Source organism: Pituophis catenifer, unplaced genomic scaffold (genome assembly GCF_029215685.1).
Source record: "Pituophis catenifer annectens isolate HBS135680 unplaced genomic scaffold, rPitCat1.0.hap2 SCAF_1, whole genome shotgun sequence".
Taxonomy (NCBI): Eukaryota; Metazoa; Chordata; class Lepidosauria; order Squamata; family Colubridae; genus Pituophis; species Pituophis catenifer.
The window spans coordinates 204,461,768-204,703,051 of record NW_027256881.1 but is presented as its reverse complement, the minus strand read 5'-3'; the positions used below and the strand labels follow the sequence as shown (position 1 = coordinate 204,703,051).

The 241,284-nt window shown below is 39.6% G+C and overlaps 1 protein-coding gene across 2 annotated transcripts; it reads left to right on the top strand.

Moving 5' to 3' along the window:
* Positions 1 to 74,049: 74,049 nt before the first annotated feature.
* PKP4 (plakophilin 4) lies at positions 74,050 to 239,057 on the top strand. Of its 2 annotated transcripts, none has more exons than XM_070941223.1 (22): positions 74,050 to 74,192; positions 128,366 to 128,496; positions 141,404 to 141,516; positions 177,234 to 177,268; positions 181,270 to 181,395; positions 181,523 to 181,713; positions 182,870 to 183,425; positions 191,128 to 191,319; positions 192,626 to 192,842; positions 193,119 to 193,251; positions 197,107 to 197,320; positions 204,515 to 204,698; positions 210,184 to 210,301; positions 211,114 to 211,305; positions 211,991 to 212,164; positions 214,870 to 215,020; positions 224,804 to 224,999; positions 228,998 to 229,082; positions 229,198 to 229,315; positions 230,645 to 230,776; positions 231,086 to 231,159; positions 237,782 to 239,057. In XM_070941223.1, exons 2-22 carry the CDS (start codon positions 128,371 to 128,373, stop codon positions 238,028 to 238,030), a joined length of 3,576 nt encoding a protein of 1,191 aa, XP_070797324.1. In that variant the 5' UTR covers positions 74,050 to 74,192; positions 128,366 to 128,370; the 3' UTR covers positions 238,031 to 239,057. The 2 variants fall into 2 exon arrangements, with proteins under 2 accessions (XP_070797324.1, XP_070797239.1); XM_070941138.1 differs by lacking the exon at positions 74,050 to 74,192 and adding an exon at positions 74,240 to 74,333 and having other exon boundaries at positions 181,270 to 181,401.
* The last annotated feature ends 2,227 nt before the right edge of the window (positions 239,058 to 241,284 follow it).

Genomic DNA, 241,284 nt, shown 5'->3' with positions numbered 1-241,284 from the left:
GGGGAAGAGTGAAGGGAAACCTAGAAACTGAATGGAGTATTTAGGAAAAGGATATGGTTTATTGATAGCAACCAGAGGTGGGATTCATCAGGTTCTGACCAGTTCTAGAGAACAGGAAGCGGAAATTTTGAGGAGTTCAGACAACCGGTAGTAAAAATTCTGACTGACCCCACCCCAATCTATTCTCTGCCTCCCGATTCCCAGCTGATCGGGAAGTAGTGGGGATTTTGCAGTTGTTGTGACTCCGACTCCTGAGCCCGTCTTATCGGAGGGAGAAGACTCCGAAAGTGAAGGAGAGGAGTTGGCAAGGCCTCCCTCTCCAGGACCCTCCTCTCTGACAATGCCTCAGGTGTCCTCCGAAGGCCAAGAGATAGGCCAGGGGCCAGGCACTTCAGAGCAGCCGCAGTTGGACAGCGATGGAGATGAGTCTTGGCTGAGATAAGCGCGCGCAACAGAGGAAGAAGCATGCCAGAGATTAAGCTGAGTCACTGGACCACACCCCACAGGGGATAAAAGGGAGTGTGGTGGCCAGTCAAGCCTTGTGACGAACAAAACTGAAAACTAGCAAGTCATTCTGCATTTCTGGAACTTTGTTATATGCTCTGCTTGGATTGATTTTTGAACTGGACTTGACTATTCTTTGGCTTTTGTGGACTTACTTTGATGTTTCGGTCGGAGGAGATAAACCTCCCTTTGTAAGTAAAAACTTTTGGCAAGCAGCCACTGGGTTGCTGCCAATTCTGTTATCAAAGGAAATTCTTGTCTGCTGGTTTATTTTAACTCCTGGTCGACTGCTGGTGTGCGTGTGTGAGACGGGGACAGAACAGCAATAACTTTCCCCTGGATTGGGGACGGAATGGAGATTTTACAGTATCTTTCCCCTGCCATGCCCACCAAGCCACGCCCACCAAGCATGCCACGCCCACCAAGTCACATCCATAGAACCGGTAGTAAAAAATTTTGAAACCCACCACTGTTGGCAACCCGAACAGGATCAATCTGTGTTGCAGCATTTCATGGCAAATCTCATTTATTTGTAAATATTAAGAATAAATCAACTAAATGTAACATTGTTGTTTACAAGAACACAATCCTGTCATTTTGAATGCTGAGACCTTCCACAATACAGTGATTGTGTGATATAGAAAGCTGGATTAAATGGACCAGTGACTAGCTGGGCTCTTTATTCAATTTACCTTTGATAAATGTGCAATTCACAGTGACAAGGAAGCAGTTTCAAATGTCACTATGTTCTTGTGCTGAAAATTCTTTCATTATATTTTTTGGGGCTAATTAATACTTACTAGCAGTAGCTGCCTTAACTTGGAACAGACTGAGTTAGGCTGAGAGAGACTGGATTTATGTAACATTATTACTTATGATTTGCTAAATAAATCACAGTTGGTTGGGCTTATATGCTAGATCAATGATGGCGAACCTTTTTGGCATCGAGTGCCAAAAAGGGAATGCATGCAGGCATGCGCGCCTGGGCCACAACCCAGAAGACGAGCTGCCCAGGGCACACGCACACACCTGAAAATGAACTTCAAATTTCACCTACTGAATTTCTGGTTTCAGCCAGCTACTCTTCCGGATTTCTGGCGTGCATGCACACACGACAATCAGCTAGCTGGCCTGCATGTTCACGCAGGAAAACGGAAGACCAGCTAAAAGATTTTCTAGTTTCTAGCACTGCCACATGCATAAAGTCCAGCTGATCGTCCCTCCAGAAGAGGAACAGGCAACGCTACATGTGCCAGGTGACATGGCTCCACGTGCCATTTGGGCACGTGTGTCATAGGTTCATCATCACGGTGCTAGGTCATACAAATCATGGTTTACTAATTACAACCATTGGGTTCTACAACATGCTAAAATAAAACAGGCCAATTTATACCTTAATAAAATGAAATTACAGTAATTAAGATACTATGGTGAGAACGAAAGGAATCTTTTTTTCAAGTATTATAAAGATTCAAAAAAGAGCAGAGAGCATCCTAATGATAGGGTTTACTTAAATTTGCAAAAATACCCTGTTTCCCCCAAAATAAGACATCCCCTGATAATAAGCCTAATCAAACTTTTGAGCACATGGCAATAAGGCCAAGCACTTATTTCAGGGTTCAAAAAAATATAAGACAGGGTCTTATTTGGGGGGAAACACAGTATATATTTACAATCTATATTTATTACTTTAACTAAAAAGTTAACAAAACTGAATAGTCATAATCTTATGATTACATGAACCTTTTTGCTTTACATTTCCCAAAAATAATTATCTCTGTAATTTTTACGTCAGGAAGAAGGAAGGAAGGAAGGAAGGAAGGAGGGAGGGAGGGAGGGAGGGAGGGAAGGAAGGAAGGAAGGAAGGAAGGAAGGAAGGAAGGAAGGGAAGAGAGAAGGAAGATTCTGTTGTTGAAATGTTCATCATGATGTCACAATTCAAACTCAAGTTCATAAATGCATTGTGATACTACATGCAGGTAGATAAGAAAAATTTCAATTCTGTGATACATGTTTTATTGCTTTCCTCCACAGAAGGCAAGGGCAAACCACATTCATATTGTTGCCAAATCTCCATAATTGAACGACATGTCCATGTAGTCTCCAGAAGCCAACCCTAATTCAAAGAAGTTTTAGTTTTACTCTGTGTTGCTAATAATTTTATAAACTGCTTCAAACAGAGGGATAAAAAAAAGGAAAATTGAGTAAATAAAAGGAAGGTTTTAAAAAGTTTCAAGTGGCATTCATAAATTGCACAAACTCTATAAGCATCAATACTTAATCAAAGTGATATTACTAATTAATGGCACAAGTTCAGATCAGTTGATAAAAGATTCAGCTAAATTTTACAATCCAATTGTTAATACTGTTACTAATTAGCAATGTTTGCTGACTTCCTGTTTTCATCCATACTCTGCCTAATGTCTAGAGGATATACTTTAATGAATGCTATATACTAGATTTTACGGAACATTTTTCTTGAACAGCTAGAATTGCATATAACATCCATCATGATTTATAGATACTTACCTTTAAAAGGATGTTAGCAGACTGTAATTTCTTTGCTTCAGTAACTGCGTAGAGTTCTTCATAATCAACAGGTTTGTACTTTGAACTTTTAAGCCCATTTTTCACACGAACAACCAAATTGTCTAGTAGATGCATAAAACAATTCAGATTGTTGAATAAAATTAAACATTACATTGTAAGGAATTTAGGACATTTGAACTAAACAAAAATAAACATGATAGTTTAAAAAGTGTGACATTAAGAGGAAAGTTTACACTGTCTATACAGTTTGTTTTTCTAAACAAAGTTGCAGCCCATGAAAACGATTATGTTACAAATACAAAATAAGAAGTAGTACTCTTTAAGGTAGGTAAATATGCAGAAAGCAACCTACAAACCAAAACATTCAGGTTTTAATTTGATTGCTTCAATCATTTACTTACTACTTAGAACTTAAATCCACTTAAACTTCATAAAAATGCCCAGTTGAAACTGAGGGAATAGACAATAACAATTTCCCTTAGATCAGTGATAGGCCATGTGGTTTATAGACTACATTCAGTTGTCTGTCTAATTTCAGTTTTGTGACCCTCCTGCCCAAGACCTGAGGATGATAGCACTACAATTGTTCAGTTTTGATGTTATATTATAGGCATAGTTATCGATATCTACTATCCAAACATTTTAAAGTTCTATGTTGAGTAAACCCAAACTGCAAAATCTAGTTCATTCAAAGAGAGGCATTTTTATTTTGCTGCACCTCCGTTGTATTTCTATTTCACTTCTTTTAGGCTCCTTAATTTAAAGTGAACAACCAACCCCTATCGATATGAAATGTTGTATAACCCTGATTTAGATTATTAATATTTGGTTCTACCTAAGCACCTTATGTGAATAAGGTAAGAAAATTGGATCCACATTTATTCATGCTTAATCTAAATGCACTGACACTCATCCCATTGCTTTAAATAGATCTGTGTTAAGCATTACCAAAATCCAATCCAATCAATAGTAGAACACATGCCTTAAAGAAACCCATCATACTAAAATACACTGGAAAACATCTAATAGAAATGAAGTAGCCTACAGATAATCAGTCTTGCAAATTGGTTCTGACTAGCTCAAAGAAAATTAACTTATACCAACATATCTACTTAAGGATGTATTGCAATGAATTCTCATAAATGTAATTCATGATGTTTCAGAATCTTTTTTCCAATCTGATAATGTCAATACTATACATCTTGATCTCCTGGCAAAGCACATTATTTTAGCAATCTCAGCCTTTATTTTAAGGCAGTAAATTGCCAAACATGCTAATAGAAAATAGCAAACATATGTCCTTATACTCATTTTTATATACTATCCAGTCTGCATCAGCAAACAATTTATTTAAGGCTGAGTGAAATTCTAATCACATTGCTTGGAAATCAGTTCCATTGGGCACACTATTTTCCCTCCTGACTTCTCCTTTCTTCTTCTTCCCTCATTTTTAAGCTATACAGACGTACAATAAAATCATCAATGGTCGCAAGTCTTTTGAAGTGCTAGATACAACACTGAACTTTTATTATTAAAAGTATTTCTCTTCCACCATAGAGCAAAAGAACTATTGGCAGTTTACAACACAATCAATCAACTCAGTAGGTCAAACTTTACAAATGATAAATTCTACATACAGGCAATCCTTGATTTAAAGCCACAATTGAGCTCCAAGCTCCCATTGCTAAGCAAGACAGTTATTAACTGAATCACTGCACTTGTTAAATTATTGTAGTAACACATTGTTAAGTGAATTTGGTTTCCCCACTGACTTTGTGTGTGAGAAGGTCACAAAAGGTGACCACATGACCCCAGGACATTGCAACCATAATAAATACATGCCAGTTGCCAAGCATCGGCATTTTGATAGTATGACCATGGGGATGCTTCAACATTCCTGTGAAAAATGATCATAATTCACGTTTTTCAGTGTTGTCATAACTTCAAATGGTCACTAAATGAATAGTTGTTCAGTCGAGGTCTACCTGTATAATCTACATGTAACTAAAAGAATTAATCACATTGTAAGGAAAGCTAAAATGCATACATTGAAAAGAGTTTTTTAAAAAAAATTACCTATATTGCTATTTCTTTGAGTTGTAATAAATCCTTGAAGATCTCTTTCACTCATCTTATACTGTTGAAAAATAAACATATTACTTGTCAAAAAGTGACACCTTTGAATGTATTCACTTGATTTTTTTTGTAAGGGGATTTATTTATACAGGAATTCCTTATTGATATGAAATCTATTCTAAGGACAGTTATTTTAGCTGTCTAGAGTACATACATTTTATTATGGTTTTTTTTCCCCTAATGGACAAAGTTTATTAAAAGTTCAGCCAAATGTGATGTTATACTTTTGTAATAAAGACTGTTGACTTTACAAAATTTCTTGTCTGATTTTATTAATATTTACTTGCTCCAAACTCTCACTGAATCCAATAAGGCTTTCTACCAAATACCTAAGATCACAGCCTTAGTAATGAAGGATTCAACCATTGGAGAATAAAAATCATGAACCTTATACAAAATTTGCAATGATATTGAACTCCAAAGATTAAATAAAAGCTATAAAGATACTTGTACACAGAGAAGGAAAAAAAGTACGAAACTGAATCTTCTCATATTCCATATTTAACACTGCACTCTTATATATGGATTCCTTTCTATTAGTGAATTTAAGCACCCAATAACCTTACAAATCTTCAGAGGATTTCTTACTCTCCTCAACAACAACAACCCCCCCCCATTTACACGTATAAGACCATACACACAAAGTTGACTCTTATATAAGACTCTGAGTTTATTAACTTCTTGAAGACTCATTTAAGATGACTTAAAACCATTGGAATTTCGATGCCTATGAATAATTAAAATATTACTCACATTAATAAGAGGTAAGTAAGCAACGTGTATATTGACTAATGTCTGGAAAAAATATAACCCATAAGATTTAACAACCTATAGCATGGGTGTCCAACGTTTTGGCTTACCTGGGCTGCACTGAGTGAAGAGCTATTGTCTTGGGCTGCATATAAAATATATAATATAGTTGTATAACATAAAATCATATAATAAGGTTAAAAGTTTACAGTCATGTGGGGCAGCATTACTAACTAGCTGTCCAAGACTGCATGTGGCCCAGGGGTGGGTTCTAAAATTTTTTACTACTGGTTCTGTGGGCGTGGCTTATTTTGTGGGCATGGCTTGATGGTCATGTGACAATTCTTTAGAATTTAGCAGAGGTACTGGTCTACCAGGCTTTTAACTGCTTGCAGAGCTGTACCGGTCTACTCATTTGTTTTTGGAGGCACTGGTCTACCCATTTGTTTTTGCAGGCACTGGTCTACCCATTTGTTTTTGCAGGCACCGATCTACTCATTTGTTTTTGGAGGCACCGGTCTACCCATTTGTTTTTGCAGGCACTGGTCTACCCATTTATTTTTGCAGGCACCGGTCTACTCATTTGTTTTTGGAGGCACCGGTCTACCACCACACTGCCTTTTAACACTGATCAGCTGTAGGGTGGCCCTTTGAAGCCCCGCGGCAAGAGTTTAAACAGTTTTTTTCCTTCTAGCCGATCAGCTGGGACTCAGGAGGCAGCAATAGATTGGGGGTGGGGCCAAAAAAAAGGTAAGAATAATGTGGGGAGGGCAGGGGGGGGCAGAACTGGTTCGGTGATGTCATATTGTCACCGCTACCGGCTCGGCGGAACCAGGTGGAACCGGGAGGAACCCACCACTGATGTGGCCCCTGGGATGTGGGCTGGAATACCTGTCTGAGAGTTTTATTTTATCTAAGTACCAGTATATTCTTAAATTTCATTTTTTACAATGGTGTGTATATCATGGAGCACCCTATTGAAATATTTTTATTATTTAAGCTGTTAAGCATTACCAATCCATATTTTTAACTGAAATAACAAAATCAAGGCAGCAATCCTAATATCAGCAAGACTGGAAAACTAAGAGAAAACTCTATTTTACAGCATTGTGGGTGTTTGCTTTCATGTAGCTCACTTGTTTCACACACTACCTTTCTTCCCGAAGTCTAAGATAGCATTTCTCCTCCAATTTTTTTTTTGTCCAACAACCCTTTTGAATAATTTGGGTTAGGAGAGTATGATTGAGGTATCACTGAGTTTACATAGTTATATAGCTGAGGATGGATCTGAACCTGGCTCTAACCTTACATTTTAACAGCTACACCACATGAGCTCCTTTTACCATTTCAGTTGTGTTTCTCTTGAAGTGCCAGTTAAACGAATGACTAACATGGTTAATGCAACTGCTTCTGAGTAACTTCTAGACTAATATGGACTAAATTTAATCTAGATTAAATCAGCAATAGTAAAAAATCAGGAGAAATAAGACTGATCACAGTTTAGCATCTGTATTAAGGTCATTGCGTTGAAAAGGTCCAATAGACTGTGCCCCACCCATTATATTTTCCCATCTCCAGTGGATCCACACTGAGTTTTGTGTGGAACCCTTTCAAGTAGTAGGCACTAATACAGGAAAAGGATTTGGCAACTAATTTGATAAAAGCATTATAGATTAAATCTCTACGCCTCTGAGCTGCAGTGGCGCAGTGGTTAGAGTGCAGTACTGCAGGCTACTTCTGCTGATCACTGGCTGCCAGCAGTTTGGCAAATTGAATCTCACCAGGCTCAAGGGTAATTCAGACTTCCATCCTTCCGAGGTTGGTAAATGAGGACCCAGATTGTTGGGGGCAATATACTGACTTTGTAAACTGCTTAGAGAGGGCTTGAAAGCACTATGAAGTGGTATATAAATCTAAGTGCTATTGCTATTATTGTGATTATAGCAGATTTTTTAGAGACAAGATGTTTGACCTGTTCATTACAGGTATTTTTTCATTAATGAATTGCTCTGGGTTGTATATGATATTTTTGAACGTATGAGATAAATCACTGGCATACTTAATTTAAGTAGGCAGGAAATGTAAGAAGTCTGGCAAAAAAAAGTCATACTTTTTTTTCTTAAAGCAGTTTTGGTTTCACTTGTTTTAAGCTGGCTGTTGTAAAACATTGGGTGAGGAAAATAACTTTCTGGATTCTATCACATAGGTTAATTTCTGGGCTAAATCTTTGATTGTTTTTACAATTTGCTAAATTAGATAGAGATATCTCTGTCCCATGGTTTCTAGACTACAGGCAGTTCATATTTAGCAATTTTTTTTATAGTTATGATGATATGAAAAAGTGACTTTACAACCAGTCCTTCACATCCTTTGCTGGTCTGTGAAGCAATGGAAAGCTGTGGTAAGATCATAAGCACAATCATGGTTTCACTTATTTTTATTTTATTTATTTGGTCAAGCATGTATTTTATGACAGATACAAGTGTAAACATAATTATAAATACATGTAAAAGATACGAATAAAAGAAAACATTAGGACAGGGACGGTAGGCATGCTGGTGCACTTATGCACGCCCGTTACAGTCCTCTTAGGAATGGGGTGAGGTCTACAGTAAACAGTCTAAGGTTAAAGTTTTGACTATTATTTTGCACCAATTGGCATTGACTGTTAGTAGATCCCATTCTTGAGTATAAGTATCAGGGAATACTTACAATGTTTCTGAACTCTATCTTGGCTCCTGGCTTCTTGTGCCTGACAATTCCTCAAGGATCAGTTCTCTGCCCCATCCTATTTTCACATAAAAATGAGTTAGTCAGAATTTTGTAGTATCTTATCCAAATATACTATAATCAATATACAATGACATGAAGCTAGATTTTCCTAGACCTTTTCTAACTTGGCAAACCTATTCTATGAGGCAGAAAGTTCCAGAGGTTCTAGAGCCTTCCAATTACAGAATAACAGGGTAAAGAAGCAGGTTAAATTTCCCCCTCTCTCCCAGCCCCTTTAAATGCTTTTACTCCCATTTCAGTGGGAAGAAAATGATTTACGCTAGCTCTTAAGCGGATGTTAACAATATGCTAGCATGTTAATAGAAGACATATGTTAGCATGGCAAAATCATTCCAAGCATGTATTCTTGCAGGTGTCTGACATACTACAATGCTTGACACACCTCAGCCAATTCAGAAATAACCACCCTTAGAATTAGGATGTTAGGATGGGCTTTTTTTTATTCTGGATTTAGTCCTCTTTGGGACCTGATCCTACTATGTTTTTAGGATACCTATAGAGTTTTCATAGGATTATATAAATAATTAAGCCCACAAAATTAATAGACGTTAAGTCTGATTAAACCAAATAGGTACTGTACATTCTACAATTGTCATGTAGAGAATTGCAAAGCATTACGCTTTTTGAAAAATTTGAATGAATGCATTTCATGAAAACTTATCACCACATTATAAGCCCACCAAACAGCACAAATAAATTAAATTTGTATGGATTAACTTGTTTTTATAACTCCAGTCATTTGTTAGCCAAAAGGAATATCGGATTGTATCAATTTAAAAGAACTTCAGTGAAAACAACAACTATGTTGTGTGCCATTTTCCAGAGAGCTTATGCCATTATCTTCATTAACAAAAAGGTTGCTGTCTTTCCCAGATGGAGCAGGGCAATAACTAATTTGTATTTATTGATGTATTTAAAATAGCTTCATCTGGAGCCATACCCATGAGCCATTAGGTAGATGCAAAAAATAATCTTTGATTGGGCTAATTGTTGTGAAGCAGTTAATATGGCAAACTGGATCCATTCCGATTCTAAAGTTTAAAAATAGATCACCAGAGAAACAAATATGCAGGTTATCTTTATATGCTAGTAAATATGCCAATCAGGAAACAATCTGTGCAATAATTGATCTTAATTCCACTAAAAGCACTTTTAAATCCCATTCTTCTGGGCAAAGCATAATGCCGTGATAGTTTAAAAGATTACAGGATGTACATCTAAGCCTCCTTGCAATCTCTGGGTTGTTTTTTTTTTTTTTTTCCCTTCTGCTTTGTAAATTGAAAAACACCTGTCTTGACAATGTAACAATGAAAACTGCTGAAACTGGAAAATCCAGACTCCAGTCCTGTGTTGGCATCAGGAAGTGGAAATTCTAACTGGAAAACTTAAATCTTCAGCAGTTCCACCACACACACATTTATCTGAGAAATTGTCTGGGTGTAGCTCGATGCCAGAATATAAGGTAATTGAATTCCCCATAAATCTGCACCCACAGCATGACTCCATATAGTTGTTGTTATGTGGGGAATAATTACTCCACCAATCAAGTCCAAAGCTGCAAACGTTATCTTTAGAATATGCTCAGAGTATTTGTGGCAAAAGAGAAGGCTATTTAGTATATCTGCCCCGGCATATGGACCAATGCTGCTTTTTTTTCCTGATCGTTTAAATATTAAGATGGGATTATAGAAATTAATATATATACCAAAATATGAAAAGAACAATTGTGAGTCTAGTGGGCTGAGGGGTGAGATAGATGAGAATAAGAAATAAAGCAAGAACTGTTTCTATTACTGGTTCCAGACTGAAATGGTAAAATTTCTAGAGCTATCCAAAATTATTTATTTTATTTATTTATTTATTATATTTCTATACCGCCTTTCTCCCGTAGGCCTCAAGGCGGTGTACAGTCAAGAAAAATATAGATACACAAACATCATAAAATTGCTAATTAAAATTATTATTATAACATAGTTTGGCCCAATTAAATAGAACCTAAAATTAGATAACATTTTAAAAACATTTTTTTTAAAAAAATTATGTTTTAATCATGCATTTTAAAAAGATTAAATACACACACACACATACACATCAAATAAACAAACAAATATCTTGGTTATCTTTGGAATACTCTCATAAAGAAAGTATTACCAGATGAAACATCTAGCTCCAGTTCTGCTAGAAGAAATTCTCATGGGGATAATGGAGAAAACTAAACAGTGTTCTACCCATTATTGTGCAATAAAAAAAAAATCTACAACAATAGATCTGAGACGCTGCCAAATGGCCACAAAGTTCAGTAGCAGATTTTCCAAATCCTCTATATTCCCTGAACGGCCACAAGTCATGCTTCAGATGTAGCTTCTCCATGTATCAAAATAGAAATAAAGTTTAACAGGCATAGAAACCACAATTTTGACTTAATGAATGCTTTCCCATAAAATGAAGTTTTACTCTGGCCTACAAAGCAAATAGAATATCTCCAGGTAATGATGTGAAATGGAGGCTAGATACCAGAACGGACATGAAAGGATAAAAAAAAAAAAAACAGCTTTTGAGACCACCTGGGCCCCAGGGCAAGCTTAGAGGTGAACTGAAACTATAAATATGCAAGATATCACAGTAAAAAAATAAAAGATAACTAGCAACTAAACTCTAAAGCAGTTCCAGAATTTAACCCAGAGTATATATGCGAATCCTTGGCTTTGATGGGGCAGGATCAATGGTTTCACCTAAAAAAAATAAAAGGAAAATCGTGAAAGAGGCATCGAATTACTTGGGTGGATTAAATAAGATTTACTGAGTAATGCAAAAGTCCTGCCATGGGGTGAAAAGTCAGGAGCAGTGAGCAAGCACAAAATCTTTTGAGGAGTTTCAGGCAAGCCCTGATCCTGTCTTAAGGATGGGCATGCTTTCAAAGTTGGATTGTTTTCCCTACCATGGCTCTTGATCGATCAATTTACAGATACACTCACTAATTATCTGGTGGGTGATGATCTTGGCAGTAAAAGGAAGCATTTGCATTTATCAAGCATTTTCTGTTGATTGAACTTTCTTCAGTCTAATCAATCAAGGAGTTGGATATACAAATGGGCTCTCACTCTTCTGCAGTCCTTTGGACCATTATTTTCCTTTCAAACAGGCTCCTAAGCCTTTGGATCTCCCGTTTTGTTTCTTTTTACTGGAACAAAATAGATTTTTTTAAAACTCTTGTCAAATAATCCAAACAGAAAATACTAGGCGCAAGTATACATCAGCAGAGCACCAGCAGTACATCTGCACAATATTTAACATGTTTCACAAGCGTATGATATATTCAGAAGCAAAAAAAGAGGCATTTATCCCTAAAATAACATTGATTAGCACTGGGGAAACCTCAACATAGAGGGCCGAGTTGTGATTCTAAAACCCGGACACCAGGAGAAGCTGCTGTCATCCTTGAAAGCATTAAGCAAGTCAAAGTTTTAAGCAAAAACTTTGTAGTATGGAAGATTAATGGAAGCATCTAAAAATAGCCGACACCTTTTCTCTTCAGCTTCTTCTTTTTCCTCTTTGCTCAGTAACTTTTAATACAGCGTGACATGTGCCGTTATCTAAATCTGCAGCCAGCAAATGGCATAAAAAAAAAAAAATCTGTGCAATGGCATTGTGCCATTGTAGTGGAAAGAGAGGCATTTGACTAGTGTTCTTGGGAGCAGTCAAGGTAAAAGGAACCTACTAAATGAAAAAAAATGGTTTGTCTGTATATTCTATAATGATGATTAATACCATGACAGGGGTGTCAAACTCGCAGCCCAGATGCATCATGCGCTAGCCATGCCCACACCCGGTTTAACGAAGGGAGAAAGTCATGATATGTCACATGATGACTCCGTGATGACACAAGTTTGACACCCCTGCCATATGACATTGCAAAGATTGTTAAAATGAAAGCAAATTATAGAATTTTGTAATCATATAGGGCAGGGGTCAACAACCTTAAATACTCAGAGCCTCTTGGACCCACCAGGAGCCACAATACCTGGGTGGGTGTGGCCAACTTGATGTCACTCACTCCCAAGTCACATGACCACTAGCCACGCCTACCCAGCTACAAAACTATTCTCTATGTGTCTCTCCCCCTCTCCCCCTCTCCCCCCTCTTTCTGTATCTCTGTGTCTGTCCCTCTCCCTCTCCTCTCCTCACCCCCGCCCTGTGTATCACTCTGTCTGTCTGTCTCTCTGTTTGTCTGTCTCTGTCTCTCTCTCTCCCCTCCCTTCGGGCGACCGTTCTCCCCCTCCCCCCTCTCCTCTCATAACTCCCTGGCCGGCTGTGGCTGAGCTGGGAGCATTCGCACGTGCAGGGAGACTCCAGCCTGAAGTGGCAGGAAGCGAAGGCTGCCTTATGTGTAAATGTGGCACAAAGGCAGGTACAGGGCAGCTTCGCTCCTGCACTCTCCGGTGACCCTCTTCTCCCTCCTCCTCTCAGTACGCCCGGGACAGCTGTGGCTGAGCTGAGAGCGTGCACATGCGAGGGGAGACCCCCCTCAAGCAAGCGCCAAAGCTCAGGAAAGGCGCGTGCGGGGCCGTTTAAGGAGGGTGTCTCCACGCGTGCACATACTTCCAGCTCAGCCACAGTCGGCTAGGGGGTTACAAGAGGAGGAGGGGGGAAGGAGAGTGCAGGAGCGAAGCTGCCCTGTATCTGCCTTCATGCCACATTTGGGTGTAAGGCAGCCTTCGCTTCCTGCCGCTTCAGGCTGGAGTACAAAAAAGAAATAAGAGGGGCGTGGTGAACCAGTGATGGGACAGGGAGCCGTGGCAGAGGGCCCAATGAGCCGCTTGTGACTCCGGAGCTGCGGGTTGCTGACCCAATATAGGGTAAACCTATGTCCACCACTGGTTTTGTGTGTGTGTGTGTGTTGTGTGTGTGTGTGTGTGTGTGATCACCACCACCACCATCACCACCACCATCATCTATCCACTTTAGGAGAGACACATGTTTCCAACAAATAAGGTCTTGACCAGTGATGAAATCCAAAATTTTTACTATCGGTTCTGTGGGCATGGCTTGGTGGGTGTGGTGTGGCTTGGTGGGCGTGGCTTGATGGGTGTGGCAGGGGAAGATACTGCAAAATCTCCATTTCCACCCCACTCCAGGGGAAGGATACTGCAAAATCCCCATTCCCTCCCCACTCCTTGCAAAATCTCCATTCTCATCCCACTCTGGGGCCAGCCAAAGGTGGTATTTGCTGGTTCTCCAAACTGCTTAAAATTTCCGCTACCGGTTCTCCAGAACCTGTCAGAACCTGCTGGATTTCACCCCTGGGCTGTGCCCCAGGATTCAAAGAGAAATTGGCAATATATACTTTTATAATTCCTAGCTCAAGATGCCAGTGATTTTTTGGCATCAAGAAATTGACCTTTCTTTTGTCAATTGGGCCTGATATATATCTGAAAATTTGGAGCTGACAATTTATTTGCTCTTTCATATATGACAAAATCTTAATTTTAATCCTTGGTGTTCTATTGGACCATATAGACTTCATTATTTGTTATGATACAAGCTTCAATAACTTTGTTTTCAATACAAGTTTACCACGATTGGGACCAGAATTTCTGTTGTTATGAAAAATTGTTGTTAAGTGAGTCACGCCCCATTTTATGACCCTTTTGCCACAGTTGTTAAGCAAATCACTGCAATTGTTAAGTGAATTATGTGATTGTTAAGTGAATCCAACTTTCTCCGTTGACTTTGCTGTCAGAGGATAGCTGGGAAGGCTGCAAGAGGAAATTATAGGAACTTGGGATGCTGCAACAATTGTAAATATAAGCCAGATGCCAAGCACCAAAATTTTGAATTTGTGTCCATGGGGATGTTGTGATAGTCATAAATGCAAGGTCCCTTTTCATTGCTGTTATAACTTCGAACAGTCATTAAATAAATGGTTATAAATTGAGGATTACATATTAAAATCCTAAATATGTTAATTCGGAAACTAAACTTGCATGCTTAAATATCTATAAACATCCGCTCTCTATTTACATGTCACATTGTCCTTAATTCTAAAATTTCAGTTCTTTGGCTGTTTATTCAAAATGATTGGTTAAGTTTATTGGAATCTTTGAGCATTTTCAGGAGTGTTGTATATTTTTGATGTATATTTTGCTTATGCCCACATTCTCCCAAATTAATATCTGCGGGTATAGTCTAAGCTGTAGTCCCAGTCATAACCAACAAATGCCTCCCAGCTCTTAAGAGAGGATTGCAAAATGCTCAAATGCTCTTTGCCAAATCGACAATATAGATAATGTATATGCAATCAAATTCATACTTACATTTCAAATGAAATTGCTGTAACATATTTTACACGTCAGTATCTTGACAGAGTAACTTTGTTTGATACTTTGGTCCCTAGCTTTGAATTTTAATGCCATTCTACTGTTTCTGCTGTTTTAATATTCTGATTTTTTTTGTTGCCATATTTCTTAAGAGATTTTTTTGTGAGATATCTTATGATGTCCCAAAAGTCAGGCTAAAATCTAATAAATCAACATATTTAATACTGGAATTTATGAGCAATGATATATATATAGATATAGATATAGATATAGATATAGATATAGATATATAGATATAGAGATATAGAGATATAGATATAGATATAGATATAGATATAGATATAGATATAGATATAGATATAGATATAGATATATGTAGATATATCATTTTAATGAATAGATGAACCCGTTCACCCAGGATCACTTTGCATGTAAGCCAACCCCTGCAGATGTCCCAATCCACAAATATCCAATAGGATATTGGCAGCTTCAGTTCCCAATGTCTGGGATGTCTGGTAATATGATGTCTGCAATAAACAATGTCTGGGAATATGTGGATGGGCAAGTGAGACAAGCCCAATCTTGTAATGATGTGTTGCAATGACCTTCAGGGAGCCCAACAAGGTACTTATGGATTCTACCCACAAGTGTCATCAACAACCAGGCAAGAAAACAGTGTTCCTCTTTTCTTGCACAAGAGGAAAGGAGCTAAAAACCTCTGAAAGGAACAGTTGAACTAGCAAAGGCCACATACAAAAAAGAAGCAAATGCACACAGACAACAGGGAGTCAGAATTGCAGAAAGGGATTTGGTATCTGGCTTTCTACAAAATTTCTGGCTTCCTAAAAACTACACTGGAAATGGGCTGGCTTTTTCCCCATGACTAAGCAAATAAACCCAGGAGCATTTCATTTGCAATTGATAACATCAATGAGGGTTCATCCTGTATTCCGTCAGTTTTTGTTTGTAAAAGAAGCCGCTCCTTGCACTCTGGATTCACAAACAGCACTCTCCCCGTTGATAAACGGGAAGAAAGAGCACAAGATGAAAGCAATGCTAGGTTCTAGATGCAGATACAAACAGGTTGAGTACTTGATATGCTGGAAAGTCTGACAGGTCATAGAAGGCAGCAACAGATGTGCATGCACTGCAGTTGTTGCACTGCTTTCATGACCAAAATACTAATAAACATCCTTGTAGTCCTTGAAGATAAACGTCCATACTGCCCTTGTAGGAGTTAGGTTTTGGTCAAGATGAGGATTTCTATGGATGCAGAGCACTTTGGAGATAATAAGATACCAAGTACGAGTCACAGGAAATGACCCGGCTCCTTCCACATTAGGCATATAGGACAGAGAGGAGGGGAAGCCAACAGATTATAGAAGGAGCCGCTACCACCTCTATAGGCATAGATGATTTATACTATATGTTGTAGCGCGGGAATAACGAGAGGCACAAGCAAGCTAGTGACAACAGCTCTTTAATTCAGGGTGAGACTTCAGCGAAGAAACACAGGCAACAGCCCTCTTTATATACTTTTCAGATACAACCAAGAACCAATCAGATTTCACTGTACATTTGAATTTCCCGCACAAAATAGATACATACATAACACCCCTCCACTCCCAGAAGGCACTTATTCTATCTATTTACATATTTACATACAAAATCACGCAGGTGACCAGGGCGTGTCTTAATCCTGGTTGACCTGCGCAGTTCAGTTGTTGGTGAGGCATCGAGCCGGTCGGAGGGACCTCCCGTCTCTCCCGGCTCCGCCAATGGAACCTCCTGGATTTCTCCGGAGGTGTGGCTATCCCCGGCTGGGAGTGTCGGCTCGCTGGGGCGGCGCTGGAACTCTGGGTTGCCAGATAAGTATTCCGGCTTACTCGGGCTTGAGGTAGCTGTGTCAGGAAGACTTTGATAGTTAGGACATAAGTTTTTGTTTTGTAACCGTTTACGCAATTGATCTATATGTCTCCTCCAAATTTTACCATGCCCTATATCAACTGTGTATGACTTTGGACCGGTAATTCCTACGATGACTCCCTCTACCCACAAGGGCCCGTTGGTGTAGTTTCTGGCAAAAACTGGTGTTCCCACTTGGAATTGTCTTAGTCCTCCCCCTTCCCCCTTGAAGTTATCGGAGGAGTAATTGGGATGCAGTCGATAGAGAATGCATCTCAGCTTTCGGCCCATTCGTGCTGTACAGCTAAGAACTCATCTATTCTAGCCTGCCAGTCCCCTGCATTGAGCCGGGAAAGAGCTTCTTTGGCCGTTCTTACAAATCTCTCTGCAAGGCCATTCGAAGCCGGATGAAAAGGAGCAGATAATGCATGTCTTATGCCTAATTCGGCTAGGTAGCCCTCAAATTGAGTTGCCGTGAATTGGGGCCCATTGTCGGATACCAGGGTGTCCGGCAACCTGTGTGTTGCGAATGGTTTTCTGAGTACTTTGATTACGGCCTCAGAAGTGGTAGATGGCATTAAGGCAACCTCGAGCCACTTAGAATATGCATCTACAATGATTAGAAAGTTCTGGCCGTGGAACGGGCCAGCGAAATCGATGTGAATCCTCCCCCATGGCCCCTTTGGTTTTTCCCATTCCCGAATGGGAGCAATAGGAGGATCTGGGCGGGATTCCTGGCAGGGCCTGCACTTCCCCACCCACTCAGTGACGTCTTGGTCGAGATGTGGCCACCAAACATAGCTACGAGCTAGGCCTTTCATGCGGACAATACCAGGGTGTCCCTCATGCAGCATCTCTAGAACTCTGTGCCTTAACTGCGAAGGAATGACCACTCTGTCTCCCCACAACAAGCAACCCCCCAACATTGACAGTTCATTTTTTTTGTTAAAGTACAATTGAAAGTCACCACCGTCCACCTTGGTAGGCCAACCCCTCGTTACCCAGCCCATTACAGTGTGCAAAACAGAGTCTCTGGCAGAAACCCTCGCCACCTCGTTTGAAGAAATGGGGCCTGGGGAAACAACGTCAATAAGTAAAGCTTCCGGGGTCGGGTTGTCCAACAGTTCGGGCAAGGGGCATCGGCTGAGGGCGTCAGCATGTCCCAGAGTTTTGCCCGGCTGGTGGAGCAGTCTGTAAGAATAGGCGGCTAAGAAAATGGACCATCTGGTCATCCGGGGGGAAAGAGCTGCTGGGGTCGGTTTATCTCCAGCCAAAAGTCCCAAAAGTGGCTGGTGGTCCATAATGAGTTCAAATGTACGGCCAAACAAGTACTCATGAAATTTTTTGACCCCAGCTACAGCCGCTAATGCCTCCCTGTCCAGCTGGCTATAGTTCCTTTCAGCACTAGACAAAGTGCGAGAGTAATAGGCGATGGGCGCCTCTAACCCATTCGGCAGTCTATGGCTTAAAACCGCGCCTACGCCAAAGGGGGAAGCGTCACAGACCAACACTAGAGGTAGTTCAGAATTATATTGGATGAGGAAACTGTCCTCAGACAAAAGTTTCTTTACTGCATTGAATGCAGCCGCTTCTCGTTTGCCCCATACCCACGGAACGTTTTTTCCAAGGAGCCTGTGCAGAGGCTCCACAATGGTGGCTTTGTGTTTTAAAAACATGGTGTAGAAATTGAGAAGCCCCAGAAAGGCCTGCAATTCAGTCTTCGACTTGGGGGTGGGCGCGTTTTGGATGGCCCTGACTTTGCTTTCTGTGGGGTGAATGCCTGTGCCGTCGATCCGGTAACCTAAGAATTCCACTGATGGAACCGCTATTTTGCATTTTGCTCATTTGAGTTTAAGTCCCGCTTCTCTGAATCTGGTTAGGACTTGTCTAACCCTCTGACCTAACTGAGTCTCGTCTTGGCCACTAATCAAAACATCATCGAAATACGGGACGACACCTGGGAGGCCTTGTAGAAGGCGCTCCATTGTGCTCTGAAATAGCCCAGGGGCGATGCTAACCCCAAACTGTAGTCTGGTGCATTTAAAGGCACCTCTGTGAGTTACAATTGTCTGTGATTCTGCCGTAGCATCATCTACAGGCAGTTGCTGGTACGCCTGCGCAAGGTCTAGTTTTGCGAATAGCTTGCCAGGCCCCAGGGAGTGTAGTAGATGTTGGACTATCGGAACCGGATAGGCGCTCTGCTGCAACGCCTTATTTATCGAACACTTATAGTCAGCGCAAATTCTAATTGAGCCATCCGATTTGACTGGCGTGACTATTGGGGATTCCCACTTAGCGTGATCTACGGGAATTAGTACCCCTTGTTTAATGAGCATGTCGAGCTCCGCATCAATTTTGGGCTTTAAAGCAAATGGGACTCGTCTTGCTTTCAGTCTAATTGGCGCTATGTTGGAGTCTAAATTAAAGGATATAGGGGTCCCCACGTACTTGCCTAAAGTCTCTTCGAAAACGTCCTGAAACTCGTGAAGAAGTGTTTCTTTGAGGGATGAGCCGCCGATGCTATGAACGCCCGTGAAACCCATGCCGAGGGCTCGGAACCATTTCATGCCCAGGAGACTCGGTAGTGGCTTGCTTACGATGGTCAGGGGCAGCTCTCTATGGACCTCGCCGTAGGTGATCCGGAACGTGCCCACGGCTTCTACGGGAACTCGGTTTCCCTGGTAGTCGAGGAGGCGAATTTTCTGTCGGGACAGCTGGGTTTTCTGGAACTTGGGAAGGAGCGCCTTGAGTGTTGTCCAGGACAAGATCGATAACGTAGACCCGGTGTCGATTTCCATTTCGCATGGTCTGCCATCGATTTCTACTTTTGTGTAGACTTTCTCATCGTCGGTTGTGCTGGCTTGGCCAATTCTTGTGCTGTAGGTCTCCCGCTTTTGAGATTCGCGCCGTTTCCTCGCGCCATCATCTTTGATTGGCTGTTTTGAACGAGCCGGTTCTGGTTGGACGTGGTAGTCACGTGGCTTGCGACTACGCGGAAATTGAGTTCTACAAACTCGTGCTAGGTGGCTTTTCCTATCGCAACACCTGCAAATGGCTTCTCTGTATTTACATGATTGTTTCTCATGATCCCCGCCACAGCTAGGACAGTTCTCGCGGCGGCGGCTTTGCTCACTCAATTTCTTTTCTGTATGGAAGACGTCCTCGTTTGACTCTTCCTCTGTGCTAGTTCGCACCTCTTCTCTGTGGACGGGGGCTGTTTTCGGCCCGTCTTTGCTTGAAAGTGGTCGCTGCAGCGCTTCCGAAGCCTTCGTTGATGCCTCGTGTGCACGGGCTTCGTCTAGCGCGCCGGCTAGCGTTAAGTCTGGCTTGGCCAGAAGGCGCCTTTGTAACCGGGTATCTCAAACCCCGCAAATCAATTGTTCAAGCAGTGCGTCGTCTAAGTCTCTATAGTCACAATGCGTTGCGGCTTTTCTAAGCACGGCCACATAAGCGCTGACTGGTTCTCCTTCTTTTTGTACTTGTTGCCGGAGTTTGTAGCGCTGTACAAATTTGGAAGGAACTGGAGCGTAGTGGGCTCTCAGGTTGGCTTGAAGTACGTCCCAGGGGACCGTCTGGACTGGGGTTGGCTCGCAGAGAGACTCTGCCATCTCGAATACATCTGGCCCACAGTGGCTTAAGAACAGGGCTCTTTTTCGGTTCGCTGAGAGCCCTTGCATTTCGCTTGCTTCCAGGGAACACTCGAACCTGGTCAGATATGATCCCCACTTCTCTCGGGTCGGGTCGAAGGGTTTTGGCGGAACGTAGGCAGACATGCCGTGTCTCCGTGTTCGCTAGTCACTCTGGCTGAAACTCAGAGCTCTTTTTGATTTGCTTCTTCTGGCCTCTATCCCACCTTCGTCGCCAATGTTGTAGTGCGGGAATAACGAGAGGCACAAGCAAGCTAGTGACAACAGCTCTTTAATTCAGGGTGAGACTTCAGCGAAGAAACACAGGCAACAGCCCTCTTTATATACTTTTCAGATACAACCAAGAACCAATCAGATTTCACTGTACATTTGAATTTCCCGCACAAAATAGATACATACATAACACTATAAATCATAGGATGCCTCTCAGGGAGTTACCAGCAGAAGCAACACAACTACAGTTTGTTCTCACAGCCTCGGGAAGAGTGGGATAAATCTGATGGGAAAGATGATGTAATGATATGTGAGAATGGCCTTGGGATGTGGGATGGAGAGGTGCTAAATCAGAGCTCTAAATCATCAAGGAGTAGAAGAAATAGCTACTTGAATAGGGATGCAAGGGGGGGTAGTAACTCTAGAGAACAGCATGGACTCCTTGAGGCCCATGGTTAGGACAGGGCAAAGTGTTTACTACCTTATCTCAGCTAAGGCAGCAAAGTGCAACCCAGAAATCTTTAAGTAGCAAAGAGAAAGTGTTCCTAAGGTTTTGCAATTTATGGGAGTCAGGAACACATTCCTGGACAGGTCAAGGCTAGTTCTTTGGAGAACTTTCTTAAGATAAAATAAAGTTTCTGAGTAAGATTTACATTCAGATTCTTTTGTTTTAAGGTGTGCTGGCCTGTTTTACAGATCTGATAGTTTGAATGTGTCTGCTGTTTCAGGCAATTTGCCTTGATTTTGGTGTCTCAGATGTTTATTGCCTTCAGAGAAAAAACATGCAAGAATGTAGTTCACAGTCATAAATTATTTGAGTCTGAGATTCAACCCATCTATGCCCAGTCTTCTCATAGAATGTAACAAGACATTATGTTTTGAAGTGCTATTTGTGTTCTTATCAGCGCTAAATAACTTATTCCAGCTAATTGTAATTGTTTGGACATTAGACAACACAAAGCTAAAATGATGATTTATTTTTTCATTTTTTTCTAATTTTTATTTTATTCAATTATTAGGTTTTTGTCCTGCCTTGATTGCTTTTACAAATAACTCATGGCAGTGAACATACTCCTTCCTCCTCCTATTTTTCTCACAACAACTAACTGAAGTGGATTGAGCTGTGAGGTGACTGGCCCAAAGTCACCCGAGTGGCTTTCAAGCCTAACATGGGACCAGAACTCAGAGCCTCCAGGCTTCTAGCTTGGTGCCTTAACCACTAGATCAAATTGGCACTGAGATGTGGTGGTAGCGCAATGGTTAGAATGGTGTATTGCAGGCTAGTTCTGCTGACTATCAGGTGTTCAATCCTGACCGGGCTCAAGGTTGATTTAGCCTTCCATCCTTCCAAGGTTGGTAAAATGAGGACCCAGATTGTTGGGGGCAAAATACTGACTCTGTAAACCTCTTAGAAAGAGCTGGAAAACAATGTGAAGCGGTATATAAATCAAAGTGCTATTGCTATTTTTAATTTCATATGTCATAAGATTGATGCTTTTGTTTTTCTCTCAACAGGAGACAGGGCTACTTTTCTCTGAGCAAACACTTTACAGCTAGTAATATTTATTTATTTATTTATTTATTTATTTATTTATTTATTTATTTATTTATTTATTTATTATTTCATGTATTTATATGCTGCCGTTCTCCAGAAGGACTCAGGGCGGCGAACACAAGTTAAAAACATGTACAACAAAATCCCATTTTAAAGCAAATTAACTAATAAATAATAAAACCCAGAATCAGAGTCAGCCTATTTGCTTGAACAGCCTAGTCTTCAGGTCCCAATGGAAGGAGCGGAGATCAGGAGCCGTCTGGAGCTCAGTAGGCAATTCATTCCAGAGGGTGGGAGCACCCACAGAGAACGCCCTAACCCTGGGCGCCGCCAGACCACATTGGCTCGCCATCGGAACCCTGAGGAGAGCAGCCCTATGTGAGCAAACAGGACGGTGAGAGGCAGGCAGGCAGAAGGTCCTGCAAATATCCCGGACCGAAGTCATGTAGGGCCTTATAGGTGAGAACCAGCACCTTGAAGCGGACCCGGAGAACCACTGGTAACCAGTGCAGCTCACGCAGGAGAGGTGTTATATGGGAGTAACGAGGGGCTCCCGTAACAACCCGTGTGGCTGCATTCTGGATCAGCTGGAGTCTCCGAGTGCATCTCAGGGGCAGGCCCGTGTAGAGGGAATTGCAGTAATCCAAGCGGGAAGTAACCAGGGCATGAGTGACAGTGTGAAAGTCATCTCGGTCCAGGAAAGGGTGCAATTGGCGCACCAGGCGAACCTGTGCGAAGGCCCCTCTGGTCACGGCCATCAGGTGGTCTTCTAGGGACAGCCAAGCATCCAGGAGGATACCCAAGTTGCCAGCCCTATCAATGGGGGCAAGTTTTTCCCCACCCATCAAAAGTGATGGGGTCTCTGAAACCCGAGATGGACTTCCGGTTGGTGACTTGCAGCGACAGGGTGTTGAGTGAGAGCTCGCTGCTCCTCAACACTTTTAAACATCGCGTTTTGGGGATCCCCTCGGGGGACGCGGGACCCGGAGAGCCCTGCGGGCAAAAGAGGAAGCCAGGCAAGCGGGAAGTGGGTGCGATCACCTCTCGCTGGACCAGGCGGTTCTGCCTAGCCAACGCGGTGAGCCGGCCATTGATGGCGGGCGCGAAGCAGCAATAGCCAACAAAGACGGGAAGCTAAGAAGAAGATCGGAGGTGCGGTGACAGATTTAAGCCTATTTCCCTATACCTACGATCGTGCGGTAGAGAGGGGATCGGTGGTGTCGGGAGAGGAGTGCTCGGAGCGGCGAGAGGCAGAGACGGAGAGGGTGGAGCAGCTTGTACTCCCGGCGATCCGACAAGCCGAAGAGCAGACGAGAAAACGGGGGGAGTGGATTGAGTCTGAGTCTGTTTCTACCCATCCAGGCCTGCACCGCCTCCAGGCAATGGGACATCACAGAAAGGGCATCTCTGGGGTGGTCTGGGGTGGAGATGTATAACTGGGTATCATCAGCATATTGATGGTATCTCACCCCGAAGCCACGAATGATCTCACCCAGCGGCTTCATATAGATGTTAAAGAGCAGGGAGGAGAGAACCGACCCCTGAGGCACCCCAAAATTTAGGGCCTCGGGGTGGACCTCTGCCCCCCCTGCCCATTCAAACTGCAAGCGACCTGAGAGGTAGGAGGAGAACCACTGTAAAACAGTGCCCCCCACCCCCAACCCCACAAGTCGCTGCAGTAGGATACCATGGTCGATGGTATCAAAAGCCACTGAGAGTCAAGTAGGACCAGGATGGAGGAACAACCACCATCCCAAGCCCACCAGAGATCATTCACCAGAGCGACCAATGCCGTTTCCGTGCTGTGCCCGCGTCGGAAGCCTGATTGGTATGGGTCTAGGTATTCCATTTCCTCCAGGAACTGTGGGAGCTGTTGCACCACCACAGTCTCAACAACCTTCGCAATGAAGCAAAGGTTGGAGACGGGACGATAGTTATTAAGTGAGTCTGGATCCAGAGAAGGCTTTTTGAGGAGAGGTCGAACCACCGCCTCCTTAAGAGAGGCGGGGAAAACACCCTCCTTCAACGAAGCATTGACCATTGCCTGGATCCAGTCTCTAGTCAGCTCCCTGGCAGCCGAAACCAACCAGGAGGGACAAGTAATGCCAGGAGCGACAGTATATAATTTGATTTTTTTGCATCATCATCAGCATCATTACCACCACCATACCATCATCATTATGTTATGCTCACTATACTGTCAAATAAGTGAGAGTAAGGTTGTGAGCTTGTCTCCAAAGCTAGTGTTAAGAGCTAGGAAAATGTGGCATGATAGTGTAAAATAATACATAACCTGAAGCTGCATCAGGGTATGATGCAGCTTCAGAGCGGCAAAGACCAAAACACACGCTTGGGAAAGGCAAGACCCTCTCCCACCGCCTACCGATAATATGTTTTACAGTCACCATAATGTTTTGGGAAACATTAATATAGTAACGAGACATAACAACACAATTAACACAGAAATACGGAATTTCATCAACACTTTCAGATATCACACCTCAACTATTTAACATTTATACCAACAGGGCAGTTGATTTCCTCCACACAGTTGCAAAGAGCAGTACAATCCCAGCTAGAAAATTGTAACAATAATCCACAGGTTAACTGACCTTGTAAACTACAACCAATAAATTTATAATAAAGCCTTATAATTTTCCAGTAAAACAACTGTAATCCAATTTGTAATTACAGTTATATTTGTGAAGTGTTTTATAAGTATGAGGATGTGTTATAACTTTTGATCTTCAGAAAAGGTCACCTTTTTTAAAAAAAAAATCTTCAAGCTTACTTTAATAGATGTTTGGAGCATAACTCTTCCTAAAATGGAAATCACAGCATGTTTTGCTTCTTTGGCTGTTTCAAAGTACTGTCAAGTAAATAAATACCTAGTTGAACACCAGGATTAAATTCTGTATTTAAACATCAACATATTTATTAATAATTTTGCAGCACCCTTCTGCCTACATCTCCTTTATTTATCTCACTTTTACCAGGTATCTGAAAATAATTTTCACTTGCAGCTTTCATAATATTTCCATTTATGATACTGAGCATACTCTGCAAATTAATCATATCAGATCCTCTTACACGATTAAAACTTCATTTTGAATTCACCCATCTTTACAAAGAGATTATCATCATTGTTGTTAAGTATGGTTCATCACACAGCAAATACTAAATTGACTCAAATATCTCATGCTTAGCTTCCTCTGCTGGGTCAATCTGTTTCAGAAATATTGATTTTGAACTTTATACATGCATATACACATACACCAGAGAATTCCCAGAAGCAAAAGGGGAAAAAAAGAAGTAAAAATGTAATCTTATTGTCCAAATTAGGTACCTAATAAGCTCTATTTAGGAATGCCTCTGAAAAATTTCAACTGGTCCAAAATATTGCAGCCAGACTGGAGTTGTTTTATTTATTTACTGAGTACATTTGTATTCTATCACAGTCCAATTAAGGACCCTCAATAGTTGGCAGCTATACATTTATATAATTAATGCAGTTTAAAAACTATTATTATAACATTGGTGTAAAACTGCATAAAATAACAGTAAATGGCATCAGTCTTTAAATGTTCTCCAAAAGAACTCTGTTTTAAGATTGCAGAGGCAGTTATGGAGGGAACTAATCTAATTTTAACTGGGTGGCTGTTTGCAAATCACTGCCACTAATAGCAATAGCACTTAGACTTATATACCACTTCACAATGCTTTACAGCCCTCTCCAAGCGGTTTACAGAGTCAGCATATTGCTCTCATATTGCCAGCATAATGCCTAGGTCCTCAATTTACTGACCTTGGAAGAATGGAAGGCTGAGTCAACCATGCCATTGAGGATCGAACGTCTGGCAGTTACCAGAATTAGCCTGCAATATTGCATTCTAGCCGCTGTGTCACCATGGCTCTAAGAAGCATCTCTTTCAGTTCCTGAAACCCCCTCCCACAATTTGCCCAATCCCTATCCAATTTAAGAGCCTGATCCTTGCCACAATAAGACACACCAACACTGATGTAGCTAGCCTTCATGCTAAAGAAGTCTCACACAACTACTCTTGCCAAAAAATCACTGGCATCTTGAGCTAGGAATTATAAACATACATATTACCCATTTCTCTTTGAATCCTGGGGCACAGCCCAGGGGTGAAATCCAGCAGGTTCTGACAGGTTCTGGAGAACCAGTAGCGGAAATTTTGAGTAGTTCGAAGGACCGGCAAATACCACCTCTGGCTGGCCCCAGAGTGGGATGGGAATGGAGATTTTGCAGTATCCTTCCCCTGGAGTGGGGTGGAAATGGAGATTTTACAGTATCCTTCCCCTGCCACGCCCACCAAGCCACGCCCACCAAGCCAGACTACGCCCACCAAGCCACGCCCTGATCTGGTAGTAAAAAAATTTGAATTTCACCACTGCCACAGCCTAAATGGACCTCCTTTCTTTTTATATTAGAGTTCGTATCTAGAGAAAGGAATGAATAAGTTTCATTCTCGAATCTTCTTTAGTTCATTGCTTAGATTGAAGCAAAACGCTCTGAAGCAGTCAGTTCACTGCTTCAGCTTGACGGTTGTGTGTTTTCCATTCAGCCTGATCAAGGCCCAGGTCTAAGAAGACAATATTCTTTCAGCGAATTACTGTAGATTTAGTCATACTTACAAAGTTACTCATGTGTATTATAGTGTGTTAATACCCTACCATGTTTATGAAGTTAAGATAATTTATGCAAGAATGATGATGCACAGAGTAATATCCTGCCCTACATTTTCGTGGCAGTCATTTCTGAGGAGAAAGGACTGCAATTATTGCCTCGTATTCATGAGGATTTTGGAAATAGGTGTACATAGTTGATTCATTTAGTGACCAATCTGTACATTTACATCCTGATAGTGTTCCCTAGCATGCTTTTTCTAAACCAAGAAATATTGGCCACCTTATACATGGGACAAGATGCTTTTCAGGAGATGCACAAGAAAACTGTTTTATAATGACTATAATGACTGTTTTATATAACTATCATTTCTTGGAGGTCTTCTCTGATTGGTGGTAGCTTCTCAGAGGTTCAGGGAGGGGCCTCTATTTCTTCTGTATGGAAGTTGTCAAGAACTGAACTTGAGTCCTTTTCTTCTAGACCAAGATCTACTTTTGTTGTCAGAAACAAATAGCCCACAGCATAGGCAAAACCTGATTTCAACATTCCAGTACATGATTTATACCAAAATAGAAGCAGAGTCCTACTCATTTTTCAGGATTCCAATCCTCACCCACTTTTGATATCATCAACCACAGTATTCCTCTACAGCATTACTAAGAAAGCAGATGATGGAGGCCTATAAAACCATTTCTATCCTTTCCTTCAGAAAAAAAATTCAGACAGTGGGATTGCGAAACATCTACTCAAATCCATGCAGTCACTAAGAGCACTCATGTTTAGTTCCGACTGTCCCACCAATTATGGCCTTCATAGACTCAACCTGGACACAGAAATTATGTCTTATTAATCATGACTATGTTACTTATAACCTGTTCTAGATACAGAATACAGAATAACAGAGTTACCAGGGACCTTGGAGGTCTTCAACCCCCTGCTCAAGTAAAAGACCCTATACCATTCCAGACAAACGGCTATCCAATCTCTTTTTAAAAACCTCCAGGGTTGAAGCATCCACAACTTCTAGAGCCAAATTGTTCCAATGATTAACTGTTCTCATTGTCAGAAAATTTCTCTTTAGTTCTAGTTGGATCTCTCTTTGACAACTTTCCATCTGTCACTTCTTGTCCTGCCCTCAGATGCTTTGGATAATAAATTGACTTCCTCTTCTCTATGAAAGCCCCTCAAATATTGGAAGACTGCTATCATGTTTTTTTTTATTTTTTATTTAGACTTCTATACCGCTTCATAGTGCTCTACAGCCCTCTCTAAGCAGTTTACAAAGTTAGCATATATCATATTGCATATTAGCATATTGCATTAGCATTAGCACATTGCCCCCAACAATCTGGGTCCTATGTTACACCTAGTCCTTCTCTTCATTAAATTAGATATACTTAGTTCCTGCAACTGTTCATCACACAGTTTTAGCCTCTCACCCCCTTATCATCATTGTTGCTCTTCTCTGTAGTCTAGAGTCTCAACAATTTTTTTTGTATTGTGTGACCAAAACAGGAAACAGTATTCTAAGTATGATCTTACCAAAGCAGTATAAAGCTACACTGACACTTCACATGATCTTAATACAATCTTGATGTTGCCTAGGATTGCACTGTAGTAGTTCACTTGTGATTCAAACTAGTGCACAATGTCTTGAACAGGCTATTTTTTGTATGAATGTTGAGATGCACTACTCATATCTGCAAGGCGAGCATATTTATTACATTATTTGGGCTTCTTATTTCTTCTGTTTGTATTACACTGTTTAGCTTTGTACAGTTTTGAGTTATTTTATTTTTGTTGGCATCTGATGCTCTGCGATTATTAGAAGAAAGATTTTAAAATGTCAAGAAAAACAATTACAATATTGTTCCGTGCTTTTTTTTTTCCATATCAGAGAAAAGTTTATGGTGGGTGCAGTAGAGGGTGAAGAACATTTGTATATCATTGAAAAAGAATGCATTTTTTTCAACAAAAGGACAAAAGTAGTAATAGATTGGCATATTATATGCACATACAGAGATGACAATGGTGACCTTCAGCCATAGAAGATCCCTGGGTTGCACCAGGCCAATTACTCTGCTTTCTATCTCACAGAGCTGTTACTGTTGTACAGGGAAAAACAGGTCTTCTGCCAAATAAAAGTACTAAATGCTATTAAAGAGATCTTACTCCTGGCCACTGAACTGTGAGCCAAGTCTACCACAGGATAATGAGCAGTCTTCGCCAATCATTTTTATGCACAAGTTGAATGATATTGGGGGGGGGGACTGGCTGAACAACATATGATATTCAGGGATACATAGAGTAATGTACACAACAGATTGAATTGAGTCAGGCAGCCCACAGCCACCAATGAAGCTTCAGAATTGGGGTTATGTAATTTCATTTAACCACCTCACTTAAGCACCAGGCAAACAAAGCATATTAGAAACAAATATAAATGGACATTATAATCACCCATTCTGTAAATTCCCAAATACATTACTGTACTCCATTTTTAATCAATGACACCAGATTTCAAATTTTATCTCTTGCAATCAGCAACATCAATCTCATTTTCTTTTAATTCATACTGCAGCTAAAATGTTCATCTGCCCCCTTTTTAGTTTTACTAGAAAGGTGTTGCTCTTTCTAAAGAGCAGGACTATTAAGGAACATTAATCAACTCTGGATCTTCACCAGATAATATGAAAAATGGTTATTCATGCAGCTTTGTATGGCAATTGTCTTCAGTAATTTTACAATTGTTGGTTAAGATTAAAATGTAATGGGCAACCTAACCTACTAGCTCCTCTAACCTATAAGAGAATTAATTGTAAGTTTCTCATGTTTCATTTAAATTTCAGAATATTAATCAAATCTTGAATTAGCTAAGAATATGTCTGTACCTGAACTTCTTCAACTCCAAACATTAGAAAGTGCAATGTAATTATAAACAGAACAACTCAGAGCAGTACATCAGAGTAATGGTCTTCAGACTGATGCAACTGAAAATTGTATGTAACACAGAAGACCCTTAATCTTCAATACAGGTCTTGGATAATTTTAATTGTTTTTGTTTAGATTTCTAATCATGTTATTAAACAAGAAAGTTTGATTGATGCTTCTCAAAAAGCATAAATAATTGATAATGGAGAACTAACAAAACCTTGTAAGATTCAACAAGGATATCCATTGTCTTCACTTTTGTTCATTTGATTATTGAGGTACTGAATAGAGATATAAAATCAGGGAATTATGGGAGTTAAGATTTTAAAAAAGAAACTTATAAGTCAAGGGCATTTACAAATAATTTCATATTAATTTTAGAAGATCCAGAACAGGGAGTAGAAGCATTAATAGAGAAATTAAAAGACTTTGATATATTAGAAGGCTTCAAGATTAATAATCAGAAACAAAAATATGAAATTTGATGATCAAATAAAACTGACGGAGAAAACTGATTTTAAGGCTGAGAAAAAAGTAAAATACTTGAGTATTCCCATAACAAATATTTATTGTATGTTATTCTAAAATAAGAATGTGTGCCTTTTCCATGATAGCCACTGCCCTATGAAGCACCCTTCAGCAGACCTTTTGTAAAGCACTGAAGACCTAACCATTTCCCCAAAGTTCTGAGATAAGATTAGGTGACTAGTGTGACTTGGTGCCAGGTATTTGTTTTTATGGGTTTGGTTTTAATAGTTTTAATATGGTTTTTATGTTATTTGATTTTTTTAATTGGGCGCCACCCAAACTTTGTTATAAAATAGATGTCTATATAAATGTGTTAAATAAATTAAATAAATATTGTTAAGACACTGAAATTAGAAATTTGTTAGGATGGAAGAAATAAAAATTGCCACTGTTGGGGAGAATTTTAGTGATGAAAATGAATATTTTTCATTTATATATGCCAGCAGTTTGGCAGTTCAATTCTCACCGGCTCACGATTGACTCAGCCTACCATCCTTCTGAGGTCGGTAAAATGAGGACCTAGATTGTTTGGGGCAATATGCTGACTCTGTAAACGGCTTTTAGAGAGCAGTAAAGCACTGGGAAGCAATATATAAGTCTAAGTGCTAGTGCTAATTTTGCCAAGAATGTTTTTGTTTTATTTAAACATATTTAAACAATGGCAAAAATACATAAATTTATATGGTAAGAGGAAAAACCACAGGTTAAACTAAGTGTTTCAAGATACAAAGCAGAGAGGAGGACTGGGTTTACTGGATTTGAAGTTATATTTCCCTGTTTCTTGTTTGGTTTGGATGAAGGAACAGATGTTGTTGAGGAAAAAAGAAGTGTCTTTTATACTTACAAGGTCACTAGTGAGGTTTGATGGGATGGATATTTATGACACATTAAAGTTAAAAGTAATAGACTTTAAAATTATTTTACTAGATGTGCCATATTGAGAATATGGAACAGATATAAACTCAGATTGTGCCTGAAAACACCTCACTGGATCTCAGCTCAGGAAGCTTATTATAGAAGAGAAATGGCATATAAAGTTAAATGGTTGATGTAGCAGGACTTATTGGAAAACTATCAAGGGGAATTTAAAATCAAATCAAGAGAACAATTAATAGCAGAAGCATATAGTTGTCAATCGTGTTCTATTTAAAGTTATCTGAACTATTTAAAATGGATAAAAGGATTCATGGTTTGAAGCAAAGTAAGTCAGAATTTGAAATACAATTGTGTTATGATGAATGTACAAATGCTAAAATGTACAAGCTCTCAATGAAATTTGAAACAGTGGAAGGTTAAATAATATATGATAGAGGGGTAAGAATTTTGATTATAATACAGAGATGTACCAATAGGAAAATATGAAGTTGAAATTTGCATTGTATTATGGATCTCTAAGATATTTATAAAATTATTTATTGTTGGTACATGACACCAGAGAAATTATCCAAAATATATAAAGGCACTTCAAATATATGTTGGAAATGTAAAGAGGAAGGTATTATTATTATTATGCTTGGTGGTCATGTAAAAAGTTTTTAAAATTTGGGTTCAAATACATACTTTGATACAGAGGATTTTGAAGATAAATATTTAGTTGGAACTCAAACTTTTCCTTCCAGTATTAATGAAGAAATGGTTAGGAAAAAATGGAAGGTTATTTAAATATATGATTACTGTATGAGATTACTATATGTATAGAAATTGAAAGGTTCAATTATAGAGGAACGGTTGGTGAAAATGACAAATTTTGTTGAAATCGATAAATTGACTTCTTTGATTAGAGAAAAAAAAACATCTACATTTATTGGTGACCAAAGGAAGCCTCTTACATATTTTATTTGTAAAAAAGAAAAAAATAAACGTACAATTTATAGTTGTGATGATTAGACAAGGTAGATTAGAAAAAGAAGGGTGCAACTTTAATGCAACTTTAGAGAGAGAGGTTACATTTGTACTTAAAACTGCTGCACGGGTGAGTTTCACTTACCTTTACCACTGGTTCGCCATATGTGCGTGCTGTCCATGCATGCATCCGGCCTTCTGCACATGCACTTTGCTCGCTTGTACGCCTTCTGTGCATGCACCCAGCCTCGAAAATGTGCCTAAATAGCACGACTTGGAGCTGGGGCGGGTCAGCAGGCCCACCCGTGATCTCCACTACCGGTTAGGGCAAACTGATCCAAACAGACTGAATACCACCTCTGAACTGCTGTAATCTACTTCATTTCTTTTTTTCTTTTTTCTTTTTTTCCTCCTTTCTCCTCCTTTCTCCTATTTTCTTCCTCTTTTTTTCTTCTCCTCTCCTCTTCCTCTCTCTCTCCTTCTCCTTCTCCTTTTTTTTTTTTTTTGCATTTTTGGCTTTCTCTTTGATTTCTTTTTTTCCTCCTTCCTTGCTTTACATTACTGTATTAGTTTGCGTTAGTTTTTGTCTTCATGTTGAAACTTTTTAAATAAAAACTATACTCTCAAAGAAAGAAAATTTAATTTTCCATCAGAATGAATAAAAGATAATCACGAGGGAAAAAGACAAGGAAGCTGCTTGAACCTAAGTAAAAAGAAAAATTATGCAACAAGAAAGAAGCACGCAAAGTAATGTTAATGGGAAGTATGAAAAAAGGTGGAATGATAAAGTAAGACCTTGTGAATGAGAAAAATGCATCTGTAAAAATATTTGCTGCAAAGAAGTGTGAAAAATGCCGATGTATTTAAATGATGGTTGCAAAGAATGTCATCAAACAAAACAAAGAATTGTTAATATTAAAAGAGGCAAAGAAGATAGAGGTATTTTGATGAAAATTTAAAAAATGGACGTTGATGAAAAGGGAGGGCTACACAAGGAACTTTCAGTATAGCAAACAGAATTAAAAATAAAGCAACAAACTAATTTGAAAAAAAACTGAAATGAAACAATGCTGGAAACAGTATTTTACAGATTTGTATATGGGAAATGAGAGATGAGAGGAGTGGGGGAAGAGAGAGAGAGAGAGAGAGAGAGAGAGAGAGAGAGAGAGAAATATGAAAAACTGTAATAAATGTCATGGTATTGAATAACAGTAAGACTGCAGATGTAGATGGTGTAACTGGAAAACTGTTTTACTGTTTATTTATTTTCATTTTTATGTTTTTTTTAATCCCGTTGCTTAGGATGTAAGCTATGTGTGAAGTTTACATTTGTGTCTGATGTTTGGAAGAATGCCTTTCTCTTTCCCATATACTGTACAAAAAAAAAGGTAACAATAGTGAATGCAGGGACTATGGATTAATGGTACCTGGAAAGATATTTGGCAGAATTCTGATTGAGAGGTTATGAAAAGTGACAAGAAGCAAAATCTGGGCAATGCAGGGCAGCATTATGCCTGGCAGGGATGAGAAGACCAGATGTTTGCTCTTTAGAAGGTCAAAGATAATGTATCGGTGTGAGAAAGCTCATTTTATTTTGGCTGATTTAGAGAAAGTATATAACATGAATAGGCTTGAATTTTGTGTAGGTATAGGTGAAAGTTCGTTGCTGAATGGAATGGTATAAAATGGATGCAAGATTATTTAAAGTATAAAAAATGCTTCTGGTAATGTTATAAGCATATGGTTGGTGATTTAAATATGCATGTACTGTTTTATGCAATGCCATTTTGTGGCTGAGAATCGAAATGATTTTCATCAAACATCAGGTAGATTATGAGATAATAAAGAACATGGTTCTAAAAATTAATGCATCAAAGCCTGAAGTAGTTGTACTTAACAGAATAAATAAATGATTTCAGTTATATATAAATAATGAAAGATGAGAAAAGTAAATGAGTTTATGTACCTTTGTAGAATGTTTCTAAAATAGGGAGACAGATGTAGTGGACAGTATGTGGTATATGTGCATTTATTTCTCAGATTGTATCCTACATTGATCACAAAGTGGCTTCAGATAGTTTGTTTACTTTTCATGTGTATAGACAAATTCATAATATTGTTCTGAACTATGAAAACTCCCATATGTTTGGAGTTCAAGGAAACATTTTTATCCAATCTGGATCGGTCACAGGACTAGAGATTTAGTCTTCCGAGCTTTCAGACTCGTGCTAGAGCTCATCTTCAGGGAACTTGTCTCTACCAAAATGTGTGTTTTGGGTATTCTATGCATTGTATTTATGTGTCTTCCTATTGGCTGATTGGAGTGTTAATGGCTGGCTCTTGGCTGTTGTTTCCTTGTGCTGCCAAGTCCTTGGCTCCTAAGTACCTGATAAGCTGGTGGTAAATCAGCACTCTTGTTGACTGATAAGGGGGCCCGTTTCCCAGACTTCAATCATTTCTCTGGTTATCTTTAAGTTCCCTGAAGATGGCTCCAGCAAGAGTCAAAAAGCTATGAAAACCAAACCTCTGGTCCAGATTGGATTCTGCAACATTATCCTGGGACACGTATATTTGCCTTCATTCGTGAAACATCTTTATCTTGCTGTTCCTTCCATCAGTTTACCTTAAGGTAATCCAATGTTATGTTATCCAGACTTCTTCTTGCTCTCAGTGATGCTTATCCTAGAACTGTCTATCAGAAAAGTCCTTTGGACAAACTATCTCCTAATAAGAGCATGCATTCTTTCTCTTCTCTCATATATTGGATTTCCTACTCTTATTGTTTCTTAGTCTCTCCCTTTATGGTGCAACATGCTGCTTACCCTCAAAGGAAATAACACAAAAGACATAAGAGTGGAGGTGGATGGGACAGGATTCTTATACCAGATACAGCCATTTTCTAAACAAGAGGTTGATGGCAGTAAGTTTCATAGGCGTGAAAAGAGCACCCCAAATTCTGTTAATATGAAATGATGGGCCCAGACTTGAATTTTACAGCAAGTTTCTCTTGGCCAATATCACACTGGAAGCCATGCTGACAAATATGGTTTTTGATAAATTAGATTTATTTCAAAAGCTTTTAAAAAAGAATCCAGTAACTGTTGAGTGCAAAATGCAAGCCATATTTATAACAGAAACAATGTGTGGAACCAGCCCTGTAGGTTTTTCTCCAATCCTTGTGAAGTAACAAGCTGGGAACTGTCACTTTTGGGCAGGAGGAAAGTTAGCATCTTTGTCTTTTTATGATAGCACAGTTTTTCCTCCTTGGTGTTGACATACGGTTTATGAACAATTAGGTTTATGAAAACCTAATATGGTTTTCTGTGAGGTACTATATTTCTTTAAATGTATAACTTCCTAATTTTATGCATTCAAACTACTTATCTGACCTTTCTTGCATCTTCTTGGGAATGCAGAGCTAACAGGTAGTTTTATAGCCATGCCTCGTACAGAACCTTGACAATTGACAGCATTTCCACATAGCTGTTATTACTTGGATAGCATGCCATCTTTCCACTCAATTTCCACATATTTTATCAGAAGCTGGTGGAGATGAAAACTGTGTCTTATACTCTAATTTCTACAGGAGAATTGGCATTCTACATTGAAAAGCAAATATATACAAAAAAATGAAGCTGATAATATATTTCTCATGATGAAAAGCATGGATTGTAACTGAAATACAAGTCAATGCCTCCTACTCGCTCCTCCCTCCTTCAAGTTAGTGAAGTGAGTTAACGGCTTATTAAACTAAGGAAGCTTTTTTGCATATAATTTAAGTTTCCCTTGGCATCTTCATTATCTTATAATTTAAACAGGTAGTCCTCAACCTATGTCCACAATTGACCCTAAAATGTCTGTTGCTAAGTGAGACAGCTGTTAAGTGAGTTTTGTCCCATTTTACAATCTTTCTTGCTGCAGTTGTTAAATGAATCACTGCAGTTGTTAAGTGAGTAATATGGTTGTCAAGTGAATTTGGCTTCCGCATTGACTTTGCTTGTTGGAAGTTGTAAAAGGTCAACACCTGACCCCAGGACACTGCAACCGATATAAATCTGAGTCAGTTGCCAAACATCTGAATTTTGATCACATAACCATGGGGATGCAGCAATGGTTTTAAGTGTGAAAAACAATCATAAGTCACTGTTATCTGTGCCATTGTAACTTTGAACGGTCACTAAACAAACTATTGTAAGTCAAGGACTACCAGCATAATGTTTTAGAATATGTAAAATACATGGTGCACCGCATAAGGCACCTCTTTCCTGCCTCATTGATTTGAACAGTATATTTAATAAAGAAAGTGAGATAGTTAACAGTTTGCTGGTGAATAGGTTTGTATTCTTTGAAAGATAGAGAGGATTCATTTTAGATTTAAATGGCTGTCCTGTTGATGAACTGACATTGTGGCAATCTGCAGTATGAGACTTGCAGTAGGACAGATTGAGTTTGATTTTGTTTAGTATGTTGTGTGAACCCAGTGTGCCTGATAAAACAAGCTTCTGGCTTAATAGTGCTATGCAAAAAAAGCAACTATTGGTGTATAGGTTAATAAACAATTGTTAAATAAAACATGGCTTAGCACAATGTTCTATGACTCACACTCCAATCAGGAACAGATTTTTAAACGGGAGGATTATTTGGCAATCAAAATACTAAATAAAGTACACCCTATAAACAAATGATTTACAATAATTATTCTGAACATACACGAGTTATCTATTTTAAAGGGTATAAATTACATTGAGAAAGGTAATCAACATTTTTTACCACTTTTCTCCTTAACCACATTGACTGAATCACTGAGAGATTTATATTTTATATTGGTTATGTATCAGGAATGGTGTCAGATTTTGGTTCATTGCTTCTCTTGCTCGGAAACTCGATCAGCCAATTCACAAAACCCAGATAATGTCCAAATACTTTTGAATGTAACACTTGCATGTTATTACAAACATCTTAATGATTTTTTTTTCTTTTTATGACCCAGTAATCCAGGGGTGTCAAACTCGCAGCCCGCGGCCGCATGCTTCACACACTGGCCAACCCCACCCCGGTTTAGCGAAGGGGAAAAAAGTCACGATATGTCATGTAATGCTGCTGTGACGACATGAATTTGACACCCCTGCTGTAATCCCTTTTTATCATGGTGGTGTTTGGGCAACTGAATGGAGCTGAGTGTTTACTGGCCAGATGCCCTTCCTGACGCCTATGTGGAGTTCGCAGCAGATATTTTCTCTGGCGCTGCCTAGGATTGAACTCTCAACTTTCTGAGTGTAGGCGAGTGTCTTCACCTCTTGGCCACTGTGCTGCTCAATCTTAAATTTTTAAGATTAAGGATTTTTCCACAAGTGTGTTATTACAACATGCTACAGCAATTCATTGTTTCTGAACTAAATTCTTCATAGTTTGCAAATACTGTTATTGCACCAACTTGTTTTGGATGGGGACAGTGAAGAAAAAAAGAAAAAACATAACAAAATTATCTGATGTTTCCAATAAATGCAGCTTTTTTTTGAAAGGAACTAGGATAGTTGAACTATGTAAACTAGTCAGATCTCTTAAAGAATATTACAATTATGCAACACTCTAGCTTTACTCTACTATTCTTAAACTAAAAGAAATCTTTCAAGTTATCTTGTGGGGTGGGGATTGAATCAGATTATCACTTTATGCCAGATATCTATGGCAGTATGTTAAAATAAAAACGACCTCACATAAAATTGTAATAGTGTCTGAAAAATGTGCCATTCTAAAATACTATTTTAGGAAATAACAAGAATTAAACTGGGAATAGAACCAGGAATAGAAAGTAAGTGAAATTCAATCACTTGTAAAAAAAAAAAAAACTTGGGATAATGGAAACTTTATCAAATTTAAAACAAAAACTATAGTGTTAAAACTTGATCAGGAATGATTTGGATCATGACATTGTGTTTCTTTAACGCTACGAGTCTGAGAAAGCCACTATTGTGATTGAAACACAAGCTGCTTTCAGCAAGAAATAGTGAAGACATTCCCATGACAGTGCTAACTAAACTTTCAGTCTTATTGCATCAAGCAGACCCCCAAAAGCCATTTTAAATGAATATTGCAATAGATTGCAATGTTACAATAAATTTGAAATCTCAGTTAAAGAGTCACGTGTGCAAGGGTAAAAATGACACATTTACCAATTATGCTTATTGACTATGTCACACATAATGACATATATAGAATAGAATAGAATAGAATAGAATAGAATAGAATAGAATAGAATAGAATAGAATAGAATAGAATAGAATAGAATAGAATAGAATAGAATTCTTTATTGGCCAAGTGTGATTGGACACACAAGGAATTTGTCTTGATATATATATAAATCATATCAACCTATAACATATGTTATTATCATATCAATCATCTCAATATGTAAGTTACATATTTCTTCATAATACAATGCTGTATAGTGAACAGAACCTTCCTATTTAAAACAGAGCTAGTCATCTCACTGTGCAAACTTCTTATTGTACACTTATTTACATATATACTACAAGGAAATTAAAGTGTGTGGGCATGGTTTAGCAACAGCAAATTACAAGGACTGTGTCTCATAAAAATGCTAAGAAAATCCAGTTTATATGAGAAAATATTCTGAAATGAATTAATATGGAAGCATTACTATTTAAACATTGCACTCACAATGAAGGTAAACAATTGCATGGCTTTTTTTTATCACTGATTAACCGGATCACTGAGTAAGTATACTTCTACAGCCTAACATCTTTCAAATTCCAGAAGTAATAATGCAGATTATAACAAGAGAAAGCAACCTAGTTTCCTAGAGATTTGGGCCAGTAACTCCAACAGTATTCCTACTGGCCGTATTTGTTGGTTGGTAGAAACAAGTCCAAAGCAGCTGAAAAATAAACAGTCCTTCCTCAGCCAAGTAAAATACTTGTGAATTTATTTATTTATTAAATGTATTGACCACCCATCTTAATATTGTAACCCGCCCACACCCACCGGGTAACTCTGGGCAGTTTACAATGTTAAAAAGATTTTTTTAAATTGCAAAATCTATACACAATATGAACTAAATGATATAAAAAGACAAATACTCAACCCTAACTAAAAGTTGGGAAGGGAGGGAGGCAATAGGATGAACAGGGGGCATCTGTTATTACTCTGTCAGCCACCCCCAATGTAAAACCCTTTTCACTACAGCCTCAAGTCAACTGGCAGAGCCAGGTCTTTAAGCTCTAGCGGAAGGTCAGGAGGGTTGGAGCTGACCTCACCCCTGGGGACAAGATGTTCCAAAGGGAAGGAGCAATGGCAGAAAAGGCTTTCCTCCTGGACCCTGCCCGTCAACATACCCTAGCCAATGGGTACTACTATTTTTTTTCAATACCTGCACTCTAATTGTAGAACATGACTAACACCCACTATCCTTGCTTTCATCATCTTGGATCTCTATAAAAATGGTTCAAAGTTGCCCTTGAGGACAATTTCAGAGATTCAAACACTGCTGTGTTGAGTGGCTATGTAGGAAGGCATCGAGACTATATGGATGAATAAACATTACATTAACCCAAAATTAAGCTTGTTTTCTTTTGGCTTAGCATGACATGCATGTTGCAGAAGCTTCTAAAAGAAGATTTACAGTTTAACATGACTTATGGAATGCAGCCAACTGTGAGTCATTCATGAAACAATGGTTAAACAAAACACAGTTAATTCAATGCATGACCCATGCTTGTATAGTTGTTATTCATCAACTATACAAGCAAACTAATTGTCTTCTGGGTTCAATTTAAATATTTTCTAATCTGGTTCATCCAACATATTTCAGGTATGGATCTCGTCAGCAAGCATGACTAAATATCAGGAAGATGGAAGGTATTTTTTATTATACGGGGGGGGGGATTTAATTTGGGAATATCTACATAACAGTCTTATTGAAATATGTATGATCACTTTGAAAAATAATCTCTTCACATATGAATTTGCATGACAATTGTAGCCACAGACCATATTCCAGATACCCATACCAAAAGAATCTCCCCCCCCCCACAGAGATATAAGAAATGCAGCCAAGTCCTTCATGTAACTTGTCAGCATCCCCTCTGAAACCCCCAGAGTGTGGAAAGTTTAAAATGTCAGCCTTCTTTTTTAGAAAAGTTAGATGGCTCAGACTTTGTAGAAGGGAAAATACATTGATCTCACTTGTTAAATAGAATAGAATAGAATAGAATAGAATAGAATAGAATAGAATAGAATAGAATAGAATAGAATAGAATAGAATAGAACTCTTTATTGGCCAAGTGTGATTGGACACACAAGGAATTTGTCTTTGATGTATATGCTCTCAGTGTACATAAGGAGAATAAAATATATCAATCAAGAATAAAAAGATACAGCACTTAGTGATAGTCAAGGTTACTTGACTTTGATAGCTAATAAGCTATCAAATCATACTAGGAAACAAATAAAAACAATATAAATTGAAAGATACAAGCATGGTTATAGTAATAAATGGGAAGAGATAGATACTAGTAAGGAAGAGAAGAATAGCAATACAGTCTTAGTAAATTATTTGACAGTGCTGTGGGAATTAGTTGCTAAGCAGAGTGATGGCATTTGGGAAAAAACTGCCCTTGTGTCTAGTTATTCTGGTGTGCAGTGCTCTATAGCATCGTTTTGAGGCTAGAAGTTGAAACAATTTATATCCAGGATGTGAGGGGTCTGTAGATATTTTTACAGACCTCTTTTTGACTTGTTAAAAACACCTCAACCGAAAAGGATCCTGGCCACCCCAACTTTTTAGCTCTGAACATGATATAACAGATATAATAGGAACTTGGTGGCATGAATCCCATGATTGGTACATAGCAACTGAAAAATAATGTTAAAAAGTAAAAGAAGCAATAGGGGGAAAGGGGTTATACCACATGTATCTTGACGTTTGTTAGAGGTAAATCTGCCAAGCATAATCCTTCTAGGAAATTCTTGTAATTTTCTCCTTCAGGGACTGCAGGATCAGCAATCATTGATTTGATACTAATAAGAAGGGAATATTTAATCAAGAAAGTGGAAGAAACAAGGGATACTGAGGAAAGTGACTGTGTAATCCTAGAGTCATGAATTTTAAGAGAAACTAAAGAAAGTAGTTGAAAGTATATTTTGGATTTAAAGAGTGAATTTAACACACTTTAAAGTGAAGGAAAGGTGAAGGAAAAGTGGGAAAGAAGGGTGGGGGAACATGAAAAGTTGAGGAATTAACAGCGCCTCAGAGGGAGACAAGACAAACAGCTAAGAAGGCCACAACAGCGGGAAAGTAAAAACTTAGGTGAGAAAAGGAGATGGGGGAATTAATACGTTTGATATCTGTAAATATTAACGGTTTAAATGCCCCTAATAAGCGTAGTAGGATTTTGAACAAATTAAGAAAGACTAAGTATGATATTATCTGCATGCAGGAGACTCATATAAAAAAAGATCAAAACCATTTGTTAGAATGCCGGGCGTTGGGTAAAACTTATACCTCATTAGCAGATCAAAAAAAAAGAGGGATAGTGGTATATGTACGACATCATTTGAAATCCCAACAGGTATTTGCTGACCAGGAAGGCCGGGTTCTCATGCTCGAAATAGAAATCACCAAGTGGAAGTCTTTATTGGTTTGTATTTATGCCCTTAATGACAATCGGGGGACTTTTTATCAAAACTTATATGTAAAACTGGCTGAGCTGGAATACGAACATATCTGTTTAGTTGGGGATTTCAATGCTGTAACGGATAGAATGCAGGATTATGTCCCTGGAAACATACAAGGAGGGTTGAAGGATATTAAGAGAACACTACCAAAAATACGTAATGATTTAAGGAAGGAATTTGGACTGCAGGATATATGGAGGTTGAGAAATCCCAATAAAAATCAATATACTTATTTCTCTCCTAGACACCACTCGTGGACCCGAATAGATATGATATGGATGTCCCTTGAGTTGAGGGGGTTGGTCTCGGAAGTGGAAATAGGGCCCAATCAGTGGGCAGATCATAACCCACTAATGGTAACTTGGAAGATCCCACATTGTAGGAAGGGTAAATGGAGAATGAATATAGGTATCTTGAGAGATGAAGAATTTATGAGTAAATTTAAGAAGGAGTTACATCTTTTTTTTCAGGAAAATAAGAAAGAGGATACTTCAATATACAATAATGGGATACGGCTAAGGCAGTGATGAGGGGATGGCTAATCAAATACATGATTGATGTAAGGTAAGGGCTGGTAAGAAACACCGAGGCAACCTCTTGAATAAATTACAACGGGTGGAAGAAAGGATGCAAAATGGATTAACCCAGACAACATTGATAGAGGAAAGGGATTTCTGGCAACACCAGATTAAATTATTAAATCAAGAGGAATTAGCAAATAAAATAAAGTGGACTAAACAATTTTTTTTTGAAAGGGCGAACAAAACAGGAAGATGGCTGGCTTACCGGCTTAGGAAGGAGCAGGAACAACAGAGAATAGAAGGGCTGAAAGATGTAATTGGGAATCTTCATTGTACTAAGGAAGGCAAGAGAATGGTAGCCCAGGATTTCTTTACACAGCTTTATCAGAAAGGGGAGGAAAATATTTGTGAAATTTGGAAATACTTGGAAAAGACAGACTTGCCCAAAGTCTCGGAAACAATGAAGAATATTCTTAATGCGGAATTTACGATGGAGGAAGTAGAAACAGTTATGAAAGCACAGGCAAATGGCAAAACCCCGGGTAGAGATGGCCTCCCAGTTGAACTATACAAAATAGTGTTTGATGTTGTAGGGAAACACATGACGGATTTATTCAATGCGGTTATGAAAGAGGCTCAGGTCCCAGTATCTTGGACTGAGGCTTATATTTCTATTATTCCAAAAGAAGGAACTGACCTATCTCTTATTAAGAATTATAGACCTATATCATTACTAAATTCCGATTATAAGATATTTGCAGGGGTCCTTGCAGCCAGACTTAGCTGTTTCCTTAATCAATTCATTCACTCAGACCAAAACGGCTTCCTTCCTAATAGATACTTACGAGATAATTTTTGTTGACACCCAAAAGGCGTTTGACAGAATCAGTTGGGAATTTATGATTTCTCAATTGGAATATATGGAGTTTGGTGGGAATTTTATTCGGGCAATTCGAGCTATCTACCGGGAGCAGACTGCAAGAGTTTTCACAGATGGAGAGGAAACGGAGAGGATTCAAATTTGTAGAGGTACAAGACAGGGATGTCCCCTTTCCCCATTGCTATTTGTATTGACTTTAGAACCCCTGCTTAGAGAAGTGAGAGGAAATACGGAAATAAGAGGAATGAAGATTAGGCAGGAGGAAGTTAAAGTCCAGGCTTATGCAGACGATCTTGTATTTATTTTGGATCAACCACTGGACTCGGGCCTGAAATTATTATGCTTGATTAGAGAGTATGGGAAGGTAGTGGGATTATTGATGAATGAAGAAAAAACTAAAATCCTAGTGAAGAATATGACTCAGATGCAAAGGCAACAGCTGGAGCAGTTAATGGGTTTAAAAATGACAAATAAAATTAAGTATCTGGGTATATGGTTGACTGCCAGATGCTCCTCCATAAAGGAGGATAACTATCTTCCTCTTTACAACCAGATGCTCAGAGATCTAGAAAGATGGAAAAATCTCCAGCTATCAATTTTGGGAAGGGTGGCAATCATTAAGATGTGCGTGTTACCCAAATGGCTATTTCTATTTCAAACAGCCCCGGTAAGGTTGAACAAAGTTTTTTTTACAAATTTGGATAGGAGTATATCCAAGTTTATTTGGCAGGGAAAGAAGCCGCGGATTGGACTTAAAATGTTACAAGAACCAAAAAACAGAGGAGGACTGGGACTCCCAAATTGGGAGCTTTATTACCAAGCAGCGAACTTGATTTGCGTGAAAGAATGGATGGCCCTACAAAAGAGACGACTTCTGACATTTGAGGGAGACAGTCTTCAACATGGCTGGCACTATTTTTTATGGCCGGGAGTGTCCGGCCGCCCGACACTTTGACGATCACTATTTATGTAGGATTCTTGGGTACACTTGGGAAAAGATTAGAAGAAGAGTATATTCAAAAGTACTATGTTGGATTTCGGCGCAGGAAGCTCAGATCTACCCGACATTGTATAAAGGGGGGAAAATTTTGACTTATGAAGTTTTTTTGGATGCTCAGGGTAATCCGAAGTCACGAGAATTATTAACTCTCCAAAGATATAAGATAGACTGGTGGTCTTATTCCCAAGTGCACTCCAGGTATAAAAAAAAATTATATAGTGAAGGAATTTACCGTAAAAGACAAGAATTGGATCTTATTAGAAGGAGGGAAAGGGGTACTATCTAAATGTTACGCATATTTATCGTCTCTGCAGATAGGACAGGATGTAGTGAAGGATTGTATGATAGCGCGGGGGCGAAATTTTGGATATCCCCTTGACTTCCAGCAATGGGAACAGATTTGGTTGAAAAATATGAAATTAACCATGACCTCCTCATATAAAGAAAACATATATAAAATGGTCTACCGTTGGCATCTCCCCCCTGCGAGACTAGCTAAAATGTTTCCCGGGATATCTTCCTGCTGTTGGAAATGCGGTTACAGTAATGGAACTTACTTTCATCAATGGTGGACTTGCCCGCAGGCGGTTAAATACTGGAAAAAAAATATGGCAGTGGATTTTGGAAATTACACAGATCAATTTGGAATTGAGGCCCGAGATTTTCCTGTTGGGGGCAAAACCTGTTAAATCAGGTATATGATTCTTGTTGACTCATATTATTACTGCAGCAAGATTAGCGTTTGCGCAGGAGTGGAAAAATCAATTCTTACCGATGGATTTGAAAATATATAAAATTAATGAGTGTGCGGAATCAGATAAATTAACTAGACTGATCAATGGTAAATAAGATTCAGAATTTTATAACAGTTGGAAATTATGGTATGATTGGGTCCAGAAAAGGTAGGATAGAATAGATATATGATGGCAAGTATGTATGTATAAAGGAATGACTTTATATTTATAGACAATGTATCACATTACACCACGGTAGCAGAATTGTATATTTCATTTGTTTATTGATGCATAGAATATATTAATAAAATAAAAAAAATATTTTAAAAAAAGGGAATTTAAAAAAAAAAGATAGTAATGGCAATAAGGTTCCAGGGCAGGAGAAGCTAATGGGAAAAGGAGTTTGAAGTGAGTTACCTGTTCCTAAAAGTAAGATCCTAAAACCATTAAGGCAAACAATTCCAATAAGGGAAAATGGAGGATAACAGAAGCAGCTTAGGTGGCAGCATAAAAAGCTTAATGAATACCTGAAAATAGAAAGTGCATACATGCATAGTGGAAAGAGGTGCAAGTCATTCAGAATCAGTACATATAGATAACCTGACCTAGGACAGATGCTATTAAAAAAAGTTAAAGCTAAATATAAACAGAAATGTTCAAGAATTTTAAGAAACTTGACTTGATCTGCTCCTATAAGAAAGTATGTGTTCTCTCCGGCAAATATTGAAATTCATAGAAAATGATCAGGTAATGCCTATTTGCTTTGAATTAATTTAAATATTCAAGATGAAATAATCTCATCCTAGGACGTTGAAGGAAGTTCCTAATGAGGTGGCCAAAATTTTACACAGGGTCTTTGAGAAATCCTAATTAATTATTAACTACCACATGGCTATAGAAGGCAATGTTGTTCCTCTATTCAAAAAGGCGAAGAAGAAGAAGGGAGAACTACAGACCACTTTAAAGCAGATAAAAAATATTACTCTATACGTACCTTAAAATAACGTGATAATTATCAAAGTCAGCATGGATTTTCTCAAGAACAAATCCTGCTAGTTTAACCCAAACAAACAAAAAAAAGAGATAAAGTAATTGCCTTAGAGTGGGAATGTTGCAGATTTCAGCTAAGCAATTGGCAAAGTAAACCATAATATGTGAACAGGATGGTATGACAATGAGATAGAAACACAGCTGCTCAAAAACATATTTAAATGTTGTTCAGTAGTATTTCATTATCAAACTAGAATGAGGTACCGTGAGTTACCACAAAGCTCAGGCTTTAGCCTGTCACTCATCAACTTTTTTATTAAATACTTGAACAAAAAAGCAAAGAGAATGAACATTGAATCTTAAAATATGAAAAAGATAATCTGCTAGAAGTGAGAAACATTAAAGAATCAAAACATTTTACTACTTTGGTGTAGTGATTAAGGTAGAAAACAGAAGACTGTGGGTTCTAGTCCTGTCTTAGAAATGAAAAACTACCTGGGTGACAATGGAACAGTCAATCTCTCTCAGCCCAACTCACCTCCCAGGTTTCTGGTTGAGGGGAAAATAGGAGGAAGGAGCATTAATATGTTCCGTGCCTCGAGTAGTGCAGGAAAAAAAGGCAAGATAAAAAAAATCTAAAAAATATATTAAGGAAATTGATTAAAAAAGAATGGAATTTAACAGATAAAAATCAAATTCTTCATTTAAACATAATCATATACTTTTAGTTTGGGAAATACCTGCCCATGATAGTGCTGGTGAAAAAGATATTATCGTTGATTGTGAATACAAAAAATGTGTATGCATTTTTAGGAAGCATCAACAGAAATATTGCTTCTAATTCATTAGAAGTAATAGATCCATTTTACTATATGTTATTTGCAGTGGTGGGTTGCCCCCGGTTTGGGCCGGTTCACAAGAACCGGTAGTAAAACCGGTGAGAAGCCCCACCCACCACCCCGGATGTCATCATCGGTGACCTGCGCATGCGCAGAAGCAAGGTGTGCACGATCCTGTTGCGAACTGGTAGTAAAGGTAAGTAGAACCTACCCCTGGTTAATTGACTTGGTATCTCTATGTAGTTCTGAACACTGCATTTAGGATTTAAACAAACTGGGACAGGTTCACTGAAGGGCATAGATGATTAATAACCAAGTCCTGTGAAGTATAGCCTGGAGGAAGAAAAGGCTGGGGAGGGAGATTGAAAGCAGTCTTCTAGCATCAGAAATAATGTTACTTTTCTTACTATAAGAGGAGTAAATTTAATGCAGGGGTTGGCAACTATGGCCCCTTTATTCCTGTGGGCTTCAACTCCCAGAATTTCTGAGCCAGCATGGTTGTTTCAGGAATTCTTGGAGTTTAAGTCCACAAGTCATAAAGGGACTATAGTTGCCCATCCCGAGACAATGGACCAGAATAGTGATGGCCTTCCTTTCACTGAATATGTTCAAATAGTGATTGAAAAGCCATGAATCTGGGATGCTTTAATTTGCTTTCTTGCAATGAGTCCCACAGACTTGATGAGTGCCGCTTGCAACTCTATGATAGCGGTAGCAATAGCACTTAGATTTACCGTATATACTGCTTCACAGTGCTTTACAGCCCTCTTTAAGTGGTTTACAGAGTCAGCATATTGCCCCCAACAGTCTGGGTCCTCATTTTACTGACCTCGGAAGGATGGAAGGCTGAATCAACCTTGTATGATTGTACATTCAGTGTGAAATTGCCCTTGAATCCACTGTTGGCTCATTCCAGTGCCAGGAAATGGAAACCAAAACATACTTTAACAGGAATAAGATGCATATAAATTTTTGCTATTCCTGTCCTATGAATTGTCATTGCACAGTGACATTTCATATGAGCAGAAAATGTTTTAAAATAACAAACCTTTTAATATATGTTCTGACAACAAACTATTTTTCTTTAGTATCTTTTTTCAACTGACAGAATTTGCTTAGGTTCTTACTAAATATAAGAGTGTAGTATTTATTAATATGCATTCAAAGTAAGATTTTTGCCACATAATTGTCAAGTTTACTTTTACTTTTTCTGTATTGGAAGAAAGCAAAACCTCAAATTCGTTGATCATTTTTAGAAAATAAAAAAAAACCCAAGCTAAATAATCATCCTTCTGGCTCAGAGTATTAAAAAATCTCATTTCCATGTCTACATCATTCTTGGATACTTATTTTCCAGCAGTTTTTCTGTGTTTCTGATCCTTTTGTCAGATTTAAGGGCCTGTTAATTGGTCTCCCCCACCGAAACAGTAGAGATGCACATATACAGATCCGGTGCCTTTGTTTTAATTGACAACTAATACTACAGTCCAAAGCAGCAATTTCCTAAAAGTTGTTTCAAGTAAAAAATAAAACAAGATAAAATGTACTTGGAAGTCTATCTTCCATCTTCTGTCCTCGGAGCGCAGGCAATCTGCAACATCGTTGGGCAACATTGAAGATGAAATCAGCTGGGCCACAAGAGCATCAATGGATGGTAGATGCAAGAGTTCTTGTAGGTTAGGGGCAGAACAGTAGAGCTTGTCCAGAGCGTTCGGGGCGGCCAAGGATCCAGGAACCCCCCATGGGCGTTGGACCACCTCGGAGAATAATTGTGGGCATGGTATAAAGTCCTTTTCCGCCCCCGGGACCATGAACAGACCATCATGTGGACATGAAGAGTCTGAAGATTCAGGCTGTCCATCAAGGTATCCAAGTTGGTAGATACCTTGGCCTTGTGTAACAAGGATTTGAAGAGGGATGGTCGGAAAAGTCTGGCCATAGGAGGTCTGTCTGAAGTCAGACCTTCGTCCTCGGAGAACTCCATGTCCCTGTGGTCATCATCGTCCCAAAGCAAATCCTTGCTGTGATGGAATCTTGATAACGAGAGTACTCCTGACAATGGTCCCAGCCGGTTGGTGCGGGTACCGGAGAAGGCGGTAGGGCGGATGGAGGGTGAACTGTTGAAAGAGAGCCCACAGCTAAAAATCTGGAGATTGTCTCCGCAACTATGGACTGTACATCAAGTGGCAGGTTCGAATAGAGACCGTCTCCTGTGCGGAGGCCCTGGGTGTGAAGGTAGCCTCAGGTGCTGGATGTGGCATTGGTGGCTGGACAGAAGGCACCAGCCCTGGATGGAATAGTATACCTGCTGGAACCACCAGAACCACATTGTCTCTTAGCAGGTTGATTTATTGCCAATTGCCACGTCTGGTGCAAAATTAAGAGGTGCCCCTACAGGCGCAGGAGCATTATCAGCGGGCTCCATAGCCCCAGAGCCGAACACTGGCGCCCCATGCAGGCTCAATGACTGAACCCTTTTCTGTGCCAGTTCAAATTGTCGTTCCAAAGCCATGTGCCTCCGTTGCTCGGCATTGTTGGACGTGGCAGCCTGTTTGGAGACATGTGAGGCATGTGGGGCGGACGCAGATGAAGCATACGTAGCCCGTTTACTGACACCTCTAGATTTCTTAGGTGGGCGGAATGGCTGTGACAGAGCTTTCAGGTTGCTCCAAATCGGAGGACAACTCAGGGTCAGCCATTTTAATTCCAGTGTTCTATCTTATATTTTTAACTTATTTTTATTTATATATATATAAGGTTTTTTTTTAAAAAGTATTGATAAATCTCCTAATCCTAGGAGGAGCCCTGTAATACGAGTGCAGTGTATAACGTTGACCATCATCAACAGCACAAAGTCCAACACCTGTTAATTGATGTGGCTAGAGTCAGCGGCTTGGCAAAATGGCAGCCCGACAGGTTTGTTAAGGCGCCAACAATCCTCCAACAGACAAAAGTCCCACAGCTGCGCTTTGAAATGACGGTTGGTCAAACTCTAGAAGGATGAAATTGCTCCATAGCGCCATTCATGAAGAAGCCGACCAGGGACTATCGACGCCTCAATAGGGAGCAGTTCTTGCGCCTGAGCAGTGGTGGGATCGATATCACAGCTAGCCCAATTGACAGGAAAAGTACTGTCTGACGGGGCAATCCAAAATGGTGCAGGGTGGGAAACCGCTGCTGAGCGCCTCTGCGGCCGGCTCGGCAAGCAACAAGATGGCGTCCAGCGGGAAAATGAGCCTCTGCGCTGACCGCCGTATCAAAGAGCCGGTAACAACAAAAGAATCGGAAAATTAAATCCGGCGTATTTCCATGGTCAGGGGAGGTGCGCGAGCACTGGAAATCATGCTCCCAGTGCAGTGAACCCAACAATACACACAGAGTATGCCCTGACAGGTAGCAGTGACTCTGGAGCCACCCGAAGTGGCTGACAGTTGGTTAGGATCGATGTGGTGGTAGCGGTTGTGCCGGCAAGCTGGGGAACCAGCATACTCACCGGCGGCAATAATGAGGGACAGAGATGGCCCTAAAGGGACAGAGCTCTGAAATGCTAAGAAGCAGCCTTCAAGGATGGCTGGGGAAGCCCCTGGAGCCCCAGGGCGACTCACCACCTCTGTCAGCCAACAAGATTAGAGCCACAAGTCCAGATATTAAATATCAAGAACGAGTTCCTCCAGAAGGTTAGGAAAACTAAAAGAGCAATCCAAAGCGTGGAGAGATTAATCTATTCGCCAGAGCAAGCCAAAAAACAGTCTCTTCAACCTGACTGAGTGAATAAAACTGACCTCAGCCGAGCACAGGAGGCATGACCTGTGCTAAAGGAACATACACTCAGTCTCTGGCTAATAGACTAAGAATAACCCATGCTTTGGATTCTCCAAGCAGCGCGCTGGAGAACTAATGGGTTCATACAAAGATAGCTTTTCTCAAAGTCGGAGAGTTTCACTCCAGCATAAAAATACACACTTCAGAATTTCTGTAGCAATTGTTGAGATTTAAAACATTTAAAAATATGAATTTAAGATACCGTATTTTTCGGAGTATAAGACGCACCGGAGTATAAGACGCACCTACCTTTTTTGGTTGCTTTTTTTTAAAAAAAGATTTTTTTTTTTTTTTAGACAAACACACATACAAACACACAAAGTATTTTCTTTGAACAGAGTATTTGGCTGGTTCACAAATTTAAACAGTGTTTAGTCATTTCAATTAAATTTACAATTTCTATATTTCCTTTTTGCCATATTTATTCCTCATCTATTTTTTTTAAAAAAACCATTACCCTTCATTCTTATCTCTAATCTTAATCAAATTCAATTTTTCCCTTCTACTCTATATTATACCCCTTCCCATTGACATCTATTTTTATATCCATCCTCACATTGGTTAATTATTTAATATTAAAATTGTTTAATACAAATTCAACATTTTAATATAAATCAATTAGTTATATAACTATCTTTTTTGTATATTAATCAATATGAACAGGAATATTCCAATTATTTCCATGCAACCCAATTTTTTACAAATCAATTAATTATATTTACCAATAATAATGAACCAAATAATTTCCCCCATATATTCCTCCAAACCACAACTTAACCATTTCTGCTTTCAACACAATATACAATTAATAGTATCTCAATTTTTACAATTCCCTAGTTAAATAGAGGTTTTTTTCTTTTGTGTTTTAAAATTGTGAACTCTCCTCTTTTGTCCTAAATTTCCCATTGTTTGCACCTACCTTTTTTGGTGAGGAAAAAGAAAAAGAAATCTCTCTCTGCCTCATTTTTGACACGTTGCAGGAAAGAGTCTGCTTTATTTTCAGTTTCGTTTTTTCAGCATAGCTAGGGAAAAAAAATCTGCTCCAGCACTCTTTGCAGCAAGCAGGAGAGCCCTGCGCAAAACAGCTGAGAGCAAATCAGCTGAAAGTCGGGAGGCCGATCTAATCAACTTATGCTAATTAACCTATGCTGAAGCTGGAAAGGGCTGTTTTTTTCTTGCTGTTTGCTTGCAAGAAGGTAACTACTGCAAGGCACAGGCCAAAGGGTGGGGGCCAGTGGGTGGGCAGGGCTACATTTGGTGTATAAGACGCACCTAAATTTTCACCCCCTTTTGGGGGGTAAAAAGGTGCGTCTTATACTCCGAAAAATACGGTAATTCATGAGGCACTTATCATCCAAGGAAAAAACTGCCCTTTGGCCTTTACTCATCTGTTGACTTTCAAGTTCAGTGGCACTCAATACATAATAGGATGTTGAAATGCCATAAGCAGTTCAATCTCGTGCCCTTTGTGCAACCTGAGCGATTTTATGGTGAGGAAATCATGGGGTCTCCCAGAGGTACATAAGCTATCTGGATTGGCTTCTTTAGCAAAACAGAGTATTTAAAACATCTATTGATCAGAGCAAATGCCTGAAAGTGTGTGCATGTGAGAGCAGAAGCTGCAGCCGCCCAGGTCTGCCAAACTGCCTTGAATCAAGCAATTCAGCTGTGTTTTTGTCTTTTTTACAAAGCCCCTATACAAACCATTTCTGCTGACCAAATGCATCCATTTCCGGGTTTGCCAATGGTAGATAGCAAGTTTGTCCTTTTCAAAGGCTTAGTTCAACAGAAGGGAGATAGAGGAGAGATTTTCATTCCAGGCTGTAACACTGTGTGTACAGACCACGAGACAGCTCTGACACACATAATAGAGCTTGTTTTTCAGCAAGGCACCACAGAATCGGGCTATCTGGGTCCATAACTACCAAGAGCCTTGGTAGTACAAGGGTTTGAGGCACCCTGTTATTAAGCTGCTTAAGACCAGCTGCCTGCAATTACTGCAGGGTTCGAATCTCGCCAAGGCTCAAGGTTGACTCAGCCTTCCATCCTTTCTAAGGTAGGTGAAATGAGGACCCAGTTTGTGGGGGCAATAAGCTGACTTTGTATAAATATACAAAAGGATGAAGGCTATTGCTGAGCACATTGTAAGCCGCCCTGAGTCTTCGGAGAAGGGCGGCATATAAATCAAATAAAAATAAAAATAAAATAAAATAAAATAACAGCTTGCAATCATTTTTAAAGCGTTTATCAAGATCCCACAATTTTTTTTAAAAAAAAATGCCTTAAAAAAAACCCTGCTGCCTTAATCAACGAAAGATCTGATCTATAAATACATTCAGAGTGACAGTATCATATTAAAAAGTTTGCATGTTAAGCAGATGGACTAATCATACATCAATAAACTAGGAGAAACTGATTGCAGTTCCCACTGTATTCTCGTTTCATTGAAGTTCATTTCCATTCCTTAAATAAAACAGAAACCTTCCCCCCAAACCAGTTCTTTAGCTTAATACCACTGAAGCAGGAAAAATCTACTCAATTTCCTCAACCTTCCCCCCTAGCATTCACAAACTATAATACTAAATGTTGGTTTTCTACCATGTCAACGCAGAAAACACAGTAGGAAAAAAGTTCTTAAACAAGACAACAAAAGGGGAAAAACCTTCTTGCCCAAATAAACGTAGGGGGAAAAACATCTCCTATAGACGAGAAAGGGTCAGCATAGTCCATATACCTGTTGTAATTCCAGGTGTATTATCTAGCAAATTCAGTCCAATTCACATGAAAGCATTGTTAATTTCTCTTGGCCAGGTATGGAGTGTATTCAGGTCTTTTGAACTGCCAGCACTCAGATGCCCAGGTACTTCTATGCTGCCATCATTTACTGAGGAAATGGTGGAACTCAGCTTAGGCAAAGATGCCTATATAATTCTGCTGCCAGGGTAGCTACCCCTATAGGCCTCCAGCAGCTGCAGCTGAAACACTCAGCTCTCTCTCTCTTTCTATGCAGCATTTTTTTTTAAATACTGGCACCCAACAAACCTCCAGTTCCCACCATCCACTAGCTCTTCAGGTCACAACTATTTTTTGCCTCCTTACATTAGTCAACTGTGTAAAACTGAAAAGGTTATTGACATGCTCTTTCGCTCTTTCTGTTATAAATCCACGGTGTTATCTACCAGTGAAATTTGGATCAGTCATTCAGCCCGCTACAGTTGCCAACTAGCAACTACTACAATCAGGCTCTTTTTGATGCTCAAGGACACAAACACTGCCCTGCCGGATCAGACCCTGGATCATCTTGTCTAACAGTCTGTTCTCAGAGTGGTCAACCAGTTGTACAAAGAAGTCCACTAGTCTCCCAGCATATGGCTTTCAGAGGCAGTCACAGGACCACAAAGGCTAATAGCAACTGATCCCCATGATTTCCAAGAATTGGTCCAACCCTTTTGTGAAGCCAGCCAAGCTGGTAGCCAGCATATCTCATGATAATGAAATTAAATTCCAAAGTTTGTTCATTGTATGTGCTGTATATATATTTTAAAAATCCTTTTGTCTGTCCTGATTTTTTTTTCAGTATTCAATTTCACTGGATCACCTCTGGTTTTAGTGTTTTGATAAATGAAAAATAACTTCTTCTTGTCCACTTTATCCCCATCATGCATAATTTTATACACCTCAATCATGCCCTCTCTTGTTCACATACTTTCTAGATTAAAAGACCCGATTGTTACAATCTTTCTTCATAGGGAAGCTGCTCCATCCCCTTGATCATCTTACTTGTCCTTCTCTAAAACTTCTCTAGTTCCCCTAAATCCTTTTTGAGGTGCTCTAACCAGACATACTGTAGGTGCAATAGTCCAGCTGTGTTGAATTTATATTTTTTATATTTTATATTTAACCAGAAGCAGCATGCTCGGTCCCATAGTTGGGTAGACCAGGTTGCCCTGATAGACTGGTTTTACCGGGAAAAAAACCCCACTTAGTTCAGCTGTGGTTGCCCCACTAATTTACATAAGGGTATTATGATATTTAAAGGATGACACAGGGGATGACTATGGCGGATCTGAAGGACATGACTGAATGGCTGATGACAACAATGATTATGATATTGGCATCTCTATTTTCAATATTGTTTCTTATTATCCCTAACATTCTGTTATCTCTTTTTACGGTAGATGCACATTGTGTCAACAGCTTCATTGAACTGTTTACCATTGTTCTAATATCTCTTTCCTCATCAGTTGCTGCTAGCTTTGATCCCATCAGTTTGTGTTAGTAGTTAGTACTTTTGGTATCAATGTGCTTCACTTTATATTTGTTCATTTTAATGGTATTTGGCATACTGACACCCACTCCCTTAATGGGCAGAGATACCTTTGGTGCTTCTTGCAGTGTCTTATTATTTTTACCACTCTGAACAATGTAGTTTCATCAGTAAACTTTGCTGATCCATTAATTACAGCAGATTCCATATAATTTATAAATTACAAAGCACCAATCCTAAAACAGAATCCTTGGGGACCCCACTAGCTATGTCCCTCCACTGTGAGAAATATATTTACTCCTACTCTTTGTTTTCCATTCATTAGCCATTTGCTTATGCACAAGAGGACCTGTCCATTTAGTCCATGCTTATTAAACTTACTGAGAAGTCTTCGATAAGGCACTGCTTTAAAAATCTAAGTGGATGATATCTACTAGCTTGTCCTTACCAGGGATGGGTTCTACTTACCTTTACTACCAGTTCACAACAGGGCCGCACGCATGCACAGAAGCTTCTTGATGACATCCGGATCAGTGGCCAGAGCTTCTCACCGGTTTTACTACCGGTTCTTGTGAACCGGTCCGAACCGGGGGCAACCCACCACTGGGCCTTACCAACGTTTATTAACACCTTCAAAAAAACTCTAGTAACAACCTAAACATTCTAACATTCTTCTATGACCTTGAGGAAGTTCTTTTGAACAGACATTTGTTGCAGAGATTTTAAACTATTCAATCTTCAAAAAACTGCTTGGAATCTGGAAGGATTCAGCAGCGTATAACTTAAATATTAAATCCTAATATGGAATTTTTTAAAAAGAAAAATAATAATCACACATAAACTGACCCTCAACTAATTGATCCAAATGGTCACAGCCTGTGTTTTCTATCTCAGATAGCCAGTACTTTCTAATAATGGCAAGGTGGACAGCTATCATTCTTATGCACTAGCGACATCCATCAGATAAAATGATTAAATCTACATCAGTTGCTAAAAGCAAAAGAAATAAAGTCACTGTAACAGAAACCTGCCATAAAAGTGCAATGTCTCTTGCATGATAAAAGAGTCCCTGGGCTCTGTGTAGAATTTGTTTTTGATAAATGGGAAGCAATGCCAAGATGTTTATCTAGCAGTAGCAGACTATTATCCCATGCCAATATTCCATTCCACTAACATCATCTGTTAAATTCTATTATCTGTTACTGATTCTCATTTTGGACCCAACTGCTTTTGGCTAAGATTCCAAGAACATTTATATGGAAATAAGTACCATCTGAATCAGGTCGGTTCCACATAGCAGTACTCCCACTCCCCGGTCCATTCAAACACTTTTGAAACTGGCTATGTGGTTGTTTTCCTTTTTTTAAGCCTCAGAACCCACAAACCAGGCAGAGAAAAAAGCACAGTGCTCTCTCCAGCTGGCATTTTGAGACAGCAAATAATAACACTGATTAGTGCCCCACTCCAAACCACTGTAGGTTCTGGAACAAAATCCTCTTGACCTCCTCCCTCCAGTCCAGAATGGAGAAAAAAATAGATTGCTATCATTCTATCCTTTCCAATCACAGAAGAATTGCTTTGCCAGCAGCAGCAGGAGCAAAGGGGGGGGGGGCAAACAAAAAGAAATCTTGTCACTTTCATCCTACTACTTTTTCCTGGGCTTCTGTGCAAGGAGGAAGAACTACCATGATATATAAAGAGTCAAAACAGGCCAGATCACTCTTTACATTTTAAAGCTGAATCAGCAGAACAGGTGGGCATTTGCTGGGTCACATGGGGGAAGAAACCTGAACAACTACTATGAAGAATGACATGCAAAGCCATCAAGCCATCGTTCTCCTTGAAAGATCTGTGAACCGAATGCTGAGGTCTAAGGAATAAGGCGTTTGGGAACTCCTGCCAATGGGAAAGTATTTACAAATACAAACACCGGTGCCTGTTCTATGCATTAATCCATAAAAATGATTTGTTTGTGCAAACATCCATTATGATTTCAATCTCACTTGTCCAAATCCCCAGGCCTTGTGAATGCAGCAATAAACAAGCTCTTGAATTGTTTGATACAGGTTTATCCAAGCCTGAGGCCTGGCACAAATGAGTACATAGCAGTCTGTTGCAAAGTCAGCGATGGGAGCTACCGCTCCCAGCACTCCATATAGGCAGGGCCACACACCCTGGTTCCACCCACATAACCAGTATCCGGTGTCTGCGTTCAGTTCCACTTTAGCAGTCCACCATCCAGTGCTCAGGCCTCCGGCCTCTGTCTGGCCTCCGCCTGCTTTGCCTGCATGCTGTTGCATCTGGCGCTGACCAACTGGGTTCCGGGAAGCTACCAATCAGCTGTGCGGGGGAGAATGCCTCCATAGCCTCTCTCGCTGCTGCGGCTGCTGTGGCTGGAGCCGACGCTGTCCCAGCCAGGCTCCTCGTCACCACCTGGCCATGCAGCTGTTCCTGCCACTGCTGCTATTTCTGCCTTCCCCTCCCCCTCCCCTCCAGGTATGGCAAGCTGGTTGGGGCTTGACATTAATTTTGAATGCAAACTCAGCTATTGTGGCCTGCTTACTAACCAATATTATATCTGTCTTATTGCTAGGTGTGAATTCAGCCTGAATTGCTGCCAAATACCATGAAGACCTTCTAAAGGAAATAACTCAACAGCGGTTATGCTCTCATAACTTATAACCCTATTGTTCATTTAACTAGAATTTATTCAATTAACCCAACAAATCATGACACACTAAATAAGAAATAAATACTCTGACTAAAATTGCAAGCATCCTGGACAATAAAGAGTTGGCTAATTTGTCCAATGAGTTGTGCAGACACAATCATTGATTTGGCTATAAGGCAATGCCTAGGAAGAGTAGTATATGGCTTTGCTCAGGCAACACATTACACAGAATTGTATTTAAATTAAGCTCGTCACACAAATCCAAAATATATTTAGTAGAAAATATATCTTGATTCTTCAAATAGGTCAAATGAAAATTTGTCATTTTACTAAATGTCATACGCCATACAACAATAATGCAATATAAAAATACAATATCATACTACATACAGCAGTTTAAACAACAATCGAATGTAGACATATCTTCATCTAAACCCTTTTTCCTGAACTGTGGAAGGCATTTCTTGATTCTCTGCCTATCTCCAATTAAATAGTACTTTTAAAATTACTTCTCTCTGCCACCATTTTTCTCCATTATCAAAAATATTTCATCCAACAATTTTGCAATACAGGCATAGAGGTACTTTGGTAAATGGGGGGAAAGAATTAAAAAAAAGAAAATAAATCAAAACTGTTAGATGATAAAATGCAGAGTTCCTGCTATAGCCAGATACAGGCAAAAAGATGTTTATGGATAAAACTATGTTATGCATGCTTTCATTTCTGAGATCTACTTTGTTATTCTGGTCCCCAAAATTTGATGGAAGAGAGTCCTATCTGTCTGTTCATGCTTCCTTTATGTTAGAGCAGTATGTGAAAGATGCACATATATTTAACTTACAATGCAATTGTAGGCACATAAAATTATTTCACTTTTTTCCCTGTTATAAAAACATATGAACTGTAAAGAATAACAGTGCATGGAGAGGTTTGGGTTGTTTTGTTTTCTAAAACGTAAGCCTCCGTAGAAGGAAACAACAACAAAAAACTACGGTGCAAATTACTACATAATTTTTAGGAAAAACCAAGTGGTATCTAAATTGGAAGAATAATATTGGCAAAAAGTGATCCTAATAATGTTTATTACTTACAGATATGAGAGACAGAGAATGAAACAGCAACGCCTTTCCTATTTAGTGTAGTAAATCAGTGCCCTCACTATTAAGAGAAAAAGAAAGAGAAACATTGTTCCATTACCAAGTGCACAGAAGGCATGAATATAAATACGAATTACTAGTTAGTATGCAATATATTGCTAGGAAACAGTTTTATCTAGGCACAGGACTATGGGTGAATGTATATCTGTATATTTGTGTGTTGTATATATATGTGTATCCACATACATATTGACATGTGAATATATTCACATGTGAATACTGTATATCCACATACCGCATTCCTAGATCTGGGGTGTCAAACTGGTAGCCCATGGACCAGATGCATCACATGTAGGCCATGCCCACCCCAGCTCCCCAAAGGGGAAAAACATCACGATACATCACATGACGGCAACACGATGCCGCGAGTTTGACACCTGTGTCCTAGATCATATAATTTATTTTTGTGTACCATTCAAATTAATAGCCTTCTTTAGAAATACATCTATAAACATGAAACAGAAACAAACTAAGCAGACATGTGGAAAATACCAAATTAAGGAAGAGGAAATTAAAAGGATATAATTGGGACAAGAATACTGTCATACAGAGCTGTTAAGAACAACCCTGTGTTGATTCTGCAGTGATGCCTAATTACCAACAGTTTGAAGCTAGAGAGAAATTAATGCTCAACAGGGTTCTAACTTTGATTCTTCCATTATTGCGTATGTTCTTCTAGCTTGTTTTTAGAAACAGTTATGCTGTAACACAGAATGTAACTAATGCATCAAAAAAGAAAAAGATTTGCATACTTTCTCCAAACTCTTGGAAACAACCCAACCCAATACAGTAAATGGTTGTGTTTGCATGGTATAGTGTTGCATGGCACAATGTACTACAAATTAGTGACCAGACTTTAGCCTAACATGGGCAAACATAACCCAAATTATTAGATTAAGATGCTTCATGTCATATGAAAATATAAAATGTATTAAGCTGGCTATGGATAAACATTCCATGTAAATACTCTATATGTTTTAAAGCTTTCTTTTTAAATTTTAAATAGTATTTCTATAAAAAGAAAGGGTTAAGATTCAAGGTTTTAATTCCTTATCCCCAAAGTTGCTGTTTTCTAATAGAGAAAAATTGCACTCAGGAAATATAATTTTCACTAGGATTATAATGTAGAGAAAATAATAAAATGACTTTTTTATGTCTTACAGTCATAATCCATAGCTCCCCCAATAATATTTAAAAAGACACAATTAAACAAACCATGTCCATATGTGAGTTCAGATGAGATAAACCACATTTTCATTAAGCCCCAAATTGGGGCTGAAGCAGAAAGTTTTCACCACAGCCTAAAATCATGATATATTTTATGCTAGTTTACGTTAACTACAATCCAGAGAAATTTACCATTGGTTAACTCTCCTCTTTCAATTTCTGGAGACAGAGCTTCCACAAGTTGATTTACTTGGGGAATAATGTGAAGCAGGAATAAAAATACACAGGAGAGTGAAAGCTAACTCTAGGCTTTGCAAATGATAACTTTGACTATGACTGAATCTGTCTGTTTGCACATGTGTGCATTCTGTAAAAAAACAAAGAAAAAAAAACTTCTGAAAAGATGGTTGCAGAAAATTTGCATGATTGCTAAAAAGATGCAACTCCTCTTCTTATATACAATGCATGTTCTTTCTTTCCAGAATAAACCAAAAGGTTTTAATGAACAAACTGCATAAACCTTGTCAAACAGAACTGGAAACCACTCCAGACTGCTTTCCTAGTTCTGGTTCAGGTAGAAAGTGATGACCAGTTTTACACATCTTGATGGACTACAGTTATGTCAAAATAAAACCTGAAGGTGAAGCTCAATTTAAGAGGGAAAAAACTCAATTTCAATCTTCCAAATTGACTGGGGCTGTGCTCTAATTTTTCTCCTTATCTTTAATAGCTAACTAGCATTATTTCAGAAAGGAGGAGAAAGAACCAGAAAGGAAAGTGACAAAGGAGCAATTAGCAGGCAATACATCACTAAAGCCGGCCGTGCCATGCTCAACTGTGAGCCATTGGCAGAAGCCCTAAAGAAGTGGTTGTGTGTGAATCATTGCTGAAAAGAATTACTAAGTAAAATCTGGAGAAGAATCTTGCCCCGCAGAGATGGCAAAAGTGCTTGCAGATAATATAGATCTACACTCAGTGCTATGTAGAACTGCTGTTTAATTCCATTTCCAATTGACTGCAAAACAGCCAGAACAAAACTGCCTCAGCAATGCTAGTGAATCGAGTGTGAAAGCATATATATATATATTCCCAATATATCTTTGAGGCAAATGTTAATGGACAGGTATGTAGCTGTGTAGGCACATTAATCGCTATCAGAACCATTTGCTGTGGACTATGATTGCTATAATGGTTATCTCCTGCTGCTGAACATTTCTGATTGAAACTGGTTATAATGTTAAATAGAAATTATTTTTTTGGAGTTGAGAGACAATTAAGTGTTTGATGCCTAACCCCTCTATAAACATACTTACCTTTGGGTACATTTTGGAGCTCTCTATGATGAAATGATTGATTATTTTAACTAAAGTTGTACATCACTAAGATTAGCCTCTTAAGAATCAGAAGCTTGGACAACTGCCAAGGAAACTTTGATTTAAAAAATAAGATGCAGGGAATTAGAAATCTGTCCAACTAAACTCTTTCCCATTCAAATGGGTTAAAATAATATTAGAACATACATCATGAAAACTTGCAATCTCCAAAGGCTTGCTTGCTTAGCTCCTCTCTCTACCAAAGCAATCACTAAGGACAGAAAATGGACAGTTGCAGCACAATGATTAGGCAGCCTCAGCTCTAAGTATATTATAAAGGGATTAAACCTTCTATCCTCAAATCTTTGAGTGTGAACAGCAGTAGGCTATAATACTACAGAGACAGCATGAAAGCATGAGAAAGAGTAGAAGTACTCCTACTTCCCACTCCTTCCCTTACTGTAAAAAAGTGGGAGGGAAAGGGCACCCACAGCTTGAAACATCACCCCTCTGGTGATTAAATTGGACCTGATCCTCAAAGACGGGTGTCAAACTCGCATCTTCACAGCAAAGTCACATGACATATCGGGACTTTTCCCCCCTTCGCTAAACTGGGCGTGGCCACCATGTGACGCATCTGCTCAGTGGCCCGCGAGTTTGACACCCCTGGGGAATATGCTTGGGGATATGTATATGTGACAGAGCCTGTGCAGCGATTATGCGATTTGTTGGTTGTTTTTTCCTTGGTTGCCAATTTGCATTGTTTTTATTGTTACATACAGGTAGTTCTCAACTTATGATCAGTCACTTAACTACTGTTCAAAGTTACAACAGATCCCCCAAAAGGTACTTATGACTCAGTAAGTACAAGTTCTGGCAGCCAATCTCCCCATGGTCACGTGATCACTTGGCAACTGGCTTGCATTTATGGCCATTGGCAGCATCCCATTGTCCTGTGACCGCAATTCTGGGTTGCAGGATTCTGCAAAAATCTCCATTCCCTTCCCACTCCAGGGGAAGGATATTGCAAAATCCCCATTCCCTCTCCACTCCACTGCAAAATCTCCATTCCCACCCCACTCTGGGACCAGCCAGAGGTGGTATTTGCCAGTTCTCTGAACTACTCAAAATTTCTGCTACCAGTTCTCCGAACTGCTCAAAATTTCCGCTACCGGTTCTCCAGAACCTGTCAGAATCTGCTGGATTTCACCCCTGGTATGAACCCATTAAGAGTCTCAGCTACTTGTTTCCCTTGACTTTTCAGCACCAAATCATTTCTATGCAACTTGGAGTAACGCAGAACAGAATCCAGTAATATTTTCAGTACAATAACCAAAGAATGAATTTTGCTTTAAGAAAGCAATCTTAAATTACAATGTAGAGTTTGTACATTTATAGGGATAGTAAAATAGCTACTTAAAAGCAATTTGAATAGATTTGTGAAACTTATTAATTGTGGACATCTAATAACACTAAAGAATTAAATGTTAAAAGATTTAAATATGCTAAAAAATGCTAAATTCAGACTGATGGAGAATGCAAAGTTCCTCTCTAGATTTGATGCCCACAATCTGATGCTGCTGTCAAAATCTTCCTTTCTTCCCACGTTATCACCTCCTTTCCCAATATATAATCCATCTCTGTTTTCATTTGAATTATGTAATCCAGATAAAGAGAGATCACAGGACTTAAATCCTGAACTTCAGCATTCCCCAACTTCAAAAACAAATAAGACTAAATCTGAAAGACTTGAGCAAATGTCTGGGCATGGAGAAGTCCAACTGCAAGCAAAATTTTAAATACTGTTTCTGCTTACATGAGATGAAAGCAGTGGTGGGATTCAAGTTTTTTAACAACCGGTTCTGTGGGCATGGCTTAATTGGGGTGTGTGGCTTGGCGGTCATGTGACTGGGTGGGCATGGCTAGCTGGTCATGTGACCGGGTAGGTGTAGCTAGCTGGTCATGTGACCGGGTGGGCGTGGCTATGTGCATAGGGACTACTCAGAGGGCTGAAAAAAGTCATTTCTGACTGGTCCTCGCACTTATGACCACCCTCACATTTATGCCCATTGCGCCATTCTTAACAACCGTGTCAGTCATTTCACCACTACTTCTCTTCACCATGGTGACAAGTTAGGGCGCAAAACGTAAAATGTGAGGACAGTCATAAGTTCAAGGACTGGTCAAAAGTACGAAGACCGGTCAAAAATAACTTTTTCAGCTCTCTGAGTAGTCCATATGCACATAGGGACTACCCAGAGGGCTGAAAAAAGTGATTTCTGACAGGTCTTTGCACTTTTGACCGGTCCTCACCCTTATGACTCGTCATCATATATGCCCATTGTAGCATTCTTAACAACCGTGTCACTCATTTCACAACTGCTTCCCTTCACCATGGTGACAAGATAGGGCGAAAAACGTAAAATGTGAGGACAGTCGTAAGTTCGAGGAGTGGTCAAAAGTGCGAGGACCAGTCAAAAATAACTTTTTCAGCCCTCTGAGTAATTCATATGCACAAAAGGGAGCAATAGAGAGGGATGAAGGAAGGAGAAGAGAGATGGAAGAAAGAAGGAGAGAGAGGGAAGGAAGAGAAGGGAGGAAGGAAGGGAAGGGAAATTAGAGTAGGAGTGCGGATAAGAGAGGGAGGAAGAGAGGAGGAGAAGGAGAAAGGAAGACGAAGTAGGGAGGAGAAGAAGGGAGGGAAGAAAGTAAGAAGGAAAGAAAAGAGAGAGGTGGTAGGTTTGAGGAGAAAGATTGCTGTACAGTAAAAAAGATGAAATGGAAGAAAGCCAACCCCAAACAAATATAAAGATATTAAGATAAAGAATGAATTGTTAAACTTTAAAGAATAAAAGAGAACAAATATGAATAAATAGCAATAATTAGAAACACAAATACAAACATACAATTTATTTTCTTTGAACAGAGTATTTGGCTGGTTCATAAATTTAAACAGTGTTTAGTCATTTTAATTAAATTTACAATTTCTATATTTCCTTTTTGCCATATTTATTCCTTATCTATTTTTTAAAAAAAACCCAATACTACCCTTCATCCTCATCTCTAATCTTAATCAAATTCAATTTTTCCCTTCTATTCTATATTATACCCTTTCCCATTGTCATCTATTTTTATATCGATCCTCACATTGGTTAATTATGTAATATTACAGTTGTTTAATATAAATTCAACATTTTAATATAAATCAGTTATATAACTATCTTTTTTGTATATTAATCAATATGAACATGAATATTCCAATTATTTCCATGCAATCCAATTTCTTACAAATCAATTAATTATATTTACCAATAATAATAAACCAAATAATTTCTCCCATATATTCCTCCAAACCACAACTTAACCATTTCTGCTTTCAACACAATATACAATTAATAGTATCTCAATTATTACAATTCCCTAGTTAAATAGAGCTTTTTTTCTTTTGTGTTTTAAAATCTTGAACTCTCTTTTTCCCTAAATTTCCCATTGTTTGCACCTACCTTTTTTGGTGAGGAAAAAGAAAAGAAATCTGCCTAATTTTCCAACGTTGCAGCAAATAACAAAGCCAACAGCCTGCTTTACTTTCAGTTTCGTTTTTCAGCATAGCTAGGGTGAAAAAAATCTGCTCCAGCACTCTTTGCAAGCAAGCAGCAGAGCCCTGAGCAAAACAGCTGAGAGCAGATCAGATGAGAGTCGGGAGGCCGATCTAATCAATGGGCTAATTAGCCTATGCTGAAGCTCCGCGGGCCAATAAAATTACAAAAAAACACCGAACCATTTGTTAAATTGCTGGCTCGCCCGCCCCTCGCCCACCACTATTTATTGGCAATAAATAGTGGTGCGGAGGGGCGGGGTAAGGGGCGGGGCGAGCCAGCAATTTAACAAACAGTTCGGCAGAACTGCCTAGAACCGGCAGAATCCCACCACTGGTTGACAGTTATAATGATCCTACTCATTTACGATAGCTTGCCTCTAGAGACAGAGATGATTTTGTCCCTGCTGATATTTCAGAAGTGATTTAAACCTGGCTTTTCCTCAAAGCTTCTAGTTATGGAGTGTAAAAGAGGTTCTTGAAAGTCAATCTCAAATTAACATTACAGCTAATTGTGGATGGGGTATAGATTATGTTTAGAATCTGTCTTTCTGCATAGAATTGGTGGACTGAAATTTCATAGAAAACACTTTACACCTAAGTGATACGTAATAAACAAATGACAAATGCCCACTATTTTTATTCACAAAAAAATATTTGTAAGGAACTCCTGAAACTGAACGCTTTTCTGATCTCACAATGTCCTCATTTATTCTCTTTTAAAAAGGCTAACCTCAAATTAAACTGATGCTGTATAAAACAAACCACCAACTCTCTTTCTAATGTATTCTACCAAGATGTTGACATTGCACCAGATTTCATAAAATAGCCACTGAAAATAAACTGAGGATGGAAGATTTGTATCCATGACATGTAGGCATCACTGGATGCATTCATGGCTAAATTGTGTTGATTGATACCGTGTCATACAAATGTGTTGACTGATTTTTCACTGCTGCAACTTGCTTATTCCGATTACAGAAAGAGAGAGAGAAATACCCACTAAGTGATAGCGTTGTACTTGCCCAGAATGGTATGCCTACTTACCTACCTGTAACTTTTCAGTACTAAGTATATACAAGTTTCCTTTCCAAATTTCTAATAAAATTTGTGATGAAATTATATTTATCTTTCAGGCACACCAAAACTCTACTAAAGGGCAATATTTTAAAATGTTTTAAAAATAAACTTGTCATTTGGCATGTACTAAGTTATTTTCTGCTAAGATAAAATAACAAACATGAGGACATCCTCCAGAAGCAAAAAAGTGAAATTATGCCTTTAATAATCTTTAAACCTAAACCCTCACAGAGGTTTAGATTTAAGCCTAAACTATTACAAAGGTCAGGAAGTACCCATTAATGAATACTTAATGAAAACCACAAGAAAGATCAAAGGTCCAGATACTGTATTTTTGGCTAACAAATACAATGACTAAACAGCTACTAAACAGTCGGATGGTAATCCGACTCAAAGCTCATCATTCTTTTAATCTTCACAGAAATTTGAAAAAACATTAACATTTGAGTCCATTTACTAAGAATTTATCTCTAATTTATTTCTATACAACTTTGTGTTCATAGGTATTCCTAAAGAGGACTAATAAATTAATGCTTTAAGCAAAGAACAAAATTGTGTCCTCTTATTCTGCATAAAAAACATCTGATAGTTGGTCTTTTTCAGCTTCCCTGTGGTAAAAAAATCATCCTACTTGCTGAAAGAAACAAGTTGCTTAAGGAGTGCTAGTCAGACTACATACCATGCACATCTGTCTTTTAATACCTTGTCACTACTCCATAACATCAGTTGCTTGAGTGACCATTACGCCTAATATTAGGGATGGCCTAATTGATCAACTGCAGTGCAATTATATAATTTTCATTAATAATTTTAACGTATTGATCAGTATTCAACTAAAGGGGATAATATTTGCATATGTGTGGTTTTTATGCACTTTTAAAAATGTTTTGAATGCTTTGTGGTTTTTGTCCTTTTTTCTTTCTTGTCTTCTTTTGGAATTTTTTTTTATTTTATTTTTTTTGCATTTTGTATTTCAACTTTGTCTTCAGCAAAACATATATATATATATATTTGGCATTTTCCAACTTTTAAACAGCCATAGTTGTTCATACAAAACTGGCCAATATACTAGCACAGGTTTTCAGGAGTCAGCTGTGTTTACTCCACTATTATCTGAACTTTTTTTACACAAGTTAACTTAGATCCCACTCAAAGAAATATGTTTTAATCATATAACAAGCTTCTATTTGTGTGCTATAGCGTTAACCTAAGGCATGAGCATGATAAAGTATTATAGAAAAAATGGATTCAATCCAATAATGGTTATACATTTAAGCTTTAATTAGGCCTTGAAGGTCTTTAGCTCAAAGTTTGATATAGCCTCAATAGCACCACTAAATGAATTATAGTCAACCAACAAAACAGAGGATGGAGACAGAGGAGAGAGGGAAACATTATCAAATTGATACTTCAGATCAATCTCCAAATTATTATATGCAAGGAAATCCTATTTATTTTAAGAGTGATTAACTCAACTGAAGCTGTAATGATAGAAATCAAACCTACATGAATGGAATAAACACAAATCTTAAATTTAAATATAATACAATCATCATCTATTCTCTACATAGGACTGCACTTAAAATTGGATCATTTATGAAGCTACGCTCATTCTCAGAATACAAAACCAATTCAACACTCCAAACCAAATGTGTGAAATAATATATTTCTTCTTATTCACTTTAAAAGTATGACATTTCAGAAACTCTTAGGAAAATATGTGCTGCAAGAAATCTTTGAAACTTCACTTCCTAAATCATAACATTCCATTTTGATTCTGAAGGGTCATGAGATAACCAATCTTAAAACAGACAAGAATGGATGTTTTGTTATGTTTTGTCTGCTCTTGCCCTCTGAAAATTGAGAAATAGTTTCTCAAGCATACAGATATAACAAATAACAGTTGGAAGGGACCTTATAGGTCATCTAGTCCAACCCCCCGCTCAAGCAGGAGACCCTACACCATTTCTGACAAATGGCAGTCCAATCTTTTCTTGAAAGTCTGAAGTGAGGAAGCTCCCACCACTTCCGAAGGCAAGCTGTTCCATTGGTTGATTGTTCTCACTGTCAGAAAGTTTCTCCTCATTTTTAGGTTGAATCCTTCCTTGGTCAGTTTCCATCCATTATTCCTTGTCTGGCCTTCAGGTGCCTTGGAAAACAGCTTGACCCCCTCCTCTCTGTGGCAGCTCCTCAAGTATTGGAAGACGGCTATCATGTCTCCCCTGGTCCTTCACTAGACTAGCCATGCCCAGTTCATTTTCTTTTATTTCATTTCAAAACTGCTGCCTGGAATCTCTCCTACAAAAAGATTTATTAAATGATAGTAGGAAAATTACTGAACTATCCTATAAACCAATTATGTTATAAGGAATAGGAAGAGATGTGGCTCATACCCCAGCAGCAATAATGCTGTATTTGTAGATAGGAAAATAGGAAACTCCAAAACAGTGCAAAAAAGGTAGAATATCAGTATCCAGGATACACTGAATCTCAGTCCCTAGAGACTGTCCAGAAGTACTCGACTTACAACAGTTCATTTAGTGACCATTCAAAGTTACAACAGAACTGAAAAAAGTGACTTATGACCATTTTTCACACTTATGACTGTTGCAGCATCCCCATGGGCACGTGATTTACACATGGAGGCTTAGCAACTGACTCATATTTATGACAGTTGCAGTGTCCCAGAATCACGTGATTCCCTTTGCGACCTTCTGACAAGCAAAGTCAATGGGCAAGACAGAGTCACTTAACAACCATATTACTAACTTAACAACTGCAGTGATTCACTTAACAAATGTGGCAAGAAAGGTTGTAAAATGGGGCAAAACTCACTTAACAAATTTCTCACTTAGCAACATAAATTCTGGGCTCAATTGTGGTCGTAAGTCGAGGACTACCTATACCATCAATGGTGCCCATGTACAAATAGAGCCAAGTACCTCAAGGCAACATATCTTAAGTACAGGTAGTCTTCGACTTATGACCACAATTGAGCTCAAAATTTCCATTGGTTAGCAAGGCAATTGTTATGTGAGTTTTAACCCCATTTTACAACTTTTTTATTTTTACAAAATTTGTTAAGCAAATCACTGCAGTCATTAACTAAATCATGTGATCATTAAGAGAATCTGGCTTCCTCTATTGACTTTGCTTGTTGGAAGCTGGCTGGGAAGGTTACAAATGGTGATCATATGATCACATGATACCAGGACATGCAACTGTTCAGGAGTCTAGAGTCATTCCATGCTACAGTTGTGATTGCATAATATCCTGGCTATTATGAAGAGAGGCAGTGGTACATTATCTTCTGAAATGGTCATCTCGGGGATGTTAGTTAACTATCGTCCAATCACTAACCGCCCCTACTTAGGTATGATTATTCAGAAAGAAGTGTAGACCAACATCAACCACTTAGAAAAAGCACATGATTTGTACCCTTCTCAAATAGAGCTCATATCTGGATACAGGACAGAGACTGCATTGATGGTTCTCTTGGATGATTGATGCCAGGACTCAGTTGGGGAAAGTGCTTCTGTTTGTTAAGCTCTTCAAGGCAGGCAAACTCAAGAAACAAGAACTGCTTGGACTTCTGCAAAGATCTTGATTCCTATTATGGTAATGTAAACAATCTTGAAAGCCTGCAAAGGAATTCTTCACCTTAACTTCTTCTTAACATAGGGTAATTAAGATGGCAGTCTCTTTTTTACGTTTTCCCCTTCTACTGGACTCAGAAATCTTTATTAAATTTATATGCCACCCATCTTGCTATCCAAAGCAATTCTGGGTGATTTACAATACAATTAAAGTATCAATATAAAAACAATTTAAAATTACAAAAGTTAAGAACAGACTAAAAACTAGGGGCTGGAGCGACGCAGAGGTGGTGCCCTCTCTGTCACTGCACCAACCACCTCTATTCCTATGCCCCATAGTCCTGTTTCCAGGATCTGTGAGACAGCCCATAAATTAGACCTTTTAAGCAGCTTTCAATACCATGAATTAAGGTATCTTAATCGACCAAATTGAGGGGTTGGGGATTGGAATCATTGTTTTACACCCGTTCCACCCTTCCTCGGTGGGTTGTTTCAGTCTGTTTCAATCCTGGCTTCTGCAATGTGGGGTGCTGTAGGGCTTGGTTCTCTTTCTCTTGTTTTTTAGCAGTTACACAAAACAGAACAGAATGAACAGAGAGCTAGTTTGGTCTAGTGGTTAGAGCACTAGGCTATAAACCAGGAAACTGAGTTCTATTAAGCATAGAAGCTGGCTGGGTGACTTTGGGCCAGTCACTTGTTTTCAGCCCCCTTCATCTCACAGGGTTATTGTTGTGGGGAAAACAGGAAGAGGAAGAAGTATTACGTATGTTCGCAGCCTAGTTATTTTTAAAAAAAAATAATAAAGCCAGGATTTTTTTAAAAAAATTTGTAGTAAAAAATGCTGGGAGAGATTTTGGAGTGTGATATCAGTCCACTGATGATATCCAACTTTATACCACCACTGTAGGTTGTGGAGGAGATATTGTTGATGTCCTGTCCTGATGTCTGGGGGCTATAAGAGCCAGGATGGGTAAAAACAGACAGAATTAGAACACAGATTAGACAGAATTGTTGTTTGTACATTGGATTTTTCCGATGACACCAGCATCATCTCCACATGGGCAAAAGAGCATTTGGAAATTTTTCTGGACTCATGACTCCTGCCTAAATAGCAGGTAGAAGCCATGACTAGAAGGCCTTTGCTGCTGTGTGAAATATAACACCACCGTATAGGCTCCAATAACATATGCCCTCATTGCTACTTGTTGTGGCCTGCCAGCGGCCTGCGCGGATCATGGCTGATCCTGACGAGGAGGAGGCTGGTGTGGTGTCGTGCCAGCAGTCTGCGCAGCCGGCGCTCGCGTCGGACAGCGAGGAGGCTGAAGAGGATGTGGTGCCAGAGGCAGAGACTCAGCCAGGGCCGTCAGAACCTCCAGAGGCTCCTTCAACTGGAGAGAGTGAAGTGGAGGAGCCTCTTCTCAATGCTCGAGCACGCAGGGCTGCCAAAAGGCAGGAGTGGCTACTCAGGAGGAGGAGGTCTCCTCGAGAGTAAGGCTTGAGGATAATTGGCCACTCTCTTAGCCTATTTAAGTCACACACTGTTAGTAAGTTTCTTGCTGGAAACAACTTGTAATTATCATCAGAGCATTTTTGGAAAAGTCTTATCGTATTTTGTTTTCTGGGCTGGTTGCCAACCTTTGCTGGACTTTGGTTTATTCTTGCTACTTAATAAACTTGATAAGGACCGTTGGTATGTCAATATCCTCAGGAATCCGGAGCTGGGGCAGAACACTACTACACTGGACTACTACACCACACTTTACGTAAGGCTGCTCCTTAAAAAGATTGTGTGCCATCAAGTTGTTTTGATTCCTTGTGACCACATAGCTAGATTTTCTCCCATGGTTTATTCTTAACCTGTTCTTTCAAGTGTCCCAGCCATGCAAATATCACCAGTGTAATGGAGTCTATCCATCTTGCTTTTGGTCATCCTCTTCTTCTATTTCCCTCCACCTTTTCTACCACTGGAATCTTTTCCAGAGAGCTGAATCTGCAAAATGTGTTGAAAGTAGGATAATTTGAGCCTACTCATTTGTGCCTCAAGAGACAAGTCTGGATTCATTTGTTCAATGATCCCTCAGTTTGTTTTCTTGATTGTCCATGATATTCTCGAATCTTTTCCAACATCAAAGTTCAAAAGCATCAATACTCTTCCTATCTTTCTTCTTTAAAGTCTAACTTTCATTGCCATAGAGTATCACTACAACTCACAGAGTTTTGTAGGTATAATCAGATCAGGGTACTTGAATATCTTTTCCAAGATCTTCATGGCTGCTTTGCAGAGTCCTAGTCTGTGGCATATTTCTGAGCAGCTACTCAGTAAATGCAACTTGTCCAGAATGCAGCAGCTATATACTCACTGGCTCTTACAGCTGGAAATATATAATATTGATTCTGCAGGTCCTGCATTGTTTGCCAATTAATTTCTAGGTACAATCTAAGGTGCTTGTATTGATTTATAGAGGTTTTTATAGCTTGGCATTGGGTACCTGCAGGACTGCCTATTGTAGCTGGAATCAATCTGACCCACTTCTGATCTCACACTTCTGAAAGGTGAGAAGGGCTGAAGTTAGAGGATTTTGCTTTTCTGTGGCAACACTGATGATTCCCAATAGAGATCAGGTTAGCATCCTTCTTGTTGATCTTCAGGAAGATTTCAAAAATAGATTTTTTGAAAGGGCATTTCGTATTTTAATTTAAGAATCACACGAGCTTTTATTTCCTTTTGTTTTCACATTCATTATTGATTTTATTTGGAGGCTTTTTATTATATTATCTTTTAATCACACTATGGATGTTTTTACATTTTTACTGCACGGAAGCTGACAAGAATCATATTGCAGTGGCGTATAAGTAAAATAAAAAAATATTATGTGCAAGGGAAAGGTAGAAATGCCAAGTCAAATTTTTGCTATAATCACAGGGTTTCCTCATTCTTACTCATTTTTACACAAACACCCCCTCCCCCTGTTGTTTTAATGGTCTGTTTTAAAAAAATCTTTTGAAAGTTTACTGATTTGAGAATGGATATAACTATAATGTATGTAAAACAGCTGCAACTCCACATATTCAGAAACATTTAAAATCTTGCTTCATAATTGTCCTATCACATGCTAATATTCTTATAAGCTGAAGATATCTTATTAGCAAGCACCCTGTGAAATACTGTTCCAACATCTTAGATGACCTGTTAAGTATCCATATATGCAATTATCCTTCACACATACAGTATAACTGTTATATACAGCTGCCCACTTAATAATGAGCTTTTCACAATAATTGCGATATAGTTAGAACTAAAAGATTCAATATGCTCAAAATCTGCACTTGAGAGTTGATTCATTTGCAACAGAATGTCTCAGTAATATGTTTTTTAAGAGCCAGTACCCAGAAATTAAAGAAAATAAGAATGAATGATTTATTGCATCCATATACATTTACCCTGCAATACATGTATTCAAAATGACATCTATTAACTCCACAGCAACAATAATTAAACTAATTTCAATATATAGTAAAAGGCTGAACTGTAAGATGGCAAAACTGTCTTATTAGGATATTGCCAACTAAGAATAAAAAGTGATGAAGTTGTTGCGGTAAACATTCATTACACATTTCTGTTGAAAAGCAGCCGTACAAATTTTTAGCAATTAAGGGAATCCCCAAAAACTAAGTTTAGTTCCCTATGATAAAGCCATTTTCGCCCCCCCTCCTCTTTCCCCCTATAACAATTAGGAAGGAATGTGTCTTAGGTTTTAAAAAAAAATATTTCTGGAAGCTAGAATGTTATATCAAGAGAGAGAGCTAAAATGAAAAAGAAAACACTACAATTCCACTGGCGTTATTTGCTAAAGAGCAAATCTCAGTAAAACCAGTGGGGTTTACTTAGGGCACAGATGCGCTAAAATCAAGTTTGTCTCCCCCAGTGCTTCTATAGGATCCTCCCCTTCCTATACCATATAGCTATTTGCCTGTACCTCCCATTCCATCTCCATCCACACCTTAGTCCTTCCCGGTGTCCCTCGCACACACGTACACAACAAAACACACCGACCCCTCGTCGTCGTCGTCCCCCTCTACCCGCCCCCAAGAAAAGACGCAAATACCCCGCCTCGCCTGAAGGAATTGCAGCTCCCCTACCCCTCGGCCGGTCTCTTCGCAGCATCGGTAACCTTAGCAACCGCAGGTGCGGCAGCCATTGGCCCAGTTTAACAGGAGGCCGCGCCCAATGGGGATCCGAGCTGTGGCGCGCTCCGCCAATCTGAGCGAGGCATAGGGCAGGGCGCCTTGTTGACGTCTGACGAGGGGAAGCGGGAGGGGGGAGGAGGGTTGCGAGGGGCGGGAAGAAGCGGGAGGAGAGCCTGCGAGGGAGGAGGAGGAGGAGGAGGAAGAAGAAGAATTTGTGCTGCTCGGCTGTGGCACGTTAGTCTGCCTACCATGGACACCCCGGGGTAGGGCCCTTCCCGGCGGGGCGGCCGCGGCCCCTCCGCGCCCACGAAGACCCAGCGCCGGCGGGGGAGGGCTCCTGGCTCAGCCAAGGCGGTGAGTGACCCTTCCCGGCGTCTCTTCTCTTTCCCCAAGCGGGGAGAAAAGAGCCGATAGCTCCGCACCGGAGAGGCTGCGGTGGACGAAGAGCAGCGGGGGGCTTGGAGGGAACGGCCTGCCGGAGATCCCGCTGTGGAGGTGGGAGTCTTTTTTTTTTTTTTTTTGATCCTGCCTCCCTCCCGTCCGGTCCCCGCCGCTCTTTTCCTTGCTTTTTACCTGCCCTTCCACTTCCTCCTGCTTGGATGGATTAGCTGCTCCCTCCTCTCGCCTCCTGCTAACTTTTCCTTCCCGTCTTGCTCTGCCTCTCTCGGGTCTCTGTCGCCCCCCACTTTTAAAAGAAACTTGTCTAACTCCCAATAATCGTGCCTCGTCTAATGAAGCACATTACTTGTTTCTTTTTTTTTTTTCCCCTTTAGTCACTACCTTCCTTTGCTCGCCTGCGCATTACTTATCTGTTTCAGTCCCTCTCTCGCGGTTGCAGTTTTAGTTTTTGGGTCCCCCCCCCTTTAAAAAAAAAACCCTTCCTTCACACAGTAGTGCATCCTCTCCGTATCTTTTTTCCTTCTGTGTCAAAATGATAAATCTGCTTTACACTCTAAATATTTGTCTTTCTTCTGTCTTCTCCCTGTTTCTGTAAAGGGACTCCACCTAAATACTCTTCCCCCCCCCTTTTTTTTTAAATCAACTTCCTTTATTGCAGATTTCCCAGTCCTTGTCTCCTTTGCCCTTGTATATTTGGCTGCCTGTGTTAAATAAAATACTGTACCTTTCTCCTAGCTTTTACTTGGCCATTTTACTTTGCCTTTTTTCTACCTTTGCCCTTAAATGCTGTTCCTCAGAATCGTCCAAAGCTGCCTCCTTAAAAACTCTACATTGTTATATAGTATTATTTATATAGTATTATTTATGTCTTCTAAAGCTTCCTGTCCCTTCTCTTTAAGCGAGGCTTGCCTAATGCCCTTCACCCAGGGAACAGTATCTTAAATGCATTGCTCCCCTTTTTAGCTTTGTCCTTGAATTAAAATGAATAGCTTATGATTTCTGTGAAAATGGTCACTCTTTATCTTACAAATGTTGCATTTTGTTAGTTTACTCTCTAGTTTGTGGTTTTTTTTTTTCATTTCTTAAACCTCCCATGTTACTACATAAAAATCCTTTCAGTTTTTCCCTGGCTATTTGCATGTCTCTTAAATGCTTTTACAAGCTCTGCTCCTTCCTTCATCTCTGTCTTCTCCCAGGTTGCCACTGTAGAAATGTTCTGCTTCTTTAGTATTTTTCTTTCTTAAAGGAGCTTATTCCAGCTCCTTTGATTCCCTATTAGCGAGTTTCCCCCCCTTTTTTTGGCCCTCTGATTCCTTCCCTCTTAACCTGCTGAGCCTCTCCTCACTCAACCTTGCCCAGTCTTGTATTTTCTCTCATTTGCTTGTTAGAGCTACTTGCAAGCCGGTTGGGGGAGCAAATCCACAGAGAGCTTTTAGCATGTCTTCTCTCAGTAGACCTCAACTACTGTCCCTCTGCAGTTGCCCTGTAGGAAGAAGACAAAAAGAGCAAGGGGGTAACCTAGCTCTGGCTACATATTTGAGGAGTATAATACAGCTGTGTGTGTGTGTATGGAAGCTGGTGGTGCTCTGGATAGATTAAGAGGCAGGTGTGTGCGTGTGAGTTTTATTGGTTGGGTAGGGGGAGACTCTTGTTTGTTCCTGGAGCTTTGAGATAGGGCAGGAATGTGAGGAATGCCTTGAAAGCCAGCTGCAATAGATCGGTTCCTCTTGTCCAAGCTTTCAAAGGTCACCGGACCATCTATCTAGCAGCCAGCATCTCTGCCTGACTACTGCAGAGAATGTGTGGGAGCACTGTCTGTACTACATGCATTACGTAGGATCAGGTTAGATTCTAGTGACAATGCTCTACTATTTGAAGACTGGTTTTGAAGGCAAAAATGATTGCTGTGTGGCCTATCCCCCTTAGCAAGGGTACAGCTTGCTTAACCCCTCCCTTTCAAACGTATTTATGCCAAGTTTTATTCTAATGAAATCCAGGTTAGTGCTGTAGCATTCTTTTACATGTTTCGAAGCAGAGCTTTGGAAACTTAAGTGCTGGGGAAACTGTGGGAGATTCAGAGAGAGTGGATTGAGGGAAAACATTAAATCTGCATTGTGCTAAGGAATGTTTTATGCCTTTTTTATATTAAATGCCATTGTCAGAAAATTAATCTGGTGGTATCATTGTGGAGCGCTTACAGAGCATTAGAACCTCTTCTTGTTAATACTAAAATGCAAGTATCCCCACCTCTTATTACCTATCAGATTAACCAATAGAGAAGCTGTGTTTTCCTAATGATGGGCCAGAGAGAACTGTCTGGTACAGCTAAATTACTGGGTGTGTCAATTACTATTTGAAATCACATTGAAGAGCAGTGGGACAGAACAATTGCCAAGATATCTTTTTTCCAGGTTTGCATCTAATAACTCTGTGGATTATGGCTGTTCATCTATTTGAGCTGCCAACACCAGTTAATTTGATATGTGGGTGGGGGGGTGTTTGGGTCAATATCTTAGGTTGGAGGAGATAAAAACATGTTGAAAAGTTTGAAGCAGAATAGTTTAGCTGTAGGTAAAGGGGAATAATCTACGTGTCTGGACATGGTCTAAAAGTAGACTTTTTCTGTTTGTCTTAAAAAAAAAAAGCCTGGCAGATGAAAGGAAATAATTACAATGCTTCAATAATGAAGAAACTACAGCAGTAGCTGCCAAAGCAAGTCCCAGAACATATCATATAGGCTGCTGTTCTGACATGTTTGGGGCAGTTTTTATAAATAGGACATGGTGAATTGGCTATTACATTTAATTAAAAGGTATCTACTCAGAAAAGTTAGACAGGATGTTCTGCATCTCAGCAGGTATTGCAGTAATTTTGATGAAGTGATTATATTTTAAAGCTTTAAAAGGTTTGCAGTGTCACATACTAAATAGCATTTATGGATAACTATTTTTATTGAAAATAAAATTTAGAGGTATATCTGCTTTGCTCAATACATAGTGATAATGGGAATAGAGCAATGTGTTTTGTTAATGATATATTCTGGATTCTTCTTTCACATAAGGTTTTATAATTGATATGTTTGTCTTCTGAGGAAGGATCACAAGTGCCAGCACATTTAAATGGATGTTTATAATAGTTATATAGAATTAGTAAAGGGAAGCAAAAGATTTGACAAACAGTATGTTCTTCCTGTCTGCTAAAGACTAAGCATTACTAAAATGAGATAAAATATATTTTTTTAAAAAGAATTTAGAACCTTGAAGCTTTTTCAACTGCAGTGATTACTAAGGTCTTTTAAGTACCCAAATATTTTTATAAATTTTAAAAATGTTGCATCTATATGTTGTCATTTCTCAGCTCAAGGTGGCATATGTAGCAGTCTGTTCTAATATAACCCCAGGAACAAGAGTACTTAAACTGAATGATTGCAATTTAACATGTGCAATCAGATGAAATATACTCTATAACTGGGAAATTAGCTGAGGGTAGAAATGTATTTAACATAGTACTAAGTCATTGCACTGCACTGTTAAATGTATGTATCACCCTCCCCTTTCCCAGATGATTTGATTTTTCCCTTTAACCATCCACTGGTAAGGTTACAACAATTATGGAACCTGCAAAGGTCAGATAAAACTCTGTATATCTTGTAACATCCTAGGATTCCTCAAACCTCCCTATACACATTAGTTACTCCAACCAGTTTATTTTGGCATTAAGGTAGCATCAATCCTCCTTCCTTTTTTCCTCCTTAGATCCTTGTGACTGAAAGGCAGTCTTAGATCCTTTTTGTAGGATCATTAATAAAGTTCCTAAGTACAGAATATATTTAATTTTAAATTGCTCTCTTTAAATATTGCATTTAAAGTAATACTTGTGAATTCCTATTCCTATGATATATGAAATAGAATTTCCCCCAGAATGCTTGAGGAAAATGATCTGAAAATAAGATTTGTGTATATGAACAATCGAATAAGAATGTCTCTGTACTGAAAGGTAAAATACATTCTTGTATTTGTAATCTGTAATATAGCAAACTATTCTTTTTATCATAGGGAATAATATCGTCATAGTAGATATAATACTAAAAGTGTAATAATCCAAGCAGTTTCTCAGACAGTTTTTATCATTCATCATAAGGTATTATTTTTAATGTACCTCTAAAATTAAAAAAAGAAAATTCTACCAAGATACATTGGTTGGGGTATGTTGATTGTAGTTCAATTACCTATTCAGTTAAGTGTCAGGAGAGGCTATCCAGTTGGGATTGGAGAGCATTAATACTTTTTTTTTTTTTTGAAAGAATTGTATCATTCATGTCTCTTTGTCAGGCTGTTATAACTAGCCTGAAGAGTGAAAGCTAAAATGTGTGCAGTTGCCACTGAACTCAATGGAAAATAGGATATGAGAAATGACAGAAATAGAGAGAAAGGGGGAAGATTAAATGGAATGGGAAAAGGCCATTTAAGAAGAGAAGAGAATAGGAGAGATTAGTCTATGTATGGACTGGTAGTTAGATGCTATAATGAGAATTATGGTTGGGGGAGAAAGGAGGTGTCTGAGAAATTGAGCTTCTAAGACATTTATGGTTAGGCTAATTGGAAATGCAAAGTAGCTGAGGGGAAGAATGCAGAGATCTATAACTAAATTTTGTATCTAGATTTGGATTTGAATGTTTACATTTTAGAATTTTCAAGGCACCTCAAAGTCAATACAGAAAAGTAAGGCAATAATGATCTATTGACATGGGCTCCTCCTTAACTGCAATAATAATAACATTTCCTGTTCAGAGGATTACCATAGTTTAGATATTCTTAGTGACAGTTTGAAGTTTTTGATATGTTTAATTGATTACGAACTAATATATATGGTGAAGTAAAAAATATTGTGAGAATAAATCAGGACATATGGAATTCTAAGGTGATGCAAAAAAAAGAGAAAAGAAATGGAATAAGAAAAATCTTCAGATTGATTCATGGACATTTGACTGAAGTATTGACCAGGCCAAACCCAGCTTAGCTTTTGAGCCTAACCAGGTGCTGCCACCTACTGAAATTATACAGGAGAACTGGGAGTATCTTTGGAGTAACAAGGAGTTCTATCATCAGAAAATTGTAGAATCAGTATTGCTAAAAAAATGGACACTGATTTGGATTTCAAAATACAAAATTATATATAGGTATATGAATTTATACATTCTTTATTGAATAAAAAAAATAAAGAGTAATCGTGATAGTACAACAAAAGTACAGTATACATATGTTTCAAGGACTAAGATCAAGTAAAACATTTTAATTATAAAATTTAAAATTAATTAAATGTATAGAAATAAGTTAATTATGCCATCTTAAATAAAAGTACGTGCAGATAGTTACATAAAGGAAAAATAAAAATGAAATAAGAAATAAAGAGGATAGAAATTCCAATATTGATCCAATGGTTTCTTAATAAATTGTTATATTTTTATTTATTTGCTCTGAATCAATTTCTAGTAGAAAAAATCTAAGGCTTCAATTCAATCTTTGTTTTTCAAATGTTTTGAATAAATGCTTATACTTTTTTTCATGACATTTAAGATTTTTTTTATTTGACCACTACTTATTATAAAATATTCATTTTGCATAATGGCACTTCAAACATTTTCATTTTATTTGTTTATTTTTGCAATTAATGGAGTTATATACCATTAGTAAAATATTTTGTATCTATTTTATCTTAGATTATAGCATGGGGTAAATTTTATTGTGATTTTCGATAAGTCTTCCCAGCTGATGGGAAAATAAACTAAAACCAAAGGGGGAACAATAAAGACAAAAGAAGGGGAAAGGGAATTCATATAATATTCATATAAAAGTAATTCAATTCTTGAATTTATTAAACATAGATCATATAACAACATATTACTCCATCTTCTCATTTTAGAATATAAAAATACTCCAAAAATTGATATAGAACATTTATTTTCAATCTATACTTCAATATCAGAAGTATAATTTTTTTTCCAATTTATATAAAATAATTCTCTTTGTGAAACCCCAAACTTGAAAGATCCAGAAAGTTCTTCACAGAATGTGAAATTCCAAATTTTATTTGAAGAATCTGTGTGGCTATCAATCTCATATAGTAATCCTAAGCAATTCACAATTCACAGCAAAACCAATAAAACGACATACTCTTCCCACAAAGGCAACATAGCAACCATTAGAACTAAACCTTTCTCCCTCTCCCCCCCCCAACTTCATCCTAGTCATATGTTTGGGGGAAGAACCAGATCTTCACTGTCTTCTGAAAGGCTCAAAGTAGAGGCACATTGGATGTAATTCAAGGTTCTGGTTGCTACCGTTTCCCCCTGAAAATTCGAAAACCAGCCTTAGCCCGATTTTCACACCTGCACCTAATGTAAGCCCTACCTCAAAAATAAGCCCTACTTAAGCCCTGCCCATATCTGGCTGTATGAGGTGGGGTAAGGCGCAGGTGTAAAAATCAAGCTAGGGCGGGGCTGGGTGGATGGAAGTGCCCCATGCGCCCCGCACGCACTTACTATGTCATGCCAGTGCAGGCTCATTGTGCCAGTGGAGGCTCTTGCGGCAGAACGCTGCGAGGCTTGTAGCGCTGGTGGACCTGCTCACAGCAGAACTCGCCTGGATGGAAAAATGACAGAGACTCAAAGCTTCGTTTCAAACCGTCTCCTTTGCAAGCAGATAAAGCTTTATCTTCATTTGGACAAAAATTGTATGGGAAGCTACCACCGACTCCGCCCTCTCCATCCCACTGTCTGCTTACCCGCAGCCACAAATGGGGCCAAGCTCTTGGCACGCCATGGCCTCCACCTGCCCTGCCAAGAGGGCAAAAAGTCCTCATGAGGCGCCATGGCCGATAAGTGTCCCGGCAAAAGTTGGACCAGCAGGCAGGGCAAGTGGAGGCCGGGTCATGCCAAGAGCTTGGCCCGTTGCAACCAAGGGCAAGCAGACAGTGAGATGGAGAGGGCAGGGCCAGCGGTAGCTACATTCCTACTCCCGTTGCCTCCCCCGTTCGCCGCCACCTGTACTTAAAAAAAGAGATCTCCCCCAAAATAAGCCCAAATGATTATTTTCAAGCCCAAAAGAAAATAAGACTAGGTCTTATTTTTTGGGGAAAACGGTACCAATAAACCCTATATGGCCTAGGGCCTGGTTATTTGAGAGAGTATCTCCCATCGTATCTACCCAAGCAATTCAGGGTTAGTGCTGTTTGGGTTCCATCAGTTACACAATGCCCCTTATCAGAATTCCAGAAGCACACTTTAGTAGCACTTACCCTGAGTGAGGAATGAGGTTCCCCACGAAATTCAAACATTTTTTACCCTAGTAATATCTTGAAGGGCCTTAAAAGCCTGTCTCTTTGCGATTGATGCCCCTTTCTGTTTCCCTCTGGGCTTATTTTCTTTGCCATCATTGTTCCTTTGTCTTGCACTATTCTCTTTCTTGTATTCTCTGTTTAAATGTTTTAACAATTGTAAACCACCCAGATTGACTATTATCACAGGTGGGAGATTGTTCCAAAGAGATAGGGAAGTTATAGAAAAGGCATGCCTCCAAGATCCCGCTAGATGACAATATTTCAGGGAAGGGACCTATAGCATAGGGAAGTGATGGCGAACCTTCTAGGCACAGAGTGCCCAAACTGGAAGGCATATGCACGCCAGAGCACCAGAAACCCGACGACCAGCTGGCCAGCGCGCATGCGCACCTCGGAAACCCAACGACCAGCTGGCTGAGCTTGGGTGACAGTACGCTTGCCCACAGAGGGCTCTGTGTGCCACCTTCATTCTACGTTCACCTTCACCTACGTTCTACCTTCATTCTACGTACACCTTCACCTACGTTCGCCATCACGGGCATAGGCCTATCCTATCTAACCTAGTAGGATGGGCAGATATGCTCAGGGAGGGGCAGCCCCACAAATAACCTGTCCCTCCCAAAGATGATAACCAGAACTTTGAATTACAAATAGAAGCCAGTGCAACTTGCACAATAGCTGTGTAATACAGATGAACTATGGGTGCTCAGAACTACATGCACAGTTCGAATCTTTAGCAGCTCACAGATAGTCTTCAGGACGGCCCCATGTAGGGTGCCTTGCACTAATCTGATTGGGAAGTGGCTATCCATATTTTCTTAATTTGTTTTCCAAAATTGCATATTCCTATTCTTCTACTTTTTATTCATATTACCAATGCTAACCTTTGCCTTATTTTTTAATTTTATGCAAAAGTTTATATTTCATATTTCTTAACCATCTATCTTCTCTGAATTGTTGGTTTTACTTGAAATACAATAACTCTTAGAGATCTTAGTGTTATGTTAAAAAAAGTTGGGAGGCTATGAAATACAGAGAAAAGCAAGGCTAATGAAGAATGTAATGGAATAAAGATAACAATTGTACATAAATTCTATAACAATAAGCTTTTGTAGTTGTAGATTTAAGTTAATTTGAATGGTGCTCTCTATACTAAAGGAATGCAGTAAACGTGACAATGTTAAATTCCTAATTTCTTTTAAGTTGGAAGGATTGCATTTTTTGACAGAAGGTTGTACGTGTGTTGCTATTTATTGCTCTGTTTATAATGTATAATGCAGAAAACATGATGAAATACAACGTTTATATAATATCTAACAGTATATGCAATATATACAGGAAGCCTGCAGGTTACAAATCTCTCACTTGGGAAAAACTCCTAGTTACAAATAGGCTGCCTGCAGTACTCAAAATGGCATATGACTGACTGACAACAAGGTTCAACTGAAAATGGTGGGTGCCCAACTGGCAATGCGATCTATCTCAAAATAGTGCACGCCATTTTCCTCACCCCAGACCCAAAGAACCACTGAAGTTACACAATGCTTCCATGAGTGTCCCAAAGTAGTGTGTGTTTTTAAAATATATTGCCTAGCCTGTTTTTAGTAGTTCCTGAAAGTATTCTGCAGTTTCAGCAGCTCCTCTGCTTAAGGAAGGAGACAAGGATCCACCATTTTGAGTAGCGTCATGTTCCCAGTTTTTTCTGATTACATAGTGAGACAGACATTTGACTAAATAAACTTACATACAGATTCAACCTAAGGATAGACTTAGCAACAGAACTGATTCTTAATCCAGTGACTTGCTATATTTACATTCTAAACTAAATTTACATGAACTAAAGAAACTAACTAAACTAAAGATCAACCCATTTTTGTTACGGTATTGTGCTGTTCAGTAATCATTCAGGTTATTGACAGTCTTATTATTTTACTTGTGATCTTAAATTGGACTGTATTAATGATGCTTTTGATGTTGCATTTTATTTAGTATTGTTCTTAATTGTGGATGCATGAAAAATGAAGCTACTATGTCTTGAGGCACAAGTTCTCTGATTTCAGCAGGGTTGATTGTTCAGAACACTTGACAGTTACAAGATAGGAAGTTTGCTGTTGATAGAATATGTAACAAGTCTCTGAAGAACTGGATTCAAGAAAATGAGTAAAACCAAATAAGTAACCAAGTCAGCATGAGGGTCTAAGAGTTTTTGTCATATTTAAAATAGATGGTACTCCAAAAAAGCAGGTGCTTGTTAGGGCCAGGAGAACAGTGTTTTTAATGGAAGGCACTCTTGCATTTCCCAATGGGAGGCAATGTCTATGATAATGGGGCTAGCAAATTACACAGTTCCCTTTGCTGTCTCCCCAGAAACCTGTAGGTTACTACAGCAGCAACCAGAACATTCTCCTTATGTAACGTCGTGTGCAGGCTGAAGTGTTAAGTTTCTCATATTTAACCATGCAAGCATCTGAAATTCTGAGGTAGAAAGGGCAGGTTACTTTCCCTTCATTACCATTAGTTATTAATTTACCTTCTATTTAATTCCTGATAGCCAATACTGTATAAGGGAATTGCCACCACACTTTTTGTGGTTACTGCCATTTGACCACCATTACATGTGATGAGGTAAAAGCTGGAGCTATCATTGGCAGTTGCCATTACTTTACTGTAGAGTAGGAAGAGAAAAGGGTAACAGCAAAGATTGTGGCAAGTGCTCTTCTTTCAGCTCAGAAAAGAAGTGAAACTCCCAATAAAACTCAACACAGCCTTGCATAATTTGAAGTCTGTACGCTGTGAAATGAAAGAACCATAGCAGTATGAAGGAGACTGGTCAGAATCATAGTGGTTGAAGTAAAACATAGGCAGTATTCTAAAAGAATCCTGAAGAGGAGATGGTGGTGATAAGAGGCAGGAATCGCAAAGTGTAATGTGTAATGCACAGGAGGGAAGTGACCAGGTGAAGGAGAGACATATTTTCTCTATATTGTACAGTAAATTTGAGCCATTTGCAGTTTGGGCTGTCACTGTGACGTAACCCAGCAATGATAATTTTTGAAATGTAGTCTAGGAGGAGTTTTAGCTAATTTCATTTATTAGCTTGAATTAATCAATCAATTTCCATTTAGAAAATGTTCAGGCAACTAATAGAAATCCATTTATTCTGTATCATTTATTTTAAAAGCTAGCCTCTTCCTTACTTGAAAGAGGTCTGAAGTAGTGAACAAAATGAATACTTTATAAAACAATTATTGATTGTCAAACCACTATTACACAGTCATTCCAGATGGGCATGAACAGCCATCAAAAAGACTAGAATATACATGGAAGACTCATAAGCTTTTGACTTAATTTGTCTATTTCCTCAAGTCTCAGCCTACCTCCCTTTTTTCAATTGCGAATAGGACAAGAGTTACAGATGTATCCTAGGGTAAAACAATCAAAGCTGCTTTTAACATAATTGTAGTCCAGCATGTGGCAACACCTATCTGATTTAGCTAAGATTGAAAAGCTAAACAGGACTTAGAAATCTCCAGGAAATATTAAGGCCAGAATGGGAAGTTTAATAAAAAGAACATTCTGGAAGAAGAGGATGGACACCCCCACCCCTACCCCAAGAAAGAGAGATATCTTTGAATGCCCAGGAATTGAACCCTATTATGCAAATAAAAAAAAAAATCAGCCAGCAGCAAAGTTAGATTTAAAGTAGAACTATATGTTTGTTTCAAAACATAATCAAACGTCATCACAAAAAAAAAACCCAATTATATATCAATGGTAACATTTTTGGATTGTGCCATCTATAGTAGAATAGGCACTATATTTTAGTTGACAGGATAATGTAATGGTAGAATAGAAGTAAAAATAGAATTTGCATGATAGATATAGATTTCCCAATCCTTTTCCTTATAAGATAGTCCAAAGATTGTAAATAGAAAACCTAGGTTTTTATTGACTATAATTAAGCACTAGTGTCAGTTTAAAATATTTTCTGAAAATTTAGGCGCTGTGGGGACAAAAAATTATTCCAGTTTCAAATATGAATTAAAGGTAATCTAATATTGGATCTGCAGTAGTTGCTTGCCTCCTTAGGAAAATAGTCCTCATTCATGAACCTTGGATTATTCTAAAACTGATTACTGATGAGGGCAGCTCACCTAATCATTCCTGATGAGAACTTTTTGAATTTTTTTTGTAAGCAGTCAGCTACAATCTCTGATCTGAAAGTTTGAAATTTTGAGATTATGCTTGCATTTGTCAAGATGCCAACTGAGCAGAATGTTTAACTGAAACAAAGTACTGACCTTTTACCTCTACCTATATGATCATCCAATAGCTAGCATGTAAAAGTGGTGCAAGTATTCAATTCCTGCTGGTGATATGGAAGTGTACTGTTTTTGCTTGACATAGTTTCTTATAACAAAGTACTTTGAGTCTCTACAACCAGGAAGTGACATATTTCATAATTACTCACTGTTGAATTGTCTGTTTCTGTGATGGAATGTTTTCTGGATTCCCAGGAGAGAGGGAATGCCTTCCTTCCCTCCTAGGAATCAGGACAACATTTCATCACACTTTCCTCTTAATATCTATTCGTCCTATGCTTGCACACTAAATCATCTGAACTTTTGAGTATATAAAGGATTTTGATGATTGGTTTCTGGTTAATAAAAATATAAATTAAAGAGCTGAAACATATTCCCCAGACTGGTTGGCTTCAATACTTTTTAAAGGTACTTCCTTCACGGGTTTCCTAATCAGCAATGTCTCGATCAGTGCTTGAGAAAATTTTAATTAAATCTCAGATATTTAAAAATGACAGTGACGTATTTCACTAATGATATAATATTACCAGCACATTAACATTTCTGGGTCATCAAAGGTTGTATCAAATTACATTCATCTCTTGGTAAAATGGACCTTACTGAAAAAGGTGATTTTTTCACATCAAGCTAAGTTCCTGGCAGTTTCATGAATAAAGCCTTATAGTTTTCTTGGCACTTAGGAAACAAAGGGTGAATGGCAAGTAATACACCTAGGTACCCCCTTTTCCCCATTTTTCTTTAGGGAACATTCATATCATTTTTTTTTTTCAAAATATGCTTTCAAAAGGGTTCAGCGGAAAATTATGGAGTGATGGTAGTTAAAGGAGGAGAAAGAGAAGAAAAATGTTTTAAAAACTAAAAGACGCATAGTGAGGTCAGTAGCAATGCCTAGAAAAGGCAGATGGAATGTCAGAGAAAACTCTACCCTGTCCCAATGTACTGGCAAATCATAATGACCTGGGGAGTTAGCCAATTATGAGTAATTCAGATGAGAAGCTTTCTAAAAGCCCATGTATGGCAAATATCATAGAATAACAGAATTGGAACGGACCTTGGTGGTCTTCTATCTAACGCACATACAAACACACCAGCTGAAGCAGGAAACCCTATACCATTTCAGACAAATGATTGTCCAATCTCTTTTTCAAAACCTCCAGTGTCAGAGCACCTGGAGACAAGTCGTTCCATTGTTTAATTGTTCTCACTGTCCTTAGTTCTAGGTTGCTTCTCTCCTTAATTAGTTTCCATCCATTGTTTCTTGTCTTGCCTTCTGGTGCTTTGGAGAATAGGTTGACCTCCTCTTCTTTGTGGTGGCCCCTTGGAACACTGCTATCATATCACCCCTAGTCTTTCTTTTCGTTAAACTAGAAATAAATTTTAGTCCCATAGCACAGGTATCTGAAGGACCCCAGACTCTGGCAAGTAAAGATCCTAGATGCTAACTAGAAAGATGAGGAAAAATAGGAAGATATGCTCAAAATGAAAACAAAATCCCTTGTACTTTTTAAAAATGAAAACTAATAAAAGCCTCATTTCCAAGGGTAACTTGCATCTCCCTGGCTCTGACTGATTCTGTCTCACAAGTTGAACTGACGATGTGGAAGTTTGCCACTGTCTTCTTCCAGGATGTTTTTTTCCCTTTTTTAAACATCCCATTCTAATCTGTTGTATCCCATCCAAATACTAACCAACTTTGACTCTTGTGGTGTTTGGGTAGCTCAGGGTTGCCACTTTGCAAGTTCATGTTGTCTTTTCTCCTTCCCTCCCCATGGAGAAATAAAACTCCTGAATTGGAGACTGAAGGAGAAAATAAACTATGGTACCCATGGAATCTCTTTATATGTTGTGTAACTCTATTGCTTTCTTTCATTTGGCTTCATTATATTCGTATTTTTAAAAATTGCAATTTTTTAAAAAGCAATCCTTGTGCAGAAAACTTTTATTTATTTATTTATTTATTTAATTAAATTTTTATACCGCCCTTCTCCAAAATAGGACTCAGGGCGGTGCACAGCCAAGGTAAAAACAAGACATATATACAAACATGGTGAATCTAAAAAAAACTATTTAAAATAATTAAATGTTTTGGCCGAATTAAAACCATTTCCAATTTAAAATCAATTTAAAAATTAAAAATTTGGTCAAGCCAGCCCAGCTTGTTGGAATAAATAGGTTTTTAGGGCCCGACGAAAAATCCGGAGGTCTGTTATTATGCGTAATTCTGGGGGGAGGGTGTTCCAGAGGGTAGGCGCCACCACAGAGAAGGCTCTCCCCCTGGGGGTCGCCAGCCGACATTGCCTGGCGGACGGCACCCTGAGGAGGCCCACTCTGTGTGAGCGTACTGGCCGGTGGGAGGCTATTGGTGGCAGAAGGCGGTCTCGTAAGTACCCCGGCCCTAAGCCATGGAGCGCTTTAAAGGTGGTCACCAACACCTTGAAGCGCACCCGGAAGACCACCGGGAGCCAGTGCAGCTCGCGCAGGAGAGGTGTCACGTGGGAGCGCCTCGTCGCCCCCATGATCCCCCGCGCGGCCGCGTTCTGGACCAGCTGGAGCCTCCGGGTGCACCCCAGGGGGAGCCCCATGTAGAGAGCGTTGCAGTAGTCCAGGCGGGAGGTGACGAGGGCCTGAGTGACTGTGCGTAGGGAGTCCCGATCTAGAAAGGGACGCAACTGGCGTATCAGGCGAACCTGATAAAAAGCCCCCCTGGCCACGGCCGTCAAATGATCTTCCAAGGACAGCCGTGCGTCCAGGAGGACGCCCAAGTTGCGAGCCCTCTCCGTGGGGGCGAGTGATTCACCCCCAATAGTCAGCGATGGCGTCAGCTGGCTATATCGGGACGCCGGAAGCCACAGCCACTCGGTCTTGGAGGGGTTGAGTTGGAGCCTGTTTCTCCCCATCCAGGCCCGCACGGCCTCCAGGCACTGGGACAACACTTCAAGGGCATCATTGGGGTGGCCTGGGGTGGAGATATACAGCTGGGTGTCATCAGCGTATTGATGGAACTCCACCCCGAAGCCACGGATGATCTCACCCAGCGGCTTTACATAAATGTTGAACAGAAGGGGCGAGAGTACCGACCCTTGTGGCACCCCACAAGCAAGGTGCCTCGGGGTCGACCGCTGCCCCCCTGTCAACACAGATTGCGACCGGTCGGAGAGGTAGGAGGAGAACCACCGCAAAACGGTGCCTCCCACCCCCAACCCCGCCAACCGGTGCAACATGATACCATGGTCGATGGTATCAAAAGCCGCTGAGAGGTCTAACAGGACCAGGATAGAGGAATGACCCCTATCCCGGGCCCTCCAGAGATCATCCACCAATGCGACCAATGCCGTTTCCGTGCTGTGCCCAGGCCGGAAGCCGGACTGGAGCGGGTCTAGATAGACAGCTTCATCCAGGTACCGGGGAAGCTGTTGCGCCACCACACTCTCAACAACCTTCGCAACGAAGCGAAGGTTGGAGACTGGACGATAGTTAGCCAAAACAGCCGGATCCAGAGAGGGCTTCTTGAGGAGGGGCCTCACCACCGCTTCTTTCAAAGCGGCCGGCAGGACCCCCTCACCCAAAGAAGCGTTAACAATCATCTGGAGCCAGCCTCGCGTCACCTCCCGGGAGGCCAGTACCAACCAGGAGGGACACGGGTCCAATAAACATGTGGTCGCGTTCAGCCGTCCCAGGATCCTGTCCATGTCCTCGGGAGTCACAGGATCGAACTCCCCCCAGATAACACTCTCAAGACCTGCCTCAGTCATCCCGTCCGGACATACCCAGTCAGAGGCCAGCCCTTCTCGAATCTGAGCGATTTTGTCATACAGATATTGCACAAAATCCTCAGCTCGACCCTGCAAGGGGTCATCCCGCACTTCCAGATGGAGGAGGGAGCGGGTCACCCTAAACAGGGCGGCTGGGCGATTATCTGATGACGCGATAAGAGCGGCAAAATAGCTAGTTTTCGTCGCTTTTATCGCCACTAGGTAGGTCTTAATATGAGACCTCACCCGTGTTCGGTCAGATTCGGAGCGGCTGGTCCTCCAGCTACTCTCCAGGCGTCTTTTCCGGCGCTTCATCTCTCTATGTTAATCTCTCTTTAACATAAAATACAGTCAGTTATTTCTATGAAAACCCTTAAAAACAGATAAGGAGAGAGATGTTAGTTCTTATGTTGTGAAGCATATGAAATTGATACATTTGAATCATCTAGCATTTTCCTGAAGCCTTGAATATGACAGTTTTCTTTGAATTAAAAATACAACTAAGTATTTTTATTTAAAAATAGTTCATATTAAGTTTGGTGGATTTTCTCCCCAGCCAATATGGGTAGTTATTTATTTATTTAGCTTATGGTGAATATGGAATGTAACTACAAACTATAAATATCTTCTATCTGTACATGTGTTTCACAATATTAATCATACCATTCAGAGGACTAGTACTTGAAAGAGATAAAAGAGTCAGAGTCACAAAATTGTTATATGTGTTTTCTTACCCTTTTTTGTTCTACAGTTATTGTTTTCCTTACTATATTTGTTCATCTTTTCAGTGAAATATTGCAAGGCAAAGAATTTTAATTATGTGGAATTTATTTTTATATTCAAATGTAATATAGATTTAACCTGTATTGGCTTGATGTAATGTATTTAGCTGAGATGTTGCTTTATTTAGAGGAGGCTTGGTTGCTTAGTTACCTTTTTCTTTTAATGGAAAATCTCCAGCAATATTAGTTGCTCAATATTTGCCAGTTCAACAGTGTACCTTGGAGTATCCACATTTTCATAGAAAATTTTTATCTTGAAGTATGCTAAATGGCAGTCCAGTGTATATAGTAGAAAAGGAAAGACTGGAAAAAGGAAACTTAGTTCATTCTCATATCATAGGCAGAGCAATCGATTTCAGGAGTGAAAAAAAAGTGTGATTCATATTCTTCATGGTTTTTTTTACCATTTTCCAATCAAAAGAAATTTACTTAATATAAACCAATAAAATCATTTGCTGGTGTAGATTATCTTCTGGCTTTCTCGCAGGATATTATTAATTTATAAGAAGCTGGTGAAGACTGAATTTAACTGCATTAAACTAAGAATCGGAATAGCTACAAACTGTGGCACTAACTTTACATGTTTTTATATGCTAGTAAAATGATTTGATGCATTATTATTAAGAATTGCTGGTCTTATTACAGAATTGTCATGCTGTGTTCTAAGTAATACCTTGACATGACTAAAACACATTAAAATGATGAATTGCTTCTTGAGTAGATTGGAATGATTTCTTGAACTTATTTATTAATAGTCATTCAGTGAGGACATTTATCAAAACTTATACAAATTGAATGTCAGTGGACTGAATTTACTCAATCTCTTATTAGGAACCTATGTTAAACAAAACTGGTGCTTTCTCCAATTATCTGTTTAATAAATGCTTACTATGTTGGCATTATTTGAAGTAAAATGACATACAAATTAGTGTATATAATGCAAGCATGTTTTTAGGTATACTAAATGGAGATGTAAAATATTTGGCATTTTAAAATTTTGCACTTTTTTTAAATGAAGCATTATTAAAGTGGTGAGGCTGGCTGATCTGCCAAAACTACTTGAACGAGGTATGGCTTCTACTTGCTGTGCCAGCAGGAGCTTTGAATCCAGGAGAACACCAAGATTGCACACCAACATTTTTTCAGAGGAAATGTAGTCCTGTTCACAGCAACAGATGGTACCTCCATGGATCCATAGGAATTGTAAACCAACAGCAACTCTGTTGAATTGGGATTTAGTCCTAATCTTTTTCTCCCATGCAATCTCTTTAATTGCTTATAGGCATTGGGATTTCTACAACATCTCCATCTTGGCCTGGGTCAAGTAAAGCTAGGTATTAACAGTATAAATAATAATGGAGCCCAAACCAACAGGTTGGCTCCGTTAGTGGCCTCGTGGAGATATCATATAAGATGGAGGAGAAGACTGATCCCTACAGTACCCTATTAGATTTATTAATAGTGTTAATGAAAAAGATCTTGGAATAAATGATTGGTTGCAAAATGAACGTAAAACAATAATTTGATATAATTGCTAGTTCATCCACAGAAGCATTGTTTCTGAATTACAGGAAATAATAATTTCATTTTATACTGTGTTGGTATTACTCCATTTCTCAAGTATTGTATCAGCTCTGGACATTAAATTCTGACAAATTGGAACAGTTTTAGTGAAGGGCTGTTGGCATATACATGGTGTTTGAAAGAATTGGGAAGAGAGAGTTTTGAGAAGAGAAGACAAGTAGTGGACAAGAAGTATGCCAACAAATGAGATTTAATTTCTGGTGACTGGAAAATTTTTTGTTATCATGATTAAACATTTTAAAATATTTGAAAGAAGTGTGTATGCAAAATGTTTTGAATGTGAGCTATTTCAGATTCGAAACGCCTCATTCTGAGTTGTAAATAGCTTGTTTCAACTGTGAAATTGTCTGTTTGCAAACATTTTGGAACTGTTTTGATCTCAAAATGCAGTGTTTTGAATTTAAGTTTGTTCAGTTATCAATGTTTTGTGCATCCCTGAAAGAAACTCACAGAAAAGATATTGAAAACATTTCTGATCAAACTATTTTTTCCTGAGCGCTGCTCCCACAATCCATAGCTGGGTTGTTCCTCATATTCCAACAGTTTCCTTTGGCTACGTGCGTTTAGTCTTTTTCTTTATTTTTGATTTCTTGTTTTATTCGAGAGAGAGCTGAAGATTATTACTGTAGACCGCGTGGTGTGTCTGGGGCTCCGGGCCACCCGCACTTCACGCCTGGCGCTGTGAGCAGCCACTGGAGTTCTGTTCTCTTCAGAGCGGATCCGGCTCTCCTTATCTAGCCGCCGGTGGTTTGACGAGCCTCTGAAGCCGTCACCGCCATTTCAGATTCCTCTCACATAGTAGGCGGCTCCGGAGCGGCAGCACGGTCTCCGTGCACGCTCTGAGGTTCGTGGAGGACAGTGGCGGCGAATTTGCGGCAATCAGGTCAGACCTGCCTTGGGGAAGTTTCTTTCAGCTGTATTATGCTTGATCCGTCTTCCTGGTCACACCGCTTTACCATCTTAGCGGACCCTCGGGCCGCTGATTTGCGAAGTCTACAGTGTGCGGTCTCCATTTTCAGGACCTCTACTACTGACGACCGCCATTTTGGCCCTGGGCTCGTCTTGCGGCAGCCATCTTGGAGCAACGCAGTAGCGGCTGCCATTTTGGACCATACTTTGTTGGCGGCTGCCATTTTGTGTCATCCTCTGTCAGTGGCCGCCATTTTGAACCATTATTTGGGACTTTATTCTGCCAGAACCTGCCTGTGAGAGTCTGTGCTCACAGTGGTCGGTCTCCTGCTATCATGACTATCATGGTTTTCATCACCAAATGCGCGCACCTTGGGCTACAGCCCTAGTGCTTGACTTTATTTCATTGAGCCGTGCTAGGGGCCTGAGCACTCGACTGCCGTGTCATTTGTTTGAAATGGCTGACTCGCCCCTTTCATCAAACCTTGAGCCAGAGGCTAGTCCGCCTCACAGGTCCACCAAGCACCACAAGGCAGCATCGGGGAAGCGGTCGGATTTGACCAGCAGCAAAACCCACCAGGCTAAGGTGATCTCTAGCCAGGACAGGGATGCTTTGAGACGGCACAAGGCACTCGAACACATTTGTGATAAGGCACAGAGATCAGCCTCCCCATCTACTTCTACCGTGATCACACAGCCTCCCTCAGACCCGGCTGCTGACAATTTGGATGGGGTTGGTCAACCCTTAATTCTCTCAAAGAGGGTATCTCTCTCTATGCCGGACGTGTCGGGGGTGGGCCTGACCGCCCCCCTGTCATCGCACCACAGATCACCGGAAGCGACCTTCACTCCAACGGCCGCGGGGCTCCACGCGCAGGAGTCATTGGTGCCTGGCTCCCTCTGGTGTTACAGATGCTGACATCTCCCCCTTTTGAACCATTGGGGTCGGTTCCGCTGAAGCTTTTGTTGTTTAAAGTAACTTCCACCAGGAGGGTGTCAGAGCTCGCTTCTCTATCAATCAGGAAGGAACTTTGCATTTTTTGGGACAGCACGGTCATTTTGCGTCTGGACCCTTCTTTTACTCCCAAGGTGAACTCCTGGTTTCACCGGGCCCAGGAGCTCATCTTGCCGGATTTTTGCCCATCGCCTCATGACCACAGGGAGCAGCATTGGCACATGCTTGATGTTCGTCGTATTCTTCGACACTACATTCGTAGGACTGCCAAGTTTCGCAGGACTAAAGCTCTCTTGGTTTCTTTTCATCCGGCCTCTATGGGCCAGAAGATTTCGGCCTCCACGGTTGGTCGGTGGATTAAGGCCTGTATCTCTATGGTGTATGAATTGAGCGCTACGCCACTTCCAGGCAGGATTTTGCCGCATTCCACCCGTAGCGCGGCCACCTCGGCAGCCTGGGCGATGCAAGCTTCAGTGGCGGAAATTTGCCAGGCAGCGACCTGGTCATCGGTTACACCATTCGTTTGCCACTACAAGATTGATACTTACGCCTCGGCAGAGGCTTCCTTTGGTCGCCGGGTTTTGCAGTGTGTGCATGTGGATGGGGCTTCTGGGGGCAGTCAGCCTCCCGCCCTAGGGGTTTGAGCTTGGGTATATCCCAGCTATGGATTGTGGGAGCAACGCTCAGGAAAACGGACATTGACTTACCTGAACATCCCTTTTCTGAGTGGTGCGACCATAATCCATCCCCACCCTGTTTGTCATTTTGGTTAGGGCTTCCTGCCCCTTTGCTTCTTTTTCTGTCACCAGTGTTGGACGTGGGACCTTGCGTTGCTGTTTTCCTTTGACCTTTGGTTGTACAGCCTTACCGCGCCTTTGTGAAAGACTGGAGAATCATGGGATAGTAGGCGTGGTCAGGAGGAAGTATTTGAATATTTCACCCAGCTCCTGTCGGAATATGAGGAACAACCCAGCTATGGATTGTGGTTGCAGCACTCAGAAAAGGGACGTTCAGGTAAGTCAACATCCGTTCTATTTAAGTATTACAAAAAGGCCAATTCTGATTGTAAGTTAGAAGAACTTTTCTAGTAGTAATACCGTGTTTCCCCAAAAATAAGACCTACCCCGAAAATAAGCCCTAGCCTGATTTTTAAGCGTGTGCCTAATATAAGTCTTACCTCAAAAATAAGCCCGTCAAAGGGGGTGGGTGTGGCTAGCACAGGAGGCAGCGTGCGTGTGTCGACAGTGTCTGGCAGCAACTGCAGCCCATGTAGCACAGGTGAGTTGATTAACTGTCCAAGCAGGAGGCAGAGGTGGGGGAGGCACGCAATCCAAGTGTACTCTGTGGGCTGCGGAAAAACAAGAGTTGGTGGGCCAGAGTGGTGGAAGGCAGCAGGAGGCTCATCTTTACATGGCAGCACCGGCAGCAGATAGAGGCAGAGGCCTAGGGGGGCGGGGGGAAGGCAGACGATTTGGATGCGCTGCATCAGCTGTGGAAAAGCTGAGAGTCGGTGGGCCGGAGCAACGGGCAGCTGAGGGAGGCTCATCTTCGCATCTCTCAGCTTGCCAGCAGCCCGCGTGGCACATCAGGATTGCCTGCAGTTTTCATAAGTACACACATGATGTGCTTTACAATCACATCACTTAGTGACAGAGTGATCGGTCCCCATTTACCATTATTAAGCAAGGACTACCTGTAGTTTTCTGTCAGATTGTTTAATTTGAATTCCCACATAAATTCCCACAGTGTGCACCTGCACTGGCTCCCAGTGGTCTTCTGGGTGCGCTTCAAGGTGTTGGTTACCACTTTTAAAGCGCTCCATGGCATAGGACCTAGTTATCTTCGAGACCGCCTGCTGCTACCGACAACCTCCCATCGACCCGTGCGCTTCCACAGAGAGGGCCTCCTCGGGGTGCCATCAGCCAAACAATGTAGGCTGGTGACCCCCAGGGGGAGGGCCTTCTCTGTGGGGGCACCTACCCTATGGAACCAGCTGCCCCCAGAGATAAGGAGAATCCAAGACCTCGGTGCTTTCCGCCGTGCCCTTAAAACTTTCTTTTTTCAGCAAGCCGGGTTGGCTTAACATATTTTTAAATATTTTTAATTTTTAATTGGTTTGTCATTTTAAACGGGTCAAATTAATGTATATTCTTTTAATTGTTTTTTAATGTTTGTATTGTATGTTTTTATCTGGCTGTACACCACCCTGAGTCCCTTGGGAGAAGGTGCAGTATATAAATTTGAAATAAAATAAAATAAAATAAATAAATAAAACAGGAAGTATGACTAGATGTTTTTAATGATCCCTTTCACATATGATTAGGTGATTTATTTTCAGTGTGAATAGCTCTTGTCATCAAGAAGATATGTCCAGAGGCTATGCAGATTCTTCTCTGGATTTGGGCGGGGAGGAAAAACCCTCAGACTCATCATTGATGTACAGTAATGTACAGTTCTATTCATTCTTGAATCAGGAGGCACTTCAGATAGTCCCTCAAGCCCTAAATACTTTACAAATGGACTATTGCAATGCATTTTATGTGGCCCTCTTCTTGAAAACTATTAAGCAAGTACACTTTGTCTAGAAAGTAGTGATGAAGGGCATGCCACACTATGCCCATGTTGCCCAGAGCTGAACTGGTTAGTTGGCTTTCAGGTGCAATTCAAGGTATCACCTATAAATCACTTCATAAAATAGGCCATGGCTAAATTTGCTTATGTCCAATTGTTTCTGGCTCTCTAGTGAGAGCAAGCAGAATGGGTGCACTTCAATAATACTATGCTGTCTGTTGGGATTGAGGAAGTGTACCTTCTCTGTCTCGATACCTGTTCTGACCTAGGCTTCCTGAGTCAGTAAAACACATGAGTAGTCCCAAAAACCTGTTTTATTTTAACAGCTGTGGATTCTGTTCATTCACAGATGAGTCTCAAATAGTTGTAAAGAGTCCTTCAGGATAAGGCTGATAATCACCCATTTTATCTCCCTTGACACACTGCCAAAGACCTAATTGGCAGAGCCACACGGAGTCCAGAATCAAACAGAGCTTCAGACTTTAAACTGCACAGAATTAACAACTTTGCTTCCTGCAAAGGCCCATGTGCCTTTGCTCCTCTTTTAAGTCTTATGGGAGAGGCCAATCATCTCCAAGCCCTATTCCCGAGTTATCCCTTTTGTTTTAATTGTCCTTGCCTTCTGGCAGCTCTGTGCATGCGCACACTAGGAACAAGCTTCCCCTGTTCCTCTGCCTCGCTGAGGTCCGACTTTGGAGGCCCCGGATGTAGCACGTACCTCCCAAATGGCCCTTTCTCTGCCTCCGATGCAGAGCCCTCATCAGAGCCTTTTCCTGTGCACTGCTTGGAGAGTCCAAGCATGGGTTAATTTCAGTCTGTTCTGATGTCACTGAGTTGGAATTTATTTGGCCACGCCTTCCTCCTCCGGCCGAGCCTCAGTTTTTTCCAACTCAGTCTGCCAGAAAGACTTGTTTTGAGTTGGTTCTTCTAAATATTGAATTAAATTAGGAAAATTGGCTATTTAAATTCTTTTCAAATAAAATCAATTAGAACCTCTTGGTTTGCCTTGGAGTGGCGAAAATGGAGCGCAGAGAGTGATCAGAGCTGCAAACTCTGCAAACAGCGATACGATCGCTGTGATGGCCGTCATTGCCACATGGCACCTGATCGCGCCAAAATTCGAGCCAGGTCTACAGGCGGGCATTGGGAGAGCTGGAGAGGATCGAGGCCTCGATTATCCTTCCTTTTCAGCTGCATGGGAGCAGCTGGCTGGAGGAGAGTGCGCTGAATGCAAGGCCAGTAGCCGTCATTTTGCTGGCGGTGGCCATTTTGTTGCAACATACAACGCAGCATAAATTTACCAATTGAGAAGCTGAGCAGTAATTGGAGCAAGGGATCTTCTGAGACCTGACCATCGCAGGGAATCGTGGCCACGCAAGTAAAAACCAAACCGCCGGTTTGTAAAGTGTTATTTGGTGTGTTTGGCAGCCACGCTGTTGGGATCGAGCCCTGCTAACACCTGAGGTGCCTGGGCATTGCTGCTGCTGCTTGTAATTACAGGCTAACAAACCATTTTGCTGGTTTGGGCGTGATTTGAACTCTGATCTGCGCAGTGAGTAAATCACCTTCTATTATCCTTGGGGATTCTAAAACCTGTATTCTGGGTTAGACATGGCAAATAGTAGTGATTCTGAAGATTCTTCACACTCCCAACATCAGGCTGATTGTCCTGTAGTTAAAAATAAAAAGCCCAGATTGAGATCTAGCAAGGCTTCTTCCAGCACCCAAGCCAAATCTTCCAAAGTTTCCAAACTTCCATCTGTAGCTGCTGAGAAAGATGCACTGAGGAGGCAAAAGGCCTTAGAAAAGCATTTTGCAAAGGCCCAGCAACAGGCTGCAGCTTCTAAATCCCCTGAGGGTTCCAGGGATCTGGGGGAACCTTCTAATCCTTTATCTTCTGAATTGCAATTGCAGGAAGGTCAGCCTAACTGGTCTCCCACTGTACCTTTGGAATCACATGGGTTCCATGCAGTTCCTTTTCAGGAAGGATTTGTCCCTGACCCTTCTCAGCCTCCTCCTGATTCTTCTCAAGGGCCTAGCAGGCAGCGTTCTGCGCCTTCAGCCACGTTTACGCCCATAGCAGCGGAGTTGTGGCCCCCAGAGGTGACACAGCAATCCTTATCCTCAGACTTATGTTATGCCATTGTACAAACCATTACACAAGGTATTGATGAGGCCCTGGCACAAAGAGGATTGTTGGCACCCTTACATCCAGAACCTCCCAGGTCAGATCCTATGCATCACCATTCACATAGGCACAGAGATTACAGGGAGGGATCACGCCATGCTTCTCCATCACTTCACAGCGAGGCTTCACTGGAAGGAGAGGAGGGATTAGGTAAATTTGAAATGTCTGGGGATGAAGGGCTTGCTCAGGAAAAACCTACTTATACAGGTTTATTCCGTCCACATCTCTTTAAGACATTATTACTCAAAGCAAAAATGACTGCTAATATGGGCCAAATGGAGAGACCCACTACAGATACTAAAGGTTCCCAGGATCTTTGCCAGTCTCTTTACTGAGCAGGTTACTACTCAGGAAGTTATTCCCTCCCCAAAATTCTTTGTAGATGTAATTCAGAGGCAATGGGAACAACCTCTTTCAATCCCAGCATCTAGTGGCATGGACAAAAAGATGTATACTGTGGAGAAGGAGCTTGAGGAACTGCTTCAGATCCCCACAGTGGACTCTCCCTTGACTAATTTGGCTTTTTCTGCCATTCTTCCTTCTGATAATGCGGAAGGATTAAAGACTGAGGATAGGAAGGCGGGTTTAGCTGCACGCAAAACACACCCGTCAGCGGCTTGGGCAGTTAGGTCTGCTACAGCAGCTTCATTCAAGTCTAGAACATCTCTTTTATGGTTAAAACAGATGCAGGCCAGGATCTCCCCAGAAGACGTATGTCTCCAACAAGACATTAGCAAGCTGATAGCTGCAATTGAATACACAGCTGATGCTACCATTAATGCAGCCAAATTTGCCTCTAGAGCTCTAGCGTCTAATGTGGCATCCAGGCGTTTGTTATGGCTGCGCCAATGGCAAGCAGATACAAGATCCAAGTGGCGCTTAGCCTCAGCACTCTTTAAGGGATGTCAGCTGCTTGGAGACGCTCTAGACCCCATCTTAGTGAAAGGGAAAGATAAGAGGAAAGTTCTTTCACAGCTGAGGAGGCCTGACAGACGGTCTACCCCTTATTACCGTAGGCAGCCCTTTCGGAACACCGAGGCAGGTTTTCCCGCCTCCCACTATCATAGACAGTACCCCTATGGAGGGGACAGAGCACAGGATAGGTCAGGATTTCATGACAGATCTCGACAATCACAGTCAAGGCGGCCTTACAGGGGTTCAGGGGGATGCCCCTACAGCCGTTCCAAATGACTCGGGGTCTCAAATCCCGGTTGGTGGCAGGTTAAAAAGGTTTGCCAACCAATGGAGGGATACCACCACGGACGCGTGGGTATTACAAACAATAACTCTCAGACTGACCTTAGAATTTTGTTCCAGACCCCCTCATCGATTCCTTCAGTGCCTGGTACCCAGGGAGCCCATCAAAAAAGCCATGATGGAGGCTGAAACCCAGCACTTGCTGGACATCAAGGCCATCGAACTGGTACCAATTGGACAGAGAGGTTTGTACCCGCCTATTGGTACAGCAACTCCCCAGAGATTCAACTCCACTCTGATGACATTCAGAAAATCATTGAAAACACAGCTATTCTCCCACGTTTTGGAGCATAGTGCTGGCTAAGCTCTAGGGTACTTTATGGTTATATAAAGTTTGCTTTTTTAAAAATGTAAACTGTCTAGTCATCTAGACTGAATTAAATAAATAAATAAATAAATGAACTACCAACTTAATTATCTTTGGCTGCGATAATAATCTGATGATAAAGTAACTTTAATTTAAAAAATATTTTAAATCCCTATAAGAAATATGATAGATGTTCATGTCTGATCTGCCATATTACAATAGTTTGCTTAATTTGGTGCTTTAGAGAGAATGTATAGTAATCTAAGAAAATATTGCATTTTACATTTCTCTTTTACTCATCTGACTGTATTGTGTCATTCTGAATTCTGGCAAGCAAAACGGTACAGTTAATAAGTAATCACGTAAAAGTATTTCTAGTCAAATTTTAAGGGGGCTGTACATAAGGTGAGACAAAGTAGAAGAAAGTAAGATTTGGCAAGAGACAGCATTTCTTAGAGATATAACAGTATATCATCACTGGGTTCCCCAGTAAGGTAAAAGAAGCACTACCTGTTTTTTGGATGGTGAGAAATTAATTTGATTGCCCTTAAGTCAGTCAGTCTAATTTGCATTTCTGGACTAATTTCTGGACACTAATTCTTGGCTCACAATTGCATTTTGATAAGCTTATATCAGGGACCATTGATATGAAAATGCAAATATTTGAAAAACCCTCCATAAAATGCACTGCTCATTTTAATATGAGTTTGTAAGGGGTTTACAGTTAAAACAACCCATTTCATACTTAAACCAACAGTTTCAAAATCAAATGGGATGCACTTAAAATTCATTTTAAAATCACTTCCAGTCCTGCAAAGGACAATTACTGAGCATCTGCTAATTTGCTAAGTAAATTGCAAATAAACACACTGAATCCCTTCGGAAGCAAAGTATATAGCTTAAGTGAATGTATGGGAGACATACATTGAGATTGTACTTAGTAGTAGCCAGCTATTATTCATGACTAATACTTTCCATACTTCCCTGGAAAAGGGATCCAGGTTTTTTTTTCCATTTTTCTCCAAGCCTTCTTAATGAAAAGTGAAAATTTTCAGTTACGCCCCCTGTGTTTTGGAATAGCTTTCCCTTCTCACCAGGTTAGTATTCTCCTTATTTTCCTACCAGGAGTTGGTAAAAACAGAATAGTTCTGCAAGCCATTTAAAGGTTGAAGCATGGCTGTCATTTTTATTATTATTATTATGGGTTGCTATTTTTGGCTTTTTTTTTTTTTTTTTTTTTGCAATATTATGAAGTCATTTTGTATGGTTTAAATGTGTTTTATATGGTTATAGTTTATGGATGCAAACCACTGGAAGTTAGCATAGATTAAGTTAATGTATACATAAATGGCATGCAGCAGTTTTCTTTGTGCATATTTAAAATGTCTCCAGAATGTAATGGCATCTGTAAAAATGATATCCTTCCTCCGTTATTTTTGACCTAGATATTCTCCAGTGTCCTCTGAATTTCATAGAATAATAATAATTTTATTTGATTTGTGTAAATACATTAAGACTTTTTCTGTAGAAGAAAGCAATGAAATCTCAAATTTATCAATTGTAGGGTCTCTCTAAGATACAGGGTGGCGGCTGGGGTACTAGACTGGGAGCATGGGGATTGGACTGGGGGATCCTAGGGCAGTTATTCTCTCTCAGCCCTTTATTGGGAAGTCGAACATCTACCTACCAACCCTCATTGTGGAACAATATGGTAGATTACAATTCATAACTTTCAGTGAAGAGATTTTATAATTTTTTGGATTGATTTCAGATGTACCAACAGAAGAGATGATTCATAGTGCAGGGTTGAAATGAGAGGTCTCAGAGCATGGTTGTTTTCTTGCAGAAGTTTTATTACCAAACAAGGTAATATCTACTAAGTGCTACTTAGAGAGTTGGGTTTACTCTCATTTTATATACTAGTGGCCTGCCCTGTCAAAGTTGGTGGGAATGGTCTTGGTACTGTTAGTTTGTTTGTCTGAGTTGTAGTTCCTTGATTGTTTTGATTTGTTTACGTCGTGATTGTTGGTCTAATGTTAATTTTGGTGCTAATTTCTGCTCATCTGGATTTTGGCTGCTGTTGACGTGTTTTCAGCGGGACTGGGACAACTTGTGGGACAACTTAACAATTCTTTTTAATTATTTAAAATAAATAAAAATTATTTTAATTTTTGCCATTCACATTTTATTCTGTCCCTTCTTTTGCATCCTTTTTAAAATTATTCTATTATTCTATTCCACCATTTCTTTGATATTAGTGTAAACAATTCCTGCAATGAGTTATCCTGTGGCGAGTTGGCCCTGGCGAATTGTCATAGACCCGTTTTGGTCTTTTGTTTTCTTTTTGGCTTTTTGGATGATATGTAAATATTATTTATCTCTCTCTGCCTGTTGATGGGTGATTTGAAAAAAGTGAAGCTCAGAGAGCACCAAGAAATCCATGTGATTTTAGATGTAGGTATTTCTTTTTACATCATGGAGATCTCCAGAGAAACCAAAAAGATATTTGTGCCTAACAGCTATGTCTAAGAAAGCCATTTGCTACTGGCAGGCAAGAATGTGTACATTGTATCAAAACTTGAACAATAAATGGGAGATATATCAAGCAAATAAGTATTTGGTAGGCAGCGAAGCTTCATTTTTAATAAGAGTACAATTCCTTCAAACATTTTAATATGGTGAGCTTTTGGAAATGTAGAGATTTTTTTAAAGTGCTTGCTATTCAGAGAGAAAAGACCTGGAAGGAAGGGAGATAGCAATTTATGTGATTTTATGAACAATCTTATGCCTGCACTGACAAAATTGCTACCACCTACACAAGTTAGGAAATTGCTGATTACACAAAAGCAGCTATGATGTCTAGTCTTGCTGTGACTAAGGTAATAGAAATGCCTAACCTACATTCTCTTATCACATTAAAATAGTGTCTTATCATTCTGTCTTTAAGAGTGGTTTGATGGCAGTTTTCCATAAAACTTTGTCTTGTCTTTACTAATTCCTAGACTACTCTTGTGTGCTTGATATTTTTTCTTCAAATCTAAGGTAACCTTTCTGATGAAAGTTTAGATTAAATAGTTTCTGAACAAATTTGTACCGTGTTTCCCCGAAAATAAGACCCTGTCTTATATTTTTTTGAACCAGCCTTATTTTGGGGGGGGGGGTCCTATTATTTTGAAGGTGCAGGAAGCAGCGAGCATGGTCACCTCATGGCTGCTGCTATGTTGCACTGCTGCGGTTGTGCAACACAGCCGCACGTCAGCTGTTTGCCCCTGAGGCCGTGCCCGCAGCATCCATCCCTGCGCCCGGCTCTTCGGGAGCCCACTCGCAAGAGAGCAGCCGCCTGGCACCTCTTGCCACGAGGTTCCCACCCAGCGGACAACCCCCTCTCCGGCCGGGCAGAGCGCCACTCACCGACCGAACAGTATCCCAGGATCACAACCTTTCGGTAGTGCGTGAATGGCATTGGCCAACAATGGCTCCGAGGCCAACCGGGCCTTCCCTCTAGAGAGCCCACCAGGAGGCCCTGGACAATCTGCACACTTACAGCCGGGAGTCCGGAAGAGAGAGGCTCCTTCCTCGTGCCGCCATCAAGCCCTGCCCTCCTGTGCGGGGTAGTGGTGGAACGCAAGCGGCCCAACGGTGCCAAGCCATCTGTCCCCCCCCCCCCGCTTGCATGCATCCCAGGCCTCACCACATTGTTGTGGGCAAAGCCAGTGAGCATCAGGTCCTTGAGGAGCTCGCAGCCAATACTGCTGGCGCCAATCACCACTACCCACGTGGAAGCCATGGTCTGGGCCAGCTTCCCCTGCAGGAACAGGGCCACTGCTGGAGGGGGGTTGTCCTCTGGGTGGGCACCATGTGGCAAGAGGTACTGGGCGGCTGCTTTCTTGCAAGCCGGGCGGGGTGGGCGAGCGCCAAGAATTCTGAGGAGAGATAGAATGAGAGGCAGCTGCTAGTCATGATTAAGGGGACCAGCTTCCATTAGCTGACCGGGGAAGGGAAGGGCTGCCTCCTGTGTTGGCCACGCCCACCTCTTAACTAGGGCTTATTTTCGGGAGGGCTTATTTTAGCACATGTATTCAAAAGTCTGATTGGGCTTATTATCGGGGAGGTCTTATTTTCGGGAAAACATGGTATTTCTTATTACGATTGCTGCTTTCCCAAAGAGTGACTTCTTGCATTCGAAGAGAATAGGCTTGTGTCAGAAGCCATCATGTTGTTAACATAGAAGTGATGTAATCTGATTTGCTTATTTATTGCAGCTTATTTATTGATATTGAGATTCCAGATACCATATAAGCAATATAAAAGGTAGCCAACAATTTCCTCAATTAAAACCCAATTTAAAAACTTGTACTGCAATAATGATTATGATGATGGCCTCTAATGCACCAAATTTAAGCACCAAGTGACTGTTTGAAAGAGTACAGTTTTTAACATCATCTTGAATGCCAGAAAAAAGAGGCCCAAGCATCTCTGTATTTCATAGTATGGGGGCAATCATTGAGAAGACCTGCTGTCTGGTTCATATTTCTCACCTCTTTCAAAGTGCATCCTTGAATAGACCCTCTCTAGATATTCTCATAGGATGGGTAGGATCATGTTGGATAAGACAGCTCCTTGTGTAACAAAATACTGCTTTGTATAGGTATTTATAAGTGAAAATCAGAAATTGAGAAGGAAGTAAAGAACTGGCAACTGAATAAAGTAAAATGTGTAGGGAAAAGAAGCACATGAGTCATAAGATCAGATCATATATCTTAGGTATTTGATCTTACAAAGTATATTTTGAATAGTTTGTCATAGTATTTGGAGAAGGTGGGCTCTTACTGTCTAAACCTTGCTAGCCAGAAAATGATTCAGTTTTGCTCTGCAATCTCCCCTAGACTTGAAGAGGCAGAAAGGACCTTCTGAAAAGAAAAACAGTGGGGTACCACTGTTGATCGGGCTGCAAGTAAACTATTTATTATCCAAGTGGTCACTAAAATCAATCACCACACAGATCAATCTTTGATACTGGGCCATTGCAAAACTAAAGTCTGAAGGATTTTACGATTTCTACTAATACTATTTATATTATAGTTGGTCACACAGTCAGTCAGGTGTTTAGACTGGAGTTGGCATTTTTGTCTATCTGTTGAATCCTTCCCAAGGATCTGGGATAGGCAGATGTTTAATATTAAAGGTATTGTCACAGGATGTTTCAAGTAAAGCTGCCTTTTGCAATTTTTGCTATTTTGTGTTATAAATTGAAATTGGTCTGCTAGCCTCTATTCTGTTATTTATGATTCTGGATGTTGCTCTTTCTAGAATTGGTGCATTCTTTAATGATATCCTTTTGTTGCTTCTTTTGTAACAGTAGATCATTATTTCCTTTTTTCAATCTATCTATATTTGCAAGGGGTAAACCACTTTTCTTCCAGTAGTCTTGCATTAGCTGGGCTGACTCAGGACTGCCCTGAGTCCTGTACCTACTTGTCATTAGATGTCCAGCAACCAGAATACCTAGCCCAGTTTTTATTAACCCAGACTATGACTGATCTGGTATAGGTTTCGGTAAATTATGTCCAGTATAGTTAAATCTCTGGCATAGCTCAGCTCTCATCCTCCTTGGAGCACAGCAAGCCCCACAGCCGTATCTAGGTAATGCTTCACTGGAGTCTACTCCTACTCCTGTTATTGTTATTATATCACATGACTTTGATAATATCCACCAGTTTTACTGTTAGTGAGCTGAGGCTAGATATGAGGATGTACTCATGCTCTACTGTTGCAGGGAAGTATTGGGAGATGGGTGAATCCAGTACTAGTAGGAACAGAAAATTTGATGCTGGAAAATGACCAAACCATTATAGAGAAAAGCTAACAAGTTAATAGACTGTTTACCGGTGACTATCCTGGCAGCTCTTAGAATTTAGAGAGGAACTACAATTACTTACAGAACCTAGACTTTCTAGTTGGCTTAGAATAAGAGCAAAATCATCCATGATTTGATAACATACGAAGAAGTCAAAATGTGGTGTATAACTGAAACCTGGCAGGAATAGACTATGTGGGCCCACATTCTTTTACCAAGATACCATACTCTAATATGGGGATTAAGGGACTTAGATGGGTGATCAGGTAGCCCTGGTTTATAAATTCTGTATAGTACCTATACTATATCAGATACCTGTACAATTAGCACAGGGCCCCACAAGGCTGCATGCTCTCTCCGCTTCTCTCTATATACCAATGACTGCATCTCAAATGATCCATCTGTTAAACTACTGAAGTTTGCAGATGACACAACAATGATCAGTCTCATTCGAGACAATGATGAATCTATACAGACTGGAGGTTGAACAACTAACCTCGTGCAATCAGAACAATCTGGAACTGAACATACTCAAAACTAGAAATGGTGGTGGACTTTAGGAGAAAACCTCCCATACTACCACCTCTTACAATACTAGACAACACAGTATCAACAGTAGAGACCTTCACATTTCTAGGTTCTACCATATCTTACAACCTAAAATGGACCAACATCAAAAACGTCATCAAAAAAGCACAACAAAGAATGTTCTTTCTGCGCCAACTCAGAAAGCTCAAACTGCTGTTGATACAGTTCTAAAGAGAAATTATTGAGTCTGACATCTGCACCTCTATAACTGTCTGGTTTGTTTCTGCAACCCAACAAGACAGACACAGACTTCAGAGGATAATTAGAACTGCAGAAAAAACAATTGCTGCCAACCTGCCATCCATTGAGGACCTGTATACTGCAAGAATTAAAAAGAGGGCTGTGAAAATATTTATAGACCCCTCGCATCCTGGACATAAACTGTTTCAACTCCTACCCTCAAAACGACGCTATAGAGCACTGCACACCAGAACAATTAGATACAAGAACAGTTTTTTTCTGAACGTCGTCGCTCTGCTAAGCAAATAATTCCACTTATGACTATGACTGTAACCTTGTTGCTGGTATCCTTAAGATTTATATTGACTGTTTCCCTATGACTACCATTAAGTGTTGTACCTTATGATTCTTGACGAATGTATCTTTTCTTTTATGTACACCGAGAGTGTATGCACCAAGACAAATTCCTTGTGTGTCCAATCACATTTGGCCAATAAAGAATTCTATTCTATTCTATTCTATTCTATTCTATTCTATTCTATTCTATTCTATTCTATTCTATTCTATTCTATTCTATTCTCTTCTCTTCTCTTCTCTTCTCTTCTCTTCTCTTCTCTTCTATTCTATTCTATTCTATTCTATTCTATCTTGTCAAGATTCTGTTAGACAACTGATTTATATCAAATGTGTATATGGAGACACAGGATTTAATTAGCGTATTGCTCACTCTATGACCGAATGAAGTTTTTAAAACAACTAACAGAACCACATGCAGAATTGATATTGGAATTACTCAGATTTTTGATGGTGTATTATTTTAATGTTCTTTTTGAGGGGATACCTGGTGCAGTCTGACAGCTGTTTCCATATTTGAATTAAAAATGGAAACAACAACCTCTGTGTGACACATACTGAATTGCTGCTTCACTCAGGTTGTTCTGTGACTGGGAGTCCTATATAGTTGCCACTGTGATGAATAGATCACTTCCCTGATTAAGGCTGAGAATATTGAAAAGCTGCTTGGCTTGGTATGGCCTGTTAGCTGTTCTTTGGATCCCTGCCCAGTGAAGCTGATTCATCATATAGAGAGGTATTGGAATTGGCCAGTTCATCATTAAGGCCTCTCTGAGGGAGACCAGATTGCTATTTTGTTTAATGGTTTGAACTCTTTTTAAGAAGCCTATCTTAGATTCCTCATTGATGGATTATTGTAGTCCATTTTTCAAATCTCAGTGATTAGAAACATATGTAGAGAAAATGGTGGGCAGTCAGAAGTCGTGAAGGAAACAGATTGACTAAACCCTTTTCAAACTGGTGTTAGAATAATCTATTGGATTGAAATGGCCTTTGGTTGGCCTGTTAGCTGTTCTTCACCTGTCAGAAAAGTATGAGTATTTTGATTGTATGGAATTTCAGTGGATTTCAGTGCAGTTGACCATGGTAATCTTTTGGATTGCATGAGAGATTTGGGAAATGGCATCATTGAATTGTAAGTGGTGGTGCTTAGTAACAGAAGCTTATTTTGAAAGTTTTAGGGCTCCAGTATTGTCTAAATCACTAGGCTTAATAACACATTTTTTTTGGGTTCTGAGTATTACCAATATTCTAGTCATACCCAATTCTATAGGTCAGTGTTGGCAAATCTTTTCGGCACTGAGTGCTGAAACGGGATCGCTTGCGTGCGTGTGCTGTAAACTGGAAGAGCCACCGGATGGCTGCTCTTCCGTTTTCCGGCATTTGCATGCGCACCGGCCACCTGATCTTCCAGTTTCTGATGCGCATGATGTGCTGGGCGGCTGCTCTTCCTGCTTCTGGCATGCGCCTGGCCACCTGGTCTTCGCGCACACATGTGCCCCAGAAACCGGAAGACCATGTGGCCAGTGCGCATGCACACACCAGAAACGGGAAGAGCAACCACCTGGCACACACATGCGCATCAGGCACCTGATCTGGTTTCCAGCTCTCCCACATGCATGAAAAACCAGCTGGCCCATGCACCAGAACCCAGAAGAGCAACGGGCGATGGCTCACGTGCCCGTAGAGATGGCTCTGCGTGCCACTTCCAGCATGAGTGCCATAGGTTCTCCATCATGGCTACAGGTAGTCCTCAAGTTACAACTGCTCATTCAGTGATTATTCAAAGATACAATGATGCTAAACAAAAGGACTTAACATGGGTCCAGGATGCTGTGGCTGAGTGGCAGCATCCCCGCAGACATGCGAGTGCAATTCAGGTGCTTGGAAAGTAGCTTGCAGTTACACTGCTTGCAATGTTTGTGACTTTCCCTGCTGGTTTCTTCCCATAAGCGAAATCAATAGGGAAGCAGGCCGGAATTCTCAAGCCCCTCTGTCTCCTGACATTTTTTCACCCACCTGAAGCATCCACATATCTGCCTGAGCTCTATAACACCTGCCCATGGCACCATCAGCTGCCCATATTTCTGATCTGCAGCTCTTCCTCGCCAGGGACTCCCACCTCTTCCTATGTCATCATGTGAGATTTTTGTGTGACAACCTGTTCAGTCCTGAGGTTATGGGGGCAACGGATTGCTGGGACTGTTGTCACTAAATAATGCAGTCATGTAACATTTCACTTTTACAACTGAATCGCTTAACAACAAAAAAAATCTTGTCGTCTTTGCCATCGTAACCTGAAGACTACCTGTACTTTTTCCTCATTATTTTTAAATAATGGCATCATTCCCCTTGCCTTATTTAAAAAATCTCTTTGGGGAAAATTTATTTGGATGGTAGAGTCCTTTAGGTTGCTCTTATCTGTGTATAGGGGTATTTGATCATTTTATGTCAATTGTTTTAGTTTAAATTGGGCAACTTTTAAAAATCCAATCAATCAATGCCTTCCAAAAGGCCAGAAAAAAGTGATAAATTGCAATTGAATCCAAACAAGAAAGAGTTGCTGGTTATCAGAGCTGATGCTTTTGAAAATAGGATGGAGTCATCTTTTCTATATGTGGCTACAGATATAAAAAAATATATTTTGAAACTGCTCTTGAATTATGGTCTCATCCTATTGAGGCTATGTCTAGAAGAGCATTTTAATAACTCTTGCTGATGTAACACATTTGCCATACAACCTCAAAGTAGCAGTGCATCAGCTGGTAACCTCTAGCCTTGTTTGGAATTAAGCTGAAGTAGCAGGGACTAGTAATTCACAGACTAATGATGTCAACAGATCTCAGCTGTCTTCTGTGAACTTGTAGAAAATGACCAAGTATACAAAAATTCAAATCCTGAACAGTAATTGGTGTATATGTAAATGTAAATGCACAAGTACACATAGTTTCATGTCCTTTGGTTACTGCATATAGTGGTAGCCAGACCTTATCTTGCAGTTAGCTTCATTCTTGTCTAGCTAAGTCAGTTTTTGTTTTTATAAGTCTACAACTGCATAAGCAAATTCCAGACAGTTTGGGAAACTGTAGGGCCAAATATACACCCCTGTCAGGCTTAAGCATAATAGCACAATCTGCCCACATTCTATCCTAATGCAATAGCAAGAGGCCTGGAGTAGACAGTGATTAGTGATCTTGTTGCTACCCTGTTAATCATTGATCAAGCTGCCAATACCTTGCTCCAGCACTAAAATGAAGTTGCAACCCAAGTGGACCAGTTAACCCAGACGATGAACTAACTAATGCTGCAGGGAGGACAAAGTGTGCCACAACAGGATGCCCCTTTATCATTGCTAGTCCAAGGTCCAGCCACCATTATTGGAACAACTGCAGCACCCACTAACCTCAAAATATCCAACTTTCTGCCTACCAAATTAATAGGAATCCAAGCAAAGCTTTTTCATTCTTATTGTAATGGGCTGAGTTGAGAAGGAGCTGCTGCAGTTCTTTCTGCGCAGACATCTTTCTAAGTAACGGAATTCTCCATTGTGGGTGGAGACAGCAGCCAGGCATGGGTTACACTTGTCTGTTCAGATTGAAGGACTGAGTCTGTCATAGTTGTTAAATCCTGCCCCTGTTGCTAGGGCTTCCAGCTTTTGACTCAGTCCATCAGTCTGGACAGATGTGTGGGACTGTGTCTCTACTTCTGGATTCTTCTCATTAGCAATTTGGACTGTGTATTATTCTTCTGCTTGTGAGTTTCAGGGCTGACCTGTTTTGTGGATTGACTTTCCTTTCTCTGGCCCCTCTGCTGAGCAGGCAGCCACTCTGGAGTGGCATGGAGCTTTGCGCTCCCGGGGGGGGCTAGGCTTTTTCTCTAGTGGAGTTTCGCACTCCCAGTAACTACCAGCTCGTGCGGAGCTTTGCGTTCCCTGATAATTGATTGTGCGGTCTTTGGAGTGCTGTTGTTTGTTTCGGGCACTTTGTTTAAACAAGCAGAGCTTCACGCTCCCCTCGGTGTTGCTCGAGTGACTTTTCGAATTTCTAACTGACAGCAGCCGCTGGGTCTGTTATCGACAGAACGGAGCTTCGTGCTCCGGTTCTTGGCCAGCCTGCTTTCATAGGAGTCACCGCCTTCAGCGTTCTTCCCAGTTTTCGGGGCAGCGGCTTTAGGAGCTTCACGCTCCTGGGTTTTAGTGCCTGCACTGAGCGGCCATTGTGAGGAACTTTGCGCTCCCGATTACAACCTTCCTGGGCCAGCTGCCATTTTGTTGCTGCCAAAACTACTTTACACAGTGCTTGAATTGCGCTTATCAGCTGGCCTCCAGGCTTCGGTCTGTGCCTTTCTAATTGAAATCGCCTGTCCTATCCCTGAGGGGAATTAACCCTTTGACTGCTCCACTGGTCTGCCGGTCTAGTGCCGTTTTTTTCAACCTTGGCGAATGCGGCTACGTCACCTCTGGACTCAATTCAAACAGCACCCGTTTTGTTTGCTGTACCTTGAGTGCGGATACCCTTGCACAGCCATTTTGTGCAGTGTGGAGTTATTAAACAGGCTTGTTTCACCAGCGGTCTTTGTGGCCTTGTGCTTTCTAATTTCTACATCAGTTCTTGGCCTGCACTTCTTACTGGACTGATTAGTCATGCCAAAGGCCTTATCCAAATCCAAACGTGGCCGGAAGGCCGGGGTTAATGAGCAGTTGATTCCCTGCCCAGTGGATCCTGCTCCCAAGGCCACTCAGGGCTGTAACCCTTTGAGCAAGGCCTTAGGCGGCAAGGACTCTCGTCCTCACCACAAAACCAGCAAGTATTCTTCTGCTTCTCTAGAGCTGAAAAACGCCGGGATAAGGTTCTAAAGAAGATTTGTGACAAGGCTAGCGGTCATCTGCCCTTGTCTGCTGCTCCCACAGACGGGGGTTGTTGTTCTACTATGGAGGCCACCAGAGCAGGAACTTCAGCGGTGCTGCCAGACCAGGTGTCTCTCAACCCTCTGCCTAGTAGCCATTCAACCCTCTAATCCAGTGGTCCCCAACCTTTTTATCGCCGCGGCCCGCTGAGCGTGCGCAGGGGTGGGGGCACGGCCCAGGAGCTTTTGCGCACGGCCCATTGCGCACGGCCCAGGAGCCTTTGCGCTGCAGCGTTCATGTCCCCCGGCCGCTGCACGGCCCGGTGCCAGGTACTCCACGGCCCGGCACCGGTCCGCGGACCGGGGGTTGGGGACCACTGCTCTAATCTGTAGGGGACAGCCACAGCCCCAGCCTCGCTAGTGGTCCCAGATGTGGCTCCTACACCCAATTTGGGCCCGGCACTTTCTTCTGTTACTTCTGTCCAGGCTCCCATGGGAGCTAGACCGCTTCAAGACCAGACTTGCAGTTTTTTGTCACCTGAACAAATCCAGCACATTATTGCTGCTGCTGTCCAACAGTCACTGTCAGCTCGATTCCTGCCTCCAAGCAGGGAAGCTTCTGTGAGGTCTCCCCGGATGGGGATTATCACGAGGACTCCCTTTCTACTGGGGCTCCAGATTCCCTGGCTCCCATGTGAGCCACCCATCATCTCTTGCGGAGGTTGAGCCTCGTGAACCAGACCTGTCAGAGGATGAAGGTCTTCCCCTGGACTTGAAAAGGGCTTGAGGAAAAAGACCGTTAACAACAGACGCCAGCCTGTTTAGCTGGGGAGCACATTGTCAGCCGCAGGTAGCGCAGGGCAGGTGGAGTTGCAGGCAGTATTTCTGGCCCTCCAGGCTTTTCAGTGCCTTCTTTCCGGCACCCATGTGCTAGTGCTCATGGACAATGTTGCTGCAAAAGCACACATAAACTGCCAGGGGGGCACCAGGTCCAAGTCCCTTATGTTGGAGGCCAAGAGATTGGGACTCTCGGCGGAGCGTCACCTTTGCTCCTTGAAGGCAGAGCACATCTCCAGGCTGTCCAATGTGCAGGCGGACTGGCTGAGTCGACAGGATATCGACCGCTCGGAGTGGCACCTGCATCCAACGCTTTTCAGGGACCTAACGGCCCGGTTTGGCACCCTGGAGGTCGGCTTGTTCGCCACCCAAGTGAATGCCCAGCTTCCGTGTTTTTACTCGCGATTCCCAACACCTCAGGCGGAAACAGTGGATGCTCTTCGATCCCAGTGGCCACCAGGCCTTCTATATATCTTTCTGCCGATACCCTTCATCCCGAGGGTCATACGCAAGATTTTACAGGAGCAGACAGAGGTTGTTCTTCTGGTGCCTTATTGGCCAAGGAGGTCATGGTTTGCAGACCTCAAGACTTTGTTGGTGGCCCCACCCTGGAGGATCCTCAGGGCATGGCCTCGCTCAGCCAGGGGGAAGTGGTCCACCCAGATCCTCAGTGACTCCAACTGACCTCTTGGCACTTGAGCGGTGCGCTCTGAGTAGGGACAACATCCCCTCCAGGGTTATCGGGACCATCCAAGCGGAGGCCGTCCACAGAACGCATTTATTCGGCCACTTGGCGGTCATTTTTTGATTGGTGTGACCTTAGGGGGGTTTCTGCCCTTCAGGCCTCAATTGTCCATGTCCTGGTATTTCTCCAGGATGGGCTCGACAGGGGACTTTCACTCAATACGCTTCGGAGGCAGGTGGCGGCTATCTCAATGGTCCTGACTTGTGGGTCTCTTACCTCCTTATCCCAACACCCTCTTACATAGATTCCTGTGGGGAGCTATTAACTTATGTCCCCCTGTGGTACACAGGTATCCCACCTGGGACCTGTCTCTGGTTCTTACGGGTGCCCCATACGAGCCCTTATGGACGACCAGCCTCCGACTTTTATTATGTAAGGTCGCCTTTTTGGTGGCAATTACTTCCACGAGACGGATTTCAGAGATTGCAGCACTTTCTATGCGAAGTGACCTCTGTGCGTTCACGCTGATCGAGTGGTCTTTCATCTTGATCCTACCTTTGTCCCGAAGATCAATATGCCATTTCATCAAATGCAGGAACTCATTCTTCCCAACTTCTGCCCTCACCCTGCCCACCCCCTAGAACGACGTTGGCATACATTGGACGTCCGGAGGGCTCTCCAGGTATACCTCAAGAGGACTGCTGACTTCCACAAGACAGTGTCTTTGTGTCGTTTCTCCCAGTCTCTTTAGTGGTGGTAGGGTGATTTCCTCGACCATCGGACGGTGGATCCGGCAGACGATTGCTAAGGCATATGAACTTCGTTCCTTACCCAGACCCGCTAACCTGATGGCGCATTTTACCCACAGTGCAGCTACGTTGACTGCTTGGGCCATGCAGGCGTCTTTGCTGGAGATCTGCAGGGCTGTGACTTGGACTTCCCCTTCCCCCTTTATTCAGCACTACAAGTTGGACAAGTTCACCTCCACTGAGGCTGCATTTGGACGGAGAGTGCTACAAAGGGTTCATACTGGAAGGGAGTCTTCGGACCAGACTGGGCCCGCCCGTACCTAGGGACAGTGAACTTTGGTATGTCCCATGCCTGGCTGCTGTCTCCACCCACAATGGAGAAGGGGCGTTGGTCCTACTTGAGACGCACCTTCTCATTGGGTGGAGACAGCAGCCAGCCCCATCCTTTGTCAGTCTGGTCTTTATGGCTAATCATTGTGTTTTTTTCTCCCACACGTCAAGTCTGTGTCTTTGTCTTTACCAAAAGCTGAAAGCCCCTAGCAACAGGGGCAGGACTTAACAACTATGACAGACTCAGTCCTTCAATCTGAACAGACGAGTGTAACCCATGCCTGGCTGCTGTCTCCACCCAATGAGAAGATGCATCTGAGATAGGACCAACGCCCCATTTCAGTGAGCCCCATCTGCAACTTTGAGTTTGATTATTGAGGTTATTCAGAGATTATAGCATTCCTGTTCCTAATCAGGAATTTTGCTCAGAAGTCTGATTTCTGTTTTTATAGCCCCAAATAGCTTATTAGATGTGATGGAATGTAGTAGTCTAGATTCCCAGGAGGGAGGCGGTGCATTCCAGAAGAATAAGAGGTAGCTCAGTTCAGATGGTTTGAGAGGAAAAGGGGGGAAGACAGCCCCACCTTAATTTTTCTCTGTATATATGCTTGATGTAGATAGCAGAGTGCCTTAATGTGGCCAGATTTTATCTGTAGGTGTGGAACAGTAAAAAAAAAACCATCTACTTGGAAGAACCTCCCCATGCTTTTCTTCGGTTTTGGGCCTGATATTATCTGATTTAAGTCAAGTCTCTGAATGTGGTCTCACTACAGGTAGTCCTTGTTGAACCACAGTGTAGTTGAGACTGCAATTTCCATTGCTAAGCAATGGGATCATAAAGCATAATGTCATGTGAGTACATCAATTAGCAACAGCAATTCCAGCATTCCCTGTTGCTGTCATTAAGTGAGGATTGGTAGTCATTAAGTGAGGATCTACTATGCATGACCACAACTTGCAACTTCCTGCAGCTTCAAACAAAGTCAGTGGGGAAATCAGCAGAAAGTCACAAATCCCAGGCAGTTTGCAAGTAGGCCTGTGGGTGGTTGAGGGCTATGGAGTGCTGGTATGGGAGGGTGTGTGTGCGCTGTAATAGAAATGGGGGTGAGGGGAATGCCAATTGCAGGCAGGGGGTACAATATAGTTAAATTATTCTAATATAAGTTTATTGCTTATTTTGCTTTAGCATATTTAAATCATTTAATATCAATTACTTTTTTAGGAAGGGCAGTAGAGAAATGAACTACTATAAATATAATTACCAATGTACTTCCACCTGAATTCTTATGTAAAGTGGATTTTCAGCATCTAAACCCATAGGCAGTGATGATGTTGGTAGATTTTTTTTATTCCACTCATGTATATATGCGTTAGTCAACTTAAGACAACAAACAGAACAGACTCCTTTTTCCCCGAAAATAAGACATCCCTTGATAATAAGCCCAATCGGGCTTTTGAGCGCATGGGCTCAAATAAGCCTCCCCCCCTGAAAAGCAGCCCTCCCCGAAAATATTTAAACGCAAAGCTGGAAAAAAGATAAAATGGCAAGAGGAGCCCCATCTTGCTCCACGCGCCCCAAAATAATAAGACCTCCCTGAAAATAAGGCTAAGCACTTATTTCGTGGTTCAAAAGAATATAAGACAGGGTCTTATTTTCGGGGAAACACAGTAGAATAGAATTCTTTATTGGCCAAGTGTGATTGGACACACAAGGAATTTGTCTTTGGTGCATATGCTCTCAGTATATATAAAAAGAAAAAAATACATTCATCAAGAATCATGAGATACAACACTTAGTGATAGTCATAGGTTATTAATAAGCAATCAAATCATACTAGGAAACAAACAGAATAATATAAATCGTAAAAATACAAGCAACATGGTTATAGTCATAACATACATATAACATGCCTAATAATTCTGCCACAACAACCTTATGAGGCAGGTTGGGCTATTTGATCATCTTTGAGTTAATGGCATATGAATGCATGTATTTGCTTTTTGCCTAAGACTTGAATTTCACATAATATGAATTTGGGCTAATACAGTTCTATAAATTTTCCTTTTCAGAATGTATGGATTTTTACATAACATTACTACACAAACACACATAAAATTTATTTTTTAAATTATAAATATATTTATTTTTACCCTACCTTTATTTTTATAAATAATCATCATCATCAAAGTGGTGAACACACCTAATGCTCCTTCCTTCTATTTTTTTCACAACAACACACCTGTGAGGTTAATTGGGATGAGAGAGATTGACTAGCCCAAAATCATCCAGCTGGTTTTCATGCCTGAGGCAGGAGTAGAAAAAATTTCTTGCTTTCTTGCCTTAACCATCACACCAAACTGGTTCGAGTTATCAGAGCTTTTCTATGTTTTGTTAATGCAGCTGCTCAGAGTTGTGATACCTACAGGCAAGTGATAAAGCACATTCATTTAGTTTATTTATTTAGTTATTAGGATTTTCACTCTGAAATTTGCTTTCTTTCATTTCGTTATCTTCCAGACCTACCTAGTTTCACTATACATTGAGTGAAATAGTGCCATCATTAAAACTACAGATAAATAGATATATGTCAGTGCATATTTTAATTGGTTGCTAAGCCTATATATAGAACACACTGTAGTAATGGTACAGTGGTAAAATACTCATCTAAGTATGAATATAAAATATTTTAATATGTACATCCCAGATGAAACCACTTCTTGTAATGCTGATGCTTTTTTTTCATTCAAAGTAGAAGTATCCGGATGGTTTCATTGCCATTAACCAGAGCTTATGGTAATGTATTATTTACTTTTTAAAGTTAAATTTGGCAGGATGGATTATGAATTGGGACTGTGTAAAATATTCGAAAGAGGTTCTTTACAAAGTAAGGGTAGAGGTGCACAGAGATGACGTTAGTAAAAGTATGCAGAAACTGTTAACAGAATGTGAGCTCAGGCCATTAGCAAAACAAGCGTTTAGCCCAGGACCATAAGAAAGCATGGCAGACGTTAAGTTACCCCACATGGACTGTCTTTGGGCTGCTGTCAGTGTTTCAAATTTGTTGTTAAAGCTCATAGAACATAGAACTGTAATATTTCTTGTTGGGTCTCTTTTCTGACCTGGCCTACCTCAAAGGACTGCAGTGTGTTACTGCCAGCAATGCTCCTTCTCCTCAAAGCATAAAAGCAGTTGTATCTTTTAGAAAGTTTGAACAGCTGCTTCCAAAGTTGCCCCGGAGAGTCTGCATGTGTTGTGTATGCATGAATTGATATTGTTGAATTGCCAGTAAAATCCAAGAGATGCATATAGCAATAGCACTTAGACTTATATACCGCTTCACAGTGCTTTACAGCCCTCTCTAAGTGGTTTACAGAGTCAGCATATTTCCCCCAACAATCTGGATCCTCATTTTACCCACCTCGGAAGGATGGAAGGCTGAGTCAACCTTGAGCCCGTGAGAATCAAACGCCTGACTGTGGGCAGAATTAGCCTGCAATACTGCATTCTAACTACTGCACCACCACAGCTCTTGTGCACAGATATATGCAGAAACTTTCAAAGCAACCTTACTCTAATGCTTCAAGGAGTGGTCCTTAACTTAAAGTAACTTACTTTGGTAAGCACTTGTTTTGAATGCTTTATATAGCTCTTCTTTTATGTATGTGCCTTGATTCTTTTTTTTAAAAAAGGGGGTTGCTTATGAATACTTTAAACTTTGAAGCGTGAAACATAGCATGAAGAAAAAAAATATGGTATATCATTAAACAACTTTAGGCTGTAATTCTATACACACTTACTAGGATTAAGTCTGGCAGAGTGTTTTAAGCATCTATCTTCTTTAATTATTATAGTTTCACTATGTAAACAAGAAATAACATCTACAATGGCAAAAGCAAATTATGAGAGCATAAAATAAATATATAAAACTAGTATCAAAGCAATAATGTATTTGATGTTATTGAATATACACTATCTGATCTACATAGTTGAAGCAAAATTACTTTCCAACATCACAAAAAGATTTTTACTCCAATAAAGGAGGATAAGTGTAGAAAACTATTTCTAATTGATTGATTGAGTGGGTGGAATATGACACTTAAAAAAATCAAAATGATGCAAAATTGTCTCCTTGCACAATTTTACAGGGATCTTTTAACCTTTTGATGATTGCAAGGAACACAAATGTTCTTTTTGGGGGATGAAGGGCATCGTGCTCAGGGTGATTATTGTAAGGAAAGAAAGCCCATGTCATGTACTTGGACACAGTCAAGCTTTTCTCAGTTTTTTGGGTGGGTAGTCAGAAATTTCTTTTTTTTAACTATGTCAAATCTATTATATCATTTATGTTATTTTGTGTTACCCATTTCATTGTGTTTTGTGTTTCCCATTGTGCATTTTGACTAATCTCTGGCAATTATAATTAAAATGGTTTCTCTCTAGCTCATTGTAGCTTAACGGTGTTCTAAAGTTTTCAGTCTGGAAAAAAATGTCTTTTTGTGATGTTCAATATTTACACAGAGTTGCTCGAGCAGATCATTGGGGGGGGGCATCAGCCCCAACTATTAAATTCTAATGAATTGTCTGGTATTCTCAAATATTGTCAAATAAATTTGTTTATGGGCTGGATAGAAGAGAATAAGTTAAAGTTAAATACAAAGACGGCTGAGGTGCTGTTGGGGAATAGAGAACAGAGCATGAGGATTTATGTTCAGCCTATTGGGGGTTTTGATTCCCTGAAAGAGCAGGTTTGTAGCTTGAGACTGCATGCTGACACTGATTCACAGTTTTAGCAAGAAGTGTGTTTGCACAATTGCATCCGATATTGCAGTCTATCAATCAGTTCCCTGTGCCTCGGCTACATCTATCTTGATTATTATAATCAAGGTCTTGTTAGGTGTCCAGAAATCACAAATGATACAAATCTCAGTTGTTCACTGGTGCAAGATACAAGTATCACATCATGTCCGTACAGAGAAATCTGCACTGGTTACCTTGCTTATTGGATACAGTACAAGATTTGGTCTTGGCAATAGTCCTTAACGTTCTAAAGAGCTTAGGATATGACTATTTGAAGAATATCTTCTCTCATTACCAATCTATCTAGGTTTCAGAAGGAGGTAGCTCTTAGGCAACCTTGCCTGGGCTTGGAAGCTAGGCAAGTTCAGGATGGGTTAGTTTATAGATGAGAAAATACCAGAGTAGCAGGCTGGGCTGGGAAATTGAGAAACATTGCAGATGAAGACAATGGGAAACGGACATTGGCTTACCTGAACGTCCCTTTTTTCTGAGTGCTGCGACCACAATCCATAGCTGGGTTGTTCCTCATATTCCAACAGGAGCTGGATAAAATATTCAAATTCTTCCTCCTTGACCACGCCTACCATCCCATAAACCTCCAGTCTTTCACGAAGGCGCGGTAAGGCTGCATAACAGAAAAGCCAAAAGGTAACAGCAAGGCAAGTCAACATGTCCAACACCGGTGGAAGAGAAAGAAGACCAGGCAGCCATAATCAAAAGTCACAAACAGGGCGGGGAAGGATTGTGGTCTCCGCACTCAGAAAATGGACGTTCAGGTAAGCCAACGTATATACCCAAGCTCAAACCCCTAGGGCAGGAGGCTGACTGCCCTCAGATGCCCCATCCACATGCACACACTGCAATACCCGGCGACCAAAGGAAGCCTCTGCCGAAGCATAAGTATCAATCTTGTAGTGTCGAATGAATGGTGTAACCGACGACCAGGTCGCTGCTCGTCAAATGTCCGCCACTGAAGCTTGCGTCGCCCAGGCCGCCGAGGTGGCCGCGCTACGGGTAGAATGTGGCAAAATCCTGCCCAGTAGTGGCTTAGCGCTCAATTCATACGCCATAGAGATACAGGCTTTAATCCAACGCCCCACAGTGGAGGTTACAGGCCTTAATCCAATGCCCCACAGTGGAGGCCGAGACCTTCTGGCCCATAGAGGCCGGATGGAATGAAACTAGGAGAGCCTCAGTCCTGCGAAACTCGGCAGTCCTACGAATGTAATGACGAAGAGCACGACGAACGTCAAGCGTGTGCCAACGCTGCTCCCTGTGGTCATGAGGCGAGGGGCAAAAATCCAGCAAGATGAGCTCCTGGGGCTGGTGAAACCAGGAGTTCACCTTGGGTATGAAAGAAGGGTCCAGACGTAATATGACCGTGCTATCACAAAAAATACAATACTGTCTGACAGATAGAGCTGCGAGTTCTGACACCCTCCTGGCGGAGGTTATAGCCAGGAGGAAGATTACTTTAAACGACAAAAGTTTCAGCAGAACCGACCCCAACGGTTCGAAAGGGGGAGATGTCAGCACCTGAAATACCAGGGGTAGGTCCCAGGACGGATAGTGATGCACCGTAGGAGGGCGCAAGTTCGAGGCGCCATGTAAGAAACCCTTGATGAGCGGATGCTGGGAAAGAGAGTGGAAGGGAGCACATGTGACCACTGTGGACAAGGCTGCTGTTTGGCGATGTAATGTGGAAGGAGCCAGGCCCTTGTCAAAACCTGCTTGGAGAAATTCAAGAACGTCACTAACTGTAGCAGAAGTGGGATCCACATGGTGACGGGAACACCAGTCGCAGAAAACTTTTCACAAAGCCTCGTAGATGCGAGAGGTGGAAGGACGTCTGGCAGCTTGAATCGTCCCAACCACACCATCCGACAAGTTCTTCTTTAGGATGACCCGCTCAAATGCCAGACGGCCAACCATAGCCACTGAGGCTCTGGATGAAATATAGCCCCCTGGCACAGAGCGATCCGATGAGGAGGGATCACCCAGGGACTGGCAACAGAAAGAGCCACAAGGTCTGCATACCACGGCCGCCGAGGCCAGTTGGGAGCCACCAGAAGCAGGATGGCTTTCTCTATAAGCAGTTTCCGAATGCCCCGAGGTATCAGCGGAATCGGCGGAAACGCATACAGGAAGCCCTCGGGCCAAGGGCATCTTAGGGCGTCATGATCCAGCGCTAACAGGTCCTGGTACCGGGACACGAATCGAGGCTGCTGAGCATTTGCTGAAGACGCGAACAGATCGATCTCCGGCATCCCGAAGCGTGTCGTGAGCTCCTGAAACAGCGGATAGAGCTGCCACTCCGCCGGGTCAATCTGCTTCCGGCTGAGCCAGTTGGTTTGGATGTTGTCCACCCGTATCAACCAGAGATGATGTTCCGCCCAGGAGAACAGCCTCTCCACCTCGAACATCAACTCCCGAGACTTCATGTCCCCTTCCCGGTTCACGTGCGCCTTGGCGGAAACATTGTCCGTGAGGACCAAGATGTGACGGCCCTCCACCGCCTGACTGAAGTGGACGAGAGCTAGCCTGATCGCTCGCAGCTCAAGAAGATTTATGCTGTTTCTTTGCTCGGACTCCAACGACCCTGCGCTACAAAGTTGAGAAGGTGCGCCCCCCAGTCCTGAAGACTGGCATCGGAGGTTAGAGTCAGTCTGTCCAGCTCCAGAAAGTCGCAACCTTTGAGGAGAGACAGGGATGTCCACCAACGGAGAGAGATCCGGACCTGTGGTGGGAGGTACACCGCTTGTCTCGAGCTGGAACGGTCCGCACGTTGGAAAGGGAGCAGAAACCACTGAAGAGTTCGAGAGTGTCTGCGTGCCCAGGGAACGATATCGAAGCAAGACACCATCATCCCCAGAAGACGGGAGAGGAGCAGCAGTGGAACTTTTTTCTGGGCAAGAACCTGATGAATCAGTTCGACAATGCTCTGGACCCGGTCTGGAGACAGGAACACCTGGCCCCTGACCGAGTCTATTGCCGCTCCCAGGTGTAAAAGATGCGTGGATGGAATCAGATGACTTTTCTCGAAATTTATTGAGAAGCCGTGATTCTGGAAGACACTCAAGATCAGGTCCAAGTCCCTTGTCGCTTGTTCCTGCGACGACGAGAGGATCAAGATGTCGTCCAGGTAACATAGAACTCTCACCGGGAGTGACTGGAGCGTGGCTGCTACCACCGACACCAGTTTTGTAAACGTGCGGGGCGCAGACGAAAGCCCGAAGGGCATCGCACGTTACTGGAAGTGGTGACCTGCATATTCGAATATCAGGAACTTCCTGTGCATGGGGTGAACAGGGACATTCAGATAAGCTTCGCGAAGGTCCACTGACTGCAGCAGATCCCCCGCTCTCACGCCCCCCAGGATAGAGCGGAGGGAATGCATTTTGAATCTGCGGTAGTGGACGACAGATTCAGGTATTTAAATTTAGTATCCTCCTCCAGCTCCCCGAGTTCTTGGGGACCAGGAAGAGGACCGAATAAAAGCTGGTCCGGTGTTGGTCCGGGGGCACCCGTTCTATTGCCATACTGACGATACGATGATGGGAACACCTTCCGTTTGTCCTTGTCCTTATAAGAACTGGGTCCAAGTAGCAGCTTGCGACCCTGAAGAAGCTTCACCCATTGTGCCGAAGTTGGTTGTCAGCCTGGCCTTATGGAGAAGATATTTAAAAAATGAAGGACGGAATAGTCCGGTGAAGGACTGGGTGTCAGGCATCAAACCCTCATCTTCGGAGAACTCAATAACCTCCGGGCATTCCTCCCCGTGGTCTGAGTCCGCGGGGGAGGTAGCCTCCCTGTGTGCTGGTGACCGGATAGGTCTAGGCTGTAGTTGTTCCTACGCTACCTGCTGTCCGGCCAAGGCCTGAAGCGGATCTGCGCTGCTTGCTGCAATCCGGCCGCCAGGATGGAAGACAAGGTGGAGGAGAGTATGGACTGCAAATCAAGGTTTGAGCCAAGTACAAATGACTCCTGTGCGCGGAGCCCCGTGGCCGTTGGAGTGAAAGTCGCCTCCGGTAAAGTGTGGTGTGACGACGGGGGGGGTGGCCAGGCCCACCCCTGACACATCTGGCATAGACATGGATACCCTCTTTGAGAGAGATAAGGGGTGGCCAGAACCAGCCAAATTGCCAGCAGCTGGACCTGAGAGAGGCTGTGGAGGCAAGGTAGAGGTAGCTGGTGAGGGCGCATGAGTCTGTATATAGCAAGTGTCCGAAGCAGGTGCCGGAGACACTGACCTCTGTGCCTTATCACAAATACGTTCGAGGGCCCTGTGATGTCTCAAGGCGTCTTTGTCCTGCCCCGATGTCGCCCTGGTCTGGTAGGGCTTGCAGCCGGCCAAATCAGACTGCTGCCCTGATGCTGCCTTGTGGCGTTTGCTGGACCTGGGAGGCCAACTAGTCTCTGGCTCAAGGTCCGATGAAAGAGGTGAGTCAGCCATTCCAAACCAATGACGTGGCAGTTAGGCGCTCAATCCCCTAGCGAGGCTTAAGGACACAAAAGTCAATCACTGGGGCTGTAGTCCAATGATTGCCTGGAGACTGACCACAGCAGACACAGAGTCACAAGGGCAGGCTCAGGTATGATAAAGCCCTAAATAAAGGCAGTCTGGAGGGCTGAAGATGACACAAAATGGCGGCCGAAACAATTGGTGGTCCAAAATGGCGGCCGCTATCAGTGGATGACAGAAAATGGCGGCTGTCAACAAAATAAAGTCCCAAAATGGCGGTCGCTAACTGTGGGTCTCCAAAATGGTGGCTGCACCTCAACTCAGGGCCAAAAAAGGCGGCCGCCAGCAATAGCAGTTTGATCCTGACCAGCTCAACGCTGACTCAGCCTTCCATCCTTCCAAGGTTGGTAAAATGAGGACCCAGATTGTTGGGGGCAATATGCTGACTCTGTAAACTGGTTAGAGTGGGCTGTAAAGTACTGTGAAGCGGTCTATAAGTGCTATTGCCTTAAGAGGATATTCTTTACAAAAACATACAAAGTTTTTTTTGTATAGTAGGAAAGAAGTGTGTAAACAAAGGGCACTTAATGTGTTGTTTGTGGTCAACCACTGAAATAAAAAGGTGGTTGCACTATATTTCTCTGCTTACACTTAGGCATCAGAAGGGTATGTTGAAACAATAAAAACTGACTGAGATTCGAAAAAGACAATCCTAATGCGCACAGCTGTCAGGATTTCAGAATGGCCTTAAGTATCTGTAGAACCTTAACATAAAGGGAATACTCATTTTTAATTATGTTTATTTCTACCTAGCCCATGTTTTGCTAGTAGATATTTTGAACTAGAAAAATTCTCACTACTCACAAAGAGCTCAGTCTTTGATGGAATTAATTTTTAATTTAAATTAATGAATGTTAAGCAAAGGCCAAATCAAGAGCATGTAGGGTGCGTATTGTTGGAATCTCTATAATGGCAATCATGGCAAATGTAAATCAATTTCAAAGCAGCCATCTACTAGAAAGCAAGCTGTTGAGGCTGTTCTCATGCTCCTTAAGATGCCAATGCATCTTATGGAGCTAATCCAATGGCTTTCATTTTCTGGAAAATGCATACTTCACAATAAAGCACTGGCTACTTAAGACTTCTGGGTTTCTAAAAATTGTTTTTGTAGCCTGTGCAGGGCCATTCTTGACATCCCTAAAAATAATTATGTTAGGTTGGAGGGTGTTTTTTATGTTTTATGAAACATTTTTTAAACATTGAGAAAGGAGCCTGAGGAGTGCCAGAGAAATTACTCTCAGATAATTCATTTGCTTTTTCATACAGTAGAATGAAAGTAGCCAACTCATGACCTATTGGGTCATAAATTCAGAGATATTTCCTTACCTAAACAGAGAAACAAAATGTCCAAATGGGCAAAAAACCAGTGGGAATGGGAGCAACTTCCAACTTCTTGCTGGTTTCCCTACTGACTTCCTTGTAGGAAGCTGGAAGGGAGAGTTAGAAATGGCAATCATGTGATCACAGCAACACAACAGCGCTGAAGTGGACACATCTTTGCCAAATTTCAATCCCACGCAAGTCATAGGTCCTAGATTTTGCACGTATTCTGTAAATTAGCCCATTTTTCCTATGTTGATTCAAAATTGTTGCCTTCTGATGCACTCTCCCACTCATTTGAAGGTTATAAACAGTCATAAGAGTTTTAGTAGTATAAAGATAGAGACTGATTACCAGATGGTTTTTGCCATTCCTCTGCATTGGGGAACAGAGGTTACTGAAGTTTCATATCAAAGTTCCAGGTAATTAAAATCTGGCTAATTGTAAGAATTTCAAATAGGAAAGCCCTTATTTTATTAATAAAATAATAACATAAATAAATAATAATAAAAGTAGAGTTTACAAAATGAAATACTGTAATAACTAATCAGCCCTTCAATTTCACTTTATACCCATGACGGCAAACCTATGGCACACGTGCCACAGCTCTGCGGGCAGGTGAGCCATTGCCCAACCTCAGCTCCACCACTCGTGTGCATGCCTCCTTCCGGCAAGCTGGTTTTTGGTTCTCTGCCGTGCAAGCGTGGAGGGCAGGGCGCATGCAGGAGATGTGCGTGCATGCACGGGGGCAGGGAGCACACGCATGTGCAGGGGTCGTGTGTGTATTTGCGGGGGGTAGGTCCTGCAGGGAGATCGCACGAGCATTGCATTATGGGTGTGCACACACGCACTTTCGGCACTTGGTGCTGAAAAGGTTAGCCATCACTGCTATAATAATTAGTGTTTTAAAAGAAATCTCCATCTAATTCAAGCATATACTTAAGTATCACATTTGCTTAAGGTATACCAGCACCCCAGCATTTACATCCTAAGTCTGGCAGATGACATGGCAGTTGGAAGATAGGGGTGGTTTATTTTTGTTGCTCTTTTTTTTTTTTTTTTTTTTTTGTCCTTTAGCCTTCACCACTGCTAACACTGAAGTCATAAAGGTTAGAGTTGGATGGAGCTGTTGAATGAATTTATAAAAATAAAAATTTGAATGATTTAATATTTAACTGGAAATAAAACTTTTTTTTAATGTATGATAGGTAGTATTTATATTTGTTGTATTGTTAAAAAAATATGTATGGATATGATAAAACCAGAATGGTCACACTGTGTCCAATGTTTTTAATGTGTACTTAATAAAAAAAAAATTTAAAAAAAGAAATAAAACTTTTGTAAAAGGGGGAATTACAGCAAACATCCAGTTTGAAGTAGATTTCACATTCAAGATAATATGAGTTATTTCTGAAAATCGGATTTATTAGTTGTTTCGGATAATCATAACCTATTGGTTCTTCATGGTGTTAATTCTTAAACTCATTCAAGTCAGTTTGGGAACCCATTGCTCTTTGAAAATATTAGCTAATTACCTGTTAAAAGCTACATACTGGTAGCTTAACTGTTGTTAAACTAATAGATTTATATAGCAAAAATACTGTGAATACAAATTGTGTATCTTATCTAGACTAAATAGAAGCTCTGTAACTTTGAGAGAGTCAGAAAGTTCAGAAAAAGTACTTGATCTCTGCTATATTTTTCCAATGAAATTATAACAGAGTTCTGAAATTTGGAGGGTTTGTAGCTTGCTATGTATGTTAAGGAGAGATAGTGAAAAGTATCTTGCAGGCATGTAAATCACCACTTGCTTCCAAAATTGGAAGCAGAAAAATCTCTTGATACCAGTAGCTAGGAAACAAGGAGCTTGTATTTTGCTTGACCTAAGAAACTCCTTCAGGAAATTAAGACTTTTAAAGTAGAAATAGTTTATTTTAATGTCTCTTTAAGCCAGAGATAAGCTAGTAGGATATGTGGACTTGGCATATCAGTATTAGCTATGATTACGAGATTTTCATCTTGCACTTCACTTGCTAGCAATTGAAAATTGATCAGTCAACCAAATCTGATAAGTCAAGTATAGAGGTGTCATTCCAGTCTAAGGCAGCCATTGATATTTTCCTCTTCCTATTTCTAATTTCTTGCTAATATGAATCTTAAGAAATAGGAAAAAGCTGATGCATTTGCATGAAATACGTATAATGGAAGTTGTGACTTTTTGCTTTAAGGCAGACAGGTAACAGCATCCTGAAGGAATTATATATGAAGATTTATCTACCTCAAGGGTGTTTTTTTCATGATTTCTGACAAAAAAATGATGTTCAGAAAAATGGACTCACTTAACAATTATAATGATTCGCTTTACGATCTTCATAAAAAAGGTTGTAAAATCAAGTCTGTTTACATGGTGCCTTGCCTTATTATTGAAATTCGGGAGTCCATTCTGATCATAAGTCAAGGACTTCTTGAAGAAGAAGCAGGAAACACAATTGAATCATTATCAGTACCTGAGATTATCGAAAGGTGAAAGGTTTGATGTTTTTAACATATAGGTGTATCTGGGGAAAATTATACCAATTATCATATAGTAACTATCCAGCAAAATACAGCGAACACTTTAATTCCTTAAATCTAGGGCTACAGAGTAATGAAAGATACTTTAATCTGTTTTAAAATAGAGATATTCATAGACTACTGCATTCTTGTAAGTCAGACAATTTTTTGTGGACAAAGGCGGCATTATACAAGCTGGTAAGACTGGTGATGGAGTTTTGGTTTTTTCCCCTTATTTTTTAAGCTGTGACATATTTTAGGAGATATATTATAGCTTTCATATGTTTTCCAATCAGAATAACAAGATACTATGCTATTACTTTTTAGCGGTCAAAATGAGATGAGCTGTGCTCACAGGTTACATACTCCCCTTGTTTCCTAGCCATTATTACAAGGAGGAAAAATATGAAATTCTTATTGCTTAATTTCATATCATATTCATTTAGATTTGGGAAATGCTAGAGAATATTTTTAGCACAGCAAAGGTAGCATGTCAATTGAATCCATAAACATCAGATATCAAACTAATGTTTTCCCCCCACCAGGCAATATGCCAGCTCCTGAACAGATCCCTTTGGACGATGGGCTGCAACTGACCAACCAAGAATCTTCTGCAAATCCTGCCATGGAAACAGAGGCTACTGCCACTACTATTCTAGCTTCTGTAAAAGAACAGGTATTTAAACAAATGATTGTAGATAGATTTAACTAAAAAGTAGATATATTGGGATTTCACATTCGGGTAGTTTTGAACTTTGTTGACTTGCCACGTATTTGGGATAAAATATTTGGTTAGTTTCACTGTTTTTTTAATCTCATTTTCAAGTTTTATGAGGTCATCATCATACGCTCTAGTGGATTAGTGGATAATAACAAACTTGGATGTTTTCTGGTAATGTTATCTTGATTGTTGAGTGTACACAAAATGAAAAATGTGTTTTGTTTGACTTGATTAAACAAGCTGAAAAAAAGGTACAGAACTACATCTCCACTCCGGACCACCCCAACGATGCCCTTGAAGTGATGTCCCGGTGCCTGGAGGCCGTACGGATCTGGATGGGGAGAAACAGGCTCAGGCTCAACCCATCCAAGATTGAGTGGCTGTGGTTTCCGACGTCCCGATATAGTCAGCTGGTGCCATCGCTGACTATTGGGGGCGAATCATTGGCCCCCACAGAAAGGGCTCGCAACTTGGGCATCCTCCTGGATTCACGGCTGTCTTTAGAAGAGCACTTGATGGCCGTGACCGGGAGGATTTTTCATCAGGTTCGCCTGATCCGCCAGTTGCGTCCCTTTCTAGATCGGGACTCTACACACAGTCACTCATGCCCTCGTTACCTCTCGTCTGGACTATTGTAACGCTCTCTACATGGGGCTCCCCTTGAGGTGCACTCGGAGGTTCCAACTGGCGCAGAGTGCGGCCGCGCGGGTGGTTATGGGAGCAACGTGGAGTTCCCATGTAACACCTCTCCTACGCGAGCTGCCCTGGCTCCCGGTGGTCTTCCGAGTGTGCTTCAAGGTTCTGGTTATCACCTTTAAAGCGCTCCATGGCTTAGGACCTGGTTATCTACGGGACCGCCTGCTACCACCAATAGCCTCCCACCGGCCGTACGCTCCCATAGAGAGGGGCTCCTCTGGGTGCCGTCGGCCAAACAATGTCGACTGGCAGCCCCTAGGGGGAGAGCCTTCTCTGTGGGGGCACCTATGATCTGGAACGAGCTTCCCCCGGATCTGCGCACCTTCCGTCGCGTGCTTAAGACTTTTTTATTTCATCAAGCTGGCCTGGCCTAAATCTTCTCCCCTTTTTAAATGTAAATTTTAATTTGTTTTAAATTATGGGGTATTTTAAATTCAGCCAAATTATTTAATTCGTTTTTAATTTATTTTAAATTTTTGTATTTATGTGTTTTATCTTGCGGCTGTTCATTGCCCTGAGTCCTTCGGGAGAAGGGCGGTATAGAAATTTAATAAAATAAAATAAAAATAAAATAAAGAAATAAATAAATACAGTAATCCTTAACAACTATTCATTTAGTGCCCATTCAAAATTACAACCACACTGAAAAAAATGACTTGCAACTGGTCTTTGCATTTATGACCATTGCAGCATCCCCATAGCCACATATCAAAATTCAGGCACATGGCAATACCTGCATGTATATGTACCATCCTAGGATCCATGTGATCACCATTTACAACCTTCCCAGCCAGTTTCTGACAAGCAAAGTTAATGAGAAGCCAGATTTACTTAATGACTGTGTCATTCACTAAAGTGATTTGCTTAACAATTGTGGCAAAACTGGTTGTGAAGTTGGGTGTGACTCACTTAACAATGACCTTGTTTAGGAACAGAAATTCTGGTTCCAGTTGTGGTTGTAAGTTGAGGACTATTGTATATAGATTTATTTTAAGAGCATCAAATATATTTGTAGGTTTTAGTGTTCCTGCCAGCTTCATATTTGATTTACAGTACTATTTGGGGTATTAATTAACAGTATTAAAATGAAATGATGCATTTGTCTGTGAAGGAACAGGAATCCATCCTATAAAAAAACAACTGTAGAGTTAGAAGGGGAACCTATTTTAGAATAAATTCAGTTGGATACAATTGATACGTTGTAATTTTTTTAGGGGAGAAAAATATAAAGTTGGAGTTCATCATATCTCTTGGAGAACTAAAAAAAAGTAAATGTGTTTTGAGATCAAGAAAGCTACATAGTATTCATTAAAAAGAGTTCTGTGCTTCTTATTCTTTTTTCTTAGTCCCTTGACATCAAGGTAACTATTGTTGTTTTCCCCATTTGATTTGTTCTCACTTAATCTTCCTCTTTGATGGTTGTTGTTACATTTTCAAAAGGTAACACCAAATTCCTTCCAGTTGCAAAAGAATCTCTTCATGGTAGCTTCTCAGAGGAGAAATAGCAGTGTTCCTTATCTGTTTGACTTTAAATGATTTCTGCGTTCAAAAGATTAATTGAGCAAGTTACACTATGGCCCATACTCTCCAATTCTGGCAGTGTACAAGAAGTGCGAATGTTTCCTAAAATGAGATGGATAGATAAATCATAATTAGAAATTAGAAAAGTCTTCTAGCATACAAAGTTGTTTTATTCCTACATAAGAATTTTTGTCTGAATTTTCACAACTTCAGAAAACTATGGGTACAAGCCTTTTCATATTCTGACACACCCCATGTATCCAATAAAACATCAAAATAGGTGTGGTTAGATATATAGTTCATAAATAGACTAGAACAATTCATAATTCATATTTTCTGTCAGAAAAACATTCTCCCACCTCTTCACCCAAGTTATAATTTATTTTGGTCCAATTTATTTAGAAATTCTCCACTAAAATGGGTCACATTCTTATATGCAACAGGATAACTTTATTAATCAATCAGTTTTTATTACTGTCACAGGCCAGCATTAGAATTACTTTATTTCTTATTAACATGCCATCTGATCCTAGCCAAAAAATCCCAAGAGAGTAATTTGGAATCTTGTTTATTGAGTGTTATATATAAATGTTGTCAGTAGATTAATAGAGGTGCTTTGCATTCTGAACTATGAGAATGATTTTAAAGGTTTCCCCGTTCTTGCGACTATTAAGCAAGGCTATCTTATTTGCAAATAATTATCTCAAACTACAGGTTTATGAATTAGAGAAATGGCATAAAAAGTGAAGAGGTCATTTTTGTTTTGCTTGTATTTTAGTGTAAATAAAAGAATACTAAACCACCAAGTAATCATGTACAAAACATAATAGTTTAAACTCTGGAACATTCTTATTTTCCCTTTGAATGAGTCAGTTTGAACAAGGCTGATGTGTATGTTTCCATAAGTTATCATCTGGAGTAGGAAATAGTGGATGATGGTTGATGTGGTACCAAGTGACCCTAGCAATGCTGAGTGCCCAGGACGTAGGGCAGAGAAAAATGGAAAAATTCCAGCAGTAAATACTGCTCTGTTGCATATAGTGTAGCTATTGCTTCCAATCAAAAATTAAAAATTGCTACTAGCAGTCTCATTTTCTGAAAAGATTGTATCTTTTTGAGTAAGAAGTCAAAAGTACAATACAATATTTAATTAAATCTATTGCTGGTGTTCTGCAGCTTATTGCATGTGGAAATTCATTTGCCCTTCAAAAAACATTTCAAATTTTAATTTGACAAATACACATGGCATTATTGCAATTTTCTGAACTGGAAAAGTATCTAGTTACGGAGGTAGCAAAAGCTCCTGAGCGCATCCTGAATCAGATTAAAATGCAATTGGGAAATATGGCGGGGAGGGGAATGTAATAAAATACAATAAAACATAGACGATACATTTTAAAACTAAATAATAATAAATTTAGTTGCCAACCTCCATAAACCTCTAGGCTCAGGATACACATGGAATCCTCCACGGGTACACCTCTTCAATTTAACTGCAATATAGTGATGGTTGCCGGGTGATACTACGATACAGACTGAGTAGGAGCACCAGGAGTTCCCTCTTAGTCTGCACTGCAAGAGCATCATGAGACCTTGATGCTGCAAATAAGCTGAGGCAGAGAGATTGTGTCTTTTCCTTGGGCGACAGCAGATATGTGGCTTGCACTGGTGGCTGACCTGCTCCGGCCTCCCTTCAAAATAGGCTATATTAATTTCTCTCCGCCCATCAAGAAAGGTTAAAGTCTTTTTCTTCTGTTTACAAAACAGGTTGAATTAATATATTGTGGGGTTATTTGGATTCACAAGGTATATATATATATATGTTTATAATTATTGTTAAGTTTATAAAACAGTAGTTTTTAAATTAATAAACTTTAAATGTCCAGAATACATCCAGAGGAAAAGAAAGAATGGAGAAACATGATAAGGGAATGATCTGAATGTTTTTCTTTCTTTTTTCAAAATTCTGCTTTTATAATAGTGGATGGATGGGAGAAAGAGAAAGAAAGAAAGAAAGAAAGAGAAAGAGAAAAGAGAGAGAGAGAGAAAGAAAGAAATAAAGATTTAAATAATTGCAAGATATTGATTGCAGTTATCAGTGGTTACTCTATCATAATCTATAAGGGTGTGTGTCTGGAGCTGGGAAATTCTAGTTCAGCCTTGAGCACAAAGCCAGCTAGGTAAGCTTGGTCTAATAACATACACACCTCTAGGAAGAAAGAACTGCTGAGTCACTTATGAAAAATGCTGCCAAGAAAAGTAGAGGGCAGTGACCAGGATCCAGAATGACTTGAAAGCACAACTTTCAAGCACATAGGTGACACGCTGTTATTCTTTCTACTTTCTATGTGTTAACTAAGAAATAGATATTGTAACATCACTATTACTTGTATTTGAAATTTATTCATATTCTCATATTGTGGCACACAAATTTGTACATGGTTTGGAAAAAGCTGTGCAAATCATTTTTTTTTCTACACATGGAATGTCCGAAATTAGAGGGAACATTAGAGGGAGGTGTAAATGGGAGGAGGAGGTAGTTTGTGTGATAATATGGTAGTAGGTGGGAAGAAGCCAGAATGGGGTGTGGAATGTTTGTGTTTGTACACTTTATACTCTCAAAAATATGTAAATACATTTAAATATTGAAAACAAATAATCAAATTCTTCTTTTTATGTATCAGTTGTATCTAGTTCCTATCAGATTTTAATATGTTGATACATTAATTCACACACACACACACACACACACACACACACACACACACACAGCAGCAGCAGCAGCAGCAGCATACAACAAAACTAGTGGCCGCTGTTTCTATTTGAGTTTGACACCACTGGTATAGAGCATCAGTTTTTCATGGCAAACTGTGTTCTGTGTACAGTATTCACAAGATGTGAGTTGCTATAATCAATGGTGTTATTAACCTCAGGTGGTCTGGCAGAAACCCATTCCAATGGCCTTGACAGTCTCCAAAGTTCTACCAGGAGCAAATAACAATGCATGCACAGTTGGACAATTGGACAAGTTTCCAATAAATCATGTTCATTGAAATTATTGCTAAGATGTAGTTGCCAATACCACTTTGGTTTCTCAGGGGCCATCAGGGTATTTTTATGGTGAATGTCAAATGGAAGAATGTTCTCTGGCTTATCATGTCATCTTCATTTTTTTTATCTAAAATTATCTCAAAAGAATTTACACAAGCTCTTCAGATTGGTTCCAAGAGAAAAGGCAGATTCCTTTACCTAGATAAATGATTGAAAGGAAGGGAGTGATGATCTTGATTTTCTAGCCTTCCTTCTCTTCTAGTCACATAAGTAGGAAACCAAAAAACCCTATAACTACTTTGAGAAAAGAAAAGCAGCAAGCAGCTTGTCCTTTCTGGGAATGTCTGAAACAGACCTTGAATAGAGGAAAATACCACTTCAACCTCCATAAACTTTACAGCTTCCCTCAGAATGGCTTTTTCCTCCTCCTCACTTTCTTCTCATTCCTGCAATGTGTACTGTGTGTTTGTGTATGTCTGTGTGTTCATTCATTCCACTGAATATACTGTACATTGAAAAGAGAGATTTGAATAGATAAAAACAGAAGAATTTAGTACTTTCATTGACATGTCCTAACAAAGAAAAAGGTGCAAAGGCATTTAACAAAGCTAATAAATCTGGGAAAAAATAAATAAATAAGATCAATCAGTTACCATGGTGTGGTGGTTATATATGTATCCTGAAATATACAGTAGATTTTTTCTTTCTGTTATGTATGAGCTTAGATTGTACAGTTAAACTAAGGAACTAGGGATCTTATGGATCTTATGGATCTTATGGATCTTATGGATAATAATAATAATAATAATAATTATTATTATTATTATTATTATTATTATTATTATTATTATTATTATTATTATTATTAAGTTTATAATACTTAATGGGAGCATTATGAAATAATTTTAAAACTAACATTTAAAGTTTTCTTTGGCAAATAAGTTTTAATTTGATATACTGGGAAGTGTAAGATGGATTTAAAGGAGAAGCAAGCATATTTTCTTTAGACCAGGTGTGCAATTATAGATTTAAAAGGTGTTTTTTCTGTTGTTTTGAAGAGAAAGAATCAAATGCATTACATAATAATATGGTTTTTCTGAATATTTAGATTTCTATTGATATTGCCATGTCACTTGTTGACAATGAAATACTTCTTTTATATGGCAGGGAGTCCAGAGTTGAATGTTTTCCAATACATTTACTTTTATTTACCTCAAACTATTGTTTGCTCTTGCCTCTTGAACTACCTTTTAAATTCCAGTGAACCTTTTATTTTAGTGAATTCCTCTTTGCAAAATAATGAAGGTTGCTATACCACAGCCACTTAAAACTACTAGAAGTGCTCAGGTGAATAATTCCTTATACACAGCTTTTCATCAAGGTGGTAGAGCACGTACAGGTAGTCCTCGATTTAGGACCACAATTGAACTCAAAATTTCCATTGCTAAATGAAACATTTGCTACATGAGTTTGCCCCATTTTTTAACTTTTCTTGCTACAGTTGTTAAGCGAATCACTGTAGTTGTTAAATTAATCAAACTTATTAAGTGAATCTGGCTTCCCCATTGACTTTGCTTGTCAGAAGGGTACAAAAGGAGATCACATGACCTTCAGGACACTGCAACCGTCATAAATATGAGTCTATTGCCAAGCATCCGAATTTTGATCACATGACCAAGGGGATACTACAAAGGTTGTAAATGTGAAAACTGATTATGTCAATTTTTTAGATGCCATTGTAACTTTGAATGGTCACTAAATGGACTGTTGTAACTCAAGGACTACCTGTATTATCAAAATTGAATAAGCTGGATAGCAAAAAAACTGCCTATAATAAGAACTGCAGAATGAAATTGTTAAAAAAAAGAAATTAACGTTCATGATTGGCATTATCAAATATTAATGATGTCAAAAAACAACAATCCCTAAGCAAGGTTGGACCCAGTTAATACTTAGATGGGGGAACACTACAAAATATGAAAACTGTAAACTAGGCTGAAGTCAACCATTCTTTACCAAAGCAATGTCAAGGCATCTCTATACTGTTATCAAGATTTATTTAATGTATGGCATATCATACATGGACTAGCAATATTAACATTTCATCTAGATTAATAAAACACAATTAAATATGAGTGTTAAAAAGATCTATGTTCAAATACCAATGTCAAGGCCATCTAACCATTGATGTGCAGCATCGTTTATATTTAAAAAATCAGATACTAGACCGGTATATGCCCTCAGCGTACAGCTGGTCACAATGCGATCTACAGTGTGAAGTGGGACCTCACAGTCACACTGAGGGGAGGATAATATGCCCCATTTATGCAGAGAGTCTCGGCAGACGCCATATGAGATGTGAATCCTATTTAGGATTGTCCATTGCTGACGTGATATTTCAAACCCTGGCACTTTTTTTGTGAGATCATTTATATGTCTTCCTATGTCTGGGTGTTCAGCGACCCATTTGATTTTCCATAGGGAATCTATGTTAAAGTTCTTCAGCAGGTGTTGTGCAAGTGCCAGTGGGGATTTCCTGGATTTGAGTCTTCCTGCTGATAAATGAGGAAGGTCGGCATGCATTAGTAGGAGTGAGAAATTTTTATTGTCAAGAAAAATGCATTGACATGTTCATGAAATCACTGGGAGTCAGTCAAGCTTGAGACTCAAAGTAGATTTAAGCTTTTAAGCAAGATATGTTAATAAAGTCGTCCTTCCAGTTGCAACATATATAATCTAGCCATTGTCTAGATATGTAGCTGTTATCTAGCCATCTAGTTGTGAGCTTCGACTCCCAGAATTTCCTAGCCAGCATGGCTAGTTGGGAAATTCTGGGAATTGAAGTCCACAGGTCTTAAAATTGCCAGGGGTGAACACCCCTGGTGTAGGTCAAAAAGAATGTATGACAGAGAGATTATTTTTACGTGTGAATGCCAAATACGAAATCTCTAGCGTGTTTCTCTTTCCTCTTTTAACAATCCTCCTTAGCTTATAGTTACTTAGATCAAGATTTACAAAATATTCAAGAGTATTATGAAAACCCAGATTGTTGGGGGCAATATGTTGACTCTGTAAACCACTTAGAGAGGGCTATAAAGCATTGTGAAGCGATATATAAGTCTAAGTTCTATTGCTATTACAAGGTAATAAATTCATTACGGTATCAGTAGTTGCTGTGTTCACAAAAAATATTTAATTTCTATAGCTGCCCATCTCAATAAGTGACATTGGGCAGTGTACATTATAAAAAAAACAAATAATTAAAACAATAGAGAATAAATATATGTGATTACCAAGTGAAATAGCCAAGACACAGGGCCCTTAATACGCTTGAGGCACCAACTCAAGGTCATAATCAGATCTTCATGGTTTTACAGTAGGCCAGCAGGGTTGGGGTGATGAATGCAAGGAGATGCAAGCAGGGTTGGGGCAAACAGGCAAATAATTTTTTCTTTGGACATTATTTTGGCATAAATATTTCATCCATAATACTAATAATAAATAAGTTTGAGAAACTGAAATAATGATGGCAATTGAGCCTTTGTTTACTTGCTTTAATACACTCCCAATACAAAAGATTTTCTCTGGCCATGGTTACTTATTTTCTTCCTTCCTTCCTTCCTTCCTTCTTTCCTTCCTTCCTTCCTTCCTTCCTTCCTTCCTTCCTTCCTTCGAATAATAGGGTTTTTAATTTTTTTTTAAAAAAACTAGCTACCTCAGATAATAGGAGCATTTTTATTTGCATTTTGTTTCTTAAAAATACATGTTTCATGATCTTGATGAGCAATAACTTTTTATCCCTGATCATTTTCTTTAGTGTGTATTTTTAGACTATATGTTTATTTTATTTCTGAAAACTTTCATAAGATGTATCTGTACTCAAAAGTGGAGGATCAAACCTTCAAACTCAACAGCCATTCATACACCACATTTATATTCACAACCATCCTTTCTAAGGATCATCTGCAAGAGTTTTGTAAATAAGCTTACAAAGCCTATTTTGATATTTTTTTAAAAAAAAGAAACTTCTGGGACAAGTTAGATTTATCACTTTTCTTATAAATGGACACTGTGATTGAGAGAGTGAAAGAAAATCCTTAGGTCATTGTTAGATGGAAGGAACACCATGAATGTGTAAAGAAACCAGTACAGGAATCCAGGAATAAAAGTCTTTAATAATTCAGCTAGAATTAAACCACCTCCTTTGTTTATTATTTTAATTGCAAGAAAAAATTAGAGCTATCAGAGGTAATATAAGGACAGTCTAGGTTGCAGTAATGTCTTGGATCAAGAGGGATTGATTATATGGGGTATCAGTGTTTAGAGTTCATTTGATCTATCTGCCATAGAATTATCCTTAGTAAAGGGGTAAACTACAAAAATGTCTGTCCTTAATTGTTTGGACTAATTTGTTATTTTATTCAAGATGAACATTTGGTCTTTATTATATGTGCTTAGAAGGAAAGTGCTTTAGCAAAGACTTTTTTAAACTTGAAACTTTCCAATACTAACTTGAGTACTGTTCTAAATAAAAGCAACAAAATTTGTTATTATGTGTGAACTCGTCTTGTTTTTGTTAATCTGAAATCATTTATGACTAAGTAACCTGATTGAAAATTGCTTTGTTGTTTTTAAGGATAAATTCCAAATATGAAATGTTTTTCTTTTGATGTCCATGCAGTATAATTTTCCTTGTTCTCCATGTGTCAATAACTGCGGTTAGGAGTGAATTATGATATTGAGTACATTCTGGTATTTTTTAATCTAGTTCACCAATGCTATGAAGTGCATTATTGTTGAATATCTGCAATATATGAATTCTTGTTACTATCCTGCCATATTCTTTTCTTATAGCATTCAGAACATTTTAAAAGCAAAAATAATAATACAAGTGAATGTTCCAGAAGGTTTATGGTAAAACCAACCATATAAAGCAAACGCTTGTTTCAGAGCTGTTACAAGATACAGAGAAAAACATTGTCATATTTTAATAGATTAATATTCCTTTTGGGTGATACTCAACATTTCTCAATAGTTCAAGAAAGGGAGCAAAATAATAAAATTTTGGGATTATGAATGCTCTTGTTTGCATTGAACTTTTGTTTAAGAATAACAGTACAAATTTTTAAAAAGTATCGTCTGTCATGAAGACTTACAAATATGAATGAAATGAATCAAGGTATGCTGTCAAAATACTTTCCATTTTATCTAAGCAGGCATTATTTATTACAGATATTTTTATGCCCCTTAGTTTAATATAAACAGATTGCAAAGTTACAACAATGCATGTAACATACAGCATAATAAAAATAATAACCAGTATTAATAAGCCATTATTTATTTGTTCATTAAATTTATTTGCTGCCTGTCTCACCATGGGGCTACTCGTAGGCAGATTACAATAGTAAAAGAAATGCAAAGAAGTGTAAACATAACACTAGCAAAATAGTGAAACAATAAAATAAACAGTGAAATAATGAAAATACAGTAATAAGTGCTGGAGAGGTCTGTCATAACTTTGAAGTGTCGTTGAGCGATTGCTCATTGAGCAACCACTCATTAAGTGAGGACTATCTATAATAACTTGGCTAAACATCCTGATTATGGAACTCTTCCCAAAACAGCTGATTTGCAGTGGGTAGTAAAAATATGTACATAGCATCCCACTTCTAATGCTATGTAGTGATTTTTTGCACAGGTAGTCAATCCTTGACCTACAAATCCTTGACCTGGATTTCTGTTGCTAAGCAGTGCAGTTGTTATGTGAGTTGTGCCTGATTTTACAATCTTAAGTGAATCACATGTTGTTAAGTGAATCCAGCTTCCTCCATCTTTGCTTAGTGGAAACCATGTGGGAAGGTCACAAAAGGTGTTCATATGACCTTGGGATGCAGCAACCATCATAAATACATTCTGGTTGTCAAGCACTCACATTGTGATCATTTGACCATGGTGGCACTGCAATGGTCGTAAGTATAAGGACGAGTCATAAGTCCCTTTATTCAGTGCGATCATGACTTTGAATGCTTGCTAGATAAATGGCTATAAGTCAGGGACTATCTGTCCTGTAATATTGCTCCTAGTTACTGTACTGCTTTTGCTCCTGTTCAGTTTACTTTATTACTGAGAGGCAGTTTGGTGTAGTGGTTAAGGTGCTGGGCTATAAATCGGGAGACTATGAGTTCTAGTCATGCCTTAGGTATGAAAATCAGCTGGCTGACTTTGGATCAATTACTCCCTTTCAGCCCAACTCACCTCACAGGGTTGTTTTTTTGGGGAAAATAGGAGGAGGGGGAAGATTAGGTATGTTTGCAGTCTTGAGTTATTTATAAAATAATAAAGATGGGATAAAATCTAATAAATAAATAAATAAATATTTATATATGATTGGCTATCACTGGGCACAACTTACATCTCCACTGAACTAAATTCAATCCCTGTGTTTTGGTGAAGCAAAGTAGATTTGTAGTTGAGACAATATTATACCTTTATAGGTATATTTTTTCAGTTGTTTCAATTGGCGTTTTTACAGTTGTCTGAGGATAAGATATTTTATTTGATTCCTGGTTGGAAAGGGAGAAGTGAATGCACAGACAGTAGCTGTAATTACAAACCTGGTTTACTGATGAAAGCTTAAGGTGAATCAGCCAAGAATCCATCAGAATAAGTAACCCATTTATTTAAAATTAGGAAAAGATTTTCTGAGATGTTCCTTATATGCACCAGGAAGCAAGGTTTAATATCCTCTGTTCTGTTTCTTGCCTTAAACCCAAGTGGAGCCAGATAGTCGGTAGTATAGGTAGTCCTTGACTTACGATCACAATTGAGCAACATTTCTGTTGCTAAGTGAGACATTTGTTAAGTGAGTTTTGCCCCATTTTATGACCTTTCTTGCCTCAGTTGTTAAGTGAATCACTGGAGTTGATAGGTTAGTAACCCAGTTGTTAAGTGAATTTAACTTCCCCATTGACTTTGCTTGTCAAAAGGCCGCAAAAGGTGATCACATGACCTTGGGACACATCAGTGGTCATAAATATGAACCAGTTGCCAAGCATCTGAATTTTGATCACTGACCATGGGGATGCTGTAAAGGCTGTAACTGAAAAATGGTGATAAGTCACTTTTTTCAGTGCTGTTGTAACTTTGAATGGTCACTAAATGAACTGTTGTAAATCGAGGATTACCTGTATAAGCATTGCTTATCATTTAAGGCAGTTACTGAATTTATTGTACATTCTGTAACCAAAAACATAGAGGGAGAAACTTTTATAATAGGAAAAACTAATTATAATAAACTCATTTCAAGTCGTAAAGTAATTTGTATGTGTATCTAGGCCATTGGACCAAGAATAGGTGTAGCATGATCCTACCACCTGGCATTTTTCAGGAGCTGGGAATCTCCAGACTTCAACTTTTGAGCGATGAAAGTCAGTTCTTACCCACGGGTCCCTAACTTTCATTTTTAGATGAAAGACAAGTTAGTGCTTTACATATAATTGATATCTATCTCAGTAGAATCTTTTCATATGTGTGAACCAGTTTTTATTTTATTTGACCATTATCTAAATATATTTTAAATTGTTTTTAATTACAGGAACTCCAATTTCAAAGACTCACCAGAGAACTTGAAGTGGAAAGGCAAATTGTTGCCAGTCAGTTAGAAAGATGCCGGCTTGGAGCAGAATCGCCAAGCATTGCAAGCACAAGGTATCCATCCATATTTAATTTTCAAATTGTCAGCTACTTCTTTCAAATAAACCTTTATTTTTTTTCAGCAGCATGAATTATGAAAATCTTTCAATCTATAAATACCACATTCAGCATTATTTCATGGCCATTTTCTTGCCAGCTACCTGGGAATCATGGATTTAGCTCTGTAGTAGGGAATACATGTGACAGATTGGAATTGTCACTGGCAGTTCTCTCCGTGATTTGCAGTAGATCACTAACAAAACCCTCCAGCTTCCCTTGCTTTAAATGAAAGCACAGCAGTGGAAGAGAAAAGCATGAACTTCATTCGTTTTGAATAGCTATATTTTGACAATCATTCTGCTATAGAAAACAGATTTATAGGATGGGCAGCTGTTCTGAACCTCCTTTATTCCTTAATTCTAGAAGTATCTCCACCCACAATTATTTTCACCTCTGCTTGTGGCCTTTGGATTTGTAGAGAACACACACACTACAATGCGCACAATTGATCTTGGACATCTCAAGTCTGTCTCTTTCTGCTCTTAAAATGTTGTTGTTATTTGATTTATTCAGGGATTCAACAAAGCGATGTGGCCCCACAGGATAATTCACTAAATCACATCAATGTAGTTTTGCTAATAGCAACAAATATTATCTACACTATTAAATTAACTTCTGCACTATTAAATTAACTTTTGACTTGAAACATGGATACATTTGCCTCTGTGCAAAATCTATAACAAATTTATAATTTCAGTTCCAGATCATTCTCGTTTCTGTTAGAAATGTGTTAAAAAGAATGAGTTTGTTTCTTAAGCTCAACAATTGTTTTGACTGTGTGCCTATGAAAGAGTTGGAAACTAATGTACTGATACAAGCATATTCTGATTTTCAGACTTTAGAACCATCTTACAGCTCAGTATTGGATACAATACGGATCTGTGGCTTGAACTGAAAGGCAATAAGTCTAATACCATGATGGCGAACCTATGGCATGCATGCCACAAGTGGCATGTGTAGGCCTCTCTGCTGGCATGTGAGCCCTCGCCCCAGCTGAGCTCTGCGCGTGGGCCTCCCGCCGGCCACCTGATTTTCAGGTCTCTGAAGCACTATTGTTTAATCAAAATGCAGTTAAAACAGTATACAAGCCATGAAACAATGCCTCACAGGAGCAGATAGAGGTAAATCCTAGAGAGGTAGGAAATGCATCACTGAACAATGGAGATGAACGCTAGAGAGGAATAAAGCTGCATACGAGGCAGACATAACACCTGTAACAGCATAGGCATGTGGGGAAGGGTGGGGGGAGCATGGGGGGGCAGTATGCCCCCTGCGTCCCTTTTTTTGTCCCAGGAGGCTTCAGGGAGGCTTGCTAGGTCCAAAACGGGGCACAGGGGGGTCGCGCGTGCGGGGTGGGGGAAGCGCACGCAGGGGGATAGCGCGTGCATGCGCAGGGGGGTGTCATGCACGCATTGTATTGGTGTAAGCACACACATGTTGTCGTGGGCACCTGTGCACACACTTTCAGCATGCAAGGACAAAAAGGTTAGCCATCACTGGTCTAGAATCTATCTAATCTTTTCTTGTAGGGATGTTGCCTACCGTATTTTTCGGAGTATAAGATGCACATTTTTTCCTCCTAAAAGAGGCTGAAAATTTGGGTGCGTCTTATACTCTGAATGTAACCCCGCGCAGTGCCCAAAATGGCTACCCAGAACAGCTGCTGCCATCTCTTACCCCTTCCACACTTTGCCTGCTTTAGTCACTGGAGCTCTCTCCGACTATCAGCTGTGCTTTTGAAGCTGTTTTTCAGCCCCAACGCAAGCGAAGCGATCTTACGTGCTTTGCCTGCTTTTCTAATTGCTGCTCCCTCCGACAATCAGCTGTGCTTTAGAAGCACAGCCCCAACCAACCCCAACCTCAAACTCAGCAAGCAAACTAATGTTCTGGGACTAGCCAGATGAATACCTGGTATGCAGAATTCCCCCCCACCCATTTTCCTTCCCAAAAACTAACGTGTGTCTTATACTCTGAAAAATACATACCTCTTAAATCATCCTTTTGAGATTTAGTGATCATAACCTAACACAGTATTTTGGGATTTGTGTAATCTTTTGTGCGTCATGATATCTATGATTTTATTTTAGATTCTTTTCTTAATAAGCCCCAAACATTGCCTTCACAATACCAAACTGAACCATCATTTCATTTTCTCTTTCCATATGCTTAAAGTATACCAGTTTATATTAAAAATAACATATAGCCTACCAGATACCATAGTTTTGATTTGATTTAATACTTCCCAAAAATGTAAGATAAATATATGGTCATAATGTAGATGCTTTTCCAAGTTGAAGCATGAATGTTGTTATTATTACTGTTATTATGGATCCATTCGCCATTCACTTTGCATTTTCTCCTATTGAATTAATTTACCAGTTTAATGTCCATTTCCCAAAATTGATTTTTTTTTGTGCTAACCATTTTAGAATATTGGAAATCATCAGACAAGCACCAAATCATTCACAAGCAAGTCAAAAAACATCAAACCCAGATTATTCTAATGATAAATTTGTTTTAATCTACTTTTAATTCAGATTGACTATTGTTGCTTATATATTGCTATTTTTCTAATAGTTGCACTAGAGAACTTTGTAAATGTAGCCTATTTAGAATAACATGGAATCATATGATCTAGAGGTATTTGAATGCTTCATCAACCTTAAAAGAAAACTTGAAATAATTCAGCTTTTCATAGGTTCAGGCAGGCTTCTTGCTTTTTCAATACTTTCCAAATAAATTTCTGCAGCTTGATTAGGTTTGTAAATTCAGAATCACCACACCACTATATTTTAAACCTAACACCTGCTACTATAAACAACTGGTAATGATTATTTTTCTTTGAGTAGGTGGCTGTCCACATGATTAAGATAATGGAAGCTTGAGGGGGGAAAAACATTACCATGAAATTATGTCAATTTTTCATATGTACAATTTATGTAATCTGTCAAAATTCAGAAGCAGTAATTTTTTTTAACCAGAAATCTCACTAATTATAAATAACAAGTTTTTATAATTGAGAAAGGAGGTATAGAGTGCAAGAGATTAAAAGTAAATACAATTATCGAATCTGAGGCTTTTGGCTTGAATACTTCTCATTCAATATTTCTTCTATTATGTTAACAAACTCTGAACTTTCAGTCAACAAAACAATCAAATATGTCTGGAGGTAGGAAATACCTTAAAATAATGCCCATACTTTCATGATTAATTAAAATGGATATGTAAAGCATTATGTTGATGAAATTTGTGTAGATTACCAGGATGAGCCCCCGAGGGAGGGATAAAGTACATCATTAGTTTGGAGTCCCTTCGCACCCACAAGAGATCTAAGTCCAGCCCCTTTTGAATTCCATTGGTTCTTATCTACCACCAATTTCCCTGGACTATTAGTAGTTCAGTTTCTTGTTTAGAAATGGCATAAAATAAACTTCTACTTACTTGAACAACCCTGATTTCTTGCACTTGACAATTTGTAGCTTATGAAAATGAGTACTGTTCAGCTATTACTACCTCAAATTCAACATGCCAAAATATAAGTGAGACTTCGGCCTGTGGGTGCAAACTCTTTAAGATAGCCTTGCCTACAGGTTCCACAAATTTATAGTTTACTGTTGTATGTAAAATGGGAAGTCACATGTTAATAATTTAACTTCTTGTCCTAATCATAATTGTTACAAACAGAAGGGGTAATATGCTGTTTTATATGTCAAATGAATGAGCTATGTTTGCAGACAAGATGCAAAAATACAAGAATATTCACGTGATTATATACTTGCTGAGGTTACCATGGCTTGGGAATCCTTTTGATTTCCTATGTCAATTTTTAAGTAATTGAGATTTTTACCATCTTTGTATATGAATATTAATCTAAGATAAATATTTTAAAATATTTACATAATAAAAATATTTTGCTTCTGGGAGAAATATTCTAAGATATTTAAATTTCCATAAATGCACTAGACCCTATAGGAAGAATATGAGATTAAATCCAGTTAATTAAATAATGTGATAATTTCCTATCTGTCATACTATTTTAATAAATATCGGTATGGAATGTTCCCAATTAACAATAAGACCAAATATACAATCGGCATATAATAATGATTCATGCTCATCCATTTTAATACCCAGAATGTCCTTCAGTTGCCTTGCAAGATAGGCCAATGGTTTCAGTGTTAAATTAAATATAAATGGAATCAAAGGGCATCCTTAATAAGTCCCAAGCAAAATTTTGGTAGATGAGGAAATAATTCCATTTGTAATATTTCTAGCAAAGGAACAAGAACTGCACGCTTCAATCCACTTGATAATGAAATATGTAAGTTCATAATTGGTGAAAAATTTAAATTGTGCCATATCCAGGGAAACATCACTATAAATTTCAATTTTCAGAATACATTTCTAAGATACCAATTTACCTAATTTCCTATGAAACCAGACTGCATAGTCTGATGGTCAAAGGTAAAATCATCTATAGGCTATCTGCCAAGATTGTTGTCAGAATTTTTGATACAAGCATTTAACAAAATGTCAGACAGTAGCTTGCACAGTTAGTGGAATCTGCAAAAAGATTGATAGAATGTCTGGTACTCCAGCCCTATTCTTGTTGTAGAGGAATTAAAAGTTTCCTATATCTACCATATTTAATATACAGGTAGTCCATGACTTATGACCCTTCTCTCAACGCCCATTCAAAATTATAATGATGCTGAAAAAATGGACTTGCGACTTATGCCCAAAGTTATGGCTCTAGCAGTGTCCCTGCAGTCACATAATCAAAATTCAGATGTTTGGCAGCCCGCTCACACTTGCCACCAAAGGGGTGCTTCTTAATTCCCCCCACATGCCACTTCAAAAATGAGGGAGGAAAGGTTTCCAAAGACAGTACAGCTTTAGCTATGCAGTTTTCGGAAACCTTTCAGTATTTTATCTACACCCAATTGAAAACCATCACAGCTCATGGTCCACAATGTATTTTATAGCACGTACCATTCATTTGCACATCATGAAATCGGGAAACACTGTAAAGACAAGCAAACCTTATTAGAACCTTGACCTAGTCAAGAATCTTCTTTCTTCTCCCATCCACTTTTCAATAAAAGAAAAATATAAAATATATTTTGCAGGGTCATATTCACCTATCATAACTTGTAAGCAGTTGGTGGTGTTTTAGTGCCCTTAGCAGCCTAGATCATGAGGTTGAAAGGTGGTAGCAAACTGACAAATAATGATAGTGTAATTTCCCACCTGGAATCAATGAAAGAGAAGCAAAGAACCATTATGGGACAAGCTTAACACTGAGAAGGCAGGAGAGAGTGACCTGTCTCACCCCTCCAGCATATAAGATTCTTGTGCTGATCATTTTTGATACTGAATTTAAAAATAATGTTTGTGGCTCAATTATTTCTGCTTAACTAGTATTGGGAAACCATTAACACTGCTCTGAATTTACCAAAAGTTCACAAATTTTGAAAAATGTTCTTGCTTTAAGATAAAGCATGGAGTCATAACCAGTATGTACTGGAAAAATGTATCTCCCCGAAAAATGCAGTTTATTTGGAGCAGTTCACTGAAGCAGTATTCTTGGAGCAGCCATTTTTAATTACTTGCACTCATTGCCATTCTGTTCACAAACCTGTAATGCCACAAGTCAATTTCTCCAGGGATGTAAAAACCCAAATTGTAACAATCCCTACCAACTGGAATTAAAAATGTATATCTAAATCTTCTTTAGAACATTTATATTTTGGGTAACTCAGTCAGGGTTCCTATTAAATAGATGCAGGCAGCTGGTTGCAGCGACTTACTATTGAGGCTTTATGAACATTTTAAGCTGAATAGTTTTGAAATAGTGCTGGAATTACTTCCAAACTGTGGATTGTCATTAGAGCAGGGTCTTCTCAAAGAAAGGTAGGTTATTTTGTTAACATTTTTGATTGTATACATAAACAATCCCAATTTCTCTCCCCCACCCCTGTCTTTATCGTACTTCCTCTCAAACATGTAAGTTAAACTATAGAAGATTAATATATACCACATGAATGCTATATAAACCAGATGTCAGGATTCCAGGTAATACACCCATAGCAAAAAAAACCTCTGAGGCAGGTAGATTCCTCAAAGAATAGTTTTATTGGATATATCATATTGGCACAGTTCTGGTGAAAACCAACTCTGAAGGTTCCTACGGTTTTCACCTAATTAAAAGTAAAAAAAAATTCTCCTTTCCCAAACAAACAGTCAAGGTGTCATCCGATTGTCTGATAACTTCAGTCCTCCTCTCTCTCTGACCACCTATGGGATGTCCTTGGTTCCCAGGAGAAAGTATTTTGTTTTGGCTACAAAACCCCAGCTATGTCTATTTCCCCCTCTCTATCCCTCAGCTCCAGTATGGCAACGCTGAAGCTTCAAAATGGCTCCGGTCAGGTCAGTTTCAGAATTGACATCAGATAGTTAGATATATATAACTGTCAGGGCTTTTCATTTAGAAATTCAAGGTAAAATAGGTAGAGTTCCCTCCTATCTTTTCCACACAGTAGCTCCGTAAGATAGGGTGACCATCTGTGGATAAGAATGGATAACTAGTAACTGTAGATCATATTCTGGTAGTGTACTACCTTGTTTGGAAGTCTGTGTACAATTTAAAACTCCCATTTCATGTGGTATTTCAGGACTTTAAATTTGTCTTCTATAGCCAGAAGGATTTTGTGGGAATAGCTCAGAAATAGTATGATGGATAAAGCAGCGTCTTTATTTGATCCAGAAGTTTGACATCCATTCCTCCTTGAGAATAATATGTAGCTATCAATGCTGTTTTCTAATGATACACATGAGAGACATGTGCAGAAGGAATGCCTTCTGGCCCTTGCCCTGTTTAATTTATTAATTCCATAATTGAATTGTTGAACAGCTCAAACTATCACTAGATCCCAATATTGCATTCAGATGATACAGTTCTTGTTGCCCATTCTTCTACATGGCTTAGAAATGTGATGAATGATGTAGTCTGATATTGCATACAGAACAGGGAGGTTCTTCCGAAAATCTGAAATCATAGCCTTTGCCAAAAAGGTTAAGCTATAAGGTGGAATGTAAGAGTGGAACCCAACAGAGCAAACCCATGCCTTTAAAAGCTTGGGATTTGTTTTCCATTCCAAGGGAGTTTGGAGGACTCACCATGATTGCTGGACAATTGTATGGAGATTCAACCTTATTGCTGCAACAGTGGCTCTAGTCCAAAGAAAATCAGGTTCACTGCTCATCCGTGAGCCAGTCCTCTAGTACATTTCATCTTTCCCAGCTCCTCTGTAAACTAAGGATAGCTTCAGGCTGCATGGCACTGGGGAGGAAGGCAATATAGGAATAATCAAGTCCAAAGCCCAAGCTGCCGTCTTATCTCAAGTGACAACCAAAGTCTCAGTCAGTTTGTGCAACCCTAACTCTTGAATAATTCCTTTTTCCCTCTGGCTTCATTAAGCCCCTGAGGAGAACCAGTCGAGTAGGTTCAGCCTCTCCATAATCAGGAGTGGCACAGAGCATTTTTAGGAGATGAGAAATTCTCCCAGAAGGCTGTGGAGTGGGTCAGGAGTGGGATGATCCAGTTGGTCTGGCCAGTCATTGAGTTGAATAGTTTTGGCCACACCTCCTCGTGCCTCCGTCGCCTCCGGTTTTATTCGACTCAGTGATCTGACCAGACGGAATTTCGAGTCTTCTCACTCCTGACGCACTGTCAACGTTATTTTTGCTTCAAATTGAAGATTGAGGTTTCTGCGCTGTGCGAGCTGGCCACTTCAGTTTTAGGCTGAAAACGCCACCGCCGCGCCGCCACTACCCGCCCGCTCCACAGCTAATCAGTGCTAGCGCTCCCATCGCTTCGCCGCTTGCATTAAGTGACAGCTATTTTTGCAGCACCAGCAGGCGATTCGATTCAGCAGTTCCCTCAGCCGATAGCTGCTGGAACCTCACCAATGGCGGCCATTATCGCGTCTCCAATATCACGCCAGCGGTCGCCATTTTGAGTCGATGTTTTCGGCGGCCATTTCTTTCTAGCGCGATCACGAAAGCTGTCACACTCCTACGAAGAAGTTCAACCTATATCAAAGGGTTCTTACCTTGTTGTTGTTGGCGGCCAACGTAGCCTTTCGAGCTGGGTGGTCAAGCCTTATTATGGAGTGAGTAGAATCACCATGGGCTGCCACCTTGCTTCCTTTGGGGTGGCCATTTTGTTACCACATCTCCACCTCAGGCAGCCATTTAAAAAAAATTAATTACAATTCTGCCACTGCAGTTTGCTTTCGACCATTTATCAGCCCCTCTGGTACTGGTGTGTCCAGATACCTGGAGAAGCCGTCCATTGTTCATCAGCAGCGCAGGCTATTATCCTCGCCCTTTTAGCCAACATCTCAATGGCAGAACGGTCATCTGATAACAAGACCGAGACCAACCACAAGGCCACTTCCAAGTCTGCTTCTGGCAAAAAATCTCAATCGCAGACTGAAATTAAAGACCTCCAATGTCGCCAAAGGGCACTGGAGCATCAATATTTGCAAGCAGAAAGGGAGAGAGCTGATCTTGAGGCTTCCACTTCAAGTGCCCACTCTGGTTCTATTGACCCGGACGCTGATGATAACCTTGACCTCTCCAGAGCTTTGTCCCCAGAAAGAACTGACCAGCAATGTTCTGATTCTCCACCTTCCAAGAACCAGAATAAAGGGGACCCCTTCGCTTGCGCAATTACCCCTCAGGAACCACTGGCACCACCACCTGCCCAGCGTTCTAACTCGCTGGAATTGCAAGATCCAAAATTTGATTGCCAGGGCCATCTCACATGGCATTGCTGCGGCCATCCAGGAACACCACTCAGCTTCTGCGGTTTCGGAAAGCCTTCATTCATGATGCACCCGAGTTTCGCCTTCTGCCAGCCTCACTGGATCCCCTGATAGGTCCCCAACGAGATCTAGGGGCAGCGCTGACCTCGGCCTGGATGACGAGCCACAGAGAGATAATGATCTCTCTGATGACAAAGGTGCTTCTCCGGATGTTCCGGCCTTTACGGGCCTATTTCCTCAGGGACTCTTCAAGTCACTGCTGCACAAGGCGAAAGTCACTTCAGGCCTCTTGGATCCCTTTACTGATTCTGCTTCAACTTCAACCGGCCACGGTATCTTCTCCGAACCAGTTGCCGAACAACTTTTCATCCCGGCACCCAAACTGTTTACAGACATGGTCTGAAAACAATGGGCCAATCCATCATCTTTTCCTACGCCCAGCGGCACTGACCGTCACAATTATGATATGGAGCCTTCGCTGACCACCATTCTACAGGTACCCTCTGTGGATGGCTCTGTGGCTGCCCTTTCCTCTCCTTCCCCCTATATCTCGGGTGATACGTCTGAGGGCCTTAAACCTGAGGACAGGAAATTTGACTTGTCCTTTAAGAAAACACATCGGGCTTCAGCCTGAGCAATACAGGCCGCGACTGCGGCCTCTTTCTTCACCCGTTCCTCACTACTATGGCTGCAACAGCTGCAATCACGTTTACCCGCCCAAGAGGTCCGAATCCACCAGGACCTTAACAAGATCATTGCAGCCACTCAATTTGCATCCGATGCCACTCACAACACTGCCAAATACGCATCAAGAGCAATGACATCATCAGTCACCTCGCGACGCCTATTATGGCTCCACCAATGGCCAGCTGACCTAAAAGCAAAATGGCGACTCGCATCAGCCCCGTACACGGGGTCTAAGTTATTTGGTGACTCCCTCGAACATTTATTAGTTGAGGACAAGGACAGAAAGAAGGTTTTGCCTTCCGCCACTAGAAGGGCGGATCGCAGGGCAGCCCCATATTACCGCAGGCAGTCTGCCCGATACTTTCCCCAGGAGGGCTCTAGCCAATGCTCTTATTCCAGGGCTCCTTTCGCCAACAGGACAGGGGTTCCTTTCGGGACAAGCCAAAGTCATACGGCCCTTCAAAACGGCCATTTTGCGGGACTGGCAACCGCTATTTCCATCGTCAGAAATGACTCAATTCCCACTCCTCCCATAGGAGGCAGGCTGAGCCTCTTTGTAGACAGGTGGGCCCGCATCACATCCATACCATCGAATTCGGACTCCCGTTGGAATTCCTTTCCAGCCCCCCGAACCGCTTCGTACCATGCCCTATCTCCAACTCCCTTCAGAAACCCAGACTCATGGAGCTTGCTATCCAATATCTCTTAGACATCAATGCTGTGGAGGAGGTACCCCCCCCCCAATGGAGGCAGGGATATTACTCAATCCTTTTCGTGGTGCTGAAGCGCTCTGCGGGCTGGAGAGCGATACTCAACTTAAAATCACTGAATACCTACCTTGTCTACAGGAGGTTCAAAATGAACACTCTGAAGTCCATTCTAGAGGGGATCAGGCCAGAAGACTTCCTAGCTTCCGTAGACCTTTCCGAAGCCTACCTACATATCCCTATCTCACCGGCCCACCGGTGTTATCTCAGATTCTGCTATCCGGGGCGACACCTGCAATATCGTGCCCTCCCATTCGGCCTGGCATCGGCACCGCGCAGCTTCACAAAGGTCCTAGCGGCCCTTGTGGCGCACTTACGCTCCGTCCCAGTATGGCTTCAAGCCTACTTGGACAACATATTAGTTCAGGCCCACACTCTTCCACGGGCGCTAGCCGACCTACAATTAACCTTGCAGGTCCTATGGGAACACGGGTTCTTAGTCAACTTACCCAAGAGCCAATTGGAACTCCGAACCCGCTTAACACACCTCAGGGCAATAATCGACACCCGGGCGGGACAAGTGTTCCTCTCTCACGAGAGGAGGGACAATCTCAGACTACTCATCCGTCAAATCCTCCTGGAGCTGACGGTGTCCAAACTCACCCTCTCGAAACTGTCAGGGAAACTGGCATCTTGCATAAATATCGTGCCTTGGGCCTGACTAAAGCACACAGTCTCCAATGGCTCCTGCTACCGTATCAACGGAACAAGACTGCTGCTTCTCATACAAAGCTGAGGGTGCCTCTGTCGGTTCGCCGATCATTACGCTGGTGGATATCCCCAGCCCTGGACAGGGTATGTGTATTCACAGACATTCACCCGATAGTCATTGCGACAGACGGACCAGACAGACAGCCCTGGCCAACAGGGCTCCTCTGTGCGTTTCCGCCTCTAGCATTAATCCCTCGAGTGATACGCAAGATACTAGCGGAGAAAATGGACATAATTCTCATCGCCCCCCCACTGGCCGAGGAGGCTTTGGTTCTCGGACCTTGTGGTCCTCTCCATAGCGCGTCCTTGGAGGTTTCCAACCGAGACGGTGTCTCTCAGGCAGGGGGCAGTCAACCACCCGGAGCCCCAATGGCTCAATCTGACCGCCTGGCAATTGAGGGGCTCCTTCTGAGACAGGCACTCTATTCCGAGGACGTCATTCGTGTCATGCAGGCGGACAGGAGACAGTCCACCATCAGACTCTACAGTATCACCTGGAAGGTATTCATTTCTCGGTGCTCTGCACGTGAGATAAATTTCCTTTCAGCTTTTGTTCCGCAGGTCCTGGAGTTCCTCCACGATGGCTTCCGTAAGGGACTGGTGCTCAACACACTTAAACGCCATGTTGCTGCGCTCTCCACGGTACTGTCGCCCAGGGATGGAACGCCGCTGTCTCATCATCCATCCATTCACAGGTTTTTACGTGGGGTTCGGAATCTTCGTCCCCCAGTAGTTCACCGGTATCCCTCCTGGGACTTACCACGAGTACTAAAGGCCCTCACCGAACCACCATTCGAGCCTTTACGCACATCGAGCCTCAGGTACCTATCTCTAAAGGTAGCCTTCCTGGTGGCAATTACTTCCACCCGCCGCATTTCGGAACTGGTGGCCCTCTCCATCCGGCCTGACCTATGTATCATCCACACGGACAGAGTGGTCCTCCGACTGGACCCATCCTTTGTTCCTAAAATTAACTCCCGGTTCCATCGGGAACAGGAAATTATTCTTCCAAATTTCTGCCCCAGACCAGCTCACCCACTGGAACACAAATGGCACACCCTAGATGTCCGCAGAGCTATTAAGATCTGCATCTTGCGGACAGACGCTCTGAGGCGCTATTTGTATCATTTCAACTCGCCTCATTGGGATCTAAGGTATCTTCGGCCACCATAGGTTGTTGGCTCCGGTCTTGCATTGCCCGGGCGTATGAAGCACAGTCTATCCCTCATCACTCCCCTGCCAAGGGAGACGAGGCGTTGGACTTACCGTGAACACCGTTTCTCCGGGGGCTGCGGAGTGGGTCAGCCCCTCCCGCCTGCGACTCTTCCACAACTTCTTGCTAACTCTTGGCAGAGGCTGTCTTTTAGATCTCGCTTCGTCGAACAAAACTGGAGGCGACGGAGGCACGAGGAGACGTGGCCAAAACTATTTGACTCAATGACTGGCCAGACCAACTGGATCATTCCACTCCTGACTCACTCCGCAGCCCCCGGAGAAACGGCGTTCACGGTAAGTCCAACGCCTCATCTCCCTTGGCAGGGGAGTGATGACAATCTCCCCAACTCCATATCATGTTGCCGCTCATCCAACAGGAAAACCAGATCCAAATAGTAACCACCATTATATTTTGGGCCTTCGGTGACCTGGTTTAGAGTCATGGCTGCCATGGTGACAATGAATTCCTGAGCTATCTCAGACTCCATCCCAAAGGAATGCAGATTGAAGACCCCCAAGACCATAAGACTGGGGAACTCTGCCTTCAATCTGGACAGTGAGGTTCCTTTGCAGCAGGGAGGGAGGTATAGCATTAACAGTCCCACTTGATTCCTAAAGCCAATTTAACAAACAAGGCCTCATGCCCGGTAGCCTGCAAAGCAGCACCTCTGGCTGCCAGCAGAATGCCCCAGACAATCATAGCTACACTGCCCTAGAGTTTTGGTTGATGACAGAGAGCAACCGCTCTCTCCATTCCCAACAAATCACATATGATGGAGGCCTTATTTAATAGCAGCAGTCAGAAGTCCAGGACTTTGAAAGTTCAATGACCAGGATTTAGATTGAGCATAAATGGTAGAATAGTATATCTCCTTCCATCCATCACTACCTAAATGTCTCTGCCTGTTCTCAACCCCCCTGAAATGTCTTCTTTCTCAACTACCTGACAACCTCCTTCCCAGGCCAAAGGTCTCGTTCTCTTCCTATGAATTATCTACCCACCAAAAAGGGTCCAGGCTGCTGAAATGCTTCTGCGGTTAGCAGCCCAGCAGTTCCTCTCCCAGCAACCTCAATTACAATCCAACTCATGTACAGTGCACCCTGAATCATGCCAACTCTCACCCAGCCATCAGGCAACCACCCTCAATAGTAAATGGAATGAAATCCTTCTATTCATAGATGACAAGTCTGAAAATTCCACAGCTTCTATCCTCTAAATATTTTAACAGTAGATAGGCCTCAGGGATGAGCACATAGTCTAGCACTCCTATAATTACAGCGCCATCCTCCAGGGTCCAGCAATCATAGGGTAGAATAAGATGGTCATTAGGCTTCAACAGGCCATTGCACAGAAGCCTCGGGGTCCTGGCTGGTCCCACAACACCATTGGCCTACTTCTGCCTTCTCTGCTGTCATTCTACCCCATCACATACTGCTTCTGTCCATAAGATCCTTTTGAATATGCATAAAGCCACTTTAATTATTTAATGGCCATTCCTTGTACTTTGAACATTATAAACAGAGGGAATGATATGGGTTCATGTTTTCATTCTCAGGAACAATTAAAAATGCTTTCCTATCAGTTGTGTAAATTATATATCATAAATGAACATCAAGGTCGTTTTGGAGATGCTGCTTTTAATGAACATTTTTAAATTAATTGTTTATGTCTTGAACATGTTTGGCTAAGAAATTTTGTTTTTCTAAAAGTTAATGAAAAGTTATTTTTATTATCTATGTTTTTTTCCTGCCATCATCCAAGCCTACGAACATAATTCAGCTGAATGTTTTTTGGCATTAATTTCCATTTGTTTAATGCAGTCTTCCTTAAATGGCTGTTGCATTATTTATTGTATTTTTATATAAAATTACAGAAGCTATTTTTTCCCAATCTATGTGTTTTATGGTACAGAGGAAGAAAGGGCTAGCTGAAAAACTAAAAACAAAAGAATTGTTTAATTTCAGGGAAATGCATGTAGTGTATAGCCAAAACAAACTTCAGTTTATACTAAAAGTAAATTGAGTTATAGCCTTTAAAGGTTGTATGTTTGTGTGCATGTAAGGTTCTCATATTTTATGATGAGAAGACCCAAAAACATTTGATTTATTAAAGTAGAAATTCAATAGTATTTTGTTTTTTTAATGTATGCCGTCTTGCAGACATTACTACTTTCCAGTAAATTAAGCAATTCACCTACTGCCATATAATGCCTTTATTTTGCTTTTCTGGATTTATGTGAAAACTCTTCTAAAATTAATTTAAGAGGACATCCTTAAGAACATTTTTTTTGTGATGTAATCACAAATTCTATTACAATGTACAACAAGAGAAGGTCATGTTTATTTTAGTTAACACTACCCATCTGGAGAGTAGGTGTTGATGGGTTTAGAACAGAACTGCTCTGGTTAACTTTTAAAAAAAAACAGTCTGAGCATTCCCACAGTACAAAAACATAAATAAAACTGCCAGTATCACAGTAATGGAAGAGATGATTAAAAATATTTGGTTTCTGTTTAACACACACAAAAAAGAACAAATTGTAACTAATATCCCAGATCTAATTATATAATATTGTTACATTGGTTGAGTGTACTTGGTATTGCCTATTGATCTGTTAGATCAAACAGCATTTCCCTTTTGCGGGGATGAAATCGTAAGTTCCATGTATAACTAAATTTCTCCACATATCCAATAAAATTTTCTGATATCCTTATATCTTTAAAAGCTTTGAAATTTCAAGCCCCTGAACACTCCTTACTTGAGTTTCTAATATATGCTACATCTGGAGCAAGTACATATTAATTGCTCCTGTATGTTTTAATGTATTGAATTAAAAATAAATAAATAAACATAAAAAAATTAAAATGCTGCTCTTTTCCCCTTTCTACCCTGGATTTATTGGAGGATCTATTCTCTTCAGCCTTTAGTGACTTTGTCCTGTCTAAGTGCTAAAGCATAAATGCTTAATTATTGTTTTGTTTTTTTTTAAAAAAACAGTCCTTTTGAAATCTACGTATTTAGAAAAGTGACTTAAGATTTCTTGAGGGAAGAGTTACTGATATATCACTTCATATACATTCTCTTTGGATGATGTCTATTACTTTCATATCTACATTTGCACCAATCAATTTTTTTTTACTACCGGTTCTGTGGGTGTGGCTTGGTGGGCGTGGCATGGCTTGATGAGCGTGGCATGGCAGGCTTGGCAGGGGAAGCGTACTGTAAAATCTCCATTCCCACCCCACTCCAGGGGAAGGATACTGTAAAATCTCCATTCCCTCCCCAATCCAGGGGAAGGTTATTGCAAAATCCCCATTTCCTCCTGATCAGCTGGGACTCGGGAGGCAGAGAATAGATGGGGGCAGGGCCAGTCAGAGGTGGTATTTACCGTTTCTCCGAACTACTCAGAATTTATGCTACTGGTTCTCCAGAACTGGTCAGAACCTGCTGAAACCCACCTCTGATTTGCATCAATGAAAATTCTAACCCTGCAATCCAATGTACTTATTCAAGTTCAAACTACATTCGGTGTAGTTTATCTTCTGGAGCTAGGTGATGAAAGGGACTGTGTTGAAAGTACTAGATTAGGACCAGGGAGACTGAGATAATCCCTCTCCTATCCAAGTTTCTGTTGTTTGGAAGCACAGAATTTTTGAAGTAATGTTACAGTAGATGCTACTTTATATAGTAAATTTCACATATCGCAGATTAATTTAAGATCAATTTTTCCTGTTCCTAATGTCACTATTTTTACTACAATGCATGAAAACCAATTACTAGGTGTACTGTGTGGTCTCACATTTCATCTATCTCCATCCCATTCATTCATCTAGCTAATTCTTATCTCTCACAGGTGCTTATACTTTTATACCTTTTTAATCTCCCCTAGGAGGGGGAAATAATCCATTGCAAAAATTAACATAAAATAGATCAGTAAGAAGATTGATCTATTTCCATTCTGGAAGGGGGGGGAAACAATCCCATGACTGTTTCCTGTGAATATCCGAAATGTTCAAATACTGTATAACTTTGTAATTTGATAATTTCTTTAGAAGCATTAGCTGTATTTAAAAGACAAAGTGAGAATAAATGTCTCATAAAATGGTTTATGGAGAGATGGTGCAAGTAATTAAGTTAGGGGACAAAAGCCACATTTCTGATACAAGATAATATGACAGTTTTGCAGTATTATTCAGGAACAGTGATTCACTGTGGGAGGGACGACCTGATTTATAAACTTAATGAGATTTGAAAAATGAAATGTGTTATTTTTATATATTTATCTAACAAATTTATATGGCCGCCCATTTCACAAAATGTGACTCTGGGTGGCATACAACAGTGAACTAAAAAGAAAAAAAAATGTACTTATATTCATCAATTAATTCATCAAATGACTTGCTATAGATATGAACTTCAATAAATTAGCAAAAATATATATGATGATCAAGTTTAATCCAGGATTCAATTTAAACCATTATTCATTTATTTAAAACTGACTAAGACTAAGGTTGTATAATGTATTAGTGGAAATAGATTCAGAAGCAGAGCTAGTCAAGGATTGTATGATAAAATGGGCACAAAACATAGGTGAACCAATAATGATGGAAACATGGGAAAAGATATGGGTTAGAAATGTAAGATTCACACAAGCTCAAAATTTAAGAGAGAACTTTTATAAAATGCTTTATAGATGGCATTTAGATCCAAAAAAAACTAGCCTGTATGTACCCAAATTTGCAACCTAAGTGTTGGCGATGTGAGTGTGAAGATGTTACATATTTTCATATATGGTGGACATGTAAAAAAATTAAGGCTTTTTGGATAAAAATATGGTGGATTATTCAAAATATTTTAAGGAAAAAAATTAAATTTACACCACAGTTTTTTCTGATGGGAATAGTTACGGATTGTACTGTAAATAGAGACTAAGTTGGTTTTGAACTTAATAACAGCTGCCAGGTTACTGGTGGCACAGTACTGGAAGAAGGAAGATCCACCCACCATTGAGGAATGGACACTAAAAGTTGTGCATTTGGCAGAGATGGCAAAAATTTCATCATACCTTAAAGACCCTTCAATGAAAGATACATATCGGAATGGAGAAGATGGATTGACTATATACAAAAAAAGTATCCGAACAAGAAGATTCATATAGCTTATGAATGAAATATTTTTAAGTAGTTCATGTTTATAGTTTTTTGAGTTATAAGGAGTTAAAGACTTAGGGAGAATATGAATGCAATAATTTGTTAGCATATTTTAGTTTTATGTTTGTGAATGTTATACCCTGTGCTTGTTCTGGGAAGTCTAGGGAGGGAGGAGGGTGGGTGGGTGGGTGGGAAGCAGGGGGGTGGGAGGGGTTGAGGGGGGAAGGGTGGGGGGGAGAAAATGTTTGTATTTCCTATAAAACTTTTCAATAAAAAAAACTGACTAAGACCATCAAAAATAGCAGAATGATGAAATTGATAGCTATAAGTAGTATTGATCTGTTGAAGTGACCATAGCCTTTTGAACTAGGAATTCAACTCTTGAGAATTATTCCTTGGCATTCAAGGTATTGAACACATGTAATAAACTGTGCAATGTTTTGGCTTATGTTTGCCAGAAATTTCTCATTTAGAAATTTAGAGGTTTAAAAAGTAGGTGCTCAATAATAATTGCACTATTATTACACAAGAAAATCTGTTTTCTGTATTAATAATTTGAAGATAATCTAAAATCACAACAGCAAGGAATTAAACATTTCAGTCAGCTTGTTTGCAACATCATATGTCTCAATGTACAAAACGTCTTTTAGTAAGAGCTAAAAAAAACTTAGAAACCTCACTAATCTTTCCACACAACTATCATCTCTGAAGTTGTCTAGCTGTTTTTCAAACCATGATCTTTGTGGCTATTATGATGCTTTGATTATTTAATTATTATTCATGTTAAAATAAAACTTTCTTGAAAGTTTGATATTTTTTTCCACTTTCTGGAAACTGTTGATCATAATATTATTGTATAGAAATCATCCCTGCTCACAAATGTTTTTTTTTTCCTCTTTAACTAGAAACCCTCAGTATGTTTTTTAGAAGTCCATATCAGGGCATTAAGGACCACTTGGTTTGGTGGTTAAAACACTGGACTAGGAGAGGGGAGTCCTAAGTCATAGATAGGACTTAGACAGAAAAGACAACTGGGTAACTGGGCCAGATATTTTCATTCAGCCACAGGTAGAAGGAAATGACAAGCAACTTCTAAAAATGTTACCTTAGAAAACTACATGAGACTGTAGTTTTTAAGTGCAGTTTTGCAAGATTCTAGGCTAATTTAAAAGCAACAAATAAATAAGGGCGATATTTTTATTAGACCAGCTTATTACTTGGTTATTTTGAATTGTTCTAATTAAAACATTGCCCTAACAGAGATTTAATCAATGTTACTATGATGAATATGTGATCTTTCTCCCCACACCATTGTGAAGCTTCAAATGCATCCCGTTGCTCAACAGTAAGGGCTCTTCTGTGCTGCAATATTTAAGCTGCTTGATTTCCATAAATAAACTACCTGAGAATAAAGCTTGCAGGGGGGAAAAAAATCCCTTTCTGGATTTCAATCCCTTCCTCTGCTTTGTCCACAGTGATGGCATTCTTACATGTAAATTATTTCAGCACAAAGCTATTGGCTCATACAGAGTATGGACAGAAAAAGTAGGCCATCCAAGAACAATCTATGGGTCAAGAGCCATTGGAATCCATAAAAGCCAACCCCCTGAAAAATCAAATTGATGGTGTATTTACAGAGCAAAAGACAGGGAACCACAAAACTACTGGCCAGAAACCTGGAGAGTTGTTCCCATACACATGGAGGCATAGAGGGATGTTTTCATATAGTCAGTGTTCCTGGCTTTGCCCAATTAGAGAAGTTGACACCTTGTCCTCTCCCAGAGTCATGCTGGAGTGGACCTTACCGACTTTGACTGAAGATATGATTTAGAGCTAGACACTCTCCCAAGATCTGGCTGGGACTCTGTTATCCTAACTGACATCCACTTTCATTGAGTATGCTCATAATTCACAAGTGGTGGATATCTTATAGCAGTGATGGCGAACCTTTTTGGCACCGAGTGCCCAAACCGGAACGCGCATCCATGTGTGTGCATGTGCGCATGCCAGAACACAGGAAACCCGAAGACCAGCTGGCCAGTGCACGCATGCCAGATTTTGGGTGTTTTTCAGGCAGTTTTCCTGACTCGCTGCTCAGACATTCCTACGTCTAGATTATCTTCACTCTGATTCGTTCCACTGAGTGCCAATCATTCCCTCTGAAGCTGGTCACACCGTCCCTTTCGGCTTTCCATCAGTCTTTTTCACTCAGTGAAAGGTTTCAGACTCGAGTGCCTTTCTCCAGTGTTTTTTCTAACATTGAGATCACTCAGGGCTTTATTTCTGTGAGGGCTGCACGACGTGGGATTCCATCTACCAGCAGTTTGGGTCGTGAGTCGGCGCTCCGGGGCTCTGGACACTGCTCCGTGCTTGATTCCCTTGCCACCGTTTGAGGCAAGTGCCTGGTTGCCGCCATTTTCTTACTTGGTCACGGGCGCAGCGTTGCTGGCCCAGCAATTTCACTCGCCCCACAGCCCTCACCAACCTGTTTAGCGGCCTTTGAGTCACTGCTGGCTGGCATACTCACTGGGAAGCGCCTTGCGGAGGCTGCGGGATCCCACCTCTGCCTTTTTCGGCCGTGCTGTTGGTGACATTACCGGCCCCTACCTTATGGCCCGGCATCTCAGTGCCCGATTCGCTATCTGCACGCTTACACCAGGATGTGGCTAAGCTTGTGGTAGCAGCCGAATATTCGGCGGACGCCTCATTAGACTCAGCTAAGTTTGCCTCTCGTGTGTTGGCGTCCACGATTTCATCACGTCGTCTTCTTTGGCTACGTAACTGGAGGACAAACATGAAATCAAAATGGCGTCTTACCACGGCACCCTATAAGGGTTCCTCCCTCTTTGGGGCCTCCTTGGACTTTGTATTAGTGGAAAACAGAGATAAGAAGAAAGTCTTACCTTCTGCATTTAGACGTCCGGATAGACGATACTCACCTTATCCGCAGCAGCCCTTTCGTCATGACCAAGGAACCAGTGGTTCCTCGTATCATCGCTCCGCACCGTTTTCCTACCAACCTGCTTCCGACAGGGTTTCCTTTCGGGACCGTGGCAGACATCAATCCAGCTTCCGCCGGCCGTTCAGAGCCTCCTCCAACCGTTATTCCTGTCAAGGCAAGTGACTCGCAGCTTCAGAATCCCATTGGGGGCAAGCTGCAAGCTTTCTACCACCAGTGGGACACTACCACCTCCGATGCATGGATCCTTCGCACAGTTACCAGCGGCCTGTCATTGGAATTCACTTCCACTCCCCCAAACCATTTCCTCCAGTGCCCTTGGCCCTCTCAACCAGCCAAGCGGCAACTCTTGACCCTGGAAATACAACATCTACTTCAAATAGGAGCCATAGAGCCGGTCCCGGACAGTCAGGCGGGGACCGGGTTTTATTCAACCTTGTTTCTCGTTCCAAAAAGTTCCGGGAGTTGCCAGTCTATACGGCTGGGGGGCCCATCTACAATCTCAACTTGCACAGGGCACCTGGTCTCCCGTGGAAAAACTTCACAGCATCAACTGGTTGTAGTTACGGGCAGTACGACTGGCATTGGCACATTTTCATCAACAAGTGCTGCACAAACACATTCTGATATTAACCGACAACACAGCCACGAAGGCCCATGTCAACCGTCAAGGGGGCACGCGTTCCTTTTCGCTGATGGAGGAGATGGAAAGGTTGATGTCGTGGGCCGAGCGTCACATTCTCTCGTTGAAGGCGGAGCATATTTCTGGAAAGATCAACCGTGAAGCGGATTGGCTCAGCCGGGGCCAGTTGGATCACTCAGAGTGGAGATTGGATCCTTGACTGTTTCGAGATCTGTCTCGTCGGTTCGGGAACCCGGTACTGGATTTTTTTGCAACTCTACGCAACACACAGCTGCCGAGGTTCTTCTCCCGTTTTCCAGTGCCGGGTACAGAAGGGCATGATGCTCTTTAATCCTCGTGGCCTCGGGGGCTCCTCTACGCCTTCCCTCCGATCCCGATCATTCCCAACCTGATTCAGAAGGTGATCAGGGAGCGAGCGGATCTTCTTCTGGTGGCACCACATTGGCCTTGGCGGGCGTGGTTCGCCGATCTTCTGTCCCTCTCCGTTGAGGAACCGTGGTGAATTCCACACAATCAGATTTCTCTGACTCAAGGCGCCGTACATCATCCAGAGCCGGAATGGCTTCGATTGACCATCTGGTGCTCGAAAGGATACGGCTGACTAAGAGTCACCTGTCAAGTGAAGTAATCTCTATCATCCAAGCAGCCAGACGACCATCGACTGTACGCATATACAATGCGTCTTGAAAGGCCTTTGCCAAGTGGTCTGCTCTTCATCATGTAGATCCAACTTCGGCTTCGGTTCCAGATGTCCTTCAATTTCTTCATTCTGGCTTTGCTGATGGTCTAGCTCCTTCAACGCTCAGAAGACAGGTTGCCGCACTGGCTACGGTTCTCGTTGGAGACAACCAGCAGTCCTTGTCTCATGATCCTCGGATCAAATCTTTTCTGCAAGGTGCGTCGAACCTCTGACCTCCTATGATACATAGGTATCCCACATGGGACCTGACACTTGTCCTGCAGGCATTGACATTGGCTCCATTTGAACCTCTCCGTATGGTTACTCTACGTTACCTCACCTTAAAAATGGCCTTGTTGGCGATTACATCTGCTCGTAGGGTCTCCAAGATTGCGGCTCTTTCTATTAGAAGTGTTTTATCAGGACCGTATGGTTCTCCAATTGGACCCGGCATTTATCCCCCAAATTAACACTCATTTCCATCGAGCGCAGGACATCATGCTTCCAAATTTCTGCCTGGATCTCCATCACCCTTCAGAAAAACGTTGGCACACGTTCAACGTGCATAGGACCTTGAAGCGCTATATTAGTATTACTGCCTCCTTTAGGAAGACTGAGGCATTGTTAGTGTCCTTCCTGCCTTCTTCTCTAGGACAGAAGGTTTCTTCTGCGACTGTGGGCATATGGCTTAAAGCCTGTATTTCTAAAGCTTACAAATTAAGGGGTGACCCTGTTCCAGGACGAATCCTGCCTCATTCTACACGCAGTGCCGCTACTTCGGCAGCCTGGGCCACTCAGGCGTCTATTGATGACATTTGTCATGCGGCCACTTGGTCTTCGATTTCTTCATTTGTTAGACATTACCGTTTAGATGCTTATGCTTCTGCTGATGCCGCTTTCGGCAGACGTGTCTTACAATCAGTAATTTCTACCCAGGGCTAGGAAGGGGCTTCGGTCCCTGCCCCGAGTACTTGAGATTGGGTATATCCTAGACATAGGAATGTCTGAGCAGCAAGTCAGGAAAACGGACGTTGCTTACCTGAACGTCCCTTTTATGCTAGCTGCGAAGAAATTCCGTCCCGCCCGTGATCTTGCCTTGTTCTGGCCTTGGGGGGAGGTTCTTTCTTGTTTCCCTCTACAGCTGGCGTCCCTACAACATTCAAGCCATTATAGTCCACTCTCGTCTATGATAATCACCTTCGCGAAAAAGAGTGATGGAAAGCCGGAAGGGACGGCATGACCAGCTTCAGAGGGAATGTTTGGCACTCAGTGGAACGAATCAGGGTGAAGATAACCCAGACGTAGGAATGTCTTTGCAGCGAGCATAAAAGGGACGTTCAGGTAATCAACGTCCGTTTTCAGGCTGTTTTTCGTGCCGTTTTCCAGTGCCCGCAAAGACCAGCTAGCAACGGTGTGCATGCCCAAAGAGAGGGTTCTGCATGCCACCTCTGGCACACGTGCCATAGGTTCGTCATCACGGTCCTATAGTTTCCTCAGTACTTATCAATTTCATCTGGTTAAAAAAAATAAAGCCCCAGTTTTTCACCAGTTCACATTTTAAGGAGAAGAAAAAGAAACAAGTTCAGCAACTGAGGTCTCTTCAGAAGGAGGCAGATAGCCCAGCAGTCCAGAATTAAATGGGATGGGGATGTACAAACTGGAGTGGAGGTGTTTGCTTGTAGTAGGAGTTGAATCAACAGAAACACTTGTGCTGCCACAAGTTGAAAATGTTGTTTTTGATGTACGACATGAAAAGAAAGTTCATGAAGTTTGCCTTCCAAGTGAGCTGGGATCAGCTATAGGATGATATGCATTCCTGGCCTTGAAAAACTGTTGATGGTCCATGCTCATGCTGAAGCAAGCTGGTCATGTAGATCAACCTAGAGAATGAAGACAAAACCTTCAATTGACTTCCGGTTTGGCGTTGCGGCGCAGTCGGGGAAATAGCGGAGCTCTGATGAACCCCGCAAAAACCCCGACTGGCAAACCGCAACTATGGTTTTTTGAATTTTGGAGATTCCTATTCTGTCTTTTAATGGCTTTATAAAGAAAGAAGAAACACAATGGCTAATAAACTTTTAACTAACTGCCACAGCAACAAAAGATTTGGCACAGAAACAGAAGTGGAGAAGCTGATGGATTTTACTGGAAACAGATTCTACAATAGAATTAAAAAGGATATGCAGAGTTTTAAGCGTGGAAGTATTGACTTTGAATTGAAATGCTTATGGACGGATAAGGAAATGAAGAAGCAAAATAGATAAACTAGATAGCAATGTTTGAATGCTTAATTGTTTAAATGGTTCAAAGTTTAAATGAGCTTTAAATAAAAACAAGAAGAGCCTTGGTAGTACAGTGGTCTAAGGCACCCTGTTATTAAGCTGGTTATTAAGACCAGCTGCCTGCAATTACTGCAGGTTCGAATCTCGCCAAGGCTCAAGGTTGACTCAGCCTTCCATCCTTTCTAAGGTAGGTAAATTGAGGACCCAGTTGTGGGGGCAATAAGCTGACTTTGTATAAATATACAAAAGGATGAAGGCTATTGCTGAGCACATTGTAAGCCGCCCTGAGTCTCCGGAGAAGGGTGGCATATAAATCAAATTTTAAAAAAAAAAGTGCTTATGGTAAAAAAAAGATAGAAAATTAATGAAAGACAATTAAAATAGAAGTGGGAAGTTAAGGTGACTAAAAGTGATATTTTCATAAAAGCATAATTTGATATAACATGTTTTAGTTTTAAGTTGATAAAGTGGTGGATGATAATTATGATTAATTGTTAATGATTATAGATGATATACTAAGGTACACAGATGGAAGTCATAATTGAAATTGAATTTAACATATGTTGGAAATGATTAATATTAAGAAATAGATGGGGATACACCCTGGAAGAGTATAGTTGGAAACAGTGGATAAATAAATAACATATTGAAGAAGAAATTTTTAAAATAAGTTAGCAGAATAGCAGTTGGAGTTAAAGAGGAGAATAAGCTGAAAACACAGCCAAAATAATTTAATGCTGGAAATCAGCCAAATAATAGGTGGAGGTATGGAGGAGAATGTTGTTAATCAGCCAAAATAAAGCATGCTGGAAATCAGCCAAAACAATGAAAAATGCTGGTAATCAGCCAAATAATAGTTGGAGTTATGGAGGAGATATGCTGAAAATTCAGCTAAAATAAGTAATGCTGGAAATCAGCCAAATAATAGGTGGTGCTTTGGGGGAGAATGCTGGAAATCAGCCAAAATAAAGCATGCTGGTAATCAGCCAAAATAAGAGAAAATGCTGGAAATCAACCAAATAATAGTTGGAGTTATGGAGGAGAATATGCTGAAAACTCAGCCAAAATACGTTATGCTGGAAATCAGCCAAACAATAGGGGGAGTGATGGAGGAGAATGAGGAAAATATATTGAAGAATAATTATTAATAAGGGGTGAAAAAGAAAATGTTGGGCGATAATTAAAATGAAATGGAAAATTTTGAGATGTCTGTGTAAAAGTTTAAGATTAAGATAGGATGAATTGGGTCTAGAAAATGAGAAAAATAGAAAGAAATTTTGATTAATAAATTGAAATAAAAATTGAGTTGTATACATTTGGAAATTAGGATTCGTGATGATAAAATTGTAAGGTAAATATATAGATTAGACTGTTTTTGTGTTTAATGTTGATGTTAAAAGGAGCAATGGAAAAAAGAAAATTTAGATAGAGCGGTATTGAATTTTGATTTATAATTGAATTTATAATTGAATATAAAAATGAGCTTTGCTTTAGTAGGAGATTAAGATTTATGATGAGATAATAGAAAGATTTAAATTAAGATGTTAGAATCTATGTTAAAATTATCTGTTTTTATTCGTTAAACTAGTATACCCATTTGTGACCGGAACAAGACTTCGTTCGTGAGAAAATTTTTCTTTTTTATGTTTATGTTGGAAAAAATAAAAAATTTTACAAAAAAAAAAAAAAAGACAAAGCCTTCAATTGCATAATTTTGCAAATAATTTCTGACCAATTTTATGAGGAGATTAAGTCTGGATTAGGGAGTACAGTAATGGCCATAGTCTAATTTTGCTATCCAGGTTACTCAATTTTGATAATACAGGTAGTCCTCGACTTACAGTAGTTTGTTTAGTGACAGTTCAAAGTTACAACAGCACTGAAAAAGTGATCTTTGACTGTTTTTCACATTAACAACGGTTACAACATCTCCATGGTCACGTGATCAAAATTTGGATGCTTGGCAACTTGTTTATATTTATGACCGTTTCAGTGTCCCGGGATCATGTGATTCCCCTTTTGCTACCTACTGACAAGCAAAGTCAATAGGGGAAGCAAGATTCATTTAAAAACTATGTTCCTAATTTAAGAACTGCAATGATTCACTTAATAACTGTAGCAAGAAAGGCCATCAAAATGGGGCAAAACTCACTGAACAAATGTCTCGCTTAGCAACAGAAATTTTGGGCTCCATTGTGGCGATAAGTCGAGGACTACCTCTATTTTTTACTATTTTGTGTGGAAGTTTACTATTTGTAAAACTTTAATATTTTAAAATAAAATGCAGCAAATATGCAGCAGATGAGAATTGGTAGGATGAAAGAATTAGTCGTGATGGATTTGAACTGAAGGACTCAAAAGAAGAAAGTAAGCTATGTTGACCTTTAATGATTACATTTTTTAAATAAGGCCTAGATTTTGAGATGCATTGTATCTTTGCCAGTGCGTCTTATTTTTTGAGTGGGCATACACCTCAGCCCAATCTCAATGACTTCAAAATCTTGGATTCCTCCAATGTTTATTTATTTCTTACATGTAATAAAATAGGATTTTAAAATGTAATGGCATTACAATGATATGAGCCAAGGTGGCACCTTTTGTTTAAAGAACTTCTTTCCTTTTGTCTGTTTTGGTTGCTAATATCTAGTCATACCTCAGACAACCAGACCATTTTAGAGTATATAAGTAATATATTTAAGTACACACATAACATAAGAATGTGAGCATAAAGGAAATATCTAAGAAAAGAAATCGGTGCTGTTTCTTCCCTCCCCCACCTCTCCAACTTGATCTTCTCGACGCATAATTTTTTTCTTTTAAAGTTACATAGTTTCTGTTTAAAATTACTTATGCTTGCATATTTTTGATGATGATTTCAATGCCTTTTTTTTTCTTTTGCTGAAATGGCTATTATTTTTCTGAAATTATTGCTCTCATACTATTTACTGTGTTATATAGTATTTGTACATTATTCTAATGGAATCACTAGTGTGGGATTGAATAAAGAGACTGATTTCCTCCCAAAGGAATACAGGAATTGATCTTTGTCATTCTCACTCATCTCTGAAGATTCTTTCTTCAGTATGCGATGTCAGTGGATCACTGGAAGCTTTGCTTTCCACCAACTCTTCATGTTTGCTTTGACCTAAGCTTTTCAAAAAAAATTCATTCATTGAGTACCTTGCTTTTCTGCTCATATTGATTGTTCATAAGTGACCTATGTTGCAAGTAGTGCAAAATAGAAATGCAAATCTCTACTTATGGTCCATTGCCAAGTTGACTGACATTCAACTTTATTTATTTATTTGTTTGTTTGCATTTTAAACTGACTGAATCTTAAAAACTAGCTGGTGCAAAAAGAACAGCAACAATGTGCCAATGCAAATAATAAATACATAGAAATATAGGTAGTCCTCAATTTATAACAGTTCATTTAGTGACCGTTCGAAGTTGCAACAGCACTGAAAAAAATGACTTATGACCATTTTTCACATTTATGACTATTGCAGCATCCCCGTGGTCATGTTATTTATTTATTTATTTTATTTTATTTTATTAAACTTGTATGCCGCCCTCTCTCCCAAAGAACTCAGGGTGGCTCACAACGATAAAAACACATAAAATTCAATATACCAATATAAAAAAAAAACCCAATAAAATCCCTTTAAACAACCCCTTCAGTCCAATCCGGCCAGACCAAATAGCCATGTTTGAGGTCACGGAAAGAGCGAAGGCCAGGGGCCATCCGGAGCTCCAGGGGGAACTGATTCCACAGAGTAGGCACGCCCACAGAGAAAGCCCGCTCCCTGGGAGTCGCCAGTCGACACTGTCTGGCCGACGGGACCCCAAGGAAGCCCTCCCTGTGAGAACGCACCGGGCGATGGGGAGCTGTTGCTGGCCGCAGATTTACATTTGGATGCTTGATAACTGTTTCATATTTATGCCGGTTGCAGTGTCCCCATGGTCATGTGACCATCTTTTGCGAATTTCTAACAAGCAAAGTCAATGAGGAAGCCAGATTCACTTAACAAGCATGTTACTAATTTAACAACCGCAGTGATTAATTTAATGTGGCAAGAAAAGTCATAAAATGGGGCAAAACTCACTTAACAAATTTCTCACTTAGCATAAATTTTGAGTTCAATTGTAATCGTAAGTTGTGGACTACCTGTACAGTGATTCTAAAATAGGAGTATTAAATTAGAATACATTTTGACAATGACACATCCAGCAGCTCCTAACAGTCCAATCCCAGAAGCCTTCTGGAGCAGGCATGTTTTGAAGGACATGAAACTGGAAGCCACTCTTAACTTCTGAGGGTAAACTACAGTAGATTAGGTTCCCAAAGAACTCCCAGTTCCTCCCAGCTACAATATTACATTTCCAATAATAGCTAAAGAATACTGTAGAGATCTCTAGTAGATTTTGAATGGTGCCTCTGCCAGCAAAAACAGAGCTCGGGAGGACCCCACGCGGGTCCACCCAAGCTCTGTTTTCACTGGCAGAGACTTGCAGGATGCCGTCGCAGCCGAAAACGGAGCTCAGGAGCCCATTTTCTTTGGCAGAGCACTCAGGCCACTATAGGCACCCCTGACACAAGTGACATCGAGCTGGCTATGCCTACCCTGGCCCCACCCACTCTGGCCCCCCGATGTCAAACACAACCCTGATGCAGCCCTCAATGAAATTGAGTTTGACACCCCTTGCCTAGAATGTTATACAAGGAGATATAGTCTCTTCCCTGAGAAGCCTTTTGAACAGTTGTGTATCCTTCTAAAAAAGGTTGCACTGCCAAATCACATAGACATGCTAGGTTAGTTGGTAGTATATGCATAAGCCACAGAAGATAAATACGTGAGGACTGAGGCATATTCTAAAATATACCTGCAACAGATTTTAATTGTAATGCAATAATGATAATTTTGTCATTTGTTTTTAAATAAATACATTTCTTGTATGAAATTGTAATGTTTCCAGTGAAACAGCTTTTTCACATAATGTGATTAGTCTCAAAAGTTTATTTACATATTTAATCCATTTTTTGGCTGCCTATCAAGTCCCCAGTGCTCCCAAGTTAGCTGTAATTGTATATTACAAAGAGTTGGAGTAGAAAAGGGAAATGCAAATTCTATAATTTGAGAGCTATTTTTATATTTGCATCTAATTACTAATAAACTTAACAGAAATGAGCAAAAATTCTTGTTATTGCTTTTCATTCTATTCTTATTAACATTTTATGGAAAGTTGGTATTAGCATATTTAGATAAGTAAGGCATCACAAAAGTGATTTGCCATTACTGTCGTCTGGGATGGGGTTTTTTGAACACTGAATCTAATATACAGCCTTGGGATTTTCTTTTCTTTTTCTTTTGCCTTTTCTGTCATTATCAATTAACTCAGACCCTGCTTAATTTTTTCATGGTTAACCAAGATTGGCTAGGTGTTGCAACTCTTGATAATTTGTTATATAATGATATTTGATTTGAGGGGAAGTGTCAGTGTTCTGTGAATCTGAAAAAAATATCCATTGTTTTTAAATATTTCTTTTTATAATTTCAGATTTTTATCAGTTTATTTATTTTATTTTTTTACATGGAGACTAACATAACTTCTGTAGCATTTAATAAGGCATACTTCATATCACACTGATAGAGTTGACATCTAATGGAGGTGAAATAATGGCTTGGGGGGAAATTAGCAAACATAGAATCTCATTCTTACACCTGTATTTGTGTAATTTAATTGATTTAAATTGAATGTCTGGCTAAAACAAATACAAACCCATTACCCAAAATTGGTAAAAGGAAATGTCTTTGTAAATTGCCTTGTGGTATACCAAGATCAATCAATAAATAAATATGTAAAATGAGTTATGCAGGATGCATTGTAGACAGTAGTATTGAATGATTTACACCGGAACATGTAGGTAATAGCATGTGGCATTCTGCTGTTTTCTGTTCTGGATTTGTTCCATAGTAAATTATTTATTCCTGGTTGCCAGACCTATTTTGTTGATCTATGGCTTGCTTTTTTTTATATAATGTGGTAATTGTGGTCCAGTGAAATATCAGATGTAGATCCTTAAGCAAGTGATGAGTCATGTCCCACCAGATTGCACAAGACTGAGCTGTGAACTAAATCTGTGCATGCTGCAAAAATTATTCAGAACAATTGTATGAGCACAGTGCAGTTCTGCTATTCATTAAAACAGTCTGTCTTTTAGGGTTCTGCTTCAACCTTTTAATAGGTGCACCTGCTTGAAGAGTCAAATTAACAATAGATCCCTCAAAAGATTTAATCTTAGATGAGATTATTCTGTGCAACGGGACTGAGAGCCAGTTTGGTCTAATTGGTTAGATAACTTTTGGCCAGTCACTCTCCTTCAGCTCATGATATCAAGCTTGGGTGACAAGCTAGATGGTCTATTTCTGTCCTAAACAACAACAATCAACAGCTGGTTGATCTGAAAAAGCAGACTCCATGCCTTCAGGAAAAACGTTAGGAAGAAAAAAAAATCCATGCAACATTGCTAGACTTTCCTTTTGTTGGTTTCAAATAAATTCAGGCCATTGTGTGTTTTATAATTCCATCTAATACTTGGAGGATTTAACATGCTCTTTCTAATATTGTGTCATGACTACTTACAAATGGTTATTAAATTATCTCAAATTAGCCATTCAAGATTTGGGGGGAGGAATAGAATAAGAAATTAGAGCAATTGATTAAAGTGGAAGAGTGGCATCTGTATGTTACCTTTCTGTTTTACAAAGTCTCCTTCAGATTTCTGGCAATTTAATGGACTCTTATATGCAGTGTTTCTGGTATGGAAGTGGTTTTCCATTATCTTCTTCAAGATATTTTTTGCGACTTTGGAAAAGTTGGTCTGCAGCTCTGGTGTGCTAAGGTAGTCTCCTATCAAAGCACTAATTCAGCCCACCCTGTTTATCTACTGAATATGGTCAAGTCAGCCAGGTGGTATTATCAGTTGAATTCACATTTGTAACATAATTGAAGTTACTTCCACAAAACCAGGCAAGTTACTAAAATATGTATTGGTGTCTTCCCATTGTTAACACTAAGAGAAGGTGTTAAATTCAGCTAGCATAAAAGCCATACAATATAGTAATATTGAAAAGTTAGGGTCTAGACACAAAGCTGCTATAAACCAATCTAGCATACACATGACTGGAAATCAGACATACATTTCTTTTGAGATTCTGCATCCAAGTACTTTGCCAGATCATTTTCAAAACATGGTGCAGTGCCAAAACTAGAAGAGAATCTACAAAATTTCAATTTGTTTATCTGACTCTCTTCCATATAGATGTATATTTGTGAATAAAAGGAACCAGCTCATCTGTACATAGGCAATTTTTAGATTGAAGCAGACTCGGACTCTTCCATCAAAACTAATCCTGTCTCCAAGCACAGCACACATTTGATTGTTTTTCTGTTTATATTGCCCAGCTCCCAAGACTGCAAGGCTACAAGAATAAAATGCAATTATTTAGACTGAACCATTTCCAACTGCCAGTTTTTTCTCTAGGAGGATATCTGAATTATTCTGTACAACAGCCAGGATTTTTGTTGAAACTTCATATACTCTTGCTCTCTTAAAGATTTAATAGTTCCCTTTAGAACAGAAGACATATCTAACAGTAGCCACATTTGTTGGTATATTTTGAATGCATTCCAACCTTCCTCTGCAGATGCTTGGAAGTCCACACCAATTCTATTAAGTAGCTTACTTGTCTAATTAGATTCTTATCAAAGTTATCTCTGTAGAGTTTTCTCTGTTTTTTTCCCCATAAAAACATATGCTTGTTGTTTTTTTATAGTTCATACCCAGCTGTTCAAATTTGTAAAGGACATTTACCCATGTAGTGTTATTCCCAAAAGTTTGATAATTGTCTTATATTGATAGAAAGCATGGACAGTGATCTATTTTTAGGCTAGAGGGATGGTTAGCATAATCAGCAAAATTAGTTAATAAATTAAGGTTTTAAAATATACGGCTATGTTACCAATTTAATAAGGGAATTGCCTCTAGCATGCTATTGAAAATTATATATTACAGATGGTCTTTAACTTATGACTGGTACTCCTTAACTTAGTGACCATTCAAACTTATGATGGACAACCTAAAAGATTCTTGTGACCTGCTTCCAAAGTTATGACAACCACCACGCCATGGATTTGTGACCATGTTTCAGGTGCTCAGGAGCTAGCTTACATTGACAGCCTGTTTGCAATATCCCTTGGTCATGTGACCACAATTTACGATATTACTGAAAATCTGTATTTACTTTTGAAAAAAAAGAGCCCGTACTGAACAATCCTTCCTTCCTTCTTTCTTTCTTTCATATATTTTATTTTTAAAATTTTGAATCTTATTAAAAATTTTCCCTTCCATTCCCCCTCCCTCCCTCTTTCTCTTTCATTTTTCATTTCTATATATTTTTCTTATTTTTTCAATTTTGTATCATGAAAAAAATTCTACTAAAATATTTTGAAAACCCCCAAAATTCCTCAACATAACTGCTGCAGTGAACTGTTGATAGTTTTCTCTTTATGGATAGTTCTTTGCCTTAATCAAAACCCTTTCTCCTTTTCCCCTGTATATATGCATTTATTTATTGTGGCCAATTACTTTCTCTTTTTGACTATGAAGGTGGGGTATATGCGTGCATTTTTCATTGAACCGTAGTTGGGGTTTATAAAGGCATCCTGAAGCCTATAAATCTAATCACTGAATAACAAATCCCACCCCAAAAAAAATCATTAAAGTCTAGCATTCTGTGTGTTAGAGACAGATAATCACTATTTGTGGGACATCATATTACAAATGATCAATAAGATGAACGAGATCATGAAATGCCATCACATAATCATTATAGCTAGTGCTTCTATTTACCCAACATTCACTGTGCAATTCCCTTGAACTTTATCTCTTACCATCCCATCAAAGTACTGTTCTCATATTTGGATTGTGGGATTGGGAACCATATGCACCCATCATTGTGAAATGTATATAGGGTTTAATTTTTAAATCTGGCTTTATTGTTGCATTCAAATCTCCTGTCCTGGCTCTAAAGACCTTTTGGAGGAGTCTTGTTTGGTTAGCCAAGTACTTCAGAAACTTTTTGATCTTGCTCTTCTGGTGTAAGGGATCTCCACTTATAATAGATTTATAATCAGAATAATATTCTGCTGAAATTAATTTTAAAGCGAAGTCCAAATGATTATAGTTGATTAAGGCGTAAACTTCTAGAACACGAAAAGACTTATGTCCCACTGCCTTTTCTTTTACTAGTATTCCAGTGACTAATTATAAGGTTATTTTAGTCTAGACATCTTCTAAAGCCCAAATCTCCTGGAGTAGCCCTAGTTTAAATTCCAAGATATAATCCAAAAATGTATGTCGGGTCTCTTTCTAGTCTTAACTAATAATGTTCAACTATACTCAAGAGACATTTCCATGTGTCAGATGCCAGTCAAGTAGTTTTTGCTTGAGTTGTTAGAGTGTCCCATTGTAGATTTCTTAACATAGACAGGTAATATATTTTCTAAGCAAGAATCTTCATTTCATAATTATTATTATTTTATTTTTATTTTAAAATAAATGTTTTTAAACCTCAAAAAGTTATTGTTACCCTAACTAGGTAACATTGTAACAACGTTGTCCTACAGACAAACAGAGCGCATCCACGAACATCAACTGGCAGTCAGAAGGCATGATAAAAATTCTTTAATTTCACAAGATATAGGCAGATTTAACCATGGTTTCAATTGGGAAAATGTGACAATCCTAGACCAGGCCAAATCAAAAAATGCCAGGGAATTTCTAGAAGCCCTGGCACTCTTGACAAATCAGCCATGAATAGACACAGATATTAACAACATCTATAGACTATGAAACTAGAGACAATCAACCAGCCCAAAAGAGAAAAAGAGAACTCTAGCACCTCTCCACCAGGAAGCAGCATAGATTAACTACAAAGTCAATTTCTGACCAACAATCAAGTAAGCAATACCTCAATCAAGAAACTGCCAAAGAGCCATTGGTAAACAGCCTAACCAAGAATCTCTAAGACCGCCCTCACCAACACAGACAGGCGAGCAACGGAATATAAACTGACAGCAAGCAGCACTCCTTACTAGTACTGATGATGTTACCTAGTTAGGGAAATGAAATGTCTGCAAGAAAACAAGCTCAGAGAACACCAAGGACCACTCATATATAACTAAACTATATATTTATATGGTGATTAATGTGCTGCATTCTCCATTCCTTGTATACAAATGCTCAAACCTGTATAGGTAAAGTTAGAAAAATATATAACTAAATACATAGTTTAGTTATATATTTTTCTAACTTTACCTATACAGGCTTGAGCATTTGTATACAAGGAATGGAGAATGCAGCACATTAATCACCATTATTTACTGGGTGCTCACAAGGAGGGAATCTAGTTACTATAGCCTGAAGGAGATAGAGCTGGATATAACCAAGTTTCTATTCAATCTGCCACTTCTCTCCTTGGTTGCCAGGGAAATTGCACTGTAACCATTCAGATCAAGGTTGGAGGGGAGACTACATACCCTGTAGGAACAAAACATTAAATTTATGTTGGATGACACTCTTAATTTGTAGCCCATCTCTGGCCTGGATATTGATATTAAGAATGTCAATATGATATCTAATTTATCGATTTCAATTTTTCCAGAAAGTTGGCAATATGTAATATCCTAGTATAACTTAGAATATTAATGTTACATAAGAATTAAGTTCATATAAATTGTTCTGTTTTTAATCACCATTTCTGTTTATACGATTAAAGATGAATGGTTCAGTTATGCTTGTTAAAATATTATTTTAAAATTCATTGGTAGTTAAGCGGGAATAATTTTCAAACATGAGAAGAGTAAGAGCAGGAACAAATGTTACTAATGTTAAAATTAATCATACAAGGAAAGATTTTAGTATACAGTCTTTATTAGTCTTATTAATTAGTCAAAAAGACTAATTTGTGGCAGATTGGATACATTTATTTTAATTCCCCTGTTGATGTCAATAAGACTTAAAGGGAGCTTGGAATGTACCTTCGTATTTATTACTGCCATCTTTGCACTGTATGATCTCCACCATGCTTTCAGTAATTATGATAAGCTAATGAAAATAGCTCTAAATTGTGCAGTCCCAGAGATCTTTATGGGCAAGTTCACTAGATGGATATGCCAGAGACATAAGATCCTTTTCAACAGTTGGCAGATTAATGAGTAATTAATTAGTCCACTTCTATGCTTTCCTTGTGAAGGATTGTTAAATTAATTGCTTGCTTTTCGTAATGAGATATAATGGGGATTTTAGCAAATAGTCTATGGGGTTCAACAGACCCATGTTTATCATCGCTTTTGTTGGCGATGCAATGGTCAGTTTGGGATATGGCATTCCAAGCCAGTTCTCACTGGTTAAATAAGGATCTCATATAACTTTAGATAGCGAAAAAAATGACCTGAATGCAGATGTGGGAAGAACACACTTTCTTTCCTTGAACTGTCCTCCTGTGCTTAAAATTATGCATAAGGATAGTGGGTGAAGGGAGATGTGTAGAACTGTTCTGCTCTCATGAGAAATTTTTACATGTGTGGGTACTGATCACACTGTACTCTCTGTATTTTTCATATTAAAGAATGTGAATGCCTGAAAAGAATTAAATTTGGTTTCTTTGTTTCCTTTTCTATAGTTCTACTGAGAAGTCTTTTCCCTGGAGATCTGCAGGTATAGTTTTGCTTTTATGAGTACATAATGCTTTTTTTGTTAACCCACTTGTTCTGAACCACAATAATATACACTAAAGGCAAGCTATTGTATAATATTTTAAGGAGTTGTACAAGTGTTCCTTGCATATGTTGTATTTACAGAATAGCTTTTTTCCATGCAAACCAGGCCCTAACTGAAACATTCATACTTAGTCTGTACACAGTACAAAAGAGAGTTCTTTGAAGTGTGCATGTGTCAAAACAGAGTTCTGTCTTTCAAAAGGAGTTCAGTGATGGGAGGGGAAGAGTATAGAAAATGCCAGGAACATGAGCAGTGGATGGAAGGGCCAGATTGGTGCATCATATCCCCTCTTCCCTTCTCCATGCAGCATCAATTCATATAACATATCCCATCAACCCATCTGAGCTCAACCTTCTTAGTCCTACTCCAACATCTGCCATCACTCGCCCAAAGTTACTTACGCTGTTAGTCTATTTGTTCCTGGATCTCAGCATCTCCCCTTCCCTATCATCCATGACCTGTTCTCCCTGAAGGGCAGAAAGGAGAAATGAAAATATGAAAGCTCCCACAGATGGTGATGCATAAATGGATCTTTTTTCCTTTGTGATGCTTTCGTTTTCTTTGGATGGTTTCCTGCCCCCATCCCAACACAGAGGATCACTCTAAAATCTAATTGTGACATATGACATAGCTTCCCTTTCTGGGTAAGCAACATTATACAAAGTGTAGAAAAGGAGTAAGAAATATTAAACCAAAAAACTTGAAGCCACTCATATACTTTTAAATATGTATTCCAGTTCTCATTCATTTTCTGTATGTGGCCAAACCATCTGATAAACTTGTTTTATATTGCTCATCTTTCATATTCACTCTGCATTCGTTCAGCATCATTCTTGACCCAATCACTTTCTTGTTTTCACATAAAAGCAGTATAGGTGTAGTCCTTGTTTACTGACCACTCAGTCACTAACCTTTCAAAGTTATAATGGTATTGAAAAACAATTTATGGCTGTTCCTCAAAGTTGTAGCTGTTGCAGTGTTTCTGCAGTCATGTGATCATGATTTCATTGCTTGGCACGCCTTTACATTAGTCACGGTATCCTGTGGTCAGATGATCAGCATTTGCGATTTTCCCAGGCAGCTTCTGACAAACTAAATCAAATGGGAAGCTAGCAGGAAGTCATAAATCATGGTGACATGATGTCATGATGTCATACTCAATTATTGCAGGCGATTCACTTAACAGCCATAAGAACTGTGTAGTCACTTGATGTTTTACTTAACAACAGCACTACTTAGCACCAGTGTTCTGGTCCCAATTGTGATAAGTAAACAAGGACTACACTTGTAGTCTCTCCCTCCCCCTCCCCCGCATCCAAATTCACTTTAAGTTTTTTCTGGTTCAGCCAAGTCCTACTTCCATGTAGCATCTTGCTTGTGTGTCATACATTGCATGCACCTTTAAAGTGATAGGACATAGCCAATTGTATATTGGCTTGTAAGGTCATCACTAGATTAGTGATTTTAGCCTGCATAGAATAATATGATTGCATTTGGGGATAAAAACTTGGCTTTGGTTGCTATTGTGACATATTGGCCAAAATGTGCCAAAACAATATTGCTCTTTCAGTTAGCAGGGAATGAAGCATGTGACACAGCTAATGCTAAATTAATCTAATAAATACTTCCCTGTCATACAAAAATAAATTTAGCCAAAAGTTTCTTTGACGTAAAGGAATTGTGTATAATCATGAATATCACCAAGTTGTTACCAAGCAGTCAATGGTCCAAACAACTCCTTCTGATTGAGGTTTGCAGGACAAACATCATTTAATTTTTCTGTATTTTGTCTGTTACCTTCTTTGTTCCCTAGGTTGTAATTCAAATAAATGTATCAATAAGCCTAAATTGTAAGCCATTGCCTCTTTCATTGTAAGTGGATATTTTAAGTCAAGGCTAATTGACTTAAATTCTAATAGCGCTTCCTTCATATAGTGAGTTGACCCCCACACATAATTCATTTTTTTAAAGTGCTTAAGTGCCTGAGTTTCTTACTTGTTAACTGTTTTCTGTATTAAGTGTCTGTTATCTTCTCTGTTCCCTTGGTTATAATCAGGGGTGGGATTCAGCCATTTCAGACCGGTTCAGGCGAATTGGTAATTTTGGCCTGCGGATGGGCCGTCCCTGGCGCTATGCCCTCCTATTTAGCTGTGTTTTTTAAGTTATGTGGATGTGTGCAAGCGTGCGCGCAAGCAAAACACACACGCAGGAGGCCACATGCATGCACGTGCTCACATTTTTGATGCTGGGGCGAACCGTTTGTTAAATGATGTGAAACCTACCTCTGGTTATAATGCAGATAAATATATCAATAGGCCTAAATTGTAAGCCATTGCCTATTTCATAGTAAGTGGATATTTTAAGTCAAGACCATAATTCTAGTAATGCTTCCTTCATATAGTGAGCTGACCCCCACACATATTTTCTTTTCTATGCACTAAGTGCCTGAGCTGCTTACTGCTTACTGTTAATTGTTTTAAGCTGTGAATTTAAGGAAACATTATCTAAATAACTAACAAAGCAAAGGCTGATTCTAAAACTCTGATTCACAGATGCTTCATTCTAATTTTTTTTTTTAATGCCTTCTGGTGCAAATGCATTAACTGCATTTCATTTAAGACATATTGACAGTTGCCAGCTACAGCATCAATTTTTCTTCCTTCAATGTCACAGAATTGTTTAGAGAAATAAACTGATAAGATATCTAATTATCAGAATGGCATATATAGTTTTTTCCTTAAGCTCTTAGAAAAAAAAAGAGGTACTGGTGTTACATTGTGTCATATCCCATGGTCATATGCCAAGGAGACTTTACATGACTTGAACCATCACCCTTTGTCTGGCAGGGGATATTTTTACAGTGTATATCGGGTGTCAAACTCACTTCGTCACAGCAGCGTCACGTTACATATCAGGACTTTTTTCCCCTTTGCTAAACCGGCCGTGGGTGTGGCCAGCGCGTGATGCATCCAGCCTGAGGGCTGGGAGTTTGACAGCCCTGATGTATATCCTCTGTGTTTTTTTATTTCTGTTGGCCATCAGCTGTGACATATGTAACAGCTTGAAACCAAAAAGGAGTCATCTATGGACCTGAAGAAATCCTGAGTCAGAAAGTCCTCAGATTTCTTGTAGCACCAACCAAGAAATATTAAAAGAGATTATTGTAGCTAACAGAGCTGGACTAAAGGAAGTCCTCGCTTACAGCCACAATTGGGACCAGTACTTCTGTCAGGAAATGAAGCAGTTGCTAAGTGAGTCATGCCTAACTGTATGAGCTTTTTGCCATCTCACTAAGTGAATCACGCAGTTGTTAAGCAAATCTGGCTTCCCTCATTGACTTTGCTTGTTGGAAGCCCCCTAGAAAGGTTGTAATTGGCAATCATATGACTTGGGACCCAGCAACTGTGGTAAATAAATGGCAGTTACCAAGCTCCCAAATTTTTTATCACATGACTGCAGGGTAGCTACAATGGTTATAAATACAAAGAGCAGCCACAAGTCAGTTATTTAGCACTATCATAATTTTAAATGGTTGCTAAAGAAATTATTGTAAGTTGTGAACTACTTGTATAAAAATTCAGATGACCACTAGAAAATGTGAACACTCTGCTGCCATTTTGAGATAGGCTGCATTTTGCATACTAGGGGTACCAGAATAGCTGACAATTTCTTCAGTTAATGTTTTCAAATTTCCCTACATGGAAAATGTATGATTTCATCTTTTTGCAGCACAGAAAAAAATACCATCTGCCGAAACAGGCCATTTTTCAGATACAAATGTTGCATACAGAATTATTGCTATCACACGCTTATCTGTTTTCATATGGACAATGAATACCACCTTATCTTTGTTGGTAATGTTATGTAGAATAAAGTCATGAGTGTACAGAAAGGTATGCATAAGCTGTTTTTATTGACTACCATAACTCTGCTTTCAGAATTTCCAAACACAGGTGTAAATAAGCTCAGAACATCTGAGAGTGTTCCTATCACTTCTTACCATGTTGGAACGGAGCCTGAACAAGGAAATCTTTACTCTCCAGAGCAGACATCGCTTCATGAAAGTGAGGGTCTGTTATATAAATTTTAAATCATCTGAAGTTTTTCAATTCAGGAGCTTGCTTTTTTTTTTTTTTTTTTTTTTGCGGTAACTTATAATAATGTCTCTCTCGTAATGATTTATTTCTGCAGGATCAGTTGGTAACTCTAGAAGTTCAACACAGATGAATTCATATTCTGACAGTGGGTACCAGGAAGTAGGCAGTTTCCATAACAGCCAGAACCCAGGAAAAGGAGAGAGCAGACAGCAGCATTCATTTGCAGGAGCAAATAATAACCATTTAGTGCGAAGTTCACGTGCTGAAGGACAAGCTTTGGTACAGGTAAAGCTAAATTCCAGCGCCAATTTCATTCAGTGTTCCATTAGCTGATCATTTGCAAATAGTTATGTTTTATCATTATGTAAGGAGATCTGTCTGTATTTTATAAGAAAAGACTCTAGGTTATGTAGGAGAGGTCTGCTATTTATTATGATATTGATTTCTTTCCACCCAGGAGGCACTCGTTTCTAGTACCATGGGATTTTCTTTCTTAACAGCATCCCCCCTCCAGTCATCATTTTCCTCCAAATCTGCTCAGAAAAGGCTTTCAACTCTTTTGAGCAGATGCGGCAAATGGGCAGGTTATAAGAAGAATATGTTCTGTTCCTGGGTACTGTTCCGCCCATATAAAGCTCCCAATGTTTTTAAGTTTGCAACATTTGCTCAGTTAATTTATTGTTCGTTAAAAAACAAAAATATCACAGCGATTGAAAAGCTGCCTGCAAAAGTGAATTTTGAAAGTGTGCATATGAACGTACATTTGAGAAAAGTCCACAAAATTATAACAATGTATATGTAGTATAAATAAATATTTACCAAATATTAATATAATTGTCTTAAGCCATAATTGTACACAGATTATTTAAAAATCATATAATATTTATAGAAATAAAAAACAATGAAACAACACAATATTTATCATAGCTATTACACAAAAATAAAGATAAAGACAACAAAAACATTGTTTACTGTTACAAATTACAATAACTGTAGTTTGTATGAGATAGGTCATCTATATAAATCTGAGCCTATATTCGTAATGAAAAGATGATTGTTAAACTAAAGATGCAGTTATACAAAATTATAATTTTATAATTATATAATCACTTTACAGGGTTACTATCTCTATAGCCTCGCTCAAGGAAACCTGAAAAATATTTTTCTATTTAATTCTTAATTTTTCTATTTAGTAGAAAATGTTCAGTGTTCTCTAACAATGCATTCTTGATGGATGTTGTAATAAATAAAATTGTTAAACAATATTTTAGACTCAATGTAACAAAAGTATTTTTACTTTTCATTGGGAGAAATTGAGTTCAGTCCTGTTCAGAAGTACTTTCCAGTGCATCCGATAGGGCCTAATCCCAAATCTGTTTTCACTTAATCTTTACACTTAAATTTATTTTGTTGATATCGTTATTTTTCTCCTTTTTAATAGACAGCACCAAACATAGCTTCCACCAACAGAGCCATGAGACGTGTAAGTTCTGTTCCATCAAGGGCCCAATCTCCCTCATATGTAACCACCACAGGAGTTTCCCCTTCAAGGGGATCACTCAGAACTTCTTTAGGAAGTGGCTATGGTTCGCCATCTATTACTGAGTCACGGTCTGTCAGCTCTAATGTTTTCTCAACATTACCTGTTCAAAGAGCAGCATCTCCATTTACTACACAGAGGCCTGCCTCACCAGTAGCAGTGCGTCGAATTGGTTCAATAACATCTAGGCAATCAACCAACCCCAATGGAGGAACTCCTCAATACCAGCCTTCAGTCAGAGTTGGTTCACCTCTCACAATAAATGATACGCAGACAAGAGTAGCCTCTCCACCTTTAACTCAAGTTGGATCTTCATCACCAAAGCGCTCTGGGATGACTGCTGTTCCACAACATTTGGGAACATCATTGCAACAGACACTTCATGACATTGAGCAATATGCACAGCAGTATGATATCTATGAAAGAATGGTCCCACCTCGTCCCGACAGCCTTACAGGTTAGTAAAAAGGTAAAGACACAACTTAAAATTTTGTGCAATTATATGTTACATTAATGACAAATGGAATTATCAGAAGCAATATTGCAATTATTTTTTTGAAACTGGATTTTTTTTTAAAGAAAGGAATTGATTCATTCAAAAATAATAATTGGTTAGTGTGGTTGCATATTTTTAATGTTTTTTTCTTTTCTAAGTCTGAACTGAATTTCAGCTGAAAAAATAACCAAATCTAAACAAAATACACACGTACTAATATTTCTGTGCTGTAAATATATGTCAGACCTCACATATATGGATTTGGTTGCATTGCACAAACGATTATGCTCTAACTCAATAAGAAATGGTAAAAATAAATTGTATTGTCTTAGTTGGCCTAAAAGTTGATAAATCACATTGTAGAGTATCCTCTTAATCCCTTAGTGTATTTTTTAGAAATAAGAGGGGGGAAAATACAGTATAATATTCTTCTATAGTTTGCATTTATCTTGCCTAATAATTAAATTATTAATACTATGCTCCCAAAAAATTTTTTCAAGTCTGAATCAATTCAATGGGAGAAAATGTTTTCATATTTTTTTCTAATAACATTTTGATGAAATTTTCACTATTTGGCCATACGGTTATACAAGTATCTCTAGAATTAGAAAAACACAAGCTACTTTTTCAGGGGGAAATACTTTAGGCAAATAAGTTATTGAAACATTACTTTTGCAGCTGATAATTATATCATTAGTAGCCAACATGATATTTAATTATTTGTTTGGAATATTTATAGCTCACCCACAATCTATTGGCTCATATAGCTAATTGCAATCCTTTTAAAAAGAGAGAAAAGAATAGCACTGGGTAAAATCAATAATAAATTACTTTAAAATACAATATAAAACTATAATGAACAAGTGTCGGGGGGCATTTAAAAGACAAAGGCCTGGTGAAACATGACATGAATTGTCAAATCTGAGAGTTAAAAAAAACCAGGTCTTCATCTGCCATGAAAAGCCAATAATGTTGGCACCAGCATTACCTTACAGGTAACTATATTCTTTGTTAAATGTCTATGGAGATTCTCAATCATTCCAGGTCATGGTTGTCCCAAAGCTGCTTTTTCAAGAGGCTTTCTATACTTTCTTTTTGAAGAAGATTCACTTCTCATTCAAGAAGCTGCTTCAGCTGTGACTGGATGGTGGGGAATGGAAGGATTTTATATTTTTTGTTAGCTGTATCTTAAAACGGGGCATGTGTTTATTTAGAAAATCCTATCCTTTTGCTGCCTCACAATTTTTAGTATAATTTCAGCATTAAAAATATTTTAATATTTCAGTTTAAAATGCTTTCATTAGAAACGTAAGTTCTGAAATTATCCAATTTTTATGCAGTGATATTTTTCAAAACAGATAAAACCAGCATGGATAAATTTACAGGTTGTGTTAAGAAATAAAATATGGCAGCTGAGAAAAGTTGTTTAAATTTATCTTATAAGAGATTCTGAAAAGTTGATACTTTGTGCTTGATTCAGCAAATTTCAGTGAAAATATGCACAAGTGCTGCATCATGCTCATTTTGTCCAAAACAAGTAAACTCAGAATGTCTTTAAAGAAAAATCTCTACTGGTTTAATGAATCTTTCGAAGTATGATATCCACAGAATTGTGATCTGTTTATTTGCTTCATTTTCCATATATTCTTTCCTTATTTTACAGAATATGCAAGGTTCCCAGAATCAGTTATAATTGGAACAGTGTATAAGCCCACTAAAATAAATAATAAATTAAAATAAATATCTATCTGCATAAATTTGTTTATAATTATTTCATATAAGACAGCTGAAATTCTGAAATATAGTTCTGATACAAATTAATGTTTCATAGAAACATGATTTAACAGACCAGTTGTGAGGATATAGCATCTGTTACTTCCAAATGTCTGTCAAATCACAAATTATATAATTTACAATAATTTATATCATTTGCATAATGATGGTTAAGTAAATGATGTAATTCACATCAATTCATGTCATTTACATAATGACTTCATTACACAAATGACGTAAATCTCAAATGAGATAAAAGTATCATAAAATTAACACATTTAATTGCTTTATCTGAACTATTTTGGGTGCACAATTGTTTTATGTAATTTTAAAATATTATTTTTTAACAAGGGCTGGCAAATAATTTTGATTTTGTGGATTCCTGAGAGGATCTTGGGGAATTTCTAGGCGTCCTAGGAGCACATTTTAAGAAATACCTGTCTAGTATATGTGGAACATATGTTGGGATGAGGAGTCCTTGGTGCTCTCTGAGCTTGTTTGTTTTCTTGCAGACATTTCATTACCCAAACTAGGTAACATCATCAGTGCTAGTAAGGAGTAAAGTTTGCTGTCAGTTTGTATTCTGGTGGCTTGCCCTGTCAATGTTGGAGGGGATGGTCTTAGAGATTCTTTGGTTGAGCCTTTTACTGTTGGCTCTTTGGCAGTTTCTTGATTGGGGTTTTGTTTACTTGGTTGTTGGTCTGATGTTAACCTTGGAGTTAATCTATGCTGATCTGGGTGCTGATTGCTGGTGGAGAGGTGCTTGGGTCTTTTTGTTCCAAAGGTGCTTTTTCCAAGAGGCAAAAAGCACCTTTGGGACAAAGATGCTGTTTGCCTCTTGGGGGGTTGCCTCTTGGCGGTTTTTTTTTTTTGAAGACATTTTGCTTCTCATCCAAGAAGCTGAAGAAGAAGTTTCTTGGATGAGAAGTTAAATGTCTTCAAAGGAAAACCAGAAAATCCATTTGGAAAAAGCACCTTTGAGACAACCATGACCTGGATGATTGAGAATCTCCATAGATATTTGGGTCTTTTTGGACCTGGCCTGGTGTAGGATGGTCACATTTTCCTAATTGAAACTATGGTTAAATGTCTATATGTTGGGAAATTAAGGAATTTTCATCACTACTTCTGACTGCTAGTTGATGTTTGTGGATGTGTTCTGCCAGTCTTCTGCCTATTTGTCCTACATAGTGGTTGTTGCAGTTCCTACATTGTACATTGTAGATGACTCCTGTTTTTTTTCTTGTGGGATTGTTGTTGTTCTTTTTGTCTTTTTTAGGATGTTTTGAAGTTGGCTTGTGTGCTACGCTGATTCCTTGTGGCTGTAGGAGTCTGTTGATGGTTTCTGAGATATTCTTGATGTATGACAGTGTAATTCTTTTTAGGGTTTATGTTGGTTGCACTGTATTGGGTTGAGTGGTCAGGGACGTTTGATAAAGTTGCGTGGATATCCATTTTGTTGGAATATATTGTATAGATGCTCTATTTTCTTTTTCTGCTGTTCCAGGTTGCTGCACTGTGTTTGGGCTCATTTAAATAAAGCCATTATGCAGTTTCTCTTGCGGGAGGTTGGGTTGTGGCTTTGGTAGCTGGTTACTATGGATGGTTTTTCTGTAGGCTTTTCTAGTTTGCCATTGTGGTCTCTGCTGATCAGAATGTCCAGGAAGGGTAGCAAGTTGTTATTTTCTTCTTTTCTAGTAAACTGGATTCCTTTAAAAATGTTGTTGATGATTCTGTGGATGATCTCTAATTGGCCTTTTTTTTATTATGAGGAAGGTGTCGTCTATCAATAGCACGCAAATAGGAAAATTTGCCTGCAAACACACTTCCACCAAAGAACAACTTTTCTTCCTGCATGAATGCCTGCAACAGCATGCCCTACCTTATTTCATATTTCCTGCACATGGTTTGTGTTCTTCACAGAAGAAAAAAATTATTGCCCTACCATAATAGTTGTTTGTGGACAAAGTTTTATATACCTGAATTTCTCAAAATTCTCATTCATTCTCTGATTCATTACAATGTGTATTTTCTGATTCCCTGTGTGTAATATATGAAACATTTTTATTTTAATAAATTTGAAACATAAAGAATAAATCTCCAAATGATTAAGAGGATGACTTTATATGGCCTTCTATTTTTCTGTTGTAGCAGATTATAGTTAAGCAAAAGAAGTGAGAAAGAAACAAAAGGGAAAAAAGTGATCATTCATTTTGTTGTTAAACATAGCCAGCAAATACATATTTAAAAATATAAAAATGCTTATAATAGGATTTTTTAATGCAGAATTAATACTATTGTCCATACAGTATTGGTTAAGGATGTTTCCACTCTTGAAGTGACAGTTGTTTTTTAGATGCTAATTTAACTGAAAAGATACTGAAAAGGTGGTATGTAATCATTAGTGATGTTCCACAAACAAATATGTTGGTATCATAATCAATTACATTTTCTAATGGAGCAATCCCATAGTACAAGTCTGATATAAGAAAATAAAAATGTCTTTGCTAAATCAGACCAAAGCCCAACTTAATTGGCATTTTATTTCTTGGAATGGTCAACCACATGCTTCCAGTGTGCTCACAGGCAGATGGAGCCATGATGCTCTCTTGCTGGTAGTTGGAAGCATGCTGCTCCAGCATAAAAGTAATATTAAATGTTCAAACTAATAAGCCTCAAAGGATCTGCCTTCCATGAATTTCTCCTTTGAAAGCTTTTTAAGTTAGTAATCATCAACCCTGATTATCAGAATAGAAATACCGTATTTTCCGGCGTATAAGACGACTGGGCGTATAAGACAACTCCCGACTTTTCCTGTTAAAATATAGGGTTTGGGCTATACTCGCCGTATAAGACTGCCCCTCTTCCAACGCACACCAAATAAAAATTTAAAAACATCAACTGGCTCACCCACAATGTAAAAGCAGCTGTGCTAGACCCAAAATGGCCCCTGCAACAAGCAGGAACGTCACACAACCACAAAAAGCCCAAAAAAACAACTTTCACACTTTATACACACACAACACAACACAACACAACAGGCTCACCCACAATGTAAAAGCAGCTGTGCTAGATCCAAAATGGCCCCTGCAACAAGCAAGAACCTGACACAGCCACAAAAAGCCCAAAAAATCAACTTTCACACTTTACACACATAAAATTCCACATACAGCTTTGTGAGATTTTGTGTGTTTGTGTAGTTAGAGTGAAACACTACAGAAACACACTAAATCTCAGAAAGCTGCACAAATATTATTTTATTTTTATTTTTATATGAAAACTAAATTTAAAACTTCCTAAACTTTAAATGGCTAGGTCTAAAAAAGAACAACTAAAAAAAACCCCAATTAACTATTTTTTTTAAAGCTCCCAAAGGGGAAAAAAACTTACCCAATAGAACAGGGGTCTCCAACCTTGGCAACTTTAAGACTTGTAGACTTCAACTCCCAGAATTCCTCAGCCAGCTTTGTTTTGCTGGCTGAGGAATTCTGGAAGTTGAAGTCCACAACTCCTGCCTGCATGATTGCAGGCAGGGAGTGGCTTGCTGATGGAATGGATTCAGGCAAGCGAAGCAAGGCAAGCGTTGCGATTAGCAGCTAAGGTAAGAAACTGGAGGGGGAAAACTTTTTTCCCTTTACAGGGCTCTGGGCTCTGGCAATCCCAGCTGAGTTGCCTGATTGGCAGGCAACTCAGCTGGGATCGTCAGAGCTTGCAGAGCCACATAAAAGGAAAAAAGTTTTTTCCTTTAACATGACTCTGACTCCCAGCTGAGTTGTCTGATTAGCAGGCAAAGCTGGGATCGTCAGAGCTTCGATCGCCAGAGCCATTTAAGGCTCATCAGAGTCTTTCCGGCTGGTCTGCCTGGTTACAGGAGAACGACACCCGGCGTATAAGACGACCCCCGACTTTTGAGAAGATTTTCATGTGTTAAAAAGTCGTCTTATACGCCGGAAAATACGGTAATTTAAATTATTTCTACAGAGCAAAGCTAGCCCAGCTTACTATACATTGCAGTCATTAACCTCTCTAATAGAAAGCACTTACTAACTGATTTTGGAAAATCTCTGACTAATTCACAGAAGCTACTTAACATCCAACAGACAGTATCTCTGGTTGGTAACTTGTACTTCAAGAAACCAATCTGATTTTTAAGAGTAAACACAATAGCCTCCGTGATCATTCTCCATTTCTCAGTACCTCTGCTTTATCTATTTCATTTAAAATACATCAATCTCATTTAGACTTCCAAAAATGTCCTTAGGGCATTTGTTATTTCATTTAGATAATAGAAAAAAAAGTTGCCTGTTATCTTAATATTGATGACATTTTATTTCAGAACTCTTTAACAACCATTCACAATGGCTTTATAAGATAAATTATCTTCGGGTATCTTTTAAACCACATATTTGTAAACCGTCCAGAGTAACTTAGCTGAGATGGGATGGTGTGTGTGTGTGTGTGTGTGTGTGTGTGTGTGTGTGTGTGTGTGTGTATGATATGATAGATGATTGATAGATAGATAGATAGATAGATAGATAGATAGATAGATAGATAGATAGATAGATATTTAAGTTGCAAGACTGCTTTTTTTATCTGTTTGAAGAATGGAATTGTGTTGTCAGATGTAAAGTAAACACAGCCTCTCTTATGCACTGTAAATTTAAATGTTTAACAGTCTCAATTGTACAATTCCACATGGATCTAGGAAAAAATAATTAAAAATGATAACTTACGGTTTGTTGGGAATGGTTCATTATGTACCAAATGTACATCTACTATATGTTTCCAAATTCTCACTGACTTTATTCTTATTTCAGTCAATCTATTAAAACACTACATCAGGTGGTATTATACAGTATATCAACAAGCTTGGCCAGGCAGCCCCACCAAAACTAGGAAGGGGGGTGGGGGAGAAAGGTCAGGAGACTTCTGAGGCATGAAGAAAGTCTTATTTTTCAATAACAGCAGCACCAGCCATGTTCTCCAAAATCCAAGATGTTCTGGTTCTTACACTGCCTAAATGTTAAATATTGCTGGCAAACACTTCAGAAGAAAGGTTGCAAGGTATAAGGACACATTTTTCAAGGAACCTTCTGACACAGTGAAGGTAACATATAGTCAGAATGTGAAGAAAGCTTCACTGGTTTAAAGGATCAAAAAGCAAATATCCACAAATCAGAGAATTGGAAATGAAGTAAATGTGATGCACTTCCTAGTTTGGCCAGTTTATTTGTACTGCATCATATATGGTTATGGGACAACTTTTTGATTTATATTGGAATGATCAGTAAAGGAAGGGATTGCTTTCCAAACCTAAGGCAATATACCAGGTAATAAACAAAATATTATTAACTATAATAGCACTACAGTAATCAATTTTCACATATTTTATTTCCCTGTCAACTTGAACAATGAACACAGATCTGGATAACATGAGATTGAGGACTTGAGGAGTAGAAAAATCATATGAGTTATAAATAAGAGAAAGTACCAGGAGAGAATCTGAACTTTTCACTTTAGTTCCAAATGAAAACAAGAAAGCCAAAAGAGAAAAATAAGTTCCTAAATCATGTAGAAAAACTGATTAAGAAAATTGGGTAGTCCATTCAAAAAGAAATGAGTAGTAAGTAGTGAAATTTTCAGGAGCAATAACGGGCAATAAATAATAGTATGCCAATTCATTCCAAAAGTCTGTGTCTGGATATGAATTTATTTAGCTTAAATTATTTCCTACTTACTTCAATGTTTCCTCTTTGGGGGCTGTGAACTTTTCTTCTGGTTCCCCCCCGAGCATTGACAAAAACCTGGAGGAAGAAAAAAGATTACTCATGGTAATCATCATACATGATAATTGCCATTTATTACTTTTTTATGTTTTATTCTTTTGTAGGCTTAAGGAGTTCATATGCTAGTCAACATAGTCAACTTGGACAGGAGTTACGTTCTAATGTATCTCCTGATTTACATATCACTCCCATTTATGAAGGTAGACCTTATTATAGTCCAGTGTATCACAGTCCAAGCCATGGAACAAGTGATGTACCCCAAGGATCCCAAACTGCATTATATCGAACTGGCTCAGGTAAGTTTGAAGTTGTTATTTCTCTGTTGTCCTAAAACACCTATACCAACATTATATTCTTATTGTTGTGGTTAGATTTATATTCCACCTTTCATCCAGAATCATAGGATAAGGTAGGCTGATTTAGAGATAATTTGCTCAGAGGCAACAATTTAGATTGAAGCAATATTCCTACGTTTTGATAAAAAGTATAAAACAATGTAAACGTTAAACACTGTTTAGTGTGAATGCTTAGTGAAAAAAATAGTATTTTGCTTTAAAAACAACAACCAAAGCAAATTTGGAGCAGATGTTGTGATTTGCAGGGAGGAAAATGTAGGAAAGTATTACTGTAGACCAAATTTATTTAGTTCTAAACAAGTCATTAACTAAATGCATTATTTATTGCAGACCAAATCCAGTTTTTGTCATGGCTAATTTATATTCCATTAATTTCAGTTGATTAACTTCAAAGAAGAGCTAAATTTGGATTTAGCTCTATTTATTACCTTTATGACTAACCCATTTGGAAGATAAAGTGTAAGAGATTAAAAAGTCGATCAGTATTGAAATTAAACTTCAAAAAAAAATTTTTTACATAAACACTGTACCTTGCATCCTAAAATAACTTACCTTAAGGAAGTTCATAGAAGGAAGTACCTCAACTATTCCTCTCCTTTGAAATCCATAAAAACCTTCTGAAAGATTGTAGATCTATGACAAGCAACATGAGAAAAGGCATTATAGAATTTGTCTCTCGTATAAGCCCTCCTCCACTGTGTGAACAATACTATTGATATTTATTTAGCAATAAACCTTAGAGTATTAATCAATGCTTATTTCCAAATATATTTAATGAGAGCAGTACTAGAATAAGTTTATTGCCTTTAATACTCATAAGCATTTGATTGGCTCAGCAGAGAAAATAATGATGAACCTAGGAGCCATTAATCTAGTGTTTCTTAGCTTCAGCAGCTTTAAGATAAGGGCTTCAACCCCCAGAATCCCTCCTCTCCCTGCTCCCCAGCATGCTGGCTAGGGGAATTCTGGAAGTTTTGAATCCCATAAGTCTTGAAGTTGCTGAAGTTGAGAAAGACTGCATTAGTCTGATGCAAGAAGGTTTCAACTTATTTTAGGGTCACAGCTATCTTCTGCTTAGCTTCATTCTTCACAAACCAATAGAGAGAGAAGCATTCAAGATATTTTTAACATTCTTGAAAAGGAATTAAGAAGAAGATAATGACAAAACATATATGTCGGTATCTATATATACTGTATGTTTGTTAATTGTACAGGGGAGTATTCTCATAATTATTTGGTATACCAGGTGTTGGAAATCTACAAAGATCATCTAGTCAGCGTAGCACTCTTGCATACCAAAGAAATAATTATGCGCTGAACACAACAGTTACCTACGCAGAACCCTATAGGTCACTTCATTATCGGATGTCTGAATCGAATTATAACAGGATGCAACATGCAGTCCCTGCTGATGATGGAACAACAAGATCTCCATCTATAGACAGCATCCAGAAAGATCCCAGGCAAGTATAAATGATACTTTAATCAGTTACATGCAATTAGCACTAGAATAATAAAAATAAATCCTTAAGTGATTCCTTCCATTTCATTTGTAGTTCTTCACCTCTGATTTAATTTAGTTAAGTTTATTTACTGATATCCAAATATTCAAACTATTGTTGGATACAAATGTTACATGACACACATCCCCAAACCCACCTTTCTTAGGTGCTAATTAATAAATCTCATAAAATAACAATACATTTACTCTTTCCTTTGAATTTTCTTATCTACTGAAGAGAATTTGCATGGCGGGATCCAGAATTGCCAGAAGTGATTCATATGCTTCAGCACCAGTTCCCATCAGTTCAGGCCAACGCTGCAGCCTATTTACAGCACCTGTGCTTTGGAGATAATAAAATAAAAACTGAGGTATGGAACAGGTCTTACTGATCAACTGTCAGTGAAGAATATTTCATAACTATTAGAACACATGGCTTAACGTTGAAATACTCACCAGGTTAGACACCGTAAACTCTATGAATTGAGAAACCCTGTAATGGAAATGTAGCCATGCTTTTAAGCTTCATTATGTTCACTAGAAAACCATTGTGTAATTAGCTATTTCCCTCATTAGCATTATAATATTTTGCTCATATATTTAGAAGCCAACCTTAGCGACTTTAGTGGAACATTTTCTAAATATTTGCATATAAGGCTAATGGGGAGATTTTTAAAAACTCAATTTTCTTTCTCACTGTAGCTTTTTAAAACAAGTATATGAATATTTATGAACTTTTTACTGCAATTTATGAATATATGAAGTGGAAGGGGAAATAATAGTACAAAGAATAGTGTTTAACTTTGAATTACTGAAAGTATGCTTTCCAGTATTATTTGCCATCTGTTAAACATTGAAGAAATCCATCTCTCTGGACAGTTCTCTCCTGTTCCCAATACAGTATTTATAGAAGGAAGTATATATATAAAGATAATCTTATTAAGCCAATTTCAAGATAAACAAATTGAAAGGTGTTTCTAGTTTTGTTTTTCATGCTTTCTCTATTTATAAGGGAATTAAAAAACCCAAATGCAGACTTTTGCAGATTTCCAAATTCTAGGACAAAAGCATAAATGTTTTCTTAGATTTTATCCTTAGCAATTCAAATAGCAAGGATATTTATACAGAGATGGGATTTACTCATTAATCTTGAGGTCACCTGAGACTGAAGCAACACTCTGAATTACAGAGATGATTTGAACTACATTATTTCCAGTGTTTGCTTTCCAGTAGGAGATAAACAAGTCATCAACAGCTCAGACTCAACCCCTCCAAGACCGAGTGGCTGTGGCTTCCGGTGTCCCGGTATAGTCAGCTGGTACCATCACTGACAATAGGGGATGAGATCTTGCTCCCCACAGAGAGGGCCCGCAACTTGGGTGTCCTCCTGGATTCACGGTTATCTTTAGAAGATCATTTGACGGCCGTGGCCAAGGGTGCCTTTTATCAGGTTCGCCTGATCCGCCAGTTGCGTCCCTTTCTGGATCAGGACTCCTTGCGCACGGTCACTCATGCCCTAGTTACCTCCCGTATGGACTACTGTAATGCTCTCTACATGGGGCTCCCCTTGAAAAGCACCCGGAGGCTCCAACTGGTCCAGAACGTAGCCGCACAGGTGATTATGGGCGCAGCTCGTTACGCCCATGTAACACCTCTCCTACGCGAGCTGCACTGGCTCCCGGTGGTCTTCCGGGTGCGATTCAAGGTGTTAGTTATCACCTTTAAAGCGCTCCATGGCTTAGGACCTGGGTACCTACGAGACCGACTTTTGCCACCAATAGCCTCCCACCGACCAGTTCGTTCTCACAGAGAGGGACTACTCAGGGTACCGTCAGTCAAATTATGTTGACTGGCGACTCCCAGGGGGAGGGCCTTCTCTGTGGGGGCTCCAACCCTTTGGAATGAACTGCCCCTGGAGATACGGAATATCCCTGATCTCCGTGCTTTCCGCCGTGCCCTCAAGACCCTGATGTTCCAACAGGCAGGGCTAAACATACGAACATGTGAATGATTTTTTAAATGTTATCTAATTCTGGGTTTTATTTAATTGACCAAACTAAGTAATAATTTTAATTAGCAATTTTATGATGTTTGTGTGTCTATATTTTTCTTGACTGTACACCGCCTTGAGTCCTACGGGAGAAAGGCGGTATAGAAATATAATAATAAATAAATAAATAAATAAATAAATCTTGGCAAACACAAAATATACTACATTATTTTCATTTCTATGTTGTTTTCTTTTTCTTTTTAAGTTGGCCAATTCCTGTAGATCAGTAGCCCAGATTTCCTTGTCTCCCCATAACATTTTGATCAAAGTTCCTTCAAATTAGCTACATCTGCAGCATTGACAAAATGAGACCTATTTTTAGGTTTTGATAATTAATGTATTAGTATTAATAATAATAACAATGCCAGAATGAATGGAGCACCACTTGAAAACCATTGGCATTAATAAAATTCATCATTAGTAGATTGCAACAGTCAGCTTTACTCAGAACAGCTTACAACCTTCAATGATATCTGTACCACCATCAGACATCCACATCTGTCTATCCCAGGTCCTTGGAAAAGTCTTGATAGGTAGACAGAAATTCCAAATCCAGTCTGAACACCTGGCTGACTGTGTGACAAACCATGATAACAAAAGAAGCACATTGTTAATTGTGAATAATTATTAAATACCATATTTTTTGGTGTATAAGACACACTTCCCCTCCCAAAAAAAGCAGGTAGAAATGTTTGTGCGTCTTATAGAGCAAATGTTGCCGAAGCCCTGCACACCCGCCGGCCACCACCCTTTGGCCTCTGCCTCCCAGCAATTTACCTCCTTGCAGCAAACAGCCTGGTCAGCTTCAGCACAACCTGATTTAGCACAAGCAGCTGATTGGCGGTTGGATTGGCCTCACGTCCATCGCTGCTGCCGCCTATCGCCACCTCCGCCCTCCCCATTTTTGGTCTCCACACGTCCCGTTTTTGGCCCATTCCAGGCGGCAGGGATAAGCGGCAGCAATCCCCAACACCTGGAATGGGCCAAAAACGGGATGCGCAGAGGCAGAAAATGGGATGTGTGGAGGCCGAAAACAGGACGCATAGAGGCCAAAAATGGGGTGCATGGAGGTAGCGACAGGTAGCAGCAGTGATGGGCAGTGGCGATCCCCGCAGCCTGGAACAGCTGATAGGCAGTATTCTGGGAGGCCGATACAACCGCCAATCAGCTGCTTGTGCTAAATCAGGCTGTGCTGAAGCTGACTAGGCTGCTGCAAGGAGGTAAATTGCTGGAAGGCAGAGGCAGAGGCAGATTTTTTTCCCTTGTTTTCTTTCCCAAAAGCTAGGTGTGTCTTATATTTCGGAGGGTCTTATAGTCCAAAAAATATGATAAATTGTCTGAGTTAAAGGCCATGAAGGATTTCAGAGTCATACTGTAGAAGGCTGCAGTATAGGGTCACACAAATGACTATATCTCCTCAAGTATTGCATCGGCACACTTAATACTTCACCAGTGTTCATTGGGGATGTGTGCATGTTCACACAAAATTTCATCAAAATCTGTGATGGTCAAGCAGGGACCCCCAGACCACTTAACATGGAATGACCCATTTCATATAAAAATGATACACTATATGTATATACTATATATAATATAGGGATTAAAATTCAGACTAATACCTCTTTTATGGATATATCAAACAACAAACTTCAAGGGGTGTATGTTGCAGTTACGTTCGTTAATGTGAAGACGCTTGAAAAAATAATTTTCCCTAAAAGCTTTCTTTAACCTGTTGTCTTTCACCACAACTTCCATCATCTGCAGTCAGAACAGCCAAATATTTTTGTGGCCAGGGATTGAGAATATTATTTTTACAATCATATTTAAGATTTTAAGATTGAGAAAAGTGTCTCTCTAAACTGTTGAGATGTAGCCAAGCATGTTTATGAAATTACTGTTAATCGGATTTATTAAAATATGTGTGATTCATGTTTTAATTCCAGTTTATTGAGTGTAAGAACATTCACTTTAACTGAAAATGGGGGGATAGACAATAAACATACTATACACAGCAGTATATTTCAATAAATTAGACATGCTGTATATCCCCTAGAAATGCCAAAATTAAATAGGCAGACAAGTAAATTTGGTCTATGCAACTTGTGTGAGAAAAATATATTTTTCCAGAATTCCACTTCACATATTCACTGAATCCTTTATTCAATATAATTTATAGGTGTGCAGGTTAGGAGGAATCAAGCACTTGGTTGACCTGTTAGACCACAGAGTTCTTGAAGTTCAGAAGAATGCTTGTGGGGCACTGCGGAACCTGGTATTTGGGAAATCTACAGATGAAAATAAGATAGCAATGAAAAATGTTGGTGGAATAGCTGCACTTTTACGGTTGCTAAGAAAATCAATTGATGCAGAAGTAAGAGAACTTGTCACAGGTAATTTTTAATAGATAGGAAATAAATGATGTATAGTCAGGTGCAATGAATATATGTGCAAGAAAAAGCCTTCCTTTGAAATAGTTATCATTTATTTGGGGGTGGGGGGAAACTTATCACAGTTCTAAACCGTGTCTATTGGTTCACTGAGACTTATACCAGAGTTAGATGACCTGGTTTCCTCCAGATGTTTTGCATATCAGCTCCTATCATTTCCCTATCAGTTCTGGCCAGCATGTTCTTTTGCAAAGATCTGAGGGTGCTATCCAAAACAGTTTATGATATCTTATATGTGAGTAAGCCTTATCTCTGGTTGGATATACATAAGATTGAATTTTGGGATCTTTGGTGCTCTCTGAGCTTGGTGGTTTTCTTGCAGACACTTCATTACCAAATTAAATGTTATGGTGCTAATTAGCACTGATGATGTTACCTATTTCAGTAATAAAATGTCTATAAGAAAACCACCAAGTTCAGAGAGCACCAAGGACCCCACAGTTCAATCCTGAACTACAAATAGTCTCTTCTATAAGATTGTATTGATAACTCAGGTAAAAATTTAAAATACTGCCTAAAAGCCAACATTCTATCTAGAAATTAATTAAACAGTGTAAGATGTTTAGTATATCTGTATGATTTCATTATGTGTTCAGACTAAGAAATGTGCTGCTGCATGATAAAAATTCTGTTCTCCTACTAATACAAGCTTGTTTAAATATATTTTTAATCCTTGGATAGCTGAAATCCGGTGATATTTACAAATGTCAATAGGGAAGACTGATCCCCTAATTTGGGAAATATATTCTGTAAGAACACAACGTTGTACAGTAACACTTATTGACACCAGCTGAATATAAAATCTGTGGGCAGATTTACTTCCTCCATATCTTATTTTAAATTCAAGTACTGGCAAGCTAGGGAGTTTGTATCTTATGGGTAGTTTGTGCTCCTAAACACTGTAACTATTCACCTTAAAATAATCCCTTTCAAATTCAGAAATCTTAACTTCTGACACACATGAATGAGTGTACGTGGTTGATTACAGTTTTAGAAAATTATTCACAGTGTTAGAAAATATTCACACATTTCGCTCTGCTTTACAGAGTGTGACACATGCATTAAGCATTAGCCAAACTGAACTTCTGGAATGTTGTTAGTTTTTGCAAGTTATAAAGAACAAGGAAATCTGCAATACATGGAGTAAATTAAAGAAAAGAGAGAGAACATAGACTTTTTTCCTCTTCGCTCCCTGTATTCTTGAAAAATATCTCTATTTGCCATTTCTCTGTAGACAACTTTTAGTTCAGTAAATCTGCTGCTTCTAACCTGTTTCCCTAAATCTGGTGCTTCTAACCTACTTAACCTGAAACCTTCAATCTGCCTAGAAAATTGTTCCATCACTGCTCAGTCATTCACTCTGAATACTCACATACAGTGAGTTGACAACTATTTCCTGCATTTCTCTATTCCAAAACTAAGACAGAAACAAAAATCATAATACAATTGTTTATGATAGAGAATAATATTACAACAGCTATTTTTGGTAGCTACAATAATTTGAAAAAAGAGGAGTTTGGAATTCTAGTGACATTCTTTGCCCATCCTGGTATACTTCAGTAGTCAGAAGAAAAGATGGGAAACTACTATTGTCCCCCTGAACAACAATATTGCAACAGAAGGTTATAGTGCTGGCAGGAAGTCCTTCTCTTGCAAAGTTACAACGGACCTTCCCAGAGCTACTTATGATTCAGTTTCAAAGTTATGACAGTCAGTTCCCCTCACATGCAGTCATGTGTTTGAATTTTGGGCATTTGACCATTGGCCTGCTTTTACAGCCATTTGCAATGTCTTAAGGTCACATAACCACAATTTGCAACATTTTTTGCCAGAAACTGGTTTTATTTTCATTTCACACAACAAAGATCCATTGGCTTAAACGGGTTTGCTTAAACAGTGTGGTGTTCATTTAATGACTGTTGCAAGAAAGGTCGTGAACCTGGCACGTTCACATGATGACCTGCTTAGTGACCAATACAACGTATGATCATAATTCTGGATTCAATTACGATCGTAAGTCAAAGTCTACCCGTACTTATTTTTCCCCCAGGATATTGTAGAAATATTCTCTCTTTATCATTTCATTCAGGATATTATTGAACTGTTGCTTATACTAACTACTTAGAAGATAATTTGATTAAATTAAAAGAGTACATAAATAGCATGATATTATTAAACTAGTCCCACTGGCAATTTAGTATATAACAGATGCCAATTTTGGCCAAAGTGCATTTTCAATCCATGTCATGGATCATGTATAATGCCAAAGATTCTGAATATTCCATTGCACAGCCAGAAGGTATGCATAATATTTTACATAATAATGTAATATTCATAACATTAGCTCTAATATTGCCATGATTCTCTCAAACGCTAGTATTCATGTTTTTCATGAATGATGATACTTAGTTAGATAATATATTGGCATGTGGGAAAGATCTTGATGGATGATAGGAAAAGATGCTGCCTAGAGCAAAGTTCCCCAACCTTTCTGTCTTTGTAGACACACACACACACTCACACACTCACACACACACGGGGAAGGTTCAGTGCAATTGGCATGCAAGCGCACACACTCACCATCACTTTTGCGGCTCAGTTCAGAAAGGCTCAAGGCCCGGTAATGGGCCGCAACATGGGGATTGGGGACCCCTAGCCTAGAGAAAAATCAGCCAAGAATGGAAAAACTCCCCAGTGGCTTAAAAGTCAGAGAAAGAAATTTAGGAAGGACCTACCTAATAACTCAGGCTATTAAAAGTTGACAGCAGAAGAATCTTATTTTCAGGCTTTCAAAATAACTGTTAATGTTGTTACCTAATGAAGTTATCTAGTCAGGTAATGAAACATCTGCAAACAACTGAGCTCAGAGAGCACTAAGGACTCCGTAGTTCAATGCTGAGCTACGTACATTCTCTTTTGATGGAGCCACATATGGATGTTGTACGTTTCAATAAGCATGCAAATGGCAGAAATTTGCATGTAGGCAAACCTCCACCAAGGAACAACTTATTCTTTCTGCATGAATGCCTACGACAGCTTGCCCTGCACATAAACGTCAGATGCAAACCTCCAATAAATTGCACTGCTGGATGGAAAATAATTCAGCACAACAGCTGGAAAATGACACAACTAATAATCATAGATGCTGACCTCAGACTAGTCTGATTTAAGTTTAATGTTAGGCTCATGTTAAAAATAAAACAGTGCTATTGGGTGGGGGGAATCGTATGCACTTGGCATTATACTTACACCATGAGTTTGACTCTGCACATGCAAATTAACAGAAGAGCATAATTTCAAATTAAACCAGGATTTCCTGGTGTGTTACACCTGCAAGTGCAAGCAAGAATACATAATATTGTTGTAATTATGAATATATGAATATTTATTTAAATATGTTCTTTACACTTTATATTTGATTTCAAAATGATAAATGTTGTGTTGACATTGAAACTGGTCTTAAGACATTTCCCCATTTTTAGTAGAATTCTCATTGAAATTTCATTTATTCTCCTTTCTCTCTCAGATATCTTTGTGAGAGGTTAGGGGCGGTTTGTAATAACTTAAGAACAGAATTATCATCCTACTGTTCAAACAGTAAGGGAGTATAAATCGTACAATCTAAAACTGAATCAAAACTGTGGCCAGAAATGATATAGAATATTTTGGAGCCAACAGGGATTAAAGTATGAAGATTTTAGTCATTTTAGAAGTGATAAAGGCAGTACGTGCCTTTTCCTATATCTTCTTTTTAGAATATGAGTTTATTTGCAGTGCAAAGTTAGATTAGTTGCCTCGAAAAGAATAAGGAGGCACCTGGACAAATGTTTATTGTGGTGCCATTACTCATCAGTCATATTTAGCACTGAGTATGAAAAATAGCACTTTCCATTTCCTCTGAGATATTAATGCAAGCATGTCAGTAATTAGTTGCATGTCAAATTTAATTAAGCATATTCCTGTTTGCAGCCCATCATGTATGATGAATAATTGCCCCCAAGTCTTTTTAAATAAAGAGACTTTCTCCTCCAATTGTCTATTACAGGTAGCCCTTGCTTAACTACCACAATTGGGGCTGGCAATTCTGTCACTAAGCAACATGGTAATTAAGTAGGTCATCACATGACCATGACAGACTTCTGACCTTACTTCCCCCGTGGTTGTTAAGCAAATAATCTGCAGTCATTAAAGAAGATGTGACTATGACTTACGATTTTATTGCTGGCTTTTCTGTTGACTCTGCTTGTTGGAAGCCAGCTGTCCTTAAGAAAGGACTATATGCATAACTATTATGCAAATGTCATTTTACTGGGCCTGTAAATATTTTGCCTTTTCCATAACTATAAAGCTAGTCCTTGACTTAAGACCAAACTTGAGCCCAAAATTTTTGTTACTAAGCAAAACAGTTGTTAAGTGAGTGTTGCCCCATTTTATGACGTTTCTTGCCACAGTTGTTAAATGAATCACTGCAGTTGTTAAGTTAGTAACAAAGTTGTTAAATGAATCTGTCTTCCCCATTGACTTTGCTTGTCAGAAGGTCACAAAAGGTGATCACATGACCCCCCCCCAGGACACTGCAACCGTCATAAGTATGAGTCAGAAGCCAAGCACCTGAATTTTGATCATGTGACCAAGGGGACGGTGAAACAGTTGTAAGTGTGAAAAATAGTCGTAAGCCACTTTTTTCAGTGCCATTGTAACTTTGGACACTAAATGAACTATTGTAAGTCGAGGACTATCTGTAACACATACAAGGGAAGGAAGAGAGAAGGGAAACAAATTTTACATGTTCACACAACAGGTTGCCTAACATGTTTGAATTGATAAAAGAATGGAAATCATATTTTGAGCCATGGTAGCGCAGTGGTTAGAATGCAGTACTGCACTTGCAGGCTACTTCTGCTGACTGCTGGCTGACTGCAGTTGGGCAGTTCGAGTCTCCCCGACTGAAGGTTGACTCAGCCTGCCATCCTTCCGAGGTTGGGTAAAATGAGGACCCAGATTGTTGGGGGCAATATGCTGACTCTGTAAACCGCTTAGAGAGGGCTGTAAAGCACTGTGAAGTGGTATATAAATCTAAGTGGTATTGCTATATTTTATAAAAATTAACTCTTCACTACAGTTTTTTTACGGATGATGCCTACTGGTTTATTGGATGATATGAAATGAAAATATAATGAAAGAGATAAACTGTAACAAAATCAATTGCGTTCTCAAAATTTTTCCAATTTTTCAAATTCTGGAAAGACTATATTACCCATTTCAAATACTGGAGAAATTATTTTAAATAGCACTGTCAAATCAACATTTAGGGATTTTTTTACTTCAGATTTTATTTGTGGCATTTCTGTTTATACCAAGAAGTTAAAAATGGTTGAATAATTATACTCATAAAATTAATAAATATTATAAAATAAAAACAATTCTATAGAGTGATGAATTATGACAAAGGAAGTATTTGGTTGGGTGTATTAGTGATTCATATACAGAAAATCTCTCCAAAGTTTGGTCACAGATAAAACAAAGGATTCTGGGAAGAAAAGCTGACAGCCAATTTGATAGACAGCATCCTATTTTTGCTGCCCTAACACTGACTTGGGATCTGTTGACAGTGGAGAAAGAACCATAAAATGAGAAATGTTGGAATTATACATTCCTTCTTTGGTATCCATATACTAACAGAATATTTGTTAAGAAGAGACTGCTCAGAAGTTCCAAATATTGGAAATACCATTTTACCTTTACAGAACAATCTAAGGGGAAAAAATACATTGTGAAAGATGTTTGGCCCAAAAAATATTTTGCAATTTGGTGAGACAGATTATTGTTATTTCAAATTCTCTTCTTGTAAATATTTGTCAAGCATTAAATTTGAACAGTGAAGTAAATGTTAGCTCAGGAAGATTGTAAAAGAAAAACCTGTGCTGAAACCACTTCAACTCTCTTACAAACTATAGTGACTCAATGAGTGCTACACATTAGGTCAGGCTTACGATTGTAGCCATTAATGGGCTTTTATCTTCCATGAATTTGCCTCTTTTAAAGCCATTCAAGCAAACAAGTCATCAGGATATGTCAGCATGATTACCTATTTTTAACTGTGCCAGTGTTTTAAAAAGTGTTTTTTGTCTGTTCTGAATCCCACACATTTTGCTTCCTTGGATGACCCCACTGTTCAGAATTTTGAAAGACGAAGAAAGACTCATTTATTTTCTCCATGCCAAGCTTCACTGAGTACGCTTATAATGATCATCCTTATTTGACTTTTTTTCACGAGAAAAAGTCCTAAATGTTTCTTTAGGGCTATGAATTGGAGTATTATTTATAGAGCTGCACAAAGAAGTCCAGGCTTTATTTGCAAATTGATGCATGCAATACTTCTTTCCTTTTTCTTTCTTTTTCCCCCCCAATCTTTATGAGGATAAGGAATATAATTCCATTATATTTATTATTTATAAAAATAGCTTTTGTAATTTCATCTACAATAAATCCATCACAGTGATTGTTTTATATTCTGATTCTTTGAAAAATAAGTAAACCATTATAACACTGAATCAATTTTTAACAATACTTCGAGTCAAAAAACTTATATATTTCCTAAATCACTCCAGCTCTGTACAATATTTCCTTTATAAATGGCAGGTGCCTTTCATTCCTTAGAATATACAGAAATATATCGGAAAACCTTTATAAAGCAGTGCACAATGCTATATTTGTTTATTGGATTCAGTGGAGCTTACTCCAGAGAAAATGGATGTGGGATTGCTGTTTAGGTTGATCAATTCACCATTTGCACTGCAGTCTTATGCCATTCTAAATTCTTCCTGATTTATAAAATTGTCAATAGCTATGACACTTCATGTTTTATAGACCTAGTAAGAGCTCCTTCTTTGTAATATATTCAGTGGTCCAAGTTGGCAGACCAAAATAACACATAGGGGGAAAAGGATATTTTGGTGTTAGGCACTAGCAATGGTTACATTCCTATTAGAATTGCCAACATTATGATAATTGTTGTTTTTTTAAATTGTACTGGGCTTATTGTTGTCAGTCCTTTGCTCTTTTGAAATGATGGTTGAAGCTGATACGCCTTGTGATCTTTTCTGTTACAACATATGATATATCCTTTTTCCAAAGGTGTCCTCTGGAACCTGTCTTCATGTGATGCAGTAAAAATGACAATCATCCGAGATGCTCTAGGAACATTAACAAACAGTGTGATAGTTCCTCATTCTGGATGGAATAATTCTTCCTTTGATGATGATCATAAAATTAAATTCCAGACTTCTTTAGTTCTGCGCAACACAACAGGTTGTCTAAGGTAAAATCATAGTTTCATAATAATCACTTTAACTAGTAAATGCTTATGCATCCCTTTTAAATCCTTCATCTTTGTAATTCAAGCTAATATTCTTTCTTTTCAGTAATGAAAGAAGTGCTGCAAATGTAGGCCCAAAGATATACTATTAAATGAACCAAATAATCCTGTGTATTTGATTAAATACTCATTCAAAGCCTTCACCTAGTTGATTTGGTCCAGATCGAAATAATAATTTATTTTGTAGCATATTACCAATGTGTGTATCGTTTTTATTAATGCAAGCATTGTAAAATTAAGACAAAGTATTTCCATCAATTTCAATATAATAATAGCTAGTATGTATGTCTCTAAGAGATTGGTTTTGCCCAATGGTTTGTTGGAGGGTTTTGTTCGTATTTTCTCCTCTTAATTAGCAAAATTCACTTCTCATATTTTATCAAAAATGTTTCTGTAGGCCCATGAGTGCCAAATATGTCAATTTTGCATGGAAGACTATTGTTTAAGTCACACAATTTCAGCTTTACTTTGGGGAAGACTTTTCAATCTCGGCTGCATTCTGTAAATCCAGATTCTAAAATAAATCTATAGACTTTCACCCAAAATCTAAAAACCCATTCAATGTATTCTATAACCTTTCTTAGTTATCAAGCACTATAAGTTCAGAACTCGTTTCCTGGTTACTGGGCTTTATCAGTTGCCTTTGGTGAGATGACTGGCTACATACATTTATTAAACAAATAAAATCTTGGGATAAAAGGTACTTTCTACTTCCAGTGGGCTATCTTTATGTTTCAAAAGTGGGGTTTTCTTATTTTACAACAGTATGGTAATTTCTCAAGGAAACCTTATTCCTTAAGTTCTCAGCACTACTGATCATTATATTGGCTTGCAGGGGTTTTGAAATGTCAAGTTCAAAAACAGGTGGTACTTTTGACATGGGAGCCAGATAAGGTATCTGTGCCTGTTACAGAATTAGTTCTAACTATGATTTTTGCCCCTTCAGCATTAGCAATTCTGGTTGGAGCAATTTTGGCTTCAGTGGAGATTTCAATTCAGTTTCCATTCAAATAAGGTGCCCTTTCACTACAACTTAGATGAGCTTCTGGAAGCTCATCGGCTGATACATTTATTAGGGTGATTACTAGATTTAAAAGCTTTTGTTTTGAATTAGCTGCCCATTCCCTCTCAGAGACTTGTTGATAAATGACCAAGAGATCTCTCTCCATATGATGAAACCCACCCTTAAACTCCTGGTCATTGACCCAATAAACATTTCATTTCACCCTTAAGCTTATCCCAATGACTATTGGATATTGTATTGGACATCATCCAGGCTCCATCAGTTATGAGTGAGTAGGTATGTGTACCAGATGCCCATTCCTTTATCGCCAGTTTTTCTTAGATTGGCAAAGAACGCATAGCAGAAGCTGCTTGCTATGTTCCATGCTTCTTGTTAAGTAAGGAAATGATCAAAGATGAAGGATGACAATTACCGTTTTCTTGCCTCGTCATTTATCTTCACCTCTGTAACAGTTGAGTATGGTCCAGCACCAAAATTGGAACCTGTTGACAGACAGGGAAGGCAGGAAATTCAACTTCAAAGAATGTAATTCTTACAGTATTCAGTCATTGCTTTGTCCTAGCGTACCACTAATCCTCAAGCTCCTACAGGCTATTATCAACAATTTATGTAGGAAAAGACAAGTGATTGTTCAGAGGAAAAAGAACAAACAACAAGAAGTTACTATCTTCTTTATCATCATGCCAAGCAACAAATCATAGCAGTTTAACATGTAGTCGTGCTTTAGCAAGTGCTGCCTGCTTTGTGCAGTGTCAGAGATGGAAGAAATAGCATCTTAGTCCCTCTGCTCTTGTGTCGCATCATTTTCTTTCATCGTTTGTCATCTAAAATTCAGTGAGCTCCAGTAATAGCACCTCTGGCTCATCTCCACAGAAACGCCATTCATAGGTCTTTTCCCCTTGAAAATGCTCTTTTTTCCAAAGTTGTGGCTGTTCTGTATGCCTCTTTCTTCAGTCCTTTGAATTAGTTGTGCAGGTCTTCTGAGCCAGCCAGCAGGAACCTTTCACAGAAGAATATCCTATGCACATCTACGACAAATAAAAATCTTCACCATTTTTCTAAGTAGTAAAAAGTTGAGGATTTGCTACATATTAATTGCAAATTCCAAAACCTTTTGGGTGACAGTCCTCACCTATGTTCTGTTTCTGAATCAGACAATGCCCTACAGTAGGGGTATCAAACTCGTGTCATCACAGCGTCATCACATGAGGTATCGTGACTTTTTTCCCTTCGCTAAACTGGGCATGGGCATGGCCCATGCGTGACGCATCCAGCCCACAAGTTTGACAGCCCTGCCCTACAGTGCCAAGTAACATGGCAGGCAGCAACAGCACATGGCAAGGAGTATGCCATATGGCCCATTCTTTAGTGACTGCGTATCTGGGTAAGAAATTGCTGATCCACCAGAACAAAATGGAAGTATTTAAGGGGGGAAAAGATTCTTTTTTCTCTTTTGTAAATCTTAGATTTTCTGTGCTCCACCATATGACTGACCCACCTTATTTATTTGTTGGTGGTGTTTATGTGCTGTTTGTCATCTTACAAAATCTCACAACTTGATTTCCCAACGTCGCAATTGGCTGAATATAGTTTTACAACCAGTGTACTTCTCTGGCTGCCATTAGGAAAACTGCTTTGTCCATTACTGTGACTTTTGCTTGATTCAGATCCAGTCTACAGCAGGAGTGGTTCAGTTTCAATTTACCCTGTACAGGTTTTCCTTGGTGCCTTGCACGGAACTTTCCAGCCACAAGATCATGTCCTCCAGCATATTTTGCAAGGGAGTAAACTATGCCCAATATTCAGACTCTCCCTCTCTTGCTCTCCGTTTCCCTCCGTCCCTCTCTCTCTCTCAAAAGGTTGTTGTTCTGAGAAAAATAGGAAAGCCAGGTTAGATTTGTTGGATATGTTTGCCACCTTGAATTATTTGTAAAAATAACAAAAGGGACACAAATAAATAAAAAGTTATGCAAATATCCCCATGCTACATCCATAACTGTTTTTGGAATTCATTAGCTATTACTGGCTAGTGGTTCTTTTGCTTATGGATGGCTTTATTTTTTTATGCAGTCCATCGGCATGATGCCAAGAGACAGTGCATTAGGAAGGTATCTTCTTTTTAGATCTCTGTCTGTGATTCAGCCCCATAGAAAAGCACTGGTAGTACTACTGACTGAAAAATTGGTGTACACGGTAATGTTAGACAGTAAGCAACAAATAAGTTAACCGAAAGCTGTGATGGTGGCACTAATTTAGTTTTTATCACTTCAGCTACACTGAGGTGTTGAGAGAAGTTCCTTTTTCTGTACTATGGAACTGAAATATTTGAATTCTTTTAATTGTAGTTCATTAGCTATATGACTCTTGATGAGCCATCGCCACTCAATATTTTCATGTTTTCCATACCGATTACCAATCCAGATGACCATGTTGCCATGGCAAAAATTGCAGCGTCATCTGCATACATTAAGTCAATGATGGGCTGTCCCTGGCCATATTCAATTCCATGCTTACTACTGAAGTTTTTTTTTTTTTTCATGAAGGCATGTGTTACAGTATTAAACAGCAATGAGAATGGGATACAATCTTGGCATACCCAGTGCACTCTGGGAAAAACCCGTCTTATAGTTCACTTTTGAGGCAAACTCAACTGATTGACATAGATGTCTGTGCTATAAGAACCATAGCAGCTTGTTTTGATGTTTACTCAGTTGCCAGTGCTAGCTGAACTGCATTCATTCTTCCATGACATGATATAACATAAGTATCTGGTGATAGCAAGGCCAGTTTAGAGAGAAATTAATAAGCCTCTTGTTCTCTTTGTTTTTGTATTTGGAGTTGGATTGTCCATGTGAATATTTTATCAGCTGTAGAAAGTAAACTGATCCCATGGTAACTTCTGCACCTGTGGTTGTACATACACACACCCTTTTTTTTTTTATGTATGGGGGCTCTGATGGCTTGCTTTGATGTCCAGATCAGCAAATGGAGAATTAGTGGTGTGCATAATTAGTGAGTACAGTTCTTAGCAAAGCTTACCTCCTGACTTCAGTGCTTCTGCTGTGACCTCATCACACCCACCTGCTGTGCCTTGCTTTAGTTGTTTTATAGCCTCTTCAGTCTTGATCTTGCCTCTTGTATTGGTTCTTAAAGAGAACCTAAATTGTTTCTGCAGGTGGTATATCAGTTCTTAGTGGTTATATATATAGGGTGGAAACATTATTCCATCAGTTCAAATTTTCAGTGCTCATATGTGAAAAGGTACCATGGGGTTTCCAAATGTTATCATTGCTGTTATCCATATGATCTCCAAGAGGGTGCATATGGTATATAATATACAGTATCCTTGTTGCCAACCTACTTCTTGTGACTCTGCAGCAATATTATCGCAGTATTGTCAACCCAGCCATATAGATAGTAACACATCTATATGCCGGTCCCAAGCCCGGATAAATGGGGAGGGTTAATTCCCTATTGAGGAATTCAGACACCTACTGTATCTATATAAATAATGGGAAACAGATATTTTACTGAAAATCCAGAAACAAATTACAATAAAATTACATTAAAAAATTAAAAATTACACAAAAATTTAACCATCAAATTAAAGTAGAACCATGGCTAGAGAAGGCCAAAAAAGATGGGTTTTAAAGAGATTCTTGAAACACAATAGTTTTGGGGCTCAGAAGGGAGATGCTGAAGGTCTCATTCACAGATTTTATGTCAAATTTGAACATGTAGTTTGATCAGGATGAACTGATACAATGTTTAAAGAAAGCTGTGGCTTGGTAAATGTAGAAGATTCTGGATTTTCTCTCAAAATATGAATGGTCTTAGAGAAAAATAGAATATGTTGTATTGTAATAGTGGAGATGCTAGTCCACTATTGCTATTATATTCTTCAGTGAAATGGCTTTTTCTGTCCTTTTGTTCATATTCTCCAAATGAACTCCAGAGGGTTGGTGGTAAACACCAGAGCACATCAGAGAAATGAAAAAGGAGGCAAAAATCTGTTTGTACAATATTAGTTGTTGCCCATTGTGAAAATAGAGTTAATGTTAAATTGCTGTTTTGGTTAACTGCTCATTTAGCACACAATAACAACAGTGTCTTTGTACAACAACAACAGATAATGTGTTTAACTATCTTAGATTATTGAGAAGGATTCAATAGTAAAAGGTAGCAAAACTAGTCAGAACTATCTATAAACTATGTGTATATAATAATATCATCATACATCAATCTGAACACTTCCAGATTTTTTATACTTCCCCATGAATCAGTAGTATCATCTTGGATAAATATTCTTCTATAATCAATTTATTGTATAGGCATAGCTGAGATAATAAAACACCAGTGCATTTATCACAGGTTCTGTATTTTTTGCTTTGTTTTGTGCCTTAGGAATTTAAGTTCTGCAGGAGAAGAGGCAAGGAAACAAATGAGATCTTGTGAAGGATTGGTTGATTCTTTGTTATATGTGATCCATACATGTGTGAACACTTCTGATTATGACAGCAAGGTATGCAAATGTTTTAATTACCAATTTTCTTTTCAAATAAGAGTTATGTTGAATTGAAAGATGTCTATATAGAATTTGTCTTTCTGTTACTGAATTGTTTGTATGTGTAATGTCATCATTAGTATATTTTTGTGTGGACAGAAAGCTTTTTTTTTCCTCCTTTTCTAGTTCCTATTCACCCCTTATTCCAATTTAGCATTTTTAAGAGATAAATTGTACTTGTTGCTTAGGGAAGATTCACTGTGATAAAGTTTGTGAACACCTACAGGAGGGTGTTATCTATATTAGCACTATCTGATACAATAATTCATTAAGTTAGTACTTCAAAATAAGGAAAACAATCGGGATATACCTCAACATCTTAAAATATCTATATTATTTCAGCAAAGATAAAAAACACAGTCACAATACAGCGAAAAAGACAGTGAGCTTTGTGGTGCCATGTTCGTTAAATTTCAGATAGGACTGATGTTTCTTATTACTTCAATATCACAAATTCAGGATTTGAGAAATGTAGTAGTTTAGGAATTTAACATGATTTTTATATTAATCATTCCATATGATTTGGATAGCATTACTTGATATTAAAAGATTAGAAAATTTAATCTTCATTGCTTTACTTTGAGAAGAGAAAACTTACAGAGAAACATCTTGATAATCCCTCTTGAATTGTGATGGTGAAACTATGAGTGCTTAGTGAAATATTTTCTTTCTTTCTTCCCCTCAACATATTTATTCCCTGAATATTCTCTAAAATTTATTTGCCCAAATCACTATTGGATTTCTTTGAATCTCTTCTGTTTCACTTTTAGACAGTTGAAAACTGTGTGTGCACACTTCGGAACCTTTCTTATCGTCTAGAGCTTGAGGTTCCTCAAGCCCGCCTTCTTGGCATTAGTGAGTTGGATGACTTTTTGGGGAAGGAATCACCCAGCAAAGATTCTGATTCAAGCTGCTGGGGAAAAAAGAAGAAGAAAAAGAAAAAAACTTCGCAAGAGGATCAGGTTCTTTTTTTTTTTTTTCCTTTTTGCATAACCCTATTAGAAATACCAAAAAGAATGTTTCCATTATCTATTTATATTACAATGGAAGATTTTTATGAGAACATTGAAATATGTTCTCAAAAATATGAAATATCTATGTGTCTTCGAATGTTGCCGAAGCCCCGCCCATCCACCGGCCCCCACCCTTTGGCCTCTGCCTCCCAGCAATTTGCCTCCTTGCAGCAAACAGCCTGGTCAGCTTCAGCACAGCCTGATTTAGCACGAGCAGCTGATTGGTGGTTGTATCTGCCTCCCAGAATACCACCTATCAGCTGTTCCAGGCTGTGGGGATCTCCACTGCCTATCCCCGCCGCCTGGAACAGGTCAAAAACAGGACGCACGGAGGCCAAAAATGGAGTGCGCGGAGGCAATGGCGATGGGTGGTGACTATCCCCACAGCCTGGAACAGCTGATAGGTGGTATTCTGCGAGGCAAATCCAACCGCCAATCAGCTGCTCGTGCTAAATCAGGCTGTGCTGAAGCTGACCAGGCTGTTTGCTGTTTGCTACAAGGAGGCAAATTACTGGGAGGCAGAGGCAGATTTTTTTTTTCTTGTTTTCCTCCCCAAAAGCTAAGTGTGTCTTATAGTCTGAAAAATACGGTAACTGTTTGAATGTAATATTTTTATTGTGGTTATTTTGTACAGTGGGATGGAGTTGGTCCAATACCAGGGCTGTCCAAATCTCCTAAAGGCGTGGAAATGTTGTGGCACCCATCTGTAGTAAAACCATATCTAACTCTTCTAGCTGAAAGTTCCAACCCAGCCACTTTGGAAGGTTCTGCAGGATCTCTTCAGAATCTTTCTGCAGGCAACTGGAAGGTAATGTATGAAACTTGGGAGTAGTGATGGTTCATTCCTACTGCCTTTGCAACATTGATACTTTATTGGAGAGACACTTGCGATATAGAATATGCAATTTGCATATTCTACGTAATATTGCAACTAGTATGAGTTGTAATATTACAGAAAACTGCAAACAGTTTTTTTTTTAAATCGAAGAACCTTGCTTGAAATCATAAGGTCTCTTCTGAAATGTTTCTAAAATTATTTCAATCTAACAAAACTTGAATCTGCAAGTGAATCCAAGACTGTTATTCAGCTAGTAAAATTAATTGGCCTGACTCTTCACAGTGCATTTGCAACTTATCTGTACATTTAACATTAGGTTATAATTCTGTGAAGTCTGGAAGGGCATCCTATAAAATATATAGGATATATTTTAGGAGTAGAAAAAAAAAGATGGGATTTTGAAGGACAAATATGTATATGTTCTTAGAATGAATATATATTCATTCTTTCTTAGCCATCTGAGAATCCTTGTTACCTACCTTTTATCAGAGCTTTGATACTCGAACAAGCAAGAAAAGGGAGAAGGTTAATAGATATTCCCTGAGCATGCTAGGAATCTTTCCTAGCTTTTTCAGACTTCTAATATAGTAATAGAATAGAGAAAGAATTATGCTGGCCTTGAAGCTGATGTAGTTCATGACCTTAACCACTGCTATCAACAACAATTGCAAGACCAGAAAAGTAATACTTAGGCTTCAAAACAAACTTCTGTCCTTCTGAACAACAAACAGCATGGAGGTTTGGAGATCCTGGCAGGGATATCGCAGCTCTACATCAAAATGTAGAACTGCTTTTTCAACCATTGTCATGCATAGTTAGGCCTTTATATATAGGCCAATTGAACAAAGCTAATTGCTCCTCAACAGTCATTGTTTAATAGAAGTGGAAAATCAGAGAGTTGTTTGACTATTCATTGCATTGGTTTCAGATCCAATGACTAAATTCAAACAAATGTTAAATGTTAAAATGCATCTGCAGATACTCTTATATTTTGAACATTTTGTATCAATCAATTTTATTTCAATCATAGACCAGCATAAAAATAATAACATAACAATTACTCTAAAAAAGACATAAATATTTTTTGAAAAAGTAAATGGATAGAATAATCCATTTCTATATTCAATAATCCATAGAATAATCTTTAGGTGAGACTAAAATTTTACAAAGTGCAGGAATTAAAACATGGGAGAATCCTATACAATTACAATTAATTTTACAATGAATAATCTAAATGCTACAACTAACCAGGACAGATAACTTAAAAAAGCGTAAGTAATTCTAGAATTCACAAGAATGTAAAGCTATACAGTACTAGCTTATATTTAGTCTAATACTTGCTGAAGCCCTACAAAGGGTTGTTGGGATAAAATGAACCCTTTGCGGGGCTTCAGCAAGTATTAGACTTAATATAAGATAGTAAAGCTTTACATTTTTGTAATATTTTTAAAATTCTAGTGCTACTTAGGGTTTTTTTTTTTAGTTATCTGTCCTAGTTATTTGTAGCAATTACAGCTCAACCAATTACAACCAAGAAATAGCAAAGTAAAACATAGAAATTTATGTGCATATTTAAAAGGAAAAGAGAAAAGGCAGGGAGGAAATGGGGAGAGAGAAAATATAGTGTGTTATGGAAGCCTAGTTAAGGCTCAGCATCACCTCATTTGGAGGAGTTGTTTATGTTTAATCATAGTTCTAATACAGAAATAGGCTACATTCTTTGAAATCCTTGCGTCCAGTCAATTAGCAAGAGATTAAGGCAATCAACCTCTGTTGCCCAGATATTCATGTTATTTAGATAGGGAAATACAAGTATCTCGTAGATTTTTATTTTTAAAAAAGGCAATTCAGCAAAACATGTTCCACAGTTTCAAATTCTCCCGCACCTCAAGGACAAAGCTACACTCTTCTCTCCTAATTTTTCTTTAAAAATTAGCTATTTGAAATATAATCTTTTACAGCATATAACAAGACAAAAAATGATTTTTTTTTTAAGAAAAGAGCATTACAAATAGCATTCTGTAAAGAATACTGGATGGCATGGTCTGAACATAGTTTTATAACTGTGTAGTATCATTTATCATACTTTTTAGATTATATTCTAGTAAAAATTTTAAAATTAGCATTTTTCTAGAAAAAGAAAAATAATTTAATTCAGCTAATTAATTTTGCTGAAATGCAGCTAGGTTTGCAGCAAAAAGTAAGAAAGAGTGAAAGATAGAGGTACTGGACTCTTCAAATTCTGTTCTGCAGAGCTCATCAATATTACTTTACAAAGTATTTTGTTATTCCAAGAGATTTTTTAAATATCTACTTTGGAAAATACTTATAAATAAATAACATCCTGCTATGTTAAATTGCTTCAGCAGCTTGACTTTCCAAACATTTTATCTTTATTCTATAAGTGTCACTGCATCTTTAATGGCTATTGAAACAGTGATCACATAATTTAGTATTTTAATTCATTTTATTTCTCTGTGACTCATAAGAAAAAGCCTTCCGATTCTCAATCAGTGCCAAACCCACACTTAATTTAATGGGAACTGGATACAGGATTCCCATTTATAGTTATAAACTTCTTTGAAAAGATATAAAAAATTACGTTTTGAAAAGTAATTTCGATGGATTCATAAATAAGAAAAGGCTTGTAAGTAACTTTTATTTTTATGCAACAGTTTGCAGCCTATATTCGAGCTGCTGTCAGGAAAGAGAAAGGACTTCCAATTCTCGTGGAATTGCTAAGAATGGACAATGATAGAGTTGTTTCTTCTGTGGCAACAGCCCTGAGAAATATGGCATTAGATGTGCGTAACAAGGAGCTTATTGGTGAGTATTGAGGGATACAATCTAAACTATAAATACAAGAAATTTTGAAGACATGTTTTTAAAAAATAATTTTAGCATTTTATTATCCATTCCGTGCCTCTCCAGTGTGAAAAACTGCCACCAAAGTTAAATTAATTTCGATGGAATTTATATTTATTTATTTATTTATTTATTTTATTATATTTCTATACCGCCTTTCTCCCGTAGGACTCAAGGCGGTGTACAGTCAAGAAAAATATAGACACACAAACATCATAAAATTGCTAATTAAAATTATTACTTAGTTTGGTCAATTAAATAAAACCCAGAATTAGATAACATTTAAAAAATCATTCACATGTTCATATGTTTAGCCCTGCCTGTTGGAACATCAGGGTCTTGAGGGCACGGCGGAAAGCACGGAGATCAGGGATATTCCGTATCTCCGGGGGCAGTTCATTCCAAAGGGTTGGAGCCCCCACAGAGAAGGCCCTCCCCCTGGGAGTCGCCAGTCGACATAATTTGACTGACGGTACCCTGAGTAGTCCCTCCCTGTGAGAACGAACTGGTCGGTGGGAGGCTATTGGTGGCAAAAGACGGTCTCGTAGGTACCCAGGTCCTAAGCCATGGAGCGCTTTAAAGGTGATAACTAACACCTTGAATCGCACCCGGAAGACCACCGGGAGCCAGTGCAGCTCGCGTAGGAGAGGTGTTACATGGGCGTAACGAGCTGCGCCCATAATCACCCGTGCGGCTACGTTCTGGACCAGTTGGAGCCTCCGGGTGCTTTTCAAGGGGAGCCCCATGTAGAGAGCATTACAGTAGTCCATACGGGAGGTAACTAGGGCATGAGTGACCGTGCGCAAGGCGTCCCGATCCAGAAAGGGATGCAACTGGCGGATCAGGCGAACCTGATAAAAGGCACCCCTGGCCCACGGCCGTCAAATGATCTTCTAAAGATAATCGTGAATCCAGGAGGACACCCAAGTTGCGGGCCCTCTCTGTGGGGAGCAAGATCTCATCCCCTATTGTCAGTGATGGTACCAGCTGACTATACCGGGACACCGGAAGCCACAGCCACTCGGTCTTGGAGGGGTTGAGTCTGAGCTTGTTTCTCCCCATCCAGATCCGCACGGCCTCCAGGCAACGGGACATCACAGCAAGGGCATCATTGGGGTGGTCTGGGGTGAAGATGTATAGCTGTGTTTCATCAGCATACTGATGAACACTCACCCCAAAACCACGGATGATCTCACCTAGCGGTTTTACATAAATGTTGAACAGAAGGGGTGAGAGGACTGACCCTTGCGGCACCCCACAAATAAAGTGCCTCGAGGTCGACCTCTGCCCCCGGCCAACACAAACTGCGAACGGTCAGAGAGGAAGGAGGAGAACCACCGAAGCACGGTGCCCCTATTCCTAACCCCTCCAGCCGGTGCAGTAAGATACCATGGTCGATGGTATCAAAAGCCGCTGAGAGATGTAATAGGACCAGGATAGAGGAGCAACCTCTGTCCTGAGCCCTCCAGAGATCATCCACCAATGCGACCAATGCCATTTCTGTGCTGTATCGTGACCTGAAGCCCGACTGGAATGGATCCAGATAGACAACTTCATCCAGGTATCGGGGTAGTTGTTGCGCCACCGCACTCTCAACAACCTTCACAACAAAGCGAAGATTGGAGACTGGACGATAATTTGATAATATAGCCGGGTCCAGGGAAGGCTTCTTGAGGAGGGGCTTCACAACCGCCTCTTTCAAGGCGGCGGGAAAGACACCCTCACTCAGAGAAGCATTTATAATCCCCTGGAGCCAGCCTCGTGTAACCTCCCGGGAGACCAGTACCAACCAGGAGGGACACGGGTCTAATAAACATGTGGCAGCGTTAAGCTTGCCCAGAATCCTGTCCACGTCCTCAGGAGCCACAGAGTCAAACTCTTCCCAGATAACGCTCTCAAGACCTGCCCCCGTCTCCTCCCCTGGATCTACCCAATCGGAGTCCAGGCCTTCCCGAATCTGAGCGACTTTATCAGGCAGGAATTGTACAAAATCCTCAGTTCGACCCTTTAAGGGATCTTCCAGTACCCCCACCTGAAGTAGGGAGCGGGTCACCCTAAACAGCGCAGCTGGGCGGTTCTCTGCAGATGCAATAAGAGCGGAGAAGTAGCTAGACTTCGCCGCTCTTATTGCCACTAGGTAGGTCTTAATATAAGATCTCACCTGTGTTCGGTCAGATTCAGATCGGCTTGTCCTCCAATCGCTCTCCAGGCGTCTTTTCCGACGCTTCATCTCTCTCAGCTCCTTGGAAAACCAAGGAGCTAGACGAGATCGGCATCGGGTCAGAGGCCGCAAAGGCACGACGCGGTCCAAGGCCCCAGTAGCCGCCCTGTCCCAGGTGACCACCAGGTCCTCAGTCGAGTCGTGAGCCAGAGTCTCAGGAAATGGCCCAGGCTCCATCAGGAACCTTTCGGGGTCCATCAGGCGCCTGGGACGGAACCATTTGGTTGGTTCCGTCTCCCTGCGGTGGGTGGAAGTGACTTGAAAGTCCATGTGAAGGAGAGAATGATCAGACCATGACAAGGGCTTGATGTCTATATCCCCTACTCTTAGATCATTCAGCCACTGATCAGAGACAAAAATCAAGTCCAGAGTGTGATTCCCCAAGTGGGTGGGGCCTTGAACTACCTGGGTCAGGTCCATGGCCGTCATGGAAGCCATGAACTCCCGAGCCGTCTCCGACATCTCACCAGCAGATGGCAGGTTAAAATCCCCCATAACAATAAGTCTGGGGGTTTCCACCGCCACCCCGGCTATAATGTCGAGCAGCTCAGGCAGGACCGCTGTTACGTGGCAGGGAGCTAGGTACGCAATCAGTAGGCCCATCTGAATCCCCCGACCCCACTTCACAAGGAGGGACTCACATCCGGCTATCTGAGGAACAGTGGCCTCCCTCAGGCAAAGACTTTCTCTAATGATTGCTGCCACTCCCCCACCCCTTCCCTGAGTCCTTGGCTGATGGAATGCACGGAAACCTGGCAGGCACATTTCCACAAGGGGAACTCCTCCCTCCTGGCCTAACCAGGTCTCCGTAATCCCTGCCAGGTCAGCACCCCCTTCTGAAATAAGATCATGAATGAGGGGGACTTTATTTACCACTGACCTGGCATTACATAACATCAGCCGTAGACCCAGGGTCTGAGACTCTGAACAACCCGGGAAATGAGCAGTGCTTTGGGGGTCGGAGTGGGCATATTTGCTGAACTTGATTGGATTTTTTTTTTCAGTTTCAATATAACCATAGTCTTTTTTTTTAATCAAGTTTTTTATTTTTGTATAGTTTATACATATCATTATGTGAATGGTGTGGTATCTGAGTATCATACAATTCAATACAAATAAACATATTCATAATTATTACATTCCATTTTCCTTATTCCATATTATTAATACATTGCTTTATCACACTTCCATTCTAAACTTACTTTAACATTTCCCCCGTCACATTATTATATTCAAAGACATGATAATCTGTTTTATTATTCATATTCCCATTATTTAACTCTTCCTCTCTATATATATTAAAGTTCCTTTCTTTCTTGCTTCCATTATTTAATATCTCAATAGTGACTTCTAATATCAATCACAATCATTCAAAGCATTCAACATATTCCTATTCTATCTTTTTTCTAATTTTCTCATTCAAACTCTAGTTTTCTTGTTCCATATAATTCTACTATTATTATGTAAAGCTATATCTACTTATCACATTACTTACCCAAGTCATATTTTACATACTTTTGATAATACCATCATTCAACCTCTCATTTCCAATTAATAGTAAATTCTTATTTATAATTTTTCCATAGTTACATGTCCATTTATAGTAAAATGTTTATCCTAATATTTATTATATTACATACCAACTAATTATCCAGCCTATATCATTCTAAGATTAATACAATTATTAAAATATTATCATAACATATCTATAACTATTTTTCTCCCCTTAACCATTATCTCTTGTCCACATCCAATCCTTTAATTTTTCTCTTAAGTCTTTTATTCCATCTACTTTGAGGTTTATAGTCTGAATCCATAATTCAATTTTTTCCCTTGCCCTGCCCTTTCCCACTGTTTAATTTGAAAGCTTTCTGTTCTAAATCCTATCTTTTCCCACCAAGCCTCTTCCTGTTCCTCCCATTTCTTTTTTAAATCTTTTAAAGTGTTTTCCCTCTGTTTTAGTTCCTCAATCCTTATTAATTTTAAAAGTGTCTCCTCCTTGTTATCTTCTTTTTGCTGGTTTCTCAATTCTAATTCCCCTTCTATTCCAGCTGTTAATTCCATTCTTTCCTTCTTGTGCTGGTCTTTGCTCCTTATCTCTTTTAAACAATTTTCCTGTCTTCTATCTATACGATCAAATATTTCCATCATGCCCTTGTGTAGTTCCAGTATAAGGTCCTTAATGCTTTGAATCATTGACTCTATTCCGTTTAAATCTCCACAATCGTCAGTTCAGAAACCAAGCCTCCAAGTCAGTTTTTAATGTCTCATCAATGTTCAATCAATTCAGTTATTTACTTCAGGGATCCTCCACTCCTCAAGTTATTTTTATATATCCAATAATATTCAGGGGTCTCCAAACGCAAAATCTTATTTAATATTCCAGTCTCCAGTGGTTAAAAGGTAAATATGTATAGTTCAATAGTTATTTTCATTTATTTCAATGTTTACTCCCAGGTTGCAAAAATTCACTTTCATCAGCAGTTGGCTCTCTTTGCCTCTCTGCTTTTATTTTGACAAGTCCATTTATTTATCTTGTTTGTTTTAACTTATAAATCCAATACTTAAAGCAAATTAATTGAAGAAAAGGTGGGGTTATGCTTCCAGCATCTTAATATGCCTTCTTAATATCACACCTTTTGTTTTGAGGATTCAATTTCCAGTTTACTTTTCTTTTTAAACAAATATTTGCTTTTTAAATTTCCAGTATGCTTTTTCACAATAATTGCACGCCGCTATAACAAATCGTTCTAAAATGTATTCCTCTTAAATTACTTTGCGAGTCAAGCTTCAGCAATAAATCTTTTCTCACCCAGATGACACATCATTCACCATTTCTCTCCTCCTGCACAAACTTATGGTTTCTGGCTGTTCCCCGGCTTCATGACAGCCATTTTGACTGCCACCGCTCCTAGTCTTCAGATGAGGGGGTTTTCCAAGTCAGGGAGGGGAGATGCTCCGCTCAACCTGCAAGGCTGTCCCCCTTTGCTTCACCACCCCTCCAGGGTGGCTATGGCTTTGAATGAAGCCCCTGACAGGAAGAGCTTGGAATGAGGCCGTGGAGCTCACAGACCTCGCTTTCAAAAGCGCCGGAAATTCAATATAACCATAGCGCCAGAAGTCGTCAATATAACCATAATCTTAAAGACCTTTTTATATCTAATGGTGGGTTCTGACAGCTCCTAAAGATGCTTTTCCTTTGGAGGTTTACAGTTGTTGATGTTTTAAAAGATATTAATTTTAAAACCTTTTTTTTTAACTTCTGTATTTCTCTCAAAATGACAATGTGGATAGGTAAGACCCATTTCTTACCAATAAGCCTCTCTTCCCTCCTTCTTCTGGATTTCTTTTTCTAAATGAAGGAAGAATGTTTACTAATATGGTTATTAATACAGTCTAGATCCGGAAGTGGCATGCAGAGCCATCTCTCCAGGCACACGAGCTGTCACCTGTTGCTCTTCCGGGTTCCGGCGCGCCGGCCACCTGATCTTCACACGCATGGGAGCGCCAGAAACTGAAAGAGCAGCCGCCTGGTGTGCATCTGCATGCCAGGAAGATGGTATTCCAGTTTCTGGTGCACCCAGGCCACCTAGTCTTCCAGTTTCTGGTGCGCATGTGTTCGCAAAGGCCAGCTGGCCAATGCACATGCCAGAAACTGGAAGGTCATCTTCCCAGTGCACGCATGCGCACCGGGCGGCTGCTCTTCCGGTTTCCCGCACACATGCGTGTGCTCCCCTTTTTGGCACTTGGTGCCAAAAAGGTTTGCCAACACTGGTCTAGATAATTGATTTGAGTTCCTGAAAAGCCTAAAATTAGGAGTTGATTTTGTATTTTTCCAAGATCAAACCAGATGAATTAGCTTGAAATACAGTTTTCCAGCCAAGAAATATTCCTTCTTATACGGCAGAAAATATAGGTAGTTACACCTTCAAATCTAAACCCAAGTTTTTTATGAAGTTTAAATCAAGTAGAAGGAAATCAAAATAGCATTCTGGCTGCAATGCTTCCAATACCCTGTGCCTGTTTGGTAGTGGCAGTAGACATAACATAACATTCCCTCAAATACTCCCAATGTGTGGAGAGATTACAAAATTAACTATTAAAAACATTAGAAGCTATGAAATTCATTAAAAGGTTTTGCAAGGAAACATTTAAAATATATTAAAAGTGACTTTGTGATCACTTAATATAAAAAGCTAACTAAAAAAATAGCTAGGAAAATAGGAAAGTTTAAACATACTAAGAGCAGGTATGCCCCCTGGGAAAGTGATTCATCAGCAGAGCAAAAACTTACAATACGGCTCTGTACATAATAATGTGATTTGGAACTTTGTTTAGCTGGAAGAATAAGGAAACTAATGGATTTGATCAATTGATGAAATGATTCCAGGGTAATGCATCTGAGATGATGAGAATATGCTAACATTTTGTTAGCCATGTTCTAGCTTCTTCAGACGTGCTTAATGTCTTGATGAAATGTATAAATTCAAACAGTGTTCAACATTTTCTGCAAAGTGTAGGAGTCATTCAGCAGATAAATCATGGACATGGTAACTTGGAGAATCATTTATGCTGCATCTGTTTTATCATCTGACAGGCCTCATAACATAGCTCATAAAAATTGAGAGAAGTGCTGACAAAAGGATGAGATACATACTCAGTTCACATTTCAATGAAGCACAAGCTGAGAATCTAAGAGAACCACAGAAATTGCCATCAACTGGAGGGGAAGACCCATCCCCTCCTGTAAGGAGACAATATAAATGTTTAAATGTGTCACCGATCATACCTTTTACTTAAGTACTGAAAATTGTCTGCAGTTACTATTGCAGAGAATTAATGCTTTTCACATCTATATACTATTGAAACATGTTCTTTCTCTGGGTGAAACGGTGCACCATAGGGTAACAGTGTTTGAACTAAGGGACCTCAAATGGATTAATTTAAACAAGTGTGACCAAATTACAGGACCATTGACTCCTGAGAGAATGAAATTTGGGGAAGTTGTGGCAGCTTTAGACCACTGCGGTCACATGATGGTCTTTTTGAACATTCCATGACAGTTTCCTAGCCAGTCTTGTAATCTCTTGCTCCTTCCCCAGCAGTGAGGAATTGACTCATCATGTAGCTCTAAAAGAAGCAACATCTGTATATGGCATGAACAAAGGCCTGGATATTTTTATTGCTTTACGTGTCTCTTCTCTGGCACATAAACATGCACCTGTAACTGTATCCCATTTTGTTCATACAGGTAGTCCTCAACTTACAACTTATAATCACAGTTGAGCCCAAAATTGATGTTGCTAAGTGAGAAATTTGTTAAGTGAGTTTTGCCCCATTTTACAACTTTTCTTGCCACAGTTGTTCAGTGAATCACTGCAGTTGTTAAATTAGTAACATGGTTGTTAAGTGAATCTGGCTTCCCCATTGACTTTGCTTGTCAGAAGGTAACAAATGGTAATCACATGACCCCAGGACACTGCAACCGTCATAAATATGAACCAGTTACCAAGCATCCAAATGTAAATCATAGACCGTGAGGATGCTGCAATGGTCATAAGTGGGAAAATGGTCATAAGTCACTTTTTTCAGTGCCGTTGTAACTTCAAACAGTCACTAAATGAATTTTTGTAAGCCAAGGATTACCTGTGTTAATTGTCCTATATTTCTTCACAACAACCCTGTGAGTTACGTTGGGCTGAAAGTCACATAGTGAGCTGCTGTGGCTGCAGATGAACTAGAAACTGGATCTCTCTGGTGCCAGTCAAATGCATTAGCCAATTTATCTTAGTCGTTGCCTGTTTTATTTTTCAGCTGCTCTTTTGAAAATGTGTTAAGACCAGCCCCTCCTTTTGCCACTTGAGATCAGGTAGACCAGTGGTTCTCCACCTTTTCGTTGCCACGGAACCCTTTTAAATATCTTTTGTGGCCATGAAGCATGGCCATGCCTCCCCAAGACTTAACTCAGGATTTAAATCATAATATTTCTCAAAACCTTTACAGATCCCTGTGATCAGTAGCCCCCAACCTTTTGGGCACCAGTGACCGGTTCTGTGGAGAAAGTTTTTTCCACAAACTGGAGGGGGCATGGTTTTGTATGCTGCCTGCATCTCATGGATGGGGCTTTGCTTGTTTGCATGGCCCAGTTGCTGGCATGCCACATACCAGTGCCAGTTCACAGGCCAGGGATTGGGGACCCCTGCCTTTGATGACATCACCCCCCCAGGGGTCCACGGACTACAGGACTTTGGTAGACTAATCCTGTTCTATTCCTCAGAAAGTCATGTGATCCTGTTTTTAAACTAATTCTGACAGCTTCCTACAACTCAGTGGAGAATCCTCCTAATCCTCAAATAACTTTATCTTGGGTTCCTCTCAATGAAGCAATGAGAAAAATCAGTTCCACATGCATTACACACTTCCCTGGAATGATGAAAAAATATTGTTCCTTCAGTACTGTCAGTGAAGAAGCCAACACTATTCATTTTCCAACAGAATTCTTTGATTCAATAGCAATCTGCCCATGGTCATTATGTTCCTCTCTAAGTAATGAAATATCTGGGAAAGGATGATTCAAACAGGGCACTGGATGTCTAGTTAAATTAAGTATTAATTATGATTTATATCCAGATACAAATTTCATTTTTATAGGAAGTAGCTAATTAAAAGCCCCTAAATTGTATCAACTCAAAGCTTGAGGTCATTACCTTTCTTTATCATGTAGTGTCCATCTTTTTCTTTTAAGAGATCCACAGATACTATTTGTAACAGGTGAAAAATGAAGTATCTGTACCCTATTCAGTTGTTCATGAAAAGAAACCTTTCAAAAAACAGCAGACCCATAGTCTGAATAACTGGTTTTTCTCTTCTATACACATTTATTGCCTCCATAGTTACTAGAGCGAAGATTAGGTCATAACATTGATCTTGTTTTGTTGTCTGTGTGTTCCAAGTTATGCTTGAAAGAAAAAGAGAGAGCAGCCTGATGAAATAGCTGCTATGTTTCAAGAAATCTCATACTGAAATTAATTCAATGTGTCTTTTTATCTTTAAAAATAGCTCAGCTAAAACAAGGTTATCTGAAATAAGTAAACAGATTTGTGTACGTTTGCATACTTTGGCTTCTTGCCAGAATCATTTTAATCGCATTTCCCCTAATCCAGTAAAAGAATTTAGTACATTTTTTAAAATTGGAAAACTGATGTTGCAACATCTACTTTTTTCCTCTAAACCAGTGTTTTTCAACCTCAGCAACTTTAAGGTGGGTGGTCTTCGATTCCTCAAATTCCTTAAACAGCATGGAGAATTCTGGGAGTTGAAGTCCACTCATCTAAAAATTGCTGAGGTTGGGAAACACCGCTCTGAATAGTTGCATAGGACGATTTATTTTTTATGAAATTGATTTTCCCATATTAAATAGAACCTGTTTCCTTTGTTTTGAACGTGTGTATTTCTCTGTATCATTATTCTTTATAATGTTGAAAGTATATACTGTGGCTTAATTCATAGCCTCTTCTTTTCAGGTAAATATGCTATGCGGGACTTGGTAAATCGCCTTCCAGGAGGCAGTGGGCCCAACATTCTCTCTGATGAAACAGTAGCAGCCATCTGCTGTGCTTTGCATGAGGTCACCAGCAAAAACATGGAAAATGCCAAAGCCTTGGCTGATACGGGAGGGATAGAAAAACTGGTGAACATAACCAAAGGAAGAGGAGACAGGTCAGTACTGGATGTTTGAATTTCTGCAATAATCTTTGTCAGCTTCAGAAAACAGGAATGTATCAAATTAGGAAATAGCTGTTGATTTGGGAAACTGTTTATTTCCGCACTGTCAGCTTATTAAATTCACTGACTAGTCTTATCTGTATATATATAAAAGCGAAAACACTCACGCTGTAATCACGAAATCTCCAGAACCATAAAGCCTACAAATTTGAAATTTGCCACATATGTTCCTCTTGGCTTCTAGGTGCTCACTAAGAAATGATTTTTCGAAATGACCATCAGAGCATTAGTATTTCCTATGTTACGATTAACATGCTCTGATGCTAAGGAGTTCTACTCCCCCTCCCCACCTGAAAAGAAATCTGTTCCAGAGGAGAGGAGTTTCACTTTCAGTTTTACTTTCACAGAGCAACCAGGGGATAGGATAGGGGAGGTTTCTGTGGGGCAAGGCTGAGGGAGAGAAGGGGATAGGATAGGAGACGTTTCTGTGGGGCAAGGCTGAGGGAGAGAAGGGGGATAGGATAGGATAGGATAGGATAGGATAGGATAGGATAGGATAGGATAGGATAGGATAGGATAGGATAGGATAGGATAGGGTTCTGTGGGGCAAGGCTGAGGGAGAGAAGGGGAGAGGAGAGGCTGATCATAACTACTTATTAATTTTCAAGTGTCACTTAATTGTAAGTGTAAGGTCCACATAGTGCCTGCCACACTCCTTGTTCTAGAGCATTTATTTGTAAGCGCTTTTCTTGCAAAGCGCTTCAGGATAAAAAAATCTCTGTAAATGTTTATCACTTTTCCCTGTTGTTGCTGTGCACAGGATCAGAGAAAATGTGGATATATATGTACTCACATATATATGTTCCTCTGTGTGTATTTATCACAACCTCCAGCCAAAAACTGGTTGGAGTCATAAAAAGAGGATGTCTGCCTGATCATTAAAAGGTGGCTTATATTGCAAAGCATGAAAAAACTACTGGGAATGTCTGCTGTGACATTGGAAAAGAGAGTGAAATGAAGGATGCTATTATGAATCATTAAATTGTGTTGGAAATCTAGTCTCTTTTCTCTTGCTGTCTCTCTTGCTTTGCTCTCAGTGCCACTTAGTGATGATTTTTTTTAAATTAGATGAAATATGCAATTCTTATGCTTATATAAGGTTATTGGGCCACTTGTACCAAAGGAATTCTTGCTCTCTACTTCTATACCATGAAAAGTTGTTCCTGAGGTTGTGGGATTTTCCTAAATGAAATGAGGTGTGTCAAAAGATCTTGAATTTTTATATAAGCACTTGCCAATCCAAGCCAGTGGCCCTAATACTGGACATTTTTGTATGCAGTTTTGTTGCCCTTTGGTAGTCAATACTGACAGCCTGTGCAAGCTTGATTATTTAGAAGTGTGAGTATATTTTTTAGCCATTATATTTGTCGAAGTGCATAAAAGTACATTTCAGTTGAATTATCAAATTCCTAAAGTAAAAGCTGGTTTGATAATGTAACACTGATCCTTCAGGTGCTGCATTAGTTATCTGCTTGCTTCCAGTTATTACCTATAAAACTTTATACACATAGATCTAGATTTACCTTCAGAGCTGCCTACTTCAGTCAGAATCTGATTAACCTTTAAAGAGATGTCTGGGTCTCTCTTCCTCATCAGATTACAGGGAATGGTGTGAAAGTAGGTGTTTTTTGACAGTCGCTGTGTCTCTTTTGGCTCCAACATTCAGAAGAATTAAATCTTGGCCTGCCTCTTTAATAATTATTTGAAGATCATAAGATTGGTGCCTGGGATTGTTTTTTAAGTTGTATTATGTAATTTTTAAAAATATTTTATTCTTATTATTAGGGCTTTGAATTCTTTTATTATCATAGTCAGTTTTTGGGTGGTTCAGATTCTTCAGGGCAGAGCAGAATACAGTGTGAACAAATGAATGAATGAATGAATGAAATAAAGGTTAGAAGGAAAATATAAATAAATCAGTGGCACTGTGTTCATGTTCCCATCACGTAAGGTAAATCAAACCAAATAGGTACAACAAAATAAAAGAGGATAAGGAAAGTAAAATTCTAGCTTCAAGGAAAGAAAAGTCATGTTTAGAGGTCATCGCTGATAGGGACCCTCATTTTCATAAATGATTAGACCAGTGTTTGTTAAACTTTTTGCAAGTATGAATCCCAAAGAAACATTTGAAAAATGCATGGATCCCCAAGTTACAAGAATAACCCCTGCCTACATGTTCCTACATATTACCATTTTTCATTGAATGATAATTCTAGTTGCATTGGCAGGGAGAGGTAGGGATTGAAGTGGTGTGTTCTGCCCCGCCAGCTGACTGAGAGTGAATGCAGGGAGACAACTGTGATTCTTTTTGTCGCCCACTTGTGGGTCACGGACGCTAGTTTGAGAATCATTGCCTTCATCTTATATGGAAGGAGCTGTTCAGAACTCGCATCCTGTAGGCCAAAACCCGCATCTTTAACTGGGCTTGTAAATGGATTGGTAATTAAGGCACTTTTAAATGAAGTGTGATACATTCAAGCTTGTTTCTGCTAATGAAAGCTGAGCCCTGTTGCTTTTTTTTGGAATGGCTACATACTCAAAGCTATGAATGGGAATCTCCACGTTAAAAATAAAACCACCTCTTGCTGCCATCTCCTCCGGAAATATCCCAAATTTAAATAACACTGCATTTTCCGTTTTGTGGACTTGAAAGCAATAAACACACAAATAAAAACACAAATGTTTATTAAGGAAAGCCTAGCAAAAACTCTTAACTAAAAAGCATAAAATAGATAGAAAATATTCATAGGCAAGGGAATTAAACAAGACACGGCATCATCCAACAGAGACCTGTAAATATAGGAAAGAATTTCATATCCCTTTGGTAACTTGGAGTCCCTCATCCTCATCAGGCATTCTCCAGATTATGCTGGCTAGCATATAGTACCTTTCTTCATTAGGTCTATAAAGAGATTCATTGCTTAGAGGTGATTTAATGAATACTTGTCTTCCTCTCTTTCTTAATCACTTAGATTAATTCTTCCTAGGTACTGTTAACCATGCCACAGCCATTCCATAAATAAGGAACACATCTGGATAGATCAAAAATGCCCACCTGTCCATCCCAGTCTAACTTCCTACACCAGGTGGCTTTGAAATAAACATCAAACTGGCATAATTGGCACAAGGTTTTGCGATACAGTGTGAAACACACATATCATGCTATTCAAAAAGGATAAGCATAAGAAATAAGTTCTCTGTTAACCCATCAACTATTGATTTACAGCCTTTATGCACTATAATCTCCTAAAAAGGAAAAGCTGTGTACATAGGGTGCACACACGATTGACTCCTCATTTTTTTTCCGTGTGTATAATCAAGGTCCTTTGCTATCTGTGTGATAATTTGTTTATTTTATCGAGAAATAGTGGGGTGGGGTGGAGTCGAGTCGAGTGGAAATAGAAATAATAGGAATAGAATAGGATAGAGTCTGTCTATCTTTATTGTCACTTTAAATGTACACTAATCATTATACATTAAAATGAAATTTTGTGAAATGAAACGAAGATAACCATTATGCATATAACCACATACTCACACATATATGACACAGAGAAACATCATAGTCTAGTTCAAATGTATACATATATACATGGCGAAAAAAGATTCCTTTTCAACTTATCAATTTGTTTGTTGCTGATAGTTCACTTTGATCATAAAATATTGATCTTCTTTCACGTGAATTATGGTTCACGTAAAGCAGAAATTAATTTTCAATCAAGGAATGTTGCCAGCAGACCGCTGTTAGTTTAATATGACTTCTCACTTTCAGAGCTGCAGACTCTGCTTTCAGAATTAGATTTTGGGGTTGCAAGAGGGAAATTATTCTCTTCCCGTTCTGTTAAAGGAAACTGTTTTAATTAATGGTAACTTAGCAATGAATGCCACCCATTGTGAAGTGTGGGCATGTCTGATACATCTTTTCTTCTTAGATCATCACTAAAAGTTGTCAAGGCAGCAGCCCAGGTGCTCAACACATTATGGCAATATCGTGACCTCCGTAGCATTTATAAAAAGGTAATATATTAAATGTTCTCCTCACAAAGATCATATTCATTAAGATTCAATACCAAATTTCTCTTAATTAAATGGAATTTATTTATCGTGTAACCTTCTTTTCCTTCTTCCACAGGATGGCTGGAATCAAAATCACTTTATTACTCCTGTGTCAACACTTGAGCGTGATAGATTCAAGTCACATCCCTCCTTGTCTACAGCGAATCAGCAGATGTCACCTATTATTCAATCTGGTCAGTCAATCAACTTTCTTGCATGTGCCAAATTTGATATTCATTAACCAAACAGGTTTTGCACACATCTTTTGAAAGCTTAGAAAATTGTTCACTGTCAGCCTCTCTTCTCCTATACAGTTAAAACTATCTTTCCCGACTTGATTTTGATATGACAAAATCAAGTAAGGATAGACTATAAACTTTTAATAAAATGCTCTCCAAGGTGACTTATAAAGCAATTTGACACAATCAAAGAGAGAATTCTTGCAGTTAAACCTGAACAGTATTCATACTGGAACGCTCAGATAAAAGATGGAGTACAAATGTAGTATTTGAATGGCCCTTGGTTCAATTTCTTGTCTCTATGTATGTGAAAGGGACAAACTCTTGAATGAAACCCTCTCAGTTATCCACCCATCAGTGTTGACAAAATAAGCTCAACAATGTAGAGGTCCAACTGCTATTAATCAAGTTTTCATTTTATTGGAAGCAGGAGAGGAACTAGTTCTTCCTTTATCTATATGCATAGTCCTGCCCCCAAGGACAATAACATCTTCCAATCAGAGAGGCAACATATAGTTTTAGCCCCCATAACCGTCCACTTGCATTCCTGACTATTGTGCACCTGCATCCTACAGCTATGCCATTTGCTACAGCCTCCAGGTAGGACTTCTTTGACCAATCCTCACAGGTACATTATCCCACTGGATAAGGGATGGCCAAGAAGAAGACAAAAAGAAATATACAGGAAGGTTTAAGCTGACCAGAAATCATGAACACAGGGCTGGATTTTTGAAGTCCTGCAAACCCTAGAAATTCCAGTGTCCAAGTATATTGATCGGTTCAGTTTCTTGAGAGCTGCCAAGATGTAGCTATGTGACTTCCAAAAGATGCTGCAATACACATGTGGTATCAGATACAGAGGACTGGAGATGAAAGAGTGGCAGAAATCAGTGTTACCTGATGCTTATCATTGTCCAGTATTCAGATCTGAATTTTATACTTATTTATTTATTTCCCACTGAAATGGGAAGTTCTTTTCAGGAACTTTCAAGGGTACATTCTCCAATAAATTGCTGGAGTTGGGGTTTGAAGTTGAGATTTGAACTGGGTCATCGTATTTCTAATCTTAACAGATTACTTGCTGCACTGAGTCTGCACTGAGTCTGCAAAGTCTCTCTTCCAGAAGATCACAATTAATATTGGCAGATAAAGTATACACTTGTTTCCCTCTTTTTGTCACTAGTCAAGTGGTTGATTATTATCAAGCAGCTGTATAGTTTCTGAATGAATCTGATACTCTCTTCTTGTTTTGGCCCCCTCTTTCTGCCTCCTTCTTTTCCTCAGTTGGCAGCACATCTTCCTCACCAGCACTCTTGGGAATTAGAGACCCACGTTCCGAATATGATAGGACCCAGACTTCTATGCAATATTATAATAGCCAAGGTGATGGGATTGCACATAAAGACATCTATACTGGTAAGAGCCCAGTGAGGTGAAACTGAAAGCAGGAATGTAAATTACTCTCTCTATTTAGCCTCTTTGTTTATAAAAGTTCAGGGGTCGGGATGGGGGAAGCATAGTGTAAGCAAGTTGAGGTTATATTTGCAAAGCACCTATAAAATAGCTTCCAAAACAATGTATTGAATGCCAATGGATCTTTTCTTATATCAAACCAGTTTATTTTTGATGTAGTGATTGAAAAGGTTTGTTGTTCTTTCAATAAAGCATAAAATAATAAATTAGCATGAAATTTAGTTTTAATACAATACTGCTATTTATCTACAGGGTCTAATAAACCTTCGCCAATTTATATCAGTTCCTATTCCTCACCAGCAAGGGACCAAAATCGGCGCCTACAGGTAAGGTGTGGAAGCTTGTTCTAAAGATGATCAGTTTGTATCCCACTGAGGGTGCTTTTTATGTTAATGACATTGCGGTATCTAAGGAAATTAAACATGGCATTATCCTGAGAAATCATGCAAAATTGTTCAACTTTATGAAAAAAATATTTGCTCCCCAGAATATCCACTAGCATAGGAATATAGATGTATTGTATTCTCCTCCAAGACAAGCTCTGGCCAACACCCACGATAGGGCAATAGATGTAACAAGGTCCTAAAAAGTCCAGCTCTATTCCTTAAGAAATGTGTCTGATAAGTAAAAGCAAAATGACATATAAATAACACTTAGACAAATTAAACAAAGGTAAGTCATGAATATACCAAAATGGGATGTGGAGCATGAAAGGAGGATAAAAGAGCCATGGTGGCATAGTGGTTAGAATGCAGTCCTGCAGGCTACTTCTGACTGCTGGCTGCCAGCAGTTCGGCAGTTTGATTCCCACCAGCTCAAGGTTGACTCAGCCTTCCATCCTTCCGAAGTCGGTAAAATGAGGACCCAGATTGTTGGAGGGAATATGCTGATTCTGTAAACGGCGTAGAGAGGACTGTGAAGCGGTATATACAGTCAGGTCCAGAAATATTGGGACATCGACACAATTCTAACATCTTTGGCTCTATACACCACCACAATGGAGTTGGAACGAAACAAACACAATGTGCATTAACTGCAGACTGTCAGCTTTAATTTGAGGGTATGTACATCCAACTCAGGTGAACAGTGTAGGACTTACAGCAGTTTGTATATGTGCCTCCCACTTGTTAAGGGACCAAAAGAAATGGGACAATTGGCTTCTCAGCTGTTCCATGGCCAGGTGTGTGATATTCCCTCATTACCCCAATTACAATGTACAGATAAAAGGCCCAGAGTTCATTTCAAGTGTGCTATTTGCATTTGGAATCTGTTGCTGTCAACTCTCAAGATGAGATCCAAAGAGCTGTCACTATCAGTGAAGCAAGCCATCATTAGGCTGAAGAAACAAAACAAACCCATCAGAGAGATAGCAAGAACATTAGGCGTAGCCAAAACAAGTGTTTGAAACATTCTCAAAAAGAAGGAATGCACCGGTGAGCTCAGCAACACCAAAAGACCCGGGAGACCATGGAAAACACGTGTGGTGGATGACCGAATAATTCTTTCCCTGGTGAAGAAAACACCCTTCACAACAGTTGGCCAGATCAAGAACACTCTCCAGGAGGTAGGTGTATGTGTGTCAAAATCAACAATCAAGAGAAGACTTCACCAGAGTGAATACAGAGGGTTCACCACAAGATGTAAACGATTGGTGAGCCTCAAAAACAGGAAGGCCAGATTAGAGTTTGCCAAACAACATCTAACAAAGCCTTCACAGTTCTGGAACAAGATCCTATGGACAGATGAGACCAAGATCAACTTGTACCAGAGTGATGGGAAGAGAAGAGTATGGAGAAGGAAAGGAACTGCTCATGATCCTAAGCATACCACCTCATCAGTGAAGCATGGTTGTGGTAGTGTCATGGCGTGGGCATGTATGGCTGCCAATGGAACTGGTTCTCTTGTATTTATTGATGATGTGACTGCTGACAAAAGCAGCAGGATGAATTCTGAAGTGTTTCGGGCAATATTATCTGCTCGCATTCAGCCAAATGCTGCAGAACTCATTGGACAGCACTTCACAGTGCAGATGGACAATGACCCAAAGCAGGGGTGCAGGAGGGGGGTGCGGACCTGGCGGGTATTACAGAGACCTGGTTGGGCCAGGAGGGGGGAGCCCCCCTTGTTGATATGTGCCCACCCGGTTTCCGTGCATTCCATCAGCCAAGGTCACAGGGGAGGGGCGGAGGGTGGCGGTTGTCATTAACGAGGGTCTTGGACTTAGGGAGGCCACTGTTCCTCAGACGGCTGGATGTGAGTCCCTCCTTGTGAAGTGGGGTCATAGGGTGCAGTTGGGCTTGCTAGTCACGCACCTGGCTCCCTGCCACGTGGCAGCAGCCCTGCCCGAGCTGCTTGACGTTATAGCCGCAGTGGCAGTTGACACCCCCAGGCTTATGGTCATGGGGGATTTTAACCTGCCATCAGTCGGCGAGACGTCTGAGATGGCTCGGGAGTTCATGGCTTCCATGACGGCTATGGACCTGACCCAGTTAATTTATGGCCCTACTCACAGGGGGGGACACACACTGGACCTGGTTTTTGTCTCTGGACAGTGGTTGAGTGATCTCGAGATAGGGGATATAGCAATTGAACCCTTGTCATGGTCAGATCACTCCCTCCTTCGCCTGGACCTTCGAACCGCCACACCCCGCCGCAGGGAGGCGGAACCGACCAGGTGGTTCCGCCCCAGGCGCCTGATGAATCCTGATAGGTTCCAGATGGAGCTTGGGCCATTTCCTGAGGTTCTGGCACACGACTCGGCTGAGGACTTAGTAGCCGCCTGGGATAGGGCGGCTGCTGGGGCTTTGGACCGAGTCGTGCCTTTGCGGCCTCTGACCCAGCGCCGGTCTCACCTGGCTCCTTGGTATACTGAGGAGCTGAGGGAGATGAAGCGCCGGAAAAGACGCCTAGAGAGCAGTTGGAGGGCTAGTCGTTCTGAATCCAACCGGACACTGGTAAGATCTCATATTAAGAATTACCTAGTGGCGATAAAAGTAGAGAAGAGTAACTACTTTTCTGCTCTTACTGCATCATCAGATAATCGCCCAGCCGCCCTGTTTAGGGTGACCCGCTCCCTGCTCCACCAGGGGGTGCGGGAGGACCCCTTAGAGGGTAGAGCTGAGGATTTTGTACAACATCTGTATGACAAAATCGCTCAAATTCGGGAACAGCTGGACTCTGACTGGGTAGATCCAGGGGAGATGACAGGGGCAAGTCCTGAGAATATTATATGGGAAGAGTTTGATCCTGTGACTCCCGAAAGCGTGGACAGGATACTGAGCAGACTGAGTGCGGCCACATGTTTATTGGACCCGTGTCCCTCCTGGTTGGTACTGGCCTCCCGGGAGGTGACGCGAGGCTGGCTCCAGGGGATTATAAATGCTTCTTTGAGTGAGGGTGTCTTTCCCGCCGCCTTGAAAGAGGCGGTGGTGAGGCCCCTCCTCAAGAAGCCCTCCCTGGACCCGGCTGTATTAGCAAATTATCGTCCTGTCTCCAACCTTTGCTTTGTTGCGAAGGTTGTTGAGAGTGTGGTTGCACGACAGCTGCCTCAGTACCTGGATGAATCGACTTATCTAGATCCGTTCCAGTCGGGCTTCAGGCCCGGGTACAGCACAGAGACGGCATTGGTCGCATTGGTTGATGATCTCTGGAGGGCTCGGGACAGGGGTTGTTCCTCTGTCCTGGTCCTATTAGACCTCTCAGCGGCTTTTGATACCATCGACCATGGTATCATGCTGCACTGGTTGGAAGGGTTGGGGGTGGGGGGCACTGTTTTACAGTGGTTCTTCTCCTTTCTCTCTGACCGGTCGCAGTCTGTGTTGACGGGGGCAGAGGTCGACCCCGAGGCCCCTTGTATGTGGGGTGCCGCAAGGATCGGTCCTCTCGCCCCTTCTGTTCAACATTTATGTGAAGCCGCTGGGTGAGATCATCCGTGGTTTTGGGGTGAAGTACCATCAGTACGCTGATGACACCCAGCTGTACATCTCCACCCCAGACCACCCCAATGATGCCCTCGAGGTGATGTCCCGGTGCCTGGAGGCCGTACGGATCTGGATGGGGAGGAACAGACTCAGGCTCAACCCATCCAAGACCGAGTGGCTGTGGTTTCCGACGTCCCGATATAGTCAGTTGGCGCCATCTCTGACTATTGGGGGCGAGTCGTTGGCCCCCACAGATGGGGTTCGCAACTTGGGTGTCCTCCTGGACTCGCGGCTGTCTTTAGAAGAGCATATGGCGGCCGTGGCCAGGAGGACTTTTTATCAGGTTCGCCTGATTCGCCAGTTGCGTCCCTTTCTGGATCGGGACTCGTTACGCACGGTCACTCACGCCCTTGTCACCTCACGCCTGGTTTATTGCAATGCTCTCTACATGGGGCTCCCCTTGAGGAGCACCCGGAGGCTCCAATTGGTCCAGAATGCGGCCGCGCGGGTGGTGACGGGAGCGATGTGGCGCTCCCATGTGACCCCCCTCCTGCGCGAGCTGCACTGGCTCCCGGTGGTCTTCCGGGTGCGCTTCAAGGTTTTGGTTACCACCTTTAGAGCGCTCCATGGCTCAGGACCAGGGTACTTACGAGACCGCCTTCTGCCACCAGTAGCCTCTCACTGACCAGTTCGCTCCCATAGAGAGGGGCTCCTCAGGGTGCCGTCGGCCAAACAATGTCGACTGGCGGCCCCCAGGGGGAGAGCCTTCTCTGTGGGGGCACCTGCCATCTGGAACGAGCTCCCCCCGGAGATACGGAGGATCCAAGACTTACGCATCTTCCGCCGCGCCCTAAAAACGTTTTTATTCCAACAGGCTGGTCTGGCCTAACTCTCCCTTTTAAATTGGGTTTTAAATTGGGTTTTAAATGTTTTTTAGATAAATTGGATGTTTTTAATTTGTTGTTTGAGCCTAAATTGTTTAATCTGTTTTTAATAGTTTTTTAACTTTTGTATGTCTCTGTATTTTATTTTGGCTGTTCACCGCCCTGAGTCCTTCGGGAGTAGGGCGGTATACAAATATGATAAATAAATAAAAATAAATAAATAAATACTGCAAAAGCAACCAAAGAGTTTTTGAAGGGACAGAAGTGGAATGTTATGCAATGGCCAAGTCAATCACCTGACCTGAATCCCATTGAGCATGCATTTCACTTGCTGAAGACAAAACTGAAGGGAAAATGCCCCAAGAACAAGCAGGAACTGAAGACAGTTGCAGTAGAGGCCTGGCAGAGCATCACCAGGGATGAAACCCAGCGTCTGGTGATGTCTATGCGTTCCAGACTTCAGGCTGTGATTGACTGCAAAGGATTTGCAACCAAGTATTAAGAAGGGAAAGTTTGATTTATGATTATTATTCTGTCCCATTACTTTTGGTCCCTTAACAAGTGGGAGGCACATATGCAAACTGCTGTAAGTCCTACACCGTTCACCTGAGTTGGATGTACATACCCTTAAATTAAAGCTGACAGTCTGCAGTTAAAGCACATTGTGTTTGTTTCATTCCAACTCCATTGTGGTGGTGTATAGAGCCAAAGATGTTAGAATTGTGTCGATGTCCCAATATTTCTGGACCTGACTGTAAGTCTAAGTGCTATTGCTATCTTCACTGAAAGTATATAAGCAATATTTGCACATCAGGTGGCATATGCATGCACAAACATTTTTCCTACAGAGGCATAATTAATCACATCCTTAAAATGTGCCACTAGGAAAAGGAAAATTATAAAATCAATTGCACAACAAGATTTGCAATTAGCAAAGAATGAAAAATGACACAGAACCAAATCCTCAATACAGAAAAAATGCCTTTAGCGGGAGGTTGATGAGATGCTAGTGTGTGAGCTTACTAGTGGAACAGCTGAAGAAACAATATGGCATTTTGATTTTCTATCTATATTCATAGTAATAAACTTTCAGCTGTTCAAATGCAGGGCATAATTCTTACAATTTTGAATTTCTAGGAATTGTGGGAAAAGTACAAACTAATAATAGAAAAAGGCAACTCTTCTCGGTGGGTAATCAAAGATGGAAGTTTGTAGATAGGTGAATGATTTATCTAAAGAGGACAGTAGTTTGTGTATGGTATCCAGACACAAATGCACAAGACAGAAAACAATGCATTTGCAACATTCTAACAGTGTAAATGAATAGGCAATGGAACAAGTATTGAATGGAGATTCAACTTTGTCATGAAGAAGAGATTGAAAAAAAGTGTAGGAGACTAGTTAGCATAGCTCTTGTGACAGAAGCACCGAGGTGCTTCCAGGTTGAAAGGATTATCTTATGACATCACCATTGCCCAGGGGACTCCCAGTTGGCAGCTCCTTCATGTCCCCGGCAGGAACTGGAGTGATGGTGCTCAACCCTGCCCCAGGGAGCCCTTGAGTCTCGAACACGGGCTTGCTAACCTCGAGCCACGCCCTCACCACATGAGCCACCATGTTCCTAAGGAGAGTAGTTTAAGTATGTTTTATTAATTAACAAAGAAAGTGTTTGATTGAGATGGGCTGCAATCAGTTTCCTAAGAATAAATATCTCCTGTTGGTTATCTGTATCTTCACTAGGGAGGACAAAAAATGAAAATAATGTTATTTAAAGACTGAAGCATGCATAATCACCATAATCTTCATACTTGATTAAGAAACTGTCTCTTGACTCCACAGATGCTTGAGCTCAAATACCAAATCAGAAGTATTATTTTATATACACAATGCACTTGTATGACAACTCATCATACTGCAAATTATACAGGCTCATTGTTGGCCTTCTTGAAAGTGGATCTAAAACAGGCTAATAAAAATAAACCGCAAGATTTGATAAATATTATTTCTCACTGTAGAAATGTCATCACAGAAACTCTTTTCTCATATGACTAATTTACTGTTACTTCTCTATGCATGGAAATCTGTTGTATAGTTCTAAGAAAGCGCATAATATTGCTTGTTCTTTTGTTTTGTTTTCCAAATAGCATCAGCACTTATACTACAGTCAAGATGATTCCAACAGAAAGCATTATGATGCATATAGGTTATATTTGCAATCCCCACATAGTTACGAAGACCCATATTTTGATGATCGGGTTCACTTCCCAGCTTCTACAGATTACACAACACAATATGGACTGAAATCAACCACAAACTATGTCGATTTCTATTCTACCAGACGACCTTCTTACAGAACAGAACAATATCCCGGGTCCCCTGACTCTTGGGTGTAGCATTCATACATCATACAGTTTCTTTCTAACTTTGCTTGAGAAGAAGTTGAGTAAAGGTTTCATTATTTTGAGGGAGAAGTGTGAAAGTGAATTACAAAGAAGGAAAGAAGGAAGAGTTTTAATAATCAGGATGACGAGAGAGAAATTGGAAAGAGAGGAGGATTGCTCTGTTTAGATTTTAGATCTCATTACTTGTAGTTCCTGTAGTTCGGTGAAGGTGTGGGCAATGTGATGAAAGGTTTGAGAACTGAGGGAAATGGATTTGGGAAATGTGTAGATCAGATCAAATTACAGACGATTTTTTTAAAAAAAAATGTGAATAGAAGTCTTATTCTCATAGTTGTACAGAAAAAGCCCAGATGCCATTTTGTTTTATTGCTATTACTAAATGTCAAGATTGTATGCTATCATGTCTTGTAAATTTCTTTTTAGTTGTTGTAAATATGGAAATGCCACATTGGGTAGAAGTGCCATCATTTTAATGCCATGTGTCATTTTAAAATGGATTTCAAATATTGACAACTTTAGCCAGAGAAAGAAAGAACACATATGGAATTGATTGTTATAAATAAATATCATTTGGTTTTTAAAACAAATAGCGTACTTTTGAAGCACAAACATCAGTCAAATATATCTGCACCTTTCTCATTCTTTGCCTCTTTTCCAGAATACTTCACTGCCATTTTTAATGCCTATCCTATGGGGAAAAAATAAATATGGACATCTCAGCCATGAAAAGTAGTTTCCTTCTCATTCTTCTTTATTTTTCATGTTTACTGTTAAAGATCAAAACAGTTGTAAATGCTCACTGTGAGTTGTAAAAATGGATTTAAATATATGCATATGCAAAATTTTTGGCAATTTTTTTCTGTTGTCCAGAATTTATTTCTTATTTGTCGAAACATGAAATTATGTATTTTTTGCTCATCTTTTTTTATTTCCCAGCATCCATTATTTTTTTGCTGTTCATAGTTGATTATATTTCTGTTCAAAAATACATGATACAGAATAAAGTTTTTTTCTTCTTTTTTTTCTCTTTTATTTTCTTAGTGTTTCCAATTGGCTCATATACTTCTTCTTACATTTTTTTTCTTTTCATTAATGAGCATTATTTCCATTCATTTTTTTAGCCTCATTAGGACTCGGTTTTTAGACCCAATTCTAATTAATTAGGATTTATTTGTTCCATATCTGCATCCGGTGGTGACTATGTTATTGTTGCTACTCCATAAGTAGAACTTATTACAGTCTTCATAAGCAAGATGAAGAACAAGCAGAAACAAAAATGTTTATAATTCTGAGCTGAAGATTGATACATACCTGGAGATTGATATTATATACTTCCTTTAGTTCACAATGCCTAAGATGCCAATCATATAAGTCAAGGTAAGGTGACATCTGGATCATTGACCATATCCCCATCTTCACTGCTTTTTCAAGCACCTTGAATTCACTCACAGGTATTTCTCTTTGACAAAGTTCTGGCAAAAAATAGTTTGCTGTAGAATCATTTGCTTTGAAGTTTAGTAATATCAGAATGATTACATGATGCTCTTTGTATTAAGGTTTAAAGGAAATATTCTGGCTTTCTACAGATCAAAAACAACCCAAGCAATGACAAGGCCATTGTTCCATTTTATATCTGATCACAAGTAACATTTGAGATCTTACTCTTCATCAATTTGTCCCAGGGAGCTGAAGACATCCCATGCCTACTTCTGAGACCACTGGAAACCACTGAGGGGCACCAAGGTGTAAGGAACATGTGGTGGTTATAATAACATTTAGAAAATAATGATGGGAAAGGCAACTTCATTCAGCAACTTAAGCTCAAAATATGACCTGGATAATTGAGAATCTCCACAGACAAATCTTGATTTTAGTCCCTTCAAATATTGTCCCAGAACTTGGTCTTATTTCATTTTTTTCTTTCTTCCTCCTCACAAAATCCTTCAAACTTTTAACAAGTCTCGTTTGTAAATTGGATATAGGAAAGTTTTCAAGATTCACTCTTTTGGTTTATTATTTGCATATTCCTTTTAATATTAATTATTAAGACATCAGCAAGTTTCATTTCTATATTTAATGCAGTATCATTTTCCATATTCTTGTAACCTGTCATTCTGAAATTTCATATCAATTTCAGTTCTGTCCAATAAAAGTTGTTCCTCTTCCTTAACATCTTTTAAATACAGACTATATATATAGGCGCAGACACTCTTAATATAACTTCTGGGTCCATTATTCAAAAATACCCTTCAATATATCCAATGCAAAGATACTTTGTTCCATTCTGTTTCTCTGTTTATTCCAAAAGTGGGGGTGGGAGTAAATTCTTAAACTTGTATGTAAAACTTCTTTCACTAAGGATTGAAAGAAAACAACCCAGTGCTGCAAAATTGGTAGATCCAAAGATTCCTAATAGCTGAAAAATAGTTAACTAGCAGTTTTTGAAAAAAGTGGAAGTATGTGAATCCTTTTGAAAGGCACTGACTCACGTTTGAGTGAAGATGGCTTTGCCTCATCTCCCAGAGCTCTAAGCCCACTGAAGACTGCTGTCCCTTCATGAGGAGCAATTGTCTGGAGTGCTTGTGAGCAATCTCAAGTATCTCCTTGTCCAGAGAGGAATAATGAGCCAGTCTATTTGCTGTGTCATCAATTCTGCTTTTACCGGAGCCATCTTCAATTCGCCATTCTTCCCTGGAAGTCCACACACGTCACACTTTCTATTATGCAAATGAAAGGCCACGGTGAGTTTCAATTTATTTCTGTTCAGCCTGTTCCATTTTATATTAATGTAGGATTAATGGTAGGGTAGCAGACTCAACTCACAAGTTTTGTTGACCTCTCCTATGAGAAAGATGACACTGAATGAAAAGTAATTGTTAAGGCTGACAGCTTTGGAGGGAGGAGATGCTCTTATGAAAATTAGTGTCAGTGTGGACACAGTCCTCTGCACTGATGAAAATATGCAAAGAAAATGCGATAAAACTTACTGCAGCTCATGCGAAGTCCACTACTAAACATCAGTAATTGCAGATAAAGACACTAGAATTTTTCTGGGCTTCCGAAATGCTGGGGGATATTTCCATGAAAGGGTGATTCCCAAATTTTTGGTTCAATTTAACAAGAAAAATGCATATAACTCTTATTTATTTAGATGCTGCTCTATTTTATTGATTTCCTTGAGGGTTCTAGCTTCGTATTTACAACCACAGCTGGCATAGGGATAGTAAAGAGGGCTACAGAACCAT

What these genes read in the sequence shown, in the direction of transcription:
- PKP4 (XM_070941138.1), top strand. Translation starts at nt 128,371, where the DNA reads ATGCCAGCTCCTGAACAGATCCCTTTGGACGATGGGCTGCAACTGACC. An exon ending in CCAAGCATTGCAAGCACAAG is followed by an intron (nt 141,517 to 177,233) that starts GTATCCATCCAT and finishes CCTTTTCTATAG; the next exon opens with TTCTACTGAGAAGTCTTTTC. An exon ending in ACCAAAGGAAGAGGAGACAG is followed by an intron (nt 225,000 to 228,997) that starts GTCAGTACTGGA and finishes TTTTCTTCTTAG; the next exon opens with ATCATCACTAAAAGTTGTCA.